Genomic DNA, 257,918 nt, shown 5'->3' with positions numbered 1-257,918 from the left:
CCACAGTGCACATAAGCGGGTGCAAAAAAAGAGCACGAATTAAGTTAAGCACTTTTATTTATTATTAAAAAAGTTTTCCTCTAGAGTGTCGAAATTTTGGAAGGGGCCACGGAGGGTGTGGCAAAGGGAAAATCAGCAAAATCTGCACATAATGCAAAGAAAATCCCGAGTTTATCGTATCACTTATATGGAGTGTCATGTGTGTGTTAGTATTAGTACTGAGTTTTTGTTTTCCCCTTTTTAAAGGGGTTAAAATGCGCATTATGAGCGCAACAGTTACAATCAAAATTGTATAATTTTATTTTTAGAAGACATTTACTATTAACATTGTGGGCTTAATTAAACAAAAAATGACACAATACAGAAATTAACTAATTTATAAATAACACTTCCAAACATCGAACACCAACTTAAATTTTTTGTAAGCGTTTTATATGTTTCCGTATATGTTTTCAATATATTTCTCCAGAAAGAAATACAATTTTTTTAATTTAATTTTAATTAATTTGTATCCCTGCAATCCTAAATAAAGGTTTTAAAAATGTCAAAAAAAGTGTCTACTAATATTTTATCTACGACTGTCTTTTCTATGATTGTGCATTCATAATACAACTGTTGGTTATGGCGCCAACACGCACTCGACGTAAGTGAACCAGCAACAGCTTCAGCAGCTTCAACTGTGAAAGCTGCTAGCTGGAATCCGGCAACGTGGCGTATGCGCAATATTATTAGATATTGAAAGCAGCCATCGATGATGATGGCCAAACGCTGCCCCGCTGGCTTAGCTCCCCCCTTCCGCCACCGAAAGCCGAAAGCAATTGAAAGCAGCCCCACAAGCAGACATATGAATTTTTTCCTGGCTCCCTTTTAGCACTTGGAATCGAAATAAACCTCCTTTAGCCCTGACATCCCCTGCTCATCCCTCTGAATTCATATGCAGCAAGTGTAACGGGGGGACTATTCGATTTGGATTCGGATTTGTCTGTGGGCGTGTCTTCAGCGAAATACTCTGTGGCTGCATAGCTCTTGCAGATGAAGCTGAAGCTGTATTAAATCGATGGCAATGCGCTAAATTTGTGGCAGATTATTTATTAGTGTAATGGCTTTAAATTTGCCAGCGCAGATGCTCAAATCGATGATGCTTTTTCTCTCAGAAATTTATGTTTGTGCTCCGGTATGGCTATTTAAATATTATGTATAGATGAAATGTTCATACGATGCGTTGAACACAAAATGATTGAGTCGAAATATAACGCGTCTTTTTAGCGGTTTGCCCGGAATTTAGAACGGAATTTGTTTTATCGGATTAAGGGGGATGTCTTTTAGCAACAACCTTTTTACTCTTACAATATATGCGCTCCTACAGGAACATATTAATACTTAAAATACTCGGATCTCCTTATTTCTAAATCTATGTGATTATTGATTTATTGTGGTAAAACTAAATCATAACTAAGCCTTGAACAAACCAATTCAAAATTGTACCAAACGTATTACAAAACTTATCGAAAACTTCTGTTTGCCCATAACCCTTTAGCATCGATGTCGGAAACTTATCTGTCACACTCCATCTGAAAAGTGGAATTGCTTCTGTTACCCCAATTCATTCACCCCTTGCCGCTTCTAATCTTTCTAACCATTTGCCCATTTTCAATTCGTTTCAAACCGCTCGGTCGCTTTTTTATCTGGCCACTTTCAAAATCAAAGCTTACAAATTCACAACTGGCAGCAAAAACAAAAAAAACCTGAGGAAAATTTGTGCGAAAAAGCAGCAGAAGCCGACAGAAGAAGAGATGCGAAAAAAAGGCAACACGAAAAATCTAATAAAAGAATAGCTCAAAATCGGTGTGTAAAAATCAAATAAACGCTGCAACTGCAATGGCAGCCACTAAAGGGAAACCTAGCCCCCAGCTGAGTTTTCTCTGGTCGGGGAAAAGTTTGTTTTTCGCCTTGCGCCAAGTTTTGTGCGTTTTTAAATGGCCCGAGCTGTGCTTGGCCCAAACAAAAAGCGAACAAGAAAAGCTGGGAAAACCATTGGAAACACATGTCCAGCTAGCGGACAAGGACAAGAGCCATGGATCCCAGGGATCCATGGACTCTGGGAGCTGTGCAAATGTTTGTGAGCTTGGATTTCTTTTCGGTCATTACATTAAGTTGGCTATCTGTGGAGATTCGTAGCTGCACAACCACAAGCACAAGAGCAAAGCACACAATCTCCCCGATATCCGCATAAGTGGTATTTGTGCTGCTTGGTCAACAGATGGGGAGCGACGGCTGCTCCTAATGGTCAACGATTCGTAATATTTTTAATATTTGCTCAATAAAATGTCAGACAATTTCTGTCTCTGCCACTTAGACTCATTACATTTATTTGTATGATTGTTGCTTTGTTTGTGCTTAGCAAGTTCCCTGCAATCTGAATACGAGAGCAAGGGAACTTGCTAATGCTCTAAAAAAAAGTACTCTACTATATTTTATAGCACATTGCACCTAGTTATCTACAATTTTAGGAAGCATTTAGTTAAGTTATTTGTTCATAAACATTCTCAGTAAGAAAATTTCAATTTTATATGATATTTGACTTCTCGGTTTTACGTTTTTATTAATTTTTTTCTAATTAAAAGCTTATTCATGCAATATATAAAAATAACGTTAAACAACCGGAGGAAAACCATAGTAAATCCAAATATAACCCCGAAGTGTGTTGTGTTAAGACCAAAGTGTGTTACACTTTCATTTTTATTTTTAAGAATGCAAAAATGTTGTTTAAAATTAAAAAAATCGAAATCTACAATTTTTGTATTGGATAAACCAATTGAATATATTAAATATTACTTTACCACGTTTTTAGTTTAATTTGATTAAGCTAAGAAAGCTTAAAATATAATAATTATTTTGAACAAACCGAAATTTAACAATATATAATATTTTATAAATGATTTCTTGGAACTTATTTGTATGTTAGAATGTATTCATCCTTTATAATAGACATAGAAATATAAACTTACCAGAACAAAATTTGCCACGTCTATATATTACTGCCGATTGGGTTATTTAAATAGTCTGTTATCCTTGGCATTTTATTTCATTGAGAGAATCCTGTAGAGTATTGATCCCCTTTACGAAAGCCGAGACATTATTCTTCATATACGTTAGCAGAGAATCTCGAGCGAGGGCATCGTGTAATCCTTTTTGTAGTTGACGCAAATCCTGTTGCTCTTTGCCAAGTCATAAAGTTTAATTTAGTTTTAAGCCTTTCAACTGGAAAATTGCATAGCTAAAGGAAGAGTAAGCGAGAAGGAGAGAGAGTTCAGCGAGTGGCACTTCCAAGCGAGCTCTCCTGCTCCCCCAATGCCTCGCCTGGCAGAACAAAAGCAAATGGCGTTGACCGCAGCCTGTCATTTCGCATGGGCGAGAGGGGGACGGATATAGTCGGACATCTGCACTGGCTGCACTGCTCTAAAATTAACACACGTTTAATATGCAAGTCGTGCATAAATTGCATTGTTGTTGTTCTTGCTGCTGTCACTGGAAAGAGTTTTCATCTTCTTTACGTTTTTTACTTTGCCATCTGACGTCACAGGGGGGGGCGGCACTGCAACAACAATGACCACATGTCAGCGCCCTGCAAGAAAATCATGTGCTTTTTTTTCTGCTGCCACTTTTCCAAAAGAGAAAATACGTGCCCGTCGTCTCGTTATCATCATTATTATTATTATTATCATCAGGCGGCCGGACATTAATGTTGATGCGCTTTAATTGGCAATTGAGGCGATGCCAGGTCCTTTGCTCGATGCAATGAGAAAACTGGCACTTAAAGTAGCGCCACTGCCGTAATTTCATTACATATTGCCGACCGTTTATTCATGCAGTTATTTTCGCACGTATTGCACTTGTTTAACACTCGATTTTTATATTTTATTAAGTATAAATCTCGATTTACAATTTCTTAAGGGAAAAAGTTTACAAGTGCAGAGCTGCATTTTGGCATTGGGAAAATTTCAATAAGAGTTAATACTTTTTTTGCAACAATTGGTTAATTTGAGTCATAAATTTAATTTGATTTCATTAAAAGCGAACTCAATATTTACACGGTTACAATACACGGGTGTGCCACAGAAAACACTAGGTTTTTGAAATCGCTTATAAAGGTGTCCATAAGTGTGCATTGAAAAATTGAAAGCATTTATTCGAAAACGGCTTCAGAGCACAAATGTTGCCATTTTTAGACACCTTTAAAATTGTTTTCAAAAGGCTAGTGATTTTTGTAGCAACCCTGATCTATTGTAAAATTTATATATATACATCAGTAACAGGCAGAAGAGATCAGATCATTTTGCAACATTTAAACAACATTTGTGTGCAAATTGCATTCATTTGCTTAAAAATAAAATTACGTTTCACAAAATGGTGAGGATGTGGACTAGGAATCTGCGCAACAAAATCTATTGGAAAAGAATATTTTTTAAAATGTTAAAAATTGTAAATACAAGTTTTAATTTCGGTCAAAATGCAATACATATACATAAGGTATTTTTTAATCAACTATCTTTAAGCAACTGTCTTGCAAAGCGGCAAGCAAACTCTTAAGAATTCTCAACAGAACCAAAACTTATCAATGGGAATAACAAATTTTAATTTTCTCCTTTTGCCATCTATTCACCCTAATTTATGTATGTATTTTCGCCCAATTATGCCTGTTTTTGGCACAGTGACTAGTAGACGGGATTTCCGCGTATTTGAGACAGTGCCAAATTTCTTGTCTGTCGCATTAACGACAAATGTTGCCAAGTAAATTGGCATAAAACAAATCGGCGTCGTCAGCGTTATTGTCGTTCCTCTTCTTCCGGCGCCTAATTAGATTGTTCTGCCAGCACAAAAACAACTGGCAATTGGCAGTCGCAAATTGTTAAATAATTTAAAAAGAAATTAGCGGCCATTTTGAGTGTGCGTATGTGTCTGTGAGAGTACAGACAAAGCAGCATAACAATTCAAATTGTAACCAATTTCATGCATAACAGTTAAATAAAATTTAATTTAGCAGAAAAACGAGGCAAATGCGAGTTAAAACGGTATAAGAGCGAACAAGAAACAGCAACGGCACAAATTGCCAAAAGAAATAAAAATCACAAACAGATGAAAAGGGAGGAGTGAACAATTGTGGTCACAATAGTAGTACAAAATATATTTTAAAACATTGGTTTCACCGTGCTCTGCTAACTAAAAAAACACCAAAATGTTGAAATTTTTCTAATTTTATTTTATTACAATCCAAATTGAATTTATTTTTAATTTGAATTAAATCTGATCAATGGCTTACGTCCGTCCTATAGAGAACTACAAAATTTGTAGACAATTCTGTGCTTTCCACAATTAAAATGTTATAATATTTAAGTTTTTCAGGTTTCTTAACCTCAACTGTAAATGGGAAATTTGCTAAAAGAAGGTTACTACCAGCAAATAGACAACGCAAAGTGCGTTGGCCATAATGAAGAATTCATATTTGTGTAGCAGCAGCAATAAATGAACGCCGTCAACATTTATTATTAATTTTAATATTTCAAAGAGCTCATACAAAAAGGAAGCTCCACTTTTTTTTTGTTCTTCCATAGCTGCTGTGCCTGGACTGAAACAGAAGAAATAGCGAGCTTCAAAGTTTTGGCCAAAGCCGACACTCTAATTTGACGGCGTTTGTTCTTCGCCAATCGGAATTACTCGAATTTAAGTGGAAAACGCCATTTTGGGATACATCACTGAGTAGTTCATTCACCTCTCCTTACACCTCTTATTTTGCCGCCAGCGACAACAATTAACTTTTAAACGATTTCCAAAGGCTAAACAAATTTAATCAATTTATTTCATAACCTAAAAAAACAGAAATAAACTGAACTAAATGCGCTCGAAAATGTGAATTTCATTATACGAAAACATTTTGCTTTGGGCTCAGCCTGAAGTTTTAAACTAACATTTGATTGTTTAGCTAAATTAAAATTGATTAATTTATTGATAACAAACAAGTTAAAGAGTTTTAACAAAATGTTTAACTGCATTAGATATAAAGCTTTTCAAACTTTTAATTAAGCATTGTAAATAAATAAATAAATATATACATTTCCACCTATTATTTAATTTTAAAATAATTAAACTATATGTTTTAATTTTTAATTCCATTGAGCAAGTATTTTAATAGAATTCTAAATTAATAATAATATTTTTTCAGCAAAATTAAAGATATTTAAACAATTGCTCATAAATGCAAAAACATTATGGCGATATTTTTGACTGTTTGGCATATAAAGCTTCGAATCAAAGCAAATGCAAATGCCACTACGAAAGGTAGCCAAACAAAGAATGGAACAAAGTTACACCCTGAATTTCTCCTTTGTCTAAGCGGTGCAGTAAACTATCTGTCATCTTGTAAATTGCGCGTGTTTAAAATAGCAAAAGAAAGAAGCCAAAGCCAAAAACCAAAAGACAAAACGAACTTAATTTTAACGACAACCAAAAATAAATGGGTGCAAAAAAAATGAGCTTTAACAAGGAGAAAGAAGCAAAGCGAAAATAAAGCAAAAATGGCACCAACAATGAAAACCACAAAGCGGCGCTTTTGTTTGCCAGTGTCGCATGCAGTCAATCTATATATATATATATATATGTGTGTGTGTGTATGAGTGTGTGTGTGTGTGTCGCCTGCCAATCAACTCAACAATCGCAATCAATTTGCCCTGCTGCATAGCTCCCCACTCTGATTTTCCCACCCCATTTCCCAGTCCCATTTTCCATTTTGGGGGCATTGTCATGGTGCAAGTGCAACTGTCATTTCAAGCGCAATCTCTGCATTCGCCGAAGAGGCGGGAAAAAAGGGGTCGGGAAAAAGTGTGATATATCAGGAACACCGTACAAAAAAACAGAAATAAAAATAACAACAAAAAAACGCCTACGGCTCCGCAGTGCACTTTTTAATTACGATACTGCGACATTACGGACCGCAGGAATCACATGCATGAATCATAGCCCCAAGATGTTTTAAAAACAGCAAAAAGCATATTATTTCCAGAAAGAATTGTCCTTAATAAGAATAAAAAAAAATTTTAAAATTTGGAACGCAACGTGAAAGTATTGGTATTGGCTTACTGCATTAAATTATTGAAATTCCTATATTTTTGTTATTAGTCTTTCAAGAAACCTTTAGGCGACCAAAAAAATACATTAAAATAGCCCTTAATATTCTCAAAATTTATCAGCTTTATATGCGAATCAAATTCATAATCATAATAAGCATACGCAGAGCTATGCCCGTGCACACTCGTAAATTTCCCAAGCATTGTTATGCTAAATTTGTTTGCCATCACAGCCATCTGTTGTTGCTGTTTTCGGTGTTGTTGTTAACTTCATCAAAAGTGCGATTGAAACGCAGCTTCCGTTTCCGCAAAATGGCTGTCAATGTCTGGGAGTGTGGGAAAAAAAGTGGAAGTAGGGGAATTCCACTTTGCCTGCAAACAAATCAACTTGAACTTCCGTTTCATTTCGCTTTTTCTTGCCATTTCATATTCTTTTACAAGTTGCCCCCTGCTCACCGATTTTTCGGCAGCCGCTCTGCTCTGAAAAACCCACTCAACTCTCAATTTTTATTTTCCCTTTACTGTGCATTTCGGCGACTTTAGCGTAAATTTACTTTTCACTTTCAGCGCGCCATCAAAAAAGTTTTTGTGCATAGCTAACTTTTTGGCTCACATTACGTATATTTTCCATATTTTTCCTTGCTTCACTTGCTCTGCCCCTCGCTCAATGTGTCTTTTCAATGTCATTGCACACAATGTCTTGCACTGAAAAAAAATGTTTTAGATTTATTTTTAAAATTGGAATATCAGTGATTTTGCAATTATAATTTCTGTCAAGATCTATAACCTTATTTTGGTATTAAAATCTAAGTTTATTAATTGTTCTTTCTTATTTGTATTTGTATAAAACCAACAATATCAAAAAGTAGCGTTTGATAAAGATTTAAACAAAAATATTAAACTCATTATTTACTTAATACCTTTACAATGCATACTTATTAAGAAAAAAGTTTTAACAGCCAAAAAAATTCTGAACTATAATCTATTTTTTCGATATACAATAGTTATGTTATGTTCGGTTTATGTTACATGTTATTTAAATTTTATTTGCTAGTATATTGCAATTTAAATAACAAATAAGTTTCTGTTTGCTAAAACACTCAAAAAAGCTTGGCGTGTGTGTTGCGCTAGAAGAAATTCTGTCTTTTTGGCATTTCATTTCCTTCATTTTAGCCGTTTTGCACCTCGGAGCGGTTTTCTTTTATTTTTTTGGGGGGCATGGACGTGGGCGGATGCTACTGTGACTCTTCTTGTTTTTTTTCTATTTGGCTCTTACTCCTTCTGACTGATATTCCGCGAACTAAGTTGCTGCTGCTTAATTTAATGCTCGAGTGCCTATTTAAATTTGGGTACCCCATCTTTTACTTTTCCAATTTTGTTTTGTCATTTACGTTTGGTTTATATTTTTCCCTCGTTTCCCAGCAAAATCAATCAGCGACGGGCACGTGTGTGCATTGATAACATGGCCAATAATAGGAAAGAAATAATAGAAAGCCAAATGTATTTTTGGCAGCCCATGAAAATACATCTCAACTTTTCGCTGCGAGTTAGCAATTGTTTGTGCGATGGGTGGAAAAGATGAAAACAATTTTGTGCAGCATGCTGTTAGGCACCAATTTGATTTTGGCCTCGCAAATGGAAGTGGGACAATGGAAATCGAAACTGTGGCAGAAATTGCCACATTGTAGCAGAAATCCAAATGTTTGGCAATTAAATCTGTTTGTTGATGATAAATAAATGCATTGAATGAACTTAATATGCAGAGATTATTTTTCCGTAAAGTCCAAGGTGGAAATGTAAAGACTTATAGGTCAAAAAATCATTTTGAAATGTATCTGTATTACTACTTACAACATTATTCATTAAATTAAAATTAACAATCAATTGTCCCATTGTTTTCAATGTTTTTGCTTAACTTGCGTTTAAAAATAGAGAGGTGCATATCTAGTTACGCTTTACTTTCCTGCTCTGTGTTTTCTTCTCCTCAGATAAGAATTTCTTAAGCAGCTTAAAAATAGCAAGAGGAATCCCAACTAAAAGGAATATAGCAACCCCAAAAATGATTAACAGCACATCCACATTGTGGTATTGCCACCAATTCAGTCTTTGAGCCGCACTCTGCAAATAGGCAGCGCCTTGATGGCGGGTCACATGCTCCACCCAGTAGATGGCTTTTTCCAGGGGCGTCTGTTGCTGATCCCGATACCGGAAGGACATGCCCTGCACCACTTTCGTGTAGGAGGGCTCACTGGTGATCCTCTCGATGGCTTCACGGAACTCCTTGGAGTTCAGCGACTTGAAGTCCAGCATAATGCCATAGCCAGTTTGCTCGGCATGAGCCATATTGAAGAACTGGTCGCTGAAGATGGGCAATCCGATGACTGGCTTGCCATGATAAATGGACTCAGTGGTGCTCAGCATTCCTCCGTGGGTCACAAAAGCCAAGACCTTCGAATGCGCTAGAATGTCAGTTTGTGGAAACCAGTCGGAGATGTAGACATTCTCGGGTTTGTTTGGCAAATCATTCAGCTCGAATTTCCACAGAACCCGCTGTTTTAGTCCACGGAATGCTCCAAGGATCTCTTGAATTTTTGCTGGCGGTAAGTCCTTGCTCTTGAGATTCGAACCCATGGAGAAGTAAATAGCTCCATGCTCTGACTCATTGATAAATCTTTCGATCTTCTCGGGAAGCGGGCTAAGCTTGCCATCGATATGCATTCCACCCACTTCAATCATGTTGGGCGAGTAAGGCCGTGGGAAACTCAGCGATACATGCTGATTGATAAGCACCAGTGAGGCGTTTCTGCGCATCTCGTAAAAACACCTTTTGTTTCCCGGAAGGAACTCCTTGTAGAGCTGCTCCTGCCCCGGTAAATAGTAATAGTCAAGTAACAATCGTTCATAGGCCAAAAAAGCCACGTTAAGAAGGCGTTCGTAGAGCGACATGTGATCATTGAAGGGCAACATAATGTGGGGAACAAACGAAGCTGGAGCTGGAGAACCAACCTGAAAGAAAAACATAAATTAATATATAAGTCGTAATAAAGAATTAAGGCTTTTTGTAAACTTAAGACTAGGCAACTTAAAGAAATAAATGAATACTATTTCACCAGAAGGTATTTCATGAGTTTTAGAAATACATAAAACTTAAACTTAAAAAAGAGGGGAAATATTCTTTTCAAGATCTGGAAAACCATATTAATAAAAAGCTAAAAAAGCTTGACAGTATGTACTTTTTTATTTAAAATTGCTGCAAAATGAATCGTCATATGAATAATATTCTTACTTACCATATCTGAAATAAAGGTTAGACCACCACCGGTGCTCAATCCAATGAGTGGGGCATTGAAATGTTCTGCTAAGCCATACTGAGCATCGTTATAAAACGTCTCGCATATGACTGCATCATAACTTTGGTTGCTCTTCAAAAAATCCTGAAAATTGGGATCCTCGAAAAGTCCTCTTGTAATGCGGAAACCCATTTGATAGTGATCGATGAGATTCTTAACTAGAAGTTTTTTGTTGGATTCCCACAAGGCAGCAATGTCTCCTAATAAAAAGCGGAAAAGGTTAAGTATAATCGATCAAAATATATTAATAAATTTCTACTCACCCCCCATTACTTTTATCACATTTGGCACATTTACGTCTTGATAACCAGGTAAGGGTTTCTTCAGTGGGAATACGGAAACTACAGTAATCTCATGTCCAGAGTTTACCAATCCCTTGGCCAAGGCATGACCCACATTAAAATGCGAACGGCCAGCCGAGTTTAAGATCATTAGAAACTTGTAACCATTTGAGCATCCCAAGCTAAATAGCAGCCCCAAAATCAAGGCAAATAAACGCATGCTGATAAACTAACAAATCGAGGAACTTTTAACCGAAACGAACTGAACCCGTTGCTACAACAGACTGAGAATGTTTGCCGTGCTCAACATAAATTTATATAGATATCAGGGTATATATGTATACAAATGTACGCTTGGTGATTGTGAAATTCTAATTTTGCGTGAGGCTCAGCACGTTATAGACACAAGCCAAATGGTAAACACACATGTTTGATCGCAGAAAATTGATTGGGTTCTGACGACTGTTGAATGAGCTACAGCTACAAATAGAATCAAAAAGCTATATGTAGCATTCTTAATTTATTTAAAAGAGCTTTTATTTTGTTGCTAAACTGTTTTTTTTGTTTTGTGATCAACATTTTTAAACAAATTTGTAGTACAGTGTTAAGAGCATCAAATGTGCCGATCAATCAGCATTTAAATTAAAGCACTTAAGTTTTCCAGAGAAATCACACAAACAAAACTCTTTCAAAGCTTTTAAGCTAAGAGAAATTTATAATAAGAGATATTGTTTGCGAGAGAACGAGCTTTAACTTAAATAATTTTAATTTAATAATATTAGATTAATATTAAATTAGTTTTAAAAGTATATTGTTTTTTTTACATATTTAATGGTAATAGTATTATTTTATTTTAAAACTCGCGTTTGAAGTAGCGAATTAATTGTATGTACGTATATATGTTGTTTGTTAGGATAGGTAATGTAAGTACCACTGTAAAGGTATTGCTTATCCACTCAAAACTTTTCTTATCAAGTACTGTAACTAGCAGTAAAAAAGCAGTCCCTACTCAGTCTAGTTTGAACTTCCGAAAGTGCTGTCGCAATGCGTTGGCTTTTAATATTAGGCTTTTTATTTTGGTGGCCTTTATGGCTCCGGTTTGGAGCTACTCTTATCTGCTGGTGAGCCACACTGCATCCAAGTCAAGACGTCACTTTGATATCGCCATTTCCCAGAAGAAACCTCTCAAAAATCTAATCGATGTTGACAAACCAAATATTATCTCCGTCATGGGAGGTGAGTCTTATTTTTAATTGTTCTCTAAAACTCTCTCACGATCTGGAACGTATAGCTTATCGCATGGAATATGGGTAACGCCATCTGATTAGATACACCTATCGTCTAGTCTCAATGGGTCAACCACATATCAGTTGCTATGGTTTGGTCTAACGAATTTAAGCCATATCATAATTTGGCAGAATTTGTATCAGAAACAAAAAAAGTACTATAAATTTTTAGTATTTCAAATTAGCTATTTCAATTAAAACATAAGAATAAACAAGCTTTTACTACGCAAATACCATTAAACTCTGATTTGACTAAACAAATGGTGCCTTAGCTATTAAATTTAAAAGAAAATAGTTAGCTTTACATTTTTTACCAAAGATTTCAATTATTTTACTAGTAAATATTTTATAAGTTTATTTAATACTTTCACCAATTTCTATCCCATAATTTAAAAGGCGAGGATTCTGGAGAATGCCAAAAGCCCGGTGATTCTGCGCTATCTGGTTATGAGTGCAATGGGATAAAATTTGACAGAGGCACTTCTAAAGGCTCCGGCAGTGAAGAAGCTTATGGCTCAAAACCGAACCTTCGATGCAGTCATCTGTGAGACCTTCATGAACGACGCCCACTATGGGTTTGCTGACCATTTTTGAGCGCCTTTGATCACCCTGAGCACATTGGGAGCCACCGGATGGACCTCAGATCTGGTGGGCACTCCATCACCACCATCGTATGTGTCGCATAACTTACTTCGATTCGGTGACCACACGGACTTTTGGGAGCGAGCCCAAAATCTGGGACTCCAAGCTTACGAATATGTACATACATATGTGTACCAGAACTTGATCAATCTACCCAGACATGAGGTGCTGTATAGGAAATACTTCCCCAACAATAAAAAGAACTTTTATGAGATGCGCAAAAGTACATCGTTGGTGTTGCTAAACAATCACGTTTCACTGAGCAATCCACGTCCAAATATGATCGATGTGGGCAAGGGCGTTTTAAAATAACAGGCGTTTTTCTTAAATCCGAGGCAAATTTTGTTTTTGAGTATATATAAATATCAGCTAACCTTTTTTGTTGAATCATGTTTAAGCACTAACAATTTTCAGAAGGAGAGAAGAAACCTAAAACAGAAAAAATGTTACTTATACTCCGAAAAGCCGGTAATGAAAACAAAGAGAACGAGAATGAAAAAAAAGCCAAAACTCTTTATCAATGCACATGAGAGGCGGGAGAATTTCGATCGCGAGTAGCCTACAACTGTTGAATATGTATATGTTTTTGGCAGCGTAACGATGATAGAACAAAGCTCGAAAGAGAGATCGAGAGTTCGATAATTCATGAGAGAGACATACATATGTTCAATATTTGGAGTCTCTCCCCAAATTGGGACCTAACCCAAAGACTTATAATTACCTCATCGCAGGCCCAAGTTAACTCAGTTTATACCGAGTCGGCAAGGCGGTCGTACCCGTATAGCGTATATTAGCTGCATAGAACAAAATCGCTGGCCGATAGGAACGCACTTCACGGCTGTCGCGAATTAAGTGCAATTAATTGTAAGAATTCATAGTTTGGAAATCGGAAAAATGAAACAAATAGCTGGCCACACCAGTGTTCTGGCCCTACTGCTTCTCTGTTTTCTAAGCTGCGTATCGGCCTATAACTATTTGGTGGTTCTACATACCGCGGCCCGATCCCATTACCATGTTGGATCTGCCCTGGCCCAGGGATTAGCCAGCGCTGGACATCAGGTGACCATTGTCTCCCCATTCGAGTTGAAAAAACCCATCAAAAACATCAAAGATGTGACGGTCAAAAGCACTCTGGCATCCATGCAAGGTGAGTTTAGCTAACCGATTGGTAAGAACATTACACAATCAAACTTGTTTACCCACTGCGACTTAGCGCTAGACTAATTGTTTTTCATCAATTAAATTTTTCTATAAACTTATAATAAAGACCTTGTTCTAACGCAACAAAAAAACATTTGTTGGCTTAGCAAACACATTTAATAATTGTGTAATAGCAGTGAAACTATTAAGGGTCTTATATGTATATATTTTAGTAAATCATGGCATAAGCCGGTTGGATTAAAATAAAGTGGTTTTAAATATTTACTTCTGAACAACACGAAATCTATTTTCTGATGAAACAAGTATTTTTTTTGGATGACTATGACTTAACTAAGAATTAACTGCGTTGAAAATGGTAAAAGTATATATTGAAAAAATTACATATTCTAAATAATGACAGACTTAAAACTTTGATTTATATTCCTTTTTTAAAGGGTTAGTTTCATAATTTTCATAAAAATTAGATTCCAAGCTTATATAATAATTCGAAAATATTTTTTTTGTTATCGCAAAATTGCATAACGATGAAAATGTATTGCCTGGAAACCGCTATCAAATACATAAGTTACTCAATTTAACAAGGCACTTATCCTATTTGCGTTTCCCTACAATTTCAGGGAGAATGGCCAACTTATTGGAATCATCAAAAAAGCCTATTATCGAACAGATCGTTAACTTCCATGAAATGGGTATAGAAATAACCGAGCTTCTGCTAAGTGAATCCTCCGTAATTGAGCTGATGAATTCGAATCAGACCTTTGACGCCGTAATATCGGAGGTTTTCCTAAACGAGGCCCACTTCGGTCTGGCAGAGCATTTTAAGGCCCCACTTATTGGACTGGGCACTTTTGGCGCCATTAGCTGGAACACAGACCTGGTGGGTTTATCTTTATTAAGACTTATAGAGGTGAAAACTAAATTTGATCATGTAGGTTGGATCTCCATCTCCGCCCTCGTATGTTCCAAGTGCTCTGCTCAAGTTTAGTGACCACATGTCCCTCGCAGAGCGTGTGGGCAACCTGGCCTTCCTCACCTACGAGTATGTGTTCCTCAACTACTTTTATCTGCCGCGTCAGGAAGCCCTCTATCGCAAGTACTTCCCCAACAACAAGCAGGACTTCTACGAGATGCGCAAGAACACGGCTTTGGTGCTGCTGAATCAGCATGTCTCCCTCAGTTTTCCCCGGCCCTATTCGCCCAACATGATCGAGGTGGGCGGTATGCACATCAATCGAAAGCGCCAGCCGCTGCCCAAGGACATTCAATCGTTCATCGAGGAAGCACAGCATGGAGTTATCTACTTCTCGATGGGTTCCAACCTGAAAAGCAAAACCCTGCCCCTGGAGAAACGACAGGCTCTGATCGACACCTTTGCGCAGCTGAAACAGCGTGTCCTTTGGAAGTTTGAGGACACAGATCTGCCCGGAAAACCGGCGAATGTCTTCATCTCGGACTGGTTCCCCCAGGACGACATTCTGGCCCATGAAAATGTGATTGCCTTCATCACACACGGTGGTCTGCTGAGCACCACGGAGTCCATTTACCACCGAAAACCCTTTGTTGGCATCCCGATCTTTGGCGATCAGTTCCTGAACATGGCTCGTGCCGAGCAGAATGGTTATGGAGTGACTGTACATTACGAAGATTTGAGTGCCCCCAAACTTTTGGCGGCCATTCGGCGCCTAATCGAAGATCCTGAGGCTAGCAAAAAGGTGCGCGACATGTCCGACAGATACCGGGATCAGCAGCAGACTCCCTTGGAGCGAGCTGTTTTCTGGGTGGAGCACGTGTCCCGGCACAAGGGTGCCAAATACCTAAGGAGCGCCTCCCAGGATCTGAACTTCATTCAGTATCACAACCTGGATGCCATGCTGATCCTTTATGGCGGAATTATATTTGTGCTCTACTGCATTTTCCTGCTGATCCGTTGGGTGTGGCGCCTATTGCAGGAGTTGTTCATAAAGAAGGAAAGTTCCAAGCCGAAACAAAAAGCCAAACGGAATTAATAAAAAGTGATAATTAAGTTTAGTATCCTCGACCAGTTTATTGTGCTTAATAATAGACTGGGCTGTTGCTGTTTCAGTGGTGCAATTCTGTAGAAAAATAAAATTAATATTATTTCACAAAATGAGATACTTACCTAGCATAGTTTATCTTACGACATTTTGTTGAACCACAACTTTAATGAAAGGCAAAAACCTTTTTTGTAAGTAAATATATATTTGTCTCCAAACTATCTTTAAATTTCTAACAATTTCTTGTTGATGGTCAAGCTCGTGAACAATTCATTTGATTTTGTAGTGGGGTTGTGCGGTTGGTTTCGGCCTGTGGCTGAAAACTTGTAAACTGAAATGGAAAATATGAATGAATGTGAAATAGTATCAAAAAAATACCGGATGCCCTTGCTGTTCTCCTTCACAGTTCTCTGCTACTTTTTATTTAATATTCTTACACTTAATTTAAAAATAATAATGTAGTAACTAATTACTACTACTACTAAATACCGTTCTATGATTTATTTCTAGTAAATATATTTATTGTTTTAGCTAAGGGTATTTGTAGTTTTTATTGAACGGTGATAACCTTTTTATTTGTTGTATCCTGTTTCTACGCTTTTTCCTTTCTTACTGCTGCAAGTTGTACATAGTTAACGCTTCAGCTGTAAAAATGCCCATCAGCGCGTTCAAATTTTTAACAGCAACCAACTGAGTGCCACGCCCCCTTCCACTCCCACAAAAGCCCCCGGCTAAATGCTTTTATTTTCTTTGCCGTGCATTCTACCCTTCTCATCTTTTTAGCCAGGCAAGAGGCGTGTAAAACTTTTAGCCCAACTTATTGAAACTGTTTTGGGCCACGGCCATGCTGCTGGAAAATCAGCGTCCGTCGCGGAAATGTTGGCGGCTTTAATGCCGATCCGGCTTAAAAGTGCTACCCAGGGAAAGTTTTAAAAAACCGAAAGAATTCTAAGGACAGTTTGGCCCCAATCAAACTAATACCAATCACTGGATATGTTCGTAGTAAATAAACATAATTAAACATATATTTATGTTAAAAAAATATTTTAATTGGAGCTCACTATTACAAAGTCATTAAATACCCATTTAGCAACAAAATTTAATGATGTTCGAAAGTCCGTAGTCAATGTCAGGTTAGGTTTACCTAATATTGATTTGTATAATAGGCCTTTTCTATTTTTGAATACTTACAAAAAGTAGGCTTCCATGTAATTTTTTTTAAACTTGACGGGGAATTTCTCAACTGAACAGTGAAAATTCAGACATACAATCTAGGGCACTTAGACAGAACCAATTGAGACCAAAATAAATGTATTAGCGTAATTAAACTTTGTATTACAATAATTTTTTGTGCCTTTTCTTTACATATTTAGCTAAACTAACACAAGAAAAATTTTATCATTCATAAAGAGATTAAAAATATAACGGTTTTACTCAGATATAATTGTATATATCGAAGTTAATGTTATATTTTTACAAACTTCTGAAATCTTTTTGTTTAGTTTCTTTAGACATAACATTTTGTATTTAAAACAAAGAATCTCTTGAGCAGCTGCTTTGCTCACTCCCATTCCTTTGTTCTCATCTAAAGCGACTATTCAGCTGTGTAACATCGTATGTATTCGTACATATAGAGACAACCAGTGATCTTGTTATTATGCCAGATCATTCGCAATCGTTCTGGGTAAAGCCCTAAAAGCAATCTGAGCCGCAAGATTTAGTATAAAAACGTCAACGGAAACTTTTACAACTCAGTTTAAGTCAGGCGGCAAGATGATAAAGTTCTTTTTAGTGGAACTGCTGGTTCTACTGGCCAGTTCGTCGGTTTTCTCGATCGAAGTGGACACCGAACTGGGACGCGTACGGGGATCAAATTTGACCTCCAGATTGGGATTGCCTTTCCATGCCTTTCGAGGCATTCGGTATGCAGAGCCGCCTTTGGGCGACTTGCGTTTTGTGAACCCGCAGCCTGTGAAATCCTGGGCACCCACGACCTTTGATGCCACTGAAGATGGTCCGATGTGCCCGCAACCATGGGACAATATGACCGATGTTTCCGAGGACTGTCTGCGGCTGAATGTGTATACGAAGGACTTGAAAGGTCGGCGACCGGTAATCGTCTTCATCCATCCTGGAGGCTTTTATGTGTTCTCGGGACAGAGTAAGTATTTGGCAGGTCCCGAACATTTAATGGATCGCGATTGTGTCCTGGTTTCGCTGAATTACCGGCTGGGTAGCTTGGGCTTCCTGGCCACCGGAACTAAGGAGGCTCCGGGCAATGCCGGACTCAAGGATCAGGTCATGGCACTGCGCTGGATCCAGAAGCATATCCACCGCTTTGGCGGTGACCCCGATAGTGTGACCCTTCTGGGTTACAGTGCGGGCAGTATTAGCGTGGCTCTTCACATGCTATCGCCCATGTCGAGGGGTCTCTTCCATCGCGGCATCTGCATGAGCGCCTCACCATATGGACCAGTGCCGTTCAACAGCAATGACCTTCTATTGGCCCAACGACAGGCCAGATTGCTAAAGTGCCCGCAAGGACCTGTTAGGGAAATGGTAGACTGTATGAGACGAAAACCCTACCTGGATTATGTGAGTACCTACAACGGAATGTTTGAGTTTGGCTGGAATCCCGTGCTCAACTGGAAAATAGTAGTTGAGGAGGACTTTGGCCAGGAGCGATATCTTATCGAGAGCCCCTTCAAAACCGCTCGACGTGGCGATTTCCACAAGGTTCCTCTCATCACTGGCATTACGGAGTTTGAATTCCTTTCTGGAGTATTTTGTAAGTAGTATACTAAAGGAGATTATTACAACTATAAATACAATAGTTTTTTATAATAACCCACAGTTGATCTTCGGAATGAAAGTATTGTGAGCAAGTACAACCAGGATTGGGAACACTTTGCCCCCATTGCCCTCCTTTTGGATCGAAACTCAACCCAATCACGAAGCGCCAGTCGAGTTTTGAGAGATAAGTACATGCCTGAGAGCAGGGACAAGCTGGAATACCCAAAATCCCTCAAAGGTATGGGCGAACTTTTGAGCGATGCCTTGATTGGAGTGTCCTTCCATCGCTTTCTTCGCATGATGGCCCCTCACACACCTATTTACACCTATCTGTTTCGGTACAAGGGCAGATATAGTTTCCTGAAAAATCCCGATAATCAACAAGCTATGGGTAAGAAGTATACATAAGATAAACCACGGATATATATAAATTAATTTTGGCTAATACTTGCAGGTCCGGTTCACCATGATGAGCTCATATATCTGTTTCATGTAGGCCTTATAAGTCCTCTATTAAAAAGAGAGGATCCTGAGAACTTAACAATTGAGCGTATGACGCGTATGTGGATTGAATTTGCTCAAAAGGGGTAAGTGTTAATTTCTTCTAAGTTAATGGTATTTTTTGTATTTATTTGTTGTTCTTAGTGATCCCCACAATAAGAGCGATCAGTATCTGAAAGATCTTAACTGGCCCCTTTACAATTCTCGAGATCAGGCTTATCTGGAAATTGGTGACACTCTTACAGCAAAAACTGGCGGCTTCTTCCTAGAGCGGTATCAAATCTGGGAAGAATTATTTCCACTAGCAAGCTTTACCTAGGGTAATCCCTGGATTTTTAATCGAAACTACTCATTTAATCAAATTTAACAAATTTATTCTCTTTATATTTAACATTTCTACAAAATATGATATATTATTAAACACATCATTTTAACATGAATAAAAGAAATATTCGTTGAAAATATATAGGTATATTGACTTCAGTTCCTGAAGGCTTAAGCTGAAAGCGCTTTTGTTTTTAAGCTATGTAGCTTAATCAAAAAGAAGTAGATAAAATACTCAGCTTCCCGTGTCACAACTCACAGAAATTAACAAACAAAAATGAAAAACTGCTTGAGCGCATAACTACCACCAGGTGAACGAGCAATCCGAATATTTTCAGCTGCAGCTCGAGTTTTCTCGACTTTTCACCTGCACAAATTTTTGTAAAAACACGACAGGAAAAAGAGCTTAAAAAAAAAAAGGAACGCAGTGAACCGAACGATTTGCTTGGACTAGTTGCCGATTAGATTCAGTCAGGAAGTGAGCTGATATTTGGACACATTTCTGAGACTGCAAATTGGAATGGCTGACATTGCGTAAATAATAGCTCTGCTTGAGCCCCGAAAAACCGGGTGTAATTAAATGGCAAAGCATTACTTGTGTTTTTGAAATAAATATTTTTGCTGTTTCCGTCGGCAACAATCAACACCTCATTAAAAACGCGTCCAACCACGAAACAGGACATCATTAAATGGCCTCTTCTCCACTGACCACTCGGGACAATTAAAGGGCTCAGAGCCGGAGCGGCGGGGGTCGACAGATCCAACCCTAAATCGCATAAAATAATCTACATTTGCATGCCAACACAAAACACACAGAGCTAATGGCAATTCCAGCCACACCATATTTATATAGCTCATGAATTTTTGATTACGCATTTGGCAATGCGGCCAAAAACGGCCAAAAGCAGCCGAACCCAAATGAGCCAAACCAATCCAACGGAAGTGACTCCGTGCAATTTAATATTACGCATACGCAGCGAATGCAACTGATTGGCAGCGGTTAATAAATGCGCCTGCCGAAACAGGCGCACAAATACACACGGCCACGCAAATATTTTTATGCGTATTCCATAATTTACTGTAGGCCAATCGAGCAGCTTTGCGTGTGACCAGAAAAGCATCGTTATATAATAAATACGCGCATCATAATATCCCATCATTTTGGTGTGCTCTGTGTGGTAAAAACAAACTGAAAACCGTGGGGCCTATCAAAGTTGAATTTTGTAATAGGTAGTTATTTGTCTGCCATTATCTGGCAGGTGATATCATAGTTACATTTTTATTTTTGCCATTTTCTTTTAAATAATTTCATTTTAAAAAAGTAATTCTGGTTATAATTAAAAGATAATTCGTGAAGGTGTGTTTAGCATTGACAGGTTTCTTATTACCTTTTTTTTGTAGCACGTAAAAAAAAATAGTATAGCTATTTCATCAAAACGTTTTTATAAAAATCAAAACTCTCCATAAATGTATTTCACTTTTAGCGAACTTTCTGATTTCGTTTTCTTTTATCGACTCTTTTAGCGAACTTTCTGCTTTCGTTTTCTTTTATCGATTCCACGTCTTAAAATCGTTTTCAAAATCTTGAGCACACAAAGCACGATAAGTGCAAGAACAACCAGAAGGGCTAGAACAAAAGTGCCCAGGACATCCAGGCTGTGATAGGTAAAGAAGTCCAATTCCCTGCCAGCCACCCGCATATGAGGTGCTCCCTTGTGACGCAGGACGTAGTGAGTCCACCAGACAGCCGTTTCTAAAGGACTCATGGGTTGATCCCGATATCGAGCCGCTGTTGTTCTTGCCGATAGATCGAAACTCTTCTCTGTCAGCAAGCGGATGATAGCATTCTTTAACTCAACGCTGGTCATAGTCTTATAGTTCAAAACTAGTCCAAGACCCTGTCTGTTAATATGTTCCATATTGCGGAACTGATCAAAATAAAAGGGGAGTCCCAGCATGGGTTTGCCATGGTGTATACATTCGACGGTGCTCTGCAATCCTCCGTGGGTTAAAAAAAGCTTAACTTTTGGATGGGCCAGAATATCCTGCTGTGGAAACCAGTTACTAATTAAAACATTTGAGGGCTTCTCAGACAAATTCTCGTCCTCAAATTTCCACAGGACACGCTGCGGCAGGCTTGCAAATGTTTCGATCAATACTTTCTGGCGATCTCCTGCCAGATTTTTTCCTCTAACATTGGTGCCAAGAGAAAAATAAATTACTCCATGTTCACCAGCACCTTGGATAAAATCCTCCAAATCCTTGGGTAAAGCTTTCGGATGCTGATTAATATGCATACCACCCACTTCGATCACATTGGGAACATATGGCCGAGGAGGAGCCAATGTAAAATGTTGGTTTACCAAAATCAAAGCAAAGTTTCTTGTAATCTCGGACAGCGGTAGCTTTTCAGCTGTTTTAGGAAAATACTTTCTGTAGAGCCCCGCATGCTTTTCCTCGTGCCACCAACGCCAGTTAATCCAGGTAATAGTGTGTTGCATAAAGTGTGCTAAACGTCCTCCATAGGTCTCCAGATCGTACCATCGAAACCCCGGAGACTGCAGATACGACAACGGTGATATATTGCCCACCAATTCGTCAATCCTCCAGTCAGTGCCGTAGGAAGCTATTCCAATTATTGGGGCCTCAAAATAAGCCGCCAAACCATAGAGTGCATCGAGCCGCCAGAGATCCACAATTATTAGATCAAACTTAGCTTTTCCAGGCTTAAGTATCTCCCGACGAACACCGTCATTGTTCAGCACTAACTTTGCGAGGTTGAAGGTGTACGTGTTGATAAATTCAATATATTTCCAAGTGCCCTTGAACGCAGATAAACTTTTAATCGTTTCTGAAATAAAATTAAGAACATAATAATTACAAATAAATTTATTGATTCCGATTCTGAGCATTAAAAAACTGAAAGTTTTTTTAGTCTAATAGTCCAAGCAGTGTAATGAAACAACTGTGTTTGCTAACTGCAGGTCAAGAGGTATTCATTTTTGAATATTCCAATAAATGTACTAAAATTTAACCAGAATACTGGTTACTGGTAACAATTATAATAACGAAAAATTTGAAGTTGATAACAGTTTTCAGCTAGAGTCAAGCAAGTATCAGCCCTTCAGCGCAAACCATTAAGACTACCACTTACCCTCAATATTCTCAAACACTTCCGGAACAGGTATTTCGTGTATATTGATCACAGGTTCCTTTAATGGAAACGGACTGACAGAGCTTATTTCATGCCCCAAAGAGGCCAAACTTTTCAAATAGGGTAAGGCGTGATAATAATGGGAGTGACTTGGTATAGGAAACAAGGCGAGAATGCGAGCTCCGTCCAAGAAACCGGGCAGAAAAACGACTAAAAGGGTGAACGACCTCAGAACCAACATATTTCGACTGGCGTGCGTGATGCCCAAACTCAAACGAAAGACTGACTAGCAAACCTTACCAGACAGAACGAAGAAATTATTTCTGCTGATAAGATTATTTCCCTTTTCAATAAAATAGCGGAAAAAGGGACTGTAAATCAACATAACCATATTTCGCTTATCTGGTCCGCACCATTTTTAATCTTTAACTACACTTTCACAGACGCTACTTAAGTTTTTATCTCCCTTTATTTCAGTGTTTACATCGAACATATCAAACATCAAGGAATCTTTGTACTCTTCTTCGATTTACTGGGTTTTTTGTTTGTTCTTGGTCTTTCCAAGTCCAGTTATCTTTGCTATTTTCCATATCAGACCCACCGCGATCGTAACGATCAGGAGAGCACCAGCCAAGAGGGCTGCAATGACATCCAAGCTGTGGTAGGCGAAGAAACCCAAGTCCTGGCCAGCCACTCGCATGTGGTAGGCTCCTTTGTGCCGCAGGACGTACTCTGTCCACCAAATGGCCGTGTCCAGAGGAGTCATGGGCTGATCCCGATACCGATCCGACATCTGCCGCGCTGTCTCAGCAAATCGCGGCTCCTGGACCAACCGTTCGATGGTCTCCTTGAACTCCTGCTGCGTCATTGTCTTGTGATCCAGCCCCAAACCAAATCCAGCCTGCGTGGCCCTCTTTACATTCAGGAACTGATCGTAAAAAAAGGGCAGTCCTAAAACTGGTTTACCATGATGAATGCTCTCTATGGTGCTCAGCAGCCCGCCGTGAGTAATAAAGAGTTTGACCTTGGGATGGGCCAAAATATCTGGCTGAGGGAACCACTTGTTGATGAAAACATTGGCAGGTTTTCCAGGCAGTTTGTCGTCCTCGAATTTCCACAGAACCCGTTGCGGCAGAGTCGCAAAGGTTTTTAGGATTAGTTGAAGTCTATCAGCTGGCAGATCCTTGCTCTTCACATTTGAGCCCAAAGAAAAGTAAATCACACCGTGCATCCCGGAACCCTGAACAAACTCCTCCAAGTCCTTGGGCAATGCAGCTGGCTTGTGGGATATGTGCAGACCCCCAACCTGAATCATATTTGGAACGTAGGAGCGCGGAAAACTTAGCGAGAAGTGCTGATTTAGCAGCACCAGGGAGAAGTTTCTGTTCAACTCAGTGAGTGGAACCCTTTTTGAAGCTACGGGAAAGTACTTCTCATACAACTTTTCCTGCTCAGGCATATGTACCAATTTGTAGTTGACCCTGGCAATTGTAGTATCCACAAAGTTAGACACGCGCTCCCCGAAAGTCATGCGATCGGTGTAACCCGCTGTTACCAGGGGTGTATACGATAGAGGCGAGACATTGCCGACCAGCTCATCAATGTTCCAATCGGTTCCAAAGGTGGAGATGCCTATAATGGGGGCATTAAAATGGGCCGCAAATCCATAGTAGGCATCCGACCGTAGAGCCTCCACAATAATCAGATCATAGTGATCCTTTCCAGGAGGCAGGAGAGTTTCAGTCACCTCCTTATTGGTAAGAACTGAGCGTGTGATGTCCACAAAGAACTTGTTAATGAAATTGTTCTCCAGCCATAAGTTCATCGGATCGGCCAGCTCGTTTATTATTTCTAGAAAGTTCAGAAGTGGTATTAAACTAAGGCAGGCAATTAGGCGTTACAGATATCTTTGTGTTTCTCCACTCGGAAACAAAAACACCTTCCTTACTAATTTTTTAAATGTACTTACTTACCATCATAATTGTTAAAAACTTCAGGAATGGGAATGTCTCGAAAGTTTTTCACTAGTTTCTTTTGCGGAAAAGCATTAATCGAGGTCACCTGGTGACCCCGAGAAGCCAGTGTCTTCAGATAGGGTACCACATTTATGTACTGCGATGGTCCAGGGAAGGGAAATACGGCCAGTATTCTGGCAGCCTGGAGACAAGCAGGCAGCAACAGCAACAAAACACTCAAATGAACGGCCAGCATCTTACAGATCGTCTGGTTTTAACAGACTCAAGCTATAAACTAAATCGGCAATCGCACGTTACAGCATAGGGCTCGGCTATTAGATAACACTTTTGGACACCGACATGCGATAGCAATTCTCAACAGATGCGATTATGGCAATTTCGTAGGCGATCCACATCTCAACGACGCACCCCATCACTACACAGTGCCCCATCTAAGCCCATCTCATCCATCAAACGAACAAAACAGTGCAGTGCTTTTCACATTCAGAAATCCAAAGTTACAAAGATGATTTTTAGTTCAAAAACTTTGAAGTATAATCCGAAAGTCGTATCTCAGCATTCGATATCTTCACGACACTAATAAATCTATAAAATTATAAACTTCCCACCTCATAGTTTATATGGTCTGCATTTTACATACATACATAAAAATCTTGATTTCACATATTTTTTTATTAAACATTTTTCTGAGCGTAATTTTTGATAAACAAAGCCCGACGGTTATGCGTGCACAAATATGATTATAATGATTCTTTAACATGAGTATTTATAACTTGATGCACCTGATACCACTAATAAACAATTAGTTGGATTAATTTCATTCGGCTTACCCCACACAAGACCAAAATTTGTTCAACTTGCTGAGCTTTAATATGGATTACAACTTCATTTAATATTATTATTCTTATAAGTGCTAGTAACAGAACAAATAATTTCAAACGTACCTTACACAAACGTTAATAATAAAACAAATACAAAATAAGTGGCGGCATAAACTTGACTAGTTAATGGACTTTAATTGGTTACTGGGTCTTCAATTTGCTCGACGCCCCACGACGTTTTGATATGATATAACAGAGTCCCCTCAGAAGATAGCGTAGTACAATCACGACGATCAGTATGGAGACAAGAGTGACTGCGATTAGAAGTCCCCAGGTGTCCAGTCCGTGGAACTGAATGAAGTCCAGATCCCGGGCGGCACATCTCAAGTGGGTGGCGCCCTTGTGCCTCAATACGTATTCGGTCCACCAAATTGATCGCTCCAAGGCGGTTTCCTTTTGATCGCGGAATAGCTTCGACTTAATTTGTGCTGCTGTCGCATAGCTGGGACTACTCAAGAGTTCCTGAATAAGGGAAGTCAGTTCTGTGGCATTAGCACTCCACAAATCCGCACTGAGACCATAGCCCGCCTGTTTGGCCCTCTGCACATTCAAGTGCTGATCGTAGAAGACTGGCAGACCCAAGACGGGCTTGCCAAAGTAAATACTCTCAATGGTGCTTAGTAGTCCTCCGTGGGTGATGAATAGGTTCACATTCGGATGTGCCAGGATATCTGGTTGGGGGAACCACTTGCTTATGAACACATTCGGAGGCTTTTCAGGCAGTTGGTCGTCCTCGAATTTCCACAAAACACGTTGAGGCAGACTGGCAAATGTTTCCATTAGAACTTGTCGGGTGGCCGGTGGTAAATCTGCACTCTTAATATTGGAGCCCATCGAGAAGTATATAATTCCCTGGGGGGATTGCTCCACAAATTTTGCCAATTCTTCTGGTAAAGGCTGAATCTTTCGCTGCTGTTGCAAGTGCAGACCACCCACCTCGATCATGTTGGGCAAATAGGGTCGTGGATAGCTCAGCGAAAAGTGCTGGCCCAGCAGAATGAGCGAAAAGCTATCCAAAACTTCCTTCAACGATTTCCTGGCATTTGGAAAGTATTTCGCATACAAATCCCGCTGAGTGGGCAGGTGGATAATTCTCTTGTGCAGCCAAATGATAGATGCCTCCCACACATTTCGCAAACGATCCTCGAAACCCATTCGCTCCGTTCTCGATGACAGCAACAAGGGATTGTAGGATAATGGCGATATATTGCCCATTAACTCATCGATATGAATATCGGTGCCGTACGACGAAATCCCAATGGTCTGGGCCCCAAAATGCTGGGCCAGGCCAAACAGCGCCTCGTTTTGAACCGTTTCCAAAACGACCAGATCAAAACTCTGCGAACTGGCCAACAATTCCTTTACCGCTGGATCGTCCAAAACACATGTAGTCAGGAGATTGAGGAACTCGGTGGTCATGGTCAAAACTTTCCATTGGTTTGCCTCCTGATTGTAGTCCATATTTCCAAATGCTGTAATACAAGGTACTCTATTACTTATTATTAAAAGAGTCAGCTGAAATAAGGCTCATAGTTTAGGGTAGGTATCACATTAATTTTCAAATTTCCTCCAGTTTAGATTAATTTTTTATATGAATTAAACCAAAATAGTGTAGAAATCAAAATCTTAAACTAAAACATTTCTGTTAATCACTTATTAAGGAAAATAATGCTTTAAAACAGACTTGTCTATTAAATCACGCTGATCAAAAATAAATCATTTTGTAGGATCGGATATATATTTTGTAATAAAAAAAAATATATAAAATACATAATTTTTATATAATAAATATTAGGTTCTTACTCTAAATAAATTACAAATTTCTTTAAGCAATTTTAAATTCAGGTCGTAATAAAACATTAAAAGCATATCTTACCTGCCATTATTTCGTGTATTTTTTTGGCACCAATCACACGAAAGTTGGGATCGTTTTTTTCGCTGCCAAAAGTGTTGATCACGGTGACATTATGACCCCGACGGGCCAGTTCCTTGAGATACTGTTCGGCGAATATGTACTGCGATCGGCCGGGAAAGGGAAAAAACGGCCAGAATTCGTGATCTTTGAACCCCTTCATCGGCATTGGCGCTGAACAGAAAAATCGAGCCAAATAGCAAAAGGCCCAGCCCAAATCCAGAACGTATAGTTCCCATTTCCAAAGCGACCACAGCGTTTCGCTGACAAACGGCAACTAATCTATCACAGAAAGTTTTCTATATACATATATAATTATCGGTGAGTGCCGATTAAAAAAATCGCGAAAATTATGCTCATTCCACACAATCTAAATTCACTGGAGCGAGTCAGAAGTTTAGTTTTTAGAGACAGCCGAATTTCCGTTATATCTCATTTTAAGTGTATGTATGTACGTATATTTTTCGGCGTCACCGGCTTGCCTTAGTCAACATTGTTGATTGTTTACATACAATATTTAGTCGTTATGCAAGCGATAAGAGAGGTTAATAGTACTCTTTTCTTCCATCTGGTTCTCTTTACTTTTCGGCTTATCGGCATTCGACTCTTTGTTTGTCAATTTCTCTCGTTGTTTTTGTTTACACGAACTTTAAATTGAACACAGTTTTTGTTTTCAGAGTCAGCGAAAGACGTATACCCTACTCTTAACTAAAAATTAATCACTTTAGTTTGAAGACAATAATATTTTAGAGAACAATATATTGCAAGAATTTTAATATTTCTACAAAAATTTTATTAAAATTGTTTTTAGCCTTTAAATATATTTTAATAAAGTAAATATGTTAAAATCGAAATATAAAACTGGTTTTATGTTCTTTATTTTACAAAACATTGTAATTAATCTGTATTATATAAATATAGAAGTAACACATGTACTTAACTACTTAACTTGTAAAGCTTTGGAATTCAATAATTTCATGTTTTATTTATCACACCTTCAATAAAATATGCTCTCTAAGCACCGTTTTAAAACAAAGTCTGGAAACACATCGAGACAAACATCAATAAAAGGCAATTAAAAAGGCCATTATTGTGCACATAATTTATTGTCCATTCCCTTAGGCCTAAAAATAACAATGAAAAATTAGTCGAAACCAAATTATATATAAATATATATAAATTATATAAATTATATAATTATATAAATAAATTATAAATAAATTATACAATTTATATAATTTATATAAATTATATATAAATTCAACTGTTACTTACAACTCGCTATTCATTGTTTTTAAAAAATAAATTACAAATAATACGACGTCATTACGATCAAATATTATAAAATTACGCAAATCTTGCTTATTGATGCATTCATAAAAGCAAAACAAATTAATTCAAATATTTCGATTAAAGCTCAACCTGTATTTATACTAGGCATTTCGTCATTTCTTATAATACCAGGTAAAGGCAAAGAAGAATTTGCGAATTTAGCCAAATAAATGAGGCAACACCTGCCTTTGAAAAGGGCCATAAAAACTATACCCACGACTATGGACAACCGTAGTCCGACCAACAGGAATTTATCAATGGAATAGTATTCGACCAGTTTCACCTGTGATTGAGAAACCCTCAGATGATTTGCTCCCTTGTAGCGCATGACGTATTCGGTCCAATAAATAGCAGTTTCCAAGGGATGCATGGGCTGATCACGTAATTTTTGCGACATAGCCAATGCATTTTCTCTGTACTTTGGTCGATTTATTAAGCTATAGACAGTATCCTTGAAATCCTTCTTTGTTATGCTGTTAATATTTAACTGAAGGGCTGCTTCTTCCTCTATCAAGACTTCCAAATTCCTGAATTGATCGAAGAACAAAGGCAGGCCCAAAACGGGCTTCGCATAATATGTGGCCTCAATAACACTCAGCATTCCGCCATGGCTTATAAAGAGCTTAACATTGGGATGTGCCAGTATGGCTTGTTGTGGCAAAAGTTCTGAAAGGTATATATTACTGGTTAAGTTCTCAGGAGGTTCCTCTTCAAACTTCCAAATAACGCGCTGTGGCATCGACTTAAAACTCTCCAGCAACATTTTCTTGGTTTCCTTGGGCAAATCCTTACTTTTTTGCTCCACACCCAAAGCGAAGTAAATCACACCATGTTCGGCCTCATCGATGAACACCTGTAGATCTTTGGGAAGCTGATCTCATGAAAGCCGGCCACCTCGATCATGCCTGGAACACTCGACCTAGGTCGAAACAAGCTAAAATGTTGATTCAACAGAAGTAAAGAGAAGCTGTGCCGGATATCCAGGAAACTTTGATCCAGATGGCCAAAGAAGTGCTCGTGAAACAGTTTTATTTTCGGTAGGAAAACCAACTGAACCAACAGCCATTCCTCGGTGGTGTAGTACCAACTGTGTATGCGATCCCAAATACTTCTCACGGGTATCATGCCCAACGGCGTTAATGGCTCCTCCAAAATGGAGGCTCCGTGGCCCACCAGAGTATTAGAATTCCAATCCGCTGCACAGGTGGAAAGTCCGATTAGTGAGGCATTGAAGTGCGCTGCCAATCCGTAGAGCAAATCGGTGAAAGATGGTTCGACCACCACCAAGTCGAATGTAACATTCGCTTGCATCAAGGCCCGAACCTCCCCGTTATTCAGGACATTTAGACCAGCGTTAACCATGATTCTGGTCAAGGAAATCATTTCTCCCCACTTGTTCGCCGGAGAAGTGATCATTAAGAACTCTTCAAAGTCTAGAGTAAACGAAAAAATCAAAGGAAATTATTCTATTAACTTGGTTTCCAATAACATATGGTCCTTTCTAGGACTTATATTTATTTGCATAAAAATATATTTAAAAAAAATACATATAACAAAAAAAAAAAAAGTAAACCTATTATTGTTTATGCAGTATACATGTTAAATATAGTAATGTCAACAGGGAACTTTATATTGAATAGTATCTACAGTTAGCACTTCTACTAAAGTCTTAGGCATTTTTTTTTGGTGACCGTGTCTTTATCTTGAAACCTAAGATTGTCATTCGATTTTATCCCTTTCCGATGGAATAATATTGTTTATCTGACGTCAGAGGTAAATTTGCCTTATCAAAGAAAATTACTGAGTTTAAGATAAGATAAGGCACTTGCAATAATTACTGCCATGAAATGTTAACAGTATTGTTAAAAGATTATGTTCCTGCTATAATCTGTAAATAATATCATTGTGCTGGAAAGCTAATGTTTCTCCATTTATATTTCAACCTCACTATTACAAACCCGATATAACGTTGTTATTATCCCTTATACGAATGAAGGACACATTTTGAATAAGCTTGCAATGCTTGAACGCATGAATCACTGTCAGCTGGTGACCCCGATCGGTGAGTGCCTGAATATAGGGTGTCATCAGAAGGCATTGAGCGTGCGATTCGAAGGGGGCGATGACGAGTATTCGGGCGCCGTGGATCCAGCAAATCGCGATCAATATTACAGCGAGCACCGGCAAAAACCATCGCCCCGTGCAAAACATATTGGCCGAACGCCCGTTTATTAACTGACTAACTGGAGGGTTTTTAACTCGAACTCTTGCACATTTTTGCCTATTTTGTACTGATTAGATTGCCCCATCGAGCTTGGCTGGCGGGGTATTTACACCAAAACAGTATCACTTCGGGCGGCTTCAAGTCAGGTCGATTCACGCAGAGTTTATAGGGGTTTCTTGTACACCTTTGGATCGTTCAGCAAAAAAGGTAGTCAATATATACCAAAATAATGAAACAAAGATCCAAATAAAACAAATTTAAAAATTATATAAAAAATTAAAGAAGTTACCACCGTGTTACGTTTTATACATATACTAAGCCCTTTTAAAATAGTAATTACTGATAAACCAAATTAAAACTTTTCCGTTGATGCTCATTGTCCGTTGCTTACTTTTTCATTTTGCAAAAATATTTGATTTATTCCGTTAAATTAAAGTTAATTTTCTTAACAGTTAAAAATTCATTTAGGACTTTTAAAATATTTTAACATAAAATATTATATCCTTAACAACAATTAATTTAATGCTTATTTATACACCGTTTCAAAGCCATAAGCACACAGCCGATCCAAAAATATGTTTGGAAACACTTAGAAACAGTCATAATTATAAATTCAATTAAGATTAGATAAAGCTACTGTAGTGCTTATCAATTATTGTTCCTGCTGTAATCAATACAAAGTAAACTAAAAAAATTACAGAAAATGTAATTTATTTTTTTACGTATATACGTACTTTTTGTTTTTTTTTGCATTAATTTTACTAATATGTTTTAACTGCTAGAATTATATTTGATTATTTTGTAAACTAAACAGTTAGTAGTCAAATTAAATCTTGATTTACTACAACAACTAAGTTGACCTATCTCTATAAAAACTAAATGTTGTTTTAAAAAGTCAAAAAACTTTTTATAAATATTTTAACGAACCGCTTCGATGTTGTGATGATTCCAAAAAGGCTTCGCGTATCTGGTCAAACGAACGAGCCAACACCTTCCTTTCAAAAGCGCAAAAAGAACTATGCCCATTACCAAGAATAAGCGTACTCCGACTATCAGGAATTTATCCAGGCAATAATATTCGACCAGCTTTATTTGTGATTGAAGTACTCTCAGATGATTTGCTCCCTTGTAGCGTATGATGTATTCTGTCCAATAAATGGCCGTTTCCATGGGATGCATAGGCCTATCCCGAAATTTTCGGGACATGACCAAGGCATTTTCCCTGTATTTTGGTTGATTTATTAGGTTTTCCAAAGTATCCACGAACTCTTCTTTTGTCATGCTGTTTATGTTCAACTGTAGAGCTGCTTCCTGCTCCATCAAAACTTTCAAATTTCTGAATTGATCGAAGAACAAAGGCACGCCCAAAACGGGCTTCGCAAAATAGGTGGCCTCGATAATACTTAGTATCCCACCGTGGCTAATAAAAAGCCTTACGTTTGGATGTGCCAATATGGCTTGTTGTGGCAAAAGTTCTGATAGGTATATATTACTGGTCAAGTTCTCAGGAGGTTCCTCTTCAAACTTCCAAATAACGCGCTGTGGCATCGACTTAAAACTCTCCAGCAACATTTTCTTGGTTTCTTTCGGCAAATCCTTACTCTTCTGCTCCACACCCAAGGCGAAGTAGATCACACCATGTTCGGCCTCATCAATGAACAACTGCAGATCCTCCGGCAAGCTTGGAATCTGTTTGGGTATGTGAAGGCCACCCACCTCAATCATACCCGAAACACTTGATCTGGCCCGAAACAAGCTAAAGTGCTGATTCATCAGAAGTAAAGAGAAGCTGTGCCGGATCTCAAGAAAACTCCGATCGAGATGGCCAAAGAAGTGATCGTGTACGAGTCTTAGTTTCGGTAGGAAAACCAACTGCATCAGCAGCCATTCCTCGGTGGTGTAGTACCAAGTGTACATTCGATTCATAATATTTCGCACGGGTAACGCGCTGAAAACTTGAAGAGGCTCCTCCAAATTGGATGATCCGTGACTCAAGAGGCTATTAAGATTCCAATCCGCTGCACAGGTGGAAAGTCCGATCAGCGGGGCTTTGAAGTGCGCTGCCAATCCGTAGAGCACATCGGTGAAATATGGTTCGACCACCACCAAGTCGAATGTAACATTCGATTGCATCAATGCCCGAACCTCCTCGTTATTCAGTACGTTTAGACCAACGTTAGCCATGATTCTCGCCATAGAACTCATTTCTTCCCACTTGCTCTGAGTAGAAGGGATTTCCAGGATGTCTTCAAAGTCTACAGTAACATAAACGAAACCGAAGAGTAGAACTTATAAAGAATTGATGTGAGTTACACTTAATAATATTGTCATTTCTGATACTATTTTAAAATATCTTTATTTTAAAATATATCAAAGAAATAGATTTTGGGTTGATTTTCTAACTAAATTAATTATCAGTCACTCAAAACTTATGTTACTTAAAACAAGCAACCAAATCTTAAATCAGCGTAACAAATTTTACTCCTTTAAAATACATTCATCTAAATTTTGATGCGTTTATCTATCAAATAAAAAATTGCCATTCAATTCTGTCACTTGGCGACGGAATAATATTTGTTATCTCGCGTCTAAGCTTATCTAAAAAAATTACTGGTTCTAATGGCTGTAAGATTTCGTTTTTATTTACCCTTTATTCACGTACCCGAAATAACGTTATTATTATCCCTAATACGAATGAAGGACACATTTTGAATAAGCTTGCAGTGCTTGAACGCATGTATCACAGTCAGCTGGTGACCCCGATCAGTGAGTGCCTGAATATAGGGTGTCATCAGACGGCATTGAGCGTGCGATTCGAAGGGATCGACAATAAGAACTCGGGCACCGCGGATCAAGCAGATCGCGTTTAATATCAGACCGAGCACCGGGAAAAGCCATCGCCCCAGGCGAAACATGTCGATTGGGCAACCGATTTTCAACTGACTGACTGGAACTATTTCGCATTTTCTGCTCGAACTCTTTCGCATATTCGCTCATTCTGTACACTGATTAGATTGCTCCATCGAGCATTTCTGGCGGAGTATTTTGATCAAAGCAGTATCGCTTCGGGCATCGGCATGTGAGGTCGATTTTCGTGAAATGTCTAGGGGCCCGGGCATTGCTGGTCTGCTGCTCCCGGCCTTAATACTTGGGCTGCTGTGCCCAAAACTAGCCGAGACGGAAAACATTTTGGCCATCTTTTCGTACACTTTTGGTTCGTCCTATTTGCTGGTCACTCCATACCTGAAAAACCTCGCTCAGCGGGGTCACCAACTGACTGTGATATCGTCCGTCGCAGATATGCCCGACATAGAAGGTGTTCATCATATACGCGTGCCCAAATTGGATATGCTGAAGCAAGGTAACGAACTCTGAGTACTTTGAAAAGAGAAGCCACATGGTTATTTTGATTATCAGTTTTTGATATTGTCAAACTGCTTGGATTTATTGCTTTGAAAAAAAAAAACCTTAAGCAATGTTCTCTCCAACAAAAAATATACTTTTCTTGTTTTTTTGGCTGCAAATTCGAATCACAAAAAATAAATTGTGGTTTTCCCAAGAAACAATCAAAATAATTTTGTATATGTAAACAATTATTTATATTTCAATTAAAACTTTTTAAACCACTTACAGAACTCATGGATTATGATTTCGACTTGGAGCTTAGCAAATGGATGGAGGCTCAGTTCGTGTCCGAATACTTCAACAACTGTTCGCGATTCGTACTGGGAGATCCTGGGGTGCAGGAGCTGCTCCACAACTCGAGTGCCCAGTTTTCGATGGTGATTATGGAGGCTTCACACACCGATGCCCTTTACGGATTTTCGCAGCACTTTAATGCACCGCTGGTGGGAATCGCCGCCTACGGATCGGCGTGGAACATTGACTTCCTGGTGGGGAACTCGGCGCCGAGTATCTACGAACCGATGTCCGCCTTGGGCTATTCGCCCGGCCTCAGTCTGATGGAGAAGTGGCACAATCTGATCTTCATCACCGAAGAGCGTCTAGTGGAGCGCTTCATTTACCTGCCATCCCAAGTCGACCTCTATAAGCAGTACTTTCCCGGAGCGTCAGCCAGTATCCATGATCTGCGCCGGAGATTCTCCCTGATCCTGATCAATCAGCACTTCAGCATGGGTCGAGTGCGCAGTAATGTTCCCAATATCGTGGAAGTGGCCGGCATGCACCTGGCCGACCCTGCTATACCCTTGGATGACGAGCTTCAAAAGTTATTGGATGAAGCCGAACATGGAGTCATATACTTTTCAATGGGTCTGCAAGTACGGGATAAGTGGTTGCCGTCGGGAATGCAGACAACACTGTTTGCTGCCTTTAAGCAACTAAAGCAAAGAGTGATATGGAAAAACAATAATCCAGAGATGTTCAATGATTCAAGGAATGTCTTTGCGAGATCGTTTTTTCCCCAGCGAGAGATCCTCAATCATCCCAACGTAAAGCTCTTTATCAATAATGCTGGACTTTTGAGCACCATCGAATCCGCTCACTACGCGGTTCCCCAGCTCTGTGTTCCTTTATTCTACGATCAGTTCCAGAACACCAAGCGCATGGAGCAGATGGGCGTGGCCCGAAGGCTGGATTATACAGATCTCACTAGCGACGGCGTTGTCATGATCATCGAGGATATGTTGTTGAATGCTAGTTATAAGCAAAATGCGCGGGATTTATCAAACCGATTTCATGACCAACCCATGTCTCCTATGGAGACCGGCATTTGGTGGACAGAATATATCCTGCGGCACAAGGGAGCCGATCATATGCGAATCGCCGAGCAGGAAATGTCCCTAATGCAATATTATGACGTGGATGTTGTTTCGGTACTTTTTGGACGAATCGGACTGACTGCTATGATTGTGATCTTTCTGGGTTGGAAACTGGTCTCATTGGCGACAAGAAACCTTGAGTACCGATTAAATGTACCCATGGTAAGATAAACTTATGTTATTATGAGTATAACATTATTTAATGGTTCACATTTGGATCTTCTGATAAGGGTGAAACAAAGTTTCTTATTATTAAACTAGGCTATTATTTATTTTTAAAATTGTACACAGCAAATGTGTAAAAAGTAAATGGATGTAACTGACAATTTTGGAAAACTATTGTATTTATTTTAAGCGATAGAAAACTGTTTAGCTAGCAGAATCTATTAAACGTTGTGCATATCTAAAGCTTATAGCATTTTTGGGTTTTATAAAAATTGTAGACTCATTTTACCAAATCAATTGCAAACTAACCGTAGATAACATTACTTAATCTGAGTTAAATAGATATGTGTGAATGGACTGTAGCGTAAAAAAAATAAGCGTATTTATTGTAAGAGTTTCTATCCCACACTGATAGCGGGTTATCTTATCAGTCTGTTTAACGACCGTGGAAGCGCTAAATAAAATATTTTTACTAGAATGACCATTTAAAACAGCTTATAATCAATAACTATAATAGGTTTTTAAATAATATTTGTGGTAATTTTTTAGTTTTTTTTTTGCAATATTAAAAAAAATTTAAGGTAGACTTGCTATGCGGTCATATAATATATATTTAAATAGACCCATTATAAAATGTATCATATAACATTATAGCACTAGCAATTAGAACAAAGAAAGAAAATATTTTAAAGACGAAAAGCTTCTTCCCCCTTAACTGCCATGTATATTAGTATAATTAGAAAACTTTACCTTTTCCAATCGTTATCTCTCCAAACCCTTTTCATTCCTTTCTTTTTTGGGCCATAAACATAACCGCGCTCATTAAGTATTTTACATCAATCAGCACGTGCCCAGCATGTTTTCTTTTCTTTTCACAAAAAAGAGCAAAGAAATAAAAAAAGAGGAATTGAAAGAATGGAATTCTGGAACAGAAAAGGCACATTAAAATGCACAGGACAAGCTGGTGAAAAAAGTGCGCACAATTGCTCCCAAAATTGCTGGGTGAAATACTCCAGAAACGTGAATCAAAAGAAGTCGAAGTCGGCTGGTTCCCAGAACTCGAAAACGGTGAACCGCAAGTGAACAACTTCCCCTTCATAACCATTGAAGCGTTATTTCTGTGACGGTCCACCGATAGCCAGGGTAACGAATGCACCGCGCATAAAAACACACCCAACTACAGTCATCTGTCCCTAAAATGGAAAACAAACAACTGCGTCTGATACCGCTTAGTGCAATTGTATTGTTTGGTTCATTGATTAGATAGCTTGATTGCAGTTTGTTCATATCAATATTTAACTAGTTCTTTTTGATAAGCGAGCTTTTAAAAGTTGATCGTAGACTACATATCATTTTCCACCTCATATTTTCAACAATTAATATCAGGACACAATAATTTTTATTAATTTTTTTTATAACATTGGGATTTTATTTAAAAAATCTGTGGAAAACTAATTAATTCTGTTAAATATTATTTTGCAAAATTTTATCAAAAGTTCATTTAGTCAATACACACCGTATTTTTCAGCTCAACAAAATTTATTTGGATCTGTTACTAGTTATTATATACAAAAATCTATAAAATGCGGATCTTACCCACAAGAATGTACATATTATTTATGCCAATAATAAACCTAAAAGGAAAAATAAAATGTGTGTCAAATGTTGGCATGTTAATAAGTTTGGCCAAGTCCGCATAAAACAAAATTGCACTCAACGTGTTGTCAATTTGATGTTTATTGCAGATTTTTATTTGATTTTATGTTTGCAACATTTGAATTTATGAGCCGGCCATAAACTGCCGGCGAGTCTAATCCGAAAATTCTTGTAAAATTGCCAAAGACTCGCGAGGCACTGGGCGATGAGGAGTTGACCTAAGTCAGGCCATTTTTATTGGCCATTTGGCAGAGGCGCCGGGGCAAACTTTGTCCCTCATTGTTGGCGCTGGCCAATACTCAAGTGGGCGTCTTTCATTGGCGCTTAACTAACTGAAATTAAGTAAACTTTTCTTTTGACTTTCATAAGCCTTTTAATAAGCCATAATCCCCGCTGGCATTATCTGGTCCCCGTCACAAGCGCACAAAGGACAAGCCCACACACACCAGCACAGGCATAATAAAATCTAATTAACATCCCCGACTGAGCTCGGGAAAACCTCGCGCAATAAAAATCATCAATAGTAGGAAAGAAGTTTATTAAAAGTGATTTTCATCACTGCGGCCAAGACTCTGTGGGTTAATGCTGGATGCTTCTGGGGAAACAGGAACTAAATGTTAAGCTAAGAACTAACATTTTCAGGGCCACATGTCTGCGATAAAAGGATTGCAGGCTTTCTTAGGAATATACTCTTTACTTAAAAGATTGAAGAAATTCTTTATATTTTCACTTGAAATAGCGGTTTTTTCGAAGTAGATTTTTCCTAGATTTAACTTTGTCTTTCACTGCCTGATTTTTTCACTTATGATTACTTATGGTAAGTATATTGCAACTTAATTATTTTATTTTAAACTTATATTTAGTACAGAAATCATTCACATTTATATGTAACGTTTTGTAAAATCCTCTTATATTACAAAATTTAATTAGAGGGCATATACGATTCGTCGTATCGATAAGGCACCTTATTTTAATTTTCCTATGAGTCTTATATACTTTTTTGGTTAGAAAAGTTATGAGGCAGGCTTTTAATTAGCGCCTGCCAACCAGTCAGCCAGCCGTCGTGGCGAAAGTCCCAGAACGCATTACGCATACGCAGCGTTGACGCCGAGGTTGCCGCTGAGGCTGGCACATTGGCTTTGGGATTGCCGCTGGCTGGTCGGGCACGATTTTAATTAATTAGACTTTTATGAGGCGTACATGCAGCTTCGGCATTGTTGGGTTAATGCCCAGTTATTGTTTTTTTTCTGCTGAACTCCCCGGTGTTGTTTTGGCCGCTTGTTGGCCCGGCCTAATAAGCGTTTCAGAGCTTAACACCGCCAACAAAATGTGTATCAAAATTTAGCATTTATTTTTGGCGGAGAGAGTGTGAGAGGGTCGAGCACACATGTCCGTTGGCCATGTCGTGTGCGGTAATGAAAATTGCGGTGGCATTATGCTCAACATTTGGCATAATTGCAGTCCAGGATATGCGTTTATACTCAGAGATTACTTTTTGTGGCTGCTGGCCATTGACCAAGCCCCACCACCACCACATATACAGCCACCGCCGCCACCGACAAAAGCGAATGGCCAAGCGTAATAAAAGCCAGACGATGTCGCCTTTGTATAAAGAAATAAAAATAATACCAAGTTCCCCGCCCCAAAAAAAAAATATATCCCTTACTCCTTTGTTGGTTTTTGTGTTCCAGCTCTTGTTATTGGTATCTCGCTTTTCTACTCTCTGGCTCCTTGTTCCCCTTTTTTATTTGGGGGGGTTTTCCAGGCAAATTAATTTCCATTTCCATTCGTTTTTTTTTTGGGCTCCGCGACATATTATTTGTCGTTGCCAGACTTTAAATGAGAGGTCTTTAAGAGTTGAAAATAAATAGCAATTAATAAGGCCTGAAAATGATATCAAATACAAATAATTATGATTTAACTCTAATTAAACTGTAAAGTATTCTTTCTATTTCAGAGGCAAACAAATTTCTTTAAATATATTTATTTTGTGGCCCCTCTGTACAGGTTCACTCTTTTCTATGTATTGTCTATATATTTTCCATCTGTTATTATCTCATCCACCCTTTGAAGTAGAATTATAGCCTATTGTCATAAAAGACATAAATAACTGTAAATATGTGGTCGCAAAAACAGGCTCAGAGAAGTGTAAAAGACTTTTATCGTGCAAATCAAACAGAACCAGCAAAAAGTAACCAATAAACATAAGAAAAACCGTTGCAAAACAATAATTAAAATGCGCACGCAACAATTTTCTGGCTAGGCAAATGTATACATAAAAAAGTGAATAAAAAATAAAGAATAAACCAAATTATGTTTATTATTATGCACGATGGATGAGATGGAAGTGGAAGTGGGAGCAAACAAAGCGCCAGAAGAAAAGTGCGCCGAAGAAGTGAGGTTTGTTCTCAACAAAAAATGAGGAGAAAACTTGGGGGGTGGCGCCAAGTAATCCGCTTGTTAAAAATAAACTGAAAGGAAGAGAGCAGAGGAGCAGAGGAAGCGCACACAAAACATAATCATCATAAACCGGAAATATCCCGACGGCAAAACATCCGCACATAAATTTTTTAAATAGTCTACAATATTTCGTTTTGCCGTTCGGCATTTGCCATTTGCTGTTTCGGTTGCCTTCATTGTTGTGGTTCAACTTCCACTTGTTGTTGTTGTTGTTGTTGGTATATCGCGTGTAAATACGTTTAAGTGTCGGTGCTCTCCCCAAAGATGGTCCAAACCCAGCGCCAAACTTGGCCAACTGCAATAAACACACAAATTAACCCGTAATACCCAAGGCCAAGCCAAGGACCAAAAGGACAACGTGCCGCAATTCCAGTTCGGTTTTGCTGCTGTGGCTATTCCTGTGCCAGCAACAACGCACATAAATAAAATATTACAATTTTAATTTGTCTCTAATCCCGTCGGACATTGAATGGCTTGTGGCTGCCAGCCGAGTGGGTCTGAAGTTTGCCCCGGAACGGGATTTCATAAATTGCTTGAATGCACCCAGTCCACGTTTATCTATACGGCAGCCACGAAACAATGAATACATAAATCAAGTGAAAGGCTCCCACTGACAGAGCTTATGCAGTCGTAAGGTAGAATGCTAAGCTCCTTTTCACTTTCTCAGACTATCACCGATTTTCTTACAGTATTCTATTATTAAATGCTTATCGTCCAATACATGATGGAAAGTTCCGTTTTTATTAACTTTCTCATGATTGACCCAAAGTTCAGTAAAGAGCTCGACTATGTGAGCTAAGAAAGTAAGTAACTTAAGTATAAGTTTTTAAAAAAAATGTATAAAAAAAAACTTATATAACTAGCATACAGATAATACATACATAATTAAATTTAAACTATTATTGATATGGTATGACGCTATTCACACAACAAGAAAACCAAACTATACTTTTTTTTATATTAACCTTAAGGATTATCCTAGCCAATTAACTTTACTTAGCTTTTACTGATAGCTTTTCTTTCATAATCGGCTGTAGTGCACAGCACAGATTTCTTTTGGATTTGCTGCTCCCTAAAATTTCCAGTACGTTCCATCATCAACGCCATTTTTATTATAGTTTCCGTTCCGTCTCACTTGCCCTTTTTCAGAACTCACACTGCGTATACGCAGTCTACGCTTTCACTTAATTCAGTGAAGTAAAATCGCAAACGCTTCGATTGCAGCCCACTAAAAATCGCGATTTGAGCCCGGCTCTCGACAATAGCCAACGGCGCGACACTAACGGTAACCGTTACGGCAACAGCAATAACTACAGCAGCAGCAAAACTCAAAAGGCTTTGGGCAAAGTCCTGCCCTCCACTAGTGTTGCTATTGCCATTGCCATTCCGGTTGCGATTGCTGTTCGCGGCCATCGGTGTTGTGAGCTTGGCTACATCATACTCAATCTAAAAGTTTTCCAAAGATCAGGAAAGGTAATTGTATAGTCTAATAGTAGTCCATAATAGGGATCGCAGAAATTCTTAAATAACAAACATTTAAAGCATCTTTATTACAATTTTAATTCACTTTTTTGTATATTTAAAATGTTGTATATCCTTAATTTTTTAAAGTTTTACCATTTGTATTTATTTATTTAAAACATTTATTATTTATTTTTAATTACTGTATTGCTTGGTACATGGTTGTTGAAATTAGATTGCTTTCTTACACAAATCTTATTATCAGGCTTGTTTTTGTCTCTATGCATTAGTTGCCAGGAAACAATATGTTAGCTTTTAGCAAGGACCAGCAATTTTGTCTGCTCGATTTTGCCAGGATAGTTGGCAACACTGGATTCCAAGCCCGTTTCCATAGTCGGCTATTGCTTTCACGTCTCTTTTATTATTTCACGCCATTTCAACAGCCGTAAGCAACAAGATTATTTATGCGTTTTTCTCGCCCAGTCCCAAGCACGCTTTAAAATCGTCCCGGGTACGGGTCTGTGTCCGTGTCCGTGTCCTTGTCCGTGTCCAGGTCCGGGTCCGTGGCCCGTAGTCCTTAGTCCGTACTCGGTATTACGTATTTCGTATTCCGTTGTCGGGAGTGCGCGGTCCGGGCCCCATAGCATTTTGTAGACGGGCGTGTATGGACACAAGTTAGTTCGGCAGTCGGTCCATTGCCTACTTCGCGGCGTTGTAACAATGTGGGTGGTGCGTTTTTCGCGGAATGGGAAATGAGAGGTGTGAGCACTTCGAGTGCTATAAAATGCCGACGGAGGGACTGTTATTGTGATTTTTGGCAATGAATACGAAATGCCCAACGTCTCCGTTCTCGTTCCCGTTTTCGTTCTCGTTTTCGTTTTCGTCCTTGTCCATCTCTCTCCTCGCCACTGTTCATCATCGCTTCGCTGTGTTGTCTTTTGACAAATGGCTTCGATGATGTTTTTTATTGCACAGACCTATCTGACTCAACTGTGTGTGTCTCCATGGCTGCTGACATTGTTATATGGCAGACACATATATATGCTTACATATGTATATCCACGCATTGCGCATAAGTAAGCTTCAGTTTGCACTGGGGCATATTTTGTTCATTACATTCGACACAGGCCTCCACCTGCCCCTAACTCTATTTTTGGCAAATATTTATTTTCCCTTGCCTCATTCTCATTGCGGAATAGGTAGAACTGTAATTTGTACTCTATGTCGGAGAATTTTCTATATATGGTACGTGTGATATGTTACTATCACACGAAAGTTGATTAATTTTTTGAAAGTATTAAAAAACACCCTCTCAAAAAATATTAATGTAATGTTTATAATGTAATTATACCAATGACACAAAAGAAACCCCATATAAATAAATATTTTTTAGAGTATTTTGGTGTTCGGTTCGATTTAGGACATCCAATTTGGTTTCTTTTTGTGTTTATTTTATTTTTTTTTTGTATTTTTATTGTTGTCATGTTGCTTTGGCCGTAATGGCAGCTCGTAAAAATGTTTCATTTATGCTAAATTCATTTTTGTGCCTGCGAAATCTGTTGCCGCGCCAAAGTAATAAAAGGATTCTTTCCATTTGCAACCATTCATCCGCTGGCCATTCATTCATTCGCATCCTTGTCTAGCAAGAGGGTTTTCTTCTCCATTCTTTGCTGCTTGGTGGCTTCCGCATGAGGAGAGGCCCCCATTGTCTCCCCATTTTTGGACCCACTCAATGGGGGGGCCGGAGTTTATTGGTCTACAAATTATATTTGCTTTGTTCAGCAGTTAATGAGTCTGTTAACGTGGTGTGTTAGCGCTTTTGAGTGTTCATAAAATAAGCGAGTGCATACTGAGTGGAGTTTTGAACTGCTATTCAGCTATTCATGTACATCCTGGCTCTCACCCTTTGATGCCGCATAATTACTCGATAATGTGCATTGAAATCGTAAAACCGCCAAAAAAGGCTGTTAACGCCAAAGAGGCAAGAGCCATGGCCACCTGGCGGAACGCTTTATGATGGTCATGAATTTGGCCCGGTGAAGTGCGGAAATTTCTGAGAAATAGTTTTCAATGGATACCCGAAATCTCGTTCACATTTGCATTTGCAGCTAATTGCTGAATTCACTTAGCTTTCAAGTCTAACTTTTTATTGCATACTTTCGGGGCAAAGCACCGCCAATCCCCGATTCGAAATCCAATCCAGAGACAAATCAGAAATCCAACAAGCTGTGCAGCAATTCACACCACAAACCTCGGGGTCGCAGGACTCAGGAACAAGGACTCCGAAACTCAGGACTCTGGAATCCTTGGCCATCGCCAGCGAAGCGATGCGAAAGTGATGGGCATTAAAACCGAGTGAAATGGAGGAAGGAGAAAACTGCGAGGCACCCAGCCGCCATGTCATTAAATCCGTGAATCCATTAAAAGCCGAAAATCAAACCAACTTTATTGAATATCAAATTAACATGTTCATAAAAATGCGCACATTAAATTAAAAGCGGAATGGAGGAGCAGCTCGGCAGCCAAGGACAAAGTCGAAGTCCAATACCAGTTTCCAAGGCTGTGGTGCGAAGAGGAAATAATAAAAATTAACCAGCAGACAGAGAAAAATAGATATAAAAGGAGATTCTCAAGAAAGGCGAACTACGTTTATGGGTTCAAAGCTTTTTAATTCGAATAATTCAACAATAAATATCATGACGTATGTTATCACATTGGATTTTACATTCACTATTTATTTATTTAATTTAAATATTTAATTAGTTAATATAATGGTAATTATAATGGTAAAATGTTGTTATGGATTTGTATTTTGTATAATTAACAAATAATATAATATTAATATAAAAGCACATTTAAGTTAAATGTTCAATAAAATTTTATATAATGCGAGTTTAAGAATGGTTTCACATCGGTTTCACATCGATTAATTACATTAACTATTTATTTAACATATACTTGTTTATTGACTTTTAAATTTACACATTAAACCTGTTAATTAATTTTATTATAAATAATTGATTAAGGAATTTCAGCCACATTACAATTAGCTTCATCATATTTGTACTGCCTAATTATTTTAGTATTAAATTTGTTTAAACTTCTTTACAATAGATCTAAAATATATTCAATAAAAACAAATTCTTATAATTTAAATCGTAATTTTTTGTTTTACGAAAGATTGGTTCGTTTTTGAAAATCCGTATAAACCTTCAAGTTTAGGTACACTTGTTAGCCAGGACAAAGCAGTTCTTTGGTGGCCTGTGAAAATAGCAGTAGCATTTTATTTATTTATTACGCTTAGGTGACAAGGACATTAGAGGAGATTTTGCCAGCATCTTTTCCGATTTTCCCTCACCGCCCCTCTTTCTCCTTCCCTGGCGCTTTGTGTGTGTAATTAAGTGAGGCATAAATAAAATGCCTTTTTAGTATTCAGCACAATTTATGCTAAGCTCTCAAAGCATCAAGTTGCCTATGACAAGGCGCCAGAATCTTTTTCACATTCCTTGCGAGCAGCATAAAATAGAAGGCCGGGGGAGAGTAGGTCTGGGTTTTGTATCTCGCTACTCTGTCGCATAACTAAGTGCGTCATGGTCGTAGAGTGGGATCGGGATTGGGACTGGGCGTTGCGGGAGGATTATGGTATCCACTAGTTTGGGGTCTCCTCGCACACTCCACAATTTGCGTCGCCCGCTTCGTAGCTCATCAAATATGCAATTAAATCAGTTTCCGTTTAATTAAACCGGAAGTGCGTCGACTGCCATCCCACTCGGTTATGTATTGGCATCTCCAGCCCCACACTTTGCGGTTCGGTTTTTAAGTGCTCCGGCAAGCCGGGATTTTTACATTTTTATGAGGTTTTTCACTGCATTCCATTTCATTTTCTCGCTGTTTTCCTCTCCGGCTCATTGGTTATTTTGCATTTTATTGAATCGAATAAAAGGCGGATCGGGAAAAAGAACGGCAAGTTGCAAATTAATCAGCACTAAGCAGACAGGAAGACTTAGCCTAGCAATTAGTAAGCAATTGGGATTCCCATTAAATTGCAAGTTGCAATCGCTGTTGCCTTGACTGCGCTTTATGACCTCAAAACTGGCAAATTAAAACACATGAAATGTGCGCCTTAAGTTATGCTACACTCGAGAACAACAATATTGCCAACAACAATGAAATAGCTGGCATTGCCTCCTTTTCTGCTTTCTGTTTCGCTTCTTGTGCTTATTTCATAATTATTAATTAAGAATGAAAACGAGGCAAAAAGTAAGTTGCATGCGGAAAGTTTCGCTGGAATTGCCACAATTTCACTGAGACGCCCGTAAGCAAGCAAAAGCTTTTCCACACTAAAATTGATGGACGGGCAACTTTAATGTTGCACTAAACGAAGTGGTGATTTATTGTTATATTTTCCATTTTATTCTACTTTTATATGATGATCAAATATGATCAAATATATTTATAGATTTATCTATTCATTGTTATGGTTTAATTGATTTTGTCTTCACATATATTGATAAACAATATGGCTGGCTATCATTTACGTTTCTTTACTTAAGAGACATTTTTGAGCTATTTTTATAGAATTACCTCTCCATAGTTTTTCAAAAAATTAAATATCATTTATTTCTGTACTTCATAAAACTTAATAAATCTGTAGATTCAATAACTGACCTTTTTTAAAGAGCATCTGCTGATTTACTTTGAACATAATAAGCACTTCACCATTTTCCCACTTAGGCAGCCTCGTCAAGACATTTGGATGCAACAACTGTGTCACTTCAGGCATTCACCTTACCACCCGAACTACCCACATTAAATCTCCCACCACGACCACGCCCCAGCCACCCCATGCCCACACCCGTAGCCCCAAGCCCCGGCACTTGTATACCTTAGGTATTATCCAGCGTTGTCGACGGCAACCAACAACAACGAACGACAACCAACGACAACAATGGTGATGATGATGATGATGATGATGATGATGATGATGAGGACGAAAGCGAAGACGATGTTGCCTTAAGTTAATTTTCGTCTCATATATGCATGCCTGCATTTGCATGTGTGTCAGTCAGCCTGAGTTTGCATTAAAACTTGAAAATTTAAATGGCCTAAGTGCTGCAACTTCAACTGTCTTACAAGTAGCCTCTCTCCTTGTGCCAGTATCTCACTCGGCGGTTCTGCAGCGATTTAAGTTGTCTGTGGCGTTTGTAATTAGCATGAAAATAACTTTCTGAACCGCCTCCAGGCAGAGCTTTAAAGATTTTTCATTAAACAAACGTACAAGCACGGTGGTACTCGGCACATAATTGAAACAAATGCATATTTAATGAATAACGCATAACTACTATTATGTGTCATCTGTCAACAGAGACGTCTAGGTTTTAAGCAGTAATTGATTTTCCGAATTTATCACGCAAATTAATTCTAATTGTGAGCTAATATCGATACATAACACCCCATCTACGCTGCGTATGATTGAGATGCTTATGTGCCACACTTAAAATTGATCTTAAATTCAATTTTGTGTTAGTCCCTTTAGTGTTTTCGTGTGCGGTTCGAGGCAAATGCTTTCGGGTTGGTGAAGTTTTGTTATGTGAATATGCATTTAAATAGTATTTAATATTATACATCAAAAGTGATGTTAAAAATAAGTCAAATTAAATTTCCCAACCTTTGAAGGACAACTTAGAGTTTTTTAATTTCTCTTATTGCTTGCAAAAATAGATATACCAAATAAAAATAAAATAATAATTATAAATATAAAGTAATTGGTAAATTTGCGTTTATAAATAAACCTTTGAAATGTTGCAATAATTTTCTTATACCACATCTTAAAATGTAAGGCCATATTATTAAAGCATACTATTTTTATAGCGCTAAAAGAACTAAATTGACATTAACTTATTTTCTCCCTAGTTTTTTAGAAGTAAGACCAGATAATCCACACGTCTTCCCTTCACAAAATAACACTTTTGCAGGCAACCCAATTTTAGCAGAGAAACATTCTTCACTCTTTCTTCTGCTGCGCCTTCTTTTTTCGCTTTTTTTTCAATTTTAATTACAAAACTTTTCATTTCGCTACATCGAAAAAACAGGGAGCTGCGGATGCTCCATGGGGTCCCTGCTCGGGCGCCACGCTTGATTACAGGGCGTGCTTATGCGCTGATTGCTTGGCTATGAGTTCCATTCAGTCGCTCCTGCCCATTAGCCCCTTGTACCGCATTGCTCCCGCCTCACTGATTGTTTCATGCAGCTTGACTTTGCCATCATTATTGGCTATTGGTTGTTCTTTTATCTCTGAATCTATTTTTGTACACTTTGTGTTTGATTTCGGCTCTTTTTTTCACCTTAAATGCCACATAGTTGTCCTTTTCATTATTAATTTTCTTTTTGGCCGCAAGCTGAAAGCATCGAAACTCTTTGTGAAACATTGCTCTGATGTTTTTATTACTTTCTAAATACTTTTTGTGTGGCATTGGCGATTATTTACACAATGCCAGAAGGGGAATACTTCTCAGGCAACCATAATCACTGAGAGCACCGAGCTGTTGCATTAAAGGTGAATATGGGATTACACTTTGTTTTAATTGAATAAAGTAGAATAATAATATTTTTAAATATTTCAATATTTAAAGTATTAAAACAATTATTCTTCTTTGAAATTGTAACTAAAATTAATATACGCCTTTTAGTAAAATGTTATGAAATCTTAAAATTGTTAAGTTAAATTTAGGCTTAAATTTCGTCTCTTTGAATTTATCACATTCCAAATTTTTACTTGCCCTCTCCAAGGAATCATACCCTGAGTTAGAGTATATTGACGACTTTTCCGGTTGATTACTTGCAAGGGTCTTCCCGATACCTTTACATTTTAGAGTTTCACTTTCTTTTTAACCTTTTTCCAGTTGAACTTTTGTCTAAGGCGAAATGCCAGAAATGTTTCACGAGTATTAAGGCCAAGTTTCATTTAACCAAATTAATTTTCCAAATTAATGGATGGCATGTCTGCTTACCTCATTCCCACACACCCCTTTTGTGCCCCCATCTCGTCTCACCTGGTATCGCCCGCCGGTTTTAACTATAAAATCTCTTTAAAATGTTTGCATATGTGTATGTTTTGTTTCTGGTGCCGAGTAAAATATGCTGGAAATGTTGCCACAATGCTGGCAGGCAAAAGAGTTGACATATATCTCCTGCTGAGAGCGAGACAGCAACATGTGGGGGGGTAGTGCAAAGGGGGCGGGGCAGACTACGACGAATTACAATTATGACGACACAAATTGGTTATGTTTCTGCGTGTGTGTGTAGATATGTTGTTTTTTGTTCTTCCTTGAAGTTGGTTTTTTTTTTTTATTTTGTGCTGTCTTTTTTGGTTTTCTAACAACCCAAAATGTCAGGATACTCAGACAGGATACATGGCATGTGCGGCTTGTCATCGTTTCGTTGGCATTCAGATGACTCTCTATCCATTTGAACATTTTTCCGGCTCAGCCCCAAAAGCAAATAAAAACAAAATCGTAAAAAATCATAAAGTATTATGCTGAAAAATGTATGCAAAAATGGTTTGCTAGCCTTCTGGCTAGGCCGGCATAGCCAAACATAAAATATGAAATTACATATAATAAAAAATCAAGCCATAAAGTTGTTTGCTACGGCATAGAAACTCCACTCTTTGATGTTGGGGTCATATTCATGGGTTTTTACAGCGAAAGGTTGTAAGAGAAATGGGTGGCTGAGAAGGTGGTTCTGCTTAAGAAGTAACTAGAACAAATTGCATTTGATTAGGTCGATTATGGAGTGGATTCCAATAGGATATATGAATATTTAAGTAAGCTGGAAAAGGGATCAAAGATTCAAGTGACTTCGGTCTTTAATTTTTTTTTAAATTTAATAATATTTTTAGTAAGCCTTAAACATATATACTGCTTATGATTAGACAGCTTAGGCTTTTGTTGTGTTGTTTTAAACGGTGTCAAGGGGCAAAAGTCGAAACATAAGTTTCCTATTCAGATTCTGATTAATTAATACAAAATTTTAATAACACGTTTGGCCTTAAAAGTTCAGTTAAAAAGCTAAGTATACAGAAAACTTTATACATTCTATGGCCATACATCTTTGTAATTTCGAAATCAAAAAATCTAATGCTTTTTAATGCAACTTCCGACTTGGGAAAATACCTATACCTAAACTGTTATAACCTAATTGAACGGTATATATTAAAGTTTTTTATATGATTTATCAATCATGGAAATAACCATAGTAAAAATCAATAAGCTAAGTATACGAACAACTTAGTTCGTATTTGAAACAAAAGATTTAATAATTTTTCATGTAATTTAATTAAGTTAGTATACGTAAACTGTAAGAACTTAATAGAATGGTATCAATTAATGTTTATAAAATGAGAAATCGTGGAATTGCATTTATTAAAATCCAACATGCTTAACATTTGTGCGAAAGTCAATTGTATGCTCAATAGCCAATAGCCGCTGGCTATGTGTGCTATGTGTCCTGGTTTTCCGCCGGGTGGGAGGAAAGACGGGCTGGAAAACAATTTGGAGTAACAGACCTCCCGCATACAAACGACTATTGCAACCCTCTGGCTAGGAAGAGCTCCACCATTACAACCACCACCTACTGGAGCAACTTTTTCACCTGCTGGCCAACGAAAACAACAGGAACAACAACGACGAGGGCTTATAAATAACAATGTTGCCACTGAATATGAGAGGCAAGGTGGCTTGGAGGTCTAAAAATGGGAAAAGGAAAATTGTTTACGCTGCCCACGGAGTTTGTTTTGCCAGCAGCATAAGACCCAAACTTATTAAATTATTGTTTTGACCATAATTTCAACGACACTAAAATTAAAAAACCATTACCAAGAGCTAAAAACCATTATTTGCTACAAAATGTTAAGATGGGGGCAACAAAAAAGCACCCTAAAGTACTCGGACGGGAAATAAATTTCCGCTTAATTTATTAACGATTTTTGTAAGCCGTAAACTTTTCATGTGTGCGAGAGTGTGAGTGGGTGCCCTCCACTAAGTGAATTTTTTCTTGGGCTGGGCAACCGCCCCGTTTGTTTTTTTTTTTTTTACGATTTGCACATAATTATAATTGAAATTGCGGCGATGCCGTGAGCAAACGACTTTCATTCGAGTGCCAATAAATAATAGAATCAAGTCATAAACTGATAAATGATGTGCCACCATCATCGCCAGGATGCGGATGAGTGGGCGGATGCCTTCCTATGCTCACCCAGTTTTTCGGATGTAATAAACAAAGTTAATCATTTAGGATAATTGAAATTTTTACGAGACACTCAAAGTTATTTGTGCCTCTTTCTTGTTCGCTTCCCCCGTTTATCACCATTTTGACAGGTAACTTGGACCAGGGACACTCATTAGTCTACACACCCGCTGGGGTAGATATCTGAGTTCCCAAGGGTATATAGCTTAGTATTATGTACTTATTGATGCAAGGTGTTAATTGGAATCAGGCGACATCCAAGAGAACAAAGGCCGGTGAGGATGAGCTGGCAATACATAAATATGAACACCATCAAAACGCCGAAAAGTATGCAACAAAAGAAGAGTCAGCAAATAAAGATAATGGCTTCGGGTTCTATGGCGATGATAGAAAGAGAAAGTCCACTAGGTCCACGAAGTTCACTACAAAAACAAATAAAACTGACTTTATTTTTTGTCAAAAAATTGTCCTTGAGTGCCCCATATTTCGGTCCTGATCGCTAGCGCTTCTTCATGTTCTTCTATAGCCTATAGCCTATAAATAGTGTTTTGAAAGTAGCTAGTTCTGTATTAATAAAAATAATAAAAAAAGGAAGAAGGCTAACTTAAGTAAGCCGAAGCTTATATTACGATGAATTCTAACCCAAATGACCCAAATGTATGTAAAATGTGCATAGTACGCTCATTATGTATTTTACAAAATAAAGATCGGTTATCAAGATCAATCATGTTCAATTTTCCGTCGGAGCTTACTTTATATATCATAAAATGGCGAAACGAGCAAATAAAAATGAAGAAAATAAATGAATTAAATTCCACAAGCCAGTAATTAAATTTCACATCCACGTTCGCCCTCAAAAGGAAGTTCGTTAACCTATTCCCTACCGATTTAAAGGAGCATGTGTCAGGCGGCAGTTTTCCGACCACATTTGCTGTGTACCGCCCAAAACCACATTCCGTCTAAAAAACTTTCTGGCAAAATACATTAAAATTAAATATTAAATTTAAGTGCATCATAAACGCAAAACAATGAACCCATCAGACAGTCGAGTGTGCGAGTCTGTTGGGCTGGGAAATTTACCAGGGCACAAAGTGTCGACGCCTCAATTTTCATCACACCAAAATAAGAGCAAAGGTGGGCGAAATTCGTACATAACGCCCGAAAAAAAAGAAAAGAAGTGACTCGAACGTAAGCCAACTGACAATATGTTAAACCGAAACGGTGGCATAGAGTGACGAGGTGGGATGACTTGGGTTAAGCTGCACCAAAGAAAAATTCGTAAAGTATGGAGAATAGTGCACTGGAAAACACAAACAAAAAAGCGAAATACTTACGGTAATAACATATAAAATATAAAACTATTTGTTTTTAATTCAACTTATTTACCCTGAAAAATTGTTACTGTAATACTTACTATAAAATTTAAATCTAAATCTGTAGAGAATCAATGAAAAATACATCCTCAGGAATATGAATCCATCCCAGTTTATCTCTATTAAGGATTTTCCAATTCAAGTTCTAAATTGGACTAGTAACCCGTGCCATAAAAAATTACATATAAATCTATAGAGAATCTGATACAAAGAAATAATTGAAAATACTTGAAAACTACAATTTAAGAAGTTGAAACTTACAAGTTAAATTTTTTAGGTGTAATTCCACTGTTACTGCCACTACTGCACTTCTCGATATCGACGTCAAAGTCTCGTAATGCCGGCACTCGCACTTGTCAGCCTAAAAGATGACAGTGATGGCAATGTGTTATTCTTGCCACGGTGTGGTTGCAGGAGCGGGATGTCGGTCGAAAGGACGCGAGGTCCTGGCGGGTTAACACATATTACGGCCCTTGCGTATTGACGTCGATCAAGCCGATATACGAGCATGTGCATGTGTGTATACGTATACATACATATGTGCCCGTGTATCCAACGCAATTGAGGTCATGTCCATGCGGCATTCATTGTCGACATCGGCGTTGGCGACATATATGCCAAAGCATTAACTCGGCATTTGTTTCAAGCTGCTGTGAGGCAAGTCCGAGATGGGCGACATGGGTTAAGGGATGGGGAGGGACATTCGGTATTGGCGGGCGGACAGATAGCGCAAGTTTGGGCCGAGAGTTGCGACATATTGAAAATCATTGCGCACACACACACACACACACACACACACTCCGACTCACCAGCAAGGGGAATGCCAAAAAAACAAAAAAAAAAAAATAACGAAAGCAGGAACAATGTATTGAAAGACAAACGGCATTGGCATCAATTTTTATTCGCCTGCTCGGGAATGTGTATGTAAGTTGGTCGGAGGAGAAACAATTTTTATTACATTGAAAATTTGCATAAAATATTTAAGCCAAATGGTCGGTCGATTGTACGGGTAGGAATTGTAGAAAAAATAAGGACCGCCACCACACTCTTTTGGGCCTGCGAAAGCTGGTGGCATTTGATGTCTGAAGATTTGACAGGCCTTAGGGGCTAGAGAATGGTAGCCGACATTTGTGGTTTCCTTTCGATATGCAAAATGGCTCATAATGGTAATATGTACCTATTTAAAGTGGGACAACAGTTTGATGCTATGACTCTGCAGGATCGACTGTGGGTATATTTTTGAGTGTTATTATAGTGCCATTAAAATAACATTTTATTCGTTATCGTTCTTTTCATGTTTATTTTTCATCTCTTTGCTAAAAATAATTCGATTTAATAAAACTCATTATCGGCATCGTGGCAATTGGCTTTTGTAAAACGTAAGTATTAAGATATACGAAATATTACATATATATATTTAAGAAAGTTTTCAAAGGTACAAAAAACAGCTAAAAAGAGAGCTTAAACTTTAGTTTAGGAATACATTTAACTCCTTAAAGTAACTTTAAATAAAAACAAAATTTAAATCCGCAACCGAGATAGCACTACCACTCTATCAAGATGAATGAAAGGAAAGAGAGAGAAAATATAGAGAAAACTTCGAGGATTCGGTGCACGTTCGCATCTTTAACGCCATATGTTGACTTTTGCTACAATTTTCATGCTAACCCACAAGAAGTGGGGTGAGCCATGTCCTTTATCTTATATACGCTATTTTATGCCTGCACCACACCACGCCATCTCCCCTCATATGGATGTTTTTGTTTCTCGCCTTTTTCGCCAATAGATTGTGCCACCACACTTTGGCATTTTATAACATAAACTTTCATTTGTTTTCTTTCGTTTTTCTTACTGTTTTTATTTTTGTTTTTTTTTTTTTTTTTACATTTATATATTTTTTCGCAACATTTTTGTTGCCCTTGTTGTTAGTGCTTGTAATGCGCTCATGTAGTTTTCCCACTCACTCCCCCTCTTATTTTTCCTTTATTCAGCTGGGGGCGCATATGTTTAGCCCCGAATACATGGAAACGAGTCTGATGTCTTGACATCTGTCTACTGGGCCCACAAACCCAACTACCCCAGTTTTTCGGCTTTGACAATCGTCCAAAAATGTAGATTTGCATGCACATCAGCATTGGGCATACATTTATCTCGCCCACTGTCGAGGATGCCGGCCATCAGTTGTTGGCTTCTTAATGGGATGTGAAAAAAGCGTGAATAAAAATCACACTAAAAGGATGGGGAATTATATATGGAAGGGGATCTAAAAATGAAACTACATTTTTACTATGTGTGTGCATCCGCAAAAATTTGAAATTAAATTTAATTTGCTTTCAAATTCCATACCTATAAGTAAGGTTTACACTAAAAAAATTATTTATAATATCATTGCTTTTTTAAGTGCGGATAGACGAATACCAATCATGTTAAAACAAAAAATGATAGGCGAATTGATTGATTCGACGAGTAAGTGCAACAGTTTATTAGCATATTTTGCAAAATTTAATTGCACAATGGCAAACAGAACTGAATTACGGCAACAATATGCAAAATATTTAAATTGCCCAAATATCCCTTGGCCGAGCATATAAATAAGAGCTCGCAGATGTCAGGGGTGGCCAAAGGAAGGCCAAAGGAAGGCCAAATGCACAAGCCAAACAAATGTAAACTCACTTTGTAGTTTATTGAAAATTTAATAAAGTGGAGTCCACAAACGAACGGATATCACAGGAGATGGGAGATGAAGTAGGTAAATGCCAATGAATGTGGAATAAGAAATACCCAAATAAATATGCTATTTGCCTTTATTGCAATTCAATTTACTATCAATGCATCAGCCCTGGAATAAGCAGCCAATGGACATATTAAGGGTTATGTTTGTTCCATAAAGGATTTGCAGCTCCCTCGTAGAATTGAAATGGCATTTAAGAAGCATTTCTGTTTGAAATGATTGTCAAGATTGCGCCCAGGCTTGCTGACACAAATCCGCCCGCAGGTGAGGCAAAATTCAAGACTTGGAAATACTTCAACATGCAGCTGCCATCCCGTCTGTCATCCGGTTTTTTTGCTGTTTTTTCGATCAATAAATGCGCCTGGAAGAAAAAGATTTCTGAAATGTATGAGTGATTGCTTAAATGCATTGGGATGGAAAAGAGTATACACTTGATAATCGACTTTTTAGTTTTCGGTTGTTGTTTTCGAAATGTTTTTATATTTGTCACAAAAAAAAATCATTTGTTATTTATAATGGCTAACAACCATCTTACCAAATAATATTAAAAAATATTTTTATTTAATATTTTTTATTTCAATAATAATATACAAATAGTAACTAGTAGTTTATCCTTTTTAATTGATTTCAAACTGACAAAACAAGTTTAGGGACCCGTTTAATTTTTTATTATTATAATTTCATTTTTTCCTTAACAATTTACAATCAACAAAATCTAGTTGAATCCAAAAATTAAAATTTTTTTTAATTTAAGAGGCAGGAAGAAGATAAGAGACAGAATCAAAATCTGAGAACGAACGAAATTCAGTATGCTTTATTCCCAATGTTGTTTTCATTGTTATTTCGAAGACCAAATCAAAATCGTACAATATGGCAATAAACGAATTTTGGTTATAGCAATGCAACTGAACTCCGACGGTCTGTTTCCAAAAAATCACCTCTGTTACCCCTACAAACTGCATTCAACCACATGCAATTTTGTTGGCATGCTGATATCCATACCTATTTGGTTTGGCGATGGGGCCAATGGACATAATGGCCCTCTCTTCAGGACCTCAGTTAGAAGAGAGGGAAATGGGGTCAGTGTGGGAGAAAGGGAGGCGCCTAATGGTGGACAGAAGGCGGTCCAGAAATGCCCCTAGGTGTTGGCCACATGGGTGCCGACCGAACGCATCTATTTGTATTTTGTTACAGGACATGCTCTTCAGTGGGCCAAAAAAGTCAGGGGAAGTGCCTGTCACAGGGATATCAGACAGAGGATTTTATTAAAAGCGGTTCAATGACAAATATTCATTACTGCAGCAGAAAAGAACACAGGGAAAAATTAGTAAAAATTCTTGTTTAATTTTCCCTAACCAAATTTATAGAACATTTTGATTTAAAATAATTTACGTAAAGGACTTGTAATAATATGTTGTATAACAATTTAAATCTTTGTCCTTTTAAAAAGTAAAGTAAAAAATAATAGAGCGCACGGAAATACAACTCTTAAGCCAAAATGTTTAATAGAATTAAAAAATAAACGTATTTGAAAGTAATTTTAAAGAGTTGTTTGAAACAAATACAGATCTTAAACTGACAATGCATAGAAACCAAAATAAAATATTTACTAATAGATTTACATCAATTTTTTTTAACAGCGTATCGCATTAGGGTTTTCGTTTTCAAATCAAGTATGGAGAGTTTTGACCTCCTGGCAGAGCATTATACTTCGTCTGCTATAATGGCTCAACTTGTTATTTCGTTATGACGAAACGTTTTATAATTGAGTCTTTCATATCCGGCACTTGGTAAATCATTTAATAGCTTCGATTGCCGCTGGGAAATCTTATCAACAACCGACCAAGTGGCCGCCGGCTCTTCTGAAAGGGGCTCTTCAAAGTCAGTCAGAGTCAACATGTCGTCGTGGGTTGTCTCCACCACCGAGCTGTACGATTGTGGTGCCAATGGCACAACATCCTCACCCACATCTTCGCGACACACTCGTCTGATCCTCTTGGTTTGGCACAATCTGGCCGAAAAGTGCCAAAAAATTGGAACCTTTTTTAGGCGCGAGACGAACAAACCGCTGCCCAAAGAACTTAGGCGATCGTTACGTCTTAACAAATCGGCCAGGCGAAAAGGCTATCGGAGTTGCGAGAGTGAGGCAGATAAACGGTAGGAATTATAAACTTATTTTCATATGGGCTAGATAAGCCCATTGTTATTGTTTACCGCAAGGTTCGTCTATGTACACCGGCTAGAGTGGACCTCTAAATAAACCCTGAAAAAAAATGCCAGGTATTAGATTTAGAGGTACTCCTATAGGTTTACACAGAAAATAAATGACATGTGCTGCTAAACAAATTAAGCATTAAAAGTACATTCATATTTTCAAAATAGAAACAAATTGAATTTCTTTCAAAAAAGATCACAACTATTGCCACATCAAAAATAACAAACCCTAAAATATTTGCAATAAATCAATTGACTTAAAAATTGTAAAAAATAGAAAACTACAATTGAGATTTTTTTGTTTAAAGTTTTTTCATTTGTTTTGACAAATATTATTTGATATCAATTTTTCCTATGTGAAATAATGCCTTAGAGATAAAATTTAAATTGTATAAATAAAATGTATGTAACATAAACTGGTCTATTACAAATTTTCCATTCTGCAGGCTGATGAAAGAACGTTTGAACGAACCCGTCAACATATCCATACGAATGGGACCTGCCTACGACTATAGGCCATCAAATTTTTGACCGATTTTCAAAAGAACACCAGGAGACGGAACTTCGAATTTGGTAGCTCTGCTGCTAATTTAGCTTAAGATGTAATGTTATTGTCAATTTGCTCTTGCAAACTGTTATAAAAATTATACGTTTTACCCATTTTTACATGAATGTAGTAAGCTCTGCAACATCTAATAAAATCCGAGAGCTTTGCGCAGCAATCAAAGCTCCATATTTCTCTTAGGCCCCCATGTAAACTCGCTTTGATGAGCTCTCTTCAGTAGCTAGCTGGCCCCTGCTCTTTAGTACACCCACAAAAAAGTTTATTGCCCCGCTCACAACAAGTGGACGTGACGTTTCACTCTACCTATAAGGGTTTATTATCTTTTTTACTACATTTTAATAAGAATTAAATGACGAAACTGTATCTGAGAAAATCGCTGTTATTGTTAAATAATTAAATAAATGAAATAATTTAAAATAAGTATACCGCAATTCTGTGCATTTTTCTTTGCTAGTTTTCTATTAACAAAATTTTAAAATATTGGTCCAGATCTTTCTAAATTTAATTTTCTCTTTATTAGTTTTCTGCTTACCAGTTAATTTATAATTTATTCTAATTTCCATGTCCTTGTTTTAATATGTTACGTTACTTATGAAGGGAGGAGGGCATTCGGCAGTCGGTTGAGCCTCGAATATAACTCGGATTTCAGTTGGCTTTTCCTTTTTGCCGCCTTGCACTAATTCGAGCCGTCTGGCACTCTCACTCTCAGCGACGCACTCTCTTTTATTCTCTCAACCTTTCTCTTTTCATACGTCACAGAAAGCGTTATCTCCCCAGTTTTTTTGTGTGGTGCCCGCTTAGTGTGAAAAACGTGTTCGACGCGGAAATGACATTGATAGTGAAATTTTAACCAAATTTACCGAGAGTCGAGTTTTTTTTAAATTCTCGGACAGCAATCCAACCAGTTACGAAAAGACAAAGATTTCGAATCCATGAAAAGTGACCTTCGATTGGAACAACTTAAAATTAGTTTACGCCACTTAAACAAATAAAATTAACGTAAACAAAAGGTTGAGTTCAAAATGAAGCTGATTTCCACATTTATTTATTTACTAGTGGCGCTCTACAAATTTTCCAAGAAGCTCTTGTAAGTGGCCCCAATTATCTAACAATATTAAGAGTTCATATATTTTTTGGGTGTGCCAGGCCTCGTCCTTTTTCTCCCTCTTCCTCCCTCAAAACAAATAAATCTTGAAGCTTATTGATAAAACAAAAAAGCAAAACGTTTCGCTGTTTGCTACTGCTTTTCATAAATTAAGTTTCTTTTGTGAAGCTTTTCCGCCTAGGTCTTTGTTTGCTGGTTTTCTTTTACTTATTTTCTGGGTTTTTGTTTATGTGTTTTGTTTTTGGACTGACTGTTTATTGCACAAAAATACTAATTTGCTCCAATCTGCTGACTTGTGCGAGCGGGAGAGAGGGTTAAATAGAGCCCAGCACGCTCTTTGTGTGCTCTTCCCGCTCTCTTCCCGTCTCGCTCTCGCACCCCCACCTCATCGTAACGCCACGTTTTTGTTTGGGTTTGAGGTAGCTAGGAAATGGGATGTGGTTTGTTCCATGCGGCGCTTGTAATTTACCCAAGTGCTTGTTTATGTGTGTTTTCGAGGGCGGGTGACAACAGAAATGTGTTTTTAATTACTATAACTGTCCTTTGTGAGCCTCTTTTCCAGCTTTGAGGGCGTTGTACACATAATTTCCAGCAAGCACATAAGATCTGTTCTGATTAAAGTGAATACCTATTGTTGGAGGAGCCCGTAATTTCATTACAATTGCCCGGCATTCCCCGGCTCCAAAATTTCCACTTGTTGAGTGAAACAACTGACAGAACGTAATAGTCGTGAAGAAATGTGAGTGTAGTGGTAGTGATCAAATGAATAAGTTTGAAGGTTTTAAGGCGATTTTCCGTCATTTAATATATGAGGAATTATTTACTTCAGCTCACAAGTACAGGATGAAATAAATAATTTTGCATGCTAATAAGCTAGCACTCTAATTGTTATCTATCATTCAAAAGTCCATAAGAATTATGATCTTTCCACAAATGTTAATTGTACTAAAAATTCCAAAATAATAAACATATAATTACCTTACCTACCACAAAATTAATTAAAATCTTAAACCTTTGCCTGAAACCCGACTCCACCGGAATAACTCAGTTATCGACCTTATGAGCACATAAATACTGAACCTATTCAAGTTTACAAACAAAAAAAATATTTACTGGCAGGTATAAAAAACTGTTAGAATTTCAAAATTTTAAAAAGTTAATACTCATGTTATAAAGAGTGTGGGTACAGTATGTGAGCGGCACGCGTTGACGATTCCACTGCCCTAGTGATAAGAAGTGAAAGCAACTTTGCTGACGTGAATAAATGACACCAAACCCCTATAGTTGAAACACTATATTATAGAAGATAAACTAAAGAGCGGACTTTATACCGAAGCACTAAAACAAGGCCGAGGTTGATCCGCTCGAAGACCTTATCTTATCTCGACGGCTAGACCACTGGCTGCGAGTTACTAAAATACTTAATACTGGGCTATACTGTGAAACTAAATAGTTGTATTCCCCACCTAATCGGCAGTCGCACTCACCACTGACCTTGACAGGCCAACTGGGAGCGGGATTGGCGAGAACTACGCATTTCCAGCCGCCCCAAACTAATTATAACCAATTAGATCCAGGCAACGTCACTTTTTGTTGCATTCCCCGTTCTTATCAATAAGTAGTAAATCAAATCCTATTTGAAAGCTTTACAACAGACCCGTGAGAAGGAATTATGCTGGGAGAAATGTTTTCAAGTGGCTTATGCCTACTGTTTCCATATAAGTGCACCCGATAAGATATACCTTATAGCTAGACACAAGACCAGACACGATCCTCATGTCATTGGCATTGTTATCAGCGCGAATTTACAAATTGTTAACAATTGACCCACTCAGGTCCAACAAAGTAAGTGGGCATACCAAGTGAGTCATTTGGCTGACGTCTTTCAGTCTTTGTTTGAGGGGGAATATGATCGAAAATTTCCTTTTAAATGTGCTTAAGATTATAGGTATGTATAGATTGCTTCATCATTTAGACTTTATATATTCTTTGTTTGTACATATGTTAGTAAAGAACAGTAAGTAATTTATTAAGCAAAACATGGTTGAAGAGAAATGACATAACTTGAGAAGGTCTTTTGGAGAAAAGGTCGCAAAACTTTCTTCTACTTCATATAAAAATGTTATGGAATAAACAAAAAATCAATTACAAAAAATAAAATATTTTTAAGCCCATTAAAGACAATTGCTTGAATATATTTTTACTAAATTGTACCTATGTGTCATTTAAAAAATAAAAGCTGTTGGGAAACATGTAGTAAGCAATAAAAATAATTTGTATTTCTTAAGGCAATAGTGAGCGAAATTTCCAATCAGAAATAACTACATACCACCCATACGCGGTGTAGGCCCAATAGAAACCAAATTCGTAGCCCATAGCGGCTATTTACACTAGTGTTACAGACCCTGAGAGCGTGAGCCATTGAACTTATTACGATAATGAGGTAGAGTACAAATTAGAGAGAGGGGTCTTCTCGCGGGGCGATGATTGTGCAATGGTGCCTCATTCGCCAGACAAATAGAGAGTCTCTTGGCATTATCCTTATCAGCTTCCCGGCACTGAGAGCGTTGGTATAAATGTCGCAAAGCACGTACCATCGAGTTTAGTTCTTTGCAGCTCGCCGGAGCATTTGAACCGCATGAAAATCGCGCAATCCGCATTAGACGTTTTCTCGGTTCGCGAAAAGCCATTGCGGGCAATTTGTACACTCTACGATCGGCAACTAACCATGTGTGGTGGTGCTTAGTGCAGGCAGAGCAAAATGGTGAGTCTCGCCATCGCAGCGATACGTTGAATTTGCCCCACTGAACCACTTGCAAAGTGCGCCACAAACCTTTCGGGAAAAGCGGTCCAAGTTCCATTGATTTTGCGTCCAGATGGAATCAGCTTTTGCCGGAGTAGAACCAGTTTTTTCCAAGCCAAAGTCGATGCGATACTCTCCATATGTAGTACGAGTATGTGTCCCAATCTGTCGCTATGCTGTTGTATAACAAAAATAATCGCCAGCCAGCCCACTTAGGCGTACACTATGTGTCGATACCCTGTAGTGAACCAGATAGAGCATTAAAGGAAATGCTTATATTTTCCCCAAAGCGGCTATTACCACAATAAAATAAAAGAAATGTTTAATAAAATAAATATAAGGTTTACCAATTTTTAAAACTTATGTAAAACGGACTGTAACTTTAATAAAAAAGAGTAGTTAACAAACTTTACAAATATAACAATCAGTTGAATAACTAGTGAAAGGTCGAAAAGCTTACGTAAATAATCCTTCTATATTAAACTTTACAACCTACAGGTCATCTGATAGTCGAGCTAACCAGATGGCTGTGTATAAAATCCCCTGATAAGCTTATCAAATCGCTGGCGTCTCTCTCTTTTATTCGGTTTTTGGTTTGCTTCGGATTAATCTATATCAGATGGAGTGATCGGTGACCCAATCGATCAGCCAGCGAGCGCAGGTGTCCACTAAAAAGTCAGTTGAATTGGCACAAAAAGTAACATGGCTTCGGTACACAATTCCCTACTATCTCTCGCACGAGGTTTAGGCCTGTCATAAATTGAGCGAACCTGTTGCCAAGTTCATGTGGCATTCTCGGCATTTGGACGACTCCCCACAGCCCCGTACACTCACGTACTATAGCCATATAAATAAAACTCAATGTCGGCCGCTGCTCTTGTTGATTCCGCTCGACTTTCCGCAGTGCATTGCCAAAAAAAATATAAGACCCGTAAAACGTTTGTAGATTAGTCGCACCTGCGGAAGGGGAAGTGAATAATATTTTCAATTAGTAAGATATCGAAAATTGACTCGAGTTGTATATGTTAGGTATGTACGGGTAAAAAAAACACAAAATACACACTGAAGTAGATTTAGTTTAATAACATCTGAGCAAAAATTTAAAGGCAATGTGGGAGGTAGTGAGCTTAAATTTAAAAAAAATAACTCTTGCCTACTTTTGGGCAGCTGTTCAAGAACAATTTAAATTAGAAGGAAATAAAACTGAAAGTTTGTAGACGTTTGCCATGCGAAAGTCAAGTGCCCATAATTTTTAAAGACCCCCAAAAAAAGCATAATTCAATTTATTATTGAGATTATTTCAATTAATACTTTAACGCAGTTTTGCAAATTAATTTCCCATATTGCGGAAATTAATGAAAGTCACTCGGATCGTTCAATATGTTTTAAGTTTATTAGCCAAATGAAATGCAATCATTTTGCTCTTGAATTAATGCAAATCATGAAAGTGCTTAATAATTTATTAGCTACAAATTAGCATTGAAGGCCTATGTCTTTGCTTACGTTCTGTTTTGATTGGATCTTGGGGTGGAACAAAGTGAGGCGTAAAATTAATTATGTCTGTGTGGATATCAAGTGACAGGCAGCTGACATAGAGTGTAATTAATCAATCGCAGCTGATTGGAAATTGTTCTTTATTTATCTGTAATTGATTGTTTGCGGAATACCGAATTCCTTTGGCATTTTCACACACATAGCACTTAAAATTGTAGGGAAAAATAATGTTTAAATGTTACAAAAATTATTTCCTTTTACTGACATTTTTTTTGTAAACACATTTTTGAAAATATTTGCAATTATTTCACACTCGGGTTAACCTTAAGCAGCTGCAAGTTCAAGTGAAATCTTGTTTGTTATGCTTTCGAAACAATAACAACAGTCAGCGTACTGACTCATCGGGTGCATGTTTAAAGTCAAGTCGATGAAAGTATTAATTAGTAACAAGCTCATGACTTTTAGACAGCCAAACCGAGACTCTATTTGGCTAATAATAAATTTGACATTTTGGAAAGTAATCAAACAAAATGTGGTTTGCCTTTAAAAACGAACTGAATGAGAGCGGCAATTTCAATTTCATACCTATATATAATATACCTATGATTGAACAGCGGCAATCTGTCTGCTCTTTTAATGAGAAACGCGAGAGAGATCAGGGAACTGAGCAGCTGGCACTTGATTGCCTCGATCTCGACTAGAGTCAACCAGAAGATATAAATAAGGAAAGGCAACGCACGCGCGTATTAATTGTTGGCTGTTCTAAACGGCCAGAAGTGCGCTTAACTAATAATTGCAACGAATATTACGCATACGCAGAGTGGTCAATGAACAGAGTGCTGGTTAAAAACGTGTTACAACAAAAATGGAACAAAATAGTGGTATACGTGAAAACTATGGCCATAGACGTCAGCCAGCCTTGGGCAAGGCCATGCCCGTTACAGCCCTTCTGTTAAATCTAGAGGTCAATCCCTTGGATTATAGTAGAAGTGATGGAGGATCGGAGGCTCTAGAAGAAGATGATAAGCCACCACAGTTGTTTAGCGTAACGGATGAGCCACCCTCGCCCGATGAAGAGGCCTTTAAGCCACCCAATCACTATTCGGAAGATCAAAAACTGGCTGGCGACTCGCAGAGGAATATACCCTGCTCAAATTGCCTGCGAATGGCACCCGATCCACTGACCGATCGCAGCTCGGCCCTTAATGAGATGTGCCAGCGCCTGTGTGGTCCCGAATGCAGACAACCTCAAGGCTTCACGCTCGATGGATTTCGGCAGGATTTCCTTAGGCAATACGAGATCGCGGAAGCTGTTGCCAAGACCTCGGCCATGACCTCCACCGTTCAGATGAAACAGCGCCTGGCCGCACGCAAACTGGAAATCGAAAAGGAAATGGATGACCAAATGGGCGTGGCCGTCCCCCGTATCGATATCAATCTCGGCCAGAGTTCCGTTGAGCTTGAGTTTGAGCCGCCCCGCGATCTGCTCTTGTATCTGGTGAGGTGAGAGACCCAGACTCGTTTCTTACAGGGGCTACCTGTCTGCCCGTGTTTATAAATCAAGTTCATGGCTGGCAGCGTGTCAAGTGTTCTTAGCCATTGGCCAGGCCTCAAAGCCACTTAGCGGCAATCAGCAACAACAAACAACAGCAGCAACGTCAACAGATCACCGAGAGCAACAAAAACTAACCTTGCACAATTTGCGCGAAAGTGATCATGACAAAAACGGACAATATATGTATATATGTACATATAGTTGCGCCCCAGGGGAAAGGGGAAATACGAAAGATTTTGTATTTATATTTATTTTAGCTTACTATCCCGATGTGACAGGGCAGGGTCTTTGATTTTGTTAATATTGTGCACATAATTTTTGGTCCTGCTATCATTAATTATACAGTTTGTATATGTGTACAATGAAAATTGTTCTTAGATTTGCATAATTAAAATCGTAACAATATAAATATTCGTTTTTGACAATTCATTAAATAAATTAGTAATCAAAACCATTTAGAATCTATTTCATATTTTCGATTTTGTGTAGGAACAACATTTTTTAAACGATAACTAATTTCATAAAATTTGGTTACAAATTTGTTAGATTATCCAACACACAGCCGAGAACTTAATTGAATGATAATTAATAAGTGATAATTTAATCGCAACCGTAAATGAAGTAAAAAGATCCTACAAATGAGTACAATAATTGCGTTTAGGTCACGAAAGTGTTTCGACACGTGCCTAAAAGTTCAACATTCCGATCTCAGATTATTAGGCATCTTGCAAGTGGCATTCAGTGCGATCGACGAACCAAACCCAAATCATTTTTTAACCCTGTAATAATCTTGCCTTTCTAGGAAACACAGATGGGGCCGCGTCTCTTTGACATTGCCATACTGACACTTAATATAAAACATTTCAAGTTATCCTAATACCTTAACAAGAAACAAAGAATCCCAGACCGAAATCAAAAATCAGAAACCGAACAAACTGAAAGTGATATATTTTACTTGGACCAGAGTAAAGATAGCAAAAAAAGTTCAAAATGGAGTTTCTAATGAAAACATCGCGATTGATCGTCACATCGAAGACTTTCGCGAGACGTGTGGCCGTGCCGATTCCCAGGTAACAAAATCACCCCATCGCCGAATCGGCTGCAGATACAGATAAATATTCTATATATTTCTTGGGCGGACAGCTCATTACGCATGTAACTGCGTTGCTGTATAAATTGTGCAGATACAATTGTATCTTTTGTCTGCCGCATTAGCATTTGAGAACATTTGGGATTCTGCTTAGGCATACAACACCGCCAGGCATTAGCTAAGGATGCTGGCTATGGATGGCTGTCTATTTTCACCATTTTTTTTTTGTTGATTTTTGCATGCATATTATATCTCACTCGAGCACTTTTGTTTTCATTAACTGATATCCATTCCCCGCCGCCCTGGTCGCATAAATATTTAACAAGCTCGCCAGTCAGTCAGAATCGTTCTTTTGTTTAGCATTTTGGCGGGGCGCTCTCACACGTGAGCCGAACGTATTGATCTCGTTGTGCGGGGTATCTGTATCTTGCAGATACATCTCGTATGCGAAATACCCGTTTGTGCGTGCTCTCCTCGCGATCTTTTCGCTGCCTCGCGAGCGTTCTCTGCCCGGCAATGATGTCTCTAATAAAACCCCGCACTTCAGTTGGCATTCAGTTTCGCCAAAGTCGCTTGCAAGCGCACCTCGTTCCGACGCCCCAAGATTCCAGAAAAAAAAAAACAAAGCTAAATCCCGAAATTACCGCAATCAAATCCTCTGATCCTGCCGCAAAAAATGGAGCAAGCCCTTCCGATAAAGCGAGCCAACAAGGCGCCCTGCAAGAACGATCGAAAGGCCTATCTGCAGAAGGTGATGCTGACCAGGTGAGCAGAGCTGGGGGGTTCATCTAAGGGGGCATCTGCTCCATCGGCGGATGATTGATTGCGGTGACAGGCCGAAACCCGTAAGCCCCAAAATCCAGTCCACATTCGACATCCATATCCATCCCCGGCTGGGAACTGGTTTCGATTCTCTCGCGGAGCAACGCAAACCAGCCCAACAGCTGCGAAGCTATTGACCGAGCGACATTTTTCGCCTTTGTTTTTGTTTCACGGGATTTTAATCGCGTGGGCGGCCCAGCATCTTTACCATCCCCCTCTAAATCCCCCTCTAATTCCCCTTTGATTCCCGCTCTGATGGTCTTCTTAGAATCAGAGCATATGTGATAATTGCCGAGAGCTTCGGTGCACGAACACCAGAAACGCTCATTCGATCTAGACACAGAAATAGACTTCAGTAATGAAACATAGTTTCAGCAGTAAGCTAATAGAATTTATCAAGAAAAGAGTCAAAAAAAGAAACAAAAATCACTGTAACTAGCTAAAAATAATTAAAAGAAAATCCTAATGTTATTATCATTTGATCTTGAAATAAGTTAAAAAGGAATAAAAAACAATCAAAACGCATACTTAACTTAGAAAGATCTTCATTCGATCTAGAAGTATACCTCAGTATTTTAGTTTCCCTCGCATGAAAGAAAGTCATTTTATTACGAAGAAACAATTTAAACAATTGAAAACTTAGCATTTAAATTTTAAGGTTAAATTGTGTCTTAAATCATTTGTTCCTATTAATTAATTTTGTTTAAAGCTGCAAAGGGTTAAACTAAATACTTTGCTTATATCAATCTTCATCTTTTTATCTCCATTCGAATATTTAAATGTTTTTAGAGTATATTTGATTAAAAGTATCTTAACAATTTTAAAAAATTCTTTTCTCCCACACACAAAATTTGACACCACCAAATAAATATTTTCAGCAAAGTGAAAATGGGAAAATTTTATACGAGTCAACGGCATAGTCATAGTCTGTTCATTTTCAGCATAATACTGAGAAAAATTCTATATAAAAAACCAAATGCTTTGTGAGTACCAGAATAAATATAAAATAAATACGTTTTATTGATGTTTTTGCTGTTGTTAAAATCGTGTTGTTTGCTGAAAGTTGTTTGATTGTTGCAAAAAGCTTTTATTAGTTATTTAGATTGAAATGCTTAAACAAAACATACTTTATGTTTTATAAGCAGTATAATTGATTTGTGAGTGATAAGCACGCTTGCTTAGCTGAGTTAAATCGCATTGACTCATATACAAGGCTAATTGAACTGCTATATCGTTTTCCAGAATGGGCTCGTTCAATTCGGCGCCCAAGATCAACAACGTGGACTCGCAGGACGATGGACTGGAGTTGCCCACGGGTTTGAGCACTTCGGCTCTCCTTCAGCATGTCCAGCAGCTGCGGGGCGGTGGAATCGAACAGCCCTCGTTGCTCACCCGCGGCTTTCTGAAACCGCTCCTGATGGACGACGATGTAGCGGACGGGCTGCGCTGCCTCCAGCTCAATTCCGTATCGAGAGGTAGGATTGCATCCTTGTCTTGTCCCTGGGACATATTCAAATATATTTATGCAGTTTGCAGTGCGCCAGTTGAGGGCGAAGCATCGCAGAACATTCGATTGCTGCAGTGGAACATTCTTTCGCAGAGTAAGTATTGTTAAATTGTAGATTTTGTTTAGTCGTTAATTGTTGTTTGGGTAAAAATATTTAAAGTCTTTCAATACAAAATTATTTTTGTTCTGTTTTAATAAATTGGAAACCTAACTTTTGGAAGTTTGCGGCTTTCCCAATATATTATAAGTAATCTTCATCAAAATACGGTCTGAGCTGCCTAATATTAAATTTAGTGGCACATTTGTACACTTTTTCTTTCTAATCTCAAATGAACAAATAGATAATAATAATTGGTTTAAAAAAAAATACAATTAAATTTTCAGAAAAAAAAAATATATAAGTTTGTAGTGAGTTTTAAAAATATTAGTATAAAAATAAATGTATTTGATATATAATTGTATTTGATAAAAAAAAAGTACACCATTTTAATGAAAAACCTCTAAATTCGGTTTATTTTTCCACAAATTAGCTCTCGGTCAGCACAACGATGGATTCGTGCGTTGTCCCGACGAGGCGCTAACCTGGGAGCATCGCAAGTACCTGATTGTCCAGGAGATCCTGCAGAACCAGCCCGATGTGATTTGTCTGCAAGTACATACGAACCATTTCAAATTATCAGGACAGTAGCGCTTTAACGTGTATTTTGATTTGTTGCAATAGGAAGTAGACCACTTCAAGTTCCTGCAGACAGTTTTGGGTAGCCAAAATTATGCGGGCATCTTCTTTCCGAAACCGGATTCGCCGTGCCTGTATATCGAGCAGAACAACGGACCCGACGGCTGCGCCATATTCTACAAGCGGGATAAGCTGCAATTGCAAGGATACGACACCAGGATCCTGGAGGTGTGGCGGGTCCAGAGCAACCAGGTGGCCATCGCAGCACGGTTGCGAATGCGCTCTAGCGGACGCGAGTTCTGTGTGGCAACAACACACTTGAAGGCCCGGCACGGTGCGCTTTTGGCCAAGTTGCGGAACGAACAGGGCCGGGATCTCATCCGGTTTGTGAAGCAGTTTGCGGGCGAAACTCCTCTGCTGCTGTGTGGCGATTTTAACGCCGAGCCCGTAGAGCCCATATACGCCACGATCCTGGGCTGCGATCTTCTCCGACTGGGCAGTGCCTATGCCGATGTGAAGCTGGACCGCGAGGAGATCCTGCAGCCCAGCGCGGATTTGGGCGAGTTCGTGTCGGAGTCGATGAAACGCGAGCCACCCTACACCACCTGGAAAATACGCGAGGAGGGGGAAGAGTGTCACACCATCGACTACGTATTCTACACACCTGATCGTCTCAAGGTTTGTTTACCGTTTACAACCAGCTTTAATATTCACTTGTTTATATTAACGTGACTTAATACCTTTCAAAAATAATTTATTTATTTAAATGGGTTCTTCATTTCAGATCAAAAACTGTCTAGACTTTCCGGCCGGCGAACAAATCGGCAAGAACCGCACTCCCAGCTTCCAATATCCATCGGATCATTTTTCCCTGGTGTGCGACTTCGAACTGCTACCTTCAATGGAAAACGGAAAGGAAAGCGATGGAGAAAATGGAACGGAAACGAAGGGTGTCAAACATGGATCTATTCAATAGGCGACTCCGGTTTCAGAACACACCAGATGAGAAAGGAGAAGTTTCAATTACATTACATCGATTGTGATATTAGTTGTTAGATACATTTTAGCCTCATACACGAGCGTTGCACTACAGGTTGCAGCTTTTACAAATGGTAATCCAAAATTCACAATAAATAAATTACATAATATGGAAGAAAGTCAACCAAAGTTGTTTTTATGCGACGATGATCAGCTTTTTACTAAAATAAAAATCTAGTTAGGTCTAAATTAATACATTAAAAAAGGAGCTGACTTCAGCAAGGGATGAGTTGCACTTATAATATATAATATAACTAATAATTTTCTAGATCTTTTTAGGCGGCCTTTTGATTTATATCGATAAGCCGACTTTTATCTTTCAAAAATTGTTAGATTTCCATACACTGCTGGCATTGTGCATACCTATAACTGGAAATCATTAAAATAAAAATTTTTTAAATAATTAAACTATCGACATCTGTTAGTTTTTAAAACTTACGCCAATTTTAATGTTCAGTTTATTAAAGTGGCAACACTAGGCGTATACTTGATGACCATTTTAAAAAATAATAGAAAAGTTTAGAAACTCGACTCCCTTAATTTAAGTATTAATTTACTTGTGTTGAAAATAATAAAGAAAAACTAAATTGTTAATTTTTCAAAGTTATATATGAAATTATATGTGTGGATCCAAGAAAGTCATACGCTTTTTGATTTAAAAGAATTGCCTACTTTCAGGCGCAAACTTTACGCATTCTGTTAACGACAGTCGATGACTCGGGGCGTATACTTGATTCTATTGCTGGACCTCAAATTGCCTTCCAAATCGACACTCAAGTATCTCAGGTACATGTGAATTGAAAAAAAAAGGTTAGAAAACACGCAATTCCGGAAAACTGCAGGGAATAACAGACGAATGCAACGCATTTAAAGCAGCAAAATGGGTTACGTAACAACAAATTGCATTATAAATATACACACTACATGTATTTAGTATATAACAATTTTCACATCATATTCTCACTAGAATTTAATAGGTACACCCGAGGAGCTGGGCTTACAGAAGGGCCAAGATTGCGGTCAGAACGAAAGAGGTGGCGACCATTGCGTAACCGGTCGAGTAGACCTCCTTGATCTTCAGGAATCGCCCGGTGTCCCATAGCAGATGCCGGATTCCATTGGCAGTATGATAGCCTGCCGGATAGGCGATGATGAACTTGAGGGCGGTCAGAGTGGCGCCGCTTAACTGGAGACCCTCCACCATGGTCACATAGTGATTGATGTCGTGCGACGAGATCAAGGCACCCAATCCCAGACCCCAGACGCCCACACCCAGGGCCAATCCAGTGCCGCGGTGCATGATCGACAGCATGGAGGTCAGCTGCGGCTGGTAGATGGTCAGATGCGGCGACAGCTTCCTGCCCAGGCGCTCGTTTTTCTCGAAGAACGACTCCTCCTTCTGGGTGGCGCCCACGGATACCACCTTCAGCGACACCTGGCGGCTGGCAGCGGCCATTTGGAGGCCCTGGCGCAGCGCCGGCGATCGGATCAGCGAACTGGAGAGTGCATACCTGCAAAAAGCAGTCACAAATCAGGGTTTTCGCAATGCCATCCCAGAAATTACGTACATTTCCCTGTTTTTCACTCGAACTTGTATGGGTGGGACCGTACTCTGCGGGCCGAATATTACCGCAGCCAGTGCTGCCACTATTTTGACTAAAACCCAACGGGCTATCGGTTCGATAGTATCGTATTTTATTTTCAAACAAAAAAAAAACTGAAACTTTTTTTATTACGTTTAAACTTAATTTTAAAATAGTCTTTGTCTTACTTGTACCTTTATTAAATAACAATGAAAAAACTCATAAGTTGAGAACTGCTTAAATCAATTATTTTTTTCAACGAAAGTTCTTTATTTATATGACATTGGGGAATACAATTTAAAATTTGTATAATATGTTACAAGCTATAGAAATTAAAAGTTCTGATTTCAGTAAGAGTAAACAATAAATAATTTCAAATTTAATTAAAATTTTGACTTTTATTTAATTATTTAGAGATGCAATTAATCATAGTAGACTTCTTTAAATGCAGCTGCTAATTACAATAAAGTCGATCCTTAAAAAATAAATACATCGATTTTATAGTATCGAAAGGTCTAGTAGGCGCTGCCACACCAGCTATTGGCGTTGCCGGACTGTGGGACACCAAGCGAGTTGGCAGCTCATTCGCCATTTTTTCTCGCTCATTCTTTTTGCTGTTCGAGTGAGCGCGTGGCAAGTCGTTTCGCTGTGTTCCCGGTCCGGTGCTGTTGTAGTTGCATTTTCGCCAGCGATTTAGACGCCATCTTCCGACTCCCAAAGACCCACCAATCACCATGAAGATCTACAAGGACATCATCACCGGCGACGAGATGTTCGCCGACACCTACAAGATGAAGTTGGTGGACGACGTGATCTATGAGGTGTATGGCAAGCTGATCACCCGTAGTGGCGATGATATCAAGCTGGCAGGCGCCAACGCCTCTGCGGAGGAGCCTGACGAGGGTACCGAAATCTCCTCGGAGACCGGAGTGGATGTGGTGATGAACCACCGCCTGTCGGAGTGCTTCGCCTTTGGCGACAAGAAATCTTACACCGTGTACCTAAAGGAGTACATGAAGAAGGTGCTGGGCAAGCTGGAGGAGAACTCGCCCGACCAGGTCGACGTCTTCAAGACTAACATGAACAAGGCCATGAAGGACATCCTCGGCCGCTTCAAGGAGCTGCAGTTCTTCACCGGTGAATCGATGGACTGCGATGGCATGGTGGCCCTTGTGGAATACCGCGAAATCGATGGCAAGAGCGTGCCCGTGCTCATGTTCTTCAAGCACGGCCTTGAGGAGGAGAAATGCTAGAATGGATCGTAATCCCATCCCCCCGGAACACACTATACTCATGCATACCTTCTACATATATTTATCAGAAGCTTAGTTACAATTTTGAAAGTCTTAAATTTATGTTAAACGCTGACGAAAAGCCTGTCCCTCGACCTGTGCGATTTTATTTTTGATTTCTTTCGGCCGTCGCTCTCATAAATTCGATTCAATGTATGTTTATTGTTTAACCCCACACCGAGCTAAACAACTGAATTGCGCCAACAACTATTGTAATTAAAATAATATTTTGATAGCAACAACTTAAATTTTTGTATGCATTTTCGCTTAAAACCCATTTATAGAAAAAAAAAATTCCTTCAATTGGGAACACCAGTACTGAATTAAACGGAAACCATATACAACTGTAAATCCAAATGCCTGTACTTCTTTCCGTTTTACAGTTATGCGTAGGTAGGCGACGCCAGACGGCGGCGTGAGCGCGAGCGGGAGGGCATCACCGCCGTCTGAGTCACACAGACTTTGGTTTTACTTTTGTTGTTTTTTGGGCAATCGCGGAGTTATTGACCTTTGACAGCGATGTAAACGTGCCCCCGCACGTATACACTTGGGGTCATGCGCACTGGTCTACTATTCGCACACTGCAGTGCCACTTGCCCCAGTTTCGCACGTTGTGTGTTTACCATAACCTCAATTTTGCTAACGAAATGCGCCGCTCTCGCTACAAGTTGAAAATTCTATAATCTAATTCTACGGCGGGGAATACGTTCGACTTTATCTGCTGGCGAGGCGTGGCTGGGGGCACCAGACAGGTGCAATTTCCATTTCGGCAAAACGTGTCGACCTGTTGCTGTTGCCATCGTCGCGTGAGAGATGCCCACAGTGGGCACTCACTTGGATAAACTATCTAACAAATCTGAACTTCGCCGAACTTGTTATATGGCGAGCAAAAAAAATATTTTTAATTTAGTATTGTAAATTTTTTTTTTATAATATAGTCTTATTTTCAAAACAGTTTTTTTAAAAGTTGTAAACAAATTAAAAATAAAATGATTAAATAATTATTCAATGTCCCCAAACATAAACATTATTAGAAATGTAGATGATTTAAAGAATATTTAATTTTTGCATAGGTGCAAGGGTATGTAAACATCGGGTTGCTGAAGTTTTCATCCTTTCTAATTTTTTTTTAATTATTTAAAGGAGTTCATGTTTGGAAAATTAAATTTTGAAGTGTAACACGTTTTATATTTAAACAAGCCTTGTTAAGGAATTTCAATAAAAAATGCTCTGATGGGCTTACAAATTTGTTCACCTCTAAAGATTATATTTAATTTTAATTTTCTAACTTAAAAATACACAACATTTATTCCTTTGAAAAAAGTCAGTAAGATAGCAATTATTTCCTTGTTATAAATTGTAATTAAAAAGATACATTGTACATACGGCTTTCGGACATTTTGTAAATAAAAAAAAAAGCGGAAACATTTTTTTTAAATAAAACTTTAGTAATTGTGCTTCTTCTGATCGAGCAAAGTCATTTTTCATTGGGATAAGACCCCTTAAACAACATAAAAATACCGCCCAATAAGAAATAAAACTAGTTTCAATTCGGTTTACGTATAAAAATGCTAATAACAAATTAAATTTTATTTCGTTCATAATTTTGATGCTTTAAACTGTGGCAAAAACGGTTCACTTAATGCACTTCCACCGCACAGCGGAATGTCCGTGGAAATGTCAGTCAGATTTAGATGCTATTTGTAGGTTTGCATGTTTCGGGTTTTGTTCATTCTGAATTTAAAAAAACTTTAAGTATATATATTTACTCTTGCACATTTCATTCGCTTAGCTTACAATTACACTAATGCTCCTCGATATCGACTATCGCATACCTTATGTTATGCTTTCCGTATGTATAGAATGGAATGAATGCCGAAAGCATTTCAACAAATACAAACGCTAATAAGTTAACAAAAATTCGCAAAATTACTAGTACAACTGAAGATTACACATTTTGTTTTACTTAGCTCTTGGAGGGGATTTTTGGAAGTGATGGGGGGTTTGTGTCGCCGAAGTGCACTAAAATTTCAAAATAATGTTTGATAACGTCGACGCTCGTGCGCACTGCACATAAACATGTGGCACTAATTATTAAATATACACATCATTGTACAAGGACGCCGGTGGACCGATCGCTTCTGGATCAAACATAATCCAGCTGTATGTAGATCTGCTTCACGCCCACCGCCTCGAAGATCATCCGCGTGTGCGTGACCACGTACTTGGGATCGACGTTCTTGGACACCTCCAGCTTGAGTGCTCCTACGTAGACATCCGAGCAGAGGGTCCAGAAGTGCGGCTCCTGCACCGCATATACGCCGGCCAATCCCGTGACCTTCTGGTAGCACTGCGGCAGCGATCTGTCCAGGTCGGACGGCTGTCGCTGCATCAGAATCATTATCGACTCCTTGATGAGGCCCAGCACACTGAGCGCTATCAGCAGGGCGATGAAGATGGAGCAGATAGGGTCCGCAATCATCCAGCCGAACATGTGCATCAGCACCGCCGAGATGATTACGCCCACAGATCCCAAGGTATCGGCCAGGATGTGCAGGAAAACGCCGCGCATGATCTGTGAGTTGCTGCCCGACATATCGCCATGCGAGTGGCCATGACTGTCGTGTTCGTGTGAGTGTCCATGACCTGGAAATAGGCAGATTGCAAAGGCACCGTTTGAAGATTATCATTAGAAACTAATTTTCTAAATCTAACCACTCAATAAAGTTAGAGATTCTTTTGGATCTTTTCTAATATCAAAATCAAATTCAGAAAAAAAATATTGTACGGTTGCCGCTTTTAAAAAATACTTTAAGAGTCAAACATAAAATAAAAAATATCTTTGACGAGTTTCTAACTATGTTCCTTTTGTAATATAAGAAAGGATAACTAATAATGTACTTTAGCAGATTCCTAGACAGTAATACGATTTGACAGACGTTATGAAATTGATTTTGGGTCACTATTCCAAGCAATTTCGGGAAAGTTCTGAAACTGCGCTAATATGTTAACCATTTTCTCTAGAATTCATTAATTTAATGTAAATATAAATATAAATGAACTAAAATTCCAGTAAGATGACATTACCATTGTCCAAGGTGATAGCCTGGTGATTGTGATTGCCGGCATCGTTGTGGCTGTGCGAGTGCCCATGTCCATGACCTCCGCCGTGGGAGTGCCCGTGCCCACCGCCTCCATGCGAATGACCGTGTCCGCCGTGGTTAAAGGCATAGATTCCCACCAGATTAACCAGCAGGCCCAGCACGGAAACTACAAAAAGCCGCTCGTGCTTAACCTCCGGCGGTTCAATTAGCCGCTCTACGCCCTCAGACAGGATGAAGAAGGCGATGAACAGCAGGAACAGGCTGTTGACAAACCCGGCCAGCACTTCAGCCCGCACATAGCCGTACGAATACTTGTCGTTGGCCTTCCACTTGGTGATAACCGAGGCGGCCAGTCCCGCCAAGAGACCCGTGCAGTCGAAGAACATGTGAAACGAGTCGGAGATCAGGCCTACGGATTAACCATTAAGAGGGTTATTAACTCCGGATAAGATAAAAAGCAAAAGAACGCACCTAAACTGTTCGTCACAATGCCGTAGAAGAGCTCCACGAAGGCGAAACTCAGGTTAAGCAGCAGGAAGAGGAACAGATTCCGGGAGTTGCGGTCGGAGAAGATGAGTCTCTTCCAGCTGTTGAGCTTCTCCCGGACCCGGTAGCCGAAACTACTCCGGTCCTTGTGCGACAGCGGTATCATCTTGGTCGGATATGGATCTGCACGGGTTTCCGGATTTACGTTATAGTCAATACGCTCAGATAACACTTTTTGTTTGCATACGTGGTATTATCGGGGGCCTCTAGCCGCGCTCCAGCTGATTCCGTGATTCCCACTGCGTTTCTGGCCGGGACCGCGAGAATGAGAATCTTTATCTGCGTGCGGCGGCGACAGCCTTTTGATTCGCAAATTACCTCACAACCCAAACGCTTCCTGCTCGGCGGTGGTTTTGTGTGCACAGTTGTGCTGCGCGGGCTGGTCGATCTTCGGGTTTTCGCTAGCTTAATTCATATTTACAGGCTGCCAGATACCAGAACCGAACCCGTCTTTGCCAACACCAAACCAATCTGCCGTGTTGTCATCAAAATAAAGGTAACCACGTAAACATATTGGCTGAAATCATATCGTTTCGCTGTGAATGGCAAACACAGTGGGCATCGGCCTGAATGTTCACTGGGTACACTTTTCAGGGCAGGGGAGACAACCCAAACGTTTTGTTTATAGTTGCTAAAAATGTACAAAATTTTGTTGTAAATTAAATATACTTCTTAAGTCAACGCATTGTAGTGATAAACTCAATTTTCGATTTAAGAAGTTTAATAAATTAGCTCATAAATAATTTCAAAATCAACATTTTTTTTTCGTGAATTTGACATTTAACTTAAAACAAACAAAAAACGTTACTATACAAATATTTAAAGACTGCTAAAATATATGATTGATTGATTGATTATTTGAACTTGCTTTTACCTTGAGTGACAACGATTGACTGGCGGCAGCAGCCGAACATTTGAGAGCTCACTGTCAATCACAAATAAAGGGTGAATGCCAACGGAAAAAGAGGAAGATAATTCTTATTGGACACAGTCAACCAAAAATTTTTGATAAACAAATATTGGAATACAACATTAAGTAAGAAAAAAGCGAGTTAATTCATCTGATAAATAAATTGATATGCTCTTTGTGACTCAAAATAAGAAAAGAACTGTATACTGTTCTAAATAAATGCATTTAATGATAGTCTTAAGCAGTCATGTATCTAATAGTTATCCTGGTCGACTAAATTAACCATTTCCAGTTTGAAATAAACCAAAATGTACCGCATTTCGAAATTAACTGTGTTTAATAGACAATGGTAATTTAAAACTTCTTCATACTCCTAAACATACCACAATGGGTTCAAGTTAAATGTTGTCAAACACAAAAATTTAGATGATACAACCTTTCGTGCAGTTATTATTCCCTAATTATCGATCCGGTTTGGACACTAAAGAATCTGATCTGAATGTGAATATTAATTGCGAGTTTAAGCACATTTAAAAATTTTTGAATACGTTTTTCGGCTGACTTCATGTCATCTTAGAACTACTGCACCACGATACTCCCTCCGGCAAGAGGGTATCATAACAATAAAACATCACGCAAATGTCCCTTACATCAATAAGAAAGCAAGTTTATTAAACATTTCACACACAGCGGCATAGTTTTGCTCCGAATACAATCAGTGTTCGATTGTAAAGCGAATGCGACTACAGAGATGCAATGGGCAAAAAGTAAAACATTTACGCCTCATCACCCTTGGTGGCACGTGTGTAGATGACCTGGGAATGATGCTGCACGACCTGCTTGATCAGACCTGAAAGTGGAGAAGGTAATAATTAGGAACTGGCAAATATATGTATAATAAGAATGCAATCGTACCCTTCTCGCGCAGCTCGATCAGAGCACGCTTGGCCAGGGAGCCGCGGATCTTCAGACGCTCGGAGACCACCGATGGGGTGATCAGCTTGTAGGCGGGCACTTCCTTGTACAGCTTCTCGTAGGTGGCCTTGTCGAACAGCACCTGGTTGTTCAGCTTATCCCTGACTTTTCCCTTGGACCACTTCTTCTTCTTGGCCTTGCCGCCACCGGATCCCTCCTTCTTCTTCTGTGTCTTTTGCGGCTGCTTGGCCGAAGACTTTGCGTCCTTCTTAGGCGGCTATAGAAAAGAACAGAAATAACACTCGTTAATCGTTGGCACTAATAACAATATAAATCATTTTCATTGACCACCGAGCAGCACCTGGAACTGGCCGCTTTCGAGGTTAGGGCATGCGTTTGTTTTTCGCCCGGATTTTCACATTATGCCGCGTTCTGTGGGCGGTGTTTTCTTGGCTCAGGCCTGGGGCAAGACTTTAGTCTTGTTTTGCTTTTGTTTGTAGGCCACTTTCACAGTAAAAAACTAATATTTTCGCAGAAATAGGTAGCAGCGAACTCACCATCGTGAAAAGTCAATGCAGAAAGATGGAGGGCGGAAACGGCCAGAGTTACCATTCATCGCGTAGGGCAGCACTTCTGCATATCGATAGTTTGTGTAGGAGTGTTTTAAATACTAAAAATATAATTCAAATAGTTTACTCGGAAAATTCAAATAATAAGCTCCTTGTAAAAATATCACAAATGAAGAAAAAATGGGGCAAATAGAGCTTTAAAATGTGAATGAAGCTAAGCTTCGTACAATGCTCCATCGTACAATTTTTGTAACTACATCGACACATCTTTAATAGAAATAAAATCTATTTAACTTAAAAATTAATAATAATAAACATCATTTTATTTGTTTAACCATCAGACAATGGCAATAATATATCGATAAATTAAATAAAAAAAAAATACTAATATAAAGATGGTTAGTCCATATCAAATTTTCTCCGGGGTAGTGTGGCCAACTTTGGAAAAGTCAGAAATGCGCTTAGGACTGCGAGGCTTACGGTATTATTGTGGCCAACGGGCCCATGTTTTGTGCATGTCAAACAAATAAATTTAAATAGAGTAATTAGCAAATCAATTGGATGAAATGAGGCAATTCTGCCGCACCTGCGGCAAGACCATAGTGGCCGATCAGTGCCTACAGATCTTCTCGCCCGAGGGCCGAAAACTGCTGCAGTGCGTGCGCTCCATAACAAACTGCTGGGTGAGCAGTAACGTTAAATTCCAATGGGTTTAGTTTCGAATAAAGGTTGTTTACCAACTTGCAGCTGCAGGATGCTCAGGACCTGCCCAATCATATGTGCCCGGATTGCCAGACACTGCTCAAACAAGTCCAACGATTCCGCCGACGGTGTGCGAAGATCGAGAAGTATTTCGCCAGGCGGCGAAGCAGAATGAATCTTGGCGAGGATCCTGCGGCCGTGGCGCTGCAGCTTCCTGTCCAACAAATGGCTGCTTCGGATCCCCTGGGCATTGACGAGCTGATGACGGCCAGTGAAATCAAATTGGAACCCACCCAGGTGCAAATGGAGCAGAAAACAGAGACGTATCAAGAGGACCAGCTCCAAGAAGACAGCTTTGAGGATGCTCCGGGCGATGATGCTCTGCCCTTGCCCGAGGACTACGGAGAAATACAGACTGAAATGGCTGCCACTGTCACTTCCAAGCCGGAACAGGGCAAAATCAAGACCAAAATCAAGTCCAGCAAGCACACCATGCGCATGGGCAGAAAGTTAATCCACGTAAAAGTCATCGACGACAAACAGCCGAAGCGGATTGTGGACCGCAATGGGCAGAATGCTAAGCCCTGCATTTGCGAACATTGCGGCCGGCAATTCAAGGACACCAGCAATCTCAATGTTCACCTGCTGAGGCACACGGGCACCAAGCCATTCGAGTGTGAGCAGTGCCAGCAGAAATGCTATACACTCCATCTGTTGCGCCGTCACCAGCTAAAGCACACGGAGGGTCCCTACGCCTGCACCTTCTGCGGCTTGGAATACAGTACGAACAGTTCCCGAGTGAGGCATGAAAGGTGGGTCCAATTGAGGTTCCTAATGCCATTCTAACATGGGTTACCAATTCACAGGGAGGCCTGTAAGAAGGGACGAGCGCCGCAGTCCAAGTGGGAAATTATCAAGAAGGGCGAACGCACTTTCCAGTAAGATTTCATAGCTAATTTTTCACTCTCCTTGCTAATTTCCTAATTCTCTTAGCTGCGAAGTATGTGATCTATGGTTTCTGCGCGCTGGCAACTTCACCCAGCACATCAACTCATCCAGTCACATCGAAAACGAACGCAAAAAGAAACGTAAATCGAAATCAGTGCAACCCTCCACCATTAATACATAAAACAAATGCGATTGAAAAATATATCTCGTTTCATTGAGCCTCAAGTATTGTTTCTCCGCCCAACTTTCGGACGTTATCCTGGTGCATTTTGCTGTTGGCATGCGTCTTCATGTTGTACTTGTAGCGGAAGTGAACATTGCAGACCTCGCAACTGCAAAGAAAATGAAAGGACTGTAAGATTATCAATTCGAATGTATTTGAGAGATGTGACTTACCAATATGGACGTTCACCGGTGTGGATTGCCTCGTGCTCCCGCAGCCGCGTCCGCTGGTAGAATCCCTTCAAACAGACGTCGCACTGAAGCGGCCTCTTCTCGTGGGTCTTCTCGTGGCGCTTGAGCTTGTTGGGATCCGAGTAGCTCTTGCTGCACTGCTGGCACTTAAAGGCATTCGCATCGGTGTGCGACTTGATGTGCCAGCCCAGCGCATACTTGGAAGCGTAATGTTTGTGGCACAGTTTACATTGAAAACGCACGTCATCCCGTGGCTTAGCCATGGGCTTTGGATTGATTCGATTCACAATAAGGCGGGGCGCTGCATTATGGACCTCACTGAAAGTTGGGAGTATGGAGTGATTTAGTTTACATTTGTTTGATATTTACTACCCACCTCTCGTGCTTTTGGCGAGCTCCAGCATAGGCAAACGTTTCGCTGCAGAAACGACAGGCGAAGGGCGATTCGCCCCGGTGACTAATGCGGATGTGTATGTTGCGCATGTAGGCGTCGTAGAAGGTCTTCGGGCACTCGCTGCACTGGTAGTTCTTAGTGCGGCTGTGCCGAAGCATGTGAATCCGCAGGTTATGAGACATGCGGAAGGCCTGGCCGCACTGGTCGCACACAAAGTTCGGCGGCTTGGCTCGCAGCTGGGCACGGCGTATGAGATTCCTCTCTTCTCTGGTCTTGGGCTTGGCCCTGCGCTTTGGCTTTTCGTCGCTTGCTGCGGTTAGTCTGCCCCTAGACAGCTTCGCAGCTGGGGCCTCCTGTTTTGGCTTAGTTTTTTCGCGCCCCGTGTATTGATCGATCAGTTCTTTAAAGATCTTGGCTCCCAGAGCCACACTGAGTGGATCGTGTGGGGCGGGTTCATCGGGTTCCATGGCTGGCTCTTGATCTAACTGGTCATTCGAATCGGCTTCATCCTCCAAAGGCTCTTCCTCCTCCTTGGCATCTTCAATCTCCTCCAAATTTGTATACTCTGAGTCCGAGACCAATTCGGTATCTGATGGAGTAGTCTGCTCGTTTAATGCCTCTAGCTCGGTTTCATCTGGATCTATTTTCCTTAAAGGCTCGGCCTGGCTGATCTTTAGCTCCGTACTGATGCACATTTCCCGGAAATCGATGGCCTGGTCCAGGGATAGTAAGCAAGCAGGGCACATAAGTTGAGGTTCGTCTGGTTTGTGGTTGATCTGCAGGATAATTACGAGTTTAATTGCACATTTCTGATGAAAAGATATAGGGACTAACCCAAACACCGCTAATGACTTCAATGTGGAAGAGCAGAATACTGTTGGCCTGGTCGAAGAGATCCTTTGCCCTGGTGTCCACGACAAAGTCCTGGTAGCAAATGCGACACCGCTCCCGTTTTTCCAACTGATCCCTGACGATAAGTGGATCGAAATTTATTGCTACTGCCTCTGATAAGTCCACTTTTTCCTGTTCTGGACAGGCAAATGTGGACGCCGCTGGAGCACACGACTTGGAGTCGTCCTCCGCCAGGAGTTGGGCCACAAGTTTTTGATTCCTTCGCCGTTGTGTCCTTTCCTTACGTGCTCTTTCGGAAGGACTTTCCTGGCTTTTGCTTATGCAGGGAACCGCACCTGGTCGCAAAGTTCGCTTTTTGGCCAGTCCTGGTTGAAATACAAGGAATTAGTTGAACAATTTTGATGACATTTTTGTGGGACTCACCCATTTCAAACTTTAGGGAGCCCTCGATGTCTTCGTCCTTAAAGTGTTCGATGCAAATGCATGGGTTCTTCCATTTCAGGGAGTTCTTGGTGAAGCCGCAGAATGCGAGCCAAAGTTTGAATGTTTCTGGACACTTGGGAAACCGAAAGAAGCCGATCTGCTGCTGCTGATCCGGATCCCTTTTAGATCTGCTGACAAATGCATTCCTGCAATTGGGCACGGCACATCTCATATTTTTAGCAGAAAGTGCGCAATGTTTATTAAAATTATATTTAGCATCTATTTAGTGTGACCAGCGGCAGCAAGAGCACAATGACAAGAAAGTGAGGTGGTTATGGCGATGACGTCATAAAACGCTTATTTCAAATTAATTTATTTTTTATTAGATTTTGTGGCTTTAAAAACACAAAAAATACCCTTACGCATAATATTGTACGTAAAGTAGTTTTGAAATGCTTTTCTGTTACATTCTTACTATGCATGTAGTTTATTTTATTTAAAATAATTTAAATCTTTAAATTATACAAAATACGATTTGGAAAGATTTTAGAATCAGCATAGAACTGTATGGTCAGGATATCAACCGATTTTGTCAAATCTCAGGGGATAGGTGCTGATTAATATAAAAATACAAATATCACCCATTTATACTTACATATATTAGGAAAAAAAAAACAAATCGAACATTTTAACCGATTGTTCATATTGTCATCAAAATTATCAAACGGACATGGCTAACAACTCGTCTTGTCATGCTGATCAAAAATTTATGTACTTTATAAGGTCGCAAAATATATTATATTCTATAAGGTTTATAGGGTCGAAAATATCTTCTTTATTGCCGTACAAACTTCTGACCAAGGCTTTAAAAATAAAGAAAATTTCGCAGGATTAACATTAGTATTTATTTGATTTGATTTGCTTACGAACCAAGGGACTGTAAAGATATAATAATTGTAAGATTGAAACTTATTGGGAAATTTCAATATAAAATGGGATGTTCTGCTGATGATCTGTGTCCTGAAATTCCCGACACACTATGCACTTTGCAGTGTTATGAAGAATACGTACATGGATAAATACATATGAGTAACTAAGACTTAATTTAGATAATATATGTTTAAGAGAACTATAGTGAGTGGCAGTTGCCCCTATTTATGGGTCTTTTCCACCCGGCCAGTCTTGACTCCGTTAAGCTTCGGTTTTGGCTCCTGCTTGGCGGGCTTCTTGGACTTCTTTTTCTTCTTCTCGAAGGCGCTGAAGTCGACGGTATCAGAGTCGTCCTCGTTGCCGTACTTTTCCACCAGGCGGTCCAGCAGAGAGCCGAAGTTTGACTCCCGTTGATTGCGGCGCGCCAGGATCATTTGCTGCAAATCGCCCCCGTTGTCGGCCAGATCCTGATCGTCCTTCTCCTTCTGCCGACGCTCGAGGCGCTTCTTGATGACCTTGGCCTCCTTGAATTCGCGCGCGTACTTCTGATGGCGCTTTTTGCGCTTAGCGGCCGGCTCCTCGGTGAAAATCTTGTACTCGGGCACCTCGCCGCTGGCAATCATCGATTCAACTATTTTGTGGATGCGCGGCTCGTCTTCCACCTTCATGAAGGGCACATGGTTCATCAGGTAGTTGATGCACCCCTTCCCGCCCAAATACGCCTTCTTCACGTCCGTGCGCTCCAGCTCCGAGTCCACGTACTCCTTCTCGTAATTGTTGATGTCCTCCTCGGTGATGGGCTTGAAGATCTTGCTCCAGAGGTCCAGCCACGACGAGAGCTTGGACTCGGCCTCATCGTCGTCGTCGATGACGCCCTGCTCGTCGTACAGGGCTCGCTTTTGCGAGTCGGTCAGCACCTGGTAGAGCTTTGACAGCACCTTGAACTTCTCGGTGGCCTCCTCTTTTTGCTCTTCCGGCACTCGGTCGGGATGGACCAGCAGGGACAGCTTGTGGTACGCCTTCTTCACCTCCTTCTCGGCAGCGCCCTTGGCCAGGCCCATCAGCTGGTACACATCCCGCGTCCCAAAATACTTTTCGCAGTGCTCCAGCGTCGACATCGCGAATTTCGTTGGTTTTTCGGCACGAACACTACCACAAAATGCGCCAAAATGCCTCACGAGTGTGACCGCACATTGGTTGGACCGAAAATGGTTTAAGGCCTGGCTATATTTATTTTGTTAGGGCCTCTTACACCAGGTAATTCTGCTTGAAAACATAAATAATTTTTTTTTGAGAAATAGAACAATTACATTTAAAGCCAGGCCTACTTTTACAAGATGGTGCTTAATGAATTAAAGAAATGTGTATCCTATTAATTAATAAAATAGTTCAAAAAATTATAAGTCAATTCTGATTTAAAAAGAGAAATAGAACAATTACGTTATAATGAATTCTGTATCCTTTCAATATTAAAAAATCTTCGCAACAAATAATTCCCTTAACGAATTAGCAATTTCGGAATGTTAAATATCAAACGAGTCTTTCTATCATTAGAGGGTGTGGCTAAAGTTTTTTTCTCTTGCGAATTGCGTAATTGAATTTACCTATTCCATTTATTTTTACCAAGAACTTGAGAATTTTAATTTTAATTACTAATACATTTAAATAATTAGAATAATTAAAAGTGATATTGTACAAATAAAATGAATGCCACCCTAATCCAAAATTCACCGATTCATAAATTCAGTCGTTTCGAAAATAACCTGTCTAAAATTGAATAGTTTTAATACATGTTTAGTTTATTATTGAATAACAATTTTTAGAAACGAATAACAGTTTATGACTTAAAATTTAAAATAAATTAAATAATCTATTAGATGTGTGTGTGCACTCTTATTTTAAAAATCAGATTATTTGTTGACTAAAAATCGAATTCTTTGTCCTCTGACAGTTAACAGATACAAAACACGAATGGATTGAGTCCGAATTATGAATTCCGGACCGAGGTTTGTCTCTGAGATAAGCTTCGTTAAGATTATTATTTAATACATGTTCTGAGCCGGAGGCAGCCACACTGCCAACTAATCGCAGCCAACTTCGCCTTGCACGGCAGCACTTCCCTTCTTTTCGTTTTCATCGTCTGAAGAGAACAGACATGGTAAGTTAAACTCTTAAAAGTAGATAAAATAAGTGAGCAGTTAGTTGTTGGATGTAAAATAATTAAAGTAAATTGTTCGAGATGCTGAGAAATACCAGCGATTGCTTGCATTCAATGCAATTTACTCGCGCTCCAAGCTGTTTTATATTGATAAATTGCAAGTGCAACATCCACGTGTTCACCTAACCTAAAAGCGAAAATATAACAGTTGCTGATGGTTTTCCCTGCCCATTTTACAGTCGCATCGCAAGTTCTCAGCGCCTCGCCATGGCTCCATGGCCTTCTACCCCAAGAAGCGCTCAGCTCGCCATCGCGGCAAGGTTAAGGCCTTCCCCAAGGATGACGCCAGCAAGCCTGTTCATCTGACTTGCTTCATCGGCTACAAGGCCGGCATGACGCACATCGTCCGCGAGGCCGATCGTCCTGGATCCAGTAAGTACTCGCTTTCACCCCAAGAGCCCCTAAACTACCCTTTCATGATGAGTAAACTAGAAGATTTATGGTTAGAACACAACTGATTAACCGTGATTATCTCAACTAGGGCGGACTGATTGAGCCAATAACTAGTTTATCATTGTGCAAAATAGTGGCATGCGATTAATGTCTTTTTTTTCTCCGTCCGTTTATAGAGATCAACAAGAAGGAGGTGGTCGAGGCTGTCACCGTTCTTGAGACCCCGCCCATGATTGTGGTCGGTGCCGTCGGTTACATCGAGACTCCCTTCGGTCTGCGTGCCCTGGTTAATGTGTGGGCCCAGCATTTGTCCGAGGAGTGCCGTCGTCGCTTCTACAAGAACTGGTATGTATCGAGGACCACGTGTCTGCGACCCTCTGGTCGCCATTTTGTTTGCCCCCGTGTGTACACACACGAACCACGTGTTTTCTAGTAGAGTCTGGATGATGATACGATGGTATCTGAATGAGCAAATATATTGTTGAGAAGCCTTCTACCATCTGCTGCCTTCCTTCTGATCGGCCTACTAGAAAACTCTTGGTTGGTTTGTGAAATGCCCTTTACTTCAAATACCTTTAAACTTGAAGAAACCCCATATTAAATGAAAAATGCAATCATAAAGTTCTTCGATCAGCTTGCTGAGAGAGCTTTTCAAATCCTTGAAAGTTGTGTGAGCTGTCAGTATTTTGGTCTTGGGCACAGCCCCTGGTTAACTAAAAATACTTGACGAGTGAGCACGACATGGAAGACCGCATCTCCGCTCGCCATTTGTTTGCGATGAGGTGCGCTTCCTGTTCTATCTCGCCCCCACACAAACAGCGCGGCTAAGAAGTTGGAGTTGTTGAGACATCCCAATGGATTGCATCATGTCGCTCGTTTCTGACCATTGCATCTACAACTTGACCATCGTCTACCAGGTACAAGAGCAAGAAGAAGGCCTTCACCAAGGCCAGCAAGAAGTGGACCGATGATCTCGGCAAGAAGAGCATCGAGAATGACTTCCGCAAGATGCTGCGTTACTGCAAGGTGATCCGTGTGATTGCCCACTCGCAGGTAAATATAGATGTTCCTTACAATCCTTACAATTCACGACGTCCTTGGCCTTGTTGTGCCATTGGTGCTGGGTCCTCGGGTCCGGTGTCTCTGGTGCGCCTGGCCTAAAAAGCATTCGTGCTGTGGTATTCAATGCACAGTTTAGGGATGCAACGTCGCAGAGCAAACTGCCCCTCGGGTGGCGGAGCTTGATATATTCCAGTAACGGTGCGGAGCCGTTCAGGCGATGATAGCGCGGTTAAACCATATCACGCACAGTCCCACAAATCAATGTGCTGAAGATGAATGTAGCTAACTGAAAACGTCTTCTTCCTTTTATAGATCCGCTTGATCAAGCAGCGCCAAAAGAAGGCCCATGTCATGGAGATCCAGCTGAACGGTGGCTCCATCGAGGACAAGGTCAAGTGGGCTCGTGAGCACTTGGAGAAGCCCATCCAGGTCAGCAACGTGTTCGGCCAGGACGAGATGGTCGACTGCGTCGGTGTGACCAAGGGTAAGGGATTCAAGGGAGTCACCTCGCGTTGGCACACCAAGAAGCTGCCCCGCAAGACGCACAAGGGTCTGCGCAAGGTGGCCTGTATTGGAGCCTGGCATCCGTCGCGTGTGTCCACCACTGTGGCCCGTGCTGGTCAGAAGGGTTACCACCACCGTACCGAGATCAACAAGAAGATCTACCGCATCGGTGCTGGCATCCACACCAAGGACGGCAAGGTAAGCAGTAGCACCCATCTTAATTTAACCATTATCTTGATGCGGCTTTAGAAATCTGTTGCTCTGATGATAACAAACCAAATAACAACGACATCGAAACAAACAAAAAACTTGATGAACCGTGATATTTATAATGATAGGACTGATCACAGATTAAAGCCGAATAAGATGGAATTGCAAATGCCTCTCCCTTATACAACAATTAAACTGACCCCATATTTATCACTTGCAGGTCATCAAGAACAACGCCTCCACTGAGTACGATCTGACCGACAAGAGCATCACCCCCATGGGTGGTTTCCCCCACTACGGTGAGGTCAACAACGACTTCGTCATGATCAAGGGCTGCTGCATCGGCTCCAAGAAGCGCATCATCACCCTGCGCAAGTCCCTGCTGAAGCACACCAAGCGTTCGGCCCTGGAGCAGATCAAGCTCAAGTTCATCGACACCTCGTCCAAGATGGGTCATGGTCGCTTCCAGACTCCTGCCGACAAGCTGGCCTTCATGGGTCCGCTGAAGAAGGATCGTCTCAAGGAGGAGGCCGCCGCTACCACCAGCGCTGCTGCCGCCGCCGCCACCACCACCGCTTAAGCAAAATGTTGTCTGCACTCAGAGTTGTCTGCTTGTTTCTACAGCCTACTGCTGCGGTAGAGCAGCGATCAATAAAAATATTTGGCTAAGCTAATTTAATCAATGTCTTAAATTCAATTAACTTGGGAAAGACTGCTCTTGCTAAACGTTATTTTGTTTCTATCAATTGATTAGAAAGCAGATTTAACCAAAGTTTTATAATGGGTGATATTCACTTAATATATTTATTTATCTTAGTGGTACAAGTTTTATATTACTAATTAGGGCACTAGATTGTATACTATCAATAAAAGAAAAGAAATGAACCCCTTCTATTCTATAACCGAACACAAAAGTTAAAAATTACAGCACTTTTATATCCGCCAAAGCTTTGTATTACGAGAAAAGATCAACATTATTAGTTTTGCCAGTCAAGGCTACATAAATCTGTTCCTAAAACACGAGAGTGCTGTCCCTGCTAAACGTGAAGACCTGTGAATCCCTGCCAGATAAGTGTATCCAGGCCAGAACAATGGGATTTGTGGTTCAACTTTTTGTGGCTTGTGGAGATGCCACAGAAGTAATTAAATAATGGCTTTTGAATACCCCATCAGCTGTTTTCTTTAAAGCAAGTGGGCAGCTCCCTTTCAGATTTTTATACCCTGTATGTAAAAAGAAGCGAAGCATATCGTGTTTGTTATAGTTTTCTTTCTAATAAGAAGAAACTGTCATAATAAGGGATTGACTAAATACAATATTTTTTATTTGGATAACCTAGGTTAGCTCTGCTTAATATTTAATTAAATATAAAAAAATACAGGGTATCTCTCAGCGACTAACTCGTTTGCCTACTTTTCATACATATGTACATACATATGTTATCGGTAGGAAATTTTGGGCCGGCTCGTGATGTTACGCGAAGCTTTAAGGATCGGCAGCAGGCGCTGCTATAGCTACAAGTCCGTGCGGCGTCCAAATGTGGTTGCCAGCAGTGCCCCCAAGGTGGAGCCGGCGAAGGAGCAACCAGGATCATCGTCTGCAGTTGAAAACGGACATGGCAGCCTCGCCAAACAATTGCGGGCCAAGATTCTAGCCACTGGACCCATTACGGTGGCGGAATACATGCGCGAGGTGCTGACCAATCCCCAAGCGGGTTACTACATGAACCGGGATGTGTTCGGCCGAGAGGGTGACTTTATAACCTCGCCGGAAATATCGCAGATCTTCGGAGAGGTAAGCTACATCCACACATACTCTATTGGAAACCCTCCAGCTTAAATGTTTATTTTTCAAAGCTCGTCGGGATCTGGTTGGTCAGCGAGTGGCGCAAGATGGGCAGTCCCTCACCCTTTCAAGTTGTGGAACTGGGACCCGGTCGTGGCACTCTGGCCAGGGATGTGCTGAAGGTGATCACCAAATTCAAGGCGGGAGCCGAGTTTTCCATGCACATGGTGGAGGTTAGTCCGTTTCTGAGCAAGGCGCAGGCACAGCGATTCTGCTACACCCACAACACCGTACCGGAGGACTCGCAGCTGCCCCATTACCAAGTGGGCACCACTGCCACTGGCACGAAGGCCTTTTGGCACCGCCGGCTTGAGGATGTGCCCCAGGGGTTCTCCCTAGTGCTGGCTCACGAATTCTTCGACGCACTGCCCGTGCACAAGCTGCAACAGGTCGATGGAAAGTGGCAGGAGGTGCTCATCGATGTGGCTTCTGAGGGAGAGCAATCGGACTTCCGATATGTGCTCTCACGCAGCCAAACTCCGGTCTCGAGTGTTTTCCGTCCCATGCCTGGCGAGAAACGCGCCTGTCTGGAATACTCGCTGGAGACGGAGCGACAGGTGGGCATCCTGGCAGAACGCATTGAACGGGATGGAGGCATTGCTCTCATCATGGACTATGGACACTTTGGTGAGAAAACAGACACCTTCCGAGCCTTCAAGCAACACCAGCTGCACAATCCCTTGCTGGAGCCGGGCAGCGCTGATCTCACGGCCGATGTGGACTTTAAGTTGGTGCGGCACACCGCTGAGACGCGCGGTAATGTCCACTGCTGCGGGCCAGTGGAACAGGGGCTGTTCCTGCAACGAATGCAGGGAGAAGCTCGTTTGGAGCAGCTGCTGGCACACGCACTGCCCGAGAACCAGGACATCATTCGCTCTGGCTACCAGATGCTAACGGATCAGGACCAAATGGGCAGCCGCTTCAAGTTCCTAGCCATGTTTCCCGGCGTGCTAGCTTCCCACCTGGACAAATATCCCGTCGTCGGATTTAGTTAGTTTGTAAATTATGATCTGATTTTAAGGATTTAAATATGTTGCACATGATTTGTTAAACAAAATACGAATTCTATTTCTTCTGGAATGTTGCATTGATCGCCTGCATCTCTGCGGTGGTGAATTGGAGCACCGCCGAGATGGCGTTTAGCATGTGGCGCTTGCCGTCCGCATCCCGGGTAACAATGTAGCTGATGATCACGTTCTTTAAATACTCCAGATTGGCGCCCTCGCGCGTCTTGCACCGTTCGAGTCTGAAGAGAAAAAGGAAGCTATCGAAGCAGCTTAACATAGATTGTGACAAAGGACGCACCTGTCCACCTGCTCTTCCAGGCATTCGATCTTCTCATGCATCTCCTGCTGCGAGGTGACCTTGTCCTGGATGGCCTTCCTCAGCGTGGACTCGGCGACGTACTTGGCCTTGCGCAGGCTGGTAATCTCGATGTCCTTTCGAGCCAACTCGTTGGCATAGTGCAGCATGTGGCAGTTTTCGCCCAGCGACATCTTCTTGGAGCGCACCTTTAGCTTGCGCTCCCTCTGCTCACCCTCCACTTCGACACTGTCTGCATCGGAGGAGTAGTTGAATGATTCTGCGGCGGCTTCTAGTGTGGGAGTAGCCAGAGTGCTGCCCACGCCGCTGGCCGAATGAAAGACCTCGAAAGAGGTCTGCAGCGTCTTGATCTCCTGCTCCTTTTCGTCAAGAAGCTGCAGCGATCTCTGGCGCTGCTTCTGCAACAGCTGCTCCAGTTCGTTGAGCTTGCAGCGCGTCTCGTTCTCCAGATCCGCCTTGGCTTCCTGCCATTTGGTTCGCTCGCTCTTCAAGGCCAAGCGCAGCTTTTCGCCCTGCTGTTTCAGATCGATTTCGGCCTCGTCGATGTTGCGATTGAGCACCTGCACCTTCTCCTGCAGCGTCTGGATGTGCGAGTGCTGAAGCTGAACCTTCTGTTCGAGCAACTGGCGCTGCTGCTTGGCTGCTTCCAGCATCTGCTGTGCTCCCTGAAGCTGTTGCTCACAATGTTCGTGGCTTTCCGCACGCGTTGTTGTTTGGCCGCTTAGAGACAGAATCTCGCCGAGATCCAAGGGATTGGCGGATCGGGCATTGGCACTGGTGAGCAGTTTCTTGAGGCGCACCATCTCGTCCACCAGCGTGGCCACATCCACATCTTCGTTGAGAGCTTTCAGATTGGACGTGGGTCGCACATGGGCCTGCTCTAGCTCCTGCAGTTGTTTTTTCAAGGCATGAATGCTGTCCTGATCCTGCTGACGTAGGCGATCGTAGCTGCCCACGGTGGTGCTGAGCTCGGCCAGACGCGCCTCCAGACTGGCAACACGATCCTCATGAAGGGCCGCCTGCCTGCGACTCTGATCCTCTGCCCGCAGGACACGTCGCTGTTCCTGGCGAATGGCCACCGCATGCTGTTCCTTCAGCTGCTGCATCTCCAGCCGCACTTGCTGCAGGAGAGCAGCACTATCCGCACTGACGGCCGCAGCTGCAGACTGTTCCGCCTTGGTTTGGAATTGCTTTAGCTGTGACCGAGCCTCCTTCAACTGGGATTGCAGTTCCCGCAGTCGGCTGTTTTCCGCCTCGTTGCTGGCGAACTGCGTCTTAAAGTTGTTCAGCTGCATCTCGATGTTGTCCTTTAGATGGCGTTCGTCGGCATAGAGCTTCTGCAGCTCGCGGATCATAAGCATCTGGTTGTTGGTCTCCTTCTCGCGTTCCTGCCGCTCCACAATCCACTTGGCCTTGACCTCGTCCACGTCACTTTTGGCCCGCGCCGTCTGTTCCTTGGCGCGCGCATGCAGCTCCTGGATGACCTGCTCCTTTTGGGCGATTTGGCTGCGCAGTTGCTTCTTGTCCGCCTGAAAGGAGGCCTCCATGCGAGATTTCTCGGCGGACAGCGTGGCCAGGGAGTTCATCAGCGTGATGATCTGCGTCTGCAGCTGACCCTCGGCAGGAGGAGCGGATGTACATGATGCCAATTCTCCTGCTCCGTCCACGGAATCCGGAGTTTTGCTGGTGTCCTGCAACCCTACATCCCTGGCCGGGGATCCGGACTCTACCACCGCCGTGGCCTCCGCGTGCGCCGCCAGACTCGTCTCCAGCGCCTCCTTCTCCTTCAGCAGACCCTTGTAGGCAGTGACCACGTCTGCAAATTGGCTTAATCACTCTGAATGCACTGCAAAATCCAGCCAGTTCAATTGCTTACCTTTCAGCCGCTTCTCGTAGCGCCCCAGTTGCTCCTTCTGGGTGGAGACCAGCGCCTCCAGTTCCCTCTGTCGCTTCTCCATCTCGTTTTCAGTTGTTATAAGTCGCTTAAGTTTTAGTTGGCTTAATTATTTAATTTATTTCTCTTCCGTGGCATTTTTGCATTTCCTTCAATTAACAAATTTTAGCAGCTGGTGGGCAGGACTGCCAACTTGTCGAGATTGATAAGCAACTAAAAATTGCCAGTGTTGTGATTTTAGAGAAAGTAAAATTTTTTTTGGAGCTTTTAGATTCTGAATCTAGAACCAAAAACAGTTTACCAATAAACACTGTTTTGGAAGGTAAAAATTAGATGTATTGTTTTAAGATTTTCTAAAAATTTGTAAATTTTTTTTAAATATAAATTTGTCAATGCTTGCATTCTTAGCGAAATTTTCTTTAGACCACTATTTTAGTTTTTATATTTAATTTAATATTAAAAAAACTTAAATTTCGTGTTATTAAAGTAACATTTCTATTTATTTTAAAATGAAGCTGCTTCTCAGCTTTTTTAACCTAATGACTTAAAGTAGCCTTATTGTTAGGTCTTAAGTAACATAAAATTAAATAATTTAGAGTTCATTCATTGCCCTCCTCGTCCTTCATCATCTGCTCGATTAGCCGTTTCCGTTCCTCGGCCTGTCGCATCTTTCGCATGACCAGGTCTTCGTAGTCCGTGGATGAGGCAGTGCATCCAGCGGCAGATCCCTTGGTTGGCTTCTTTTCCTCCGCCGGCGGCGTCACCCACTCGAAGTGCAATGGCTTGGCGGGATCGCCCTTTTCGTAGGCCAAAACCATATCGCAGGCCTCTCGGGTGGCCAGCTCCACCATGGCGCGTCCGCGTCGCTTGCTGTTAACCACCAGGGCCACCACGTCGCCATACTTCTTGAGGTACTTGAGCAGCTGATCCTGCGTGTAATCCTGCCCACGATCAGCCTTCCACTTCATCTTGATGCGATGCTGGGCGGAATCGAACTGAGTCGGCTGCTGCAGGAGTTTCTGCTTCTCGGCGTGATTGCGCCGAAACTGCTCCTGCATGGCCCGCTGCTCCTCCTCCAGCAGTCGGGATCCCTCGCGCCTGAGCCGCTCGATCTGCTCCTGGAGCAGCTCCTCGTCGCTTTTGGCCACCGTGCTGTAGGGTTGGCTCCTCGCCAGTTTGTGCAGTGCCGCCCGTTCCCGTTCCTCCAGCTCCTGCTTGAGTTTCTGCCGCTTGCCGTCCAACTGGCGACTCCTCAACTCCGCCGCCTTCTTGGCCTTGAGCACTTTATCGTAGGCTGCCCTGGCGGATGCATCGGTGAGGATTTCCAGGGCCTTGGACAACTCGTGGAAGCGCTCGACCGCCTGCGGATTATCCGGATTCTTGTCGGGATGGCAATCCAGGGCCCGTTTGCGGTATGCCTTGCGTATCTCATTTTGATCAGCTTCCAAGGAAATGCCCAAAAGATCGTACAGGTTGATGTCACTGAATTTATTTTTGCTTGCCATTTTGCGTCTGTTCCTCGTCTATTTAAGATATAAATGTTTGAGTATTATACAAATATTTTCTGAGCCAATTGTTTAAAAGTTACACTTTTTTGTGTGGTGATTTGGCGAAACTTCTTTAACTTATCTGAGTAAAAATTGAATAGTATATACCGATTAAATTTATTTGAGAACTATTTCTTATTCCACAACTGCAGCCGGCTTGCAATAATACGAAATAAAACATTTTCTTGGTCAATTGTTTACCAGATCAGCTGGTTTGTGAAACGAGTTGGCAGCACTGCAGCACAACGTGCATGTTTGTTTGGCGTGGATTTACCTTAATCATCACATTGTACACTGTATATCATGAGTTCAAATCCCTAAAAAAGAAAGAAACTACGTCATGAGCATTTATCACGACGAGGTGGAAATCGAGGACTTCGAGTACGACGAGGAGGAGGAGATGTACTACTATCCCTGTCCCTGCGGCGATCGATTTCAGATCTCCAAGGTAACAAGGCGTATACGCAACGCTTTAAGACCTTTTTCAATTTGATATTCCACTTTAGGAGGAACTGATCGAGGGCGAGGAGGTGGCCACCTGTCCCAGTTGCTCGCTTGTCATCAAGGTCATATACGATCCGGTAAGTGAATCATGCAAATCACCTAGAAAAAAACCACTAAAAACAAGGAATACTTTAGGAAATGTTCAAGGCAGAGGAAGATGAGGAATCCGCCCTGAACGAGAAACTCAGTGACTTAAAGCTGGAGAAGAACTAAAACTAAATCCTTTGGTGTAATTAAATAGTTTTTATTTATATATTTTAATATATAGACTTCTTTTTAGTGTAAATAATACGTTGACTAGTAAAACAATGAATTTAAATTACGCAAGCTCGCGGAAACATTTCGATTTGTTATGGATTATTCGTTTTGGGTGAATTACAAATAATTTTCACACACACAATATCTAGAACTAAAACAATGGGTTGCACTGAGCACTTTTTGGTCTAAGTGTTTCACAAGCAGAGCGCAATAAGTTACCCCACGTAAGGTGGCATATTGGAAATATAAATCAAAGGAACTGTGGCGTACCAAGTGGGAGAATATGTGAGTAATACATAATGTTACATACAGTGGAAAGCGGTTGGAAAAATATATATATATATATAACATACAGTTTACCACTTTCTGCTTACGGCTTAGGAATTCAACTTAAGCCTAGCACGCAAATATTGTTACGGTTTGTCATGCAGCATCCAGTGCGTTGGATATTCGCATGAACGTGGATTTTTTCGCCTTCGGTTTTTTTTTAGAGAGCGTGCTCGTTCAGCAAGTGAGTGGAGAAGGTCTCCATCCATTAGATACGCCTAAATGCCGTCAGCAATGTTTCGAGTATGGGAGGGATCTTCTGATTTACTGCTCCAGCCAGGATCCGGTGACGGAATTCGGTGACTTAAGCTGCAGTGCAAAAAATTGTAATCATTCAATACCTTTTCGACAGTTCGTCAGTCTCACCTTTATGTTGAACTGCTTTAGAGTACTTTCCAGTGCCATGGCGTTGCCCGAGAAATAAGCAGCGATGGCATTGTGCAGCAGAATCAGTTGCTTGTGCATCACTTTAATCTGTCGCCAGAATATCGGGGATTAACCTCAATGACGCTGTGTTTTCGTTGGGTTTACTTACGCGATTCTCGTCGAGGAATTGCATTTTGACCGCCACGTCAGAGCGCAGCTTCTCGTATTGCTCCTTGTGCTGAGCATAGCTACGCTGGGTCTCCTCCAAAGCTGCAGCTGAGGGCGTCAACTCCGGCTTAGTGTTCTCCAAGTCCATGCGATAGGCATCGAATTCGATTCTAAAAGGAAATGGGCCAGATTGTTTTTAGAGCAATAAAATTAAGTAAGCTAAATTTAAGACCAACATGTGGCTTGGCAATAAAAATAATAAGAATTTAAATACATCAAAAGTGCCATTGACAATCATTTTATGGGATGAAAACTTAATATGACGGACAAAGAGCGATGAAGTGTTCATCTTACCAAAGAGTTTGAACTGATGCCACAAATGATTAAAAACTAATATTACCTGGCTGTCTCGTACTGTCGTATCGTCAGCAGTGTGTCGTCAATTGTCTTGTTGCACAGCGTGTTAACCGACGAAATAAAGAAGTTAAGCGCGTTGAGCAGCAGCTCGCCGTTCTTGGTTAGATTGCGTTGCGTCTCCGAGTTGCAGGTGAACTCCTTCTGCAGCTCGGGGTTCTTCTGGGCGAGATCGGCAAAGGATTCGGCCAGGGCGTGCTGGGTGACGACCACGTGCTGGAAGTGCGAGCTGAAGGCGCGCGTCAGCCTCAAGATGGACAGATACTTCCGCTGTGTCTCGCGCAGCTGTTCGATCTGGGCCTCCAACTCCGAGTCCACGGTGCGCTGCGACTTGCCCAGCTTCTCCAGCATGATCTGGCGTGTGCACTTGTATGTGGATATGCTCCAGTTCTTAAGGCTGTCGATCTTGGAGGCGCTAGTGCGTATGAGGCTGCCGCTCCCGCTGTCCGTAGGGCTCAGAGTGCCATTGCCAGTCGGGGGACTACTGGGCGACATGGGTGTCGTGGGTGCTATTGATCGATACGATGAGTCAGGATTGCAGGCAATAGTCCAGGCATATGTAAGCAGCTCACCTGAATGATTCCTTAGTGGCAGACTGTTTGGGGCGCCAAAGGGACCGCCCGTGGTTGCATGTCCTCCTCCGATTATGCTGTGGCTGCTGGCGCTCCCGAGTACTAGGCTTCCGCCTTCGGTGCCCGTGTGCACTGACCCACAACTGTCGTTCAACGATGGCGCGTCCTTAAGCATCTCGTGTATGCTCCGCTCACGATCCGCCATGGTTCTCTCCTTGGCTTTTACTTAATTGCCTGCCGAAAATGGCTTTTCCTGTCTGCTCGTGTGTGGGGGTGTGCGTCTGTGTATGCTTAGTGGATGGCGGGGAAGATGGTGGTGCCTCGTTTTCCAGGCCAGAATCAATATCGACGTTGGCAACCCGTTCCAATGGCCAACGTCTGTACTCACAGATATTTTGCAACCTTTGAATTATCCCGATAAAACCACAAAACTGTTTTCCTTAAAACTGAAAATCTGTGTGACCCGCGCAAAGGATGTGTTAAATACCATACTCGCACAGTACACTGTAAACATACCGGCACTTGCGCTTAGTATTTTTTGAATTAAAATACCGTTAAAAATATTTAGGGCATTCGATAAAAGATGTCATTTTGATGTCATTTTTGTTAAGAAAGTCTCAGAATATATTAGGAGATTGTTATTCAAATTTTTACATTATTAAATATTACAAATGAAAATATAAATATTTCAATGAAAAGATTAGCAGATATTTAAAAATATATCGATGTTATAGAAACTACAGACATAGCATTTATTTTAAGACCTAATTTGGTTTTGGTATTTTATTAAAGACCATATCTGGTCACATCAAAGTGGACATTCTATTTATTTTCGGGGGATTTCACGGAAACCTTGTGGCCTACCATATCAGTTTGTTATTTAATCCTTTGAATTGCAGTTAAAAATGGTTTACTTGAACATTATAATGGGTTTCGGCGTGGTTTTGGCGGCAGCAGCCGCGGCTATTTACTATAGCATGCCGAGTTACCAGCAGACCCCGCGACATCGCCAACCGCCTAGGAATCGCAGGAATGAGGACGAAGAGTTCGACCAGGGTGCCAGCCTTTACCGGAACTTCAGGGATCAGCGTACGCGGCGCAGGTCAGTCCATGAGTCAGTGAAATCCAAGAAACTCGTTCCTAAATCCCTTGCTTCATTTCAGCGTGGCGGGCGACAGGTGCTCCGTGTGTCTGCTGCATATGGAACAAGGTGACATGCACCAGATGAAGTGCGGCCATGCTCTGGACACGGCCTGCTTCGAGGAATATCGCTACATTCGCAGAAACTGCCCGCTCTGCAACCAACCTGTCAATCTCAGCCTGCCCGGCGACAGTTGCTCGATTTGCTTAGACCCTCTGGAAAAGGCCAACATGGTGCATCTGCGCTGCCAGCACGCTCTGCACTCCGAATGTTACGGGCAGTTCATGGCCAGCGGAGCCAGGACCTGCCCCCTCTGCAGGGAGCAATTGTAGAAGCCACACAATTCCTTCACAGATCCACAACCACAAATATATATCAACTATTGCCGGCGGCGTAAAGGGAACCGCATATATTATCAACCTGAGCAAGTGCTATCCCCTTGGTGCACAAAGAACTTTAAGCAATTAACAAGTGAAAAGCGATAAGCAATCGAATGAGTCTGCCTTAGTGTGTAATTGTCAAACGTTTTGTTAAATAAACAACATAAAATGCCTTAGAGGAATGCCTCCAGTACGGGTGCCGCAACGAGACGCCAACTCTCCCGCCAGCGCAGCTCCTGGAACTGTTGCAGGCTGCGCTGAAAGCCGGCTCGCGTCTCCAGGATACTAGGGTTTTTTGGAAAGTTCTCAAACCAGATGCGTAGCTGTTCGGCCAGCTGAACATGGTCCCCAAACACAAAGCCATTCTCGCCGTGCTTCACCAGTTCGTTCAGGCTGAAACAAAAGATTGGAAGTTTCTTAAATCAATATTGTTTCAATTGTAAGTTTTTAAAATATGTTTGTGCAAACAAAAATAGGATTACTTAAACTGCTTAGGATCTTTTATTCATTTTTGTTTTGGGACAATTATATAAAATTTTAAAAATACAAACAATATTACAAAAAAAACGCAAATTCAAATTACTAGTTTAGGCTGTGCTTGTTACTAGATTTTAGTTGATAGTTTTATAAATACAAATACATATTAAACGAAATTTTCCTAATCATAGCTGTCGTTCGCTTGTTAGTTAAAAATACAATTTTTTTTTAAAGTATGATACAACTATCAATAGATGCTAATTACTGAGTTTGGTACCCACCACTTGAAATCGTAGGCGCAGACGGGCAGACCGCTTCCGAACATATCGACCACCTTCATGGGCAGATCCAGGCCACTGGTGCTCCAGTGCAGGCATACTCCAAGATCGGCGCTGGCTAGCACAGTGGGATAGTCCTCGATCTCCAGCCAGGGCGTGATCACCGACACCTTTCGCCATTCCAGCCTGTCGATCTCGGCCGCATAGTGCTCCTTTTGCGGTCCCTTGCCGGTGATGATGCACAGCAGCGAGGGGTACACCAGGGGCTCCGCTTGCGCCGTCTTCTCGTACGTTTGCAGGGCCTTGAGAAGAATCCCGAAGTCCTCGTCGGGCGTCCAACTGGTGCTGGACACGAGGACAGCCTGTCTTTGGGGTTTGTACTGTACGCTGCCGTTGGCCAACTTCTGCGTAAGAGCGGTGGCCTCTAGCACATCGGATTGGCTGGTGTCCTTGGTCTGGAACTGCGGAAAGTCCTTGGCCAGCTTCAGAAAGAGCTCATGCTTCTGGGGCAGGTCGATGGGATGAAATTGAGAGGGCGCGCGATCGTACAGAACGTTAACAGGTCTAAATGATAAGTCAGAGATTGGTGATCGACTACGTTTTTTGGGGGTTTAGCCAAGTCTTACCCAATGCCCCAGTTCTGCTGCAAATCTTCCTGCATGGCCCGCGTCACACAGAAGTGCGTGTGAGCCTTGGAGCCGAAATAGCGCTCCAGGCGACGCACCAGCCGGATCAGCGGACTCTGCTCCCCGCCGGACATCCCCAAGGCCAGCACCGTGTAGGTGTAGTTGTGCCAATCGATGGCCAGCTTGGTGCGCGTGAGGGCGCAGTACAGATAGCAAACGATCAGCGTAGGAATCCCTGGCGGATTCTGGACGAGCAGGAAGCTGGGCCGACCAATGGAGATGAGGGCCATCAGCAGGCTGAGCGTCTGCCAGAAGGCTTTGAAGAGTAGCCGCAGTTTGGGTGTGAGGTTCGTCACCGGCACGGCGGTCAACTCGTGGATGCGACATCGCGGATGTTGGGTCAGTGCCTCCAGGGGCCGCGTCTCCAGGTAGCCAATTACGTCCACGTTGAAGTTCTCCTCTAGTAAGCTCTGGGCATGGTACTGCGTCCGGGGACTGCGTCCGATGTCGCCCAGCACGATGACGCAGGCGTTGCGCTTCTTCGGCGGCACTTCCGTCATCACGGAGCTGGAGGAATACGTGGTTATCTCCGATCAACTTCAATTGCGCGTTTTGTTTGTGGTTGAATCCTGAGGAGCAGTGCGACCGCAGCTCAGTTGCTTAAAAATACCGTGGATCCGTTTATAAATACCTTTTATTAGGGGATTTCCTGAACGGTTGCTTACAACAAAAGTTTTTGTGCCAAATATGTAAGAACATATATTTTTTACAAATTTCTTTACTTAAGCCCAAGTTTGATTAAACCGAAGAGAAACATAATTTTCTTCGAATGCTTTCAGTGTTTTTTAGTGAAGATAAAGCCATAAAACCATCTTCTTATACTGCGTTGCTAATTTGATTATAATTAATTATTCGGATTAAAATCAAATAACGTCCAAAATAATTAACGGCATGCCGACCCTTTTTTTATGATACTTACATTAAAAGGTTCGAGTCCATGCTAAGTGATATGTTAAAATAACCGCTTGTGGATTGAAATTAAATATCAGCTTTAGTCGTAATAAATACATCGGGGAAGTTATGTTTTAATTTCCGTTGCTGAAATGGCTACGTCACCCAATGCCGCAAATTCTTGAATTTACAATTCCTTACAAATTATTTACGATTTTTTTATTTTGACGTAAGCGTCGGTTGATATCGATAGTTACCGACAGTCTGGCAACGAAAAATGCCAGAAAATTACCGTGGGAATAAACTAAACATATTTTCATATTTACAATTTACGTGTCTTTCGTTCCCGCATCTCCAGAAATGTTCTCGTTCATAGAGCCGGAATCCATAGCCCAGAACAGTTTTGCTTAAAATACGAAATTTCAAATCGTCGATTTTGTAACGGCAATGTTAAATCGTTCTTTTCCTAACAGAAATGTAAAATAATCGTTTTTGTAGAGGTGGAAGACATCGATGTAGCCGATGTTTTGAAAACATCGATCACATTGATGTTGGCATCGATGTTTCTCCACCTCTAGTCGAAGTTCTTCCACCTCTAATTCGCGCGAAAATTTTCGGACCGTTCGGACGTCACGTCGCGGATCGTTTTCTAACGGGACATCAAGCTCTGTGTTTGTGTGTGCTCGTGTGTGTTTACCCACAAAGCTCTGCTACAATATTGAATGCAACTGAAGCTGAAATAAAGAAATAATTAAATACTAAGTGTGGAAGACAAACAGCTGAAGCAAAAACAAAGTCTGTCTATCGTGTGGCTTACTTCAAGTTAAAAGAAAATTCGCCGGTGAGTAAAATCTGGAAAAGCACTCCAACTGCCGTTATTTTACGCATTTTCGCCGGCAAAACAAACCGGTTTTCCACCCTCCAGTTGGCGCCTGTCTGGTTGTCTGTGTGTGTAGTTGTGGGTGGGTGTCTGTCCGCCAGTGGGGTTATTTCGAGACACCGAATTTCGATGAAGTGGAAATGCAAATTTCCCTACACCACACACTACAATTTTCGAACTTCAGCGGGTTCTGTTTTCCATTTATGAATTTATATGCGCATAGTATTTCTCCAGTGCTATCATAAAATTTGTCACAAGGCTGTCTGGGATTATAACTGTATGCATAGATGCGGTCAAGCTATTAAAGCCAAATAATTTTGTAACAAGTTCATTAACAATATGTCATTAACTAAGAAATGGTGAATATTGATTGCCACTTTTCATCAATTTTATTTTGTGGATACTAAATCCTTTTTTTTTTAATTCTGTTTTATTTTTAACCAAAACTACACCAACATTTTCTTCTGCACAATTAAAAGTGAGACGAGTATTTTTTTAATATTTCAAATATATTGGGAGAACCAGTTAATTGTCAGAAATTATAGAAAGGAAATTAGCAAGTGTAAAATATTTACTTGATAATAGACTTTTAACCGAAAATAAAATCTTCTCGAAGTTTCAGTTCAATTCATTGATTTTATTGGCTATACAATAAATTATATATTGTTAATATCCTTTTTAGAAATTTCCACTCGAAAAATTACATTATATTGGCCCCGGCTGTGCGCGTCCTACACGTAGTTTATCCCATTAGGCCCGTCTGCAATTCTGATCCAGACGCGATATTCGCTGCTTCCTGCGTCCTTCGCAAAAGGCAAATAGCCAAACTGCCACCCATAAACGAGGCGGTGAACTGGGTGGCTGGGTGGGTGGTTTTGGTGGGCTGCTGTGTTTCCTACGCTCGTTTTGTGGGGTTGGCCCGCAAGTTTTCCACTCTTGATTTTTGATTTCTGTGCGTCTTTTTATTGCGCTGCAGAAGTTTTTGCCGTCGCCCTTTTGCGTTCTTTTTCATTCTCTTTCCTTATGGCAGCATTTGGCATACAAAAGCTGTCCCCGGTCTAGACACGGAATCAAAGGACAGGTTTATGCGGAAGGAATTATTATTTTAATCCCATTTTAAGAGTGTTAGATAATGATTATTTTCCTTGTGATTACATAAAGAAAAGAAAATGTTTACTTACTAAACATTTCAATAAATATATTTATTTTCTTTTAAAGTCTATGTCATGGTTAGAGAATCCTAAGAAAAGTGTTCTAGTGCTCATTTTATTTATATATTGAAAATATATTACTTCTGCCAAACTCGATTTTTAAAAATTTAATTTTAAAGAAGTGTTCTGTGATTTCACATTTTCTTTGCGTGTACCACCGTTCCTAGTGTGCTTGCATACTAGTGTCTGCGACATTTTCCTCTTCGTTTCGGCAGGATTAAAATTAATTTCATGTTGAATTTATGTCAGAGAATTTTGTTTCGCCAAAAAAAACTAAAATCGTATCTGGAAAATTGCTCTTTTGCAGATACTACACAGGCCAACATATCAAAGAAGGGATTATTTTGGACTGAAAAATTCGCTTTAAAGGCGCTCGGGAGTAAAACCCGTGACAGGTAAGCTTCTCCAGGCAATGCGTGTGAGCATTTGTGTAGGTGAGGTGGTGGTTGGTTAGGTGTGGGTAGTGAGTCACGGTACCGAAGCAGTCAACCTGAATAGTCGATTATCGCTGCATCTAATTTGTATGCCAAAGTCGTCGGGCTTATGGCCCGCATGGCAGACCGCTCCAAAGGCAGGCGCGAGCTATTTGAATAATTTGCATCATGGACTCTCGGATGCCTGGGATATATAGTCTCCAAATGGGGCAGCGAGGGCAGAGAATCTGACGAGACGGCGCCGTATGCAGGCAGCTGCATGAGCTTGTAAAATGCCAGCACACAATGCCAAATATCCTAAACAAACTTCCGCTTTGCAGACGACAACCCGACGGAGAGGTGGCTATAATTAAAAGTGGAGCGAACGAGAGGCTACCATATGGGCCAGGGGAGTGCGAAAGAGTAGGCGACATTGGGGCAAGTGCTCATAGTGTTTGAGTTACGGCCGGGCACTGAAACACACTATAGCGCATTGCTAGTAAAATTTAATGTATATGTCTTAAAGAGTATGTTTTATATTAGTTTTTAAAAGTAAAAGTCTTAAAATTGTATTTTTTTCTTTATTCAAAAAATTTTGAAAGAGAATGCGGTTAGACTTAACCAAAAAAGTTATCTATAGTTTTTTTTTACAGAGACATATAACATTTGATCAAAAAATAATATCCGTGTGGTACATTTTGGCAGACCCCCTAGAAAAAAAGGTTACATTTTTTTTAGTTTTATTTTGCTATCTGCCACTAATTTCTTTCAGTGTAACGCAAGATCTCTTTCCCTGAACAGTGATCAACATCAATTGTCTTTGACATTTTCCAAATAACAATCGACAAATGTTCGCTAAAGGGAAACGGGGAAAATAGCTGCGGAAGTGCTTGATTCTTCTTTCATTCTCTATCTCTAATTCTCTCCATGCACTTCAATTTGTGAAGTGCTTTCTATACGATAGTTGTTGCAAGAGGAGGAGGTAAACAGGAGGGGTGTTGTCTGATGGGGGAGGGCAAGCGTAATCGAGTTTAGTCGCCACACGTGACAAACATGTGGAAGAACTTGTGCCCGAGATAGTGGACTACGAGCCATCAAAAGGCAAATTACGCGGACCAATTCAGGTAGCAGAAGGCAGAGATATAGATAAAACTAGAGAGAACCGTTTCTTCGGGTCAATGACTAGAGTTTCTTCCCTCCGTTCTTTAATTCTTCTTTTGAAGAAAATGCCTGGCACCGTAATGTTAAAAGTTTGTACATTTTTTTATTTTTTACTCTTTAATAAATACATTTTTTTTTTATTAAACTCTGTAATAACTTTTACTTACTGAAAATACTTATAGATAATCTGGGTTTTTAGAATAACGAGATTAATTAGCACGCGTTAAGGTCACTCTCTTAAAAATGATAAAATTGTTAAGATCCGAGAGTTATGTAAAGTAAAGATAAATGGTTAACAGTTTAATTTTTTTGGTTTCTAGAGATTTGTTAATTTATTTTGAGTACGACATGGTAAACTTCGAGCTAAAAATTAGAAGGATAATATTGTTCTTGCAATTTATATATTCATGTTTTCATAATTTATAATGTCGTTACCCTAATCCAAAGGAAGCAGCACAGTGAGGACGTATCTGAAAAACGTAATTTCCGAGTAGTCACTGCTAGATGCTTGAAATTCCGTTAAGCTGTCGGATGCAGACGTCTCGTCTCCAGTGAGAGATGCAAGTTGCCAGCGGGTCATTTGTGTTGACGCTTTTATCCCCGCACGTGGACATGCGAATGACTGACTGACTGACTGACTGCCAGCTCGAATGAATGACTGACCGATTAAATGACTGACTGCCTAACTGACGGGCACGCAACACTTGCGGCAACAGCAACTAACTGGACGGAGAAAGGTGTGAGAAGAGGAAGCGATCAACTTTTTCCTTTCCCGGTTTTCCCTTCCAAATTTATGCAGTCTCTCTAAATGGAGGAGGTCATTCGGGTGGGGAAATACCGGGTGAGTGCCCTGGGCAACGACAACTGCAAAGTGTTATTAAGTTGAGTTGTTGTTGTCACTGTTGTTGTTGCTGCAGTCGTTGTTGTGCTGCTATTACGACGGCTCTTTTGTTGTTACTCGCTTTTGTAACTACAGTGCAAATTCTTGAACTCGAACCAGTTAGACAAAATAAAATTGTTTTAATATCCAAAAGTTTAGAACACTTATGGTGTTCATTTAAGAGTTTTCACAATTCACAAATATCTTTAAGGGTTCTTAAAACTTTTGATTTTCGAAAGTTTACAGTTTATTGAAATAAAAGACTTTAAGTTGGCTCGAGGAACATTGATTAAGTGAAGTTTGACTGTATATTTGTGTTGTCACTGCTCATTCTTATTGTCGGCACTTGCTTTTGCTTGTTGCCTCTGGGCAATATTTTGCACCTTTTACGTTTATTGTGACATTATGCTTTGAATAATGGACAACACAGAAACAACAGCAGCAGGGTAAACACTTTTTAGAAGGCAGGATTCGGTGGCGGGAAGGACGACTTTGTTGGGTTAGTGCCTGCCACTTTCCTTGTGTATTTAGCATCCTTTTTACATTATGTTTTGATTAAAAACTAAGCCACAGCTTCGCCGCAGCAGATGGTAAAAAAAACAACAACTGCTGAATACACAGAGAGAGAAAAATCACGAGAAGTGCAAACAAAAGGCCCGAGAGCAAGGCAAAGGCAAACAAAACATAACAAAGTGCGGTGTGTACGGAGTCCGGTCAAGGAGAGGAGGCGTGGCAGTTGGAGGCTCGGTGGGCGGGTAAATAGCTGCCACTGCGGCGGTCACTTTCAGGACATTGAAGCGCAAAATAAAATATGCTGCGGCTAAGTGAAAAATGCTGATTAAAATGACCAAGACCAAGAGCCAGCTTGTGGCTCTCGGAAATTTTTAAAAAAGGAAAAGCCGTAAAGAACAATGACAAAACATGAATTACAAAAAAATAATCAGCCATGTATTTCACTCTAAATATCTATATAACTGCTGTGCAAATAACTCAAATGCCATTTTCAAATATCTCGATTGCAGCATCACTGAGTCTTTTGTGCAAATTTAATTAAAAAGTTCTGTCTAGCATGACAGCGTAAAAAAAGTAAAAGTAGAATTTAGCCTGGTGTTTAAGTAATGATAAGACTTTATAGAACTTTAAAGTATGGAAAAATGTTTTTAAAAATGGTTTGCTATTTATTCTGTTTAAAATTCTGATTACATTTTTCTGGAATTTGTTTTTATTGTTATTTTTTTTCCTTTGGGAGTAATGTAATTGTATTTGTTGTTACAACACGAAGAAATTACGCACTCAGCAAATTTGTTCGAGCATGTTTGCTTTTAATGTCAACCGTGTACAAGAAGAACCGAATTTTAATGAGACTTTCGTGTTGGCCATGTTAAACATAACTTCTTTTGTTGGCCACAAAATTTTCATTTTTCACTTCATGCTTCGAAAACCAATTAAAATTATCCCTCAAAAAGCGAAGAGTACACTGTGTTACATGTGCCAGAACAGGGGACTGGGTTATAGGATACAGGACACGCTTCCCTCTGCTAAACCGGTGGCTTGTCACACCTCCCAAAAAACCGAAAAAAAAGGAAAAATGCGAACTGGCAAAAGAGCAGCGAAACCCGACTCCTCTGCAGTTGGTAAACTCTGTTGCCACAAAGTGAGTGAGTCATTATGGTGGCAACAGGGGGCTTCTGTGGCCAGAGTTTGGATAGGGGAAACGCGGGAAAAGGGTTTGACGTTGGCGCCTGTCAGTTTTTGCAAATGAGGTTGGGCAAATCTTCCCAGAAGGAAGTGTAACTGCGTGTGTTTTCGAGGCAGCTGCATTGTCGGGCAATTAAGCACTGTCTCAGGCTGAAATTAAGCTCTGAGCACTGAAAGAAAATAGTTGATTAGAAATGGAAGGACCCCAAAAACAACTAGAGCTTACTCAGGTGATAAATTTTAAAGTGAATCAAAAAAAAAAGATTATATTATGAACACTAACTTACTAGGCAAAGATAAGCCAATTTAAGGTGGATTAATTAAATAAAAGTTAAAAACATTGGAACATCGGGTTTTCCGGAATTTTATAAAAATTAATGATAGCATTTACTCGAAATTTAAAAAACGTAGACCTATAAAAGCTTAATTACAAGCAAATCCTAAAGAGGATTAGTTAACTAATTTTAAATGGGAAATTGTGTTTAAAGCCATTGGGCAACCTGGTTGTATTAGATCAACTTGTTTAAATTAACAAAATGAATGGCCAAATATTTTTCATTAGTGGGAGGAGCTGAGACGGTTCTGTTTTCCCAACCACCACCTGCCCCCCTTTTACTTTACCATCTTTAAATTGGGCTCATTGTCGTTTCTCGTGGCTTGTAATCAAACAAATGACTGCGCTCAGGTGTTGCCGCAGGCGGAGCCACAACCACCCAATCGCCACCCACCCACGCAGGTTCACTTCCCCAACCTTGGCTTTAAACTCCACCTTATTTCATTACAATTCGGGGTATGCCAGTGCCCTCAAAGCTTCTTTCATTGCCCGTCAGTCGCTGGGTTTTGGCTTCATTTTGCTCTTAACGTGCGTTTGCCTTCATTATTGGCTTTTGGCAGGCTCCTTACTGTTCCTCCTCCTGGGCCCTTATGTCTTCTCCATCTTTACTTTTAATGATGCGCAATTTGTCGTTAATTTTTTGGGCATTTTGTTTTATGTTTTATTTTTGCTTCTCATCGTTTTCCAGCTGAGTCTTGCTTCTATCACTTCCTGGTTCTTGCCTTCTACACAGGGAAAAACGTTTGAGAAAACTATTAAATGACCTTGGCTTTTTTAATCTCGATAAGTTAAAACTTTTACTTTTTAGAAAATACACAAGAACAGGGTACAAAAATTATATGGCTCTACGTTGCCTGCATTAGTTAGTAAATGTATTTTTTTCAGAAAAATTATTCTAATAAATATTTGTACTGTGTAAAATTCTCATTCCACTTTCCAAATCGTCTTTGTTTTCTATGCTGTGACTTTGGGGAATTTTTGTTTTATGTGTTTGGGTCGTGCAAAACTTTCCTCGTCGTCATCATCATTTCATTAATGGTATTTTTAGTTGTTACTCTATTCCCTTTGGCTGTTGTTCTTGTTGGCATTGTTGATCTATGTCCTTTTTGGGTGGCTATTAAAATCTGATTATGTGCTCCAAAGAGATTGCGAATACATAGATAGCAAATTGCGGAAGCACTAACATTTTCCATTAGATTTTCCACAGCATTCTCAACCGGTTTCCGCCCATTGTGTTCATTAAGTTAAGCACTCGTTGAAACTAAATGGCGCTTAAAGGATACCAAAAGCGGAGCCAACATGGAAAAGCGGAAAAGAGAATGGAGAGAGCATTACCAGCCACGTGGCAAACCCTTTTACGACTTCATTTTCATTAGCAAAGCCTGTGCAAAGTGCAAAACCCGGGCAAAAATTGAGCTGCACCCACTACCTATCTCCCCATTAATTTACCATTTTTGGGTGGCAAACTACTACGGTAACCAAAAATAAAGAAAACCAACCAGAGCACACCGAAGCAAACAGAACCGTACCAGAACCGCCAACCAAAACAAATGCCCCGCGGCATTGTGGTTCCTGTGCATCTGTTCATCTGCTCTTCTACTCAACATTTGCTTCTGGAAGTGCTGATGATGAGGTGCATTGGGAAAAATAGGTAGGCAGTTAAGGGATATAGACACGAACTAAAGAGATAAGCAGGAGAGATTGAACACGAAAAGATATAAGATTAATATAATCTAATATTCTGTTTGATTGAAATATGTTTATTTTGAATCAATACGGAAATCCTTTAAATTTGCAGTTCCTATATTTTTTATGAGTAAAGGGAATTGTACGACTCTGAAATTGTTCAAGAAATTATCTTAAACTCTTGATATTTATGTAATAGTTTATTAACGCACAACTACAATTAACAAATTTATCAATAAATAGTACAGTTTTTAAAACAATTAAAATAAGCCAACTGGAATTTAAAACAAATATATAATTACTTTATAAAAATCAATTATCCACTTTTTATACATATGCTGCTTATTGTTATGATTGCTGAAAGTGCTGGGGAATAGAAACGGTAGTGGGGAAGCAGCGGAGTATAATGGCTGCTGTGCTGTTCAACTAGCTTTTAGCCAAGAGGCGGCTCATTTCACTAGACGCTTCATAAAACAACGGGCATTGGCCCAAAGGCACTCCGCCTGCATTCCACACTCAACTAGTCCCCTTCTCTTAGTGGTCCAATCCAATTGCCATGCAAATGTGCAACAATTGACAACAGAAACAGGCGCCAGACGAGATGCCATAGATAGCAGCGAGCTGAGGAGCGGATGAGGAGCGGAGGACACGACGCACATGGACATGGACAGACAATTAAGTGTCAAGTTTTTCACGAACATTATAATGGGTGAGTGATGGGGCGAACTGCAACTAGTGACGACGAGTGTTTTATGCTGTTTTTCATTTGTCTGACGTGGAGCGGATGCGAAGCGCGCTAAAGAGGCGTGGCAGTCCTACACAGGAAGAAAACAAATCTTTTAAAATCTAAAAAAGGTGTTTAATTCAAAATGTTTGTTTGTTGGCCTACCAACTTTTAAAAAAATTTTAAATAATATTCTTAATTCCCTTTTCTAATAGTTAATACTTAGATAATAAAGTAATAAAAATGAGCAGTTATATACCAGCTCTTAGCAAATTATTGAAGTAATTTGAATTTGTATAACTGAGATAAGAGAAAACAAAATCTAGAAATATGAATTGTGGCATTTTTCAATAACACAATTGTAGATTAAAATAAACTTTTTTTGCAGTGTCGTCGAATGCCATTGCTGTGACATTTGTCAACTGGATTGTGACAAAAACGCTGAGCGCCGAGGGTTATGGTGTGAGGGCGACGCAGACAACGGGGCGTATGTGTAACTTCCGGATTTTCTTGCTGTTATTGTGCTTTTCCTGCTTTTTTTATTTGGGATGCTGCCTGGCCAAAGTGGATTATGCTAGTGTGTGTGTAGTAGGGATTTCTCATTTGCCTAGCCCCCGTACAGACCCCTTTAGTCCTCTCAAACACGAAGCATGCAGGCAAACAATTGCCTAACAAAAGCGGCTTACATACAACACTTGAGGCTCGCACAATTCTGGCTGTTGCTTTCTGTTTTTGCTTTTTGCTTTTTGCCATTTGATGCTACTGTTGTTGTGGTGGCTGCTGCCAACTAAAGTCTGACTGCAGTTAAATTACAATTGTTCGCTTTGTTGCACGCTTGTTTTTTCTACCGATTTTTGCGCAATTTGCATTCTTCTCGGAGTTTCCAACTCGCCATACCCAGTTCTAAATTTAGGGTATTACAGAGTCTGTTTGGTAGACTGATAATTGGTTGGAATTATTTATTAATAATAATTAGTTTTTAATTCATATTTAATTGATTTTTAAATTCATTTTATTTCTTTGTTTATGTTTATTTTTTTGCTTATTAATTAATTTTCTTTTTTTTGCAGGTAAAACATATTTATCGGTAGACTTTTCAGCAAATCCTTTATTCATATATAGTTACTAACAAGGTTTTAACCTGAGACAAATACCGATTTGTTTTATTGTTTTAATGTGTGGCTAACGTTTGGACTACTAAATCATAAAATTGAAAAACACTAAGAAACTTGTAACAATGAAAAATATATTAAAGGGATACCAATAACATAATTTGTTAAATGTTAAAGGCCTTAAGATCAATTCCTTAATAAGCAATAGGTATGGATTTACAGAGTACCACCGTTTGTAACCCCTTTTTTAACGGACAACCGTTTACATACCCCCCAAAAGTAATATGTAATTGTGTTTGGTCTGCTCGAAGGGAGATGCACACATTCAGCAAAAAAAAAAGAAAGAGACAAGGGCTTAGAGAGGCAAAGAGGAGGGAAATGGGGCCTTACCAGCTTTGTCACAATGTTTCCCACTTTTCCCGCTGCTGTTTTGCACTGGTGGTGTGTGCGACAGTGTTTAAATGGTATAAAATGCTAATCGCATTTGCCCCAAGCGGCGGTGATTTATGCCTGTGTGTGTACGAAAGGATTTCTTCCTGCCGTGTGTAGGTGTAAAGGATTATATGGAATTTGGCTGCCACGGCTTAAAATTTCATGTTAATTGTAACCAAATTCAAAATTAATTCATTAGTCATAAATCAAATAAGACCTGAAATTGAAAATAATCCAATGGAGCAGGAACAAGCGAACGCACAAATTTCGCTGCGAATATAAAATGTAACTCTCAAACAAACAAAACTCATTTGCATATGCAAGTTAACTTCATTTGCATGAAATGTGACGCCGCTTACCCCCCAAAAAAAACGAGTCTCAGGAATAAAATAGAAGGCAAATGCAGATGGAAAAGGGAGAAAGCACTTGCACTTGGTTGACTTGGAAAGCAACTGCAGTTGAAACTGGTTGTCAAGTAGCTAAATAGGACCTAATCACTAGGACCTTACAAGTAATACTGTTTTTCTAAATAAAGCACATTTTATATTGAGTAGTACTGAGTAGTTTTATATTATGACATAAAATGTATCTTAAAAGCTGATATATAAAACATTGCATAAAACTTACAAAAAGAGAAAAATTAAGTCGGTACAGTAAATTTTGTACCTAATAAAAAAAATTGGTAGATAACAAAGCTGTTTAAGCAACCGACCTAATTGTGTAATGCTGATAAAAAATTATATTTGATTGCTACTACTAATACAAAAATGGGTTTGAATTATATAATGCTTTGACGCAAGTGAGTAAACAATAATAAATAAAATTTTAATTTGAATTTTTAAATCTATTGCGAGAAAGGAATAAGTAAAATGAATAAGAAGACGTTAAAAGTTTCTGGAGAATACGCTTTGTTATCTAACTTATTAGCTCTAATATGTAGGTCTTATATTTATTTTTATTACTAAAATCTTGTTCCCAATCAAGAAATTTGATTCATTAAGAATTTCAATCCTTAAGCCTTAAATTTAGAAAACCCACTGTATTTGTGCATCCTGTGCTGTTTGTGTACATTAAATACATAATGTTGGTAAATGGAATACACACAAGCAGTCTTAAGAGGAAGGCGGTTGCGTCTGAAGGGGATTGGATGGCAGGAGTGTGGGGTAAGGACGAAAGGGATTCTGTGGCTGTGTAGCTGCCTGCGCTACCATAATGAAGCATCACGAACTTTTGTATTATAACTTATTAAATTTCTGCGGCTGCTGCAGCTCTTAGAGTTGTAATTTCTGGAAAATACACATGCAGAAATACTAGACTTTACTAAAGAATTTCGGAGTTTTTCTGGTGGGATGCCCTCCTTCTCACTTCATCTGGAATTTAGTTTTATTATTAGCTACGGGTGGAAGCTATAGCCCGGAGTTTCTTTCCACCTTTTCATTATTATTCTTTTGGCCCCGACTTCGTTTTCATTTGTGCAGCTCGTAAGTTTTTCCCATCGCCACATGGCATCCTGAAGTCATTTTTCGCCGGTTTTCCACTGTCTGTCTCTCTTCTTTTTACTTAATCCTTGTTAGCTTTCGGCAAGAGCTGAGTTTCTCCGTCTGTCGCGTATTTTATGCAAATTACTTGCTTAAAGCTTAAAGAATAAAAAAATAAATTGCAAGTGCAGATTGGTCCTGGCATAAAGCCAGTCACGTCACATGTGGCTGTAGGCCGGAGTAAAATTTGCCATTCGGCTTTGGACTTATAGACTGCGCCTCTTTGAACCTGGCCGAAGCAGATCCTTTTCCGTAAATGCGAGTTGCGTGACGTTCTGTGACTTTTATTTTTTTGACTTCCTCATCAACGAAGCCACTTGCGACGAGTCATCATCATCAGAGGCCTCCTCATCATCATCTTTCGCTTTCCTGTTGACAGTTGAGCATTATAAATGCCAACGAATTGCTACCACCGACTTCTCCTTTATCTTTCTGGCTGCTCTTAACTTTTTCGGGCGGTCGGGCGGGGGTGTTCGCCCGCTTTATTAAATGGAGCATAATTTATGTGCGGGATTTCATTTTATTGCTCGCAAAAAGGAGACTCATGATATGCATATCTGAAGATTGCGTCGGTGTAAAGTATACTTACCCATTTTAGGGGCCAGGATAGGGGAGGAAATTGTGCAGCCACCCAAGTGCTAATTGAAGTCTAATTACTGTCGAGTCCACCCTTAAATGCAAATCTTTTTGTAATCCACACTCAACTTAATTCCCTTGCTTTCCATTTATGTGGGTCAGCATGGTGTCCCAAATTTGAGTATCTAAACCACCAACCAACCAATCAAACTATGAAATTCCTAAACCACCCCCAAAACAACCCTTTGGGTCAAACAAACCACACCCCGCAATCAAGTTCAAGGCATGCATGTAATAACCAACTCAATTAGAGGCCCCTGGCATTTCGCTATTGATTTAATAATTGCCTGATAAAGGTAAAAATACACGGCAATCGATAAAATCCATTAGCCATAAACAACCGGGAGAGTGTTCTGCGTAGTTTCCTGGCCAAAGCCATCAGCAAGAAATCAAAAATCGATTAAGCCTCTGATGAATTTCCCTTTCTCTACTGCGGTACGGCCTGCAAAAAGTTTTAATTACGTGAAAATAACAAAAAAATGTGTATCGCTGTTAATATGGCAGAAGTTCTTGAAATTTTCATCGCAAATTGCCATTTAAAATGCAATCACATTAACCCCAGACTTCCTTTGATCAATTGAGCCAATTGCGGAATGCTTAATTGTTGGTGCTTAATGCGTTTTTTCCTCATTTTAATTTGTTGAGTCTGCTGCTGGAAAAAATATATATTTGGGGACCAATCGTATTTAATTTTAAATAAAACAAGGGTAATTAATTTAAAAAAAAAATTTAAGTTTAATTGATTGTTGTGTGTATCATGGCGGGGACCTCTTGTTTAAGATCCTTATTTTAAATCCAATAATACCCAGAAAATGCATTTAATTATTCATGCAAGCTTTTTATCGACGTTGAGCTACCTAGCTTGTATCATAAATTAATTATTTCTCGTAATGTATAAATGTGTAACTTAACATTTGTTTTTTGAGAAATTACATTTTGAGACCTCATCCAAATCTAAGCCTTGTTGCTTAGTGTAAGCACAACCGCCAAAAATTATAAGGGAAACACGTTTCATCTTCCTGTTTCGGCTGCATCTGAAATCTAACAGCTGCCTTTAAACGCAGATGAAACCTCCAACTGCCTGGATGACTGACCATTAATTTGAACAAAGCTAATGCCGAAAATTATATGGCCAACGGTATCCGCCAAAAAATTTGGGTTACCCTCGAGAAGCAAGCAAACAAAAAAAACGGGTTTTGTAAACGACTGGTTCGCGAAAAAAGTCCCTCTCCCTTGGCTCCAAAATCGGTAAAAGACCAACAACAACAGATGTCGGCGATCGCAATCGAGTAACCTGAGATCGGGGGTCGCTTTGCTGTTGCCTGCTATATGCTGTCTTCTTTGATTTGAGCTGTGGCAGGTGCAAAAACCCAAGTCTGATCATGGCTTTAGGGTCTCTGTTCTCAGCACTGAACGAAATAATGTCAATAAAAAATCGAAAAATTTTCAAGACTGCTGTAAAATTTGAAAATTAAATGCATAGGACTGAAGCAAGAGTACCACACATGTTATTCGTAATCATTAATTTATATGATTCATGTTACCATTTTTCATTATCTACTCTTTTTATGAACAAAACATTTAAAATTAAGTTTTCAATAACATAAATCTAAATTGTATAGAAATGTCTAACAATTTTAATTCATAATGATATGATCATTTTCGGACATTTGGTAGGGGACTTGCCTATAATATATTCTTCAGTGCACTTATATCTGTTCCTGTCCCTGGTTTTGTGTCCGTTGCCTTAACTGATTTCCTTCGCATTGGCACACCTGCTGTCCTGTCCTTGTTTGCGATCTCCCCACGAACGTACGTATATCTCGTATCTTGCTATCTTTTTTTTACACTCCGACTCACTCAGGTAGGCTGACGTGATCCTTTGTGGCCATAATGTCCTTTTCGCAATTTGTTTGCTTTGGTTGTTGGGCTCTGCGTTAATCGAAAGTGCTTAAGTCTGTATCCTGCGCAGGACTATTGGAGATTACAATCTGTGGCTTAAGGAGGTCGGGTCTGGAACGACCTTTCATCATTGTCCTTGTCACAATAATTGCCATAAATTATTCGACTACCTGCTACTGTCTAGAAATAACCACATAACACTTGAACAAAAACTGAAGTCCTTGTGAATGTGATAATTTCGTTGACAGCCTTTTGTGGAGTACTTCTTCTAGGCGTTAATTGGCTTTTATGGCTTTTCAAACTCTTGATGCAGTAGTAATCATATATATATATGAATTATTTCTAAATGTATTTATTTTGCTTGCTTAATCAGAACTTTACTGCAACATTCAACATCAACATTATTTTTATTGCAACATTCACTAATTTTGTATGGCTATTTTCTCGTTTTCTTATTTCAGCCCTCTGCTCTTATCAACGTTTGATGAAGTGATTCCACTTGAGTTTCACTTGACCAAATGAAATTTCCTTCATTAAAATGAATGAACACCGAAAACTAAACTTGAAATTGCTCGGCCTCAAGGGTAAGACCAACTGAAGAGGGAGGAAGGAGGCTTAGCTATCTCTGAGTACATCTCATCCGAGTTCAACTCGCAGTTTCAGTTTGTCGTGCCGTTGTCGGATTTACGAAAATTACGACTCTGTGCACGGGGTACTTCAACTTGAACTGTCGCTGTTGGCTGGTGTTTCCTGAACAGACTTTCTCCACCCACATACAACCCCCCATCAACCCTCTTTGCTCCTTTCGTCTCCCCAAATCCCAACTGCATTTGCCAGAGTTATTCCAACGCCACTCGCCGTCGCATTGTTTGACAGTTCTATCTCTTCTATTGGCCGTTCCTCCTCTATTTCCCCTTTATATAGCTCCCCCCAAAACAGACAAGATAAAAAAACTTTATTTTCCGACTGTACACACAGAAATTGGTGAGAGAAACAAACCAAAACCAAACTAAACCAAAAATCGATAGGAATAACAGGCGCAGGAATATCAAAAGAATCTCTGGCTCAACGTATTTTAAAGTTTATCGGTAGGAAAAAACATTTAAAACTATTTAAAGAAAGTTTTGCGCAAAAATTTTGCATTGCTTTAATGCAAACTTTTGAAAAGACAATTTTATTGTTGGAGCCCATTTGTTTCTTACAGAAAATAAAAAATTTCCATATCAAAATCTTTTGTGGAACAGTCTATTTATTAACCACTTATATTAATCAGTGATTAGATACACCCAGCAATTAAAAAAGATTGAAAATTTAAAAAATTTATTATTATCTTTTGTAAAACATTTAAAGCTTATACTAAAATACTTCTTAAAATAAGACTATATTTCAGCTAAAATTAAAAATTAGGTTCATGCTATTTGGTATTTAATAAGCATTGACCATCATTGTTATCAACGTTCGACTGCCTTCAGCAAAGTGTCTACACTTTTTAGAGCTGGGCCTGGCCCGCCTTTTTGCCCATAAATAGATTGACGGGTCTGCAAAAGAGTCCCGATTCCCCACCCCCAACCCCAACTGCCTGTTCGTTTTATATTTCAGGCATCCTCCCACGGATGTGGCTGCTGCTGCCTTTCCTTCATTTATGTTTGACAGACGCTGAGACGTACGTGTTTAGCTGGGGTCCTTGGAGGAAAGGGGGGAAGCCGGCCTGTCAAGGTAGGGACGTCGGAGCTGTTCGCAAAATCTTTGTTGATGACCGCATTGCCTGGTGCCAACTGTCCTCCGGAACTGACTCATCTGCCTGCAGAGACAGTTTCTGCATACATACCTATCAGTTGAAGAAATATCACTTCAAGTGGCCAGGCCATAAAACACGAAAACCTCTTCAAAAAGTGGGAGCCCAAAATGGAGCCAGTGTGCCACTTGAATCGCCTCGAGTGCAAATGAGAAAAGACGGACTAGTGGCCGGAGATCCTGGGGTCGTCGTAGTTGGAGTGTCCTGTGTCCTTTGCTGTCCCTGGATATTTATCATTTTGCACTCTCGACTCGAGTGACAAACGAGTGGAAAGCCAAAGACACACGCAGAGAGATGAGCCGATGGCCAAAAGAAAACATTGAAAAATGACTCGAAAATGGCCCCCGGTTTTTAGTCTCTGATTATATGGTTTCTGGTGTCTGATTATGTCGAATCGAATGTCAGTTTTCAGTTTAGCCAATTATAAATTGCTTTAGGCAGGATGTAATTTGTGTGAAAAAAATACTTTTTTTCTACTGCTGCATATGATTGATATTGATGTATAAGAAATACATTTATTTCATATTTTTTAGTGACAATGATAAAATAATAGAAAAATACTATGGTAGACTTTCATTATGTGACCAAATGCTTTAGTTTTCCTGCTGACTTGACCCCATTGCAGGTTGTATCATTATCTGAAAATATTTGTAATAGTATGCGAGTGTGCCCATGCTATCTATGTGTGTCAGTTAGTGAACTTTTGTGGCTACCCCGCACCTCAGAGTTTTTCCAGCAGTGTGATATTTACTTTTACGCCCCACTCCCATTATTTTGTGACTCTGTTTGATGACGAAGTCGTGGGGACGTTGGCTTTATCTCTGCTTACTTTGCTTACTTAGCGGGTGGGTCTTCCTGATTACCCCCTCCCTTGAATTCTCCGATTCTCCAGTAATACAATTCTCCTTTTCTCCTCGCCCTTCTGCTCTGGATTCTCTAATTCAGATTGCCCTAGTGGCCGTGTTGGAAGTTGCCTAAAACATTTTTGTGTTTCTGTCCGCCTGCCTTTCTCTCCCACAGCCCGCACGTAAGTTTTTCAAATTTCAGCTCTAGTCCAGATCCTGTGGCCTCTTGAATTTCTCCCCACCAAGTGCTGCCCACATTGCCTTAGATTTGTGCTTAATTTATGTTTCTGTGCCGAGACCGTTGGTCTGTTTATCTGTCTCTTTCACTTTTTCCGCTCCATGTATTTCCCTCTCTAACTAGTTCTGTCTTCTGTGTTATATCTAGCTTTTTAAATACCTTGGGCTAATGTGGCGTGTTAAAGATAAAGCCAAGCTACCTTTAAGTTACTTAAATTTTTTATTTTAATATATTTATTGTAATTTTATTTTAATATATTATTGTAATATATTTAATATTTAAATATTTATGTTGTCTTTGGATATAAATTTTTATTTATTGATTGATTTTTGAATGATTTAAAGCTTATTCCTTGTTTTGTACAGCCATTGGTAACAATAAATTATTTTAACAATATAGTATTTTATTGTATGTTTTTTCCAATTTCGTAAAAATGTGATACTAATACAAGTATTAATAGTTTGGATAATATTTTGTAAGCCTTAGGGTGTTTGAACTTCGGTACATTATCTCATGCCCTCTTAGGTCTCGCTTTAAGTCTCATTTACCAGGTGTTCAGCTTCCTTTTACACCTGGCCCCCTCCTGCATAAAAATTCTGCTAAATGCTTTCCTTTCTTTTTCATGTCCTGAATTTCCATTTACTTGCAGAGCCAGCTTCATTTGTTGGGGCTTTAAATTTTCGGTTGCATGATAAAGTTGCCGAGATTGCGTCACATCTTAATGAGCAAATGCAGCGGGCAGGAGCAAAAGGACATAAATGGGGACGCAGCTACTTCCGCGACCAGTGCGACGGCCGTGATTAATCTCAACACTTTCCGACCCATTAATTTCACTCGGCTAAAGGGCCCAGTCGCGGTGGTAATGGATAGGGCACAAAAACCGAGAGCTCTGAAGGGTTCTGCGAGTTGTCATGCGAGTGCTTCAATTCACATTACTTCACACTCCTTTTGCAGCTGCCCTTTTGTGAGGGGTTACGTGTGTCCCCCGATTTCATCAACCTGTGGGGATAACTACCTTCCGACTCACCTTCCCCTAATGTGTGACAACTCCGCATCGACTTGATGTCCAGCCCCCTTTTGCCACGCGTAGTCTGATGATGATGGGCAGATGACGATGAGGTGCAAAGGTAACGAAATAGCAGATTGAAAGTGCCCTACCCCATTATAAACATTTGGTGTGTAACTCTCGACTGGAAATTGTAATTTGTTTTGGCCAAGAAGGTGGGTTGAATTCCTGTATGAGAAATGCGTGTCATAAAATGGCTAAAATATTGCCCCAGGCTGAAACTGACATTAAATGGGGAGGGTGGGACGGCCCAGTCTGGCGAGTATTGATAGGGGGAGTAGGACATTAAGACGTGACCTGGTCGGGGAGTCTCATTTGCAGCCATCGCCATGGCAACACCCTAATCTATGTCCTGCCAAAAGAAATGTGTATTTTTTTTTTTTTTTTTGCTTTTCCGCTATTTTATTTCCTCATTCATTTATTTTTTTCTGCTTTTCCGCTATTTTATTTCCTCATTTTGGAATTCTCTATTTACCAGCTATCACTATTTAAAATGGTAGTTTGTTTGGAATAGTAATTATATTTTTATCCTTAATAGTTTATTCTAAATAACTTAATATGAAAGTTTTTTCCTTTAAATCAAACAAGATCTAAATACACCAAAAAAGGAAGGGTACACATGCTTATTATGTACTACATTTTTTTTTTACCAAATTTTTTTAATAATTTCCTAAAACTTTTTTATTACAAGTTAAAAAAAAAAATGATTCCTTTTCAATTGTAAAGAAACTTGTTTATTCAGTATATCGATTTTATAAAGCATTTGATGCCTCGTCCTTATCAAGTTTTCCATTATTTCCTTCTACGGTTTTAACGATTTTCTTCTCCCCCGTTGTCAGGATACGAAATTACATTTTTACCTTTAATTTATTGATGTTTGAATGCGTTTGCCTAGTCACAGGGCATTCCACAGTTTATGGGAGTGGTGAGGCGTGTTTTTGGGGGTGTGTCCTGCGTAGCAGCTGTGTGTGAAAGGTGTGTGTGTTTGATATTTGAAGGTGCCGATATGTGAGGGGTCACCTTTCTGGATTCAGTTTAAAGGTTCATTTGTTTAGCACCCGTACGGGGCGTGAAAATGGCCAACTAATAGAATGTTTTGACCCGAGAAAAGGGTTGCCAGCAATTTGATTTACAGGCCTGCCCTAATGGCAGGAAGCGGATGTGCCATGTGAGACTTGAATTCTGTAGCAAACTTTTTTTTTGGCACGTGACAGCACGAAATGCTAATGAAGTGGGAAATGGAAACCGTTTCATTTGTTTTAAGGTCTGCCGCTCAAATGTCAGGTGCGGATAGTAATAGTGGATAGAGAAATCTCTTTTGGCAAATTGGTTGTGAGAGGTTTTCAAGTCTCCTGGCTCTTTTAAGCCGTCATTCAAACGGCCATAAATTATTAGTGACGAAGGAGCTGGTGTGCTCGTTAACTTTGATGGCAAAATCCCTGCAGCAGCATTGTCCGCATGTGCTGCAACTTATTAACATGCCACACCAGGATTCGCTTTCCACTATATATCTAGCTATTGTCTGTCAGAACTCCCAATCTGTGCTACCGAAAACTTAATGCCACGCGCCAGACAACAAAGAAAAACCCTCCCGAAAGAAATGAGGAAGCCCCGCAAGAAAATGCAAAATTTATCATTTGCTGAAATGAGTTCGGATCCAGAAAGAAAGGAATCTTGTACTTTAAAATGCCACAATGGTTGGGTGTTTTTTACCAAGGCGGGTTGTTAAAATTCTAGTTCAAACTTATGAGACTTTAGTTGCTACACAGATTTAAAAAAGGTATAATATTTTTCACTTAATCTAAGATGTGATTTATTCCGTGTGTGGCTCGCAATTTCGTTGTCCTTTTAGTTCATTAACTTATCTGCTTAATTTAAATAGTAAGTCCACAAATATTATTTAGACTTAACAATTATATAATTAAATTATTTTGTATACTTCAGTAAGGAAGTTATTGTTCTTCTTGAAACCTTTAAAGATTTTATTTAAAGGTCCATGCAATTTTCAATGGTAATCAAAATCATTCATTCACATTTTCCAGCTTTATCAGAACTGCTCCAACTTTTGTCTCACAATACCATCTTTCAATTGTATAATTCTCCAATAAAATATAGAACTCACACAACGCATAAACGAAGCGGCGACTAAAACTTTGCAGCTTTGGCAATAAAAAAGTTAAAAGTCCTCGTGCACCATTAACCAGACTGAAACAAAGAAGAGTCGGCACATACTCCCGGAAAAGACAAAGTTGAGTCACCCGGGCACCACCCATAAAGTCTGCAGATTGCCACACAGCCAAATGTTTGCGTAAATTTCCCTGCAACAATTTTGCTATTGGCCAAAAGGAGGATTCATTTTTTGGGTTGGTGGTGGTGATGGTGACACATTCCTTTAATATCTAGCACGTTGCTGCATCTACTCGGCGCTTTTTGACTTTTCCTTTGTTTTTCTTGTTTGGCTGCTGTGTGAATTTTTTTCATTTTTCAATGCCAAAGAACAAAGAAACGAAGGACACTTTTTTCGTTTCTCACTCTTGTTTTTAGTTCTTTGCGCTCAGCAATCATATTGGGATCAGCATTGTAAATTGCCCGACTCGAGTCTCATATTTCTTTATTTCTCTGGCTGATTTTGATAAATGAGGCAAGGGGAGATGGAAAAATCTCCCTAGGCACAGCTTGTAGCATTTGATTGCCCCTTGCCTCGGCGAAAGTTAAACATTATTTCCTTATTTATTTCGCTCAACTTTGCAGACTCCCCAGAACCCTTTTGCACGCATTTCCTTTCGCTTTCCCTGGTTTTTGTTGCCTGAAAACATAAATTTGCTTTGTCGCAGCTTCCGTCTGGTCATGTTTTATTTTTCGTTTTTTCGGGTTTTTCCTCTTTATTTTTCGTGTCCCGTGTTGAACAGTTTGACAAGCCCTGAACATTGGTAAACTTTTTCTCCGACCCTCATGGCTGCTTTTGCAAATGAGATTTCGTTCAGTTTGCTGTGATAAATTGTTGATGGCCCTGAATGCGCTTACATGGATGGTGTGGGTGGGAATTTGCTAAGGGTGATGAGAGGTTAGATTCCGATTTTTAAGGGTATGTCTTTGGGTGGCATTTGGCATTTCGCTAGTCGAGAAATTTTTCGGTTAAGCTGTGTGCGGAATTCCCTTGACTTTTTTTCCGCTTCCTAGAAGTAATCCCTGCCCCTCTTTCGGTTTCCTTTTAATCAAATTCAATGAACCTAATATGGAAATGATTCTTTGGAATTTCCGGAGGTAAGGGATCAAATGACCTCCGATGGAAGGGAGAAAAATTTACGGTTTTTACAATTTAAGTCAGTATTTCCTCGAAATTAATAATAAAGTTAAACAAGTTTTAAACCTACTTCTTTAACTAACGGAATCCATCAACCTGATTCAACTGTAGGACAATTATTCAAGGAAACACAAAATGAATGAATGCTGAAACTCTAATGAAATATGCAAATGATTAATCAGCTGAGGGCCGTGGGTTGAGTGTTTTCAGTGGTCAGTCAGTGGAAGTAATTGTTGAAATTATGCGCTAATATTTTGCACAGACCAACAACAATAATGGCGAATTTTGAACTCATTTCGCAATTAACTAAGCCAAAACCGAAATCCAATTAAAAGTTAAACGTCACAAAGGCAAAACCCATTGAAGAGAGTTTGGGTAAAAGGAGTAAAGGTGTTATAACACTGCACGAAAATCGGTATTCTTAATAATTTTTTGGGTTGTGTGAATCAGACATTCATTCGCTTGATAATATAATTATCCTGCATGTGAAGGAACAAATCTGGGATTTTGGTTTTTATTATAAAACTCATTCACAACATAAAACTCTATTTTTGTATAATTTTTTATCTACATAATTTGGAGACATGCTTCCAATTCTTCTCTGTGTGATAACTTGAAGTACTTAATTTTTTCGACCCGGCGCCTTGGTCAAGTTGAAGGCTTCCGGTTAGCTGCAGTCGAGGCCACAAGGAAGAAGCGAGCAGCGAGTTTAGCATATTATAAATAACATCCAAACACGCAAGCCGTTTGGCCAGGTGAAAACTGGGGAAAGGAACTGGGAACGGAAAGCCCCGAACGAGTTAACGAAGCCATTGGCCGTAGTGTTGCGTGCCCAAAACTCTTTTGGCTGAAAGACCAAACTGAACCGAAAGAGAAACTTTTGCAGCTGCAGGGCGAAGAACAGGAACTACGGGAGCCGTAAGGAACTTTGATTAAGTTTTCCATCGACTTAAAGTTCCTGACTGCGAGGCGGCGAAATTAACTAACCCGGAATAGAGAGAAGCTTACTAGAAAGAAAGAGAAAGATATAGATGGGGAAAAAGGACGTGCTTGGGTTCTCTATGAACAAGAACCCGGATAAGTATGCTATAGAGATTTTAGCTGGCACGTAAACACATTAAGATGAGTGCGAGAGAGACAGCAAAGTAGCGCGTGAGAGAGTGAGAGGGCGATTGGATAGACCGAACCTCCTTTATGATTATTGTCTTAAAATTAATCAATGTGCGTGCCTGAATTGGCCAAACTTTTTGGCTGGCATCCTAATAGATTTTGAGGATGCCATAGCTTTATGTTTGTGTTTTGTATTTAATTGATATCCAAAATTCATGCGGGAATGGTAAATATTCGCTAAGGGAGCTATTAAACACAAATATTAACATTTAAAAATTATAATGGCGTGTCTCAAATAAAATATGTAGATGAAAATTATTTTTTAGAAAGTAAGCAACATTTAAATAACCAGCTTAAATATTTAAAATAAAAATACTTTTAAATAGTAGACAATAAATTGTCCTCCATATTTTGATTAACTTGTGCAGACATTTTCCAACTAGAATAGACTTTAATTTCATCTCCAAAAGTCTGCCTTTATTTTGTAAACCAAGGCTAGGTTTTTAGCTGTACAAGATTGCTCAGGAAATCCAAGCACCAACATCGCCATCAGCTTTAGGTCAGTCTTTAATACTTTCGTGGGAGATTTATTAAATTAAAGGTAATATTTATTATGCTGAGGAAACGCCATTCCCCGGATTTGCCTTCGAAGCGAAACAAATTGGTTTGGCGTGTGGAAAGTTTTCCGGAAAAGAGAACTTTCACATTTGCGGTGTGGTATAGGATGTGCTGGTGGTTCGAGTGTGACAGACCTCTGAGGTGGCAATATTTGACAATGTTTGCGGCCGATTTGTCGTTCAAAACGCCCGACATTTTGCGGCCTGAATGCCAAAGGACACCTGCGGCCACGGTTTCGATTTACCGTTTGATTTTCGGCAGGCCGCAAAAAAAACAACACTCTTCAAAGGCAGCCCACGTCATTTGCATAAGGCTAAGGAATCCCACTTTGCCAAACGTCAGCCAGCTGACCTTGTCTACTTTTATTTTTTGTTAACAACGATCACGGCATTGCTTACACAAAGAACAAAAACTGGCATATTTGAAAAATATAAACAAATATAAATAGGTATAAAAACATTATTTGTATAATAATAATAAAAAGAATTAAAATTTGTTTTACCTTTGGGAAGTTAATTAATTGACATAATTACAGTGTTTAATTCACCATTGAATAGATAAATTTAGTTATTGTCTTTTATAATATTTCAGATTGCATTTAGACACCTTTAAATTTATTAAATTAACGCCAACAAATTGGTTCTACATAAATTAAATAACCAAATTTTATTTGAATCAATACTAGCCAATTGCATTTTAATACCTTTAAATAAACGCCAAAAAATTACATATGATATTAATTATTTAACAAACTCCGTTGGTCCAGGCCTTTGTCATTTTTATTGTTTTTAAAAAATGTAAGAAACAATAACGATATGTTTTTTTTTTTTGTGCACCCTTTTCCCCTTTTTTTTTCCTCCGTCAAGCGTCAGCCACCGTTTTATGTATTTTTAAAATATCAAAAAACAGCCAAGGAAAAAATGGAAAAGAAATTTGCGAAAAGTGGAAGCACATTTCTCAACTGTCATCAGTTTAAGCTGATGAAATTGCTGACAGACACCATCGCCCCTCTCTTGTCCGTGCCCGTTATTCGTGCTTGGTTCATTTGCCATCATCGTCAATAATACGACATAAGTATACTTCGAAGTAATGTTCCTTTACCGAAGTTCTTCCCTTTTCATCTCGGGACGCCCGCTGTGGCTTTGCTGATTTCATAATGTCTTCTGGTGGTTTTTCTATTTTTTGATTTAGTGCCAGATATTGTTTTGTCCTTCCTCTCTCTCTGTTTTCGTCTGCGAAATAGCTGAATATTTTTATTTGTATTATTTTACCACTTTCTGTTTCTGTTTATATTGGCTCTACTGACTATTATGCTATTTTTGATACTCAATAAAGTTAATAAAAACAGAAAATGGTGTTTTTAAATAACAATTTTGGCCTAAGAGTTTTTTGAGAAAAGCAAAATATGACCAGAACAAAAGTATATAAAGTGGAATTTATTGTGATTTCACAGCTATTTTTTCTTTTAAACAAATTTAACACATTTTAAGCATATATGTTTATTAACCCAAGACTTAATAGTTCAGTTCGTAACTAAGCCACAGGCCAAATAAATGTAGCCTATCAGCCAGGACAATCTATAAAAGGGGCGACTTTTTGGCTTTATTGCTTAACCGTGCATTTGATTCATCGATTTCGTGTGGCCGTCATAAATCAATTTATTTATATTTCCATTTCGGTTGTTTTATTTTTTTTTACAGCATCGACCATAACCAATTGGATTCAACCAAACGGAACCTACTTTGAGGCAAAAATGCGTTACGGTTCCGCCAATTAATATCGATGGTAAGTTGATATTTATTCCTGAAAAGATTTTTTGTAATGCTTTTTCTATAAAATGCATTTTTGAATGCAATTTCGTTGACCATAAACTCAATTAAGTCTATACGGTGCATAAATATTTCCAAATATGCAGTTTAATGAAATTTATTTAGGCATATACAAATTTATTTTAACATGTACTTGTGTATATCAGGAACATTTTTTGGAAATGTGTTGTAAAGAGCCGCTATTTAATCGATAAAAGAGCAATAAAACTTGCCCAATCCTGCACATTTTTCCTTGTTTTACTTGTTTCTTTTTTTTTTGGAATACTCAAGCTTGCTCTATTTTTAATGCAGTTTGTTGAACTTTTCCCGTGGAATTTGTATTACTAATGCGAACGGCAAACAAAGATGAGTTGGGGAAAAGCGTAGGGAAAAAATTGTAATGGCAAGCCAATGAGTCGAATGATTCGGGCAATTGCAATTCCAAAGGAGCAAAACTGCTCGCTTTCCTCGGCAGCTGGCCCAGATATCCTTCGGTTTGAGGCGAAAAGATGTCCGTAATAATTCACTTCTGGCCAGGGGGAACCAGGAAAAAAGGATTAAATATGCAGCACAAGTCGAGACCAGGAAGACTCTTAGTCACACGGAAAGAGCACGAGAAAACAGCAGCTGAAAAGTTTAGTTTAAGTGTAAGAGCAACAACAACATCGACGACGACAGCCAGAAGAACTTGGCTTAAATGCGCTCATGTGCAAAAATGCCATTGTTTTGGATTTGGTCGTAAACAAAGCGGTGAAGCGAAGGCAAAAAATTTCCTTTTCCCTTTTCGCAAGACCAAAGAAAAACTAGGCGAAAAAAAAAGGAGGTGCGGGAAAGGTTTGAACTTCTCCCCGTTCACTTCTCCCCGTTCAAGTTGTAGGAAAAATGAAAACGGAAGCCTCTGACTAGTACTGCAAATAAGTGTAAAAGGTTGGTCAAACTTTGAGACTTGCTTAATTCCCTGGAAGAATCTTCTTAAAGGATTAGAAAAGTGTCTTTCATAGAATTGAAAAGTCACTAAATTGTTGACCATTTTGTTATAAGGCAATTTTCTATTCAATTTGTACGGTTTTTTTTTTTTAATTTATAGAAAACTCTTAGGAACCCATTACAGAAAGTTTTACAAAAGTATTTAAATATTTTTTGGTGACTTCTTAAAATTCTAAGAACTATTTTACAAATTTGTTCTAATTTTTCGTTTTTGAAGCACCTATGAATTCAAATTTTCCCGAAATGTTGAGACTGTGTTTTCTTTATGTTTTTTAAAAGGGTATGAACAAGTAACAATAGAAACAGCAACTGCAACAATGCCAGTTCAACACTGTAAAACTCTTACTACACACACTCACACACAGATAGACTTTCAAACAGGAAAGGAGTTAAGGTATGGGTGTGAGCCAAGAATCCCTTTTAGTTCCATTTCTACTTGAGGAGTGGGTGAAAAGTGCTATTGGGTTTTTGGGTTCTTCCTTTTGCTTTTGCTTTCAACGTGCGTAGTTTTCAAAAGTGAAAAAGGGGAAAATGGGACTGTGGGGCGGCAGACTGTGCCACAAATGGCGTCACATGCTAAAAACCCAAATAGCAACGGCAGCTACCGCAACAACAGAAACAACATTGTTGAAAATGTTTGCTTGCAATCTCACTGCAAAAACTTTTGAAATGATACAAAAAAAAGCTAGACGACGTTGGTGGAGGAGATGAAGATCTCTCGAGTGACTACAAGTCATAAAGTACACAACACAACAGGGCAAACACGGAAAGGACGCAGACATCCAAGTCCTTCTCGTACAGTCGACTTCACAAAACGTCCCCCAAAAATGTTCGTGTGTCGTCGCTCGTTGTTCGTTTCTCGGTTCTAGTTTTCTAGTTAAATTGCAGTCACATTCTTGGCATATGTCACCACTCCATATGCAATTACAGGACTGTAGGCAAACAGTTACATTAAAAACATTTTAACCAAAATTCAATTTATTCCCTTTCCCTTCCCAAAACTCAACAAAGACGAACAAAGCCGTCCATTAATAATTCTGAATGGCCACCAACAAATTGACCATCCAAAGAAAGCCCTCTCCTTGCCCATGTGAGCTTTTCCAGAAGTGGCAGAAAACAGCAACAGTTCCGTAAAAATGGCTTATAAATTATTATGGCACAAAAGAAGTAAAAGAATTTGTTCGCTCACTTTCGCAGCGAAGCCGAGTTTATAAATTGCCCATAAAAACCAGAAGCGGTAAAGAAAATTCGGTGGTTTGGAGGAGCGACAAAAAAACTTTGCGACAAATTGTCGAAAAAAAGCTGCACTAAAATATGGGACAGACTCGCCGGTTGCCCATTTAAATTTGGGGGATTATGGAAAATGTTTTTAAACCGTAAATTTATGGTGTGTTCTTTTAAGTCATTTATTCAACAAATTTAAATAAATATTTGATATTTTTCTTATTTTATAAAGCTTAATAAGTCATTTCGTGATTCCCATTGATGCTATATGAGTTAGTCGCCCGATTTCAACAAAATGAATTCAGTAATTCTGAAATATTTAACCATTACTATATCTTAAAAAACATAAAAAAAAAGAAAAACAGCGAATACATGATGTGTAATTCATAAAGGTAGCTTCAAAACTGAGAGACTAAGACAGATTTGTGTAGAGACGGACAGACGGACAGACGGACATACAGACGGTCATTTAAAAAATGCTGAATATCTCCTTTTAGTACTGTCGCAACTACCCTAAAACCTGTTATTAAGTGGGCATTCAACAATGTTGTAAAAGCTTAAGCCAACAATTGGTTGGCCAGTTTATTTGTATAAAATAGATTCTGTCTAAATATTTATGCTTTTAGTTTGGAGCTCACTTCGCAGATCACTGGTATTTTCCCTTTTCCACTCCGTTTGCCATTTGTTTGGCTTTCATTTTGGCAAATTGATTTGTCCATTTAGATGAAATCATACTGTGTACATTCCGCATGGATTCTTTGTTTATATAGATGGTTACAATAACAGTTCCATTAAGTTGATTAATTGTCAATCAGCAAGGATATTTGCTTTTCGTTGGGTTTAAACCATGCCGCAAGGCATTGCCTGCGGTCTGATTTAAAAATATACCGCTTTTGTTTTTCTTCGTCTCACTTCTTGTCTCTCCCTCATCTGGTTTTCCTTCGTCATGTGGCAGCTGCCTTCGCATTGCAAATAAATATTTTATGGCATTTTGGATGCGCCGCCGCCGTCCCGCTTCATCCAGGTTACAAATACAATATGGCCGCCGCCATTTTGGCATCCACTATTTCGCCATTTTTACCATTCCGCCATATTTCATTTCCGCTCGTTCCTTCTACGTGTTTGTTGTTTTTGCTCCTACTGCCTTTTTTTGCTTGCTGCTGCCATGGCGCATTTTGTGAAAAGTCAATTATTTATGCATGTCACGTTATTTTTCGGCAAAAGAGAACAAAAAAAAAACGGATAGAAAGAAAAGAAACCCCACCGAACCAAACCAAACAATCATGATTTGGGTAGCACAAAAACAAATGGCAAAAAAATGAAGAAATTTGCGCTAAAATGGCCAAAAATTCAAATGTCACCGCCAGCAGCAACCGCATTTCCCTCTTCCTAATTTAACCCCCAATTTTTCCACCTTTCTCTCAACATTTCTTCATAGCCTTTCCACCATCAACATTTTCACATTTGTTAGGTGGCAAGCTGATTATTAGATTTGTTCTTGGCTGTGTGTGTTTGGAAAGAAGGAGCGAAAACAGAAAAAAGCACAATGGTAGCGGCAGCAGGATCATGACAACACATGCCATTGAAGGCAATTGAATTGTAATTTAATAGAATGAAAAATTACACCTTTCGGTGATTTTATTTTTCATTTCATTATGTCAGCACAATGCTGGTAAGTATAAGTACGTAAGAAAAGAATCCCTTGATCGCAGAAAAAATGTGACATATTTGAGTGATTTAAAACCAATTATTTTTTATTTTAATGTATATAACAATTTTATCTATTTAATCATTATAATTTTAAATAATACTTATGTTAATTATATTAGAATGCCTCAAAAATGTTCTCTCAAAATTGTAACAAAAACCCAAATAAAATGTGTATAATCCTTTTAATCCTTTTATATTTCTGTGGTTATTAATGTCACAAATTTGCCCCAAAGCGTATGGCAGGCAAAGAATGTCGTCAGCAACTCAGGAGTAAGATAGAACAACTCATTGCAGATTCTAAAACCAGCCTTTTAACAATCTATCCATTAATCACGGTCGGCCGTTATATTAAAACTTGACAGCCACCAGACTGGACATAAAATATATGATATATGCTTTTCTGCTTCTTTAATCATAACATAAATAGGTTAAAAGCAAGCTCGTGTGTTGGCAGCAGTCAAAAAGAAATGTAATCAATTAAATTAAATTAAATTTAAATTTAATAGAGAACACAAAGCAAAAAGCGGCTGTAAAAAGATGAAGTGAAAACAAAGACCAGAATTTATCGCGAACTGTGCTCAGTGGGGCGTTAAATTGAATTGTTGTCACCACTATTTACACAGCCACGCCCTTGTTTCCCCCATTATTATGATTCACTTTTTGCCAGCTTTTGTTGTTGCGATTTTTTGTGCATTATCGGGCTTCTTTTCTTCTGTCATATTATTACATTATTTGCCATTTGCTTTAGACCAGCCGGCACACAAGTTTTTTTCTTCGCTTCTTCCCTTAATTTCCCGTCATCCGCCGTTTTTTCCGATTCGCTCCCATTGTCCCCGGCCACGGGGCGTATGCGTATTGTAATCAAGTCATAAATTTGCCCGACTGCGAATTGGTCTAAAGCGTTGCCAGGCATTTTCCTGGCCCACAAGCAGCTGTAAACTGCTTTTCAGGCCGCACGTGCCAACCAACCATCCAGCCAGAGAGAGCCATTCAGACACATAAAGATTTATCTTCTGGGTGGGCCACTCTTTTTGCCTCGTTTTCGGTTTTCAATAAGAAAGGATTAAGTTGAGTAGGAAAACTACAAACGACAGTCGAGCTTGCCGCCTCCTTCGCAACCCATGAAAGCCAATAAAAAGCAAAGATCGCATATCTATAAACCCACTTTTATAGAGGCCGGTCTTTTCAGCCCCATTTTTTGGCGATAAGTGTTATTTTCAACTGCCAGCTGTGATTCTAAACCTCTCCCCAAGCTCCCCCCCAAAAAAAAGAAAGAAGAAAGTTTCATGTTACCAGGAGTTGTGCCTCCCCAACTTTTCTTAGCCTGCTTTTTATCCACTTTCTGCTGGAAGCTCACATTTCACCAGTGTGCGTGGTTGTCACTTCTAAATTTTCTTATCTCAACATTAAATTTGTCTGCTCGAATTTGGAAATCTTTAACTTTCGACCAAAGAAAGTTAAATGTAATAAACTTCAAAAAAAAAAAAAAAAACAGGGGGTAAAAGGGAATGACAGAAAGAGTCAAGCCCAGCGGCAAAAAAACAAGGAAAATATTTGAAAAATGTTCCTTCTGTTTGCTGGGAGTTTCCCTTTTTGCGTGGGCGGGGAAACAAATTATGAACAGCTTGCGCCATATGAGAGGAACGCCCACTTAACTCCCCGAAACCTAAACGTTTGCGGCACTTGACTTTGCCACCCTCCTTCCTTTTTGAGTCCACTTTTTGTAGGTTCGGTATTTGGAGCTCTGGCTTCATTTAATTTTCATAAGGCCAAATGGAAATTTCATTCTTCATTCTTCAAGTGGCTTTCGACCTGCAATTTAACCAACCAAATAACCAAAAGTGGCTAAAGAATCAAAGGGAATTTGAGTTGACTTTTTGCGCAATTTGATGTTGCAGCTTGAGAGGAGCAGTAAAAATTATGTGGCCATCAGGCTTATATTAAAAATACAAGTACTTGAAGTGTGAATAAAATGAAAATAAGTAATGATTTATTATTTAATTGATTTTGTATTATTTGTCAAATATCTTCAAAGTATAAAGTTGGGAATACTTACTAGCAAGTTTTGCTTCGTGTTTTTTTCTCATCACGAATATTCTGGGTTTCCTTACTTTTCAATACACCTAATAATATGTAAAACTAATTTGAAGTTGCGGGAAGTCGGTCCTTTGGTGTTTAGCCCCCCCCCCCCCCCTTCTTATCCGCTCGAGTTTTGTGCAAATTCCTTTTAGAATTTCAATTAAACTTTGCGTCACTTTGTCGCAGAGCTTCCATCGCTGCCAGCAGCTGTCAAGGGCGCCGCCTAATGGAGCTGCCCAGGCGGAGGGGGTGGGGAAGTGGAGGGAAAAATCGTTGGGAAAACGGGGGAGGAGGCGGAGTTTGCCGCGTTAGCTGTCAACATTTGTTAAACACAAAATTTCAGTTTAGCATTTTACGCTTGACGCTTTGACTAACGGTTGGGAAGAAGTGCATCAGAGAGAGAGGCAGTACACAGGAATGATAAAGGGAGGTATAGTAAAAAAGAGAAATAGAGAGGAAGTCGCCCTAAATGAATAATGCATTTTTATCCTCAATTTGGCCAACTTCGGTTATGCTCGTTTTTTTTGGCCGTTGTGCGCTGGCAAAAGTTTTATTTTTCCAGCCACTAACAAAGTCAGAAACTTAAGCTAACCTCCTTTGGTACTTACACCGCTACTCCACCTTTTTTCCCTAACTTAATTGCGACCAGCATTGGGTTTTGGTTTTCCTTGAAGAGCAGAAGAGTCGTTACTCGATTGCAATGCAAATTGTCTAGGGTTTTCTTTTGTCTTTTCTCTAACTTCGTTTTCTGCTCATCTTATCTTGACCTATCCGCTCCTATCTTTCTTATGGGCCAAGTGGAGTGCCAAACAACTTCATTCATTCATATGCATAAAATGCAATCAAATGGGGGAAGTATAACAGCTTTGGCCTGTGTCTTTTGCTTGGCAAATCCTTGCTGGGTAGAAAAATATTTTCCATTTTTAATAATCGTAGCTTATGGAACGTTATAGACTTTCACTGTGTTTGTGGGTAGATAAAGATGCCGGAAAGGGACACACTCACTTGCGCAAACACACAGGGCTTAAAGCATTCTAGGAATACATTTTTGTAATTTTGTTTGTTGTTGTCAGCAGTTTTTATGAGTTTTCTTCAGGCATGAACTTCCACAATTCCCAATAAGTACCAAGTCACCGCCCACCCACTCTTTCACCTCATTTTTTTCTTTCGTTCTGTGCCCCCTTTTCTGCATGATCAAGCTTTATGGCAAAATATTTCCTGTGCAACGGCAGTGTCGAATTTGAAAGGGTATATACTCTTGATTTGTTAAGATGAGAAAATATACACATAGATATGTAATTCTAATAAAGTTCTCAGCTTAGATCTGTAAAATTGGAAAACTAAAGAATAACGATATTAATATAAGTATGATTAAATTAATATAATTTCAATTTTAGGCCCATGCATCTTAATATTTAAAATTTAAATTTTGCAGAAAAGTAACAACACATGTATGCTCAAAAATACTAATGATTTCTTACCTTGACTTTGCTGACTTACGCCGAACAATCTTTACTATTAGGAAATGTCAGTTAAGCCAGATTTCCGATAGGCAATTTCCCTTCGTTCACTTGCCGATTTCCATTTGAAATCGAATTTCAGAGAGTGCATTGAGGCTTCGTAAAGTCATAGTGAGCCATTTTTAGTGTCCGTGTTTGAGTTGCTAAGGCGTTTCCCTGCCAATCCTCCATATTGCGCCACCAACTGCTCCTCTTGAGCTGCATCCTTGCAGCGAGTTTTATGCAAATATGCGCAAATGTGTTCATTGCTTGAAAGTTTTCGCAGCCCCTTTGGGAAAGCCCCTCGTTTTCCAGCCAGCTGTCTTTGTGTGTCGGTTGTGGGTCCTGCTTGTGGCATTCTCGTGTCATAATCTCTGACAACTATCGGAATTCATGTGGCAGCCAGCTGAACTCACTCCCTCCCCTTTTCCTTTTACGCCCCCTCACAATCCTCTTTGCTAACCAAACGCACTTGGCATCTGCATCTGCATGCCATTTGATTTGCTGACTTGGATTCTGCACAATACTGGAAAAAAAGGTTTCTTTTAGGATTCTTTAAAAATAGAATTTTAGTTTATTGTAAAAAATATACTTTTTGTTGTGCTAAATTTTTTAAAAAATCTTTTCATTCGTATAATTTGTTCTCAGTAAATTTTGCTCTAAAGTATTTTTCAATGGGGCTGTGGTTTCATTTTTCCGCTTTGTATTTCCAGCCTCGCAACAACTTTGTTGTTCTCTCAAATGTGACCACTGCCATTTCTCATCTTTCGCAGCTCCTTCTTCGTCTGGTGCTTGGATGCCCCCTTTTAGATATTTTCTCCTCCGACCGATGACTCCTGCGGTTTTGTTATTAAGTGAAATTGAAACCTCTGGTCTCGACTTCGGCTGCCGTCTCAATTTTACTGGCATGTGCAATTTTTAATAGCTCCCACCAGCTGGAAGGTTGGGTCAGGTTGGCTTTCTGTTCGGTAAAGCTCCAGTTTGTCCTGTCACTTGGCTGGCTGATCCTTTATTGCCCTGTGGTTTTGGCCTTTAGCATGTTTTGTCTTGTCTGTTCGCTTTGGTGCGGTTTTAATTCCAGGAGCAAAATACTTTTGGCTCAAATTTCTTGACTGACGAGATCACTGTGGCTGGGCTGTGATGTTGCTTTCCTTTTGCAAATAATTGAACTTGTCATATAAATCCCGAACATTTGCCATTGTTTTTGTGCGGTCACCCCCTCTAAATTCTCTGGAAATTGCTTCAATTTATTGCTAAAATGTGCAGAATTGTAGTGAATCGAGTGTGGATAATTTATTCAATGGCTTATTGATGGCTTTAGTGAAAATGCTTGTAACAGATTTAGCAATTTAGCACACAATACAAAATCAATTAAATCTTGACCAAGTCACATCATTCTGTTTTCTATATGTCCAATGTGTGTTTGTATCGGCTTAACGTGCCGAAATGTGTTTATGAATCAATATTGCGCATACGCCCCGTTGAGCTGTGGTTTTTGTGCACACAGCACGACCGTCAAACGAACATGCCAAAGTTGATTTCAATTGCAATGCAATCATTATGAGCCACGAATTTCAACAGTTTCCATCCCTGCCTTTTCCATTTCCAGCTGGAGGCAGAATTTTCCTTTTTTTCCGCTTGGTTTTCCCTTCTGTTTGTTTACCACTCACATGAGCAGCTCATAGCCAGTTGGTCAGTCGGTTAGCTTGTGTTACATCGCTGTTGGCATATCACTACCAAAGGAGTGAGGGGAATACTGTTTTTCTTGGCGCGCTCTGACCATTTTTCCTATGGCTTAATTAAAAAACCAATTTTAGCCGCTGAAATTGAAAGGAAATAATTGTCAGGAGCAGCGATTGTGGCTCTAGGAAAAATGTTAGAGACTAAAAAGGATAGGAATAAATGGGTTACTCTTTCGCCGAGGGCTTCAAGTATTAACAGCAAAATAAACCATTGTTATTAATAACATATTAAATTGTTTTTTGAGCGGTTAAGTCTTCACAATTACGCACAACAATAAAAATATTAGCGAAGGTCTGCTTCTTTTTTCAATATCTGCAATAGAAAATCAAAGTTTTGTTAAGCATAAAAAAAATGTAAATTTAGAGACTTGAGTATTTATTCGTAAGTGTTTATATTGAAGCCCTTTAAAACGCCTTTTATAAACCAAATAGTTTATGATTTTGTAAGAACTATTGAAAGATTGTTCAGACATTTCCTGAAAATACTTCTCATGAATGTCATTTGTAAAATGTACTTTTCTCTCTTTCAAACTCTATTTTTTGCTCTTGATGACCCATGTCAAAAAATACATTTTCTGCTCAGCCTTTCGTGCAACGTTTGATGAAAGCGGCTTTCATGTTGTTTTTACTTTCTTATATTTTGTGTGCCTTTCGCCTGCTGTTTTTTTTTGCCAAGTGCGCAGTTCCAGTTTTCCTTTAACCTTTTTTCTTTCCAAATTTTTTTTTCTTTTTCTTTTTTTCTGTTCTTGTTTTGGATTTGCCACAAAAGTAGGCAACCCAGAGGAAATGTCAAAACAAAATGCCGCTTAATATGGCGTGTCCTGAGCACTCAGGCCACCTGTATAACCCAGAAGGGTGGTTTAATGGGGGTTCGGGGATGCGGAACCCATTGATGTTGTTCGAGGGATTCATCGATTTTCTTAAGCGGCAAAAGTTTTCGCTTTGAATATTTTCTGAGCCTGCCAAACTCACTCATGCAATGTGCACAACAACAAACCGCTGACTACGACGATTGCACAATAACAGGGCAACACACCCCTCCGGAGTTTTACCCTTCGAAAAATCCATTCGAATGCGATAAATTCCCCGGCATTTTTACGACCCGGGGGCAGGTACTCCCTGGGAATGCAAGCGACAAAACGTCCGAGGGGAGTGGAGTGGTGACCCAGAAGAGGGATGCCACATCCCTCATACTTCGAACCCCTCGTTTACCCCCATTTCCCGTGTAACGCAATTTAAGCGCTCTCAAAATTGGTAACATTTCAACGCGATATTTGGCTTAGCCCGTCTGCAAGTGGTGGCATGTGGCTCATTTGTTGTTGCCCTGGCTTGGGTGGTTTGGGTTTTTGGGGAGTGAATGGGCGGTGAAGTACAGTGTTCGAAAACGCGATAATTTACATGCAGACAATGTGCTCAGCATTCATTTGGTGCCATTTTATGCGATTCGCATTCTAATTTATAGAGTTTATTATGTTTTATTTTAATTTTATTTTCCCGCTGGTAGCGATTTAATTGCAGTCATAAATTTTCCCACTCCCTCGTGGCTGTTGTTTACTTTTATTTTGGTGATTTCGCGTTTCCAAGGGCGTTTATGACCTAGTTGCACAGTAACTAAAACTAAAAAAAAATTTTGATATTAATAACAGTATTTGTGTTATGTTTGGTCAAGTTTTACATAATTTGTATAGGTCCTAATACCGCGTATAATAAATCAAAATTAATTGTACCTATTTTCAGTTGAATTTTTGGTGAATTTTTCGGCTGCCCCAAAAAGTCGGCAACACATTTTAAGCTTACTCACGTATTGCTAGCTGGAAAGTTAAAATTGAAAAAAATGTCATCAGCCGGTGGAAAAGGAGGGGTAACACGTATTAACTCGGCACATGTGTAAATCCAATTCAAAACATGCCACGTGCAACCCTCCTTGGCCCCACCACCAAGTTTAGCCAAAAACTTTTGCCAGCCAATGCAGAAAATAAATTCTTCTCCTTTTTTTCCTTTGGCGCTGTTTGTTGGCAACTCTAGCTGAAAATACATTTAACAAGTGAGTCACGATGTTGCAGAGGGAGGATTTCGGTTGCCAGAGAAAAGATGCTGCAGTCAAAGAAAAAGTTCGCTCTAAGTTTATAAAATTGGTAATATAAATAATGTTAAGAAACAAGATACTCTCCTAAAATTTAGTCATTTGATTTTAAATACGTTTTAAAAGGGTTAACATTTTCCCTTTTTTTAAAGTTTTTTTTAACTCTAATCTAAGTTTTGTCACAATTTGTGTTCTCAGTGTGCTCACATGTGTCACGCTTCCAGTAACAAAACCAACTGCCTCGATGCAGCAGAAGAAAGCGAGTTTCCATTGTGTTTGATTTTTAAAGAAGAGAAAAGGACGAGAGTAAATGATGCGGCGAGCAAAATGCAACATTTTTCATTTATGCAAAATTGTGAAAAAGCAGAAAAGCCATCTCAATGGCAGCTTAAATAAATATATAAGAAGCATGGAAATTGCACAAAGACGAAAATTGTGAATGTTTTTCTTTGTCCAGCTCTTCAGCAGTGACCATTCGGCCATCAAAAATAAAAGAGGGAGTTCGAAACGAAGAGGGGGTTGTTCAGAACGAGACAAATGAAGCAGAAGTGGAATGAAAGAATCTGCTTGGCCATATAAATTAGCCGGAGTGGCCCACTTGAGCATGCCACAGGCAATGTGTGAGCCTAAAGTTTGAGAGGGGATGGTTCTGTGGTATGAGAGGGGGATTGTGTGGGTGCCAAGTACCATTTAGCATATATTGTTGTTTCTTTCCCTCTGTTTTTGGGGGCGGAATGTATAAGTGAACCCCAGTCTGCGCCTTTAGAGGGAGAAAACAAGAAAACCCAACCAAATGAGTCGCACAAGTGGAGTAAGCAGGCGATGTGGTGTATGCGAAAGTGGAGAGAAAGGCGCAGAACTGTGCTAACCAAATAAATGCAGTTGAGTGAAGTTTTTAATTTGCATTAACAGTAGGAGTAGGGTGGAAAAAACGATGAAGGAGCCACGTTATCATTCTTTGCTTCCCGAGCAAAACATTTTAATTTTGCACCAGAACCCACAACGGAAATTTCAGGCACAAACACACATGCACACAGAAAAATTTTAAATTTTATGTTATTTAAAAAAATTAACTAACTCCAAAATTTCTCTGTTTTTCAAAGCTACTATTAAGCATGTGATTATTTTGTCATTGATTTGTTGAATTCTTTGAAGCGAAAGGAAAACTGTTTTAAAAAACCTTTATTAAAAAAAAAAAGAATATTAAGGCCAAATTTATTTATATTTTTTCTGTGTACACACCTCTTGAAGCCCATAAAGTGGCTGTTTCATCTGCGTGAAAGTCGTGCGAACGCGACAATTTGCCCCAAGGACAGGGGCAAAGTTCTTGTCCTATCTTCTCGACTGGCTCCCAAAAACATCGCCTCCCACATCAACCACCTCCAAACAATCCCACTCTCCAGCTGCACCGACAAAAGACAAAGAAAATGCCCCAAAGGAAAGCCACTGTAGAGAGAAGCTGAAGCGGGAAAAAGAAATGTAAACATCTGCATTTATGACTTTTGCGTCTGGCTAATCTGATGTTAAGTATGTCAAAACAGGAAGGAGGAAGGAAGTCGAGGGAGTGCCAGGATGGGTTGCCTTGGATGAACATTAACCACCCTTCATTTCCCCGGGACAAACCACATGGCCCCCGGAACTCCAATGTTTTGCCGACATCCAAGATGAAACAGAACTCGTTGTTGCGGAGAGTGGTGTAGATTGTAATTAACATAAAATTAATATTAACATGAGGTTCTCGTAAACGGAAGATGACTTACAGGATCATGGCTGACGATGTTTGAATTGCTTCTAGATTTTGTGTAAATAAGGTAGCAGATTGTGGGTATACGTCAAGTATATTATGTTTTAAGGATGAATTAGCAATTGAGACTTTACTGAGTTTATTAGTGTTTGTATACTTTCAGATGCAGAATATTAATTTCCAAGAAAATTCCGTTGAAGGGATAATATAAAAAATAATGAAATCATAACTAATCCTAGTTAATTGTAATTATTTACAACCTCTCTTAAATCGAGAATTTCAATGTTGTTATTGGAATATACTTATTTTTGCTTTACCATTATTTGCTGCAGTTATTTAACTGATATTCTGATTTAAATACAATTTCGTTGTCGCTTGTGCCATTGACATTACGTTGTTCACAACAGCCATTATCAATTAAATCGGGTCAATTACTGGGCATCGAGAAGAACGCATATAAAGGCACATTCCCGCCCATTTGTTAACCTTGTTGTTGCAACACGGTTTAATTACAAACAACGTCGACGCGAACAAATTGCAAACATTTTATTATTTTTGCATGGCGAGCAGGAGCGGAAAATCGAAGGAAGGCCAAGGAACTGCGTTTCCCGTTTCCCTTTCGGCCAACTCGCGGTTGTGTTGAACAAAACGCAACATATGCTGAAAGGTGGCATAGATGTAAACGGCTCTACACATGTTAGTTTCAACTGCAACACGCATATCTGCAAATAGTTTACCTGTCTCACACCCAGGAAGCAGAATTAAGTACACTGAACCAATCTTCATAAAAAACAAAATGAAGTGAAGATTTGATGTAAACAAAGTTATTAAAAAAACCTTTAAATAAAAATAATACAACATTAAATTGCTTCGGAAAAAAGTAGCTACTTCTTAAGTCTAATTCATATGCAAATTTTTTAAATTTCTGTTACAAATAGTTATATTTTAATCTTGTTTTATAAATATTTATTTTTGGCAAGTGTCTTTTTGGCCTATAATTATGCTGCTTGCGATGTGGCAGAATACGAGGCGCGACGCATTAAACAAGAACCCGGACAAAGGAGGCTTCACTCTGGAGGATCCGCCTCTGTCTCGGCCATTCCCCGCTGCATCTCTTCCGACGCAATGGTCTGTCTGGCAACGAGCGTTGCCTTAATTATGCGACAGCCAACAGCGCCAGGAACACCCAACAGCAACATGCGACACCCAGCAGCAACAGCAAGAGCAATATCCAACACCCAACGCCCAAAAGCAGCAGGAACTCCAACTCTCGTGTGCCAAATTGGTTTATAGACACCGTACGGGCTGCAATTTCTCTACCATTTCCCCCAGCGGATTGATTAATAGTTTCACCCTATCCTGGTATTCGTTTGGGAGCTGTAATCTTATTTAAATGGCTGGCAATTTGAACGCGTCAATTTGGCCATGGGCCAGTAGCAAAAAGAGCAATAAACCCGTATGTGACTAATTAAAACACGGCTCGGATTTGCGCTCGATGATTAATTATTTATGGTTTTAATGGGTCTTACAAATGTCATAAAAATTTGTAACGATTCGCAGATTGATAAACGTTTAATAGAATTAATAGAATGGTTAATTAAAAAAAAAAAGAGAATAACAACTGAACTGCAGGCGGATTGTATTGTGGGTTTATTTTGATGATTTTGCAATTTGACAAAATAAATATTTATCGCACTCCACTTTATATTTCAATTTTAAAATAAATAAATATGTATTTTGTTCATTTTTGTTTAATGCTCTGCTAGATTTTTTCTATAAGTATTTAACACGCTAACCTTTTCATCGATTTAGTATTTAATTTGCAATTATTCTGTGGCTGAAGAGTAAATTAACATTTAATTCTCTAAGTTACTTATATATCCTAAATTGTATACGATTTATTCTCATCCCAACTAATTTTCACATTTATTTTGCCCTCTGTGATTGCAGACTCAGCAAATCAGTGTCAATCAAGGTGTGGGAAAACGACCCGAATTTCCACAAATATGCGCCAGCAAATAGAATCGTTGGACGCTATAATGAGCCATATCAGCGAACAAATATTATCCACGCCGCCAGCCACTGGAATGGGAAATGGCCAAAACAATGAGCAGCAGAAACATCATTATTATCATCAACAGCAGCAGCAGCAGCACTTGAGTAAATAGAAAATCAGTGTTCAGAATCAATACAAAATCAATATAAATAGTGCGGGGCAATAGACAGAAATTGATTGTCAACATTATTCGCTGTCGCGGAGAGTGATAAAAACCCGTGTAGCGGCAACAAAAGCCAGCGGAGCATTGAAAGCCAAACAAAGACGAATCCCCCAGCGAGAATGGGTGGCAAGCACCAGGGATCTGCAGCCGGAGGAATCTCCTCCGGAGGCGGCGGCAGCAATAACTCAAGCCTGTGCAACTCGGTGATGACGAGTGCCACCACGGCCAGCAGTAGCCTCACCCAGCAGCAGCAGCAGCTGCAGGCCAAGTACATCAAGTCGAAGCGCCATCAGAGCCGCTACACCAGTCTCCAACACCCCGGCCACGATTCCGGCAGCTATCTGCACCTCAACTCGCTCTGGTCCATCTGGTATGGGGTGCTGCTCACCCTATTCCAGGGATACTTGGCCATGCATGGAGCCTACAGGTTCCTGGGTGAGCATACGCAACTACTACCTTGCCGAACTATGTTTATGCTTTTACACATTAATTATTTTTTAATTAAAAACCTTTTAATAGGTTCAAGGCCATCAACAAACCGCAATTGTTCTACACATTTGTAACGATGCATTTTAAAAAGTTTGCAAACTAATCAGAATTTTTGTTTTGGTTTTCTTTAGCTTTTTCATTGGTTTAAATATTAATGTCTGTTAAGCGAATAATTTTTTGCTTTTAACCATAAAATTTTCGAATTTATAATCCAATAGAAATGCAGTACAAAAGTTTTTGTGAAACGAGGAATTCATTTTAATATCCACTTTCTGGTGGTGTGAAAAGCTTAACAAGTACAAGTGAATTTAAAATTTGTGTTTTAAGGATTAAGAGTACGCAGTTTGTTTAAAATTTTTTGGGTAAAAATAATCCGTATATTTTGACTGTGCTAATACTTATGTAAATGGAATTTTATATATTTTTAATTGAACTACATAAAAAAAGTTAATATAAAATGTATTTTATTGTGTTCGAAATAATAGATTAGTTCTAAAAACTTTTTTTCTTTTATTATTATTAGATTTATAGTTTTAATTGCACAAATAAAAATAATTTTATATATATTGTAAATCTGTAGGCTGTTCACTGATACCCTGGAAAATTGAACCTGTGGCCGAGCTGAATCTGCAAATTGTGCTCTCTGGAGTAGTCTTCATCCTTCTGCCGGTCTTTTTCACTTCGGCTGTGTTTAAGGTGAGTGCCTGTTGTGGTGAACGCTTTGTTCCAATGGCTTTTTAACCGGGATCATGGTCCTGCAATAATTAACTCTGTTTGCGAGTGTCCTCTACCTGAGCGTGTGTACTCGGTTGCACTCAATAATTAAATTTTTTGTTGTCTCGCAGCGGCAGTGGCTCCATTTTACCAGTATCTTGCTCTTTGTGTGAATTATTTTTAGTTATTAAATTTATTTGCAAACAAAAACAGCAGCAGCAGCAGCAGCATCAGCGGGACCAGGAGCAGCATACGTTGCGGGTCCTTTTCAGTGAATCCGCAAAATGGCTGACAACACTGACGCACACATGGACACTCGTCGTGTGGTTGCTTGTGCCATTTCCAGCACGCACACATTGGTGTGTCCTGTGTGGGCTCCTTTTACCCCTTCACCAGTGTCTCTGTTTTTATCAGCATAATAAATGCAATTATGGTTTCCCCCTGTATATTTCCCTCTTGGTAGTTCCTATACCTCGTATATATAGTTGGTTTGTATTTTATTTATCATCTGTTTATAAAGTGGACGGCAGACGATGATGGCAAAAGCTCGATACAAAAATACAATCACCGACAAACGGCATTTACTTTACCACCTTTTACTCTTTCACTCTTTGTTTCTGGTAAAAGCCACTTAAAATGAAAGACAGATATGAAAAAGAGCACAGCAAGGGTGGAAAATGGTCTCTGCACTGAAAGTAAACTGCAGTCTCTCGAGGGAAAAACAGTCTTGAACTCAACATTTCCGAAATATCCATGTTCCATGTTGAAAATTTAAGATAACTTTAAATTTTATATATTTTTTTATTGAGCAGTATCAATTTAGCTAGTGATTTAAATAATAAATGAAATGTAGTATTTTCCAAAGTGTGTTTGCCTCTCTTCCTGCCACATTCGGCTTGGTCTGAGTGCCTCATAGTGGCTGTCATCCCAGGTCCTCGTCCCCATATCTGTTTTGCCCGCGACCCGCCGCTCCGTCTGAAAGTTTTCACAAATAATTGGCTTGTTTTTAAAACAAGCGAAATGGAAGGAAGCTGCCGGAATCTAGTGTGGGAGATTGGGTGTGGAGTGAGTGGCTCCAGTTCATGGCCCGCCACAGTCTGTCCATTGGCTGTGACAGCAGACTGACCATGGATCCTATCACAGGAAGTCGGCTAGCTGCAAGCGGCGTCACTTGTTCTCCTTGATCCTTCACCCCTTCTAGTCCTCGAATACATAATCCCATTAAGTGCGAAGCGTAATGTCCCAGGAACAGTTCATTATACTCCCTTTGAAGCAAGGGTGTTGGCTTGGTAACAATAATATTGTAAGGTAACATGTTTGGGTATATAATTAACGCTTCGGTTGAGTAGGTTTTTTTTTATTTGACTTGCCGTTTTGAAAGCATATACATGTTAAATAGATTTATTAACTGCTGTTATTCCAATAAACAACTAAAAATTACATTTTAAAAAACTTAACTCTTAATACCGAAATAAATCCAAATTTGTACCGACTTCTGAATTTATATTCATGGCCCTTTCACAAAAAAATGTCTGCCTGGGCTTTTCGACACTACAAAAGAGTATACAAATTGTACGCACATATTCAGTTCTACCACTGCCAGACAACCACAATAGCGGCAGCGGCATCAACTATACAAACAACATCATCAAGAGCAGTCAAAAAAATGCTGGCAAAAGCTGCCTATCAGTCAGCGGCCAGACAGAGGGCGATGAAAAGCGAGGAAAGCGCGGGGAAATGCCGGGGAAAACTACCGAAAACCGCCAACGAGCAGAGTGACAAAGGGAAAGGGGGGTGAAAGAACAGAGGCAGCTGGGGGAAAGGGCTTCATCACACGTCACCGAACGTTTAATAAAAGGCAACAGCAACGACAACGAACAGAAATTGGTTGCAAACTTCAACAACAAAACATTGACCATTGAGGCGTGGCTATCAGGTCCCTAGCAGCGACTAGGTACCAGAGTCCCGAAATCAGGACGAGCAACAGGAGCAGGACGAGAAGCTCATAGTTTTGCTTAGTTCCTTTTCTATTTTGCCAGCAGTCAGACCACCAGACCAGTCACAATTACGTCCTTTCCTAGGGGTACGAGTATGTGTCGACCGATAAGGCTTCAGGCAAATAGAAAAACTGGGAAAAGCGGTGGAAAGCCGAGAAAATCTGGGTGAAACGGCAAAAGAGCAGGTCCACAATGGAGTTGGCAAACTGTCACAGCAATAACGACGAGATGCGAAAACTTTGCGATTTTCATATTTGCACAGCATTCGAAATTAAACGAATAAAACGATGGGCTGGCAAAACAAACCGCATTTCAAATGCAGCAATTGCCCCTAACGAAATGGTTGACCAACATCGACTGAGGTGTTTCTCGCAAGAAAACTTCCGAAAGCGAGCTATTGGAATGGATACCCCGGTTAGGAACCTTCGAGATATGTTTGTCATGATTTCTTCTGCTTTACTAAATTGGATATATATAATTCTTTTTAAAGAGCGGCTTAAGTAAATGTTTATTATTTTTGATGAGCAATTACATATCATTTCCGATGTCATTAAATTTGTATCCAAATTAATTTTAAATGAAATATTTTATTTTTCTGGTTTTATTATAACTACACCTTTAGACTACTAATAGACATTTACCTTCACCTCTAGATCGTGATCAAATTGAATTGTTTATTTTACAATGAGTGTTTTTAAAATGATAATTATAAATTTTGAAAGCCTTTTATCTGTGCAATTCAAATTAATGGACCTTAAAACTCTTACCTTACCCTTTGGGGCTTTCTAGTCTAAGACGTTAATGAGAGTCTACACGCAGTGACATTTTCTGGTTATGATTCGCCGACGGTGAAGGAGCCGCGAACATTTAAATGTATTACCTGTCTGGCACTCAACTTTCCCCCTGCTTCTCGTATTCATTTCGAATGCACTCCGCTTTTCGCAAATTGCAATCATTGTTGCGCCCGAAACGAGGCGAAACCAAAACCAAACCAAACGAAATGAAACAAAACCAAAACCGGAGCCCAGCAAAACAAAGTGAACGAGTCGAGTTCCATTTTCTGCTTGTGCTGTTTTTGCTTTAGATCCTGATTCATATCCAGCTCCTTCATCATGCTGATGTCTGCTTGTTTTTAATTTAAAAGCCCGACAGCTCGCATTTATTTATATATATATATGGTGCACGTGATTTTAATGTTCGTTTTTTTTTCTGGCTCGCGCAAATAAATGTGGAGGGAGCGTTAGAATACATATATGGGAAATAATAGATGCATGTATATTGCATGGGTGCTCGTATATAAATATTTCATTTCTCCATTTGTCACGTGCAACGCTTTCTTTATTTTGTTGCTGTTGTTTATGCGCCAACGCGTCGTATGCGCAACGCTTTGGTTTCTCTCGCCCTGTCGCTCAAAATGCGAACACATCGTATAAAAAATGCATTAAAACACAAAACACAAAATCACTTTTTGTCCGGATTTTTGTTTCTGCTCTACACATGTTCAATTGAAGTTTCCTCGCAGCTTTAGTGGTTTTTATATGTGAATATTTTTATTAATTGCCCCTGGCCCAAGGGAAGAGTATAACAAATTGTCCAACGTACAGGGTGGACTGGTGTGCGGTCAACCAAGGACATCTTCCTGACAGTCCCTGTGGCAATTCGCCTGTTGCCGGCAATTATGGAATGCTTTTCCTATTTGATATATGCACAGTTGACTAATTTATTCAGCGAAAAAAAAATAACGCGTTGCATGAAATTCCTGATTCCTGGCAATCTGAGTATGACAAGTATTTAAGGATTACTTAAGTTCTTACTTAGATATTTATTCTTATTAATTTCAATATCTAATATCGTAACTTAAAGTAAAACTAAAATTATTTATTGCAAAGAGTTAAATCTATGAATAGAAAGGGATAAATCATTTTTTTAAATTTTGTGTAATGGGCCTGACAAAATAGACCGATGTATCGAATTAAACTCTCTTTTTTTATGTGTTTAACATATTGTTTAAAGAACCTACGATGGGCTGTATTCTAGCAATTGTGATTCATTTTATTATTCCACCGTAGTTTAGAGAAAATTAAATTGCATATGCATGCACATTTGGCAGGAAGTTAAGTGAGTCTTGGGAAATTTTCAATTTCCGCCCATGAGGCAAAAGCGAAAGCGTGGTTGAATCAATAAGCATTCGTTGCCAAGTCCTTGGCTCCACCTAATTTAATCCCCTCTACGACAGATCATTTGCATATATGCAGAATTTCCCCTTGTACAACCCACTGAATCACAAAATCTCAAATTTTGTGGACTACTCGACAGGTTGGCAACTTGGCAAACGACGGCATTAAATTGGCCACCGGGGCCAGGGAACGGCGCTGCACGCTTTCGCCGCACGATGGCCTGGAGGAGGAGTCGCGTGGCGGAACTCTCCGAGCACTCTGGACCCACGGAGGACCCACGGCGGCCTTCGTCCACATCCTGATTGCCCTCTGCCTGCTCCTGCCGCGCCTGCTGCTCGAGGCTCGTATCATTGAGAATGGATTGCTGCCAAAAGGTGAGCTTAATTAAGCAGGAGCGTTGGGCGCTGATAAGTATGCAACAGAAGCGATGCAATATGACCCCACGAAGTTGATGCCATGTTGCTGTATATCCAGATGTGCACTTCCGGGCCCCACATTTATGTTATAATAAAATTATTTTCTTTAGATTTATTTTTTTGAGCTTGTGATAGTAAAATTGGGCATATTTTTTAATTGCAGGTTAAGTTCATGGAAATGGTAAACAACTTGATAATTAGTATACGGATTTAGACAAATATTAGCTGTATTATTTTTTACATTCGTCAGAAAGTTGTTAGAAAAGTTATGGTTTCATTATTAAGAGTAATTTTTAAGTACGATATATGCCAATCTTGAGCAGTAGCAAAACTGTTTATTAACAAACATACTTACAATTTTTATTGTTTTACCACCTGCTCGATTCCGAATCAATTTTTTTGCAGTTGCAACTAGTACAAGGAAAAATGTTTCCAAAAGGGTACTGCAATTTTCGACCCGCTGGCTGAGTCACTTTCATCGCTATTTTTTATTGCATGTCGATTACGCATTTCTTGCGGAAGAGGAACTGCCGAAGGGCAGTGGGGAAGAGAATAACCCATGCACAATGTTGCAGAGCACGGAGTGCATTTATCCCCTTTTATTGTTGTCAAGCATACGCAATATTGATGGTACGATGACACTGGGCTGTCGCTGATGACAACTATTAAAATGAACATGAGTGCAAGCAGTTTCCCGGCTCGGGATAGTGGGTGGGCCTTAAATCAATCATAATTTCCATTGTCGATGCAATCAATTCACAATTGCGATTGCCATTCTGTGTTTTAATTTAATTTATTGTGCTTAAAACGAACTGAAATTGTCGGAAATTTACCTCCTCCTTTGGGGAAAATAGAGCTGGGTGAATGAGCAGGCCAATTTAAATTCGCAGCCATATGTTGTGGGGGGCCATTGCAAAACTGTTTAAACAAGAACTTTAGGATGCTCCGAAGGACGCTTAACAAAGTGAACTTAGGGGAATATCCGGGGCAAACTCAAAAAATGCCGAGGAGTAGTTGCTGGAGCAGCAGCTTCAAAGGCGATCGCTGGGGAAATCTGCTGTCCAAACATCTACGGTATATACCTTCACGTGTGTGTGTGTGCGTGTGTGTGCACGACCGCTCGGCAAACAAAAACACAAACGAACGAGCGAGCAGCACACAGGCTAACAACCGCAGGAGTAAACATATACTCACATACCAAAAAAGGACGAAAGGGGAACAGGTTGTCAGGGACGAGGTGGGCCCATTATGGCCAGCAATAAGCCATGTTAATAACAAGGCAGCAGCAATGGCAACAGCGAAAGCCAGCCGAGCGACACAAAACTGTGCAAATGTTGGCCAACTGTGAGCAGGACACCGCCGAATGAGTCCTGGGCCACATCGGCAGGCCTCTGTTTGTATATCGTCCCAGTAGCTCCTCGTGTGTTTGTCCTTCTGTTTCTGTGTACACCGGGATCGACGAGTCTCACATGATGCCGCCGTCGCAGCACAGTAAACTAATTCCACAGTTAATGACAGGCGAAACTTAAAATCAGTTGAATACAGGCGAATGGAAAAGTGCCCTTAGACGACAAGCATTTGTTTAAATATATTTTTTTTTTTGGTAACTTGCTGAGCTTAAATGTAAAATAACTATACATTAAATATCTGTTTAGTTTGTTATTCTATGCCACCAAGTAGGTATTCACATTAAGATTATTCTTTTAAAATAATATTTTTCGCATACTTTTCAGAAGCATCTAACTTAGGCTATCTTCACTTTCTTCTTTAAAGTGCGGAGGGTCAATATTTAAACAAACGATTGTTTATCATTACATTAAAACGGCTTAACATGGAACGCTTTTAACTGAATGCTAACTTCCTAAGCAGCTTTGTAAAGTATACATACCCTTTTCAACGAAAACTTTCGCTAAATGGCCACAAATGGGGCTGGCGGCTGGAATCGCGATAGGGAAAAAAACGGGATGGGGGAAATGTTGATGTAAAGCTATAGCTGCAGCGTCGGCAGCCAAATCAAAATTTACTACATTTAAAGCGGCTACGAGCCGCAGTTCCCTGGCCAGCAGTTGGTCCGGAATTGTTTGCCCGGTTTATTGAACCAGTGGGAAATGGAGAACAGAAGTGAACCACTGGGCATGAGAAGAGAAGACAATGGCATCGAGGGTCCATCGTTTCCACGCGGACTTAATTTACAAATGTGGCATCGACAGCGGGGCATTGGTTTGGATTGGCATCATAAAAACCATGACGAGATGAGTTTAAATCCTCGCTGACTGACTGACTGACTTTCATGCTGTGGGACCTCTCTATGTGATTTTTCAATTAATTTCGTTGTCGTTTTTTTTTTGTACTTGCTGCTCCTGTTTTTGCTGGTTCGCTGCCACAAAGTCGATCTCTTGTCGCTGACAGACATTCAGTGCGGTGGTCGATGTGCAGTCCATACTGGGCGGGAAATTGTTTTTCCACCCACACCCCCTCTTAAATTAGAAAATCATTGGCACAAATAAAATGTGCAGTCAAAGCTAGAGTTGCACTTGGCAAAGGGGGTTGGATGGGTGGATGGGATGCCAGAAGCCAAGGGGCCAAGGGGCAGCTGGTCAAGCTAAGTGCAATGCCTTGTTGCGCGACTTCTTTTGGCCATTTTCACGCTTGGTTGACTGCCTGGCTGGCTGGATTTTTTTTTTTTTCTTTCATTTTGTTCCCTCCTTTCTTGCTTTTTTGTCCCTCTCAATTTGTCAACGCGTCTGACATCCTTAAAGACTTAAGCTGGCCAAGATTGGCCCGTCGGCCCGGTTGACGATGCGCTTAGGTCTGTAAGTTGAGAATTATGATTTTCAGCCGGCAATTAAAAATTTTCTGCAAGTTGATTGACAGCCAATGATTAGAGGGCTGGAAACTAATAAGTGGGTGGGAACTGAACTTTTATATTAGCATAAAATCAGGACCACAGAAAGATGAAGCAATTAGGCGGAGCGAATCATAAAAAAATGCTTTTAAAAGTTTCGCCCAACTCGCATAAAAAGCTGCAAGGAAAGGCCATCAAAGAAGTGGAAAATGTGGCCACAAATGCATTTCATGATTACGTTTTCATTAAATTCAGCAAGAACTTTAACGACTTTGGAGAAATTGCGAATACGCAATGGTTGCTTTGGGAGCTGTAAGTTACGGCTTAATGAAGAACTTATAAAAGTAAGGTGTCTGGATAAAACAATGAAAAGATAATCACAAGAAGGTTAATTAAACGTTAAATTGTCTATAAAACATGAGCACCATTTCATACAACTATTCTTCCATAACTATGATATAGATTTCTCTTTAATATTCTCTGCTCTTATCTTCCACTGACCCATCACACTGCCCCATTTGCATATCAAAGTATAAGAAAACTTATTAAAATATTATAATAAAAAGTTTCCAAAGACGTGCAGCTGTTGTCGACAGCAAAAAAAGTAAAGGAAGATTAAAAAAAGTTTGGTGTTCATGGGAAGTGAGGAAGTGGTCACAATTCATTAATTAATTTCATTAATAGATGACACAAAAATCACTTCGAAGGACAATTTTATGGCGAAATCACTTATCCACCATCCTGTACTCATAAATAATTAATGCAGACATCTTTGGCGAAAAACAAATGAAAACTCAGATGAGAACGGGCGGGAAGGACAGGAAAAAGTGAATGGATAGCAGTAGGCCCCAGTCCAGCGCCATATTGAGCGCATAAAAGGCTGTTAAACAGGCTGGCTCAGATTACCACGTGGCTCGTGGATGGGGTGCCTTCTCGCTGGGTGCTCCGGAAGTGGCTCAAGACATTGGCCCCGGATTGTCCGTTGGGGGTGCTCTTTTCGCACAGTGATGGTAAAACTTATATTGCACTGAGTTTGTTGTGAATCGAATTGAATATTCAAATAATTTTTTTACAGTTCTTAAAAGTTGTATGTCTTGATTTCGATACAATATATTTTATTATTTTTACTTGTAGCATTACAAAGTATATACAAATACAAAAAAAAAAAAAATTTGAAAAATTTTTATTAGTGCACAATTAAATAATATAATAGAAGTCTAACTCCTGTTATTTATTTATTAAGCCCCTATTTAATTATTGGCAACACTGAGTATATTTTTTTTACAGAAAAAACCACTAAAGTTTTAAGTTGAAGATTAAATGGCCAAAATTCGTTGGCAAAATTTAAGCATACTTAAAACTTTCAAAAAACAAAACTAAATATTTAAATTATTACAATAATCTTAAGTCATTTTCATCTGATTTTTACCTTGAGCAATAGCTTTCTTTAATGATGTAACGAATGTTCCATACAAACAAAGCTTATAAAGGCAAAAGTGAATATTTTTCTGATCGCCACTGTACATTGGATTTGTTTCAACCCAAGAACTTATCATTATTCATGCTAAAGACTTAACGAGCGCGAGTTTGAGCTGCAAGAAGGGGCGAGCGATTGGAGCGGGGTGGTTAGACGGTGGATGGGAAATTATGGGTCCGTCTTATCGCAACTATTACCGCAGCGGGAAGTCCCCGCCTCCGTAGGGCGTGGTCGCTGGAGTTGGATTTGCGCATTTTCATTACTCTTATCCCCAGAGCTCCAGCATCCGTCGTACATCGTCCCTTCGGCCGCCTGTTCTCTTTCTCGTTCTCGTTCTCGTTGGTGTTATTGTCATTGGCATAATCAAGAGGGAGGATGGGTGGTAAGATGGCATGTGGTGGCAGGCCTCCGGGTTAATCTTTAGATTTTCGGTGTTGTCGGTTTTACGAGCCACTTGCCGCTTCGCCAGCATCGTCTTTAGCCATAACAACAACGACAATGGCAGCAACGACATATTATTATGGCAGCCATTGTTGTAATTCCGACTTGGTTCGTGTCTTTTGGTTTTCGAGTTGGCTTCGGCCATCTTGGCCCTTCTTCGTTTCAGGCCATTGTCTTTAATATTTGCTCGGCAATTCCCGTTTCGGCGGCTTTCTTTTATTTCCAACCGCCCGCTGGGTAAAATGTCCTTAAAGCAACTCGACTAATAAATTATTTTATGAAAGTGTTAACTTGGCAAATTTCGGTTTTCTTTTTTTTTGACCGCTCCATTATTAACTAGGCCATTCTGTAGGTGCTATGGGCGACAACATAAAGTAAACTAATTAAAAAGCCTTCAGGAATCTTCACAAAGTTCAGCGGCGTCTTAACTGGGCTAAGACAAACAAATTGGAGAATTCCTGGGCGGGCTTAATTGGGATTAGGAGATGTGAGAGTAGAAATGGTATTGTGGTTTTTTTTAGCCCTAAAGGCACTTTCAATAGAAGTAATCCCCTTAAAATCCTGAATATGTATTTTAAGTTAAACAAATACAGAGCGCTCTACATTCAATAGCATTATATTCACGAATAACTAAAATGTTTTATCCGTTGAAACGCAATCTACAACAATGCATTTTAAAGCAAGTTAAAATGCACGTCTCAACAACGAAGCTGAAAATTAGGAATTTCTACGAAATTTGTTCATGCTTAAAGAACTTAATACATATAAATACTAAGGACTGTGCATATCTGCTTCCCGAGTCCATTGGGCATTACGATGTTTGGCTAAGAACATTTCCTGTGGAAAATCCCCAGTCTCAGCTCACTCCAGCAAATCGCTGAGCCACGGCTTGACCGTAATAAACATGTATATTAATCTGGGCCGATGGGCAAGAGTTAAGCCACTGCAGCTAAGTTATCAACCCCGAAGTTGGGTATGTATAATGGATACCATAAACAGATGGGGTGAAAAGGTAGGGGCTATATTGGGTACATGTGTTTCCATTGTGCGCCTAATTAGACCTCCGAAACTGAGCAGGTCCTAATGGTGAAACTGTGTGCATTGTTATCCCTTTTGGGTCGAATCGAGCTGAAATGAGATGTGCAAATGAATAGTTTCGTGTTCCTGTTTTTTGCCTCTCGACCGGCATTCCCCATTGTCTGGACAGTCCAGTTCAGTTGATTGGTATTCATTTCGATTCAGGCTCCATCCGCTTCTAATAATCAACAGGGCGTGGATTATAGAAGCCCTGAAAGTATCGATGCGTCATTTAATTAACGATTGCCATTGCCTCACAAATGAAGGAAAATTGGAGTGAAAGACAGGAAGCCTTCTGCTCATTACATGGGCTTATGTTTATGCAAGGGGTGTGCTGGAGTGTGTGTGCGTATGTCCTTAACAGGTGCTTACCGTGTAATCCTGCGTGATGTATTCCAATTAGATGCGAAAGCATCTTGGCTGCATCCACCATCCAAGTTCAAAGCAATTAATTCTGTACACTTGGGCGCCCGTCCATCTCAAACCCTGAACTTTCTCTTGCTCTTTCCATTGCAGAGCAAATTTGGGCCACTGAATTGGACTTTGTTGTGATCAATCGACGCAATTTGATGGCCCTGTCGGTGGTGGGGCCCACACCCTTCCCCAGGCACCGCCAGCAGCAGCAGCAGCACCATAACCAGCCCAGACTGAATCTAACCGCAAACAGCTTGGAACAGGACGAGGAGGACTACTTCAACGATACCATGTTCACGGCCATCCGTGGAGTGCCAGCCGGGGGCAATAACAATTTGTTCGACCTGCGACCCGATAAGGCAAGCGGCAGAAAGGCGGCCAAGACGACGGCAACAACGAAGACAACAACCAACAAACTGGATGCGGGCAAGGGCCGATACTTTGAAGTGCCCGATTTAATTAATCAAGATATTGACGAAGAGGAGCGCCAGGAGCTCGAGGAGGCGATGCGGGGTGAGGATGACGTCCATGGGGATGGGGACGAGGAGGACTTCGGTGAGGAGGGAACCGTCATCATGCCCGATTTCGATGAGTTGCCGCCAAGAACCGCAGTTGGCACGACAACCATAACCACCACTGATGCCGGCAAGTTGAATGTCGAGAATTGGGAAATGCTGGGGACCCTGGGCAAAGAGACCACAACAACCAGCTCAAGTACAACACCATCTACCAGCACCACTAAAACAACAACGACCACAACAACGGCTGCAACGACAACTAGTAGCAGCAGCACCACCACCACCACCACCACCACGACCGTCAAACCTGTTGAGATACAGACCACGAGCAGGCAACCACATCACCACCATGGCAAAGCCCGTAAGCACCACAAGCATCACAACAAACAGCGGCAACAGCAGCAACCGCGACGCCATCACGTCGCCTCGCACGAGCAGGCAATCCTCGAGAGCTTCCAGGAGGAGGAGACCACCACCCGCGACAGCAGCATCCATCGAGTGAGGCCCGAGGTGCTGCCGGAAGTGCCCATACCCTCAACGCCCGTTTCCGCCTCCAATTCGAAGATCATTGCTATCAAACCGAAGAACCAAAAGCGCAGGATTGCCAAACGGGCGGCCGGAGTTGAAATCGAACCGGAATATTTGCTCGGCGATGCCAATATAAATTCCAGTGAATTTGTGGCCAAATCCAATGAGCAGGAACCGGAGGAAAGCGAGGATTTCGAGCTGGAGGATGGTGACTTTCAGGCAGTGCCCGCATTGAACCCAGCACCACCGGCGGCACCAACCAACCCAAAGCCTGGGCAGGACTACGTCCGTCTGGATGGCTTCGCCGGAATGCTGCAGCTCTTCTTCGGCATCGATAAACCCATTGATGTGGCGATTTTTTCCCAACCCCCCAGTGCCGAGTTTGTGAACTTGCTGTGCGCCCTGTTGGTCTGGTCCGTTCGATATCCGGCAGTTTTCTGGAATACCTCCAAGGCCTTTGCCTGCGTGTTTAGCCTCCAAATGGTAGTGGCTGCCTTGGACATCATCCTCGGCTATGTGGGCGTCTCGAATCTGTACAAGCTGCAGATCTACGCCGAGGCCATGCCAGTTCATCAGCCCGGACTCATCTTGAACGCTGTGGTCACCTTGGCCCTGTATCTTTTGTCCACTGCTTTGGTGGTGGCCTCCTCGATGGTCATGTATCTGTACGGACACGGACGTCTGGCCACGCGGATGCGGGATCGCTCGATAATCACGCTGAAGAGTCACCAGACCTGGATCTACTTCGCTCACTGCGCCTCCTTGTGCTTCGTCCTTGCGTTGGCGGTGGTGAAAGCACCGCTCCTGAACGATCTTAGTGCCACGTACAAGAACAACCTTCATTGCCCCACATTCCTGGCCGGTGAGTAGAACTTATTAGGGCTTTGGCTATTTAAAAATAAATGCAGTTCGCATAGGTCAGAATTTGATTAGAATGGTTACGCAGATATTATATTTTTGAAGTTTAATAGATAATTTATTATTAATAGTCAACTTCAAATTTCCGCTTTTCAAGTTATAAGTCCAAAAGTCCAAGTTTGGCGCATTTCAGCAAAAATAAAAAATATCTTCGTATCTTTGTCATTACGTTTACCTAAAACTGTAAATTGTTACTTTTTCCTAAAAAACACCAACTGAAAAGTATTTTTTCGAGAAAGCTTTTAGTCTGTAAATTATAAATCAAAATTTAAATTTGAAACATTTATCGGAAGCATGTGCACTCAAGGAACGTAAACTGTGATTGATGCAATAAGTTTAGATTGATAAGTTTAAGATAATTAACAGCACAGAATGGCCCTTGATGCAAATAACTGAACATGTGATTAGGTGTATTGAATCTGCATAACTGGATGGCCACCCATTCAAGTACCTCCACCGCCTTGGACTGGGTCTGAGGTATGTTTTGTGGTCTAAGCCAATTAGCGGCCTTGTTTGGACTGTGAATGTGCGGTTGTCTGAGCGTTAATCATCGGATAGATAACCCGATGAGACACAGCAGAGGTATTGAGTGTCACTCGAGGCGAGACAATTGAGCTGCAGACTCGGTCCAATTAAGCTGTCATACGGCTGGTCTGCGCCTTAGCCGTATTACGTTTCCACCAGTGCCCGCTTACCGTATTTTGTCTCTCGATTTTGCAGCTCTCGTTGGAGTGACACACCTGCTGCTCTGGATCGTCATCTGGCTGTGCCTGACCATCAAGCGGCGTTGGCACTTTAAGCTGCCGCCGCTGGACAGCACTTACGGAGGATTGCTGGGCAAGTCTAGTGCCCAGCCGCTTCTGATGTCCAGCGGCCAGCGGACGGGCAGCAACTCCAGCAGCAGTGGCTGCAACTCGACCAGCACCACCGTTAATGGAGGCGATTCCAAGCCGGACATGATGAGCACGGCCACCAGCACCGAACTGGGAATGAGCGGGGGTATCAATGGGGGCATGGGCGGGACGGGCATGGGACTGGTCGCCCAGGAGGACATCTACTGGCCCAAGCTGACGCCCAGTTCGCCCAAGCTGAAGGTCACCTTCAACGAAGTTACGAGTACGTCTGATGATGTCCTACTAATTGGTGACCAAGAACAAACTGATGGCAAGCGGTAAAAAATCGTTTTTTAGCTACCAACAACCAAACAAAAAGCATTACGGGTTCGAAGCTCCGTATTTGTCCGTTCTCTTAACTCTAACCATAGCAACTAGTTTCATTTAGTTTTTGTTCACACACACTGCACCACCCAACAAACAATAATAAAAAAGAAAATGCAATCACCCAAAACATAAACCACCCCAGCACCACTTTTCAGGAATTCCATGTGATTTTGTTTTTTCGTTTACCTAGACTGCTAATTCATTCATTTTGTACTTTATCGGTGTGTTTCCTTTGCACGTACCACTTTGGGGAAGACCCATTATTGAAAACTAATTGCCCAACACTAGTCATTAGTACAGTGTTTTGCCACACCTAATTTCTCCCACATATACCAGCACTATATTCTTCAGTTCCGATTCGTGCGTGCTTCTGACATTCGCCAGTTTAAGTAACCACATTTTGTGTTTTCGTTTAGTTTAAGCTTTTGTTTGTCCACTAAAACGATTGTTCAATTTAACATAACAAAACGAATTATCCAAATACATATATATATTTATATATATAGAAAGACATGTATGTATAGAGGATGAAGGATAATGATGAGAAACTATTTTGTTCCGCTTGTCGCCTGTTTTTTAAAAACGATTCTTTTCATTTTATTTTTCAATTATTTGTTTAACTAGAACTTAATTACTACTAACTCTAGCTAATTGAGTGTGGGTGAATTGAATTTCAATTAACAATTACTACTAAAACAAAGCGTTCTCTTATTTTGTGCTGTTGTTGTCGATGTCGCCGTGTTGTTGTTGTCCTTGGTAATTTGTTTAACTAACCGGAAATCAGATAAACGGAATCAAGGGAATAGAATGAATTTTACAACATTTTTAACAGAGTACAAAAAAAAAAAGTTTTCCCTATTTTTGAGTTATTTAAGGAAACATTATGGTTTTTTATCATAAAGACAAAAAATTATTTTATAAAAAAGGATCTATGTAATAAATTGGTAAAATTACTTCTTTTAAAGTTATAATGTGGTCGTATAAAATTTTAATTTATAAAAAATGTGCAACCAGATGGTCTTACAATTTATTGTATTTAGCTTTTGGTTCGTTCTATTCCCAGAAGTGCCTACAGACCTAAAAACAACCAACACAAAGCGACAATTTCATATGTTAAAATATAACACACTAACCAAAACAATATCCTTCTTTAGCCATCCGAGCCGTGGAGCCTCGATATGTTTTGCCAGTGCTGCGGGGGAAATTGACGACGGCGAGTACGCGACACTAAGGGCAGCCACCGCCGGAGCCGTCGTGGGCATCACCATGGGCAGCATGAAGAGAGGCGTTAGCAACACATCGGTGGGGGTCAGTCTGCTCCACCTCTCGGAGTACGATGAACTTCCTCCACCGCCGCCGGCCAACCATCATCATCAGCAGCAGCAACAGAAGCAACAGCAGCGGCCAGCCCAATCCTTTGCCCATGGACATCCCCACGACTATGCGAATCTCAGCGGATTGGGTGGCATCAGCGACGACAACATCTCCGAGGAGGGCAAACTGCTGGCCTGTGTGCGCGACGACAGCATCACATACGCCTCCACCAGGGATCTGGAGCCGCCACAGCCGTCGGCCCAGGCGCAGGCCCAGGCACACAGCCAACCACCACCACCTCCGCCGCTGCCCATGAAGGGAGCTCCCGTGCCACAGCCGCCAGCGGTACTGCCACATCCCGGCATCTACGGACGGGCCCCTCAAGCCATGCCCGAGATGATGCAGTTGTCGCCCGAGCACCACCACAATCCACTTCAGCATGCGCTTCAGCATCCACAGCAGCATCCTCTCCAACCGAAGCAGCAGCAACAGCTGCCACCACCACCGCCGCAGCATCCACTCCAGCAGCAGGGCAATCCGCACCAGCATCAGCATCAGCATCTAGTCAGCCCCTTGGCTCCGGTCACGGTCGCAGTTCACACCAACGAAGCGCATGTAAGTGGAGGAAGCATTTGTATGGGTGGCTATATTGTATAGATATATACTCTTACTGAGAAAGGCTCTTATGGATGGTATTCAAAATATGTTCGTAGTCGTTGGTTTTCTATGTTTTTCTCAGGGTATTTAATAATTTAAAATGTATATTTTAATATTTAAGGGAACTAATTGAGGTATAATTGTTATTTTATTAAAGTTTTGAAAGTTTTCAATACTTTTTTCAAAGCGAAAATACATATTGTGGAAATGTTGTTTCGTTGGCGTTATAGCTTTTTCTAGCTGATTTCGAGTTCATTTTTTGAGAAATTCTGAGTCATTTACAATTTTGTATAAAAAAACCTATCATAAAAAATGTTATACGACTAAATTGTTTGGCTCTAGCTTGGCCTCTTATAGTTTTCAACTAGGTTCCCTCGTACGACGAATGATGTTTCCAGACTTTTAGGTGCACCCACAGCCAGAGTATTCCCCCTTCAGCATAGGTTTCAGGTTTGTGCTCTCGCTTGTGATTTGCATGTGGGATTGCAGGGAGGCGATGCGTCGTCATGTAGGGGCGTGTAGCATGTCACGCCTTTGGAGCAGCGGCAGCAGCAGCAGCAGCAGCACCAGCGTGAGATTTATGTTTGCTGTTATGAGACAGCATAAATCAGTGCCAGGGCCACAGACAGCGACATGGCTATGGGATTGGTCTGGGGGACAGCAGCGACCCTGTCCGAAGTAGTGCCCGGGTTGATAGATGGTTTATGGAGATGGAGACGGAGAAAGGTTCCCTGAAACTGACTCCCCGATTTGATTTGATTTCGTTTTCACTTGCAGGCGGGGCAACGCTGAAGCAGAGCCCCTACCATCACCACCCAGAGTCTCTCATTATCCCAACTGCTCCTTGACCACTTTCACTGATTTCCCACTGTCTCTGTCTTTATTTCTCTCTCTTTCTCTATGTTTCTGCCCCATGCCCAGATCGCCTCCAGTTCCACACCCCGCTGCCTGCGCCGCGCCGACTCGGGCGTTCCCAACGAGGCATTGACGCCCCGCAGCGACACCACCTCCACCACCGAGAGCACCAACACCACCTCGCCGCCGGAACGTGCTCCCTCCGAGTCCTCCAGCGGAGTTCATTCGGGCGAGGAACGTGAACTGGAGGTCATTATCCGACCGCGGGCCAACAGCAAGCCGCCGCCACGCCCCCCGCAGCCGCCCATCCAGGAGGAGCCCTACGGCCGCTGCACCAACATGCGCATGTCCAGCTTCAACGCGGATCCCTCTGCCGTCTCTTCGTCGTCGTCGTCATCGGTCATCAACAGTGCCACCCTGCCGCTGCAGCGTTCGGTGCCGGATCAGAAGTTCGACTACACAGCTCACTGCAGCACGATGCCACTGCCGGTGGGCTGCCACAGCCAGCAGCTCGCTGGGAGCGGTGGCTACGCCTCCACCTCGGCGATGACCAGTTCCATGGGTGGCGGAATGCCACCACTGCCGCCGTCGCAAGTGTCCAGTTTTATGGCGCCCAGCAGCATGCACTACGCCAATGCAGCCGTGGCCCTGGGCAACAGTGGCGGTCAGCAGCCGCACACCACGCTGCCAAATGGAGTGCGCTACTCGAACCCGCACTTCCTGCGGCGCCTGCCACACGTGACCAAGGCGGCGGAGTCGCCCTACGGACACCTGGGCTACGGAGCCGGCCATCACGCCTTCGCCAAGCTGCCGCACGAGACGCATCCCACCATTCCGGAGGATCGCGACTCGGCCAACTACTCCATGGCCTCCGACCAGGACTGCGGATTGTATGTGACGGCTCAGCTGCACTAGGATGACGAGGGCTTTCGCTTCAGGCTCACCTACTATACTATGAACTTAGACTTTTTGCAAGATGCATTGTAATCCTGGCCTCTAAAATCCCATAAGCTGTTCTACTCTAAGTTACTGTCTGATTGCACTACGGCATCTAAAAAGATGGATATATTTAGAGTACCCAAAGAAACTCATATATAAAAAAAGGAAAAAAAAGAGCAGATAGGCTGCTTCCAGGATAAATGGAATTTATGGAGACTTGTGTTGTAGTGCAATCGTAGCATAGACCCCTAGCATTACAATCTTGCAATGTCTTAAACCCTCGTACTCATATCGCTCTAAGTTAGCCTCTCGGTTTTTGTACAGCTCCGGGCCCCAAGAGAAGCCATACCAAATCCACTCATCTTCCAAGGGATCAGATGTTTACCGAATCCTACATAATTTACATTATTCATTATTTGCTTTGCCTTGACGATGATCCACTCAAGTATTTAGCGCGAACTGCCACTCAGATGACCCACGCAAATGAAAAAATTGAACCTTAAACTATATCTACATCTAAACTATACCTACACCTACGGCTAATTCTAAATATATATATTTATATTTATACATGCTATGCTCGTATACAATGTGTAAGATAATAAGCTAATCGTGTTTAAGTAATCAATGTAAACTAAAGTTTATCATATCATATATGAATGAATACCGATAGCTAACTGTAAGACCTTATCAAATATTAATCTGAAAGGAATAAAATATCATAGCTCGAACATGTGCAAGCACTCAAAGTATTTTTCCCTAAGCAATTTCTCTTATCGCAAGGAAAAAAAAACAAGGAACAAAAAGCATACGAATTTAAGCTGCAATTCTATGGTTTTTATTGTAAGGATAAACTGTAAAATGGTAAATCGTAATTTTATGGCACTAACTAGCCAAAACGTTATGCTTCAGCTAGTCGGCATAGATGATAGGACACCCAGCAAGGCTTTGGCATATGTATTTTCTATGGTCTCTCAACGGTTACAGTTTAAGATGAATGTAAAATGTAATGTAACAAAGCGACAATATAAATATTATCTAATGTATGATACAAATGAATACTATACACGGCCCCATACATATCTGACACGCACAAGACTTTCTACTTTAACCTACTGCACGCTGGAATGTCTTTACACCATTAATCCCGCTTATTAAGTTTTGTTTTTCTTGCCGCCGAATAAGTAGATAAATGTACTTTTTTTTTTGTCGGAACAAGAGTTTGCTCTTCATGGTCCAAAAATGCTCATTTGCTGTCGTATTTGGGCCTAATGAAATCAGCAGGCGAGAGAAGAACAATCTCTACCGGTGAATATAGTAGCTTGGGACCATCTATGAAGAGCAATAAATAGACCGCTTGTATTTATTTTCGTTATAAAGACTGATTAGTAATATAATACATTTCGAAATACACATCCATCACAGTCCTTGAATAAAAGATCAGAAGTCAGCTTGAGAAATTCAAAGCATTGATACGATAGTGGATAGGCCATAAATATAGTTTAGTATGTCGTCATTAACTTGGTTCCTTTGTAAAACGCACTAAACTAAACGAGATATCAACAGTTAAGAAAGAAAACTTTTGTAAGATAATTTTAAATTAATTAAAAAAATATTCAAGCAAAATATCCAAAAGAAATACAAAGTATGTCCCAAAAGTGAACTACAAAAACTTGATTTATTAACCTGGGTATAATTTATATTGCGCTAGCGAGCAAAACCTGTAAATGAAAGTATGGTTGAACCCAGTATCCGATATAGCGCATGCATCTAAAACATTTATATTTAATAATATAAATCAATAAATGTTTAAATTATTTATATATACGATATACGGATTAAATGGTTTATCAATGGTAAATAAAGAAATACCACCGCTTTATGTAAAACCCCAACAACTGCCTTGTTCATTAATGGGGATTTTAAATTTGATTTCAGATGCCAAGCTTAACGTGAAATGAAATTTGGTTTCATTTAAAGTTATACATACCAACTCTGTTCTTGGTTTGATTGAGTAAAACACATATTTTTGCTTTATTAGAAAACAATTTTTAATGAATTTTCTTTTGTTTTGTTCTTTAAAGGTTGCTTTTCATTAAATTTTCTCTTTAGTTTTTCACAATTCAAGTTTCTGTGTTCATCAATATTAATAATGCTCTTCTCTGCAATTTTTAATATAATTTTAGTTTTTGTGGTTTTATTTTGTTTTTACATATTCATTTCACAGTTTATTGTCGTTTCTCGACCTTCGATTGTTGTCGAGATATTAAAATACAATATAAGGTGTCAAGGGCGCCCAGCGAGAGCGCTGACCTTTGCCCTTTAATCAATTTTGTTCAACATTTGCAATAAATGATATATCTTTGTTGTTGATCTTTTTGTGTATCGTGTATTAACGTCGCCTGTCATTCAAATCGAACTTAGTAAATAGCATTTTGTTTCTTGTATTGGTTGCCTTTGAAATAACTTGCCGTAATATATCATTTGCATCATTAACATTTTCTATATGCTTTTGTCTTTGGTGTGTCTTAAATGTAACGAATTCTATAGGAATCCTAATAAGAATTTCTGGTATGACTGTACGGTAGAAATGCCCTTAACGAACTCTTCGCTTTGAAAGCGCCACGGCGCACAAATTTCCTGCAAATTATCTATTCACATGCCAACCGGTTTCGGAAAGGACATTTTAACGTCGAACTTGCCGAAGTTTTTTTTGTATTTCTGTTCTTCCTTTTGCTGGATTGCTGAGTAGTCAAAGCATCTTTGAATGTTTGCTGAAGGAGAGCAGTGGAAACAATAGAAAGATTGAGATAGAGAGAGTTTTATCATAGAAAAGTTCGTATGGGTTTCGTGAAGAGCGGAATGTACAAATCTGATTATCTATAATGTATGTATCTGAGTGTATGTTCCTCTGACTTATATATCGTATAATTAGTTGCTGGAAACCTCGCTGGTAGTTTAACTTTTCTCAAATATCAGAAGCGCGTTATCCTCCTCTTCTGTGTTTCAATGCTTGATGAGCGATTTTTTGGGATTTTTTTGCAGCAACATTTTGAATGCATTTTCCCTGTGTTTCGGCATTTCTTTACGTATTAGTTGTTTAGCGCTGATATAGGAAGCTGCTGCTTGGATGGATATGCACATGTCAATATATTTTTTTAATTTACCTCAATCTGTAAGCTGTAAGCTGTAACTGCAACTGTTTATGTATAGCTGTGTGTATCTGAATGAATGGACGGAAAGGTTCAACTCAATATCCGTAGCCATGAGTGAAAGCAAAAAAAAAGAGCACTAAACAACTGGATAGGAACAATATCTAGGTTTCTCATAATCATATTTATCCCCCTGACCTATGTCCTAATGTATATATAAAAGTTAACTGCTCCCATCCATCATCTGTCTGCAGGCCAGTGATATGTTTGCTTCTCCCCAGGAATGCATTGCAAAATGTTGCCCACATAAATGCCAAAAATATCCCAAATTAACATGCAGTATATTGCAAACTATTTTTGGTTTTCCGTAGCATTTTTTCGTTTCCCATCTATGCTAATGTACGTGTTAGTGATTTTTTGGCAAGCAGGTAACGATTTTTACAGCTCACACTATTAAATTGAAGGTACTTGATGCGTTTTCGAGGCAAGTTGATTGGGAACCAAGGCGACAAACTAACTTTAAAGCGGCCCTAAAAGCGCGTCGAAGTGAAGCGGGGGAAGCTACAACAAAAATGCGATATAGTATATTCATAGAGAGAGATAGTTTTTCTTTGCTCTAAGTTAAATTATACGATACCATTCTGACTCAAATATATATGTGTCCTCATCGCCGACGGCAAAAACTCGTACATTTTGGGGTGGCTGCGGAGTTTAAGCCGTGGCGCAGAGCTAACCAATAGCTATAAAGCCTAAACTCGGGGAAGCGGTAGTTTTGGTAATAGGTAATCCGGATGTAGTGTATATGTAACGTGTGTGGATCCTATGTACAGCTTGAGTTCAGATTTCGCATTATTAAGTTAAACTTGCTCATCTCTCGCTTGGTAAATATTTGTTGTTCTTTTGGTTGTTCGATTAATACATATCTCATATCCCTTTTTAGTTACCTAATCTTAAGCTTTAACTTTATCGGTTTTATCGTAAGTTAGGCTTATTTAAGTGTTAGTGGTTCTTTGCTTGCTTAAACAGTAAATATATTTATGTATATATAGATTTATATATGTATGTATATATACTTAAATAACTCCCTCCTCTGAAAATCTATAACTGCCTTTACTGATTTAGATTTAGCTATTTATTCAATAAACAATTTATATCCTTCAGAGTCTCTGCTCAGGCTAAGGCTTAGGCATGACTGACATTAGCACTTTAACTTTATCCACCTTCTCCTTTGTTTTTTTTTTGTTTTGTTTTTTTTTTGGTATTTTTTTCTTTTAATAATAGTTTTAAGTAATAATAATCGTAGTAATCGTATTACGAAAATAATAGTGATCTTAGGTGTGTAATAAAAATTATTTTAAATATGCATAATTTACAAGTATTCTTTGTCAAATGTTATCTGTTATATATGTGTATATGTATATATAGACTTCCTTTACATTTATCTTTTAGCTGTATTCCGTAGTTATGTTTAATCATTTTGCTGCTCTGCTTGTGTTTTCTGTTCTCGGTTCATTAAATGCATTTGTTTTCATGACTTATAAAAATTAGATATTTCTCTTTTTTTTATAATTTTTGTTTTAGTTCTGTTTGTTGTTGTTCATTTAAAGTCTTCCTTCGCCGTGGAATAGAAAAAAAATAGATGTGGACTTAGCTTAGGCCAGCAACCTGCCGAACGAGGATCGGGCGGCTTCCTGGGATGAGCCGCTGCAGGCTAACCCTTGGTCCTTTGCTATTTGGCTGCCGGGCTGACAGCACGGGCGAATGGTTACTGCAAGGATACAGGGATCGATTAGCATGATAGATTTGGGTGGCGATTTTCTGTGAGTGTGTGTCTGTGTTTGTAATAATTGTTTTCGAAACGGGCAAAGTGGGTTAGTAGCGGTTTTCACTTTTCCTTTTTTTTTTTTTACACTGGAGTTAATTTAATTCCTTGTGGTATTTGATTGTGTAAAATGGCAAAGTGGCGGAATGTTTTGTTTTGAATAGCGGACTGGAGATTAAGCTTGAATTGATTTAAATTGATTGGGTGCACTTACTGAATTCAGTTCAGTTTAGAGTTCGCTTGAATTGAATTGTGCTTGGGTGCTTAAAGTGTTTTCGTTGTTGTGGCTGTTAAAGTAAGCGTTGTTGTGGTTGTTGGTTTGGATGTCGATAGTGTTGGAAACTGTTATTCGCCCGGCTCCTCCATTATGACTGATTCGCCGGCCCAAACAATCGGACGACCCTGGTGTGGTTTCAAAGTTGGGTTGGTAACAGCACTGGGTTTAACGGTTTAAAAGATTTACAAAAGAGCTAGGCCTAGGAATTTTGCTATTTGATTGATGTATATTTTTAACTAGCCAGGATTTGCCATTTTATATTAAGAATGTAGTGGGGTTATTGTGGATTACAAAAGCTATGTTAATTAGTAGTATTGGAAATCAATAAAAAGCAAAAAGTTACATTTCTAACTTAATTAAGTCGGTGTTAAATATAAAGTAAAATGATTTTAAATGTAAGCTGTCAATACTTAACTACTCATGCACTAGAAAAATGCTAAGCAAAACTGTTGAGTGTGTTGTTCGGTTCAATTAAATTGATTTTGATTGGGTAGTTGGGGATAGAGAAACATACCTATATGAGTATTATACGAGTCTATGTGAAAACTACGTTGAAGTGACGGTAACTTTAACGGTAACGGTGATTTATGGTGACTTGCGAAAGGTTATTTTCGTATTAATTTGGTTTGCAGTTTGGTTTTGATTGGATTGCTTTCGATCAACTCTCCATTCAACGTTTAAGTACACAATGCGAATTTTCGTTCTACTTTTGCCTCATTGGTGTGTAGTGTTTGTGTGTGTGTTACCGTGATTTGAATAAGCTTTTCATTTACAGGAGTGCGTATGTACTGTATATTGCTAACTAAAAACAAATGCTTTGATATTGACAATTTTTTCGGTTTAATTTTTGATGTTTTTTTTAAAACTGATTTTTTGAGCTTGGAATTTTTTTTACAGGTTTTTGTGACTGTTTACGCGACAAAGTTGTGTAACTTTTGTTCTTGGTAACTTGCTTTGAACAAAACGTTGAGCTAAATACTATATAAATATATGTTCTGTGTGTAGGATTATATAAATATATGCAAGTGTTTTTGTTTATCAAATTTGCGATTTGCGAAATTTCTATTTTGTGTTTTTGGTTTTTTTTTTTTCGTGTACGAATTGATTTTAAAATATGTTGGTTTTAGTCGAGTTCAGTTTAGTTTAGATCTACAGTTTGAGTGAGTCGAGTGAGGCTATGGATGAGCGCCTAGACCCTAAGCCTATATTAGTGGGACAACTGACCAGAGAGGTGGTGCCAAAGAGCTTGTACCAGCCGATCACGATGTTCGACAGATTCAGATCATCGAGCATTATCTGCGCCACGCCCATAAACACCTTCTTCTCGATGCGTCCGTAATCGCCCCACACGGTTATCTGAGGAATAATCACATAAATTAGCTATGGGGAATCACATCAAATTTAACGAGACCCACCTGTAGTATGCAACCAGTATAGGACTGCTTGAACACCAACTGCTGCTGGTACAGTGGATCCAGAGTTCGTCGCGCCGACGAGGTCTTCATCTTGTCCACACATCTTTTTCCCGACACTAAGTAAACCTTTACGTACGGGGCGGGCAGCATTTTTGACTGGGCTTTTTGCTGAGCGATAAAAAAGGGGTAATGGATCTCCAGCTGATATGGAAGTAACCTGCCGACTTACTTGCAAGCCCCTAGCCCGTATGACCTCCACCTCTAGGCAGCCCTTCTGGTGGCACAGCGATAATTGGATGTCGCCCAGCGAGGGAGCTCCCAGCACCTGGCGGCCCACCAACTGACCCGGTCCGAGGCCATCTACGAACTCATTGAGGGCTCCATCGTTGCGCAACGAGGGGGAGAATCTAAATGTGGGGATTGGGGGCGTTTTGGGTTTTGGACAGGGGGTACATTAAAGAAAGCACTTTAGTACAGCATCGTTGGTGGGTTTTTCTTATCATCTCTCATCTAAAGATATGTTCAATTAAGGTAACATAATTTACACAAAGAAAGGGTTTGGTTTTTGAGAAAGAAAACAAATTTTATACACAGGGAGTTGTAGAAAGACAGTAAATGTTGTAGTTTCAGTTTGTTGTGGTCTGAAATGATTTAGTGTGTGGTTGGGTGAGAGTTGGTGGTACTGAAGGTGACACTGGTGGAGGTGCAGATCATATAGTGGCATGGTGGAGTCACAGTTCGATGGTGGCATGCAAGTGTCTATCGTTCCGCGGAGCAAAAGTGCAGTAAAGGTTAGACTATTTACGATCGGAGTGGCAGAATCCTAAGTCAGCTAAAGAAAGAGAAAGCAGGTTCTCTAGATCTAGCTATCTTTTTCTTTTTTTTTTTTTTGTAGAACAAAGCACTATTAGTGCTCGCCTTAAACTAGTCCCATCAGTTACACACACATCGAAAGGTGAGGTTATCTTTTTTATATACATATATATATATATATATACTATAGATATCGTGAAAATCATAGTTCAAATCAAAGTTACAAAATCACAAGTTATACACATTACAAAAATACACAAACAAGTCGAAGAATCAAACGGAACTCAAGGAAGAAACAGTGGAAAACACTTAGAAAAAATTTACGCAAATGCAGGTTCGCTTTCAGCGGTTTTTAAGGCACACGCACACAGACATCGATTATAAAGAGAGAAAGAGAGAGAGTTGCAGGATGAAATAGTTTCGGAGGAAAGTTGAAGATGGGATCGCCACACAGATTACCATATACAAAAGCCAATGGAGATAGAGTTTTAGATTGAGTTGGACAGTCGGAGAGTGAGAGAAGTGAGAGTCAGAGATTCAGAGATACAAAGACAGAGACAGGAACAGGAACAGAAACAGAGGCAGGCAAGATAGATGTCCCTCAGCCGGAAAGGTAGTATACGCATACTTTTGCTATGGCCAAGGGGCCATACGGATGCGATCGGGAGACTTACGATGAGCCCTCGGAGCTAGTGATCGAGTGAATGCTGCCGGCACTGTAACGGGTCACCGGGGGCACCGGCGGCACCTCCACCGACCGCTGGATGCTGCCCGCCGAGCCGCGCGACTGTCGCTGGTGGTATGGATGTGGTGGTGGTAGTGTGATGTGGTGGTTACCAGCGGAGCTGGTCGAGCCGCCTGGTATTACGAACTGTGCCTGGTATTGCTCTTGTTCTGCCGAAGACAACAATACATATTTATACAGATGTGTGTGCGCGTATATACAGAGGGTTGGGGGTGTGAGATCGCTATCAAATGATCCGATAATTTACAATCTGTAGTGACCCAGAAATATCTAGACATTAAAACCGAAAATAGGAAGTGGCTACACAGTGGGTACAATATACTATTCGAATTTCAGGATTTAATATATCTAGACATTTCTGGACATTTTCATAAATTTAGTATATGGAATTTCTGATATTTTGTACAAGTCAATTTCGATCTGAGTTGCTGATTGCACTTTTATCTCTTCGAAACTCAAAAGTGACTGATGCTGGTCAAGGTGAGATTGCGACGCTGGTTTCTGAATTCTTCATTTTGGATTCTTGACGTTGGGCTCTTGGAAACCAAAAATCTCGAACAGTAAATCCCAAACTTGGGAACCCCGAAAGAGGACAAGACAGAGAAGAGTCGTAAACGGAAATCGGAATACAAACTGAGGGGTAAATCAAGCGAGAACATTAACTGAATAACCATAATAACATAGATCATAGAAAACACATTATATGTATATATATATTTATATATCAGCGAAAAATTATGAAAACTAGTGGCTTAAATGAAAACAATTATTGCGTTATATCACCAAAAACTCAACCCGTTTGGTTGTGTATTATAGTTCTAGTATTTATGAAGTGTTACTTTGAAGCTTTTGTTGTGATATATATTGCACTTTTTTTTTTACACTACATCGTGTGCAATGCGAATTTTGTGGCGGTCTTGTTGGGCCAATATTTCAGATGAACAGTCTGTTTGTTGATAATGCAGCTGTTTTTGTTGCTTATTGTTGTTGTTGTTTTAGTTGTGGATCTTTGTGTGTTGATTGTTGTAGTTGTTGTTGTGGTTGTTGTTGGATGTCTGCTGACTTTCTGTGACAGAGCTCCCTGTATATATACTTAGTTATCCGAGTCAATTGCGCAAAACATAATCGAACTGAAGTGGAGCTTTGCGGGAGGTAGATGATAAACATTAGTTCGCTGACTGGGGATCGAAGATTTCAGCCTGATGATGTTTAATTCTTTTCTTTGGGGAGACTGCCTGGATGTGTGGAAAAACTCCGTGGTGGGGGATCAATGCCGGTTGACTCTTACCGCTTACAACAAAGTGCCGTAGCTGAAGCCGAATCACAAGCTTTAGCTATGGCGGTAACTTATCGAGTGAGGCTGCAATAGAGTGGTAGTAGCTGGTATGTCGAGTACGAGTGGTTACGGTAGTATATAAGTAGGTATAGGTTGGCTTAACTCAATGCATGCAAATCGAACAGAACGCTAGGAATAAATGTTGTGTGGGTTATACAAAATGGCATTAGCAATCGGTACGGGTTGGTTAGTAAAAGTATATTAAGTATGCTGCTACGAAAGTAAAATGCATATGGGGCGCACCCACACCGCCGCACACAGTGGGTGCGATAAGTGTGTGCCGCGTGTTTCGCACAGCCAAAAGCTTTGCTCAGTTTCCGGCATTTTTTTTTGGGAAAAATGTCTAATGGGCAAAGCTTTCGGTGTGCCCCGCTTCGTTTTGGGGGATTCCCCCTGCTTGGGGGATTCCCTTTGTAAGCCTAAAAATACGTATCGACTTTGGATTGTTTGTTGGTTTTTGGTTTGGTTTAGTTGGGTTGTTCTGGTTCTGGTTGTTTTTGGTTTGTTTGCTTTGGTTTGTTGCGCCTGACTTATCAAGGAAGTCGGGAAATAATAAATCAAGATAACGGGAGAAGGCGGGCGATTTGTTTACGGTTAAAATTACATTTACAGTAGGTCATGCCTGCGAAAAAAAGAGAGAGAGAGAGAGCTTTGGCTGAAGCTTTGGCAAAAAGCGCGCGCGAAAAATCAGAGAGCAAAGTGAATGAAAAGCTTTTACATCTAGGGATATTTAAGGACTAACATCCTGTGTGCTGAACGAGGATTGGTTTTTGGGAGGGGTTTCTGTTACCGATACTGTACTGTTATCGGGTTCTTTTACGTTTTACGCTTTACGTTTCACGTTAACTGCTGCGTTTCTGGGCCGACTAATGTTTATCATCTCAATCGACAGCCTAACAGGCTAGTATTGGGTCAACTCTTTTCAGAGTTTTTAATTACTTCTTTCTCTTCAAAAAGGCAACTTAAAACCAAAAAGAAAGTCACAAAACGATAATCAACCAAAAAGAACTGATAGCATAGCTTAGAGAGTAGAGTAGTAGTAGTTAGAGTAGAGAGAGAAGATAGATTGGAATAGAAATTTGGACTTGTGCGCACCTTTCCCCGCCGGCGCCATCGCCGAAGAACTGCTCGATGGCGTCCGCCTCCGAGGACGAGCCGCGGGACAGGCCGCCCCCACCGCCGGCGCCTGCTGAACCGCCGGCGCCACTGGCACCACCACCGCCGGCACCGGCACCGCCGAGGCTAACGCCGCCGCTGCGCAGCTCCCGCGTGATATCGCCGGGCAGCACCTCTTCGCTGCGGTGCACCGTGAACGAGTTCTTACCCTTCTTTCCAAAGCCCATACGTCTTTTACGACCTTCGAGTACGGCATTTTACACAGTTTTAGTTTTCTTAGTTTTACTATATATATCGGTTAGTTTGGGTTAGCTTGGCTATGGTTATGACTATGAGGTTAGTATAAGGCAACGAAAAATCGAATGGCAAAGCAATGGACATGATTCCACGAAAAAAAAAGACGACAGATGGATATGCTCCAGCCGGCTTTCAAATTCCGGACCAAGCCTACGATGCTACGAATAACTGGTCAAATGATCAACTGACTGATTGATTGACTGGCTGACTGAGCAACACAAGGCAACGGAACGAGAACGGTAAACGAGCGCAAACAGAGAACGGAACAAAATCACCCTACCTGTGGCCGAAAGTTGCGATGTGGAGTTCGACTTCTTGCCCATACCGCTGCCTCCTTTGGGGGATCGCTCCTGGTCGACGCCGCCGCCCTTCTTGCGGTCGTTCGCTGTGTCCGAGAGGCTGCCATCTATGGGTTATTATGAGATAGATTATTTAACGAAAATAAAGTTATAAATGTTTGTAAAAAAGCTTTTGTGTTTATGTTTACATATCTCTCTATTTTATGCAGAATATAAATATTAAGAATTCGATGCGAGAAAATGTTTAGAGTAAGTCCCTAACCCCGATCAGGATAATACAATTTATAAGAGAGTGGGGGACATACATCTCCAAAGACAAATTACAACGCACGGTTTCATTATACGCATGTTCATGCATTAAGTAAGAAGGATGTCTCTAGAAGGCGCATCAAAAAGAGTAATAAGTTTAACAAGAATCATTTACCATTTGGATACATTATAAATTCTTGTTTTCTTAACAATTATTATTGCGGTTGATGATAAATACTTAAAAATTCAGTACTAAAGTTAAATTTGCAAGTATATTTAATTTAAAATGTCATAACTTGTTTATTTGAAATTGAAACTTTAGTTAAATTATTGGGTTGTGCTCAAATAAACACTGGAAGAATGTGGAACCGGTATACCCATTTACTCACCGACTTTATCTTCGGCACCAACACCCTCCGCTGACTTGGAGCCGCCCGTCTCCTCAGCTCCATTCTTGTCCTTGTCGTACTCGCTAAAGTCATCGTCCAACATCGCATCAATGGCATCCCAGTCGATTGCGTCCAGCGGAGCATCCGCGTCCGCATCCGCATCAGCATTTGCGTTCGTTGTTGTTGCGTTTGGTTCGTTCGTGTTATTCGTTGTTGTTGGATTTATGGCAGTTGTTGTAGCATTTGTTGTTGTTGTTGCGGTTGTCGTTGTCGCCGCATTCGTTGCATTCGACGATGTTGTGGTTGTTGTTGTTAATGTTGTTGTTGTATTTGTGATCAGATTTGTGCATGTATTTGGTGGTTGTTGTTGTGATTGTTGTTGTGTGGCGTCAAGCGTCAGGTTGTTGGCGTCATTGTTGGTGTTTGTGTATTGTTGTGGTTGTTGTTGTTGTGGTGTTGATGATGGGGCACGTTTGTTGTTATTGGGTGATCCATGAAGTTGTTGTTGTTGTTGTGGTTGGGGATTTGCAAAAGAGGAAGAAGAAGCATTATTAGCATTAGTACCACCGACGACAAGATGCCCAGCAGCGGCAGCAGATGTTGCACCACCGCTCCCACTACTAGATTTCGTCAGCTGCTCCGATGCCATCATCGATCCGCTGTTGGCGGTGGTGCCTTCTTTCCCTTTTTGCCTAACTGATTGTTGTTGTTGTTGTAGTTGTTGTTGATTGTGACTATGGCTAACACTAACACTACTCGCTTGACTATTGTGGTGGTTGGTGTGTTGGTGGTTGCTATTGTGTGTAGTACTGGTACTGGTAGTGTTGTGTGCACCACCGCTACCCATTCCGTTGCCCTGATCCATTCCCGCTGCCGCAGCGTTCAAGTCCATCCCCGAACCAGGCTCCATTGGTGAAAAGTTGTGGGCATTTTGCGCGCTTGGTGGATGCGGCAGATTCCGTCGGCGCTTCAAGTATGGAGCCGCTGGTCCGTACAGCTTCTGTTGGCTGGTTCGCTGCAAGTCCAGCGACATGTGGTGCCTGGCATCTGCCAATCCACGCTGCCGATGTGCCCCCCGGAAGAGGGATGGGGCCACCCCACGTCGCGTCCAGCCCACATCCGAGTCGTAGGTAATGGTAACAATCTTGTCATCGGTTACCAGGAAATGCGAGTGACTCAACGGATGGCTGGCATCCACATTGGCGCCCATATACGACTGCCGGATATTGGTCTCCGATCCATATCGACGAGACATCGCCGCCGCCGTTGGTGAATGGGCATACGGGTTGGGATGTGGATAGGGGTAGTCCGCCGAGGAGGGCATCACCTCGTCCTCGTATCGTATGCGTCGGCGACCCCAGCTCTTCGTGTGCAGATCATCGTAGTCCAGGGATCGCGACTGACCCTCGTGGAAGAGTCGCCTTCGCTCCAGCTTTGGCTTCTTCAGTATCGAAGTGGGTTGCGCCTTGGCCTCTGAGATGGGAACCGCAGCCACCAGGGCGTCTTCGCTCAGTTGTCGCGACAGGCGAAGCACCGATTGCGTGGGTGGCGGGGCTGGCGTCGCCATTTGACCCCTGGCACGCCGATGGGCATTCGGGGTGGGCGTGTGCACGTGGTAGGTGGGCACCACGCCCAGGTTTAGCTGCGGCCCCGTCAATCCGCCCAGAAAGTGCTGATCCACACACTCGCCGCACATTGCTGGGTCCGATGACGGAGGCAGGTGGTCACCACCTGCTCCGACTGCATACGGATACCCCATGGGCTGGTGCTGGGGATGGGGATGGGCATCCGCCAGACAGCAGGGATCCGGGCAGGCGCCAATCGCCAGACCGGCGGTGGTCAGGTGCAGCGTGTGGTGCGTCGACAGCACCACTGGCTGACTTCCATTTTGGCAGTGACTGCAGCTCTTGTCCTGATGGTCGCGCACATAGCCAACCAACGAACTGGGCGTCGTGGAGGCGTGGTCGTGGGCGTGGACGCCTGAGGGCGAGGAGCTGCGGAAGAGATTCGTGATGGGCGTGGTTATGCGCTTGAATTGCTCAAAGCTGGGCAGCAGCGGCAGCGGATAGGCAGCGGCGGTGGCTTGTTGTACGTTCGGTTTCTGTCCGTTGGACCGTCGTGGTGGAAAGATGTCGATAGCGAATGGCGGTGGCAAATGAGGCGATGGCGAATAGAAGGCGGAATATGGATGCAAATGGGGATCGAGTGGCTCCATCATCATCATCTCCTCGGCCATGGTGCCGGGTTCCACGAAGAACTGCTCCACCAACTGGCCGCTGTTGGCATCGGTCACCAGCACCTGATGTGGTGCCATTCCGATTCCGGCTGAAATGGGTGGGGAGTCTGCCGCCGCCAGTGCAGCCAACTGTTGCAGTTGCTCCAACTGCTCCAGCAACACCAGTTGCTGGGCACCACCCGCCGGCAGATAGTCGCAGTCATCCACCTCGATAGTGTTGGCCCTTCCGGGCTCCGCGTGGTGTAGCCGCAGTCCGGTGATAGGTTCGCCTCCAGATCCGCTGAGCAAACTATTGCGGACGCCAAAGAGATTGCGCCAGTTGCGGGGGAAGCTAACGGTTATTGCGGGCAACGGTAACGGGTGGTATCGGGTGGTAACGGTTGGCAGCGGTGGTTGGTGGTTTGTGGTGAAAACATTTTTTTTAGTTTTGGGGCATGCAAAGTGTGGGACGGGGACAATGTGAATGTCATAAACCATACCCAATGAGCGTGATGTTTTAAAAAACAGCGCTCGGCGTGTGGTGAGTTTTGAGTGTGTGGTGGGTTAGATGTTGTTGTTGAACAATTAAAAAGGCACATACGAGGGAAGAGAACGAACAACGTCCGAGGTCAGCGTTTGGTTCGTGGTGAGTGGACACGTTGGTGTCGTGTGTGTTGGCGATTTTTGTGGTGAGTTTTGGTGTGTTGTTGAGTTTTGTGGTGAGTGGTTGGCGTGTAAGCGTGTGGTGAGCACAGCACGCGAGAGAAGCATTCAAACACAAACACAAAGAGAGTACGCGCGGCGAGAGCGACGTTGTTGATTGTAGTTGAGATTTTCATATAGATTTGATTTTTATTTGAGCGGTTTGGTTTTGTCGGTTAGTTTGGCAAACGCAAAAAAGTAAATGCAGAAAAGAAACTTTATGTTTTCGCTATCGCTTTTCGTTGGTTTCAGTGTGCGTATCAGGGTATTGACGTATCTGTGTGTGTGTGTGTTAAAGAGATTGTTGGGCGGTAAGCGCGCCGATTCTGATTCCGATCATGTTTGAATACCGATTCTAATTTTTAGCCTAATTCAGGGGAATTTCGGATTTTGCTCACACCTACTACTTAGAAAACAAATGTGGAGTGATAGCAATTTTCGTGCGGCCCAGAGCGGAATTTCAGCGTAATTTTGGCAGCATAGCTTGGCTTATTTAGCTAATGGCTAATGGCTTTGGCTCGACTGGGCACTCCTCCCTTCTCCAACCTCTCCTCAGCCCGCCGACCACTTACCTGAGTCCGCGGGAGGTGCGGGGTCGCTCCGACTGCGTGGAGAAGGCGCTGGAGGTCACACTGACTACTGACTCCATATCCGAGTCTCCGAACTCTCCCATGAAGTCCTTGTCCGGCGACAGCGAGTGCCGCGGGCGCATGCGCGCATCCATCGACTGCAGGTCGCTGTCGGACAGTCCCGTGTAGTGGCGCTCCCAGCCGCCCATTCCGGTGCTGCGGTAAGTGGCTTGGTGGTGTGGCTGCCGTGTGCGGTGCCGTCCAAAGCGACCGCCCGACGCCAGCCGCTCGTCGAAATCCTGCCCAAGGCGGTCCCGCAACATGGCACTGCGAGAGGTCTGCGGCACCTGCGGTGGGAATAGAGAAAACGGGGTAAGTTTTCAGAAGTTAAATAAATAAATAAAATAAATCTTAGCTTTAAGCTTTTAATGCTCGCTCCTTGCTTACACGGTAAGTAAAATCCGATTTTCAAAACAAAAAAGTATTAGCAAAATAAGATAAAATATCTAACTATAAATATCTAAATATCTAAAAATATCTATATATCTAAATTTAACTTCTCATAACTCCCTAGATTTTATTTTTTTGTGTTGGGTTAATATTGGATTTGTTGACTTACGTGCTTTGGAATTCTAATTACTATTTACCTTTCATGCGTTGAATAATACTTTTAGAATTACCTGTGGCAGTTGCCTCTTTTTCGGTGATCCTGTGGGCGTGGCTGTGGCCGAGCGCGATTGGAACCGCTGCTGCTGCGAGGCAGCCGCCGCCGCTGAGGTGGCACCACCCGGACCCTGGTAAACCGATGGGGCGTTGGGCGAGCCGTGAACTGGAAGCACTGGATAGTCTATGTAGCGGTCGTCGGGCGGCGAGAGGGAGCCCCGCCGGGGACTGGTGCTCCTGTAGCCGTAAGCGGATCCGCCGGAGGGCACACCTCCGCTGCTGTGGTAACCGTCGCTGGGTGCCGCCGAGTGACTGCGCTGGCTAAGGCTCATGCCACCGGGACCGATGGTCGAGCCGACACCATTACCACCTCCGCGACGATAGTAGCCGGTGGCAGAGGCCTGTGTGTGGTGGTGCATCGGGTTGTGGCATGGAAAGTAGAGTGTGGTTTAGTGGTGCACCCTTCGGACCGAAGCTCAGTGATCCCCGCACACAGGGGGGACCAGGGATTCTTCTGACAAACATTCGGATTAGACCTTACTGACTAGGCATGTGAGTGGTTCTGGGTGGTCGAGTGGTTCTGAGTCAGGCATTAACAGTGTGCATGGTCTTTTGTGTGTCTGGGAGTGTTTTGTGTCTTTGATTAACTGGTTTTACTGCAAATTCTACTGGAACATTAATACAAACAGCTTCATATATATATATGGTTAAACGTAGGTACTGAGTTAAGAGTCAAGAGAGCAAGAGATAAAGAGCCATACAAATTGTAAAAAAAAAATACACTTTCGAAACGAAATCAATTAAAATACAATCAAAACCGCAAGCGGCTTGTTAGATTATTAGTGGGTTAATCGGTTAGTTAGGTTACGTAAAAGATTAGCATAAACTCTGAATTGAAAGTGCAGTAAGTTGGCAGTGGTTTTGGTCTAACTAAACTAGCTATACTTGTGGGGTTGAGAATGGTCAATAAATGTACTGGACTGATTATTATTTGGTGAGTCAAAGTAGTAAAAAAAAATATGCCCTATATTTTATGACCTTATAAATTGATGAGCACTTCTTAAAGTCCTTCATAAGTATTCTTGGTGACGTTAAAATTTGGTAAAGATAAATATGCTATCTTTAATGAGTTTAGACATTGTAAGCCCCTATTTTAAATGCTGGACTTAAGCGAATGTCGACAACTCTTGAAGTGTTTTCGCTGTCTGTACTGTTATGTTTGTTTGGCCTTACTTTTGGCCACTTAGTTGGGTAGTTCGTTAATTTAGCTTGGGTGCAAACCTGATTGTGGTAACTTTGTCCAATGCCAGATACTGTGCGGTAGTCGCGGGCCACCATCCCGGCCACCCGTTTGCGGCCCTGGGGCGACATGTCACGTCTGGACCGACGCTCGTTTAAATCGAGCTGGATTGTCGTGTTCGGGAATTGGAGTGGAGCGGGACGAAAGGGTTTTCAACGGGATGGGGGTGGTTCGGTTTTTGCGGGGTTTGAAGTGAGTTGTTAGAATTAAGAGAAAAAGAAGGAGTAGATAATAGAGAAATTTACATATGATCAAAATGAACGGAGAGTCTGGAGAACGGTGTGAAGGTGTTTGAAAGTGTGTGGAATATCAAATATTGCGTTTGGATATTGGCCTCTTACATTGTGTTTGTGTGTGAGTATCCCTGGGTTTCGGAATTCAATTGGTTTTCTGGTGTTTTTCGGGGTCTGTGTTCGGTTAACTCAACTCACATCAAGTATACGCAATGCTACACAATTAAAGTTACAAGGTGAAGCCACAAGGAAAGCAGGACAGGCAGTTCACAGGTGCTAAGTGATGGGTAGATGGGCAAAAGCGATTCTCTAATACGGCATGCAAAAGCGGTTTTTAAGTGCTCTTCAATGACAGTTCGATCGTGGAGCTTATGACAGGGAGACGTAGATAGTTCTTTTTAAAGACAGCCTTGGGCAGTATGTGTTCTCAAGTTTGGGCTTACACGGATTCTTAACTTAAGACATTCGGCTTATTAAACTTAGACTAAATTAACTTTCATCTTAAATGCAATAGTAATAGATATCGTTGGCTGAAAAGACGCGACCAAGCCGAGCTTGGATTCGTTCGGGTTTTAGTACTGAAAGTTAGTAGAACGACAGTTTTAGGCTTCGAAGAGATAGAGTCAGTAGATCAAGGGAGAGAGAGAAAAATTTAACACACGCACAACCAAACAACGACACCAATTAGTTGAATAAAAGTTTCAAACGAACTCAAAACATCATGATAACCAAAATACTTTTGTACAATTGCTGGGAGGTATGTGGTGTCCCGTATTGGCCAAAAACATGAACAGTCGGCAACGGTCCGATTCTGTCCTTCCGACCATGAACCAGTTAGAGTGTGTGACTGTGTTGGTAGTTCTAGTATCTGTGTTTGTGGCATGCGAATTGAGAATTGAGAACTGATAACTGACAGGAACAGGAACTGGAACCGCAATGGAGCCCTCTGATGGAGCGCTCACACGATGGCTTTGTGTGAGCTATTCTTTTTGTTTGCGATTGCTGTGCTGATGATGGCCAACGAGTTGTCTGGCTGATGGTGATGATGCTTATGCTGATGCTGCTCATGGCATGTGAAGTGTGAGTTACAGATAGAAAAAAGCACACACACATAGAGAGAGAGAGAGAGAGAGAGCGAGAGATAATAAACTATAGGAGCCCAAGTAAGCATACTATGCAAGCACCAAAAGCATTTGTGACGTAACGATGACTGTATACTCTTACTTTAAAAAAGAGCGTTAAAAACAACCAAGTTGAATTAGGAAAATAACTAATTGGCAATTTTTTAATTATTTTGTTAAGTTAATAACTCTTTCATTTTTATAGGCTGTTGAAAAACAGCTTGGAAAATAACTAATCTAATGTATCATTAAATGAAGAATCATTTCATACACACATTAACAAAGGCAGTTCAAGGGTCTAATTTAATACCTAAGCTATAATCATTATAAGTCAATCATCTATAGAGAACTTAAACTTTTAAAATCTTGTTGTATATTTTCGCAATCATTTTATTTGGCAACCAATTCCTTAGCCAAAGTATACAGTCTTTTTTGTTTGGTTTTTATATTTTTGTACCCTTAAACCAGCGTCAAATGCTTTGTGGGCATACATGAGTGTGGGAGTGGGCGGCAAAGTGGGCAGAAGTGTTTGCATGTATGTAGCAAGTGGCAAGCTGCGATTGAAGTCTAATGTATGCATGTGTGGGTGTCTCTGGTGTCCCACTCCTGTTTACTGTCAGTTGTTTTTGCTTGGTTTCATCCTCCCCTTATTTCTCCGTGTGTACTATATACATTTGTATAAAATAATAAATTTGATTCAATTTCAGTAGCTTCTTCTGCTTCTGTTTTGGCGTGTGCCTAGTGTATGGTTACTCTGATAATGTTGTTGTTATTCAGGCTGTTGTTGTTGTTGTTAAAGTTGTTTGTTTGAAGTTGTTGTGGTGGTTGCTCTGGTTTTTACCTCTAGCAGGGGCGGCGGACTCGATGAGCTGCCCATCGACGAGATGCTGGCCCCGGGCGTCATTCCATCGATGTCGCAGTCGGACGTCGTGTCCGAATCGCTCAGACGCGACATGGTGCTCGGCGGTGATAAATGATCTGTCGGTGTCAGTATCAGGCCGTCCACATCGCTGCCCTCGTCTCGTAACTGTTTTCGTTGTTGGTTTGGTTGTTGTTATGGTTGTTGTTTACGTGGTTGTTGTCATAAATTTTGCGTCGCAATTTTGTATGGGTAACGGAACGAAACGCACGTGTTGTTTTTGTTGATGTTGTTGGTAATGGTGGTTGGTGTTTTTTGGGTGGAGATGTATTGGCGGGTGCACGACAAAAAACCAACGAATAAAATAAACAGATTATGACAATGCTGAGTTAATAATTTTGTTCAAACCGGGAAGCTGCTGCGGGGGGTTGAGGGTGGGTAAAGGATGTTACCAGGTCCGTTTTGGCTTTCACAATCACAAAATTTACTCAAAGGTAGGGACTTTAAATTGTCTTATATTAAAAATGTTTCTGAAAATCTATCCAAACTTGTGAAAGTGAAAACCTTAACAGCCCAAACATCGATTTTTACAAATACAAATTTTAAAACACAAAAAAACGAGAACATTTTCCATTTTTTAAACCAGATATGTGTTAAGTTTTTCGCTCGCCAAAACTTCGTTTGTGGATCTGAACCTGAACTCTTTTTGTTCCCATAGTGTTTAGGTGTTAGCCAACACTTATGCTACAACCAGGAAAAGGAATCGAACGAACGCAAAATGGAAACCAAATGAACAAACTTAAAGAGCCCCAGCCCACACATACGAGATATGAGGTGTCCTGGTGGGGCTGCAGCTGATACCATTCGGCCTCGTCGTCCAGGATGTGGTGGGCCAAATCGATGACCACCTCGCCGATGAAGTCGTTGGCCCCATACCGCACATAATCCCACAGCGTCACCTGGTAATTGAGACATATTCATTAATTGATCGGTGTGCTTAGTCCGATGTGCTTAGGGCAAAAACTCACCTCGAGCAGTCGGCCATTGAGGTCGCAGCGTCTCAGACCCGAGTAGACAAAGGTCTGGCCCCAGCGGGGTTCGCAGGTGGTGCCCACTGTCTTTGTACGTCGTTTTGATTTGTGGCTGCGATCGGGCAGAAGGAACACCTATAACGAAATTGTAGTCGGTTAATTTTAATCGGTGATTAGACTTGGATTATATTGGGCTATGAAATGTCAAGAGTAACTATTTTGAATTTTTTTGAGCTACTATTAAGACAACTTTAAATTATAAAAATTATCTAAATAATAAGATTTCTTGTTTCTTCCAATATTTCTTAATTATTTTTCTTCGACTAGATATTTAAGGCAGTTAATATAACTCAACAACTTAACTTAGAAAGCAATAAATGGAATTCAAAGCGAAAAAACCATTTAAGTTGAGTATAAAATAATTGTCATAAAGCTCTAGGGTCCTGGCTATAGTAAACAAATTTATAATTTTAAGACCAATTTTTTTTATAATGTAAGTACATATTAAATCATTGCAAAATGAACAATTTCAGCTGATCTTCTTACTTTAGCATAGGGATTGCGGCCCGCTCCGCTCTGGCGCAGGGAGAGGCCGGTGGCGCAGACTAGGGTCACGATCAGCTGCAGCGTGTTCTGGTCGTAGCCGAGCTTCAGCTGCAGTCGCCCCTCGATGGGAATGGGCTGCGTGGTGGTGCCGGAGCCACCGCCCATGCCAAGGCCACCGCCCACCCCGTGGCCTTGCTGGTGGTGGGCGGCGGCGGGCGGACCCTGGAGACCCTGAAGCGGATGCTGGTGCGGATGCGGATGCGGGTGGTGGTAATGGTGGTGATGGTGGCCCGCCGTCGTTGTGCCGTGCAGGCCGCCAGGGGCGGAACCGGACGCGTGGGCGGGGGGGCCGTGAGCGGATTGGGGGGCGTGGACGCTGCTGGTACTGCTGCCGCTGCCGCTGCCACTCCCGCTGCTGCTGTGGCTGTGGTTACTGTGGCTTGGTCCCAGTCGCTGCGTCTGCCCGACGCCGCCACGTTGTCGAAGTCCTCCGCCTCCGCCGCCGCCCGCTCCTGTTACCGATCCCGATCCCGGTCCGGTGACACTGGTGTGAATGTCCGGCGAACCGGGCGAGGTGATCAGCACGCTCGGCTTGTCACGGTGGATTTCAATAGCCTCGACTGCAGGTGCTGTTGGTTAAATTTTTACAAAGGGTTAAAACCAGGAATATGGTTGAGAAGCTATTTAATTGGAGTGGCGTGTTGCTAGTGGTACCGTTAGTTGATTGGTCATTGTAATGAAATGGCTTTCGTGGATGAACAAAAAACATTTGCCTTTTTTTCTGGCTCTTAGCACTAGCCCATTGAACGTCGAAAAGTTCCTATAGACAAAAGTTCTTCAATCCGAGTTAGATCACACAATAAAACAACAGCATTTTAAAACGTTGAATACCTTTTAAAGTACTTAATAAGGGTAAAGTAGTGCTGTTCCACGAACAGGAGTACAATTTCAGTAGATTTGTCTTTAGTTGGAAAGTCTATCTGTAAGTTAAGTTTATGATGGAAACTGGAAGAAATTTTCCTATCAAACTGACCCTTAAATGTAAATTCATTAAGACATCAAGCGAATTTTTAATGTTAGTGTGTTAGTTATTGATTTGGGACTAAAACTGTCCCTTGAGTTTCCCGGGCAAGGCATATCACCCACATCAGTCACACTTTCGCAAACATACACCCCCGCAAAAGCCCTCAATTTTGGAAGACCAATTAGAAAGTAGTACCTTTGCGCTGGAGATATCGTCCGCCGCTGCTGACCACCGCACTGCCGGCCATGCTGCTGGCCAGCCCGCTGTGCGGGAAATTGGCCGAGGAGCGGCGAGCGGTGAGCTGGGCACCACTGTTGGCGGATCCACCGGAGGCGCCGCTGATGGGACTGACGTTGCTGCTGCTGCCGCCACTGCCGCCGCCGCTGGCGATCGGACGGCTCACGATCAGTTCCACTTGGGCGTCCAGCCGACTCTCGTCGATGATGTCGTACACCTCGTCGGCACTCTTGTTGTGCAGCCCGCGGCCATTCCACTCGAGGATCTCGTCGCCTGATCGATGCATGATCGGATGAATGGTTGGTGTTTGGTTGGTTGATGTTTGATCACAGACAGATAGAAATAGAGAGAAAAGTCAAAGAGTGAGATGCGGTGGATAATGTGGGTGGGGAGGGGGTATGCACTTTACCTGGTCGAATCCTTCCCTCGAGATCGGCCACCGATCCGCGCTTCACCTTCTCCACAATGGCCCCGCATGGACCTCCGCCGCTCGTTACGGTTCCCGTTCCGAGGAGCTGACCTCCGTTGACCTTTAAGCCTAATATATCCTCCCCATCATAGTATTTACGCAATATCATGTGCCCGATCAGGCGAGTATTATCCGCGGATGTTTGCCAATTCACAGGGTTCTATATGCAGCGATCGATCGATTTACGATTGTGGGTGTGGGATGGTTGTTGGTTTGGTGATAGTTTTTTTTTTTTTTGTTTTTTGTATTTTGGTGGGATTTTTGGTGGTTTACAGTTTACAATTCGGATTGCGGATGATCGTGCAAAGATTTTTGGTTGTTGGATGTGGTGTCGGTGGGGAGCCATCGTATGCGGGAAGTAGAATTGTTTTTAGTTAGCTTTTTGCACCGCTCACAGGCCTTAGACATAGAGCTTATACCCTAGGTTAAACTTACAATTAGAGTTGTCAAACGAAAACATATGTATAACAGTAGAAATTAACAGTTTGTACACTTTTTCACATTCATGTTTGGTTTTTCTTACAGGCTAGAAACATGTTCTACTCAATCACGGATAGATATAGATACATAGTCGTTTCTTTCGATTTCCTACTTGTTTTGAGAACACACACGTTTCAAGAGCAACCCCAAGTTGAGGTATGGATTAGACGGATAAATTTCGAATGCTAAGAACAGTGTTGGCTAACGACATTAAGAGGTCATGCAGGGCGTGCTAGTACGGGTTTTTTCTTTCAGGTGGAACTTCATGCAAGCACAACACTTAGAGGTTTTAAAATTGAGCATGCAAGATTTGTTCGAATTTCTCAAGGTTGTATGCTGAAATTGTCAAAATGTTTTGTCATAATAGCTGGAAGTTTGTTGCGAGCTGGGAGTGATAACCAAAAATAGCTTAATTATGGTCTGGGGCTATGGTTGGGTTTTTTGGACATGACAAGAACAACAAACAGAGAAAATTGGTGGGTATCTCTTTTGGGAATTTTCATTGGGTTATTCTCCACACAGACAAACGGAATGAGGGGGCTCCAGAGATGGGGAAGAAAAGACAAAGAGGGGAGAGACTCTACACAGACACAAAGCACGCTTGCCCATTTAAATATTTTTTTTTGGTTCCCGGTATCCTTGTGTACCTTGGGCCCATCTCCGCGATTTGAATCCTCGCTGCTGGTGAACGTGCTGCTGGTATCGATTCCCGAGTCCTTGGTGGCCGAGTCCTGACTGCCCTGCCTTTCGGCCTCCCAGCGCGACCAGTCCGCACCGCCGGCCTCGAGACTCTTTCCGCTGCTCAATATGGTGGCTGCACCCACATCCACAGCCGTCGAGGGCAAGATTCCCGTGACCGGTGGCAGTGAGCTGCTGGTCGCCAGTATGGCGGCCTCTTCGTCGTGAGCATCGAAACGCACCGTCTTCTTTATTCTGCGCTCGGTGAATCGCCGCGAATCTTGGGCCGCCGATGAGGACGAGCTGGTGGCCGGTTCGTCCCAGTATGCTGCCTCGGTGGAGCTGACCGAACTGCTGCCACCTCCGCCGGCACCGCCCCTCGTGGCGCCCAGCAGGCCAACACGCTGGCCCCCTCCTCGCGCCGCCTGACCTGCGGCCTCCAAGGTCGCTGCCCCTGATGCCATGGATGCCCGATCGTATCCAGAGCCCGATCCCGTACCAATCACAATCTGCGGCTTCGACTGGGAATAGTAGCTGCTGCTGGTGGTGCTGCTGCTGCTGCTGCCACCGCCGCCGGCGGTTGCCAAGGGCGGGGCACGTCTGTAGGCGCCAGCGGCACCACCCCCAACTGGCCCACCGCCGCCGCTGCTGGAGAGCTGCCGCTCGTGATTGCTGCGGTTCAGCGAGTTGCGCTGCTGGACGTCCAGGCGAGCGGTACGCGTCAGTGGATACTGCTCGAGGCGCTCGCGGTGCTGCAGCTGCAGCTCGTAGCGATCCCGCTGATCGGCGGAGGCGTACAGCCGCTGGGTGGCGTGCGACAGGTGGCGGAAGTCAGCACCGCCGGCGCCCCCACCACCACCGCCCACGCTGAGCAGGTCCCGCTCGTTGAGGCTGCGCTGCTGGCGCCACGGATCCAGAGAGGTGCGCACCTGAAGGCGCCCGCCTGTTGGATGGGTAGATGTTGATTGGGTGTGTCTATAAACGCTACTACTAGGGGGGTTGCTCAGCGGGATTTTTTGGGGGGTTTCGGGGGTTTCAGGGGTTCGGGTGGGGTTACTCTTCGGAGGGACTGCGCCGCTTGCCTGCCATAGTTTGTTGTCCTTTTCAGATGTTTCAACAAATGCATACAATCATAATGGTAATCGATCGGTTGAGAAAGCAAAAGTTCAAAGCAAACATACGTATGACATAAGACTTAGTTATGGGGATCGGGTCTAAACCAACCCTACAAGTTTGAGATCTTGGGGCAAATGGAGTTTTGTCGCCATGATTTTTCGAAAATTTCATACATAACGTTTTGGTTTTCTTCCATGATAGAAACTTTCTTAAATTAAAAGGTAAATGTATTTTTAAAGTCATTGCTATTAAAAATCTTTTCTATACTTTAAAAAGAAATATAAGGTATCTTTAATTTTTATTTAAGCTAATTTGTACTATTTTCATGGGTTGCTTATATCCTTTTAAAAGTAATGATGTACAGAAAAAGACTAAAAAAATTGTTTGTTTATTTTCTTATAATTTTTATGGAAGAAAATAAACTAAAGAAATGTATTTGCTGTTAGAGCTTTTAATTAAAATATTTGGTTGATAATAATTTATTTTTTAGAACTTCCATTTTAAAAAATTTAGATTTGGCAACAAATAAAAAATGTAAACCTTGTAATCACATTTGATTATTTAAAATGTTCGAGAAAGATGCGACTTTTTGGTAATTTTGATCAGAGCTGCATGAGTAAGCTAAATATTGGTAGTACGAGTATCATAAGTAGACCTACGACTAGAGCTACAAGTGCCCGCGATAGCTGGGACTAAAAGTGCCAGGAGTCAAGGGCCAAGTGCCCGGTATTCAAGGGTTCGGAGAAATACAAGACATTGAAATACTTATCTGTTGTGGCTAAAATTTGCAAGAGCATTAAGTTACAAGCTAATACTTCGGGGTAATTTCGAGGGGTGGTGGTGGCCCACGGGGACAGTGTTAACTGTTGAATGTTCTGAACGTTTTGGGTGTGTGTTTTGCAGTGTAAGTTCTGGTTGAAGTTAGGAGGAAACGGGAAACAGCGTTACGATATCCATGCAAATTATTCACCAAGATTTCTTGTTTTGTCAAAATTTCTTTTTGTTTTAGATCACATTTACAGGTAGGGATTAAAAACGTAGAAGATACATAAAAAAGGCAGAAAGTAACAGATACATAAGACAAAGTGTTTGAAAATCTCGTCAAGTAACGACAACGTGTGTTCACAGCCAGAAAGAGAGATAGTGTGTGGAGTGGTTGAGGAAATCAAGTGATGATCGAGAGAGCAGAATCTGAAGCAAAAGATATACGGACTGAGAAACGTTTGATTGCATAACCAGCTTATGGCTATTGATTGAAAACTCTTGGAGGGAGAAAGTGGAGGAGAGTGTGGGAGAAAGTGTGAGTGGGACGACAGTGCTCGAACAAAGGAAACCAAGTTAACAACTAAGAAAATCGCACATTCCTTGCTTTCGCTTGTGACGTGTAGAAACTCATAAGAAAACATAACATCAAAGAGACACACACATTCAAATTATTTCGCATAAAATGCCTTTGGGCCTTGATTTTGTTCTTTTCGCTTACATTTGCATGAATCTGTAGATCGCCGGGCGAGAGTACGGTTTGGACACCTTGAACGCCGCCAAAATTACCTGCTATTCGATGTTTTTTTTTTGTTTTGTGGTTCATTTAGATTATACATTGGGTATTTTTGGGTTTTTTATTTTTTGGATTTTGGCATAATGGTTTATTGTGGCGGGCAAGTTGGTTGGAGTTTCATTTTCAGGGTAGACCAGAGAGATAGAAAGAGTGGAGAAAAATATATGAAAACAATATTTTAAAGGTGACTTCGAGTGGTAAATGTGAGATTTAAAAACGCTTAACTAGCTTACTAAATTAGCTTAGGGGTAAGAAAATACTTCTTAAAACAACAGCAGCACATATCATTTTGTCACTCGTTAGTGATTTATACAAGTTATAAGTAAATATAGGGCGTGAAATATGTTACACTAAATCTATATTATATAGTCACCCAAAATTGTTACTGTGCTAAGCTTAATGTTTGTCTATAGCTAGGATATGATGATTTTGAGTGCTTATAAGCAGCTAAAAGCTTTCAAACTTACATTACTGATACATTTGTACTCGATAAGATTTGCGGCATACTTTTTGCTCTTGAAAGTAGGCAATGAAAGTTGTTGCAAACGCATTTTCAAGCATTTCTTTTAAACAAATGCACACTCGCACAGACACCAGCATGCCAACACTCACTCAGACAATCGCCTTGGGTGAGAAAAAGAACTAGTTTTTCGACACACACAGACACACATTTACAGGCTTCGTCTCACCCATACACTTGTGTTTTGTGGGCCATACCCCTGGCATACTTTCATTTGACTTTGGTCACGATACAAAACGTTTATTGTGCGCATAATGGGCAACAGCAACAGCAACAACAACGGCAGTAACAACAACAGTACCAGCGATGGCAAACAAAACAAAAACAAGTGGAATAAAAATAAAAAAGAGTATGAAAAAATTACATAAAAACAGCAAGACCAAACGATAACAATGTAAACAAAAGAAGGCACGAAAGTAAAACAAAGCCAAAGTAAAGTAAATTATTTGAGAAACCACACGCACAATCTGCTTGGTGGGGGCAGGGGGAAGGGAGGGTGGCCTATAGGGTACTGCAGGGGGTGGGCAACGAAAGGGGGCAAGTGAAAGGCGCAAAAGACCAAGAAAAGAAAGCAAAAATCAATAATGTACACAAAAACACGGTCATTTCTGTCCCTCGGCGAACTTTCTTATTGTTTTTAGTGTTGTTGTTGTTTTTTGTCCATATCGTTGTTGTATTTTGTTGTTGTTGTAGAAGGGCTGCGCACAATCATCGTATTGTGCAACACACAAAGAAAACCGAAAAATCAAACAAATTTTACATTCGTGAGTTTGTGTGTGCCGCTGCTTCCTGTTTTATATTTTTGGCCATAAATTCAAGGAAGTTTTGGCTGTCAGGCGGAAGAAGGGGTGGTGGGGATGGGGTGGAGCAGGTGGGGTGCTGGGAGTTGATGTTATGGGCGTTGGGCTGGCAAAAGGACACTAAAATCATCATCATCAGTGGCAGAGGCAGCGGCAGAGCGGGAGGAAGCAGCCGTAGCTTGTGCTATTTTTAAACCAACGCTTCAACTCACACAAACACACGCAGGCGCATAAATAGCACACAAATGGCCGCAAACGGGCACACAAACACCGCACAAACACGAAGACAAACAAACAGGCGCCACGCGCACACTTTCACACGCACTTTCTGCGTGGGCCAGCCTCAATGTTCGCATTAATGTCACTCATACGCACAGTTGCACATGCAAACAAACAACAGCACAACACGGACACGAACAGCAACAACAACAAACATGGCAACATCAACGTCAACTGGTGTTGGTCAACGATTTAATTAAATTCAGCCCCATTCCCCAAAGATCCTCGGTCGGTAGCACTTTAAAATAGCCAAACATCCGCTCATATATCCTGTAAAACACACACAAGCCCACACACTCACAAATACGCAGGAGTGCGGTCTATATTTACTTATTCACAGCCTGGTCGCCCATATGCGACACATTTCGCGTTGATGTTGCGGTTGCCATTTCAGTTCTTGGAACCACTCCCCCTCCCCTCTACCAAAGTCCATCTAGAAGCTATTGATTTTGTGTGCTTAATCGGAAATGTAATTCAAAAACAAATTTGTTGCATTGTTTTGGGGCGGGACTTTGTTTTTGGGTGTGGGGAGAGGGGTTGAAGTTTTTGGGGTCGGCATTGCACACACATTCACATTTTGAGGCTAAAACTGAAGCTGTAACGTGTAACCAACACACCGAGAGCGCATTGTAGTTTTGCTAAGTGATATGGAATTCAAATGAGTTTGGGTGGAGTCACCTGCCTCGTTAAATTAACACATATTATATTACCGGAACCGTAATTTTTACATACCTACTCATTTTAAGAAAAAACTTAGCATTTTAAATCTGTTCTCCTACGACTCTCAGCTGTATCAGCCATGTTACTTTTGACTGCAGTTTTTTGTTGAAGATCATAAACCATATAATGAAATTTTGCTTTGAATGTCTTTCATGGCAATATCATATCAGCTATTACTGTTGTAAGCTACATTTATAATTAACCTTTATCTTGGATAATCTATTTATATTTAAAATCGTTAATTGCAATTTTTTTCCGAAACCAGAGATTAATAAATTATACTTTGTTTTAATTTTTATTATAGTAATAAAAGTACAAGTTTGAAATGATAAACGAAGTGCATGCCTGCCATTGTATACTTAAACTTAACTTTGATTGAAACCTAACCAAGAAAATCTTAATTTTTGGCTCGTAACCAAAAGTTACTATTCAGCATTCCTCAATTGTTTTTGTTGCAGTTAATGCTGCCTTCTTGTTGTTCTTCTTCTTCATGACGCTGCTTGTACTGATTGTTTTTTGGCTGGATTTCCATTTTCTGAATAAGCCAGACTTTTTTGTACGCTCTAAGCATTTCTGTATGCTGGTTGCTAATCTATTTGCATTTTGCATTTAAATATTTCACTTTTTGGCTGTCTAAGCATTTTGTTTGCGGTTTTGATGTTGTTCGTTGATGTGATTGTGTGTGTGGCAGTTGTTGTGTTTGTGGTTGTTGTAGCTGTTGTGGGTGCATTTCAAAAAAAGCATCTCTAACTGCAACCGACACTCACCTCAAAACTCAGCTTTGCTCAGTGAATTATTTTGTAATTCTATTTTGGCTTGGGAGTTTATTTCAAGTTATTTTGATTTATATTTCCATTTGTCAGTTATTTGCGAAGAGTTTTTCTTTAATTTTCATTATTTCAAATCCAGATCTATTGAGCTCAAGTTGTTGTTGTTGAATTCTGATTTAAGTCGTTGCCTAATTTGGGGTACAAATTGTTGGGCATGTTAGCCAACCCCGACACACACACACACACACACACTCACTGGAGCTCAGGTGGCACCTAGGCCACCCATTCACCCAACCACCTAGCCACCCAACCACCCACCACACACAGTGATTGCGTGGCAGTACAGTAAACAAATCGAGCTTTTTCCTTCTACCTGCTAACCAACAAGAAAATGGCAAAAAATAAAACAATATTATTAAGTTGCTGCTGCCTCCGCTTTTTCTTTTCCAAGTGAGCGTGTGTGTTTGTGTGTGTGTTGAGCTGGTTGGTGAGTGGGAGGGGTTTTAGGCCCTTGGATTCGGGGTCGTAGGTAAACGGGTGGTTGGGCGATTCAGTGGTTCGGTGGGTGTGAGTGGCTCGGTTGGTTGGCCATATGCAAAAGCGTCCGTTGGGCGCCACAATTTGCGCAGTGTATTGTTACTCGATTGACTGATTCGAGAGCAAATTTGTTTGGTTTTTTGTCGCTTCGCTTGTTGGGTATGCTTTCGCTCAATTAGGCAGATTTAAAGGGATTTCAAGGTCGTGGCTACCTTTTTCTTTACAATAACTTTAGCACTTTCACTTTGATTGAAATTTGTTTGATTACATTTTCACACTTTAAAGTAGGTTTTGGGCTTTTTAAAAAATTTCCTTGTTAACCTCCGGATGCAGGCCAATTATCCTTGGCTGCTGCTCAATGCCAAGTTTTCAATTATTCATGCTTCATGGCCAGTTAAGTACATTTTGTTAAACTGACGCCGTTCTCCTCACTTTCTCCACTTTCTATGCCCGACAGCCACATATCAGGATGTTCCTCGAGGCCTTCTTCTACTATTTGGATTGTACAATTTCACATCAAGGTTATTTTTAGCTCGACATTCACATTTCATAGAGTTTGGCTTTCGCTTTTCCGCCCGCTTCGCTTTCGATTTCACTCACTCGGGGGCTTTTTGCGCTTTTTGCACTCGTATTTCGTTAGCGGGGATTTTCCGATTTTCCAGCAACGTGTATATTTGCTTATGTTATGGGTAATACAATATTTTCCTTATTTTTTTGTTGTTTTTTTTTTTTTGCGACACACGTGCGAAATTTACGAGAACGACCGCTGCGGCTGTTTACTCGCCTTTAAAGTTCATCGAAAACTAATTTCGTTTCGATTTCATAAAAATTCTCAATGGAATTTTCACTTTACGCTGCCATTCGCTTTCCCTTGCGCCTACTCTCTCTCTCTTTCTCTCTCTCTCTCTCCCTCTCTCGTGGTGACTGTTGTTGCTGTTATTGCTGTTGTTGTTGGAGCCTACAACGTTTCCAATAACAATGTTACACGGCGGCCAGTGGTTGTTGTTGCTGCTGCCCACTTTCCCATGGCGATTTCCAGTGCCGAACTAAAAATAAAGTTAAGCGCGTGGCCAACACCGCTGCCGCTGCCGCTGCTTCAGTCGACGTAGCAGCCAGCAGCGATAACATTGACAGCTGCTGCCGCCCACCGCCCACCGCCCACTTTCCATCCTCCCATCAACCATCGCCCACCGCCCACTTTAGGGTCAGCGGGTTTTTCCCTGTGTGTGTGTATGTGTGTCTCGCTGTTTGTGTTTGCCACCTTCAAGGCGAGTCTTTTGCAAAGTCAACGTGTTTGTCTTTGCCTTCCAGCAAAGCTGGGTGGTTCAATGGGTGGTGCTGCGCGTGCTGGATACGGAAAGCTAAAAACTATAGCGATGGATGGCTGCCACAGCCGTTGCAAGTGCATTCGTTGTTGTTGCTGGCTGTAGTAAGGACCATGACGGTGCACAAAACAGCCAAAACGAAAGGCAGTGAATGAAATGACGTCGCTGCAAGGGAAACCTAAACCGAAGTGTGGACCCAACTCGAATTTCAGACATCAGGGGGCAAAAAAAAAAGAGCAAAAGTGGCTAACGTGACGCAGATCGAGGTACTTATAAAAAGAGTTTAAGATTTCAAAGAAGAGAGCTTGCTCAAAACTTCAAATATACACTCAAACTTCCATAACTTTGACCAAAAATGTGTTTAAAATGTCGTATATTTGAGCTTGTTTATTAGTTTCTGCATAAAAAATATTATTATATTTTTAACATTAGTTGTGCTGATGACATTTCGTTTCCGGTATAAAAATATATACATAGCCAAAGTATTATTAAAATTTAGTTGTTAAGTTTGATAAGAGGGTCATTGCAATCTATTTATAAATAAAACTCAACACAATCTCAAGTTTGAATATATACGCTTTTCAAATCTAATAAAATTCTTAAACCCAGTAATGGAATTAAACAAATGACAAACAGATGTTAGCTAAGCAATACTCATTTCATTATCTTTCCCGTTATTATTAATTGTTAACTAAAATTGTATACTGAAATTGTAAATATTTGAAGAATAGAAGAAAATAACAGCATAATAAAACTACACACAGACATCGTTGATTGAATGAATGAATTACCCCAAATCGATTTCTATTTATGATCACATTTAAATGACCCCAGATCAAATGTTGGTTAAGAACAAATTTTTTGTGGGTTTACGCGCGCTTCACGCCAACATCAGCTGCTCTTCTGCATCGCCCACCCACTTGACCGCCCACTTGACCGCCCACCGCCATGGAAGTGGATGTAAAAGCCACGGGGGTTGTGGATATGGGGGGTATATGCAGCGCATGCGTCTTATTGTCTCACAACGGTGTGTGGGAATTTTCCAAGCGCGTTGTTGGACGGGAAATTCCAACGCATGGCGTCTGGCCGTGCGCTGTGAGCATTGTGAACTGGCAAACAAAGTGGTGAATTTAGGATAATATGGATGGCATGGTGAATTCTTAGTGCACCTGCACCGACAACACAGTCCACCACCACCACCCCCATCCCACTTTCTCCGTTTCCCCTGAGACTTTCACCTGCTTTGGTTTCGGTTTCGATTTCTTTTATCACTTTGCAGCATTTTGTCATTTAATTTACGGGATGCAGACATAAGTTTGGCCACCTGCTTATCGGTGTGGTTGCACGCCAGATCAGGTGGATGGGTCTTTTGGTGTTGATTGGGTAGATGGTTGTAACTTTTGTTCGCCTAACTTTATGCCACACTCCCTGGACCCCAAAAACACACTCGCAAGTGAATACTGTGAGCCTGGGGCCAAAGTTGAAATCAATAATTATTATATGCTACTTTGTTGGGAAATTGAAAATGACAGAAGGAGTTGCGCGGCAGGGGCGGTTGCGGTAAGTGCAACATGCTTGCCAGAAACTTGCGCGCTAATGTGCAGCAATAAAAAATTTAAATCACCAGGCGCAGCATGTTGCACTGCCACCGAAACACTCACTCAAAGAAAACAAAATAACTTAAGAAGTAAGCCTCTGAGAATTGTATTTATAATCAAAATATACCATAATTTTTACTCCAGTCTTAAGTGCAGAGAAATCTTACGAGCAAATGCTAATAGGACCATAAAATAGAAAGCATTTAAGAAGTTTAATTTACTTCGATTTCAAAATAAATGATTATATAATGGAGAAACGAGAGATTTGTATCAATGTGCCAGGATTATAAATAAATAGTTGAATCATACTCATGTTATCGAAACAAGTAAAAAGATTACCGTTTATAAACAAAAGTAGTGACAAGTTACTATGCTAAAAACTATTTTTCTGAGTGCATATCAAACTATCGCCTGTCGAGGGGGTGAAAAATAGAGGGATTTAAGGGTGGCAGAACTGCAGCAAGTGCCAACAAGAAACTTTCTAATTAGGATAATAAATTTGCCAGCATCGCACTTGACAACGTCGCCGGGCATCTCTCAAAACATGAAGAGCAGAAGGAAGGCCCCTCCCGCAAGGAAATGCCACCCTCTTTTGGGCAAGAAAACCCTCCACCTCCCTTCCTCCTTTCCAAAAACCCCGACAACATCAGGCAAGTGCAGCTGCTTGGCCAACTTCTTGATGTTTTGTGGTGGCTGCCAAAAAGGAAAAGCTGCTCGTCCTGCGCCGCCTTCTTTTCCGCCGCCGCTGTCCTTCCTGGTTGGAAAATGTGTTTTCGGGTCAGCTGTGGGCAGCCTTCCTGCCGTGCACTGGCATATAATTTATGCTGATTGCATTTAACGGCCAGCGCGCGGTACAACAACGCAAAGTGAAAGTATGCAGCGTCCATGCAGGAGTGCGCACTTGTCTCGGTGGCTCTTTTGGCCACTCAATGTAAACAATTTATTTTTATTTTCGCCGCTTCCTCAGCACCTTCTTCTGCGCTTTTCCATCCACCCATTTCTGCACCCTTTTCAGATTTTCCTTTCCATTCGCTGGCTGTTGTCGAGCGCCGAGTCAAGTGCCCCCGAGATAAGCGCATCGAAATGTTTCCGCTACAAAACATTCCTTGCCATTCGCCATTCGCTTTTTTCCTTCGATTTTCCTCGCTTTTCTTCGCTTTTCCCCCCTTCCACCCTCCAGCTGCACGTGTGTGTGAGTGGGCGTGTTGGTGAGTGCGCTCTCTATTTTTATAATCCCCGGCATGCAAGTTGCGTTTTTCCTATTGCGGGGAAAATGTTTGGCAAAACTTTTCCATTTTAGCAGCTTAAACATTTATATTGGGCAAAGCGCAAATTTAGGGGTTTCCTTAGCCAGCTTAAATCGAACTTAAGGCCTTAAATCGAGCTTAAAGTTAACTTAATAGATGAGTTTAATAGACATTGAAAAATTAAACACATATATACACGGATTAAAAAAACTCCGAAAAAGTGATGCAAAACGAAAATGATTTTTGAGTTTCTTTAGGAAAAAGGACATCAAATAGTGGATCTCGCAGAAGAGTTGAAGAAAAAGAAAAAGACAACGCACCAATGTGAGACAAGAAAGTGCTACGTTTTTTTCGGGATAGGGATTTTGTTGAGCGAGCGACAGTTTATATAGACAGAGAGAGAGAGAGATAGTGAATTATATAGGAAATTTTAAAATGGATTTGGATTTCGGGTCATGGCCCTGCGGGATAATCAGAGCGGAAAACATGGTAGTGATAGAGATAGTCGGGAAGAACAAGGATCAGAGGACCGCTCGGGCGGTCTTAGGGAAGTATAGAGCAGAGATAGAGAAGGCAAGAGCTGGATGCGAATTGGACAAAACGTCTCAACTCACCGTCATAGTCCGATCCGGCGGTCACTGTGGCCACGCCCCCCGCCACGGCCGCCTGCGCCTGGGCGGCCAGCAATTGGTGCTGGAACTCCTCCTCGGAGCTGCTGAAGGACCTCTGCTGCTGCGACGCGTACTGCGATCCTGCCAGCGCCCGTCGCTGTTGCTGCTGCTGTTGCTGCTGGCTGTAGGCACTGGAGTCCATCGCATGACCACCGCTGATGGTCAGGTTGCGGGTCAACGGTGGCGGCTTCTGGTAGCCAGCCAACTGCGGCATCTGCTGTCCATGCTGTCCATGCTGCTGCTGCTGCAGCTGCTGCAGCTGCTGATGTTGCTGCTGCGAATGTGGATGTTGCTGCGGCTGCTGATGTATTTGTGCCTGGTACGATTGCTGTTGATGCTGCTGCTGCTGCCTGGCCGCAAATTGCTGCGAATGTTGCTGTTGCTGCTGCTGGGGATGTTGCTGCGGTGACTGGCGATGCTGCTGCGGCATTGTATGTTGCTGCTGCTGATGCTGCTGGTGCTGCGATTGCTGCTGCTGTGGCGGTTGCACCTGGCTGGGATGCGCCAGGTGGGGATGCTGCCTCATCAGACCGTCCAGCTCGCCCTGTAGTACAATAAATCAGAGAGTAAGTATTTTGATCACCTCTCTCTCTGTGGAAACTGGTTATTCATAGGTCTAGTTGATTTCTGTGGCACAACCACTGTAGTAAATATAGTAGACTATAATTCCTAACATGCTTACCTGATAGTAACGCGGATCATCGTCGGGATAGGCGCCACCCGATCTTGGTTGTGGCTGCTGCTGCATTCCGTATCCCTGCTGCGCCTGCTGCGGATTCATTGGCTGCATGCGGGATCTTTGCTGCTGCATCTGCTGATGGTGGTGCTGCATCTGCTGCTGCTGGCCAGGACTCATTATGGGGTCCATGCCGCTGTCGGAGGCCGAAAGCCGGCGGTTCGTGGGCTGCTCCTGCTGCGAGTACTGGCGCCTCAGCATGCTGCCCGCTCGCTGCATCGGCAGATTCTCCTTCTCGGCGGCACTGCGAGTCCTTTCCAGCTTGGGCCGCTTGTCCGTGGTGTCGTGCGGATCCACGATGGGATGCTGCGAGATGTCCTGTTGGATACAATAAGCCGTGATCTGCTGCCTTCGGCCAGAGCGGGCTGGTCTACTCACGCTGCTCCCATCCGGCTCGATGCGTCGGATGAAACCGTCTTGTTGGGCCGCCGTCTTGTTGATCCATTGGCCAGTCTTGGACAGCAGCTCCTGTTTCTTGCGACACAGTATGCACACCCAAATTACCTGCAATTTAAATTAAATTGGAATTCATCATGTTTTCAATTTTTTTAGAGAAAGGCCAATTTTAAGTGAGGATACATTTTTAAAATGTTATTTAAAAAAAATACGCGTTTTGACCAATGGTCTGGGAAAAAATATGTTTATTATCATTTTAAAAAGATTGTCTTTTTAAAATTTGGAAAATTTGTTTTAAAAGTAATTAGGATCGATAGCTTATTTCCTTGTCTTGGCCAAGTTTCAAGTATCGACCAGCAGAATATCACCCATAAAACTAATTAATTCAAATAGGAAAGTCAATAATATAGATCATTTAACAGAAAAACTGCACTCGAACAATTTTCTTTTATAGAGCCTTTGAATTTGAGAATCTTGCAAAGATTGTTCGTTTTAATTTATCTCAATGTAAAGAAAATTTGATATCCAAATAATGAAATCTTTAGGGATTTAGAGCACAATAAGCAACCGGACCAGCAGTTTTGGAGCTGGGAGTTTCTGAACCATTCCCGCGAGTTGGCAACAATTTTAGAAGTTTACAGCACCCACCCTTTCCTAGAAATGTCAAAAGATAGAAACCATTCTAGACTTTCCTAGTGCTTCAGTGACTGAAACACACATAGTTCCGGCAATCTACCGGAAATTAACACGTGCACTCCGCTAGCCTTTCAAATTTTGCAACCAGGCTTTGCCATGGCCGAGTTTCTAAATCTGATTTTAGGCTCCATACTATTTGCTATTGAAGCCGTTGACGGTGAGGATAGCAGGCTGCTCTATTACTTCAGCAGATCGTACGAGCTTCTGAGAGGGTGTATCTTTCTGACTACCTACGTACAGCGCAGACGAAGAGAGTATTTCGCGGGGTTCAGCAACGTGAACTTGATGGCCCCGTTTCAGGACGATCAGCAGACGCAGTGTTACCGCTGGATCCACCTGTCGCTCATCTTCCGCGCCTCTAGATCAGCGACATTTTCCTGAAGAAGATGCCTGTATACCGTGTCACAGCCAAATTTGGCATTTGTTCGCAGTCGTTCCATTTTTTTGTGCTCTGGTATTCACTTCTTAGCCCACATCTGCCCTTTTGGGGAATGTGAGTGTGTGTGTGACATTTTGGCAGAAGTTCAACGGAAAAACGTTTGGCAGCACGGCCAGAAAATGATAAGCCTGTGCAGCAAAAAAAAAAGGGGGAAACAACCAAGGAAACGGTTCACTGAGTTAAATAAAAATTGAAAAAAGTGTAATTGAAATGCAATGCTGTGTGGGGGCGAAGGGATGAAAGAGCGGACTTACAAAAAGGGAATGAGAAGGGAACTTTATTCAATGCCAGTAAAAGATATCCTGCTATCAAGGTTGCTGGTTAAGGTGCCCCGAAATAAATAGAATGGACTTGAAATAACTTTTCTTGAGCGACCATGTTTCTGATTGGTTAAGACTGGTATACATTTAAATAGATAAAAAGGCTTTTCAAGACATTAACGACATTAACTCAACTTAATAAATTAAGGTATCTTAAGAGAATGAGCAACTTTGGTCTTAGCACTTGGGTTTGATAATATTTTTTTTTTTATAAAGCTTTTCAAAGCACTCCTTATTCTAAAGAAACCCGATCAGCTTTAATTAATGAGCTAAAAAAAAACTTTTTTTATATAATGAGAATTTATTGTATATGATTAGTGTATCTCTTCAGCTAAGAACAATTGTGGAAGATATAAATCTTTTCCCCCCATAAGAAAATATTATGTATCTTTAGGGCTAAGAATGTTATTGGGTTATAAACTATATCAGGGATGGATTTTCGGCCCCCATGGAGTTCCGTCATCTCATATCCTTGACCAGAGGCATCGCTTGAAACTAGAAATTATTTGTAAATTATGAGTGTGAGAGATGGCAGTACGAAAGGAAAGATAGTGGCGAGGAGGATGTCCTCCGTACCACCCACTCGCACTCGGCCATCGCCCATCGCCAATTATCCAGCCCGCGATGGCGGACTGGACAACGCGTCACTGGGGACAGTTGGCAACAAGCGACAAGTTGGCCTATGCCGATGTCGATGTGGCAATGGGGCGTATGAGTGATGGCTGCTTAGTCAAGCGGCAGCCGGGTCGCCAGTAATATTGGCACCAGCGTTGTCCTATTTGTCAATGAGCGGAAAATGTGCCCGACACCCCTTAAGGCAAAAAGAAAAACCCATTTTGCCGCTGTCACGCGCGTTTCGACGAGTGTCTAAGCCCGACGGCAGGACACACTGACACAAGGCGCGAGCCCAATGCAATGGATGGCAAAGGATACGGCGGCTTTGGCCAACTCACCTTGTTGCTGCGCAGCGTCACCTTACCGCCGCACCGGGCGCAGCAGCGGATGTTGCAGTAGTGGCAAATGTGGCCAACGCCGTCGGCGAACTTGGTCTTAAGGCATATGTGACAGGTGGCATCCAGCTCGACGCCAGCCTTCTTCTGCTGCTCGGAGCGCTGTCTGATTTGCATTTCCAGCGTGACCACCTCGTCCTGCTTGCGCCTGCAAAGGAAGGATAGAAAAATGTCAGAAATAAATCGTAATTCGTTCTTTAAAGTCTCTTAAGTCTTTTAAGTATATATATATATATATATATATCTGTTTAATAATTTAATTTAATTTTAAAACATTAGGTTTAACATTTTGTAGGTTATAAACGGTAATAAACTTTCATAGTAACTATTTGATTAATTGAATGCTGTTTAAGCATTACGCATTATTTATATTCATTCATACCTTTTGCTCTAATTATTAAGGTTTGCGCTTTTTGCGATTTCTCAAAGTTAACTAGTTTAATTTACCTACTTGCCTTGCTAAGAACGTTAAAATCTTTCTGGTAGGCTGCATTTATGTTTAATATATTTGATATGCTTATAGCAAATATATTCAACATAAAGTATTAAGGCTTTTTGAAACGAAATTCGTTTCTTCATTTTTTGTTCAGTGAGAACTGTTTTTATTATAGTTCAAAAAGCTATAGACTCCAAAAATTGAACCGTACAACCATAAAAACTGTAAGTTAGTTTGGGTAAAAGAGTTTTGTGAAGCACACCGAGTTATTTTAATATTAAATATGGTCAAAAGTATTCACACAGATCAAATGAATTGTCTTATGAAATGTGTAAATACTTTTGACCACTCCTGTAGAGTTTTAACTCACCGCATGATCTCGTTCTGCTTCTCCTCCTCCTGCTTCTGTCGCATGAGGACATTCTCGATCTGCATCCGCTCGTGGGGCGTGAGGTGCGATAGGTCGGGCATTTCGTCCATGGCTCCGGTCTGGGTTGTCCTCTAGTGGAAATGTGGCTATGATCGAAGTTATTTGACTAGCACTAGCTGCTCTAATTAGTCGCAGAGTAATAAATATCGGTTGGTAATATTTATAGAAATTGTTGATTTACGTTTTCTGTTTGGAATTAAAGCTTTTCTTTGGGGATTTGATAAACTTTTCTCTTTTTCGGTTGCTTGGAACGCAGCTAAGCAATATTTATAAATACTTTAAATATTTGTATTATTATTATTTGGATTACTAAACCATTCTGATAGAAAATCACAGAGCAAATTTCAAAATTTTTTATGGTTTGTTATTTGTAATGAACTTTTGTTAGATTTGTTTTGTAGACTTTTGGAAATTCGTTGAAAATTGTTCACATTGCACTCGTCGTCCTTTGTGTCCGTGTGTTAAATGTGTTTTATGCGCCTTGTATGGTTATGATTGTGTTGCGGTCCCGTGTGTTTTGGTGTGTTTGTGTGCGTGCCCTCTGACCCCTTTTCACTGGCGACTTTCTTATTGTGATTTGTTTTTTGTGTTGTTTCCTTCCTCTTTGTTTAGACTTTTGTATTTCTTTGGCGGAATGCAAATTTGAGTGGAAAATTCGTTTCTGGTTTTTGTTTCATTTTTCCATCGCTCTATATCGTTGCCGGGCCTTTGCTGTTGTTTCTAAATGCTGTTGCTGTTGTTGTTGCTGCAGCCTTTGCCGAGTAAGTTGCGTCCTTTGTTGCTGTTGCTGCCGATGCTGATGATGTTGCGGTGCCATTTTTGCGTTGAGATCGTTCCGAATTGCAGTCCACTCGGTTTAAAGGGAGTGTATAGCATCGAGTTGTTTAGCACTGCAAATAAGATAAAGGAGAAATGGATTGATTATTATCCAAAAGTCTGCTTACACTAAAATTAAATAAAGGAAATCCAATACTGTTAAAAAACTCGAAATACCTTAATATTAACCGATTAACTTGCCACTAAATACAATTCATATTTAATTAAATCTCGTAAACCAATTACAATGTGAAATTTAAAAAACAAACAAAAAGTAAGCCAGTTGGAAATGAGATTTTTAACGAGATGAGCAGTGCGGGCAAAGCAGGCTCAAGGGGTGGTATCCAAGAGGAAGGGGAGGTGCCAGGGGTGGTCAGTATCTGGCCGCAATGCAAACATATGCAACTGTATTTATGGCCATCAACGTGCCAGGGCAAACAACCAGCCGCAAAACCGGGCAGGTCCCTTTAGTGAGATGCAGAGGGTCGAAGGACGAGGAACGAAAGACGAGGGGGAAGGCAAAAGGGGCCACGGGGCACTTCGGTTGACACGGTGACGCACGTACATAATGCGAAAATATATACGAGGCCATGTACAAACCACACTTAAAATAATACAAAAATTTTTTTAAAAATGTTCGTTGTAACATGTTTTTCCAAAATCAATAATTTTACGATCCGAACAGAAATATGACCGCTGTCCAAAAATTTTTAACACTTTTGTATTTCTTCGTAAATATGTTGAAACTTTACAAACTATTTTTTTGGAGAATTATGTTTCTGGTAAATTGAGATTTAAATTTAATTTGAAAGAGACTTCTGAATCCGAAGAAAAAGAGTTATATTTTAGTTAACACTTTTGTTATGATATTTATAGATATATTTACATAGTTCATTTAACAGAATGTTTAACCAATGTATATATTTTCCTCAGTGGCCACGCAAACACGCAGGCATAAGAGGAGATTGCCTGGCCAGACGGAAGAGCACAGGGGGAAGTGAAGTAGGTGAGATGAGAGGTAGACTCGGATATTTATATAGACAAGCCCGTTGGAAGACTGCAGAGTGCAACCGGAAGCAGGCACTTCAATTGCCGGGGAGCAAAAGATGCTTTCATACGCCTCATTTCCTCCGGTTGAAAGGCCTACGAAATTAGGATTCAATAGGCCAGGAAGCAATCCAAGTCATCGTGATTAAATGCCCGGCAGATAGGCAACTTAGCAAGGATATCGACCTTTAAACCCATTTGAATGTAGCAATCAAGGCTTAGGACAGGAGCAGTTGCATTAGAAGCATATTGCAGCTGGAGCGGCTTTGATTGCATGAATATTGCAGCAGAAGCAGCAGGTCAGAGATGTCCGACCCAAGTGGGCATTAGTTATGACCCTCGGACCACTGTGAACAACTTCCCATTCCTAAAACAAATAACTTCCCAAGGCTTTATGTACTGGTTGCGCTCAGTTTCAATCAAATTAAGTAAAGAAAACATTAAAATCCGTGTCAAATCATCAACAACATGAAAAATGCGATTGATTTCTCTCATTAATGTGTATTTATGGCTGGTTTATGGCGCATCCTTAGGGCATGCAAACACAAATTCGCAGCTTTGCAGAGAAAGAAAAAAATACTTGCTTAACTCCTTTTAAAATCTTTTAGCAAACAAATTAAGTGTTATGTTGAAGATGCTATTGAATATAGTCACTATATTCTTGGCATATATAATTGTAGCTCAATTATTACAATTTCTCTATTAATTCAAAGACGTTTCAAAGTGATTCATGTAAAAGGGTAAAAATTCCTTGACAATCTCAAAAGATGCCTCCTGTCATCTATAATCTGATTAATTGAATATTTAAATTAAATATATTGAATAAATTCTAATCTCTTTGAAAATTACCCATTACGCTTTGATATATAAAAATATAAAATTGCGTCCAAATGTACTCTACAACTTAGGCTCAGCTTTTAAAATATTTTGAAGTTGCAGTAGGTTCCTTTTTTTGCCGTGCAGCTGCAACCCCCTCTTGGCCTATAACTTATGTAGTTCAAGCGAGATTAAATCCAGCTTCCATGGTGTTTATGGGCCTGCTTTATGCTGCCATTCACAGAGGTCCTCCGGCGATGGCGATGGCGTGTATCTTGTGTATGGTGTATGGTGTCTTGTATTTCAGCGGGGGCTCATGAATTGATAATGCAGCAGATGCAGCATATCCTGCAACAACAGCGCCAACGTGCCATGCAAAATTGATGGCTGCGTTGAGGGCTTAAGTTGCTGCTTTATGGGCGACATCGGAGCAGGACATTGCGGGGGCTTCCGACACGGGACCTGTTTTCAGCATGCAGGACCAATTTGAATGCCAGAAATCAATCTTGCGACTCTTTAATCAATTGATTAAGATAAGTTTGATTTTCCTTTTGCCTTACTTCTCCGAAAGTTCCCGAAAATAAAGCTATGAAAACACAAAAATCAGCATATCAACTGAGAGGGGGAAAACATGTGAGAAAGTGGACGAGAGAGCGAGCGGTTAACAAATTCACCATGAACTCCTCTCAATGCGCGCGCTTGCGAGGGCGCTAACAAGTTAACTGCTGAGAGCGAGTGAAAATCCCACGAATTTCCCATTGTTAATTTCCCAGCCACCTGCTTCGTAGTAGATAAAAATGTTATGCGCTGACCGCGCGAACTCAGCTCCAACAACAGCAATAGTAATTACTAAGGCAACAAAAAAGAAAACCCCAAAGCAGGACAGAGGGAAAACTTATCAGGCACAAGGATGAATTATAATAATAATGAAAAATCCAGGGGTGAGGCAGCGTTGGGTGAGCATTCTGCATTCCTTGTCTACTGGCCAAGGTTATTTCACATTACGCATACGCCCTGCGGCCAACTTAAGGGAATGGCTCACCAGAACATGGGAGTGCTCCGGCAATGGCACTGGCACAAATGTGAAAGTTCACTGCCAGCAAGTGCAACTGCCCCTGCCCAGCTGATAATTGACACTTTCAATTAGCCACTGCAATCAGAAACAGAAGCGGCAACAACAATGTGCCCAGCGGCAAGGAAACCTCATCGGAAATGCATTTGAAAAGCCTGAGAAAGAGCACGGAGCAGTTAAAATGGAAAGCAACACAAGAAAGCCATCACGCAAAAGGTCAAATTGCTACATAAAGACTAACCGCAATCGAAAACTATTGGAAATATATGTTTAAATAATTTTAATAAGTTATTTTTAAGCCAAGAAGCACACCTTTGAGAAATCCGTATCACATAAGGTGCGACGGGTGTTTTTTTTTTGTAAAAAAACGCATTGCATAGAATTCTATGAATATTATAATTATTTATATTAAAAAAACATTATGTTTCATTAAGTTTCAATTGGTAATGTTCGTAGAAAAATTAATTGTTACACATAAATTGGATTTTTAAAGTTTTAAACGGTGAATTGAAAGATGAACTGATTTAATGTGGCAACAAAAAAAATGTTAAGCAAAAGCAATTAATTGGCTTTAAAAAGTTTTGTTTACTTTTTCAGCAAAAATTTTGTTTCAAATAGTGTTGTTTAAAAGGATTATTAAATATGATAAATAAATTGTTTACTCTTCTGATGCTCAAAAAGTTTTTTGTGACCCGTTCTAAGAAATATAAAGGAAACTCCATCTATGGCTGTTTGTGCATGCTTTCTTTCTAATTCCAATTACCTAATTCCATGAATAGCCGTTCTAATTTCACTTAAAATGTTTACATGTCTTGTAGTTTTGCACTCACTTTTATATACTAAAAGGGCAAAGTATCAACTGGTTGCTCGGTTAGCAAGTGGGTCATTTATTTACTGACATCACCTGTCAACGGGGGGTTTTCTTATCGTGCCATATATTGTTTTCCCCGTGACGTCACGCTGCCAACGCAGATCGCTCGAAATTTATGCAGATAACTGAAGGGGCGAGCGTAATTTTCATGGCGTCAGCCATTTCAGCCGACGGGTGCAATGGACTTGGGTAAAATCGCTTCACATACAAGCACACCCTGAATAGAGCCATAAAAGAAAACGTGGCCAAGTTGCCATTTGTTGTTGCAGCCAAAAACTATAAACGAGGCAATGACTTGGTGACTTTTTGCGGTGGCCTGCCAAATGGAACGTCTTAGGGCTTTCCCCGCCAGCCTGACTAATGACCGCTTTACTTTTGTGGCTGGCCGTTGATTCATAACTGTTTTGCCTAGTTCCAGGCATAGTCCATAATTGCACTTATTCATTCATAGTCGGTGCCCGGCCCAACAAAAGTCGTTGACTCGAGTGTGGTGGGCCAGGCCAAAAAGGATATCTATCCTCTTCCCGGAAACGGGAAGCTGGAACAATGCCACTTTGTCTGTTAGCTTGTTCAACTTTTTCAACTTTTTCAATTGCGCGCACAATTTCCATGCAATTAGTGGCAAACAAATATGAGCGACAAAACACTGGCAAAAACTTGTCAACTGGGTAGGGGGGAAACAACTAAAAGTTGGCTCAACAAGAGTCACGAATATGTTTCTAGGAGGGAAAAAAAGAGGCAAAAGGGCGAGCAATGACATCGAAGCATAAAAAGCAATTTCATGCACCCATTGACCCCCACAAAAATGGGGGAAAAAGCGCTGGGGGGAGAAGGGGGCAGTGTCAATGGATAGTTGTTTCAATGATGTCCAACCAACCAACCAACCAACCAGCAGGCCGCCCTCACATGCACGCCTACTTGTATCCACACAACAAAGACCCTTATTGTGGGCTGGATGCCATTACTCATACGCCTCGTGTGCATTGTCAAACATTTATGACGTCCATTTTGGTTCACTTGGCGAGTGTATATTTAAGTGTGGGAGCTTGTGTCGTCATTACCGTCATTTGTCTATAAGGCAATAGGCCTATCCCCAACCTCTGATTCCCCGATTCGCTGTTGCCTAGTGACGTTCGCCATTTGACAACTGAATCGACTGAAAAGGAGAATCGATTCAAAGTGGATGCCTGTTGCTGTTGCTACTAGTTTACCTTTTAATTAAATTTAACGCCCATCGATGGCACCGAGCATCGACCACCCACACACTCGTTCAACTATTAATTGTAGCCCAGTAAACAAAGCAGTAACAGCGACAGAAGAGAAGGAAATTGCAGACCAGAGCGAACAGGGGCAAAATTGCTCTATATGTTGTGACAATTTCTCGGCCATTGCTCGTCATTGTTTGGAATAACTTTTGATATTGATGTTTTATGTTTTTAAATTTCGAAATATATAGAGGCTAGCTAATCTGCGCACGGCTTAAATTGACTTACTACAAAATTAATTTCACCATTATTTGGTTTAACTTACAGGCATTATTTCTCTATTAAGTTGTTGTGTAAACGGCGTTGTCTGTTCATTCGTTGTTTTTTAAATGGTTTGTTTTAGATTTTTAATTTCTTTGGTTTCAATTTCAGTTGGTATTATCAATAAGAAAAGAGTTTTGTTCTTCAGTTATTTTGTTTTGCTATTTACAAGGCTTTTGTGGATTTTCATATACTTAATAAACTTGAAAACTGCTTGGTAGAAAGATATTTGTTATGGCTTTTTATAATCACTAAATCGGCTCTCGTAAATTGTTGTTTCTCTAGCGAGCTTCGCTTGCCGTCTAAGTGTAAATTTGAAGTTGAGTTGTAATTATGTTGCATGCTGCCTCTATTGTTGTAAAACACACACACGCCACTTTGGAAATAAGAGAGAGAAAGGGGAGAGAGAGCGAGTGAACGATGGCACTGCAGCTGACAGAAAATACTGGGATGTTATTTTGACAATACTGGTTTTCCACTCAACGGAGGCCAAAGGCCAACTTGGGTTAGCCAAGTTAATCATACGCACTGTAGTACTTAACAAAATATTTATTTTGATTTTTTGATTCTTTAAAATTTTTAAAACTAATTGAGAATTTATCTTTACTTAAGTTTTTTTTTATAATTGTGTTAACAGATTCATTTATTGTTGACTGCGGGTGGTGAACTCTCTCTTTAGCTACCTCTCTCCCTCGACTTTTCATCCGCACTAATAGTAATTCCTTGTTTAACTGAGTCCCTTTCAAAGGAAAATGTTTCAAATAGTAACAAAAGTCTTTGCCAGTCATTTCCTTAATGAAATTTTCCTTTGGCCCAAAGGTAAAGGACAGCAGTTAACTACAGCTCTAGAAGTGTGTGTGTGGCTTTATTTTTCTGCATATTTAATGCGTTCATCCTCACCGAGTCCTGGCCAAAAGGACGACGACGAGATCACGGCCAACACAACAAAGGAGCGCAGAGGCGAGAAGTCGAGGAGCAAGAAGAGCGGAGAGAGGAGAGTTTTGGGTGGGATTGCGTGGCGTTGTGTGTACAGAAAAAAGCAAGCAGCTCACGAACGACGAAAGAAAAAAAATACACGAACCAATCTTTTTTTAGGGAAAATCCAATGAAAAATTCATAATTTTCTTACATTTTTATACACTTTTTTGTAGCTGATTTGTGGTTGTGGTCATTAGCTTAAATCACAATTGGTTTGCACTTAGAATTTATGTAGATTTGTGTGTGTATAACATAGGCAAATGTACATATATGTATATATACGACTACATCTATATCTATGTGTGCAGCATTCCATATGCGCAAATTAATTTTCCGTTTAGTGAATTCATTTTCCTTTTTTGTTTTGTTTTGTTGGTTTTTATTTAATTGTTGTTTGTTGGCGCTTAAAGCCTGATGTTGCTGTTGTGTTGTAGTTGCTGTCTGCTGCACCAACAACAACTACATAAAGTGCGGCGACAACAACAACGACAACGACGACGGATGCGACGACGGCAACGACATCACGACGGCACGACAACGACTGAAAAGTGAACCCGCAGCTGGAGCCGAAAAAGCTGGCTAGCTGGCGAGCTGGCTGGCTGGCTGGCGATATATAGCCCACGATTTGGCCCACCTACATCAGGAATTCGCTTCGATTGTCGTCAGCAGTTCAGGAATTTCTCTCTCGCTATCCCCATATCTCTCTCAGGGACTCTAGTTCACTCTCTATCCCTCTCTGTTTCTCTGTTTCTCTGAAACGTGGTGAATTGACCAGGGAGTTGTTAACCAGGCAAGTGGGAGCACATGTTTCTCTCAGTGTTATGAGTGGCTTTTCATATTTCATGTGCAATTTTAACACCTACTACAAACTAACTGCTCTAATAAATGTTAGCGTCTGTGTGTGTGTGTGTGTGGGTGTGCCTCAGTGTGTTCGCCCGCCTTCAACTCCCCGTATATATCCGCCCCTCGGGCATTACAAGCTCATATAGTTGTTTTGGGCAAACATTAAGCAACAACATCGTGTTGCATATTCATAAAATTCAACTCTTCAAGCAGGGGGTGTATGTGTGTTTATGGAAATGAGTTGTGTGGATTCCACCCCTCTGCTGTTGCCAAAAAAAAAAAACAATTTTTCAATGCATTTTGCGAGGGGTGAACGGTTGGAGGAGGTATAGCAAAATTGGAACGAATCTCTTTTTATTGCATACTTTGGGGAACAGAAATTGACGGGTGAAAGTTATATCGTATGATTGAATAGATTTGGATGCAATTGACTCTCGGCAGTGTGGATTTTTTGAGTTTTACACGTTTTTAAATAAAATATATTCCGAAGCCAAATAATACTATTTGCTAGTTAATCAGTTACATTTTACAATTTCAATCATATTTTAAGATAATGTTCGACCAAATTACTTAAAGTGTATTTTGCATTGTTCTTCTTCTTAAATCTCTATAAATCAAATTTATTTTTGGATACACAACGCCTGACCTTAGCACATCACGAGCTTGTCAAAAATATCCAGCACACAACAAAGCTTATAAAATTTGTTCACTTCTGCTGCATATATCGCAATTGGCTTGAGTTGTCGTTGCTGCTCTCGCTTTTATCTGCCAGCTTATCGCAGCCATCATAAGATTTGGCATAAATTGTCAGAACCACTCCATTCCAGCCCATTTTTAGCCCCAGAGCATTTCCTTTTTGTTGGTTGCCTTTAACAAAGAGAAAATATACATCATCCATATATCATAGAATTGTTCGAATGAATATGGAAAATAACACGCTGGTTGCTTGTAGAAAAATCTAACATTTATTTAAAAGCAAAATTTTGTATTAACTAAAAACTATAATAACAAAACACACAAAATGCTGAACTAATTTGTTTGTGGGACAAGAACATTTAAAAATGTGATTAAAATTGAGAAGTCTGCTCAAGATATTTCTCTCTGTATAACAACTGAAAACAATGAGATAAACGCGTTTCTGGCTGTCGAAATTCTTAGTCCATTGCTGATAGCCTGCTCACGTGCAGTGTCTTCGGCTCCACAACACACGCTCACTCGCACACTCGCCGGCACACACACTCTACGGGCACGAGGGGGAGCGTTTGGATTTTTGGCGGAGATTTGAGCACAGCCCGTGGGCGGGGGGAGTGGCAGGCGGAGTCTGGGAGAGCCAGGAGCTATATGGCCACCAGCATTTTCCGATGTGGCCTCTTACATTGTATGTGTGCGTATGTGTGTGTCTGGACGGCTGACGTCATTGAGCTTTTTATTGATTTTCAGTTTAACCAAAAAGAAGAAAAGAAAAGGACTTTGGCAAGCAGAAGAAGAAATACTTGTGCTAGGACGACGGGCAGGAAGGCCAACAGATGTCATCCAAGAAGCTATGAAAAACAAAATTAAAGAGAGAGATTGCAAAGGAATTTTTCAGGGGTCTTAGATGTAGTTCTTTTTAAGGGGGTTTAACGAAACTGAGGTTATTGGTAAATAATATAAAAAATGTCGCCGCAATTGGCAAACACTATCCTTCCAAACGTATTTTTTGGTGGTTTAATTTGATGTTTTCATTTAGCTTAGCTGCTGCTTATAGGCTGCTTTTATGGAAGTAGTAATTTGATTTTTCTATTGTTGTTTGGCAAACAACATTTATTGCTGATTTTGTTATTTTTGTTGCCTTGTCAAAGCTATCGGTAATTAGAACTATTATAGTACTATTATACGGCTTATCAAAGAATGTATATATGTAAATGAAGGAAATTATTAGTACCTCGCTAAGAATAAGATGAGGTAATTATTTATTAATGCTATTTATTTAAACATGGAAAATGGTTTAAAATTACATATTAATGTAACACTTAATTTCCTTATTTTACAACTGAATAGGGCACGAACCCAGGGTGGAACTTAATAAAGTTATTCCCCAGACTGAACAAAATCCAATAGAAAATTATTAAATTAATTTCATAGTAAATTAATTGTTTTATGTTTTGTTATGATATTAAATGATTTATTATTTAACGTTTAATTTTTTGGCTTGTTGAGATAAATTAAACAAACACTTGTCTTTACAGTCATAAATGAAATATATTTATTTTATTTTTATTTATTTACATAAAATATGTTAAATGCAACAGGTTTTCCTTAAAATATAAATGCTTAACATGTAAATATAAGCGACCAGAGAGTATGGATGCTGAATTCGAATCCAAAAATTCTATTTTTGTTGTAACAGATTTATTCCTCGGTTTTGGCCTATCATTTCCTTGCAGATTCGCCGTAAAAGTTGAAAAGCCAATGTTAGAAAAGAAAGCGACGCCTGTTGGCGCATCTAGAAAGTTGTCAATTCGCTTTAATCGGCGAATTCAAACACAGCTATTATACCCAAGACAACAACCATCTCCGTCTCTTCGCTTAGCCGATGTGTCAACCATTTTATAAGTATCAGATTTCTATATTCCGAAAAACTGCGCAGCATAAATAAACTTTCTTTCTCTGAGTTTTTCTCGGTCTCATTCGGGAAATGTCAAAGTGACATGTCCGTTACGATGACAATAGAAAAGCTGTGTGTACGAGAAGAGCGAAAAACAAACAGATAAAGATAAAGCCACCCCCGAATAGCCGCCCTTTACCGTAACGCACGGACCCCCCAACCGAACAACCCCCGAAAAAGTATGGAAAAGTATGAGGAAAAATGCCTGAATGAGATTATGATGGGACTTACAAAAAATGTAAGGGCCGAGAAAAATTGGATATTCCTTTTTAGAGGGGTTTTTTTTTAATGCAACACCCATAACCAGCCCTTAGCAGCAAATGCATATGTGGGCGCTCTCTGAATTTTCTCTCTCTCCCTCTCTGTCTTTCTCTCTTGGATGCTTTTTGGCTCTGCGCGCAGCAATCTCAACGAGATGGGGCGAAAATCTCTAAAAAGGATGCCCGATGATGAAAAATTCATAGCCTGCCATCGCTGGCTCCTGAGTAAACGAAAACACTCCGACTCAGCCACACGCAGCGAACACAGGCCAGAGATACAGTGAAAGAACCCAAATAAAAGCCAAACTGAGACACATCCGAATTGTGCAATAATTAAATCGCTGCATACCGCAGGGCGCAGCCAGTTAATTCCGAAGCCAATTCGAGAAATCCCTCGAACGCGAGTGCCACTGAAAATTCATAGTTTCCAATGCCCTGCCAGTGATTGTATAATTTCCATTGCTTTGCTATTTTTACGGGTGTGGGGGCCCAACGGCAGCGGCCAAAGAGATATATATCCCAGGATATACGGATTAATGAATCTCCGCCTGAGATAATCAGCGCAAATTCCTCCCATAAAATTTCGGCATTAAAACTTAATTGACTTAAATAAATAATTTCAAGTGCGATTTGTTGTTGTTTGTGCGCCTACGGTTTTTTCGGTGAAAGCGAATGCGGGCCCAAAGCGGAATCGGAAAAAGTTACTGAAACGGCCAGAAAAAAAAGGAATACATAGAGAACTTGCCGCTGCCGTTGCCGCCTGTAAAAGCAAAGAGAAAGGGGTGGAGAGGGAGCTGGGAAAAAGAGAACGGAAGGGAGAAAGCGCGGAGGAGGTCGCGGAGTTGGAAGCAGGAAGCTTAAGGAGAGTAAGAGAGAGCAGCCATTACTGCGAAAGAGAAGCAAGCAGGAAGAGAAAGTCCAAGAGGCACCTACGAAATTTTGTGGAATCTAATCACAGTGGATGGAAAATTTATAAACAAAAACTTAATGTCCACAACGAAATCTAAAAGAAAGAAATGTTATGCCATAATACATAACAAAATATATTAAAACATGTAACTTTAACAAAAAAGAAAGAAGCAAATCAATACATATCATTCACTAGTCTCTAGTGATAAATTTAAAATAATATAGAAGTCCAGCAATTACCAAAAAAAATATTAATATACTAATTAAAAAATAAATGCGATAACCATACATATCATGCAAATCCTCTCAAAAGGCATAACAAAAACATATAAATCCAAATAAAGTTAAGGCATAAACCACAAATGTAAAACATTTTAAAAATTAAGTGATTTCAAAACGGAAACGTTAACATATCATGTAATACGCCCAAAAAGCTTACTGAACCCAAAACCAAGCTCTTTTATCTAATCCACGAAATATAAACAAAACCAAATGAACTAGTTTTAGAAAAATTGTGCAAATTATCGCATACATATCAAAGCTCTTGCAAAGAGTAAATACCTAGTATAAATCTAAATATATAATTTACAAAAATATATAAGAATAAACTTTAAATTGCGTAAAAATAAAAATTTTAAAGGCAGACATTTTTGTTAGAAATTTTACATCAGTTATCAAATATAAACGAACAAAAAATATATTCACAAATATCGCCACATATCATTGAGGAAGCCTCAGCTGATCAAATAGAAAAAGTGAAATATCATTACGACTAGAAAACTTATTAACTGTATAGACTGCGTGTTTAAGGGAGCTACGAAAAAGAATTACTTACTTTATTAAGCGGACCAATTGCATATGCCGAGAAGACTTCATTTAATTCCAGACAACGTAGCAGAATACATAATATTGCTATTAGGTAAGTTTTAATGGTGAGCATAAGTGACCTTTTAATAATTTAAACGAACACATTATCTTTAAACAAAACTGAACAGTACACTTAAATTTGTTATTATAATTTTAGTCAAAAGTTTGCAATGCAAAGAAGACATTTCCGATCCTATAAAATATATATATTCTTGATCTAGCCATTTCCGAATTCTGCATGAAACCGTACCAAAAATAATATATAAGTCGGACCCACTCGAAAGATGGTTTAAAATTTTAGAATAACGGTTTCAATTTCATTAAAATCGGACAACGATGTTATATAGCTGCCATGGGTAATATCGAATAGTTCATCAGAGTATCCTTAAAGCATCATTGCTTTTTTTTCAAAATCTTCGGTTTTTTTGATTTGGTTGCAAATAAACTTTATCACAAATGTTTGGATTGGTAAAAATGTGATTATCATCAAAAAATATAAGGCTCAACTTTTTTTTAATGGTAGGTAATCTTGATGCTTTTGTCCATAAAAAATTAAGATATTTAATATCTAAATCTGTAAACTAGAAAGTAAATTTCAAAAATTATAATATTAATGTATAATTATATTTTATACATTTTTGTGCTTCGTGTATGTCAGAGGTGGGCCTACGAACGCCACCGTAAAAGCAATCATAAACTTTTCGGTTAAAGCATGTGAGCATAGGTAATCCATAAAACAGCATAAAAGAAAAACCGCCGAAGTCCCCAACATTTTATGCGCCAATGGCTCTGGAGGGGATTCGCGTTCCGCCCGCCTCCAGAACTGCGCCAAACCGTAATGAGCCTGTCGAAGTGAAATTTGTAGCTGCAGCGCCTAACAGCGTGCTACAAACATAAGCAAGCACATACACTCAAACAAAATCAATATGCGGCCATGTTTGTGTGTGTGCGTGTGGGTAAACAGCTAGAAAAATCAACCAACACACACGCAAGATGGGAAAACAAGGGGGAATTTCGTCGTCGTCGCCACGCGCGCTATTAAAATTTTCATTTTTATGATTATCGCTTGCGAAAATCCGCAACAATTGTGCGGGTTCGCACGGTGCAAGCGCAAAAGCAACAGCAAAAGCAAAAGGGACTAAGGGCACACGACAGGACACCTACGATGACGAAGCCATAAGCTGGCCAGAAAGGAGTACGCGTACGCGAATGCGTGTTTTTGTGCGACCGAGCAAATGTTTAACTTTGGCCATAAAATTAAATTTAATTTTCAATTACCACGGTCGGCAATCGTTTGTTTTGGCCTTACAAGAATTGCACCCCACGGCAGAATAACAAAGCGATTAAAAAATTCTCGCGCTGCCAGAGTTGGCTTACCTTTTGGCGGTGGCCATTAGAGCGGTGGCCACTTTAAGGCCGCTCCAGCTGCAGCTGCCTCACTTTGGGGCATCAAAAATTCATCTCTAGAATCCAGAGCTCTCCATCAGCCAACGGCCAGCAGCATCTGCTGGCTTTTTGCCGTTTTCCGCGTCCTTTTCCCCTTCCCCAACTTTTCTTGGCCTTTTCTGCCGGTCAGTTCGGGCCCCCACTTTACGCTGCATCCCCTAATGAGTGCAAAAATGAGCTCTGGGAATACTGAACGGCAGCAGCAACAAAGTATTTCCAGGAAAATGAAAGGAAACTCGCCAAATAGCCTTGGATATAATAATTGTACCAAGCTCCTTAGTAAAATACGTAATAAAAAGGTTCTTTAAAGTTGCATTGCTTGAATGAAGGTGCAAACGAAAGGAGTAAACAGTAGTTAGTTCAAAACATAAGTACTTGGATAATCAAATAAGCTATTCTTAAAACTTAGGTCAAAACTAAAGTTTACCTTATGAATTTATGCAAAGTTCAGTACTAGCAAGCTTTTACTGCCCAGCAGAATAAAAATACTCACTTTAAAGTAATCTTGCTTTCTTTTCGTAATGCGTAGCCATCTTTTGGCCAAAGTTAAAGTAGCTAAAGGCAAGGCAATATAGCCAACGAAATGGCAGCGGAACTTTCCACCGAAGTGGGTGAAGGTAATTTTCCACGTAGTCATGTCGTCATTTCATGTTCCTTTTTGTGCAGATTCTCCAGTTATATTCTCGTTCTGTTGCGTGAGTGTATTTTTCTATACAAATTTTTTGCCTTACTTAGTTAAAGTGTTTCAGAATAGAGTGGCGCTGTAGTACAATCGGGGATGTAGCGATTTTAAACGGTATGCATGAAGTCTTCTACATTCTGTTAAGGTCTTAACTTGAGTGCTTGGTTTACGGCATTTCTGAGAGTACACGCAGGTCGATTGAGTGATGTCATTATCCGGGCTGCAAAAGGGAAGTTGGATTGTGCGAGATTGGGTCCTTGGGAGGTGGCCTTACCTACAGGTGGACAATCCAGCCTAATCGCTGGCTTCACAAATTAATCAAAATTCATGTAGCATACTCCCTTGAATACAACAAATGCAATTAGGCTGAGCTGTTTCTTGTGCGAGTGTGTGTATGGCCCAGGGCAATCATTTAAATAGCTTACGTTTTAGCCACCTCAAATGCCGCATGACATCCGCACAAATATATCATATGCGAGTGGGACAAAAAGAAAAAAAACTCGGCTGGCATACAAAATTTCAGCTGCTTTGGTAATAAGCGAAAAAGCCGAACAACCTTTGACCCTCTTTCGCCCCTCTCTGCCCGAACACCCACCATTTTGCACGCTTCATTACATTAGATGACACGCCCCCTCGTCCGCAGCCCACCTTTGGTGTCCTTCAGCCTTATGTAGACGTGTGACAATGACGTAGTAGAACATTTCATTTTTTCGGCGGCAGGAAAAGTTCAGATGACAAACTGCCGACGGCACCACGCACTTTTCTCATCCCCATTCGGATATGGGTTTGTGCCAAGGCTCATTTTTAATTCATGAAATGTTTGCCACTAACAAAAAATTACACTTAATGTTAACCTGGCCAAGCAGACGGGCGAGGAAACGCCAAGTAAATTTTCCGAGCCACTGCAGGCAAAGAAAATGCGCCCGAGGGGTGGAACCAGAGACAAGGATAATTGTCACTTACGGCTGCTCCTGTCTATATATATTTGTATCATATCTTATATACTTTAGCACGAGCCCAAGCACGCATTAAATATTTATGAAATTACAGCCCGGGAAATATATGTACAAAAAGTTCTCTTTGTATACATGGGAAATTGATTGACTGACTGACTGCTTGACGGCTGATTGGCAGTTTTGCTGAACGGGGGCGTGGCGGTTTGGGGCCCAAAACTTCTGCCGACTTTCCCAGGCCCTTTACGAGAATTTCCCTTTTAATTGTCCCATTTGACTTAATTTTTAATGTGTCAGTGGGAAAGTTTAGAGCACATCACATATGAACAGATGTTTGGGGGGTCATTGCCTGGAAAACCCTTCGGCGATGACCAGCCGTAATTACATTGACAGCTGTCAGGTTTCCGCAAGGAGTTTTAAATTGGACTAATTCTCTAGACATGGAAATGATTATAATGATGGCTTTCACCCACCCCTCTTGCTTTCCAGTTCCTTAAACAGTTGCTCATACTTTTACAAAAAAGGAAATTCAAATTTCAACTGCACCGTTCCCGGTTCTCAAAGGACAGACAGCAAGAAAATGCAAGCTCGAAACTGATTTCCAGCTCAAGTGCATGCCAATTGCTCCCCAGCTGCAGTTCTCCTTGCTTTCGGGACTCCTTCCCTTTCTGTCTCTGTTTGCTTTCAATTTGATATTGACTGATTTGTAATTTAAGATAAGCAAAGGGAGAAGCAGCGACAGGAATCGCAATGGAAATCTGCAGGACCAAGGCAAATGTTTTGTCAATATTTGTCTGCGAAGCTAAAGGGGAGATGGAATCAGCGTACTCAGGTGAACGTTTATTGTGTAATACAGTCAAGAGCAAGGTTACAGGGAATTTTGGGCAGAGTTTTTATTGATTTCAGAGTGTGAAGCTAAACTGTCATAAAGTAAATAAAATCTTGTGAAACAACCAGATATCTTAACCAAACTAGAAGATCCCAAAATATGGAACATTATTTCAGTTTAAAGAAATAATTCGTTAAAAAAAGTACGAACTGAAATTGTTTTTTAAAAAACACGTTTAGTAACTTCTTGTAAAGGTAATTTAGATATATTTTATTATAATTATATCAAATCTTACATTAGTAGATTGCTTTGCAATGTTGATTTGTATATTAAAATAATTTTACTAAAAACCAAATATTTCCTTTATTTCACATAGAATGGACTAACAACAAATTAGCTTTTTAATTTGAAGATCACTTTTATTTCTGTGTGGGCTTAATGCAGCCCATAACGATGCACGAGCGAGAAGTTAATTGGGAGACTCAAAGGTGCGGAATTTAAGGCATCCGCTCGGGCAACTTTTCTTCATTTTCCGTCTTAGCCGCAAACCGCTTTTCATTGCTGCTGGGCCCCAAAAATCTGTGTCAAGTTGACATTTTGACTAATTTAAAATGAAAGCCTCCGGCGGCCACGTCGGCAGCAGTAAAATCAGATGAAGGGGAGCAGGGGGAGAAAGGAAAATACGGGGAGGGGGACAGGACACACACATACGAGGGCTTTGTTGAGCACAGCACACATGCACATACTCGCCCCATACATAATGAAATCTTTTTGGAAAGGCAAACGCACAAAAGTATGCTACAGTTCTTGCAGACACACTTAGACGCACACTAATGAACACTCACACACATGCCGTGCACACACTAGCCCACGATTCCTGTGGCTTATGCGCATATTGTGCAATTTTATGTAGCATACTTTGAGGAGCTTGTAAAAGGCTGCCTTAGCACCAGACCGCGATGAAAGTTTGCTCTTCACCCCGTTTTTTCTCCTAATAACCCACTCATCCACACTGTTTCGGCATTTGTTTAACTGCGCCACATTTTACGGCATTAACCCAAATTAGCTCTTAACATAAAACGCATTTTCCAGGGGCTTGGACCCCATTTCATATTTCCCACACGCTCAGCCCGAGGCAACTTTTTGGCCAATTTAAAATACGAAAATAATGTTTTGTGTGGGTTTTGCTGTTCATAAGCTTTGGCAAAACATTAATCAAATGATATTTTGATTATCATTCTTGTGAATTAATTATGGTGGCCATCTTTTTCCAAACATCACTCTTTCCGAATTCGGCAAACAGTTTGACAACCTACCCTGCACGTTTTTGGTAACCCTCCCCGAACTTTTTTTATATTGATGACTGCCTTGTGGGTTCAATGACTGAATAGCTTAAGTTGGGCCGCAAACCAAACTCTATTTTCCTATGTCTTTGTATGTACTGACCGCGCCCAATTACGCCTAAGCGTTATTATCTTTTTTTCCTTTTTATCCTGTCATGTAATGATTATAGAGTTGTTTTTCAATATCGTCATTTGGCGCTGGCTGAAATAGAAATAACAACCAGCGGAGGATTATAGAAAGCTTTTAAATACAATGGTAAAACATAAATTGGAATATACATACTATAAAAAGACCAAGAAAATATTTGGCGAATTTAACATATTTGAAAATAATATGACTTTTTTTACTTTAGGTACTTAAAAAATAAATTGTATGTTTCTATAGAAACAAAACTAACATATTATGTCAAAAACAAAGAAAACGTTAAGGAATTTTTTGACGAGCTAAAGTCTTTCTTTCATTTCAACTATCGGAATTGCTCTGTATGACTCGTCTCCAACTAGTTACCCAAAAAGCGAGAGAAAGGCCCTTGGCGTTTGGCGCTACGAACACTTTTCCATCGTACTTTTACCTGATGAAATATTATTTCATTTTCATTTACGCTGTGTTGTCTGTGTTTGTTATTTTTTATGTAAATTATCGACCGCATTTCATGCGACTCGCGTCTGCAGGACGAAGGACTTACAGCTCGGCACGAGGCCTGGTCTGGCATGTTATACTTTCTGTCTCTCCTCCTGAATTTCCTTTCCTGCTCTGGCTACACAGAGAAAAATGACAAACTTTATAGCATATGAAATTTTAAGCTATATGAAATTTATGTCAAGCAGCAGTGAGAATGGGATATACATGATTTGCGTAACTTTTTTGATTTAACTTCAGTGAAATTATTTTTTAAGTGAAAACAAGTAGTTAAGAACACAATCCGTATGAAAAAATATAATTTTTTTTAACAAGGATATATGGTTATGGTTTTGTAAACGGTTTTTTTTTCACGTGTAGGTTTGTCACGCAGCGCCGCTGCCTTTGGGCGGTAAGTGGTTAATGCCACTTGCCCGCTGGCCATTTGTGGGCTGGCCTCGGGCCTGGTTACATTTACACGAGAAGGATATTCAGAGCCCACACACACACACACACACACAATCAGCTCATATCCCACATAAACATACACACACCGGTATCCTCATGCGTGCCATTACCTAGCAGGAAGTGTCGCTCCTTCTCCCTCTTTCCCTCGCTCATTTTGCGGTCACGTATTCATTATCATTATCTTAATGAAGCGTTATGTAAGGTGCATTATAATTATGGATTTTTTTCGGTCGGATTGCCGGCTAATGATGGACACTTTGGATCCGTGCCCTTGCTGGTCCTTCGACTGCGGCAAGAAAGTCAATAAAGTGGAAGTCATTAAAAGGGCTTTACATCGCAAAGCAGCCCACACAATGGTTCTTCAATTTTTATTTGAGGAGTTTTTATTGCTGGAAATCTGTGCGGCAGCGGTCAAAGGCTTTTCATTTCGTCCATTAAAACGTCAGTCATATAAAAAAGATTTTCTCTCTCTCTCGGCAGTAAATATATATTGAATGGTACACTTGAAAACAAGTATCCTTTAGATATACGTTACGTATTTGTACATATACTATATGCCCTGTGAACATATTTTGTCCGGCGCATTTGGTGAACAATTAAAATTAAAATTTCATACGCATCGCATCGGGGGTTTGGGAAAATGTTTGACATGGCTGACACACAAATAACGATAACAACTCATCCACCGAAGGACGGATATAGTCCCATATCCTTGTTATGGCCAGCTCTTCATGGCTTTGTGTGTCCGTGTGTTTTGTGTGGAGTGCATTTCAAGTATTTTGGTATTCCATTTAAATTTTTAATAATTTTCAAAAATTGATGAGTGGCAGACAGGGCAAGCCGAACACAATGGTCACCCTGACGTCCCGTTTCTCTTTTGTCCCCGTTTTGCTCTGCAAAGCTTTTGATTTGATTTATTGTGATGAGTCGAGTCCTGAGAGAAAGTTTTAAATGACATAACATGAATTTCGTTAGCTTTGCTTGAATTTGTCCAGGAAAAGGCTCTCGCTGGACCACTAGATGGCTAAATGTCCTTGCTTGGCTCAACATTTTGTATGCTGTTGAGTTTTCTAAATAATTAAAATTATTTGTGACATTCTTGTGGCCGGAACGGTGGCACAGGGCTTCCGAACAAGCATTTCTAGATTATCTTGTGCAAAAATTTTGCCCTCAACGATTTGTCAATTTCAAAACTGTTATTTATGCAGGCGGATGACTTTTATTGTAGCCGAAAAACTGTCAGGACCAGAAACAGGTCCTTGCAAAATACAAGCGGCTCAAACGTCAATCAAACCCGCCCAACACGCCCCCAACACTTTCTTTCTCCTCCGATGTCAAGCCATTTTGCTTCATGGCCAAAACTCCGCCTCGCAACAAAAGTTCAACTTGAGGGCTCGGCAGAGCCTTTAAGTGTCAGTAAATGGAAAAACGGGTTAAGGGGTCACGGCGCGGTATTTATGGAAATTCAATCGTCAGTCGCCGTTTCCCGGCAACCAAGTAAATTTCTACCCCATTTTGCTGCTCTTCCTGCTGTGCTGTTGTCTAATGAAAATTCAATTCAATTGGAAATTGCTTAAAGAGAAATTGATTTTCACTTTGAAGTTGGCATACGCCTGGAGATCTCTGCCGTTGACAACTTGAAAAAGGAAGCGGGAGACAGAGAAAGATTTTATTACAGGAATTTTGTAATTTTTTAACTTCGTACTTAAAAGTCTTATTCATACAAGTTTGAATTTTGTTTTTTAGTACCAATTCCTCTTTTTGAAAATCATGCATAAAACTTCATTTAAAACTATTGAAAAAATTACTTAGTAGATGTGTAAAAAATAATTTAATACCATTATTGGCAATATATTTAAGACGTTTAGATACAATTTAGTTTACGTTTAAATAAGAACGATTGTTTTTAGGAGCTATACTGGCTTGAATGTCCTTGCTGCTGTGTTGTGCGTGCCCATTATCCATTATAATTTATGCAATTAGCTCGATTAACAGGTTTCTCTTGTTATTTATGCCAACCGATGGGCAGCCACGAGAGATATGGGGAAAGCGAAATGTTGAAGGGGGATTACGTGAATGCAAAGAAAGAGAGAGAGAGAGAGAGAGACAGAGAGAGATAGAGATAGAAGATGAGCAAGGCCGGAAGAGAAAGCGACGTAGACAGGGACAAAGCGATGTATGCCAAGTAAATTTGCATAGTCTGACCTGAACCAACTGAACCACTGAAACAATAAAGCCATCCACCCACTCACCACCACCACCGCCATTACCATTTCTCCGAAACTAAACCAACCGCCGCCCTACAATTAGATCGATATGCGTAGGTCCTGTCACTGTGATTGCTCTTCTAATTACCGCAATTGCGGGCACTTGAAGCGTCTGCTTTAAGTGAAATCTTCAGTCCGGAGAAGTTGAATATTTTTACTCAAATTAAGTAAGCCTCAATTTCCCCAAGAAGGAGGCGGCGTAGAGGGTGTGGGTGCTGGCTGCCTTGGCAACGGCCTAACGAATTCTTGTTGGCACTAACTAAACAACGAGCCAATACCTAATTGCACAGATAAAAAATGTAACAGAGTTAAGGGTATTATACATGCAACAAAAGTATAATAATTTTGGCGAACAAACAAATGTGTATATTGACAAGGCCCTTATAATTTCACAAATCTTAAAAAAACAATGAGAAAAAAGTGTGAACAAGACTTTATATTTAATTTTCCACTTTCAACCAATGGATTTTTCGAGTGGACTTTTTCTCTCTCTCTCTCTCTCTCTCTCTCTCTCTCTCTCTCTCTCTGAGTTTCTCTGGCAGCGAACGAAAGCTAGCCACGAAGGGCACTTTGGAGGAGGTGGATAGAGATGTGCTAGCCCTGCGGCTTAGCCAGCTTAGCCCATCGAGCCAAGGACCTATGGCTCTGTTGTGCTGGCACGCAAAAGGAATGCCAAAGCCCCAGCACATTGCTAGGATACGAGCGCGAACTGGGGAGGCCAAAACAAAACACGCATTGTCCTGGCACGACAGTTGGCAGTTGGACTCAGTGGCAAATGGCAGCAGTCGCAACAGCAGCTAACCAGCAGAAATACCAAAACCCACTCTTGTACCGAGAAAAATACCAAAATACCAATAATGAACTGAGAGAGGGCAGAGAATACTCAAAAATGGTGACATAAGATCGAGTAGGACGATGTCGCTGGGTCAAAAGATCTACAAAATCAAAAGTTATACCCAGAGATTTTGCCAGAAATTTGCGGTTAAGTTGCGCAAGGACTCGCCGATAGGACACGCGAGGTGAGAATGGACACAATATTTGTGAAAAGAAATCGAAAGAAGCCCACAAAGTAACTCAAAAAGTGTGTGGGAAGGAAATTAAATAAACAGCTTTAAAATGCAAACAGAAAAACCAAACAAAGGAATAATGTAACGAATAAACCTGAATATACGATCATTGAAACTGTACAATTATAAGGTTAAAGTTCAGTGCAAGGACAGTAAATAATTAATCATAATCAGCGATAGTGAACGCAATTACAAGTGACGCGGTTCATATGCAGTATTAAATTATTCCCTCAAGCCAAAGTGGACAGAAAAAATAAATAAATATATTTGCATTTCAGTGCTCAATGTCCTGTCACTGTGAGTGTGTGCGTGCTGGCAAGTGTGTATCCTAGCCATAAGTGCGCGAGTGTGTGAGCTTGGCTTATTGACGACGCGTAGCCAAGGCAACGCATGTTGGCCCCAACAAACAGAGGCGGCGAAATGGGGGCCAGGCATATAATTATAGACCAGCAGTCCCTACCTACATGCCATATATCTACACAGGCAAAAATGTTAGGAAGAAACCTAGATCTTTCCTATATTTTTCATTCCATAATGGATCTAATATTGAATATTCAATATTTTTAAGTATCAAGTTGCTTTTCCTTATGATTGTTTATAGTTTAGTTATGAATGTATCTGGAATTTTATTTATGATAAACTGTGAGTTAGCAACATAATAATTTGATTCTTCATTATTATTCAAAAGTATTAAATATTTTAAAATCAATAATGTATAACAAATGTGCAACTTAATTCCTAACGTCTAAAATCATATTCCAATTAACCAAGTTCATTACAAATCAGCAGCAAATTATATTTTTTTCCAGTGTGTATCTGTTATTATATACACGTGTATTCGTGTGCCATATACTGCTATATGGCGTGCCTGGCAGGCACTGGCAACACTTTACTCGATTTGTTTAATCGATTTTTCTGCCAGTACCTCCAGCTAAGTAAAAAAGGGGGGTTGTGGAGGAGGTGACACGAGTCTCGGAGGGTGGCTGGCATGGGAAATGGCTCAAAATTGCCTTTATTATAGATAAATATGAACGATTTAGTGCCGCACGCAACTTAAACTGACCAGCGGGCGGTGGAGAAATGGTAGGAAAATTGGGATGATGAAGGGGGCGCTGCGAAGACTCAACCAGCCAAGCGTCATAAAATATACGCCGCTAGCAGTCAAATTTATAGGCGCCATCCAGCAGTGTCTCCCTCCCTCTTTTTTAAGCCGGCTATTAATAATAAAAATTAAAGAACTGGCTAAGTATAAGCAGCTACAAATTACCATAATTGCCTTGAATCATTTTCATTCGTTCCTGCTCTCAATGCGCCAAAAACGACTTAACGGTACTTACCAAAACTTCCATATTGCTCTTAAATTGAAGAACTTTTGTGCAATTGTAACTCGAACATTTTCAAAACGAAGCTGGAATACTCTGATTATTTTATTGAAAGAAAAGTATATATAAACTGAAGTATGTGAACCAAATCTGCATCCTAAAAAAATTCATAAGTGGCTTATAATTTAAGGTGAACCATGTATATAACTGCCTTGACGGATAATTTTTAGTTTAAAAAATTAATTTAAAAAAATACCTTTAGCTCAACCTTTCTACACATCCTTTTAAATAAAGTTAGAGTAAGCTAGTCGATTTAGTCAAAAATAATAAAAAAAAACTAAAGAACTATGTCCATTGGCATTCTTAATTTGAGTTCCTTCTTCTAATTCCATATCCTTAAATCAAGTCAAGTCTTTCTGCTTTTCTACTTTCTCGTCCCTCTTGATTGCTTTACAAATTGAATAACCAAATCATTAGACTCATTCAGCATCGCTGGCAAAAGTGTACAAAACCGAACGATGCAAACTGCTTTTTATGCCGCCCTCCTCCCACCTTTCTTCCACTTTATATTTACCCCATTCATTTAGCTGGTCATTTTGCAGTTCAGCACGAAGGCAGCTTGAAAGCTTCGACTACTTTTCCTCTCCAGTCATTGTTGTTGTTTTGTTCGGGTGGAAAACAGAGAGGGGAGCTGGCGATAAAAGTGCAAAAATATTTTTCCTTCTTCATGGTCTGTCAATTAACACGCCTTTTGCATTTATTCAATATAAATCGAGTGCCTGTCCGAGAAAAAGTAGAGGGGTGTGGGTGAAAAGGGGTTTATGGGGAGGGGGTGAAAAGCAACGCTCCACCTGTAAATAAAATTAGTTTTCAAGAATGACCAAGCTCACGAACACACTCGAATAAGCCAGTGCTGGACTGAAACTGGACGCCAGCAGGAACGTAAAGCTACGATAAATGCCAAGACCAAGTCAGCGGAAAGTTCGGAGACTTCGTCTGAAACTGAGGCATCGGAAAATTCAGTGAAAAGTGCACAGACTGAGCACTCCAGTTGCCGAGCAGTTCATTACACATTGGAGCAATCCTTAAAAATACTCGCCCCGAACACATGGAAGCCATTTTCATAAAAGTAAACGAAATGCAAAAAGGAGGCGAAAGGTGCGCCTCTCGCCCCGTTTTCCGCACTTAACCCCTTCTCCCCATTTTCCGCACTCAACCCCTTCTCCTGTGAAAAGCCGAGATCTTTGTATTTAAACCGGGAGCTTACCCACAGTGCCAAAGAGAAGTCTGCTACCAGGGCGAAATTGCACGTAATCGTCTCTGTCTGTGGAATTGTTATAGAGTTGCATATAAAAATCGACTCTGCAGCAGGGACAAGTCTCCGCACTTTACAATTTTCCACCCCTTTATCCCTATATGTTTGCCGGTCTGCGAATAGGAGAAAACCTAGCTTATACAAGCTGCCGGCTATTAGCAGTGTGAATACACAGTGAGAAGAACTTGAAAAGTCAGCTGATAAACTAAGCTTAAGGTTAAGTTGCCATTAAAATTCATACTTTTAATATAAAAATCCTCTCAGAACGTATTTAATAATATTTGTAGAATGCTTTTCTTGTTATTAAGTCAAATCAAAATTTGTACTACCAAGGAAATACAGAATATGGAATACAATAATATTCTCAAATTCATTTTCCAAAAATATTTATTAAAAATCCTCTCAGAACGTATTTAATAATATTTGCAGAATGCTTTTCTTGTTATTAAGTCAAATCAAAACTTGTACAACCGAGGAAATACAGAATATGGAATACAATAATATTCTCAAATTCATTTTACAAAAATATTTATTACAAAGCATTTTCATTCATTCATCTTGATAGCTAATGGAAAGATGTATTGTTATTGATATTAGAGATCGTAAAGATTTGTAATCTATTGTGTATTATAATTTTGGTTAGTAATTCGTTTTCAAATGTAATTTAAAATGTAATAAACTGGGCTATAACTTGTTTGCCTATCGTTTTTCAAGTCTTAAATCATGCTATCTCACGAACTGAATTTTTTCCCAGTGTATTCACCAAAGAGTGTAGGCTAGAAGCAGGACTACGGCTAGGCACATCACATAGTTTCCTTTCAACAGCAGCAAAGGGAAAACGAAATGCGAAATACGAAATGGGAAAACATAACAGACGTGCAACGTGCCAGCGTTCCACATATTCAGTGCTAGAGACTACTACTCTAGATTTCGTGACTCGTTGCTGAAGACTTCAATTTGTAGCACACTATATGTGCTATATCTCTCTGTGCGAGAGTGAGTGTGCCACGTGCAATCAACGAGCAGGCACAAGGAGCTGCCTGAAAAGGTCCAGGTCCTGGCTCTGAAGCAATCCTGGATGACGCCGCTGCACACCAAATTGGGTCAAAGTTCAACTGCAATACAGAAAGAAGCGAAGGAGCTGAAAATCAACAGCAGCAGGAAGAACTTGCATTTATTTCTGGATGAATGAGCCAACCAAACCAAACGGCATCCAACTAAACCAATCCCTGCTAAAACCGAACCCAACCAAGCACATCCCTACTTCCTCGGTACTGGGCCAAGAGCCTTGAAAGCCATTTTATTGCCAACGAATCTTAAACATTTCCAATTTAATTGACAGCTTGTCGATTGCTGGCTTTGAATTGAGCCCCAAAAAAGGGGCGAAAACCCGTTCAGTTTTCTTCCAAAGCCGTTGAGTTTGTTTTGACTCTCCAGACTCACAGACATCCACTTTGATGTCAAATTATGGACGAAAAAATCCTCAAGGAAATGTGGAAGAAAGACAATTTAAAATCGATTAGAAGAATAAATACCAAGAGCAAGGGACTTTTAAGTGGTCTTATGTACCAGCCACACCAGCTAGTACAGCAAAAGTATTAAGCTTCGAACTAACTTTTAATTCTTTAAACACATTAAAAAGACAACGTAATGTTCCCAGAACATTCATTCCTTTTAAGCTACAAAAACTTCAGCAATATCATACAATACCCTCTCAAACAAAAGCAAAGCTGCTATTGAATTTTGGTTATCAAAAATCGGAAAACTGCAGTGATCCCAGGCATCTGTTTTATAGACCGAACAAATTCCCACACCTTATCTGACAGGCACTTTGGGATTATCTTTTAGCTGCCTTCTAAAGAACATAGGGCCAGCCACACTGTAACCATAACAATATATTGCCATTGACGGGCCGCTCGGCTCACAGCACTAGCCAGCAACTTTTGACTATTCTATTAGATTCACTTTGCATGCAGTGCCAGTGCAGCAGGATCTACCCCGAAAAACCCCCACTCCCCACTCCCCACTCGATTTTTAGAGCCCGTTGTGTGTTGGTTTTGTTGACTTGTTGGTCGGCAGAGATGTGCGACAAAATTGGCTTAGAAAACTGAGCCTCCACTGCCCAGGGAAACCAGAAATAACAAAAGGGAGGGGATTTCGGGCAGCTTTAAAATGCAACTCTGTGTTTGGCACTATGGCGAATTTCATTAAACATTTAAGCAACATATGCTAAATTTCCACCGAGAACCAAAAATGAAAACCAAAAAATACCATAGCAAATACGTAGCAGGACCAAAAGGCAAAATGACCAAGTGTAAAAATCACATTGTTTTCACATGGTAAAAAGAAAGAGGGGAGGGAGATGGGGTGGGACGGGGTCCTTGGCAAGGACACTCCTGTGGGGGCCCTTTGGCTGTGGTGCTGTAATAAAATTAGTTTGGTGGCAGAGGGTATGTGTATGTATTTTTTGGCTGTTAGCTGCCGCCCGTGTTGTTCTTTGTCTGGTTTGAAGCTTTTTGCGCCCATTTCCAGCCGGTGGGGTTCCTTTGTCAGCTGCAGTTTTCTGCCCAATTCTGGGGGTCTTCTGCATAAATGCAGTTGGCGGCCCCAAAGGAATTTACGAGGAACAAAACGAAATTTACAGCACAGCAGGGCAGCATGAACGCAAATTGATTTCGGTGGTCGCTAATTGCAAATGTAATTTACTAAAAGGGATATAGACAATGGGATACTTAGGTAGCCCAGAAAAAATAGTAATTAGTCAGTGCCCAAACGGAAGGTGGGTAATGGCACCCAGTAAAAGAAGCTGCACGTTCACTCTAAAAATATACAAAACTAATCAAACCTACAGAGGTGTGGTGGCGGAGATACAGAGTGCATTCGCGTGAGGTGCCGTGAAAATCAAAGATAAATTGAATTGAACTCCTGGCGAGAGCATTTTGCAATTGCAATAAAACTAAAAGGCAAAGGGGATTCGGAATTGCAGAAAAAGTAGTGAAGGCAATGGAAGAAAATAGGAAGTGGTGGTAGCAAAATGGTGCCAGAATCTGGAGAGTCCGTCAATGGCAGACCATTGAAAGAAAAAGTGCAGCACTTGCAGGGATGATTATATGGAATTTTAAAGGTTGTCCAAATCACATCTGCTTTACAAATTTTCTTTAAATTAAAGACAAATTATTTTTAAAAGCTTAAACTGTGCGCTGAAGTAATTAAATTTAAAAAACTTTACGATTAAAACTGGAATTGGCAAGTCTCACATGTCTTTATCTCTATATTTTCAGACTTTAATTGGACTGCTAAAGGAAGCTCCAAGCAATTTGTATAAATTTTGTTTGCCAAGGTGAGTACCCGATTAATATGAATAATACTGAACTTCATTTCAAACAGTTATATAACTGTTAAGTGCTTAGTGGTAATGATCTCCGAAGCCATATTACATTATTATGCATGCAAAGAAACCCAAGGCAATCAATTAATTGAAGCGCATTTCGAGCTTCATCAAAACAATTGGATATTCATTTGCATTGAATGTGTTGTAATTATAGGAAGGCGTGCGGCTTTTGCTCTTTTGATAGCTTAATCTCGAATGCAAATGTGCAGGAAGTCATAAATTACGCAAATAGATAAGTGTTTGGATAGAGATTGATAGATAGATGAAAGTTGGAAAACCGCAAGTTGACTGAGCTGAGCCAGGTTAATTTGGAGCTTTGGCCATTGGCAGCATTAATCATTATGATGGATTTTCCATTTATATCATCCTGCATTATACTTTAATCTTTGAGTGTTACCAAATTTGTCTGATTAGTTTTATAAAGAGACGGCTCAAAATCAGTTAAACCTTGTTCTTGTCACAAAAATTGATAGCAATTTTTGCAAACAAATTGTTGGACTAAACAATTTTCAAAGCCGATTTATAAAAACAATTAATTAGAATAGAAAGGATATTTGTAAGATTCAAAGAAACAAAACAAAAACCAGAAAAAACAAAACTATGTTTTTACAATGATAGCACTAAATGACTATTTGTAGGGCTTGTAAAACATTCTTTAAGTCCAAATGGTTAAGCCATTACCTTCGACTTTCTTTGATCTCAAGTGTAAGCCGCTAAGCTTGATTGTAGCTCAGTTGGAACCTTCTTCGCCGCTGGCCGACTCTATTGCTCTATCCCTAATCCAGAAAACCCCACAGGGCGAGTTCCAAATCCGAAACCGAAATCCATCGGCTGCCCTGCGGCGTAAGTGCCGCAAATTGTTGCACAATTGGCTGAGAAGGCCAGAACACACACGTGGACCATGGTCAGCCGGATTTTCGCAGCTCCCCGCTGGCGACTTTTGGTCCAGTTTTTCCAGCATTTTCCGCTATTTAGCCTTAGCCGGCTGACCGACAATCTAATCGGAACTGCAGGCAGCATAGCAAAACACCTCAATTGGAGTGCTCATTTTTTAATTGAAAAATGTTCGCCTCAATCTCAACGGCATTAATGAGTCAGAAAAGTGTCGGCGCAAAGGTTGACAACTCCACGAACCCAACTCAGTTCGGGCTGAAAGGTGTTTTATGTTCAGGGAGTGGGTTTGGGTTATTACTTTAACCCGTTTGCTCTTTTTAGCAGAGGAAATTGTGCGCCTTTTAATGAATTTTTCAGCTTTAGCCGCTTCTTTTAAAATGACTGAATGCATGTGGTTAGGTCTAAGCATACAGACAGCTATGTATAATTATTTGTCACACCTGAGTTGGCGGCACAGACAACAACTACAAAAATAAAAAAAAGGAGACGGAGACAAAAAAAAAACGCGTCTCACCTGGCTGAGCATTTGAAACGCAACCAAGCAACAAAGCAGCCCCGGCCAAGCAACCACTGTTCTTTATGCTATATACCACCTTCTGACATATCAACTTTTAGTATAGTCTCTCTATGTCCCGGGTTTCCTGCCCGCTTTATGTACACCATTGGTACCCCATATAATTTGCCCTAAAGTGAGACAACGCCGAAACAAAACATTCAAGTTTCGGCTTTGGATGAAGTTTCCATTTTTTGTGTTGCCATATTTTTTCTGTGTGACGTAACGCTGACCGTTTATGGGGGAGGGCTTTATACACTATTATAATCATTTCAGAGTGCTGTAATATAGATTTATATTGGATTTCCGTTTATATTGTTAGTTACATCGATATAAGAAAAGTTATTTAAAGTCTAATAACAGTTCTATTATTGGAGAGCTTGAAAGTTAATTAAATAAATTGTATTCAAGTTAATAAAGTAAACTTGATATCCCAAGTCTTACAGCATTTAACATTTTTTTTAACAAATGTGAAAAAAACTGAACAGAAAGTGACATGATCCGATACTTTTTTTGAAGTGTTGTCGAGTCATGAGCGTTTGGTTGTCGGATTTGGCTTGATTGACAGGCTGCACGCACCCTCTTTTTAGCCAAAGTCCAGGAAAAAGGGTCGCAGCTTACCCAGTGGCCTTAAAAGTTTCTGTTCGCTGTTTTTTTTTCCGATTGTAGATCAGTTTGTTAACTGTTTGCTAGCCCTGAAATGCCAGTCGTCGTATATACAGGTGGGTCACGAATCTTTGGCTTTTACTCCCAAAAGATGCCATTTGTTCCGGTTTTTTGTACGACACGCCCATTCTCACCTGGCCCATTAAAGTAATTTCCACCATTTAAATTTCCTTTCTTTTATTTGGGGAGCTTAACTTTTCCCTCTGCGATTGTTCTCAATCATTGAATGCTGTTTTTATCAGTTATCGCTACAACAGTTGTTGTCTTTTTTAACGCTTTTGTAATTCCGCTGATTGCTTTCGCTCATTGCAGCTGTTATTGTTGTCGTTGGCCCCACTGTTTGTTGTTGAGTAAATCACAATAAAGCTATTAAGAACGGAAACGGAAGCATTCGCCGCTGCGCACGCATTGAAGCATGGCCGTCAACATTTGTCTCTCCCATCTGCGGACCCTCCTGATCCTACATTATATTACTATAGCATACAGCTCCCCGACATCCTCCCATCCACCCACTATTATTGCTCTTTATGTTGTTCAGTCTGGGGCGCTTCGGATAGAATTGCATAACTCAGCTGCCCTGAATGACAGACTTTTGTTCTATTATGCTTTGCAAAAGTGGGGGAGCTCTTAGTGCATCCTGTACTTTTTCACATCAAAAGGGAAATCCAGATGGGAAGACCATTAGATCTTTCTACATCAGCCAATCAGTCAAAGCGCATTGAATGTGGATTTTTTTTTTCAAGATGCAAATGGTGAAGAAAACGAAAACATGTCGTGGAAAGCAAATATCATTAAGTTGTAACATCTTAGTGACGCCATTTTTTTGAAACAAATTAATGGTAAGAAAAATTTGAAAATATGGAATAGACAAACTTTCTTAAGACAATAACAAAAAGTACAAGTTAAGGAAATAAAATCTACTTCGCTTTGTATTTTATATCTCCTCTTTTAAGTAAATGAAACAAATAGTGATATACTTTCTACATAAAAAAACAATTGGATTCTTATCAAACAAATAAATGGTGGGTAGAGTTTAAACTTCTTTCCCAATTTGTGTCAAGACTCAGCTATTTTTCCTCAGAATTTGTATGACCCTTTGGCTTGGAATTTCCATCTACTTAAGGACAGAACTGGGAGGAAGTCCCCTAACTGCAACTCAATCGTCGGTCTTCATGCGGCTAATAATTCCTTAATCTGAAATGTATTATGCAGTTCTATGATTGTTTATTGCATTATGCGCCCGACTGGTCGTGGTCATTGCCATTGTCCGGTTAGGACTGCAGAGTGGAACCCGAAAAAGTGGCAAGCTCATGGCGAGTAAGTGCCGCAATGACTGGCCTGACTGGTTGAAATTTTCTCAGTTTATTCCACTGACTAGGCCCACAGCCATTGTCATTGTCTTCTGGCAATTGCAATTGCACTGGCGTACTTGGGCTGCAGTTGGAGTTGGACTTGCGACGGACTGGTTTCCGAAACATTCGTTCAGTCCGTTCACCCTCCCAAAAAAGTAACCCTCTTAAAAAAAAAAAACGGCAGGGAAATACATAGCGCATATGCCCTGATAGAGACCGAAACACCTGACTTTGTGCAGCGTGTTGTTTCTATATTTGTTTGTGAGCAAGTACGCTTCCCTTTTCCTGAATTTTATTACAATCATAACAAAGTACGCCAGCACTGAAAGAATATATACTTCTAGGGATTTTACATTAATGATTTAGTCACATATGTTAATTATGAAATTATTATTTATTTTTTAGATTTTTGGAATAGGCAATTTTAGTTCGCTCGTTAAGAAATCATCACAAACAAAATTTCATTGGTTGAAGTATATATTTAGAAGTTACTTTTTAATATGTAAAAACATTTTACCTTAACTTTGTTAAAAAAAAAGTTAAAAAAAATTAAAAGATGCAAAAAAATTAAAATTTAAGCAATTTAATTTCTATGTTTTATTTTATCAAAATTTATCAAATGAGGTTTCTATTTAAAATTTGTTTTTCAAACACTATATAGAAATCATTTTTGTTAGTGTACCTATAGTCTGTGATGCACCTGTCTCATCTTTGGCTTGAGCCAAGCGGAGGAAGAAGCAGCACAAGCCGGCTGCCGTCTGCCGGCTGTTGGCCGTCGACCGTCGACGTCGACCATCGAATGTTGGCCGTCTGTCCCTGCCGTCTGCCGTCTACCTGGGACAATTGGCCAAACATTAAGAGCACCACCGCCGGGCTGCGAAGTGGCCGGCAATGTGGATGTTGTTTGAACAGGCACTGGAACAGCCAGGGAAAGGCACTTGGACTCAACTGTTTAGATTCCCAAAAGAGAGAGGCAGAAAATTCAATTTTTGAATTTGTTTTCGATGCATAAACAAGAATTGGTAATAGGAATTTGCCCCGCCTCTGCTTTGGCAGCACAACTTCCCTTCTCTGATTAGGCCCTGCAGAGTCAATAAATATGACCAAGTTATGACTAAGAATCACGGTAGGCTTCTTGGGGACTCCTCCACCATTCCACCTGTCCTGTCCACAATTTTCAATTTGTGTACGCAAATCCAGGGAAATCGTGGCCCGACATGAAACAACAGGGCTAATGCTGAACGAAAAAAGCCCAACTAAATCCGGCCAACTATTACCAAACTAAACTGAACCGAGCCATCTTGTATGTTAAGTTAATTCCACTCGGTGAGTTATGAATAAATAAATATTGTAAATGGTTTATCGTGACTGCCTGTCGTTATGTACAAAGTTCCCTCCGTTTTACCCACGACACACATGCAATGCCTTCAAGGATAAAAGATATTGGGGTGTTGGCGAAGGACTGAGGGGCGGGGATTCATGACATGCAAATTGCATTTTGTCATTATTCCGGGTTGTTTGATCAATTTTTATGACAAATTATCGAAGAAAAACAAAAGAAAATGTGACAACGCTGGGTAGGGGTGCGGATGTTATTAAGCAAAGTTGGTGGATGGAGCTACGATTTCTTTTGCGCACGTTGGAAATTTTAATGACCGATTATTAACTATTTATGAACTGAATTGTAGACATTCTAGACGCAGTAGGTACTCCATAGTCTTGTGCTTAAACTATTTAAAATTGCACGAACTATTGTTCGAGTTAAAAACTCTATTCTAATTGTGGTCTGTAAGCTTGTAAACATTTAAATTATTAAATTATTAAATTTGCATAGGTAACTTATAACCGTGCAACTCGAAACATTTCAAAACAATTAACTTAATTAAACGGAATCTAACATCAAATCATAAGTAACGAATAACTATTATCTGAGTTTTTGGGTGGCTAAAGCTTCGCTATAAAATTATCGAAATAAGCCAATTCAATCAATTGGTTTGGTGAAACTTAACAGCATTTATACTTTTGATTTTATTTAGTTTGGAAAAGCTCTCATTGTGTATTGATGGCTAGAAAGCATTTGGCTAAGACCTTAGGTCAAGCATTCAGCGAGCACTTTTGAGCTGGTCAATTAATGGACGTTGGCATGAACAGCCCTCCCCATCCCCAAATCCACACTCCACCTCGTATCCCCTATCCAAACGAACGAAAAACTGCAAGTTTCAGAGTTGCACAGCGGCAGGAAAAATGAAAATACACCAGGAGCAAAGAGATAAAACCGAAACTCTCTGGGAAAAAGTGGGAGTGAGAAAAAATAGTGGTAGTAGGGGATGGGATGCGGGGATAAAACGAATGAAGTTTTAAGTGTTGTTCATGGCTCTGGTCGGGAAATTTCAACCGCAAGCCTGTCTAGGCGACACTCCCAGACTCTGTACCCCAACCCCTCCCCGCTTTTCCGTACCGAATTTTCCCGCTGCAGTCTGTGGCGATCCAGTTTGCCACACATTCGTGGCACATTCCTCGAGGGACGAGGAGGAGGATGATGGGAGGTTAGTTAGCGAGCGAGTGAGTTTTCTTGCTTCTTACATAATCTTCATCCCCAAAGCCCCCTTCCGCCTATCGTAAGCCTGGTGTGCGAGTCAAGTAGATTTCTAAAAATGGCAAATGATTTGTTAACCATTTCTATGACACACTGCAAACTCCCCGAATAGTAACCCTAACGAGACTTTTGCTTTTTGATTGGAAAAGTAGCTGACACACACACCGTCATTCACCTGAGGGGAAGCCGCACGTGATTTATTGTCAGTGTGCCGATTTTTCTATGAGCATTGTTGTGCACTGCACGAAATTATTGATATAAACTGTATATCAAATAATATAGTAATGTTCTATGACGGCAACAAATAAATTTAATCACAGTCAATTTAAATTTTTATATTAACACTGATTTATATGTACCAGTTTGATTTTATCTTAATAAAATTAAAATAGATTTTGAATTGCTATTCGACCTGATCGGTTTTATATCTTGTAAGTAATAAAGTAGTATTCTATTATTCTAAAAATGTTGTGTTAATAATAATATAGTGCATCCCATTTTATAACTCATATTTTTAGAAGGTTTTTGGAGTTGTGACTTATAAAATGCTGCCTCTCACGTGTTTACACATTTATTTTCTTCTGTGCACCTGGGTATTTCCAGTTTTTGTAGGGTCTCAGGACATTTCGCTTTCATGTTTGAAGTGGACACCCCCAATTCCACCCTCGTTTTCAGGTGCGGACCCATTTGCCTGCTAGCGGTACCTAAAATAACAGAAATAGAACCCTACTAAATGGCAATCTCTTAGCTAGATGGAGTCCACTGGGGCTGTGCTCTTAGGATCCACTATGGGTTCTCTTTTGTCACTCTCTTTGTTTTCGGGGGGCCACAAGCGAACCGCAAAAGCAAAACAAATGTGAGGAAAATGCCGAATGGCGCTCCGAAAATTGTACCGCTAAGAGAGAGGGAGAGGGGAAGAGAGGCATTGGGTCGGAAGGGGGGTGGGTGCACGAGAAAGAGAGAGGCACTATGGCCCAGCAACCAGTCGGTGTTGGTGCTGCCGGCGTCGCAGTCGACGTCGCAGCCGAGCGAATGCCGAGCGCCAGCCGAACGCTGCCGACGCTCGCAGCGTTTTTTAAGTTAAGCGATTTGGGTTTGGATCGGGGCTTCGGTTTCGTTTCAGTTTAATATTTTCAGTCTAATGTCAGGAACGCAGTTAGCTGCTCGTCTCGTGCGGAACTCTCAAACTGGCCGAAAAATAATAATAGCACAGTAGCCGAATAAATAAACAAACTGCAATAACTGTAACTACTACCAGTATAAGTACAACAACACCATCGGTCGAAACTTGAAATAGTGTAAATCAAAATAAACAATCCCCGCCGCCAGTCAAGCGATAAAGCTGCAACCACAAGCACACATATTTGGCCTATCTCGCCACTAGAAACTATTCGCATAAATCAAAAAACTATATCGCAAACTAAAAAAGCGGAAACACTGGGCAATTATTCGTGAATGTGTTTAATTCGTGCATTTCGCAAAACGGCTCTATTTCACAAGCCAGGCTTTAATTTAACATTTAATTGCACTAACCAAGCGAGTAGTTTAATTGTTTATTAACAAATTAAAGTGTGCATGGTGCGCCATTTTCACTCAGCCACCAGACACAAATGAATCACGTTCTAAAAGACTCAAAAAACGTTGTGAAACTCGAGTCGCACCAAACTGAAACTCAGAACTTTTTTGCTCGCCCATTTATTTGGGTTAAATGCAAAGCAGATAATAAATAAAAGAAAAAAAAAACAACCAGCAAATTCATAAGGAACATAAAAAATTGAAAAATAAATATTTAAATACATATTAAGCTATGCAAATTTAGATACGAACATCTGAGGAGTCGGTGGATGATGAAGAAGTGAACAGCTTAAGTGGAGATCAGAGAAATTAAATGGGACTTCAGACAATTTTATGGAAACTCAAATTAATTGACTTGGAAATTAGTTAAAAAGCCCAATGGAGACGTTTACATACTTTAAGGATATTTTAAAAAAATAGATCGTTTTCCGTAAAATTTATCAATAGTTTAGACATCGCACCCTTTAATGTTCTACCGAAGATGCTCTTTCAGCTATGGAAATTTTTCAACTGCAGGTCTGCCAGATCTCCGCAGCTTTAGCTAGTTAGTTAGTTACTAAGGAATTGGCAATCTTGTGCCATAATCTTGCTAGTGAACCGCAAAATATTTTCTTCATTTAGCTGAGGGAAGGGAAATGCAGCTGCAACCGCAAATTGAAATCCAAAGCCCTTGGCAACGGGCTAGACATTCCTCTCTCTACATTTCCCCCTTTTCCACGGTATCTAGCTGCCTGTTTGAACTGAAATTGCGTGCTGCAATTGCAAAGTGCCAATTTTATGGCAACAGGAATTTTCTCCATTTTGTTGGCTGACCGAAAATCCATTTAATTGGAGCCTTCACAACTAGGCACTGCAGTCTGGCGGTGGCCATTCTTCTATGTCTTCATTAAGAACGCCGCACAATTAGCAGCAAATTTAATTATGAATCTAATACATCAACCAAAAAAGAAGGAAGCGAATAAGTTTCTGCAGTATATCTGTAAAGTTGAGGGCGAAAGAAAACTATTTCATTTTCATTTGGGGTGCGAAATGTTAACTTTGCCAGCGACAAAACTTTTCTGACACCCAACTGGAGGAGCGGGGAGCAGGAGTTGGTCCCCAGTTGGTAGGTTGTATGGCTTTATTTATTTTAGCCAAGTTCAAACAGCAGTCGACAACAGTCAACAGTCGGGGCGAGTTGAGGCTAGAGTCTAGTTCTTGCCCAGCCATCCATTTCAATTCCGCTTTGCGCTTAACTTTTATTTTATGCCCATCGCCTGATACTTCTATCCGTGCTTCTTATTCTTCTTCTATATTCTTGGTAGCACCAGCCGCTTCGGCTTCTTTTTCTTCTTCTTCTTTCTCCTCTTCTTGGCCAGCTGAACCTGGCTTTTGTCTTTATGTGTCTGTTGGTGCCCTCAGTGGTACCTTACTTTACGATTATTTCCGCTGAAGCAATGCGGACATGGAATCGGACTCGAGTTAGACTTGGTCAGCAAATACACCAGGGAAAATATATAAAAATAATTCAAAACAAGCAGTCTAAAATCGTTCTAAATGTAAGAGAAAAGCTATAGAGCTTAATTTTAAAAGATGATTGAAAAAATTAGGTTTAAAAGATCAAATGAACTGAGGGCTTTACCCAATGTTAATAATATGAATTCCAAGATCTCAATAATTTTTATAATATTTAACTTTTACCATAAGTATATGAGAAAGACTTTTGAACAATTTTTTGGGAATTATAAACTTATTCAAAATATAACGTTAAAAAGAGAGCTAAAGAAGACTTTGAAAGATTCTCATAAGTAAAAACTAGGAACTCATGAATATTTAAATTATTATAAGAAACATTTAAAAAAGATTTAAAATTTGGGATTTTCTTCAGTGTAAATCCCAATCTGTGCCGTTTTTACCGCTTGTTCCAGCCACTAGTGCCGCTGACCCTTTCAACTCTCGCACTGCTGCCTTTCCCCTCATTAGGCTCGCACTCTTTGGTTTTAATTTTGGTTTTGGCTTCGGTTTTGGTTTTTAAGCGTGTGAAAGTTGTTGACTTCCACTGTTCTTACCGCGCCGTGGCCGCTGCACTCATTATGCAAGTGCCCCGGGGCTCCGAAGTCCGGAGGTCCGGTTGCTGGCGGCGGTACTTTCCCACACACACGCCCGCTAACGGCCATGAAAATCAGAGAACAGCAACGCCAGCAGAAAATTATCCCGCAAATTGTATCAATTGTTGCCCGAGTCCAAGACTTTTGGCTCTCGGGCCAAGAATCCCAGGCGCAAACCGGTTCACAAAACGCTAGCTCTATAAATATACATATTTGTATATATATCTCCCAGCACGGCAACATAAATCAGCTGCTGCCGCTAGTGTGGCTGCTGCGTTCTTGGCTTAGCCAACAGGTTTATTTGATTATGGCCCACTCGCCGCATATGCAAGAACTTTCAACTCTCGGCCCTCGTGTGTGTTTGTGGTTGTTTGCTTTTAATGTTGCATAAAAGACAATACAACGTGCTAATCACCGTCGTTTACGCAACTGATGATTTAACTACCTTGAAATTAATAAATCCCCCGCAGAATCATCAAAGTGAGGATATTCAGAAATTAAACAAAGAAAAACAACCCAAAAATAATTGTGATACAAAAATTTGATTTACAAAACTAAACAGAACAAGCGAAAAACTATAAATCAATATATGAATACCGATATATATATATATATGTGAAAATCCCCAGTGTTTATATATCAAACGCGAAAAAATAATTCAAAGTGGGCGGTGCAAAACAATTTGAAATGCTCTACAGCAACAACGGCTAAAAAAATTTCAATTACAGTGCAGCTGAAAAGTAAAACTCCAACAACTATAACAACACCAACGACACGGCACAAAAACCAGTTAAAAGTGACAGGCAACAGCAGCAGAAAGCAACGAGAGGGAAATAAATAAATAATAACTACAAAAAGGTAAAATATTTCAATAGCCATAGCGCGACCAAAAAGTTGGCTTGAAAGAAATTATAAAAGTCCACAGAAACAGCAATATACGAAACTTTAGGCAAAGCCATAGAAAATTTATAAATATCTATAAAGGCTTTATTAAAACCCCCATAAAAATCTATAGGAAATCAATGAAATCTATCTATACTGGAAAAAAACTATCTGAACAGATTTAATGGAACACAAAACAAAAACATATATAAAAGTGAAACGAAAATTGCGAGAGTGCGGTACAGCTAAGCCGATCAGAATGGTGAATACTAATATTGTTTGCACCACTCTTGCTCCACTGCAAACCACGCTGTACTTGACCCACAAATTATGCTTAGGGAACAGAACTCTTATCGCTTGAGTTGCCCTGGGGGAACTTCGAAATGGGAACTAGAACTGGAACTGCTTTATAGTTGCGACGTGACGATAAAAAATATATATATATGGGAAAACTGTGCCCATACAGAAATACCTATATCAGGGGTTATCCATATCTGAGTTGAGCTTGGGGCCTGGCGACTATTTCCAGGAATTACTCATGGGAAATAGTTTTAAGTTTAAGATTTTTTTTGTTATAACTTTTTTGCCTTGCGCATGGAAAGAAGAAAATATGAGTGACGTAAAACTTCTGGGAATAGACTTTTCAATTTGCTTAAAGTCAATACAATTTCAACTGACTCATTTGAAATTGCTTGAACCATTCACCAGAGTAATATTTCCAAAGAATTTTTCCCTAATAAATAATACAGAAAATAATTGAAACAGAAGCTCTGTTACTATCTGAACCCAGAACCACAAAACTACCTTCAATTATATTCAATTAAACTTTCAAGCGCCGGCTGCTTCTGCATAGGTAGAATTCCTTATCAAAAGCCAACTTCTTGGCGTTGCCTACCGAGTCGTAACAGCACTTATATAGTACTTATTTCTTTCCGTATTTTTGTTTTTTTTTTTTTTTATCAATATACCAATAAGCGATTACATTATTTGTGTCAGAAGCGAACCGCTTTAGTCTCATTCCACGTTCTTTTTATAACATTCTTTATTTTTATGAGAGAGATATTTTCCGTGATTCGTAATCAGAACCTCGCACTTGACGGCTGAATGAGGTAGATATCAACCAACGAAAGTGGTTAACTTTATTAATTGTTGAGTAATTATGAGAGCAAGCAGATAGAGAACGTAGGGTAGGGGCAAAACTTGTATCTTGGCCCTTGACTTGGTTTTAGCCTCAAGTAGCCAACACCTCGACCTTTCTGTGATTGCAGCTGAAACAATGAAAACCTGGGAAAGTAGAGCAAGTATCTGAGACAAAGGCAAAGAGGTTATAGATCATAAAGCAACCACAACCATGAGAGAGCGATACTGAAAATTGTTTAGCTCAGCTCAAAGAGGAAACTCGGCGAAAAAAAGTCAAATACAAAATAGTTTTTTAATTATCGATGTCAATTAAAATGAACTGTAGATTGTAGTTGTTGCTGTTGTTGTTTCTCCACCGCTGTTGACTTTATATAATTCCCGGTCTGTCTATATAGACGACCGGCCACAACAACACCAGCAGCTGCTCAAAGCGAAGCGGAGCAAGGCAACTAAGACAATAAACCCAAAGCAATGGGAGAGTAAGATACACAACATAATATAGCTTGCTTGCGGGAGAGAAAAGCGAACTTTGGGCAAGTCATACCCATGCACAGCAAAAAAAAAAAAGATTTCTATAACCCTGAGGTTGAAACTACGATCTAAGTTTTTATTAAAGTGCTAACAATTAAAAGAAATACAAAACCTTTAAAGGATTGGTTTTGGGGTTTTTTAATATTGAGCTTTATTTTCTATTAGTAATCGTGTGTTTGATCTCAGTCGGACCTCAAAAATAGTTTAAACAATATATGATCATGAACATGCCACTTTTAACAATTAATTCACTATAGGGCAATTTTATTCTAAGCTTTTCATAATTGCTAACACAATTTACCCGAGTTCAAGTTTACAAAGAACATTATTTTTCAAAGTCTGGTTTTAATTTGCATTTTTAAGCCACATTGAAATCTGAAAAAAAAAATATTATAATCATAAAATTAATAAAATGAAATATCATAAAAGTGTGACAATTTAAAGCCATTACTGTACATAATGATCAGAAAATGTTAACTGAGGATTAGAGGTGGCTTTCTGTGTTAGGCCGTTAAAGTTAAGCAAGCAACTGTACTCCTTTGGCTTAAAACTTACATTGATTTTTTTTTACTTAAAAGACAAAACAGAATAGTGAATACAACCTTTCCCTATTCTGACAGTGCATAAAACTTGCAAGCGGTCGTGTATAGTTCTTTCTCATTCTAGCCCGGAATGCCAGAACAGCGACCCAGACCTCCCAATAATATCCGTCATGGGTCGCCTAACGAGCCCCGCAATAAGTCGCACTGATCGATGGTTGGAGGGGTGATTATTGTGGGGGAAGTCGGCATTTGGGAGGGAGTGTGTTTTAGGGTGTTATTGAGTGTTGTCAGCTGTCTCCAGAGAAGTGAGAAGCGAAGCCGAAGCCAATTTCAACTTATCTATCGATTGGTGATGGCCAAACGCTGTCTGTTTACAATATCGGTAAAAGTAAGGACCAAATCGTATACAAATATAAATATCAATATATATCTAGGTATATATGTGCTTATGGCTGATAACATGAGCCGGCAATTGCATGAATATTTTGTTCATTTGTTCCATTTGCTCGACAATGAGACAGCAAATCAGAGGGAGAAAGCTATAGGAAACTATATCAATAAACTAATATTGTTTGCCTATCTGTGTGCGTGGTTATTTGAGTTTGGGAGCGGAAATATTATAACGAATCCACAAAATGTACATGTATGGGAAACAGGCGATGAGATATAAGATATAAATTTGAGTATCTGATGAAATCAGCTAAGAGAACAGAGGCGTAGGAAAGGGGGGCCTTGTTAGGTCAACGCAATTGATGTTAAGTGTGGGCTGGTGTGTGTGCCTCCGTCCTAATTGAATTAAAGACAATTAGCTCACGTTTTCTCCGAGAGAATGAGAGAACGATCTCTGGAGATCTCGCGGAAAACTCTGACCCCGCTCTCGATTTCCCCTACCCAAACAGAAATCAATCATCAATAAAATCTAATTGAATTTAAGATCAGAAATTTTTTCAGACCGTCATAAAAACTGAGTGAATCAAATGATCATTAAGTTCTTCGGTCCTGAAAAGAGTGGAATGCGTGCCGAATGGCCAACTGTCGTAATGAGGCTCGCCCCATAAGGGTCATTTGCTGTATTGAGAATCGGTGTGCGGGTCTGGTTTGTAACTAGTTACAAACAATTATCGCCAACATCGCAAATGGTTTTCGGAAGTGTTATTTGAACTTTTGTGTTTTCGGTTTCTGAGCAGGGGAGTAGCTGTTCTGGGAAATTATTTTTTCCAAAACTGTTTTCAGCTGGTTGGTGTGAACTTCAGAGGGCATGAAAGGTTAAATGAAAATAGAAGGCAGATAAGCACCTAGAATTCATTGGCAGCTGTAAGGAAAGTTTCCTTTGAACCAAGCTTTTGTTAAGTTTACTTGATAACAAAATAATAATAATAATAATGCTACTAGGGGTGAATAATGAAAATACTTTGACCATATGTGAAATAACAGTTGTACTTAAATAAAATTTAAAAACAATTAATTTTAAACGTCAAGAAAGATGTCTTAATAATTATTTAGTAGCATATATCCCAATTATTTGTTATAAGAGACAAATTAAACTTCTTGTAACTAAAAAACGACCCAAAAGAGGAACACATAAATTCTAATTAATTGGCATTCAAATAAAACGAAAAAAAACATGTTCCAAAGGTTTTTTAAAGACGGGTTTTAAATTAATAATTTAATATATATTAATAAATGTATACCCCATTGGGTATATATCTAACGATCTGGTGGCATGTGCATAAGCTATATATTTTATAGGTGTAAAGTATTTATTCAATCCTCCATTTGGAATGCAATACATTGAGGTAAAACGCCTGCCAGTGCTCAAAACGCTCCAGAGAATGCGAGTCCCACGGCGCGGAAAGAGATACCTGGTGGTTGGGTTGCTTGGAACCTAACCTAACCTTTTCCTGCCCTTTCGTCCCGCCCCCTGATAATGCTCACCACAGGTGTGTCAATGACTTGCCTGGGGATTGCGATAGCGGGTAAAGAAAACGAAACGAAACCAAAATGCTAGGGCCAAAAGGGAGTCCCAAAGGGAAACCAGTCAGTCACCAGGGCAATGGCAATGGCAAAGTGCACTGCGGATAATTTCCACTTCCGACATGAAACATGACAAACCAGCCGCCCAGCACACTCGGCCAGAAAGAGACGGAGAGGGGACCAGGCACTGGTATAGGGAGTGCGATTGAGAAGGCGAGACAACAGATGGGCGACAGGAAGAGGAAGCAGCGGGTCAGGAAGGGAGCGCCGCTGGGCCGAAACGCGAACCGGTGACGAGGTCAAGCCAAGACTATTAAAACAAAAAACATTACAAAATACGGGAAAAGGGAAGCCAGCTTTAGGAACGACTATGGGAATACACTTGTGTCCTTTTTTTGGTGGTTAAACATTCCAATATCTAACAAAGTTTTCAAAAGACAATTAACAAACTAATTGTAACCTCTAGTACGTATAAGTGCTTTAAAATATATGTAGTTGTAATAAGATGGAAAGTCTCTTGAAAATATTTAAGTTGTATCAAAGAACTAAAATTTATTCTAATAATTCCCAAATCAGTATAAGACCGTGGTTTAGATAACATACACAAATTGTCAAGGTGGTCATATTTACTCTCTTAACAAAGGCGTAGCTGTCTATTTCACATTCGAAACTTCTTAGAATTTTTATAGAACCCCGTGTTAGAGTATAAAAGCAAAAAACGGAAAAATACAAAAGCAGCGAGTTTGAAGACCTAAGGCGGCTGCTCCCATGTGTCCATGTATGGCCATTTATTACTTCGGCCATGTGTATCTGTCTCCGTGTGCTCTGTGTATAGTTTTAATCAAACTGCGACTTGGCCACAGTTTGCTTTAGCGCCTTTTTTTAAGGTGCGGTTCAGTGGCCTTTGGGTGGCCATAAAACCAACTGCCAAGCGGGCCCGAAAGAGGAAACCATCGCCATCAGCTGTCGCGCGGCTCGTTTTAGGGGCAGGGCGCAAAGGATCTGGCTCTGGATCTGGCAAGGAAAGGCAAGGAAAGGAGTCCTGGAAACCAGTCCAAATGCTTGCTACTTCGGCACGAGGGTTGCAACTGTGGTTAGGGGTTCCTTTTCGTTCGGCGGCTCGGCCACTGTAATTTACTACCAGCATGATCCAGAGCAAAAGCGTCGAAAGACCTGCACGCAAACCGAATGAACATGCAACATTAATACAAAAACACACACATGCAGCAGGCGCGGGGTCAAGGAGCCGGGCCTTGGTGTAAGGGTGGGTGTGCGGAAGGCCCGAGGGGTTGAAGTGGCCAAAAAGGTATCCTGTACTTTTACTGTAACCAGGCAATAAATTTCGAAATTTTATTGTAGGCGCACGTGCTTAGTTGGAAGGCACATTCACTCGAACAAAATATGATAATTTCTCTAGATGTGCAGTTATTTCATGAAACGGATCTATATAAACAAGAGCAACACAACTTAATAAATGTTAAACTTTTTTTATAAAAATCTTTGTCTAATACACATGAAAATCTAATTCAGCAAAAATATTCTAGAAATAATTAAAACGTTTGAAATAAAATTGATTTCAAAGTCAGTATGTGAATTTTTTGTTTAATTTTTGTATTGGAGTACAAGTAAAGTTTTGTTTATTTATCTGCTTTTTTATTGATATTCCCTTTAGTAATTCTGTTTACCCCTCGTTAGCCCCTCGGAAATTGTCAAACATTTATTTGTAAACAAATTGGCCATTTGAATTGAGTGTCGTCTTCTGCTGATTGATTGTTGAATTTGCCTCGTTTCATATTTATGTATCTCAGAGATACAGATACACAAAGCGACTGCTCGCTGCTGAATACTGCTTTCGTTTCGTGCAATTTATCAAAAGGTTTTAGCCTCGATGGCACCTTAAATTGATAAACTATGCAAAAGATGCAAATGTACCGCGCCAATCCATCTCAATGTGTGCAGATGAGTTTTATATATTTCTCTTGTCAAGAGGTTTCGTTTTCAGTTGAGGTGCTGGTACATACTTGATATTGGCCATATGGATTACCCAATTCCTGGCAAGCCAGCAACAATGCATATATTACACAATATTCGCCCGCAAAATGCGAAATGCGAGACGATTGAGCGACGGGCGACGAGCAACGGAGCTCTACAAGTGCACGACAGCAGATACAAAGATACTTGGATATAGAGATGTGGAGATACTCCACACTCTTGAGCTAGAAATGCCGCTCATGACGCAAACATCATTACATTGCCTTCTGTCTTTACAATGCAATAACCGACAGGCAGCTCAGATCCAGAGGGGCTCAAACAGCGATGACGACTCTAATGGAGAGATTGATCCCCATGCACGAGTTTCTGACGCGCCGCACAAGAAAAACAAAATAGTGGAAATAAAACAAAACGAATCCGAACACAATCCGAATCCGAATCCGAGCTGGAAGTGGCTCACAGTTCCAAACGACGCCGAAGACAATGGCTTCAGCGAAAAAACAACAGAAATCAGCGGGAAATGGCGAATGCCAATAAGCGAGGCCAACTCGGAGAGAAACGTGCTGTGCGGCTGTCCCTGGCGATGGCTGCGTGAAAATGGGGAAGGAAAAACTGAAAGCGCTTGTAAATAGATTAAAATAATTAATAAAATCATAAACACCTAACACTGGTAGTAGAGAAAGGCTACATTTTTCAACAGTAACACCTTAATTAGGGGAAATAAACGCATTTATTTTAGTAAAAAAAAATAAGGAGATCTTATTAATCACTTTGTTAGGACTAACACTAAATATGCGTTTAAAAAGCTATTGAAATGGTGATTGATAAGGTACATCTTTCTATATGCTGGCAAAAGCCCTGCAGTTTTACACTTTATACAAAGAAATTAAAATTTTTTTTTCAATATACATTTAAATGATTGTGTATTCAGCCCAAAAGTGGCCATTTTGAAACATTGTGTATGTCCCTTTTATGACCTATAGCCCCTCTAAACCAATCCAAAACCTCCAACCCTCCCCTCACGAGGCCATCTCTAATGGGCAAACTGCATTGACAGACTGTCTTCAACATCGTCATCATCATCAGAAAGCCATTCGTTCCCCCGAAGCCACATCATATGGAGATTTTTTAGCGCTGTGAGCTGCGAGTGTTTCCAACTGTTAGTTAGGGATTATTACAAAGTATCCGATGCCGCGGGCCCGTCTTTGTCTGCCTCTGGCTGGAGTCGAGTCAAGACCTCGCCAGCCATCGAAGATCGAACGAGAAGACGTTGACTCTGCTCTTTTGCTGAGCTTGAATGCTGTTGCATCATTGCGCCTGCCTGCCGCATTTGCATTTCGACTGCAGTGGTTTCCAGTCAGCCGCAGTGAAGTGCAGCTGAGTGAACTGACATTGCCCGGAGCCAGAAGTTGTAAGAGTCTACATTGCTGTGGCCCGAGTAGTTTGGGTTGATACATTGAAACATGCTCGAGTTGGCTCAAGTTGAAAGCAAGACGAAAACAAAGCGAAATGTGTAACTAAATAAATAGATTTCGCGCTTCGGCTTGCCAGCGAGCCACCTGTTGACGCCATGCAAATTTGCGCAACTGTTTGCAAGCCCCCCACTCCCAAAGTTCTGTATCCGTTTACACCTCGAGTTGATAATATGTATGCTTGGATATGTTTGTGCTTCATTGGAAATGCCGCCAATCGAATGCCGGCAATGGGAAAATCTTTGTTTACTACTACACCACCGCCACTCTACCAATTCCAATCTCCTTGGTCATTCAACCACAATTTGCTTAACCCACTCGTTGGATACTTTCCATTTTCTACTCATTATGGGTAATTATGCGGATACTTATGCAGCTACTCCAACAACTCCATTCCCCCACCCCCTGGCTGGTCATTTGCATAAACTTCCAAAAAATGTTCATCAACTTGAGTGGAGTCCCATTCGACTTTGACACCGCGCTGAGTGAAGAAACCCACCAGCTTTCTGTCATTCGAGCATTCAGCGTGTGCGGCCAAAAAGGCAAATTAATCATAGCCTAGCTTGCGAAGAACGCCAAGATGTCTTGCTTTGAAAGATGACTAGCAACACCTTTAATATACCTGTATTTTTGGGTTAAAGTTCTTTAACCAATTTTTCAAATAGACATGCAATCATTTTTTGAAATATTTAGAAAAATTTTCTAGAAAAGGCAATTTAATTTAAATTGAAAAATAAAAGCAAAATGTTATAGACCAAAACTGGTTTCTTATTACTCAGCCAAATATGACTTGAAAAAAAAATTCGTTACACCTCCCATCTAAGGTATTAAAATAAGATGTCCATGGGAGATTCTTATAGAATGGCCAAAGGGCATTTGTATCTCTGGTATTCCCGTTCCCAAGCCATGATTACTCCTTAAACTGGTTTAACTAGTTCTTTGCGATGACATTCATTAGCTTAGATTCTTGTCTAGACATTGACCAAAGTTAGCTTGCCAGATTTTTTGATCGCCTACATCGCAGTCTCCTTTTCTTCAAGCTCTGCTTGAATTACAACCCGAACATCTTAAGGCCTTGACTTGGCTTTGGCTTTTTGCGTGGCGCATCTAACAAATTACGGTGGCTCTCGCGTAGGCGCTCGCTGTCAGTTAACTCCCTCAACTCTGCACTGATAAAAATATTCGAATTCAAGAAACCAAAAAGATTATAGTTTTTAAGACTTCTTCATTGTGACATTATGTTTGAAACTATCTCATAAATTCAGTTAGATTAAGTACAAATTTAGCTTAGAAAATTATTATTTGCAATGGGTTTTATTATTGCTTCTTTAATTGCATGGCCTCAACATTTGTAGTTGAGATTAACATCATAAATAAATAAGATTTTAACATAATTTTCCTGACCTAAGACCGATTTGCCTCAGTGTTTAAATGTGTTCCACTTTTCTTGGCTGTTTTTCCTGTCGCCAAACAATTTTTACGGCTCTCTCTGTTGGTTTCTGCCGGCATCTTCTTGGTTTAGAGCGTTGCATTGTTTTGGCTTGCTCAGATTTTCTCCCCCCATCGGAATTCCACCCTGTCCCATATCCAGGTTTCACTGTAAGCCGGGGCATTTTGTTGGTGTCTGCTGTGTGGCTCTGGGCCGGGTTTTGTGTGTCCGTGAAGCGGCAGACGGCAGACGGGAGACGAGAGTTGGGGGCGCAATTGATGAACATGTTAAGTGCTTTGCCGAGGGGTTGGCCCAAAATTTTCTAGAACGCCTTTCCTAGCTGCCTTCCTGCCCTCCTGCCTTCCTTTTCTTGCGCCGCTTTGTTTGTGGGTGGTTGGGAGGTGTTAAGTGGTTGTGGCTTGCCTGCCGGCGTCTACTGCTTCTGCTGTTGCTGCTGCTGCTGCTGGAAAAGTCAATTATGGCCGGGCTTTGTTCAAGTGCCGGCGCGCTGAGAGAGTTTTGGGCTTGAAATTGGAGCACATGTGTTTGCCAAACTGAGCACCAAAAGAGGAACAACAATCGGTCGAAAGTGGGCGTATGGCGTTTCACTAATTCTGGGTTTCCAAATCGCCCCGCCTTGCGAATCGATTCGTTTGTTAGGGATTGCTTTAATCATGCATTCCAGCTTATTCCGATTGCCGCCTTCTCCCTTGCACTGCATCCACATTAATTAAATGCTAAATTTAACACAAAGTCAATTATGCTAATCAGCTGAAATTCCTGACTGCCTTTCCCGCCCTGTTTCACACTGCCTTGAATTTCCTTGGCTAAGACACGAGCTCTGTTCCAAATTTGATTGCCAATAAGCCACAAGTATGCCCAGTGGAGGGATTTATTTTGTCTGGTACTCTCATGAAATTCACCCCAAACCAGCAGTATGTAAGCCCACGATTTTCGTTTACTGTGATTGTGTTTTGTGGTTTCGTCTTTCTGTGTTTCGGAATTTCATTTTCGGCAGCAATTACAAATTAGATAAATCGCAAAAGAACAATCAAAATTGCGTGAATCATTTGAAGGAGAGAAAGAAAATGAAAGAGCATAAGGGATACAATCCTACAAACTTGATTCTTAAACATCCAGGTGGTTATATTTGAATTTTTAACGACACGACTATTAAAAATTGCACGGACAAAATAAAAGCGCTGAGTTTTTTGTTGTATTTTTTTTAATATATAAAAATCAATTGATTAGACGAAAATTCTAAAACTTTAAATGTAGTTTTAACAACAGTCCGTTCAATTTTGTTTCCTTACATTTTGAACCACTGACAAGAGGTTAACCTGAATTTATAATAAGCTGCTGTTTTCAGCAGTCCGCAAATAAATCAAAAAAGGTTCTCCTTTTACGATACCCATTTAGGGTATATCCTAATCCACTTTTGTTTCACCCTCCTGTCTCTTTTTCATTTACGCTTTTCGCGCTTCTTCTCCCACCTGTCGACACCTGTTCTTCGCTGGGTAGCATCTGCTTATCTTGCGTCATTCAGCGCCAAGCGGCATTAAATCAAAACCACTTCCGTGCCAACTGTCACTTGTTTGCCCCGACCCCTTTGAAGTCCCCAAGCCCTTCCCATTCCCCTTCCCCAGCTCCGATCTCCTGGTTTACTCACATGATTCTTTACTCTGAGGGCGACAACCAGTTTGCTGTATTCTTGTTTAAGTAAATAAGCAAAAGGGAAAAGGTAGGGAATGCGCCCATCCATCCATCCATCAAAAAAGGGCTGCCAGCATGTAATCCGAGACATGAACAGTCTGTGTGCGAGTGTGTGCAGAGGCCCAGACACCCCCAATCAGGCAAAACGGCCACCCCATGAGAACTCAAAACAGGTAGCCACAGGGAAAAAATGCCATAACTTTCGATAGTCTTTAATGGCAACTGTCTTCTGTAAACTCCATAAAAAATTTATAAAAAAAATAAAAAAATATATGTCAAAGGCATGTCTGTGTATTTTTATTACCCTCAACTTTTTTTTTTTAAGCATACTAATCCTTATTTATTGCTCTTCATTATTTTGACATTTTATATTACCCAAGACATATATTTAATTGGCACTATGTGGGTGATGATTATGAAAGCGCTTATTAAGTCATCTCCAAGCCATAAAAAAAATACAAGCTAAATGCACAAGTAGAATTAAGTTTTGTTCGCTGTGCACTAAACATCAATAAATAATATACAAGGAAAATATACAAGGAAACGAGACTTTGAGGATAAAAAGGATTCGAAGACTAAGTTTGAGCTGCTTATAAGTAAATATAGCTTCAGTTTTTGTTCAAGGGCTGTCACTTAGTTTATTATGTGTGGGTTGCTCTGCCTCACTCTGCCTTTTCTCTCTCTCTTTTTGGCTAGAAGCTAATTGAGGAATGCAGCTGTTGGCAAGAGGCCCAGAATTTGAGCGGCTGGCTAATTTATCTTGCTTGCCTAATCCGCCACCTCACACTTTGTGTTTTTCTCATGCCCGTAGCCCTTTTTTTTTAGCCATTTCCCAGCCTCATATTTGCACATCATTAGCTTAAGCAGCAGAACACTTTGAGCTAATTTTGTATCTAGCGCTGTGACAGCGGAAGGTAAATCCTCATGATGGAGACTCTCTTGTACCTCCGACTGACTTTCCATTGACAGATAAGAATGCAAGCTGATTGCAGGTCTCACATCCAATTATTTTCCATTTCCGACCAGAGGGAAACCCCAAAAAGGCAACCAGGAGTAGTGTAGGAAAAAAAGGAAAACAAGAAGAAATGAAAAACAAAACCATGGCCAACATTAAACGGGGATAAAAGGGGAGCAGGGCTAAACAAATTTCCCAGGTGAGGGTGAATAACGAAGAGTTAAAGGGGCTCAGTTACAGATTTATTCGGACCAAAAAGGGGGCGATAACTTGACCGGCCCCAAAAGGAGTTACCAAAATGGGTGAATGGGATGGGAGTTCATGAGCTATGAACTCGGACTTTACTTCATTCTTTCCCTCTTGGCTGCTCTTGTTTGGTGAAAGGCTCTTGACCACAGAAATTGTTTTGCCTTCGCTGCACAAACACACACCGCAAAATCACAAACCAAACTCGAATCGGAGCTGGAGTAGGACCGATACTTTGCCTTTCGCCTTTTTGCATTAACAAATTGTGGCAACAATTGGCCAGAGCAGAAAAAAACAGTGCCCTAAATCATTGACCACACCTACAATCTATTGTTTGCCTGGAACATGCAATTTTGGGTTTGAAAACGGAAAAATCTGAGCTAAGCTAAAACTTTCAAGTTTTGGAAAGAAAAAATTACGAAGCTTCTGTGTTAGTTGAAAAGCCATTTAAATTTTACAAATACTCTTATATTTCTTCTGATTTTTTCCATCCAAGCTTAACAGATTTTCCATTAGTTGTAAATATTGATTTCCACAGCTATAACAAACTTAAAAGAAATCGGCAAGTAATAAAATATAATTTATGCTTTTTGGGAGCCATAAATCAATTCCATATTTCGTTCGCTTCATTAGTAACCAATTTAGGTAGCCACAAATTCTAGGGTTTCGAAATGTCAAACGAAAACTTTAAAAGATTTTATTAGTATACTTAGCGAATTAAGTAAAAACTCTTAATAAACAAATAACTAACAATTCTTTCTCTTTTTTCTTTGCAGGTGAGTTAAAATCGAAGTTACTGATTTCTTTGTGCCAAAAAAAAAACACAAAAATGTTTTCGTAAGTAAGCAGAGCTAACAAAAGTTTTGCTTTGAGTTTGATCTGCATAATGCCTTTTACTTTTCTTTTACTGCTCCGTTTTTGCCGTACTACTTTTTGTTCGGCAACAACAATAAATCATGGCAAAATTTCCCCAGTTGGATTTTCATTTTATTGCATTTACTTAGTGTTATTATATTTCTGGTCTTGGCTTTTTCCATTGGGAGTCGAGTTTTAATGATTGCGCCAGCCCTCTTTCTTTAGTGGCTACTGCGAGCGGGTCTTAACTATTGTTCAGTACTTTTGGCCAAAGTTTTCTGCCTGTCGAAGATAAAGCTTTCAACTTTTTTCTAAGCACTGAGCAGCTGCTTAAGATAATCATAAAAAAATCTTCAGACCTTCAGAAATCGTTTAAGCCGCCAGTGTGTCTGCATTTGTCTCTGAGTGGTGAATTTCGTATCTGAGGGATAAATTTGATAACTGAGAGAAGATTTTGTATCTTTGTGTGGTTGGTTTTCCGATGTGTGGGTGGCACTCTGTCTAATAACAAATTATCCAATGCACTTTGCCTGCTGAGCCGCTGCTTCAGCTTCTGCCGCCAAGTGCGCTTTCCGCAGCTAATTGACATCATACTGAACTCATTCACATTAATTAATGACATCATTCCCAAGCCGGGTCAGCGATGAAAAGGGGGCACGAGGGGCTTGAAAGGGGAGGACGGCCGGCATAATAAACAAAGAGCAATTTATGAAAAAGAAAGAACAGCAAACAGATGAAGACGCACACGCACTTTGCGCTTAATTCGAGGCAATTTCAGAAATGCACAGCAAGAGAAGAGCACTTTTGCTGAATGGCCAAGCGGAAGTACATAGACGTTGGCACATATTTATACAGTTGCGGTCAAAATACAAGTTCTTCTTACTTTTTTGTAAGTCTGCGACTGAAACTTATAAATTACGTTTACTGTATGAAACAATATTCGAAACAATATATGAGAAATCGTGCCCAAAGTGTTATTTTGTGAATTTTCAAAATGGGAAATCCCCTTCTTATGTAAACGATTTGAAGTATAAATAAAATGTTGCCTAAAAATCTATAGGAAATTTCAAAAGGACTAGCTAAATAAAATTAATTTAGTATCCGACGAGACTTTTGCAATTTTGGCACATCTCGAGACTTTTTTGGCCAGTCAAACACTAACCACAAATCGTTCTGGCTTTTCACAGATTTTTGCGGTCAGCCAGGGATTTGCGATATGCCAACATTTGGAAGCCAAAAGACAATACTCTTAAATTATGCAAAATAATTGTGTAATCAAATGATGGCTTAATGTCTCCATCTCTGGCAGTGGAAATTAATATAAATTGAGATGGGCGGAAAGCTTTTCCTTGTTCACTTCTCAAGGGAAGCCCTTGACACTGACCCACTGACAGACAATCTGGGCATTGCTTACTCAGCGCGATTTTCCCGGCCCCACTACTTTCGGTCGCTCTTTCTATTGTTTTTGGCTTTTGTCGCTCTGCCTGCTTTAATTATGCAAAATTAATGTTAATTAGCCTCAGCTGGTGGAATAATAAAAAAAAATGTATTTAGAGAGACATATAAAGTTGTAGATCCGAGCTTAGAGATTTTTCCCCAGCGATTTGTGTAGGATTTTTTCCGCATTTCCGTAGCGTTTTTTGTTCCCTGGGCTAGCTTAGAAATTTGTAAAAATTCAGCACAGATGGAAATTAATTGCGAATGCTAATGGAAGTGCCCGAGATTACGGCAACAAAAGGCCAGTGGGTGCAAAATGGGAGGCATACCGACATTGATGATGATGGAGACGACGACAATGGCATTTGTCAGGCGTCAGGGCATTTGTCATCGGTTCTAGTTTCATACGTTTGGTGTGGTTACAAAATTGCCTTCGACCAGGGCCGAGTTCCTCACCTTAATCGTTCCGTATTGTTCCCCTCATCACTATACATGTACTTGTCGCCGTCACTAAAATCATTGATGCACATATGCCTGGCGTTTGATTTGCGGTCTCTGGTCAACTTGACATTGACTGTGCAAGCAGCTAAAATCATTCTCGAAAACCACAGAGACCAGCTCGTGGCGGGACCTTGCTATAAATACCCCGAAGTGGGTCCCAGGTTTTGGCCCAAAACAGAAGTCCCAAAACGAGCTGTCTCATTCCGACTCCCTTTCTCTGCGATCGTGTCTTCTGGGGTCTTTCAATCTCCGCTTTTTCGCTTGAACTTTTGAACTAGATTCTGCAGACTTGAAGCTAGCTCACACACAGAGCTGTCTATTGTCTAGCTGTGCCTCAATTCTCCCAAGACGTGAGTTTTACTTTTCCCACATCTTTTCCTCTTTCTCCCCGATCTCCATTGGCAATTTCGGGTCCGAGGTTTTATTACATTAACGTTTGCAATTTGGCGTAATCGGATCTATGATTTATGGTATCTTAGGCTATCAGCCAAAAGATACCCTTCCCATCAAAGGGAGGCGGCGAGGAGGCGGCTGCGTCCATTGAAAGCAAATTGGAAAGTATCGAAGGGCAGGCGAAAAGTGTGAGCACAAAGTTCGTCAGTCAGACAGAAAAGTCAGGCAAGGAAATTAAATTGAAAGCCTTGCAGGCTAAGGAAAAGGAAGGCAGTCGAGGCTATAGACAGCCAAAGATATAGTTGTTGATGTAGACTTTGCCCAACCTACTTACCTACTCGAGTGTCTGAATGTTTGTGCATTAAATATGGCGTGGATAATAAAAGCAGCCGAATCAGCAGAGGGGCGGCACAGTAGGGGGCGTGGCTGGTGCATGCTATACTGTGTGTACTACCCGCACCACCCTCTACACACCACCCTCTACTTGCAACTTGTCCTTGCCTCTCTGTATGTGTGCCACATGGCGTATGATGGATTTATGTTTAAGTTGCGTGCAAGCAACTTAATGGATTTTGTAATTTTCAGAAAAACGAAAGAAGAACACACTTCTTTTTGTATTCATGTCTATATATCGCCGTACATATAGAGAGTCGAAGCCAAAGGCAGGGCGGAAGAAAAGTTGGCCAGAACAAACTATCTCGTAGATACTTGCGCACACATTTGGAATGGTTCATCCTCAAGATTCCACCTCTCCAATACACCACCCACACCCCGCCACCAATCCCCCAGCCGATGGCAAATAGAGACGGTCTGCCGTGAGGCATGAGCCGGGCTCTTGCACCAAAGAATTGGAGCATGCCAAGTTATAAAAAATGTTGCTCGAGCATCATAATATATGCGGCACATAAGCATCGCAACGAGCCAAAACCGAGACTTCCTCTCTGTCTCTGTTTCTTTGGCAAGGGAAAAGTTGAAAACGAAAACAAACATTCGGGTGGGAGAACTTGAAAAGCAAACCGAACTTATCTTGCCCTGCGGATATAACCTTGGAATAAGCCAAGTATGAATTAGTCTTTCAAAAGTAAAGCTTAGCAGCGGACTTAAATGCCAAACGGCAAGAGAATGTAATTTAATATCAACTCCATTTGTGAATAATGTCGCTTGAAAAAAAAAGGGATTAGAATGCTTAAAAGTACAATTAATTTTGCTTGAATTATACCAAAACTCAAGTGAACGTAAAAAATGGATAGAGCTTAAATATATTTAGGTTAATTGGCATCAAGGTAATATACTCAAATATAAATTTCACAACAAAAAATAAAGGAACCATTTTTATGTTATTTAAGCTAACCTACCCGAGAAGGATGTGTATTAAGAGAAGTAGATATAAAGAGGTACAATAAAAATGAGAATGTAACTGAATATTTCACTCCATAATACTTTTAGCAACGCTCTTGACTTGGCTTATTAAATATTAATTATGCAACTGGCAATCGAGTCGCACAGCGAGTTAAAAGCAATAACAATGACAGAAAACATTTTTATGGCCCGAACCACTTGGCCTAAGGAGACGAGTTATTATTCTAGTGCCACTAGGCGTGTCAGCTCATCCAATTCTAGGCTCTTCTATAGTAATAGCCCCCATATTATCTTTATCATCATCACGACGAGATGTTGACAAATTTGGGCATTTGACACGAAACACGATACATTTGCATCTACGGCAAGATGAACGAGTATATCTATAACAGTTCGTGTATCTCGAGTGCCGTCAACGAGCGGAATGCGCAACAATCTACGAAAAAACGGTTCACGTGGGAGCTGCAGATACTTGCAGCGTACTTACAGATCCGAGTACTTTGGGCTTTGTCTATCCTCACGCATTAGCAATGCTAATTGTGATTTCAGTTGCTGACAAGTGATCTGGCCAAAATCATCTCTGTGCTTATGGCAAAACTCGTTTGCCAGCCGATCATCATCATCATAATGCCCCTGAGGATCGTGGGCGTGCATCTATTAGCCCGCGTGTGTGTGTCTATCTTCTACAATGAATCGCGACTGATTGAGCGGGGAGTGAAGGGCCCTGGCCCCATCCAATTGCCAGCTAATCGAGCGAGCAGCAGGCAAATCGACTTTGCCAGCGGGCGAACACAGTTTTGGTTTTTTTCCCGATCCACCAAAATTGATCTGTAAACCTAACTTTCGAGCCGGACAGCCGCTCTAGATTCCGCTGTTGCTTTTGAGATACACACAAACTTTGATTTCGCTACGGTTGCATGGACGCTTTTTGTGCGCAGAGCTGATTTAATTGCTCAGACCAACTTCCCCTTCGGTGAGGGCGCGCCACAGACAACAAAGCATTTGTCATTATAAAAATTACATTTAATTATATTTATTTTATGCCAAAACAACAAATGCTCCCGCTCCCAACTTCCGTTCCAGCTTGGTTAAAACAGCGACTCGATTCGGTTCGGTTCGGTGTTGTTGCTTAGCAAAGCGTGCGGGAAATTCATTAGCAATATTTATGACTCGCTGTTTTGTGTTTTTGTTTTTGTTTTTTCGCTCGACCTTTTCTGTACACTTTTTTCACATTTCTACCGACTAATTTCCATGGGCATGGCATAGACGGACACAGCAGCAATAACAACAACAGCAAAATGGTAGATAGTCAGCGTCAGTATTGTTACTCTCTGGCTGCCATTGAGCACCGCCCATCGCCACTCACCTTTCCCGATTTTCCCTGCCTTTTTCCATTGTATTTTGTTAGAATTTGTTGCCTTATTGTTGCTGCTTATGTAAACAATTCTCTGAGAGTGTTAGTCACTTATTTATTGCTGCAAAAGTGCATTGAGAATTCAGATTTCAGAGAGAGAGAGAGAGAGAGAGACTGCTAAATCAAAGGCTAGGTCTTTTGGAAAATATTCAATTATTTTATATTATACACACTGTATCGCATTATCAGATCCGACAAATTACGGCAACAAGTTGTTGTTTCAGTCTCGTATTTATTGCAGCTCCGAAAATTAATTAATTGCCTTTACGGAAATCAATTTCATTTATATCATTTGCGTAACCAAATATGTGTGATGCACATAAGCATATAATATGTTTTTGTGATATGCCTCGCATGCTCTGTGGTTATTGCGCATACGCCTGTTTGTCCGCTCATTAATCGCAGTATGTCCGCAATTTTTGGCCATAAATTTCACGCTACTCTATACCGAACACACTTTAAAATACATCCATATGAGCCCACACACATCTGTGCTTCTTTGTCTATTAAATATTCATAGTGCGGTTGCTTTTGGTTGTTTCTATCTCTTATTAATCATGCAGGATTAGTGCTGCTGCCATCCCCAAATCATCGATTGTCTGTTGATTACTGGGGGTCAAATGAAATTCGTGTTAGGTCTTGAATCATTTTGTTCCGGAAAGCTGGTGAAGTCTAAGATAGTCGAAAGTTAGTTTTATCTTCTGCATAAATTGCCATATGCAAAGTATCTGAAATTATCCGTACAAGCTGCATAGATGGGTGTGAAAGATATAGATGTGTGTGCTAGATACAATTCACAGGCGAAAAAGTAAAGAGAGTAAAGAGGGGCGGGGCTTCGATTCTGTCCTTGCTCCATTATAATCCGCATTGAAAGCCTTGTTTGTGTTCTACCTCGCATATATTTACACATAAACTGACATCCATATGCATATAGATCCCGAAACATATCCTCGAGATC

The 257,918-nt window shown here is 40.5% G+C and overlaps 29 protein-coding genes, 1 long non-coding RNA gene and 2 other non-coding genes across 79 annotated transcripts; 17 read left to right on the top strand and 15 right to left on the bottom strand.

The window, feature by feature from the left end:
* Positions 1-8,123: 8,123 nt before the first annotated feature.
* Positions 8,124-11,225, bottom strand: LOC128263807 (UDP-glycosyltransferase UGT5). Its single transcript, XM_052999063.1, has 3 exons — positions 10,735-11,225; positions 10,412-10,671; positions 8,124-10,127 (listed from the first exon to the last, which is right to left on the bottom strand). Exons 1-3 carry the CDS (start codon positions 10,970-10,972, stop codon positions 9,066-9,068), a joined length of 1,560 nt encoding a protein of 519 aa, XP_052855023.1. The 5' UTR covers positions 10,973-11,225; the 3' UTR covers positions 8,124-9,065.
* A 2,191-nt stretch (positions 11,226-13,416) lies between these two features.
* LOC128263802 (UDP-glycosyltransferase UGT5) lies at positions 13,417-15,974 on the top strand. The gene is made up of 3 exons (XM_052999049.1): positions 13,417-13,827; positions 14,459-14,718; positions 14,774-15,974. Exons 1-3 carry the CDS (start codon positions 13,575-13,577, stop codon positions 15,845-15,847), a joined length of 1,587 nt encoding a protein of 528 aa, XP_052855009.1. The 5' UTR covers positions 13,417-13,574; the 3' UTR covers positions 15,848-15,974.
* Positions 15,975-17,593: 1,619 nt separating this feature from the next.
* LOC128259449 (juvenile hormone esterase) lies at positions 17,594-19,614 on the top strand. Its single transcript, XM_052991832.1, has 4 exons — positions 17,594-18,644; positions 18,711-19,040; positions 19,104-19,236; positions 19,295-19,614. The coding sequence occupies exons 1-4, from the start codon at positions 17,630-17,632 to the stop codon at positions 19,467-19,469; spliced, it is 1,653 nt and encodes a 550-aa protein (XP_052847792.1). The 5' UTR covers positions 17,594-17,629; the 3' UTR covers positions 19,470-19,614.
* A 1,301-nt stretch (positions 19,615-20,915) lies between these two features.
* On the bottom strand, positions 20,916-24,994 carry LOC128252212 (uncharacterized). The gene is made up of 4 exons (XM_052979757.1): positions 24,602-24,994; positions 23,162-24,479; positions 22,629-22,897; positions 20,916-22,325 (listed from the first exon to the last, which is right to left on the bottom strand). Exons 1-4 carry the CDS (start codon positions 24,837-24,839, stop codon positions 20,995-20,997), a joined length of 3,156 nt encoding a protein of 1,051 aa, XP_052835717.1. The 5' UTR covers positions 24,840-24,994; the 3' UTR covers positions 20,916-20,994.
* A 471-nt stretch (positions 24,995-25,465) lies between these two features.
* On the bottom strand, positions 25,466-27,717 carry LOC128266504 (UDP-glucosyltransferase 2-like). Its single transcript, XM_053003075.1, is given in 3 exon segments — positions 25,466-26,957; positions 27,362-27,524; positions 27,526-27,717. Coding segments are annotated over 3 exon segments (1,605 nt in total). The 5' UTR covers positions 27,637-27,717; the 3' UTR covers positions 25,466-25,626.
* A 950-nt stretch (positions 27,718-28,667) lies between these two features.
* Positions 28,668-31,119, bottom strand: LOC128264404 (UDP-glucosyltransferase 2-like). Its single transcript, XM_052999853.1, is given in 3 exon segments — positions 28,668-29,608; positions 29,611-30,162; positions 30,688-31,119. Coding segments are annotated over 3 exon segments (1,599 nt in total). The 5' UTR covers positions 30,941-31,119; the 3' UTR covers positions 28,668-28,814.
* Positions 30,071-33,940, bottom strand: LOC128264398 (UDP-glucosyltransferase 2-like). Its single transcript, XM_052999841.1, has 3 exons — positions 33,616-33,940; positions 31,881-33,208; positions 30,071-30,162 (listed from the first exon to the last, which is right to left on the bottom strand). The coding sequence occupies exons 1-3, from the start codon at positions 33,938-33,940 to the stop codon at positions 30,145-30,147; spliced, it is 1,671 nt and encodes a 556-aa protein (XP_052855801.1). The 3' UTR covers positions 30,071-30,144.
* Positions 33,941-34,024: 84 nt separating this feature from the next.
* Positions 34,025-37,280, top strand: LOC128264415 (UDP-glycosyltransferase UGT4). Its single transcript, XM_052999864.1, has 2 exons — positions 34,025-34,314; positions 34,587-37,280. The coding sequence occupies exons 1-2, from the start codon at positions 34,053-34,055 to the stop codon at positions 35,903-35,905; spliced, it is 1,581 nt and encodes a 526-aa protein (XP_052855824.1). The 5' UTR covers positions 34,025-34,052; the 3' UTR covers positions 35,906-37,280.
* A 19,400-nt stretch (positions 37,281-56,680) lies between these two features.
* On the top strand, positions 56,681-58,053 carry LOC128254267 (uncharacterized). Of its 2 annotated transcripts, XM_052983204.1 has the most exons (3): positions 56,681-56,983; positions 57,487-57,613; positions 57,786-58,053. In XM_052983204.1, exons 1-2 carry the CDS (start codon positions 56,724-56,726, stop codon positions 57,569-57,571), a joined length of 345 nt encoding a protein of 114 aa, XP_052839164.1. In that variant the 5' UTR covers positions 56,681-56,723; the 3' UTR covers positions 57,572-57,613; positions 57,786-58,053. The 2 variants fall into 2 exon arrangements, with proteins under 2 accessions (XP_052839164.1, XP_052839154.1); XM_052983194.1 differs by lacking the exon at positions 57,786-58,053 and having other exon boundaries at positions 56,683-56,983; positions 57,487-57,704.
* A 348-nt stretch (positions 58,054-58,401) lies between these two features.
* On the top strand, positions 58,402-69,824 carry LOC128254215 (nocturnin). Of its 8 annotated transcripts, XM_052983128.1 has the most exons (8): positions 61,320-61,474; positions 65,365-65,632; positions 67,353-67,457; positions 67,717-67,949; positions 68,004-68,075; positions 68,512-68,633; positions 68,703-69,335; positions 69,442-69,824. In XM_052983128.1, exons 2-8 carry the CDS (start codon positions 65,553-65,555, stop codon positions 69,631-69,633), a joined length of 1,437 nt encoding a protein of 478 aa, XP_052839088.1. In that variant the 5' UTR covers positions 61,320-61,474; positions 65,365-65,552; the 3' UTR covers positions 69,634-69,824. The 8 variants fall into 8 exon arrangements, with proteins under 8 accessions (XP_052839098.1, XP_052839122.1, XP_052839088.1 ...); XM_052983138.1 differs by lacking the exons at positions 61,320-61,474; positions 65,365-65,632 and adding an exon at positions 58,402-58,692; XM_052983154.1 differs by lacking the exon at positions 67,353-67,457 and having other exon boundaries at positions 61,321-61,474.
* Positions 69,825-70,600: 776 nt separating this feature from the next.
* On the bottom strand, positions 70,601-71,353 carry LOC128254258 (succinate dehydrogenase cytochrome b560 subunit, mitochondrial). The gene is made up of 2 exons (XM_052983181.1): positions 71,264-71,353; positions 70,601-71,206 (listed from the first exon to the last, which is right to left on the bottom strand). Coding segments are annotated over exons 1-2 (516 nt in total). The 5' UTR covers positions 71,266-71,353; the 3' UTR covers positions 70,601-70,692.
* Positions 71,354-71,869: 516 nt separating this feature from the next.
* On the top strand, positions 71,870-72,921 carry LOC128266224 (translationally-controlled tumor protein homolog). The gene has a single exon (XM_053002578.1). It carries the CDS (start codon positions 72,013-72,015, stop codon positions 72,529-72,531), a length of 519 nt encoding a protein of 172 aa, XP_052858538.1. The 5' UTR covers positions 71,870-72,012; the 3' UTR covers positions 72,532-72,921.
* A 1,199-nt stretch (positions 72,922-74,120) lies between these two features.
* Positions 74,121-76,752, bottom strand: LOC128263813 (zinc transporter 7). The gene is made up of 4 exons (XM_052999072.1): positions 76,408-76,752; positions 76,146-76,343; positions 75,658-76,083; positions 74,121-75,216 (listed from the first exon to the last, which is right to left on the bottom strand). Exons 2-4 carry the CDS (start codon positions 76,324-76,326, stop codon positions 74,717-74,719), a joined length of 1,107 nt encoding a protein of 368 aa, XP_052855032.1. The 5' UTR covers positions 76,327-76,343; positions 76,408-76,752; the 3' UTR covers positions 74,121-74,716.
* A 1,020-nt stretch (positions 76,753-77,772) lies between these two features.
* On the bottom strand, positions 77,773-78,695 carry LOC128263818 (40S ribosomal protein S25). The gene is made up of 3 exons (XM_052999075.1): positions 78,603-78,695; positions 78,046-78,322; positions 77,773-77,980 (listed from the first exon to the last, which is right to left on the bottom strand). The coding sequence occupies exons 1-3, from the start codon at positions 78,603-78,605 to the stop codon at positions 77,907-77,909; spliced, it is 354 nt and encodes a 117-aa protein (XP_052855035.1). The 5' UTR covers positions 78,606-78,695; the 3' UTR covers positions 77,773-77,906.
* Positions 78,696-79,161: 466 nt separating this feature from the next.
* On the top strand, positions 79,162-80,479 carry LOC128265220 (myoneurin). The gene is made up of 4 exons (XM_053001096.1): positions 79,162-79,297; positions 79,362-80,128; positions 80,183-80,254; positions 80,310-80,479. Exons 1-4 carry the CDS (start codon positions 79,181-79,183, stop codon positions 80,443-80,445), a joined length of 1,092 nt encoding a protein of 363 aa, XP_052857056.1. The 5' UTR covers positions 79,162-79,180; the 3' UTR covers positions 80,446-80,479.
* On the bottom strand, positions 80,457-82,640 carry LOC128265211 (zinc finger protein 358). Its single transcript, XM_053001089.1, has 5 exons — positions 82,348-82,640; positions 81,907-82,289; positions 81,055-81,848; positions 80,661-80,996; positions 80,457-80,596 (listed from the first exon to the last, which is right to left on the bottom strand). Exons 1-5 carry the CDS (start codon positions 82,577-82,579, stop codon positions 80,476-80,478), a joined length of 1,866 nt encoding a protein of 621 aa, XP_052857049.1. The 5' UTR covers positions 82,580-82,640; the 3' UTR covers positions 80,457-80,475.
* A 588-nt stretch (positions 82,641-83,228) lies between these two features.
* Positions 83,229-84,605, bottom strand: LOC128266425 (J domain-containing protein CG6693). The gene has a single exon (XM_053002927.1). The coding sequence runs from the start codon at positions 84,393-84,395 to the stop codon at positions 83,499-83,501; it is 897 nt and encodes a 298-aa protein (XP_052858887.1). The 5' UTR covers positions 84,396-84,605; the 3' UTR covers positions 83,229-83,498.
* Positions 84,606-85,337: 732 nt separating this feature from the next.
* LOC128252647 (60S ribosomal protein L3) lies at positions 85,338-88,343 on the top strand. 2 transcript variants are annotated; one of them, XM_052980541.1, is made up of 6 exons: positions 85,338-85,435; positions 85,675-85,867; positions 86,065-86,233; positions 86,806-86,941; positions 87,263-87,652; positions 87,885-88,343. In XM_052980541.1, exons 1-6 carry the CDS (start codon positions 85,433-85,435, stop codon positions 88,242-88,244), a joined length of 1,251 nt encoding a protein of 416 aa, XP_052836501.1. In that variant the 5' UTR covers positions 85,338-85,432; the 3' UTR covers positions 88,245-88,343. The 2 variants fall into 2 exon arrangements, with proteins under 2 accessions (XP_052836501.1, XP_052836502.1); XM_052980542.1 differs by lacking the exons at positions 86,806-86,941; positions 87,263-87,652; positions 87,885-88,343 and adding an exon at positions 86,511-86,780.
* LOC128253004 (small nucleolar RNA U43) lies at positions 85,912-85,990 on the top strand. The gene has a single exon (XR_008267378.1). It is a non-coding gene; the product is annotated as a small nucleolar RNA U43 (small nucleolar RNA).
* Positions 86,329-86,410, top strand: LOC128253005 (small nucleolar RNA U83). The gene has a single exon (XR_008267379.1). It is a non-coding gene; the product is annotated as a small nucleolar RNA U83 (small nucleolar RNA).
* A 749-nt stretch (positions 88,344-89,092) lies between the features above and the next one.
* LOC128252646 (protein arginine methyltransferase NDUFAF7 homolog, mitochondrial) lies at positions 89,093-90,564 on the top strand. The gene is made up of 2 exons (XM_052980540.1): positions 89,093-89,456; positions 89,519-90,564. Exons 1-2 carry the CDS (start codon positions 89,133-89,135, stop codon positions 90,500-90,502), a joined length of 1,308 nt encoding a protein of 435 aa, XP_052836500.1. The 5' UTR covers positions 89,093-89,132; the 3' UTR covers positions 90,503-90,564.
* On the bottom strand, positions 90,494-92,917 carry LOC128252645 (GRIP and coiled-coil domain-containing protein 1). Its single transcript, XM_052980539.1, has 3 exons — positions 92,707-92,917; positions 90,813-92,646; positions 90,494-90,753 (listed from the first exon to the last, which is right to left on the bottom strand). The coding sequence occupies exons 1-3, from the start codon at positions 92,786-92,788 to the stop codon at positions 90,573-90,575; spliced, it is 2,097 nt and encodes a 698-aa protein (XP_052836499.1). The 5' UTR covers positions 92,789-92,917; the 3' UTR covers positions 90,494-90,572.
* A 41-nt stretch (positions 92,918-92,958) lies between these two features.
* Positions 92,959-95,113, top strand: LOC128252650 (diphthamide biosynthesis protein 3). Its single transcript, XM_052980547.1, has 4 exons — positions 92,959-93,046; positions 94,476-94,719; positions 94,778-94,852; positions 94,911-95,113. Exons 2-4 carry the CDS (start codon positions 94,612-94,614, stop codon positions 94,986-94,988), a joined length of 261 nt encoding a protein of 86 aa, XP_052836507.1. The 5' UTR covers positions 92,959-93,046; positions 94,476-94,611; the 3' UTR covers positions 94,989-95,113.
* LOC128252649 (dnaJ homolog subfamily C member 17) lies at positions 93,208-94,471 on the bottom strand. 2 transcript variants are annotated; one of them, XM_052980546.1, is made up of 2 exons: positions 94,380-94,471; positions 93,208-94,247 (listed from the first exon to the last, which is right to left on the bottom strand). In XM_052980546.1, exon 2 carries the CDS (start codon positions 94,227-94,229, stop codon positions 93,324-93,326), a length of 906 nt encoding a protein of 301 aa, XP_052836506.1. In that variant the 5' UTR covers positions 94,230-94,247; positions 94,380-94,471; the 3' UTR covers positions 93,208-93,323. The 2 variants fall into 2 exon arrangements, with proteins under 2 accessions (XP_052836506.1, XP_052836505.1); XM_052980545.1 differs by having other exon boundaries at positions 94,313-94,464.
* LOC128252648 (arfaptin-2) lies at positions 94,999-97,363 on the bottom strand. Its single transcript, XM_052980544.1, has 5 exons — positions 96,881-97,363; positions 96,295-96,817; positions 95,896-96,064; positions 95,727-95,834; positions 94,999-95,669 (listed from the first exon to the last, which is right to left on the bottom strand). Exons 1-5 carry the CDS (start codon positions 97,083-97,085, stop codon positions 95,625-95,627), a joined length of 1,050 nt encoding a protein of 349 aa, XP_052836504.1. The 5' UTR covers positions 97,086-97,363; the 3' UTR covers positions 94,999-95,624.
* Positions 97,364-97,678: 315 nt separating this feature from the next.
* On the top strand, positions 97,679-98,577 carry LOC128265770 (uncharacterized). Its single transcript, XM_053001981.1, has 2 exons — positions 97,679-97,982; positions 98,044-98,577. The coding sequence occupies exons 1-2, from the start codon at positions 97,786-97,788 to the stop codon at positions 98,351-98,353; spliced, it is 507 nt and encodes a 168-aa protein (XP_052857941.1). The 5' UTR covers positions 97,679-97,785; the 3' UTR covers positions 98,354-98,577.
* On the bottom strand, positions 98,516-100,448 carry LOC128265758 (chitobiosyldiphosphodolichol beta-mannosyltransferase). Its single transcript, XM_053001970.1, has 3 exons — positions 99,783-100,448; positions 99,160-99,720; positions 98,516-98,794 (listed from the first exon to the last, which is right to left on the bottom strand). Exons 1-3 carry the CDS (start codon positions 100,340-100,342, stop codon positions 98,575-98,577), a joined length of 1,341 nt encoding a protein of 446 aa, XP_052857930.1. The 5' UTR covers positions 100,343-100,448; the 3' UTR covers positions 98,516-98,574.
* Positions 100,449-101,347: 899 nt separating this feature from the next.
* Positions 101,348-162,302, top strand: LOC128259802 (protein tincar). 8 transcript variants are annotated; one of them, XM_052992429.1, is made up of 10 exons: positions 101,348-101,574; positions 103,132-103,219; positions 126,017-126,101; positions 141,143-141,846; positions 142,481-142,596; positions 146,928-147,162; positions 153,561-155,366; positions 156,143-156,593; positions 157,797-158,571; positions 159,535-162,302. In XM_052992429.1, the coding sequence occupies exons 4-10, from the start codon at positions 141,531-141,533 to the stop codon at positions 160,381-160,383; spliced, it is 4,548 nt and encodes a 1,515-aa protein (XP_052848389.1). In that variant the 5' UTR covers positions 101,348-101,574; positions 103,132-103,219; positions 126,017-126,101; positions 141,143-141,530; the 3' UTR covers positions 160,384-162,302. The 8 variants fall into 8 exon arrangements, with proteins under 8 accessions (XP_052848389.1, XP_052848464.1, XP_052848885.1 ...); XM_052992504.1 differs by having other exon boundaries at positions 126,017-126,105; positions 141,149-141,846; XM_052992925.1 differs by lacking the exon at positions 159,535-162,302 and adding an exon at positions 159,391-159,524.
* A 300-nt stretch (positions 162,303-162,602) lies between these two features.
* Positions 162,603-245,802, bottom strand: LOC128266755 (uncharacterized). 29 transcript variants are annotated; one of them, XR_008269080.1, is made up of 25 exons: positions 207,326-207,759; positions 206,201-206,406; positions 199,989-200,938; positions 199,126-199,330; positions 196,700-196,825; positions 196,268-196,639; positions 195,529-196,129; positions 184,414-185,387; positions 183,227-183,446; positions 182,776-183,090; positions 181,557-182,185; positions 181,008-181,145; positions 180,804-180,938; positions 179,962-180,147; positions 177,748-177,870; positions 176,484-176,867; positions 175,807-176,150; positions 172,318-174,884; positions 171,661-171,786; positions 171,063-171,324; positions 167,303-167,480; positions 167,074-167,241; positions 166,883-167,014; positions 165,596-165,783; positions 162,603-165,327 (listed from the first exon to the last, which is right to left on the bottom strand). XR_008269080.1 is itself a non-coding variant. In XM_053003481.1 (24 exons), exons 3-24 carry the CDS (start codon positions 200,096-200,098, stop codon positions 165,325-165,327), a joined length of 8,298 nt encoding a protein of 2,765 aa, XP_052859441.1. In that variant the 5' UTR covers positions 200,099-200,938; positions 206,201-206,406; positions 207,326-207,759; the 3' UTR covers positions 162,603-165,324. The 29 variants fall into 29 exon arrangements, 2 of the variants coding, with proteins under 2 accessions (XP_052859441.1, XP_052859442.1); XR_008269094.1 differs by having other exon boundaries at positions 172,318-172,400; XR_008269085.1 differs by lacking the exons at positions 165,596-165,783; positions 184,414-185,387 and adding an exon at positions 187,044-187,114 and having other exon boundaries at positions 166,173-167,014.
* On the top strand, positions 197,377-198,290 carry LOC128266757 (uncharacterized). Its single transcript, XM_053003484.1, has one exon. The coding sequence runs from the start codon at positions 197,510-197,512 to the stop codon at positions 197,792-197,794; it is 285 nt and encodes a 94-aa protein (XP_052859444.1). The 5' UTR covers positions 197,377-197,509; the 3' UTR covers positions 197,795-198,290.
* Positions 202,956-203,335, top strand: LOC128266759 (uncharacterized). Its single transcript, XM_053003485.1, is given in 3 exon segments — positions 202,956-203,011; positions 203,061-203,119; positions 203,122-203,335. Coding segments are annotated over 3 exon segments (249 nt in total). The 3' UTR covers positions 203,256-203,335.
* LOC128266760 (uncharacterized) lies at positions 231,447-233,418 on the top strand. 3 transcript variants are annotated; one of them, XR_008269106.1, is made up of 3 exons: positions 231,447-231,537; positions 231,597-231,832; positions 232,545-233,418. It is a non-coding gene; the product is annotated as an uncharacterized LOC128266760 (long non-coding RNA). The 3 variants fall into 3 exon arrangements; XR_008269105.1 differs by lacking the exon at positions 232,545-233,418 and adding an exon at positions 232,273-232,412; XR_008269104.1 differs by lacking the exon at positions 232,545-233,418 and adding an exon at positions 231,894-232,244.
* Positions 245,803-257,918: the final 12,116 nt, after the last annotated feature.

This window comes from Drosophila gunungcola, chromosome 3R (genome assembly GCF_025200985.1).
Source record: "Drosophila gunungcola strain Sukarami chromosome 3R, Dgunungcola_SK_2, whole genome shotgun sequence".
NCBI classification, from domain to species: Eukaryota; Metazoa; Arthropoda; class Insecta; order Diptera; family Drosophilidae; genus Drosophila; species Drosophila gunungcola.
Note: the sequence above shows the minus strand (reverse complement) of the source record. Positions and strands in the feature narration are given on the sequence as shown.

What these genes read in the sequence shown, in the direction of transcription:
- LOC128259802 (XM_052992585.1), top strand. Translation starts at nt 141,531, where the DNA reads ATGGGTGGCAAGCACCAGGGATCTGCAGCCGGAGGAATCTCCTCCGGA. An exon ending in TGGAGCCTACAGGTTCCTGG is followed by an intron (nt 141,847 to 142,480) that starts GTGAGCATACGC and finishes GTAAATCTGTAG; the next exon opens with GCTGTTCACTGATACCCTGG. An exon ending in TTCACACCAACGAAGCGCAT is followed by an intron (nt 158,572 to 159,534) that starts GTAAGTGGAGGA and finishes CCCCATGCCCAG; the next exon opens with ATCGCCTCCAGTTCCACACC.
- LOC128263813 (XM_052999072.1), bottom strand. Translation starts at nt 76,326, where the DNA reads ATGATACCGCTGTCGCACAAGGACCGGAGTAGTTTCGGCTACCGGGTC. An exon ending in CATTGTGACGAACAGTTTAG is followed by an intron (nt 76,084 to 76,145) that starts GTGCGTTCTTTT and finishes GTTAATCCGTAG; the next exon opens with GCCTGATCTCCGACTCGTTT. An exon ending in GGCTATCACCTTGGACAATG is followed by an intron (nt 75,217 to 75,657) that starts GTAATGTCATCT and finishes GCCTATTTCCAG; the next exon opens with GTCATGGACACTCACACGAA.
- LOC128259449 (XM_052991832.1), top strand. Translation starts at nt 17,630, where the DNA reads ATGATAAAGTTCTTTTTAGTGGAACTGCTGGTTCTACTGGCCAGTTCG. An exon ending in ATTCCTTTCTGGAGTATTTT is followed by an intron (nt 18,645 to 18,710) that starts GTAAGTAGTATA and finishes AATAACCCACAG; the next exon opens with TTGATCTTCGGAATGAAAGT. An exon ending in ATTGAATTTGCTCAAAAGGG is followed by an intron (nt 19,237 to 19,294) that starts GTAAGTGTTAAT and finishes TGTTGTTCTTAG; the next exon opens with TGATCCCCACAATAAGAGCG.
- LOC128252647 (XM_052980541.1), top strand. An exon ending in GGCCGATCGTCCTGGATCCA is followed by an intron (nt 85,868 to 86,064) that starts GTAAGTACTCGC and finishes GTCCGTTTATAG; the next exon opens with AGATCAACAAGAAGGAGGTG. An exon ending in TCCACACCAAGGACGGCAAG is followed by an intron (nt 87,653 to 87,884) that starts GTAAGCAGTAGC and finishes TATCACTTGCAG; the next exon opens with GTCATCAAGAACAACGCCTC.
- LOC128252648 (XM_052980544.1), bottom strand. Translation starts at nt 97,085, where the DNA reads ATGGCGGATCGTGAGCGGAGCATACACGAGATGCTTAAGGACGCGCCA. An exon ending in GCCACTAAGGAATCATTCAG is followed by an intron (nt 96,818 to 96,880) that starts GTGAGCTGCTTA and finishes ATCGATCAATAG; the next exon opens with CACCCACGACACCCATGTCG. An exon ending in CGACAGTACGAGACAGCCAG is followed by an intron (nt 96,065 to 96,294) that starts GTAATATTAGTT and finishes ATTTCCTTTTAG; the next exon opens with AATCGAATTCGATGCCTATC.
- LOC128252650 (XM_052980547.1), top strand. Translation starts at nt 94,612, where the DNA reads ATGAGCATTTATCACGACGAGGTGGAAATCGAGGACTTCGAGTACGAC. An exon ending in ATCGATTTCAGATCTCCAAG is followed by an intron (nt 94,720 to 94,777) that starts GTAACAAGGCGT and finishes ATTCCACTTTAG; the next exon opens with GAGGAACTGATCGAGGGCGA. An exon ending in TCAAGGTCATATACGATCCG is followed by an intron (nt 94,853 to 94,910) that starts GTAAGTGAATCA and finishes GGAATACTTTAG; the next exon opens with GAAATGTTCAAGGCAGAGGA.
- LOC128264398 (XM_052999841.1), bottom strand. Translation starts at nt 33,940, where the DNA reads ATGCGAAAGAGTTCGAGCAGAAAATGCGAAATAGTTCCAGTCAGTCAG. An exon ending in TAATAATAACGTTATTTCGG is followed by an intron (nt 33,209 to 33,615) that starts GTACGTGAATAA and finishes ATGTTACTGTAG; the next exon opens with ACTTTGAAGACATCCTGGAA.
- LOC128252649 (XM_052980546.1), bottom strand. Translation starts at nt 94,229, where the DNA reads ATGGCAAGCAAAAATAAATTCAGTGACATCAACCTGTACGATCTTTTG.
- LOC128265211 (XM_053001089.1), bottom strand. Translation starts at nt 82,579, where the DNA reads ATGAGATGTGCCGTGCCCAATTGCAGGAATGCATTTGTCAGCAGATCT. An exon ending in GCTCGCCAAAAGCACGAGAG is followed by an intron (nt 80,997 to 81,054) that starts GTGGGTAGTAAA and finishes CCCAACTTTCAG; the next exon opens with TGAGGTCCATAATGCAGCGC. An exon ending in ACCGGTGAACGTCCATATTG is followed by an intron (nt 80,597 to 80,660) that starts GTAAGTCACATC and finishes TTTTCTTTGCAG; the next exon opens with TTGCGAGGTCTGCAATGTTC.
- LOC128265758 (XM_053001970.1), bottom strand. Translation starts at nt 100,342, where the DNA reads ATGACGGAAGTGCCGCCGAAGAAGCGCAACGCCTGCGTCATCGTGCTG. An exon ending in CAGCAGAACTGGGGCATTGG is followed by an intron (nt 99,721 to 99,782) that starts GTAAGACTTGGC and finishes CTTATCATTTAG; the next exon opens with ACCTGTTAACGTTCTGTACG. An exon ending in TGCGCCTACGATTTCAAGTG is followed by an intron (nt 98,795 to 99,159) that starts GTGGGTACCAAA and finishes CTTTTGTTTCAG; the next exon opens with CCTGAACGAACTGGTGAAGC.
- LOC128266757 (XM_053003484.1), top strand. Translation starts at nt 197,510, where the DNA reads ATGGCCGAGTTTCTAAATCTGATTTTAGGCTCCATACTATTTGCTATT.
- LOC128254267 (XM_052983204.1), top strand. Translation starts at nt 56,724, where the DNA reads ATGTCGTCGTGGGTTGTCTCCACCACCGAGCTGTACGATTGTGGTGCC. An exon ending in GAGAGTGAGGCAGATAAACG is followed by an intron (nt 56,984 to 57,486) that starts GTAGGAATTATA and finishes TCCATTCTGCAG; the next exon opens with GCTGATGAAAGAACGTTTGA.
- LOC128266425 (XM_053002927.1), bottom strand. Translation starts at nt 84,395, where the DNA reads ATGTCGACGCTGGAGCACTGCGAAAAGTATTTTGGGACGCGGGATGTG.
- LOC128266755 (XM_053003481.1), bottom strand. Translation starts at nt 200,098, where the DNA reads ATGGACGAAATGCCCGACCTATCGCACCTCACGCCCCACGAGCGGATG. An exon ending in ACGATATCTCCAGCGCAAAG is followed by an intron (nt 182,186 to 182,775) that starts GTACTACTTTCT and finishes TTTAACCAACAG; the next exon opens with CACCTGCAGTCGAGGCTATT. An exon ending in TCAATGGCCGACTGCTCGAG is followed by an intron (nt 180,939 to 181,007) that starts GTGAGTTTTTGC and finishes CTCAATTACCAG; the next exon opens with GTGACGCTGTGGGATTATGT.
- LOC128265770 (XM_053001981.1), top strand. Translation starts at nt 97,786, where the DNA reads ATGGTTTACTTGAACATTATAATGGGTTTCGGCGTGGTTTTGGCGGCA. An exon ending in GATCAGCGTACGCGGCGCAG is followed by an intron (nt 97,983 to 98,043) that starts GTCAGTCCATGA and finishes GCTTCATTTCAG; the next exon opens with CGTGGCGGGCGACAGGTGCT.
- LOC128263807 (XM_052999063.1), bottom strand. Translation starts at nt 10,972, where the DNA reads ATGCGTTTATTTGCCTTGATTTTGGGGCTGCTATTTAGCTTGGGATGC. An exon ending in TGTGATAAAAGTAATGGGGG is followed by an intron (nt 10,672 to 10,734) that starts GTGAGTAGAAAT and finishes GCTTTTTATTAG; the next exon opens with GAGACATTGCTGCCTTGTGG. An exon ending in TAACCTTTATTTCAGATATG is followed by an intron (nt 10,128 to 10,411) that starts GTAAGTAAGAAT and finishes TTTTTCTTTCAG; the next exon opens with GTTGGTTCTCCAGCTCCAGC.
- LOC128266224 (XM_053002578.1), top strand. Translation starts at nt 72,013, where the DNA reads ATGAAGATCTACAAGGACATCATCACCGGCGACGAGATGTTCGCCGAC.
- LOC128263802 (XM_052999049.1), top strand. Translation starts at nt 13,575, where the DNA reads ATGAAACAAATAGCTGGCCACACCAGTGTTCTGGCCCTACTGCTTCTC. An exon ending in CACTCTGGCATCCATGCAAG is followed by an intron (nt 13,828 to 14,458) that starts GTGAGTTTAGCT and finishes CTACAATTTCAG; the next exon opens with GGAGAATGGCCAACTTATTG. An exon ending in TTAGCTGGAACACAGACCTG is followed by an intron (nt 14,719 to 14,773) that starts GTGGGTTTATCT and finishes TTGATCATGTAG; the next exon opens with GTTGGATCTCCATCTCCGCC.
- LOC128252645 (XM_052980539.1), bottom strand. Translation starts at nt 92,788, where the DNA reads ATGGAGAAGCGACAGAGGGAACTGGAGGCGCTGGTCTCCACCCAGAAG. An exon ending in CTACGAGAAGCGGCTGAAAG is followed by an intron (nt 92,647 to 92,706) that starts GTAAGCAATTGA and finishes GCCAATTTGCAG; the next exon opens with ACGTGGTCACTGCCTACAAG. An exon ending in CTGGAAGAGCAGGTGGACAG is followed by an intron (nt 90,754 to 90,812) that starts GTGCGTCCTTTG and finishes TTTTCTCTTCAG; the next exon opens with ACTCGAACGGTGCAAGACGC.
- LOC128265220 (XM_053001096.1), top strand. Translation starts at nt 79,181, where the DNA reads ATGAGGCAATTCTGCCGCACCTGCGGCAAGACCATAGTGGCCGATCAG. An exon ending in GCTCCATAACAAACTGCTGG is followed by an intron (nt 79,298 to 79,361) that starts GTGAGCAGTAAC and finishes ACCAACTTGCAG; the next exon opens with CTGCAGGATGCTCAGGACCT. An exon ending in TCCCGAGTGAGGCATGAAAG is followed by an intron (nt 80,129 to 80,182) that starts GTGGGTCCAATT and finishes ACCAATTCACAG; the next exon opens with GGAGGCCTGTAAGAAGGGAC.
- LOC128252646 (XM_052980540.1), top strand. Translation starts at nt 89,133, where the DNA reads ATGTTACGCGAAGCTTTAAGGATCGGCAGCAGGCGCTGCTATAGCTAC. An exon ending in TATCGCAGATCTTCGGAGAG is followed by an intron (nt 89,457 to 89,518) that starts GTAAGCTACATC and finishes TATTTTTCAAAG; the next exon opens with CTCGTCGGGATCTGGTTGGT.
- LOC128264415 (XM_052999864.1), top strand. Translation starts at nt 34,053, where the DNA reads ATGTCTAGGGGCCCGGGCATTGCTGGTCTGCTGCTCCCGGCCTTAATA. An exon ending in ATTGGATATGCTGAAGCAAG is followed by an intron (nt 34,315 to 34,586) that starts GTAACGAACTCT and finishes AACCACTTACAG; the next exon opens with AACTCATGGATTATGATTTC.
- LOC128263818 (XM_052999075.1), bottom strand. An exon ending in GATCGAGCTGCGCGAGAAGG is followed by an intron (nt 77,981 to 78,045) that starts GTACGATTGCAT and finishes CTCCACTTTCAG; the next exon opens with GTCTGATCAAGCAGGTCGTG.
- LOC128252212 (XM_052979757.1), bottom strand. Translation starts at nt 24,839, where the DNA reads ATGCTGGCCGTTCATTTGAGTGTTTTGTTGCTGTTGCTGCCTGCTTGT. An exon ending in AGTTTTTAACAATTATGATG is followed by an intron (nt 24,480 to 24,601) that starts GTAAGTAAGTAC and finishes TGAACTTTCTAG; the next exon opens with AAATAATAAACGAGCTGGCC. An exon ending in AGTGTTTGAGAATATTGAGG is followed by an intron (nt 22,326 to 22,628) that starts GTAAGTGGTAGT and finishes ATTTTATTTCAG; the next exon opens with AAACGATTAAAAGTTTATCT.
- LOC128254215 (XM_052983111.1), top strand. Translation starts at nt 63,873, where the DNA reads ATGGAACAAAATAGTGGTATACGTGAAAACTATGGCCATAGACGTCAG. An exon ending in CTGCTCTTGTATCTGGTGAG is followed by an intron (nt 64,511 to 67,716) that starts GTGAGAGACCCA and finishes ATCGTTTTCCAG; the next exon opens with AATGGGCTCGTTCAATTCGG. An exon ending in GTGGAACATTCTTTCGCAGA is followed by an intron (nt 68,076 to 68,511) that starts GTAAGTATTGTT and finishes TCCACAAATTAG; the next exon opens with CTCTCGGTCAGCACAACGAT.